At 47.8% G+C, this 258506-nt stretch overlaps 2 protein-coding genes and 2 pseudogenes across 2 annotated transcripts; all 4 read right to left on the bottom strand.

Moving 5' to 3' along the window:
- Positions 1 to 47967: 47967 nt before the first annotated feature.
- On the bottom strand, positions 47968 to 196050 carry PIWIL4 (piwi like RNA-mediated gene silencing 4). The gene is made up of 21 exons (XM_083170099.1): positions 195921 to 196050; positions 184045 to 184115; positions 169599 to 169683; positions 146495 to 146620; positions 126862 to 127076; positions 123133 to 123254; positions 119570 to 119650; positions 116642 to 116839; positions 114313 to 114424; positions 112287 to 112413; positions 107979 to 108096; positions 106388 to 106499; positions 104248 to 104432; positions 86915 to 86987; positions 68168 to 68368; positions 67983 to 68086; positions 66581 to 66651; positions 56593 to 56746; positions 53774 to 53899; positions 51872 to 52019; positions 47968 to 48324 (listed from the first exon to the last, which is right to left on the bottom strand). Exons 2-21 carry the CDS (start codon positions 184108 to 184110, stop codon positions 48208 to 48210), a joined length of 2541 nt encoding a protein of 846 aa, XP_083026225.1. The 5' UTR covers positions 184111 to 184115; positions 195921 to 196050; the 3' UTR covers positions 47968 to 48207.
- LOC146060853 (U2 spliceosomal RNA) lies at positions 55335 to 55471 on the bottom strand (annotated as a pseudogene).
- LOC146060799 (5S ribosomal RNA) lies at positions 91403 to 91521 on the bottom strand (annotated as a pseudogene).
- Positions 196051 to 255658: 59608 nt separating the features above from the next.
- On the bottom strand, positions 255659 to 258194 carry FUT4 (fucosyltransferase 4). The gene is made up of 2 exons (XM_083170098.1): positions 257844 to 258194; positions 255659 to 257664 (listed from the first exon to the last, which is right to left on the bottom strand). The coding sequence occupies exon 2, from the start codon at positions 257471 to 257473 to the stop codon at positions 256382 to 256384; it is 1092 nt and encodes a 363-aa protein (XP_083026224.1). The 5' UTR covers positions 257474 to 257664; positions 257844 to 258194; the 3' UTR covers positions 255659 to 256381.
- Positions 258195 to 258506: the final 312 nt, after the last annotated feature.

Below are 258506 nucleotides of genomic sequence, written 5' to 3'. Positions count from 1 at the left end.
TAAAACACCCAAATCTAACTTTCTCTGCACCTGTTACATCTGCCCCCCCCCCCCCTGCAGTGCAGCATGGTTTTGTCCATTAGAGAGATAGAGAGAGAACTTGCTTTTGCAAGTGAACCAGAATCAGGCCCATGGTCCGTTGCATGGAGGATATCCACAGGGGCCTTTGGGGAGCATGGATACATACACACTGGGCGTTGGGAGGGGAATGGTGACATACAGACTTGAGCTGGGGGAAGGACACTCTGTACTGCTCCCCCTCCCACACACACACATTACCCAGTGCCACGTGGTTCCCATATGGCCTAATAAGCACATTCTGTGTTAGAGATTTGGTAAGAAATCTGCAGGGTTTTTTTTAAAGCGGCAATCATTTACACTCTAAATCAGTTGGATATTGCAGTGTAAATGATTGCCGCTTTAAAAAAAAAAAAAAAAACCTGGAGATTTCTTACCAAATCTCTCACTTTCTGATTCTGAATTACATTTCACCCTAGGTGTGCCTGAGCATTATGCAAATTCACACATGTGCGATCATGTCTGAATTAGCCCTGAAGTGGGGGGAAAAACCCAATCAGCTCTTGACTGCCATATTACGGGCTGTGTTTGAACCCGGTTAGCTGATTGGTTGGAACTGGTAGTTTACTTTTCTCTACTTTCTCACTCACCAAGGCTTAGCACATCCGCCCCACTCTCTTATCAGTACTGTTAAGATCATTACCGACAGGGCCGGCGCTACCCACTCAGCAACTCCTGCAAAGCAGGGAGGCGCCATGCTGAAAAGGCGCTGTCTCCCTCCCTGCTCTGCTAAAGCTGCCTCAGCCCTCACTGTCACTGCCTCCTGCATGCCACCCGCAGCGCCTGTCTGACAGCAGGCGGCAGTATGGAGAGGCTGAGCAGCTCCCTGCACCGCACACACACTGTCCTCCTCCTGCGACCTGCCCCCTCTTCCTCACAGACACTTGCGCTGAGGCATGTAGCACTGTCTATGAATGTCTGGATGACATGTCCGGATCCACCCCCTACCCATTGCTCCCTGCGTCTGTGAGCTGTCAATCAAATGACGAACAGGCAGCAGCGCCGCCTCCCCTTCATTCCCTCTTCTCAGTGTGCTGTGCCAGTGCCACTGCCAGTCCTCAACACTCCGCCCACTCTATCTCCTCCCCTCTTCTTCTATCTCCTCCTTCTCTCACCTCCTTTCCCCCTCAGTCATGAGAGGGGTGTAATGTGCTGCACATACTTTTTGTACTGCTTTCGGATCGCATCGCACACACATTGCATGCATGCCGTGCGATGCGATCTAGCCCATAACGTATGCGATTCTCGCAGCGTGTATGGGCACCTTCAGTGCCTGCAACATTTTGCGGACACAGCACTGAGATGGTGTATGCATACATGTACATGCACCCGAGATCCTCCATAGGATCGCATGTTGCATACACTCCCACAATCGGGCTGCAGCTTGTTGCAATGGCAATGTGAAAGGGCGCAAAATGTATGGCTTGCAGGAGGGCGCCGGACACCCTAGCACCGGCCCTGATTACCGGGTATTACAGTTGTTCGGTCACAGATCGGCAATAGGGATAATAAACCATAACTCATTTCATATTTATGAACAGTGTATTCAATACAAGGATTTGTGGGGCTTGTTTATCAGGGAGCTGAGCTTCCTGCTGGTCACATGAATCCAGCTAATTACCTGCCTCTAATTGCTCATGGAAGTAATTAGTCTGCATGACCCCATTACTAGGAGGTCAAAAAGTCAACGACACTGAGGTCATGTCCTGCAAACAATGAGCTGTATTCATCACAAGACTCAGGAAGGTATATAGACATGAGCAGAGTGATATCATGGCAAACATACAGTAACACAACACCCATAAGCCCTAACTTCCTAGACGGGCAGCATTTTACAATAAGGAATAATTATCACATGGAGGACGCGGCTGGGAGGCAGGAAAGACAAACATGGGGTAAGAGGGAAGAAGCAGGAGATATACAGAGCGTCACCATCTGTGACATCATCAACCGTCTTCATGACTCAAGGGGTCGCACAAGATGGCCGCCGCAGATTCAAACAGGAGGCGACACACATCCGTTTTGTCAAATGGAGGCTGAGGGCAGCCCCCTCTCTGGGCCAAACAGCAGCAGCTGCCGATCCTCCGCCGACGTCACAGTTTTGGTCTGGTGCATTCGCAGAATACCATCATCAGTACTTTGCGGAACGCTCTGCAGCAACCTTGGGAACTGAATCAGGCCCAATAAGAATACCTTTTAAATGACTAAAGCTTCTCAAATTGATGGTGTTGTCCTTAGCAATCACAATGTCCAATTCAGTACCTGCCGCGCAAAAGGTGTGGCCAATCCGAAAAAGGGACAGGGTTTACAGTTTTGTGGATGAGGCTTCCGGGAGAGGGGGCGGAGCCTAGCTCTGCCGCCCCCATTTACGACAAATTTGGGGGCTTACCCAGCGCTTCCCAGCCTCCATCCCTGCGCTGTACAGATGCCGTGCGAGTATGCATGGCATCTATTTAATGATCACTGGCTGCTCTGCAGAAGCGGAGCAGCTGTGATTGCTGGCTCTCCCCAAGTGCCCCCCCCCCCCCAACTGCGGAACACTTTGACCCTGGGGAGGGACAGTCTGCAATGAGCTGGACTATCCCACTATAAATCGGGACAGTTGGAAGGAATGCATATGTGAGGGGGCTGAGTACGGTGTGGCGAGCCCTGATTGGCTTGCCCCAGCAGTTCTGATTGGCTGCTAATTTGGTAGCCATGATTGGTTCCCGAATGCGTCAGTTTTCAAATGCAGCTGGCGGGCAATTCTTATTGGTGGCTATATTGGCGCCAAGTTTGAAATGCCGTCGTGGCCATGATGCCACATACTCACCGCTGGGATTGGACCCTTGATCCAAGGAGTGTCACGAAGGGGCTTGGCCTACCCTCAGTAGGGGGGTGATCTGTCCCAATTTTTGTCATTCTGGGGACCCTGGGCTGCCCCAGAGACTGTCTGTTCTGCTAAAAGCATCGCGGGATCAGTCGGAAGGCTTCATCAGCTGACTGCTGGAACCGGAAGACCCTGCTGGAGCTGCCTGACCACCAAAATAAAAATAAATTCCACCAGTAACGCTTCACCATTGTCAAAATGATCAATGATTCATGCTGACATAACCATGTTGACAATTTGAATGTCGGCAAAGCATACCAAACCGCTTGAGTGGCTACCAGGCTGCCTATTCCTGCAGTATGGGAGAGCATTACAGCACAGCCACGCGCCGTGTTTATCTGAGCACGGGTAATGAGCTTTGTAAGCAGGAACACGCTGTGGCCTGTGCCCAGGTATTCACTGGAGGCGAGAACAGTTTCCTGTTGTGTAATACAATATTGCCAGACCAGCGCAGACAAACACAGTGATGGGGAACCTGCACCGCCTGAGGATTAGCATCCCAGTGCAACTGCTACGCTCTGTACAGGGACTTATAGCTAACCTACAAAGAGCTTTCACTGTGGCGGGGTGGCGTATACCTGATTGCAGGGCTCCAGAAATGAGCAGCCGTGCAAGCAGGCCCAATACCCCTTCATCCAATACAAACTGGATATTGGCTGCCTTTACTGACCTTATTTATAAGAATAAGATTAAGCGAGGGCTGCATAGGCATATGGGCATTTAAGAGCTTGAGGATTTTGTGATTGTTTAATAAAGTTAGTTGACAAAGTTTCTTACCCCAGAATCCACGGTGGTCAGGTGTAGCCAATCAGGGGCAGAATGGGTGCTAGCTTAGGCAGGGTATATAAAGGGTAGTCAGGGTTTCCTACTTCCTCTTTGAGTCTGGATTCCCACCCTCCCTCCCTTTCCTGCTTCTATTACCACCTGGCCTTTTGGCGGTCACTCAATTTGGCTTCACTTAAAATCAATTCTAATTGGCGGGAGGGCGCTCTCGACCAGCGGTCAAGTTTGAGGTGCGGGAGGTCACTGTGCGGTATTGCCACCCTCTGCCAGGATGGCTGGTGAGTCCTGCCCCCGAGGGGGGACGATGGCCACTTCCTTGAACTGTCCTCACCATGCAATAGGAGGGGCGGTAAGACCGTCACAGTGCGGGCTGTGCTTTGAATTCAATGGGGGCGGTTCATCGCCCTGGTTACAAGTTGGGGCGTTGTAGTCGCCGCCATTGTTAACGTTTGTGACTTAGCTGGTCTCCAAGCGCTCTCCTGGCCATCCCTTTCAATAGGGTCATACCAACAATAAATACTGTTGACCTTTAAACCTATGCAGTTGTTGTCCGCGTGTTTATTTTTAGTATAAGGTGTCAGTGTGAGTTATTTCTAGAGGTAATCAGATGTATGTTAAGGCAAAGATCAATCTCAATAATCCAATAGGCGCCTTAGTAGTCACAGAAGAAGTGGAGGATTTGTACTTGGTTACTGAAGAACAGGGACATTACCGGGGAGACAAGTAGTGAAAACCAGAGATTATTCCTGGAAATGAAGGTCAGACGTGAGTAGTCCGAGGACACCTGTCTTGTCTGTGTGCATCAGTGCCAGTCATCGCCCCTGGGTTATTACCCAGCTTTCCCTGCATTCGGCTCCGGCTGTAGGAGTTTTATGGAGACAATGTTTGGCACGGCATAGGCCACACTATGGGAATTAGGTATTTTGGCGCTGGTATGAAGGGATTTATGCGGAGGTGGCAGAGTAAGTGCAGTGTTGTGAGTGTAAGCACATGCTTTGTACTAGTTCCCTGACAGCTGGGGTATTTACCCTTACAGGTTAGCATGTGCTCACATGAACTCCACACAGTTAGTACATGACGTGTATACCACGCACACCTGGCTCTCTTACTGTGTACTGGAGAAGTATGTGCAAACCTGTCACTGTGCAGGAGACAACACTACAGCCACAGCACTCACCAGGGGGCAATCCCCAAGGCCACACCCTCCTGTGAAAACACACCCATCACACACGGCCACACCCTTTATTGCAGCATGGGATGCGGGATCTTTATTGCTGTACCAGGTGTGAGGATGGTAACGCCTCCGCCCTCCCCTGTATACTGTATATGGAAGCATTCTCCCCAGGGATTCCTTCTTAGTAGAATCTGATAGGTTGCTATGGGCAACATCCCATCATCAATAGAACACCCATCTTAGTAAATTTACCCCCCAGTGACTCTAAACTCCAGGTTGAAGGGTATTCGGACTGGTCATAGACTGACTCATCATAGACAGTCATAGGGTCGACCACTAATGGTCGACAGACAAAAGGCCGAAAGTCAACAGGTTGACGGGGTTTAAATGTCTTTTTTTTTTTCTACATTTTCAGCCGACATGTGCCGACAGGCGATATTTCATTCCCTATCATCCAGTAGGGCGTGGTGGGAGAATATAATAGTGTGCCGAGCCATGCGAGGGGATGTGGTACATTTAGACAGTGTCCATGTCGACCTATGTCGACATAGACACCCTAAAAACATTAAAACATCATGTCAACCTTTTTGCATGTCGACCTTTTGACCACGTTGATCTTTTGTCCATGTCAACCCTTTTCTTGCCGACCATTTAACCATGTCGACCTTTTACCTGTCGACCTTGTGACTGTCTATGATGAGTCTGTCTGTGATTTATATCATAACCGGTTGAAGCTTTTGTCAGAAAATCTCAGCTTGGATCTACCCAAAACCCCCCGGACCCCCCATCCTGCCCCCTTTTAACAAATTCTCAGGTGTTTACAGGGGGGCCTACAAGTCTGACGGGCCCTGGTAAAATGAGGGGGCATGGCCAATGAGAGGGTGCATCACCAGTGTCTAAACCGGAGGTCAGCAGGTGGAATCACCTTGAGGGGCTTGAGGGGCAGTTAGCTCTCTTTGTGCCCGTCTCTCTGCAATGGGGAGGGGGTAGCAGGCCCTGGGCCCCTGTATCAGACCCGGGCAAAAGAGTACCTCCCTCTCAGCATCACTGGGTGTTTACACATCCAGATGCCCCTCATATGCCATCAGACCCATCTAGATAAAGTGTGCACTTAGACTGCATCCCTCCACAGATCCCCCCCTTCCCCTCACATTTAGGGCTGCTTTGGAAATTCCCCAGGCTGGTTTACCACCCCAAGCCGCCCATGTCCCTCAGGATAATGAGTTGGCTGATTCGGAGTTGGGAGCAAAGCATGAAACTTTGTATCTGGAACAAATCATGTCTCAATGCAAGGGGAGCAATACACTCATTATTTTGCATTCAGGGTAAACCCTGGCTGCCTTCACATGTAGCCAACACATTTTTTTGTTTGTGTGGAATGAGCAGCGACGTGGTGTGGTAAACAGCCGGGGAGGCACTGTGTGCATTTTACACAGGTACAGCAGAATATACCGCTAAGTGGAAATCTGCTGAGTTTTGATGTGCAGAAAATATCATTACCGACAGCATTGAAGGCAGATTTCAACAAAACTGTTCCGACTTGAAAAAGAGTCAGATCTGTTTTGTCGGAAATGGCTGCGGATTGGCGGATTCACATTTCTTTTGACAAACTGCGGCGCTTTGAATACCGGCCGTCGAGTTCCTGGTGAGTTAGGTGAAAACGGCCTGGGATTCCGACTGTCGATTAGGCCATGAAGATATTTTGTATTTTTTCACATCAATTTTTGGGTAACTCTGGAAACTATTGTAAGTAAAACGTTGCCTCACCTTACCGCATGTCACTAGCAATGAGTGGTCTAAACAGTGCAAGGGGGACAGTGGAGGGATCATAGTATTTTGGAAAAGTGACATGGATGTAAACACTAAAGACAGACACAAATTGAGAGCGTATTACGCTGCCCCTATGTCCTATGCAGGACCCGGCATTTCTCATCTGTTCTCATTCAGCCAATTTAATGAAATCAAAGAATTAAATGAAGATAAGAAGCGCATTATAAAACAGTCTCCCTGGATCCATTGTCACATACATGAGACGTTAAGTGGCTGCTATGTCAGCACTAGGGCCCTGATTCAGGTTTGATTGGTAAGCTGCGAATATCGCAGCTTACTGAGCACCTGAGACACCCCCTGCCGAATCCCCCCCCACCACCGATTCCCCTCGGTACCATGCACGGGGATATGCACGAGACATCCCCTCTGCTAGCAGGGGAAATAATTAGATGGTACCGACCATCAAATTATTTTTCGTGCCGTTGCAAATAAAAGTCAGTGACGATAATTTATTTGCGAGCACCCGGACAAAGACAGGACAAAGATGTCAGCCGCCCGCCCACGTACCCATCATGGGAATGCCCAGTGTTATCATGGGGAAGCCCGTAAAACGCTGGGTGTTCCGATACCTGATCCCCGTCCCCGTCTTATTGTTAATATTAGATGCAAATAGCACCGGACTGTAATATTAATGCAGATTTACATTTTTTATAGGGAAACCCACTCATAAAAACACAGCTTTGTAATTACACGGCAAGATAGCAAAATCAGATTGTGAGATCACAAGAAAGATTCCGTTATAACTACTAGCTATAAAGTCTGTTCTCTATCTCATCCCGAGCCAATCAGATGTCTTGTTTCATGTCTACTGGCAGAGTGCCACAGATTGTCCAGAGAAGAGATGCAATGGATGACACTCGGCCGAAGGAAATTCTCCTGCATGCTTAAGAACAGTGTATCTGATAATTAGTATTACCCATACAAAGCAGGGGCGTAACTATAGCACCGCAGCCCCCGCCACCGCGGGGGGGCGCTGTGCATGTGGGGGCACCGGGGGCTGCGGTGCTATAGTTACCTACCCCCCAATCCCCCACAGACTTACGTATCTTGCTGGTCCCGGCGGCTCCGTTCTTCTGATGAGGACCACAACAAAATGGCCGCCCCCATATAGCAAACAGTTCTCTGAAACTGTCTGCTGTACGGGGGCGGCCATTTTGTGGTGGTCCTCAGCAGATGAACAGACGGAGCCGCCGGGACCAGCGCGATAGGTAGGACTGCGGGGGAGGGGGTTAGCATAGGCGCATAGGCGGCGGGGCGGCCGGGGGGGGGGGGGGGCGCTCGACGGGGCGGGTATGGGCCCCCCCCCCCCCTAAAGGCGGGGGGCGCCCAAAACATAGCTATGCCACTGATACAAAGACACCCAGCTACTGTGCTGCCGGGGGACTAATTAGGTCGACAAGCATTAGGTTAACCACTGAAGTTCGACATGCATGAAGGTCCACATGGGTTAGGTGAACAAGGACATTAGGTCAACACGCGCATTAGTTTGACATGGGGAAGGTCGGCAGTCAAAACATTTTTTTTTTCACTTTTTTTTTAGCCTACATGTGCCGACAGGCGATATTTCATGCCCTACCATCCACTATGTTCTGGTTGACCTAACCCATGTCGACCTTCAGTCATGTTGACATTTCTATTTGGGTTGACCAAGTTTAGGTCGACATGCATTGGGACGACCACTGAAAGTAGACATAGCTAAGGTCAACAGGGTAGAAAGGTCAACACAAGCATTCAGTCGACAATGGGAAGCTCAACAGTCAAAAAACATGTCAAACTTTTGACAGTCGACCTTTCCATCGTCCGCCTTCCAACCCTGTCGACCGTAGCCATTTCAACCTATTTCAGGTATCGAAATAAGCTCTGTCAGCCCTCAGTGGTCGATTTGGTTTATGATACTGGGCTGCGGGAGGCTGCACAGATTCCGGGAGGGTAGCAACCCTGCATTTGCCCTGATGGTTTAAAAGAAAAAAAAAAGGATAAGAACCAAATAAAAATAAATAAAATACAATAAACAGCAAAGTGCTGAGTATTAGTTTGACAAAAAAAAAAAAAAACAACTATTCTATTATGGGGTCTATTTACTAAGGATTGGAAAAGGATAAAGTGGAAAGAGATGAAGTAGCAGCCAATCAGCTCCCAACTGCCATGTCACATGTGTATTAAAAAATGACAGTTACGAGCTAACAAGTTGGGACTTTTTCACTCTCTACTTTATCTCTCATCAAGGCTATAGTACTCATGTGATTTATTGTGCATGGAATATAAGCAAGCAGAGTATGCCAACAGCAACAGTCATTCCCACCAGTGCAAATCTCCGTCCGATCTTGCATACAGTATATACCTTCTCGGTGACCTCACATGCCTTTGGTTCTGCACTGAGATAGCGGTGACTGCAGGAGGTGCGGGATGTCTACCACACTAAAAGGGGCCCATACACTAGCACCATTTTGACCTTTACACATCAGGCAGAGAAAGCGGACAAAAAGGGGGAAATTTACTAAAGGAAATTTGTAAAAAAATAGGGTACTCTTTACCTAGAACGGCGCCCGTGATTAGCATCGCGGGCGTCGGGGGTAAAAAATCGCGGGCATCGCGGGTACATAAAAAACGGGTGCGACGCGATGCCCGCGATTTTCCCATAGGGATCAATGTTAAAGGTCAGATTGGACGCGATTTTAGTGTTAAATGCCTCAATGCCCGCGATTTTTACATAGGAAACAATGTTAAATGGGCCACAGAGCCCTAATAGTCCCCCTGAAGTCTTAAATAGCCCCCACAATTTTTAACGCCACCCCACGATCAACGTGAACCCGAAGCGTGGCGAGCGCAGCGAGCCCGCGAGGGGCGGCGGTACGCATCCTCCGACCTTTTCATACCCCCACTATCCACGTCGGAGTGGAGTTGAGAATAGAATAGTGTGGCGAGCGCAGCGAGCCACCGAGCCCGAAGCATGGCGAGCGCAGCGAGCCCCGCGAGGGGACGCGGATACCTTCACAGTTATACGCGTCCCCTCGCGGGCTTCACAGGTGTCCATGGCGACGCGGACACGTGTGAAGCCCGCGAGGGGACGCGTTTACCTGTGAAGGTATCCGCGTCCCCTCGCGGGGCTCGCTGCGCTCGCCACGCTTCGAGCTCGCTGCGCTCGCCACGCTTCGGGCTCGGTGGCTCGCTGCGCTCGCCACACTATTCTATTCTCAACTCCACGCCGACGTGGATAGTGGGGGTATGAAAAGGTCGGAGGACGCGTACCGCCGCCCCTCGCAGGCTCGCTGCGCTCGCCACGCTTCGGGTTGACGTTGATCGTGGGGTGCCGTTAAAAATTGTGGGAGGCATTTCTGACTTCAGGGGGACTATTAGGGCTCTGTGGCCCATTTAACATTGTTTCCTATGGAAAAATCGCGGGCATTGAGGCATTGAACACTTAAATCGCGTCCAATCTCACTTTTAACATTGGTCCCTATGGGAAATCGCGGCCATCGCGGGCATCGCATCGCACCCGTTTTTTAGTGCATTCGATGGTCCCGATGGTCGCCGTTCTAGGTAAAGAGTACCAAAAATAGGTGTATTTGTATCCAGAAATACACAAATCTTTGACATTTACTATCTCGAAAATACAGCAATTCGTATTCGTATTGATAGCACATCAATACGAATACGAATTGCCGTATTTTCGGGATAGTAAATGTCAAAAATAAGTGTATTTCTGAATATAAATACACCTATTTTTTTTACAAATTTCCTTTAGTAAATTTCCACCAAGTGTCAAAATCGCATGTGTTTAAATCTGCAATTTTGTTAACGCTCAATCATTAACGATCCCTCCCCTGTCCTGCGTGTTCAAATGAGGAAGGTTCACCCCCCCCTTCAGAGCTATATCGGCGTTGGCGGCAGTCGGCTAGTGAACTGATAGGATGCCCACACTGTGTATGAGCGAGAGGTTCACTATAAAACTTGACATTTAAAAAAGGAAATATATAAAAGTCCCAGGAAAATATGTATCAAAGCTTTGAGCAGGGGCCGGTTTAAGGTCTGTGGGGGCCCTAGACAACAAAATTGTAGAGCCAGTGCCGGATTATCCACGGGGCAACAGGGGCATTCGCCCCAGGGCCTACACACATTTGGGACCCCGCTGCTGACTTCACATCCGCCGCAGGGCCCCCCTGCCCACCGCAGTGCCAGTGTGGGGGCCCCGGGGCGACCGCCCCTGTTGCCCCGTGGATAATCCAGCACTGGCATTGAGAGAGATAAAGTACCAATCTATCAGCTCCAACAGTCATTTTTCAAACAGTCTATAACATGTCAGGAACTGATTGTCTGGACCCCTATACCTCTCACAATGGGGCAGATGTATTAGGCCTTAACAAGAGATAAATGTAAGGGTGAAAAGGGATATATAAACGTCCAGCCAATCACCTGCTAACTACCATGTTACAGGCTGTGTTTGACAAAAGTCAGTAAGGAGCTGATTGGCTGGATGTTTATCTCTCCTTATCACCCTTGCATTTATCTCTTGTTACGGCTTAATACATCTGCCCCTTTGATCCATATCCCCTCCAATCCTCTTTATACGGTAATACCCCACGCCGCTGCACATACCGCAGCCACCGATGAACTGAAGCCACCCCAGAATAAAACGAGATAACTTAGATCAATTTGGGTGGTTTTGTTGGTTACCTTTTGCGTTGCCTGTTCTGGAAGCGCGTGTATCCAGCCGAGCGTTGCTGTCTCTCAGAGCTGAATGGCCAGCGTTGGGCTGTATGAATGCAGCGGGGATGATGACTCGCAGGGAAGTATGCAGCCATTGCCCAGACTTGCTTAGTTCTCACTACATAAGGCCGGGATAAAAGCTGATTGCTGGGATTTTGAAAAGAATCACACCATGCTGTAACACGCCATCAGTGCTGTGGATGCCAAACATTCTGCCTGCTCTCCCTGGGCCAGGATTCCTCCTGCTGTCCCATGGATGGCCATGCAGAGCACACAGATACAGAATTAGAAAGGAACGTCTATTTTTATACTTACTTGGGAGGTTTTTTTTTTAAAATGTTTTTAGCTTGCTGCTATTTTCTCTGTGGAAGACTTATTATAGTAGTAATGTTATTTATGTAGTGCCTTTCTCCCAATAGGGCTCAAGGTGCTTTACAAGCGCAGATTATAAATCACGTGATACAAAATAAACGTAAACATACCTCCCAACAAGGCCCTTTCTAATAACACTTTCACACGGCCAAAATGTTTTAAAAAACTGTATTTTTAAACGGTATTTAAAACGGGTCTGAGCCTTCACATTGCAGTAGATTACCGTTTTAAATAACGTTTAAGTACCATTCACATCAGTCAACCCGTTTAATCCCCTGAACAGGTTTCAAGGCAGAATGCAGGGGACAGCCTATCACAGGTCTGTAATCTGTTGTTGTTACTAAATACCGTTTCAGAGCCATTCTCACTGCATAAAAACGGCTCTGAAACGTGTAGGACTCTGCTTTTTAAACGTTTTGAAATACCGGTTATCTTTAACCGGTAAATCAACTCTGGCGCTTTCCCACTGCAGCCTTAAACGTTTTGAAATGGGGAAAAAACGGCAATTTACCATTTAACAAGTGTGGTGTGAAAGGGGTATAAGAGGGACACAATGCTTTGCTCCTGGACTTCCCTCTTAATGTATGATTACCCTCAGCTGTGCCTACACATTGGCACTGATTCTAGTCACTTTGCTCCCCTTTGTGAACACGCATAAGCATTTATGTGCATGTGCAGCCGCTTCGTGCGAGCGGTCACACAGATTGATAATTTGCCATCCACTCACACCAAGCAGTGCGTGTGGGAGCATGGGGAGGCAGGCCTTTGTTGCGCCCATGGTTTCATGGGTGTTCTCATGACAACGCTGGACATTACCATGCTAACGCGCCGGTTACACAGCTGCCCGCCAGCTTCCCATACAGGTGTCCCAGAATTGCGAGCACTTGCAAAATCGTGCGTGTTTCATTGAGCTTTCATTGAGTGTTTCAGCTAGAATCACCTCCATTACCTTTTAGCTGGATGCAGCTGAACAGGATTCTGTTTAGCAGGATGAAGCTTCGTGTCTACACACATCCTGTTTAGCAGGATGCAGTTTTTGGCAGGAATAAAATAAGTTCCCTGTATTCTCAGAACCATCGCTGGGCTTTGCGGGGACAAAATGAGTGGGGGCCCCCCATATTTTGCAGACCAGCATAAGGCACTTGAGCTGGCCCTGGTTCCCAAAATAAAGGGGACAAAGTGAGTGGGGGTCCCCCGTATAATAAAGACCAGCACCAGGCTCCACTTGCAGCGGGTGTAATGCCATGGCCAGGGGACAAGCTTGATGGGGTCTCTTGGCCAAAGCATTACCCAACCTAAATAGTCAGCCCAGGTGTCTTCACCTAGGGGCAGCGGCCATTTAAGCTCTTTTGCATGGCGCCGCCTCCCGGGGCTCTTCATCATCTTCATCTGTGTTCTTCACCTGGGGGGCGGTGCTCTTTTGCATGTCCGCCACCTCCCACGACTTCGAAGTCTTCAGGAGCTATTCTCTGCTGTCGGACTGCCTGCCCCGTCGCGGGCTGGCTAACATAGACGAGCTGTGTCATCGCCCCGCCCCCTGAAAACCCAGCACAGCGAACACATTCAGCGGGTTTCACACTCACCGGGGTGTTCACTCTGTGAGGGGACGAAAAATCATTCGATGGTGAGCGATGAGGGCAGGCTTTCGGCAGGGCAGTGTTCACCTGCTTGCCAGGCAGCCAATATACAGGCCTGAATGAGGCCCATTGTATATGTACTGTATGTCACGTCACTACATAGTAAGCTTCACTGCAGTGTAGAAACACACACTTACAATAGGGCATGGTATAATTGACTCACCGATGCCGTATATTTGCCAGCTTTCATGCAGCTCGTTATGAGGAAACCCTTTGGCTGTTCCAAGCAGTAAAGCTGTTTTTCTTGGTTTTCGGCAACTGTGAGCAGACATGACCCGAGGCAAGCAAGTCAGGAATCTGCAGGATTAAAGTCATGGCTGAAAGCACACAGTATGGTTTATTCTATTACATAAATGAACTAATTTGAGTCCTGAGACAGCTATTACATAAAGTGTTTGTACAGATGATCCCATTGTCTATAACTGGAATGGATGTCGGAGCTTTCAGTACATGGAGAACTTTTCCCATCCAGTAATCTTGCATCGTCTGCACCCACTTGGCCTCCTGTATAACGTAGCCTATAGCCCGACCTCCCAGCAATTAGCCCATCAGTAGGTCATGGTCAAAGGCGTATCTGTAACAGATGCAAGGTGTGGGGTGCACACAGGCCCCTGGATCCAGGGGGGCCACCCTGCAGCCATATAATTATACGGTACTTGTGAGTTATCCGGGCGCCCGATTTCAAAATCGGGTCGGATCGGGACATCGCATCGCATGCGACCATCGGATGCGATGCGATGACCCGATTTTTCCATAGGAATCAATGTTAAAATGGACTGAGTCCATTTTAACATGGAATTCAGTGGGAAAAAGGGGTCCTTTTCATACCCCTACTATCCAAGTGGGCATGGAGTTGGATATAAACCTGTGGCGAGCGTAGCGAGCCACCGAGCCCGAAGCGTGGCGAGCGTAGCGAGCCCCGCGAGGGGACACGGAATACCGTCCCCTCGCGGGGCTCGCTTCGCTCGCCACGCTTCGCTCGCCACGCTTCGGGCTCGGTGGCTCGCTACGCTCGCCACAGGTTTATATCCAACTCCATGCCCACTTGGATAGTAGGGGTATGAAAAGGACCCCTTTTTCCATAGGAATCATTTTAACATTGATTCCTATGGAAAAATCGGGTCATCGCATCCGATGGTCGCATGCGATGCGATGCGATATCGCATCGCATCTGATTGTATGCCTTAACTTAAGGCATACAATCAAAAAATCGGGCGCCCGGATAACTCACAAGTACCAATTATACTTACCGTCCACAGTACGGCAGACAAAAATCACTGGGAAAATGGCTACTGCCCACCGCTGCCTTTTTCCCAGTTGATATGCACAAACTGTACGCAGTAGAGATGTCACCTGGGAAAAAGGTGTGTTTGGCACTACAAGTCTCAGATTGGTAGAACCTATCATTATGTTTAGAGGGTGTGCAGTCCTGTGCTCCTCCGGCAAATAATTCCAGAGTGTACTTGTTTCCAGAAAGGAGGGGACCACCTGGAGCATGCACTTGGGCCCTTTTCTTTCTTAAAATTCCCATTATGCTTATTTAGGGATCCCAACAAAGGGACATTAAGAGAGGAGGACGCCTGTTCAGGTTACCTCTTCTCCAGTGGTGCAGAGACTCTGGCATACTGCACATGCCCAGGTCTCCAAGAACATGGCGGCCATGCTGCGTTCCCAAGGACACCTCTATTTCGCACCCAAGACTCACCGGAAAACGCCTGTTGCACTCTAGTGATTATTGCATGTGGACAACTCCCATGTCCTAAGCCCAGAGGTCCTTCTATAACACAGCTCGGGAAAGCTGCCCTTTGTGATTTTCTTCACGGATACAGCGTTATTAAATGCTGTTATGAGTGGCAGAATGCATTACATCCCGCCCTGTGTATGGAAAATGACAGAAGGAGCTGATTGGTTAGCGCTTTATCTCTCTCCAAAGCTTAGTAGATCTGTTTCATTATTGTGAGATCTATACAGTATGTGTAAGAGCAGAGTGTTGGGTGGATGGGTTACGCCCACTCCCCAAGCCACCCCTTCATACTGAACACCTTCCTATCCTGCTCTATATAGGCCTGAAGGGAGGCTCGTGCCTCCATGGCAGGTGGATGTCACACAAACTAAACACAAAATAGCAGCTCACTCCGCCCCCACTCATCTTATCCCCTGAGGGATAACAAACCTGGGCTTTGAATTATGTGCGTCATGCATGCACGGGAGAGATACCTGGGAGGGATTGATAGAGACAGAGATGAGCTCAAGGGAGTGAGAGACAGAGCCTTACTGAAGGGAGTCAGGGACACCCAAGAGGGAGGGAGACACAGTGTTTGAGACATGGGGTGAAGGAGCAAGCGAGACACATGAGGGAAAGAATGAGACAAAGGAGTATGAGAGACACACAAGGGGACAGAAAGAGACACTGGGGAGAGAGCGAGACATGCTGAAGAGTAAGACACATGTATGAGAGAGATATGCAGGTGGGAAAGAATGAGACACAGGACACTTAAGAAAGTGAGAGACGAAGGAGAGAAACGTTGGAGAGGCAAATGCAGGGGGGGGGGGGGGGTCCGGGTCCAGCTGTCTGGAAACCTCCTTCCTTCCCACAGTCTGACCAGAGGTTACTACATGTAGTAAAATGTGCTGAATGGAGCTGCTGCACATGCCCAGTGGCAGCAGATCTTCCTACCAAGCAGGGACGGAACTTCCAGATGCAATGAAACTGCCAAAGACAATGGAGTCACCTGCAGCCGGGCTCCTGTCCCAATGGGTACTTCTCCATTGTCTCCAGATGTTTCACATTGTGGATCAGAAAGGAGCATCATCACCATTCAGTGTGGCTCCCACTCTGTGACCTGGACTGTTGGGGCTCTCGTGACTGGTCGCGGGCATAACATGTTATCCGCCCGCAACCTTAACCGAGGAGTCGAGTCAAAGGGCTGAGCTGGGGATTGGGAGGGAGCCTCATTCTATTAAGCAGGAGCCGCATGGGTAGGTATTTTCTGTTAAGTAATAGAGGAAGTGACAGAGGTGTATGGGTTTTTTAAGTGACAGAGGTGTTTTTAAGAAATTATTTGGTATCTTGATATGGATAGTTTAAAACATTTCACTTTGGGATATTGCAGCACTGGGACCACTGACTGTGGGCAGCAAAACCCCAGATAACAAGCAGGAACACATCAACCATTGACAAAGATTGGTTTTGCTTTGACCTTACTGTGTGGGACATACAGTACTGTACATGTCATTTGTAAGGGGCTTTACTGTGTGAAGCATAATAAGGTTTAAGGGGCACGATGGTGTGGGGCATAATATGGTTCAGAGTCAGCATTGTATAGGGCTTAATATGTGTGATGCAACATGTATAAGGGACACTATTGTGTGGTGTAATTTGAATAAGTTTGCACCACTATGTGGCATAATTTGTATAATAGCCTTTATCATGTTATATACTGTAAACAAATTAGGAGGGGGGCACAAACATTTATTTTGCCTCCGGGCAACTGGGATGAACTTAAATCACTGCTAGCAAGTCTGCTGTGTGTTTATGTCTGTGGATCTGAGCGCTCACTTATCACACCAGAGAGAGAACCTGCTAAGTGGTTACCGGGATCACGGAGTCTAAATATGTCTGACGTACCGTGTTACTTAAGCTGCGCCGTGTTTGGAGCAGACTCTGTAAAACTCCATTATAGACAGCTCCACCCCCACAACGTGACCTTCCAGTGCTTTACAGTTCCCACCTCCCAACTTCCATGCGCAGAAAAGAGTCCAAGGCCACAAAGGGGGCTTGGTCTCATAAAAAGGGGCGGTCCTCATGTAAATTGGGCAGATCTCATGGAATGCCCTGTGCTGTTGTAATTTTAGGGGTGTGCCCAGCGCTACCTGACTTCCCTCCCTGCACTGACAGATGCATCTATCCAATGACCATCAGTGGTGGTCACCATCAACTGTCTCCCCTGCTGCCCAGAGACCTATGGGTGGGACAGTGTCCATTTAGTGGCACTGTCCCACTGTAATTGGGACAGTTGGGAGGTATGCTGCCGCTGCTCTATGTATGTACTGCGGACCCTTTGTACAGCTATTTAAACAAACTGTTGGTAATAATGTGGCCAGGTCACAAAGCTGAAGATTCTAATATAATGTAAATGGTAACACCGTAATATTGTCGGTTCTCAATAAGGCAATTTGCCCTCTTTTTAAAGCCCTCAATATTCCAGAGTTGGTATTTTTGGACAAACACTAGACCTCCTCTGGGAGCACTGAGGTATAACACAAAACATCCTGTTAGGATATCTCCAGCTAGGTTCAGGCAGTGTCCCATGTCTCATGCTCTCAGGGCCACCCAACCTTCCAATTCCTGCAGCTTCCAGGAGCAGTTGCTGCACACGTTGCAGGGCTGAGTCGGATGTACAGTAGCTGTGTGTGCGCAATCCCGCAGAAGCCAGATTTGCCAAGGTTCCATGAGCCGGAAGCTGGAACGCGGCGTGCGTTCCAGCCGGCTTTAAGCACTTTTGAATACCGCTGCTATTCACTTTATTCTTTATAAGGTAATTGATTTTATTTACCTATTCAACATCTGTATAAGGTCTGCCTCCTATATATAAAATAGCATTTGCACTTTATTTTTACAACATACATTCTAGGGATCAATTGGATAATTAATTTCATTGAATGTACACTTCCTGTCTAAGGGTATTTAAAGCCAGCCCCTTGACCAAGTGCCATACCTTTGATAAAGTTGTGACATCACAACGAAACATGTTAGGCAGCACTTGCTTTTATTAAACAAGGACTGGGAAGAAACTCTGACTCTGCCTACTGCCCTCCCCTACCTGGTACTATCCTGGAAGCTTTCCCTTTCATTGCCACCCTCCGGATCCCAGCTCTATCCTTAATCCCAAACTGGGAGTTATCAACCTGCATTCTGTGGATATCCTATATCGCACCATCGTGAGGACCCTTCATCCAGAAGGTAACCAGATCTTCCTCCAGCGAGAAAATTGACCACAGCACTTATTTCTGGGATCAGCGCAACATATTGAGGACCCCTATCTTGGGAACCAGATCATCCTCCAGCGTCTCCTAATACCATCCAGGACGGCAACTTGCCAACCACCATTTCGGTAGTGCACTACCCGGAGAGAAAAAAGCCCCCCCTTATTCCAAGGGACACAAAGGCAGCTACGCAGAGACATAAGTATTGTCTTCCTTGTCCTATTTATATCCATTATATATATATATATTTTATTGTTTTTTTGTCATTGACATTAATGTTATTGTCTTTATATATTTTGCTTATTATTTTTTAAAAGATTTTAAAATTGTAATATCCAATTGATCCATTTAGCGCTCCACCTTTTTCCCCCAGATTTGCTAAGGTGTACTAATGCGAGTTTGAAAGGGCTAACGGAATGTTTCTGTACAACTTCAAGCAGGAAGCCAACCTGTACCTGCTCCTTGTTGCATGCCAGTGCTCTGCCAGACACAGGCATCCATTCGCTGTTAGTACAACAGCGCAGAAATACAATGCCATCCCCAGGAAACCAATCATTTGTGTGTAGGGTGGCCAAATTCCTGGGATCCCACAAATCCTGGAATTTTTACTTTGGCTGGATTGGAATCTAGGGTTAATCAGCGCATGCGCTGTTCACGCCAGGCAGATGCTGCCGGCTTCCCCTGCAACTGCGCCAGCCAAACCCACCCACACCACTCACAAGCAGAGTCCAGTATCTGCTACCAGCCCATGCAGCAACAGAGGAAGCCAGCCTGGAGGGGAGAGCGATAATGACTGAGGGACGGGAGGAGGATGGAGTGCAGCCACTGTGTCCTGCCAGTGCCACCACCAAGTCATTCCTGGATGATTTAGAACAAATAATATACATTATGATCTTCTCATAAAGGCACCATTCTAATTCTTGGAGACTGATGCATCTTATTGACACTCATTATTTCCTTGAGATCCTAATAAGTGCACAGGGGAATATTATATAGCAGCGGTACCAGACTGGCAGCTGACAGACCCCACTGGACCAACCAAAGCTTTGTTGGAGATGGTTAAAAAATGTAACTGGAGAGGACCCCGGAACGCAAGACCGGACAGGCTCCATTCCATTCAATTTCTGGAGCTTGTAGTGTCCGGTCCAGGGGTGCCTGTCCGGGAGTGTGTGGGATGGGATCAGTGCCTGTGACACCTGTCACCAGGGAGTAGAGAATAAAGCCTCCCTGTATGGTCCAGGGATGTAGTAATAACTTGAACGGTCTGGACCATACGGCAAGGCTGTAAACACCCCCCCCCCACCTTACTGGCACCGCCCCTGACCAGACACTACAAGCTCTGGAATGCAGATTTACAGGAATGGAGCCGGTCAGGAGTTCCTTGGTCCAGTTCCAGGTTTTTTTATTAGTCCCAGCTTCGTCTCAGACCCTGCTACTGGCACAGACCGATGACCTTCAGACCTCACTGTTGGATATCTTTGTTTTAACAGTATTTGCCCAAAGTCACTGTCAGTCACTTCATTGGTTACCTGTATTCTACCATATTCAATACAAAATTCTTCTCTTATTGAAAAAATATCTTCCAACCCGACCTCTACGCTCCTCCCAAGATCTGTGTCTATCATCCACACTCATTACTCGCTCCCATTCCCGACTGCAGGACTTTCTTCGGGCTGCACCCACTCTGTGGAATGCCCTCCCAAGCACAATAAGACTCTCCTCCAGTCTCCAAACCTATAAGCGTTCCCTAAAAACTCATCTCTTCAGGCAAGCTTATCATATTCCAGAACCAGTCACAGATCCTTGCATTCTGGTGGAATCGATGCAATAAAGAATACAGTATCTATCCTTATGTATCAATGCCCATTTCCCTATAGATTGTAAGCTTGCGAGCAGGGCCCTCCTACATTTTGACTGTCTGCTGTATCACTGTCTCCTTTTGTAAAGCGCAACGGAATATGCTGTGCTATATAAGAAACTGTTAATAAAAAAATAAATAATAAGTGCACAGAGTTACGGCCCTCAACGCTAAACTCAATACAATATAATAATATTGGACAGCACGGCTCTAAGCCAATATACAAATGATACTCTGTGTAGCCTCATGTTGTCCTGTCAATAGCAGTTCTGCAGTCTGCGCCTGCAACCACTAACTTGCAATATCTGTGTTGTTGACCTGCTAATTGAAAGGAAAGCACTAGCATTAATTGAATTAATTAGGAAACAGATGTGACCTTTTGCAGATGTCAGGAGAAACCAATATTTTTCTTTACTGCTCTGCACTGCCCCCTGCTGGCCATTTGTGATGTTGCCATCACACATACAGATGCCAGACATTATTAACGTCATTAATGCACTCAAATAATGTAAGTATGAGATAATACTTGGCATAAACCTGGTAGTATTCATGATACACTTGATAACGGAATGTGTGCAATATGTAATTTTATACAGGGCTTCCCATTGAAGGAGCCGATATATAATGCACTGTAATTACGTCACAGATGAGCAGAGATCTCCGTATGTGACTCCCGATAGTTTGTTTTTTTATTATTTTTTTTGCTAATAAGGTGCCCCATATCTTAATTCTCTGAAGCCAAAAATACTGTAATAGTCCTCATTTTTAGGGACTGAAATGCTAAGGTGCCCATACAATAGTGCAATTTGTGCACTTTTTATCTGATTCCAACAGATCGGTCCCATAAATCTGATGGAAAGTGTCAAATCGCACGTGTTTTAACTCCGATTGCGATCCACGGACCTGTGCTCATTGGTTTGGAGAAAGTGATTGCAAGGCCTGCACTATAATTATTGGATACGGCATACGATCTTGCTGCCCGGGGGCGGTTCAAGGCAAATCTTACGGGACTTCTCCCTCTAAAAAAAGTGTCCTTAAGAGTGGCCCAGCACTGGGGCAATTTCAGACTCCCACAAACCCGATGGTTTCCAAGGTTTTCAGATACTAAGCATGTGCATATGTGATATGTACTGTGCACGCACAGCTCTTTATTTGCAATGACGGACACAGTGCACCCTAACCTGCAGCATTATGGACATTGTGGAAATCAGTACACTACACAGTAACCCAAAAGCAGGCACTTAGGGGAGGGGTGGGGCGAGTCATTTGGCTTATAAGAAATGACTTACCATTAAAGGCCAAAAGGTTTGCTGGGGATCAATGGGACCAGCTATTGATTGTCAGAGGTGTGTGTGTGTATATATATATATATATACACACACACACACAATACTGTGCACTGCGCAAAGCTTTAGGCACAAGCGGAAAACATTCTGCAGAGTGCACAAAGAGTTCTTGCAATCATGTCACCCTCATATTGTAATTCTGGTGAAGGTGACATGATTGTAAGGATAAGTCTTATTCATTTACATTTAACGTGAGGGAGACACATAGGGGCACCCCGAAAAATTACCTTTTTGCAAAAATTAAATCATGGTACCCCATATTGTGTTGTAATATTATTTTTGTCTTACACTGTATCACGTGATAATATGTATGTTTTTTTCTCCTCTCTTATATGTGAAGTACATTAGGTGAAGAGGACGTGTTCCCGGTAGCTGTTGGGTGACTGGAACATCACACAAGCTGGCCACTTGTTCCTGGTCCCGGCATTTACTAGTAGGAGTGCAGCCTTATAGCTGAATTGTATTCTGTCATTGTGGAGTCTAGTCTGCCTGGTCTGTGGCCATTGGTTCCTGCTCCTGATAAAAGGCAACCAGCCTTGCCGTGGTTATTTCCTGCCTGAGTCCTGATGTACTGTATGTGTCTAGGATGGTGTTTGGAAGCCTTGTTAGCCAGTCCCTGGTCATGCCTGACCATGTGCTTATAGAACCCTCTCTCTCTCCTAAGTGGCTCTACTATTAATGCCTGGTTTTCTCCAAGCAAGTATTTCCCCCGTGCTTTGTGCTGTAACCATTCTGTGGCTCTGGTCTGTCGATACAACCTGATACAAGATGGTTGTGTTATCCCTGCATATCTTGTATGTTTGGGGTATAGCTCACAGACAAGGTCTAGGTCGACAGCAGACTGTTGACACACAAAAAAGTTGACATATGAAGTTGATGCATGAAGGTTGACATGAGTTTTTATGGGCTTTTGGTGTCACCTGAGCACGTGGATCTGTAGTTAGTGTACTGCTTTGCTTGCTTTTGTCACTGCCGACCTAGGCATTGGCCAGTATTCAATGCTCCCGATTCACTGTTTTTTTTTTCCCGGCGAATCAGGCTGTTTTCTCTCTCTCTCTGCAGTGAATCTTTTTCACTGAAAATCTGATTCACCCTATTCAATGTTCACTGTTCGCCGAAAGCGACCAGTGAATGCCGGCCAGTAATCCGTTTCATGCTCGCTGCAATTCGCTGGTGTATTTCAATGGGGTTTTCACTGGGATTCACCGAGAGTGTATTCAATGGATGGAGAACTGCTTTCAGCATGATTTTCACCATGATTCACTGTTTTGCATTCGACATCTTTTTAAGGTGAACTAGAAAGTGACCACATGAATATATATTTAATTTTAAATTATAATTTTTTTTTTTACACATGACCTCACAGGGGGGCAGGGAGCCGCTCATTAGATATTCACTGCGCCTGGTCCCCCTCATTACATATGCACAAGCGGGACCAGCGCAGCGCTCCCTCCACCACCTCCCCTGCCAGCTCTCCATGGGTGCTGCTGCCTGTGTCCCCACCAGCCGTCCTTCTCCCCCACACAGCGTTTGGAGCAGGCAGGGAGGCTTCCATCTCCCTGCCTTCCGCCCCCCCCCCCCCCCCCCTCTGGCATTCGCCGAGGGTGTGTGTGTGTTAAAATTCGCCATCAGAGGGAGAGGGAGGGCTGGCAGCGAATGTTCCAGCCCTCTGGAACCCTCCGAATGTGCAGCGAATCCTAAACAGGATTCGCTGCACATAGCGATAATTCTTATTGAATACTATCTGTGGGCAGGTTTGTCCTGGATCAGAAACACTCACCACAGAAGGGGCAGCCACTGGCTTCTGCAGCAGCCCCTGCTCGGGTGTTAGAGCGCTCAGCCGTTTGTCTGTTCCAGCATTTCTGTTTTTGGATGCCCAAACGCACGAACAGCCTCTCACCCGCCTCGCACCTCTCCAATCCATTCTTAACGCTGCTGCTAGGCTCATCTTCCTCTCCCGCCGCTCTACCTCCGCCTCCCCCCTGTCTATCTCTTCACTGGCTCCCCATTCCTTTCCGAGTTCTCTTTAAACTCCTCACCACCACCTACAAGGCTTTCTCCTCCTCCACAGCTCCCTACCTCTCTTCACTGATCTCTTTCCACACTCCCTCCCGTCCTCTTCGCTCCATCACTGACCGCCGACTGACCTCTCACCTAATCACCTCCTCCCACTCCCGTGTCCAAGACTTCTCTCGCGCTGCCCCCCTGCACTGGAACAACCTCCCGCCACCCATCAGGCTATCTGATTCCCTTACCTCCTTCAAGCGCTCCCTCAAAACCCACTTTTTTCGACTAGCCTATCCCTCCTCCTAACCTCTTTTGATCCTCCTATCCTGCCTCCGTTCCTACTTATCCTATTGTATTTCGTTCGTCCACCCACCTATTTTTAGTATGTTAACTCTTATGAGTAGGGTCCTCCTTCCTCACGTACTCACCCTACCTCATTACCTCACCTGTGCTCCTGTCTTGTTCTTCCCTTCCTCTACTTCATCTTCAGTCTCCTCGACAATTTCCACACCTACTTCTGAACTGATGCTGATTTTAGTTCTACCAGCTATACCCCTATTTATACTGTATTTTTCAACACACCCTGTACGTTACCTTGTAATTTGTTTTTTTGTTTGCAATGTACGGCACTGCGGACACTTTGCGGCGCCTTATAAATAAACGTACTACTACTACCCTTTCTTTACAGTGGCATGCACGGAAAGCACTCCTTTCAGCGTAGCCCACTCCTGCAGCGCAGCTCAGCGAGATTACATTTGCGGACATACCACCGAAGGGGTTAACCCCTTCCCGACATTTGACGTACATTTACGTCATGGTCGGGATGTACTTCCCGACACATGGCATAAATGTACGTCATGATTGTAAACTGTCACCGCGTCTATAGACGCGGTGACAGAGGGACGATGGCTGCTGTCCCTGACAGCAGACATCTTCCCTCGTGGCCCAGGGGGGGCAGCGATGCCCCCCCATCGGCGATCGCTGTGATTGGCTGTTCAAATGTGAACAGCCAATTACAGCGTTTTCTGTGTACCGGCGAATAACGTCGCTCGGTAACACAGGGATCGGTGGTGATTGGTGCTGTTAAGTACAGCACCAATCACCACTGGGTGTAAAGGGGTCACTGGTGGTCACCCCACCTGCCCCCAAGGCTGTGATTGGTCGTCGGACCGACGGACCAATCACAGCCATTACACCTCACAGAAAATAACGGAGACAGCCCTGCAGCCGCCATTCCGGTCAGGAACAGCGTGCAGAGCGGTCTCCGTGCCCATCTGTCCCCTTATACTGACCTGATCAGCGTTGGTGGCATCCGTGCTGCCAGCTGCTGGTGCTTCCTGGTTGCTGTTGCTTCCTGGTGCTTGTGCTGCTGCTGCTGCAGCGTCATTGTGTCATAGAACATAATATTGTATAATATAATTTTGTCTCTGCTGCCCCCTGCTGTGCTGATCAGTATAAATTAACTGATCAGCAACTTTTTTGGGGTGCAGGTTTTTTTTTTTTTATATATACCCCGTCAGGTTGCACCAAAAGTTGTGTGCCTGCTGCCCCTCACTGCTAATCAGTGTTGCATCACTGATCAGCAGTTTTTTTTTTTTGAGGGTGTTGTGGGTTTTTTTTTTTTATTTTTTTTTTACACCCACAGTGATTTTGTGGGTGTCCTGTGGCCGCTGAGCGCTGATCAGTGACGTACATCACTGATCAGCATTTTTGGCACAGGGTTGATCTAATTTTTTTTTTTTGGATCAAATTCCTGTTGCCTTTAACTCATCAGCAGTTTTTTTAAATTTTTTTTTTTTGGAGGGTGCTGTGGGGTTTTTTTTTTTAATTTTTTTTACACCCACGGTGATTTTGTGGGTGTCCTGTGGCCGCTGAGTGCTGATCAGTGACGGACGTTACTGACCAACATCTGTGCTCAATTTTTGGCGCAGGAGCTTTTTTTTTTTTCTTTTAACTTACACGTGTTAAAGCACTACATACACACTACATACCCCCCGTGTTGAAATAAAGTTTGTACCCCCCCCTACACTATACACGTGTTGAAACACTACACTTACACAAAAATAATAAAAATGTCCCAATCATCGCAAAGACTGTTTTCAGCGGAGGAGGCATATGCCCTTATTGCCTCTGACACTGACACAGCCAGTGAAGTAAGCGATGAATTTGCATTAGTCTTAAGCTCCTCTTCCTCCTCTAGTGATGAGGGACCCCCTCAAAGACGCCCCCGTAGAGCAGCTGAGACCCCCCCCCAATGATTGATCTCGTATGGACCCCACCACCAGACAATTTTGAGCCCCAGGTTCCTGAGTTTTTGGCCAACCCAGGAATCCAATTTGATACTACAGGCCTCAAAGAAATTGACTTTTTCAAAGTCTTTTTCTCTGATGATTTTATAAATTTAATGGTGGACCAAAGTAATTTATATGCCCAGCAGTTTATTGCCCAAAACCCCACGTCATCATTTGCTAGGTGGACCCCTGTAGATGCAGTAGAGATGATGACGTTTTGGGGTCTGGTGTTACATATGGGCATAGTTAAAAAGCAAGAAATTAGACAATATTGGAGTACAGATGTTCTGTACAGCACCCCACTTCATCGTATGGCCATGACCCGGACTCGTTTTGAGACAATCCTTAAATTTTTGCATTACAACGATAATGCACAGTGCCCACCCAGAGATGATCCCACCTTTGACCGGCTATTCAAAGTCAGGCCGGTCATTGATCATTTCAGCGCCAAATTTGCTGAGATGTACATCCCCGAAAAATTCATTTGTGTAGACGAGTCACTTATACATTTTAAAGGAAGGGTTAAATTCCGCCAGTACCTTCCCAATAAGAGGGCAAGGTATGGCATAAAAATGTATAAGCTGTGCGAAAGTACCTCAGGGTACACCCACAGGTTTAGGGTATATGAAGGGAAGGACACAAGAATTGAACCGCCAGAATGCCCACCCTCCCTCGTAGGTGTTAGTGGAAAGATTGTCTGGGATTTAGTGCACCCCTTCCTGGATAAGGGTTATCACCTCTATGTGGATAACTTTTACACCAGCATCCCCCTGTTTAAGGCCCTTGGTTCAAGAGGTACAGCAGCTTGCGGTACTGTGCGCAAGAACCAAAGAGGCCTCCCAAAAACGCACGTTGCCCAATTACTGAGAAAAGGTGAAAGCAGGGCACAATCCACCGAAAATATGTTGTTGGTCAAATATAAGGACAAGAGGGATGTCCTTATACTGACAACAATTCACGGAGACAGTACCACCTCCGTCCCTGTACGAGGTACCAGTACCCACACCTCAAAACCTATTTGTATCCTAGATTACAATAAGTACATGGGCGGAGTGGATCTTTCAGATCAGGTACTGAAGCCGTACAGTGCCCTGCGGAAAACAAAAATATGGTATAAGAAGCTGGCCGTGTATATCATCCAGATGGCACTGTATAATGCTTACGTACTATTCCGTTCTACCAGCCAGACGGGGACATTTATGCACTTTCAAGAGGAAGTCATAAAGGGCCTAATATTTGGGAACCAGCAGGCAGAGGGCCCCAGTACTTCTAGTACTGGCCCCAGTACTTCTAGTACTGTCCCCCGTATTGTATCAGGGCAGCATTTTCCTAACGAAATCCCCTCCACTGGAAAAAAGGGCAGGACACAAAAAAGGTGCAAAGTTTGCTATAAAAAGGGAATAAGAAAGCAAACTATTTTCCACTGTGAAACTTGCCCCGACAAACCCGGCCTATGTATGAAGGAGTGTTTTAAAATATACCACACATCTATGGATTATTAGGTTCATCATTTCACCGTGCTTCGGGGGTCTTGCTAATGCGACATAGCACCCACCATTCATTCCATCAGAATCTGTGCTGCAAAATCCAAATATCACTCCTTCCCTTCTGAGTCCTGCCATGCACCCAAATGGTATTTTTTGGTCACATATGAGGCATTGCCGTACTCGGGAGAAATTGCGGCACAGATTTTGGGGTGCTTTGTCTCCTTCATTCCTTGTGAAAATGAAAAATTTTGAGCCAGAACTGCATTTTTGTGTAAAAAAATGTAATTTTTCATTTTCACAGCCCAGTTGTACCAAAATTGGTGAAACCCCTGGGGGTTTGAAATGTACACTATACCCCTAGATGAATTCCCTGAGGGGTGTAGTTTGCAAAATGGGGTCACTTGTGGGGGGGTTCCACTGTATTGGTGCTTCGTGCTTCGGGGGTCTTGCTAATGTGACATAGCACCCACCATTCATTCCACCAGAATCTGTGCTGCAAAATCCAAATATCACTCCTTCCCTTCTGAGTCCTGCCATGCACCCAAATGGTATTTTTTGGTCACATATGAGGCATTGCCGTACTCGGGAGAAATTGGGGCACAGATTTTGGGGTGCTTTGTCTCCTTCATTCCTTGTGAAAATGAAAATTTTTGAGCCAGAACTGCATTTTTGTGTAAAAAAATGTAATTTCTCATTTTCACAGCCCAGTTGTACCAAAATTGGTGAAACCCCTGGGGGTTTGAAATGTACACTATACCCCTAGATGAATTCCCTGAGGGGTGTAGTTTGCAAAATGGGGTCACTTGTGGGGGGGTTTCACTGTATTGGTGCTTCGGGGGTCTTGCTAATGTGACATAGCACCCACCATTCATTCCACCAGAATCTGTGCTGCAAAATCCAAATATCACTCCTTCCCTTCTGAGTCCTGCCATGCACCCAAATGGTATTTTTTGGTCACATATGAGGCATTGCCGTACTCGGGAGAAATTAGGGCACAGATTTTGGGGTGCTTTGTCTCCTTTATTCCTTGTGAAAATGAAAAATTTTGAGCCAGAACTGCATTTTTGTGTAAAAAAATGTAATTTTTCATTTTCACAGCCCAGTTGTACCAAAATTGGTGAAACCCCTGGGGGTTTGAAATGTACACTATACCCCTAGATGAATTCCCTGAGGGGTGTAGTTTGCAAAATGGGGTCACTTGTGGGGGGGGTTCCACTGTATTGGTGCTTCGGGGGTCTTGCTAATGCGACATAGCACCCACCATTCATTCCACCAGAATCTGTGCTGCAAAATCCAAATATCACTCCTTCCCTTCTGAGTCCTGCCATGCACCCAAATGGTATTTTTTGGTCACATATGAGGCATTGCCGTACTCGGGAGAAATTGCGGCACAGATTTTGGGGTGCTTTGTCTCCTTCATTCCTTGTGAAAATGAAAAATTTTGAGCCAGAACTGCATTTTTGTGTAAAAAAATGTAATTTTTCATTTTCACAGCCCAGTTGTACCAAAATTGGTGAAACCCCTGGGGGTTTGAAATGTACACTATACCCTTAGATGAATTCCCTGAGGGGTGTAGTTTGCAAAATGGGGTCACTTGTGGGGGGGTTCCTAACTTTTAGCATCTTATGGTGCCTAGAAACCTACATGGTGCCTAAAAAATAATCTCATAAAAAGGAGGCTCCAAAATCAAGTAGGTGCTCCTTCTATTATGAAGCCTGTGGTTTGGTCAACGTGCACACTAGGGCCACATATAGGATATTTATGAAAACAAAAGAATTGGGGGAATCAATTTTTAGTCACATTTCTCTAGTAAAATCTACTGTGTTCCTTAGAAAAATGTATTAAAATTGAAAATCTGCAAAAAAAATGAAATTTTGAAATTTCACCTACACTTTGTTTTAATTCCTGTGAAACACCTAAAGGGTTAACAAACTTCCAAAATGCTGTTTTGAATACTGTGAGGGGTGCAGTTTTTGAAATGGCATCATTTATGGGGGTGTCTCACATACAAGTCCCTCAAAGTCACATCAGAACTGAACTGGTCCCTAAAAAAATCAGTGTTTGAAATTTTCTTGAAAATTTGAGAATTTGCTATTCATATTTTAAGCCTCCTAGTGTCCAAAAAAAATAAAAGGAGGTTGAAATAATGATGGCAACATAAAGTAGACATATGGTCTTTGTTAGTTATTAACTATTTTGAGTGGTATGATTATTTGTCTCACAAGCAGAAAATTTAACATTTTGCAAATTGCAAAATTTTCAATTTTTTTACGACATTTTGGTATTTTTCACAAAAAAACACAGACTGTATCGACCAAAATTTACCACTAACTTGAAGTACAATGTGTCACGAGAAAACAATCTTAAAATCACTGGGATAAGTAAAAGCAAAAAAAAGTTATCCCCACATAAAGTGATACATGTCAGATTTGAAAAAAAGGGCTCTGTCAGGAAGGCAAAAACAGGCTGCGGCGGTAAGGGGTTAAAGGCCTATAAGGGTCCAATAAATGAAAAACATTTTCACTTTACAAAACTTTTTAAGAATTTTATAAGCATAAACTTTCACCCGCCTGCCGGACGGGCCTTAAGACTAGGGAACAGCGGGTGGCTTTAATAGGCAGATGACCTATTACTGAACCTGGTCTTTGGACTGAATATGTGAAAGCACCCAAGGCAGCGTGATATGAACCATGTCTTCTGGGCTCCTGGACTGATGCACCTGGATTATTTGTTCTGTTTTCAAATAGCGTCGTCTAATGGGAAATCCAGCACAGATAGCTCACAGAGAATGTCCATGTCGACACTGACAAAGGTTGACACATGCAAAAGTCAACATTTTATTTTTTGCCATCAATGTCAATACCTAAACACGTGGACCCATCAATTAGGGGTAAATGTACTAAGATGGGAGTTCTATTGAAGATAGGATGTTGCTATGGGCAACCACTCAGATCCTATCTATTATCTTCTAGAAGGTGCTAAACAAAAAATTTAAAATCTGATTGACACACGATTTGATGTGACGATGCGTCAAAATCATGTAAAAAAGTCATACAGTATAAATGTACGGCCATCTTTAATGATCTGTTTATGAACTTTCTACAATGTTTGCCTGACATGTCCCTTCTGCGCCACCTAGTGGCAGCAAAGACAAATGCAAGAGATTTAAGAAAGTAACGCAAGTCTACAGTTGTCCTACTAGCCTAGGAAACACTTTTGTTGGAGTATCATTTCATAGGAAATGCTTCTCCCACCATGATTCCATCCAACCATAGGCTAGTTGACACCATAACTAGGAGGATGTATAACAGCAGAACACATTGTGCCGCTATTGCGTGTTCCGCTTTGCCTCTTTACCAAGCGTAGCAGGCGCAGGTACACCGATGAGATGTAGGAACATCTTGTTTGCCAGTCCCCAGCGATCTGGGCCAGTAAGCACAGCGTGAGAGCTTAGTGCTGAAGCGCTGGGACTGTATTCCAGCCGGCTCTTGCTCTTGTCATGAGATCTCCTGTGCAGCCCAGCAGCTGCAAGGTACAGAGCTGCTGCGGTCAATGGCAAACGACACCTGCAGCTGTCGAAAATCTCTAGCTGCAGGTGTTTCCACGGTCAGGGCCATTGAGCAAATCGGCATTAAATCTTGTAGACAGTAGGACCGATAATGACAAGGGAGAATAGCGCTCCTGTTATATACGACATACTGGCACATTAATACATGGGGATATCACTTCTCCCCATACAGACTTTTAATACATCTACCCCATGGTTCCTTAAGGGGGAAAGAGGTGGAGTCAGGCCCTAAAAGACTTGGCTGCCAGTAAATGCTTGAGCATCAACATGTTCATGACTAAATGAATACACAGAATTACAAGGGCAAGCATACCAGCCAGGAACTACTGACACATAGGGTGACATTTATTAGAGATCGATGTTGGGTTTTTGGCGATTTATATCGCAAAAACGGCCGTTTTTTTCATTTTTTTCCCAAATCGACTATTTACTGGGTGGCGATTTGCGGCATAAATCGCACTTTTTGCCGCGAAATCGCGCTTTTTGCCACGAAATCGCACTTTCTGAAAGTGCGATTTTTTTTAACTCCGGAATTCGCATCCAGATGTTTTCCCCATTGAAAAAGATACAATTCGCATTTTTAATGAGATGTGAATTTTGAAATCGCCAAAAAAAATGGTCTAAAGTTCCCAAAAAAAATAGACCTGATCCTGACTGGCGATTTGGTCAGAAACATGGCGATTTGGTCAGAACCATGCACAGATCATTGTGATCTGTGTATGGTTCTTTGTTAAAATATGTGTAAAAGTAAAAAAAAAAAAATTGGCGTGAGGTCCCCCCTCCTGTACATAACCAGCCCCGGGCTCATTGAGCCGGACCTGGTTCCAAAAATACGGGGGACAAAAAGCGTAGGGGTCCCCCGTATTTCTGAAACCAGCCCCGGACTCTTGCACCGGTCCTGGTTCCAAAAATACGGGGGACAAAAAAATCTGGGGGTCCCCCGTATTTTGAAACCAGCACCGGGCTCCAACAGCCCCCAGTGTCATGCCACAGCCGGGGGACACTTTTTACACAAGGTCCCCCGGCCGCACCATGAGCACCGTGGCTGGTCAGCCTTGGACGGGGTACCTGGAGGAGTGGGGACCCCCCCAATAAAGGGGTCCCCCCCCAGGCTTCACCCGTCCAGGGCTGAAGCCCGGGGCTGTCACTGGCGTCCCTTGCCATTGGGGGCCGGCCTGAAATGGTTAAATTCTCACTCCTAACATTGCTTAATACAGGAGAACTGCAAGTGCCAGCAGACCTCCCCCGCAGGCTGGGACTTGGAGAACCACAAGTCCCAGTATGCGGGGCATTAATGGGCCCGCTGGGACTAGTAGTCCACCTGTAAAAAGAATGTTAAAAGAAAACACACACACAGAAAAGTAAAACTTTATTACACACACACATCCACACACACCTCACTTTTACACCGCTATACATACCGATCCAGGATCCAGCGCTGGTCTCTCTGAAGCAGAGCCGGACAGCCCGCACTGACAGCGGGCTGAACCGGCTTCCTCCGATGCAGCTAACAGCTTCTGTCTCGCTGTCCCAGCGCGACACAGGCTGAGAGCGTGATTGGGCGATGCGTCTCCATGGAGATGCATAGCTCAGCCCTGATTGGCTGAGCTATGCGTCTCCATGGAGACACATAAGCCGGAGACGCTCTCAGCCTCTGTTGCGCTGGGACAGCGCGACAGAAGCTGTTAGCTGCATCGGAGAAAGCCGGTTCAGCCCGCTGTCAGTGCGGGCTGTCCGGCTCTGCTGCAGAGAGACCAGCGCTGGATCCTGGATCGGTATGTATAGCGGTGTAAAAGTGAGGTGAGTGTGGATGTGTGTGTAATAAAGTTTTACTTTTCTGTGTGTGTGTTTTCTTTTAACATTCTTTTTACAGGTGGACTACTAGTCCCAGCGGGCCCATTAATGCCCCGCATGCTGGGACTTGTGGTTCTCCAAGTCCCAGCCTGCGGGGGAGGTCTGCTGGCACTTGCAGTTCTCGTGTATTAAGCAATGTTAGGAATGAGAATTTAACCATATCAGGCCGGCGTCCAATGGCCAGGGACGCCGGTGACAGCCCCGGGCTTCAGCCCTGGACGGGTGAAGCCTGGGGGGGGGGGACCCCTTTATTGGGGGGGTCCCCACTCCTCCAGGTACCCTGTCCAAGGCTGACCAGCCACGGTGCTCATGGTGCGGCTGGGGGACCTTGTGTAAAAAGTGTCCCCCGGCTGTGGCATGACACTGGGGGCTGTTGGAGCCCGGTGCTGGTTTCAAAATACGGGGGACCCCAGATTTTTTTGTCCCCCATATTTTTGGAACCAGGACCGGTGCAAGAGTCCGGGGCTGGTTTCAGAAATACGGGGGATACCTACGCTTTTTGTCCCCCGTATAATTGGAACCAGGTCCGGCTCAATGAGCCCGGGGCTGGTTATGTACAGGAGGGGGGACCTCACGCCATTTTTTTTTTTTTAACACAAAATCGCACCTTTTCATGACTACAAAAATCGCACTTTTCATCCCGAAAATCGCCCTACATCGCACTTTCTCGCACTTTTCATGCCGGAATACACACCTCATTAAAAATGCGATTTTTGGAAAAAAATGCGATTTTAAAAAACGGCGATACAGGGCGATTTGAGCAAAAATCGCATTTTCGGAAAAACGGTCAACACAATAAATCTCGCCCATAGTGGTACATTTACTGAGTTTTACTGCAGATGGGATGTTGCCCATAGCAACCAACCAGAGTCTATATATATATCACCTTCTTGATGTGCTAAATAAATAAGGGGATTTTTGTAAGAACTTACCGTTCAAATCCCTTTCTCTGAGTCCATCCTGGTGACACAGCTCAACCATGGGATGTGGGTCCGCAGGACCCCGGCACCTATCCTAAGTCTTTGAGAGGCAGGCTCCTCCCTTCTGCATCACAGCATTTCTCAGTTCAACTTCCAGAGCACACTAGGATACATTACTCAGTACAACGCATGTCACCAGGATGGACTCAGAGAAAGGGATTCCAATGGTAAGTTCTTACAAAAATCCCCTTTCGTCCATCCTGGTGACACAGCTCAACCATGGAACGTTCAAGAGCCGGTCCTTTGGGAGGGTACGCTCAGGCCCTCAGTTCTCCCTCAGAGCTTATGGAGCTGAACGCGTGGCTAAAGGGATGGTGTAGGAAAGAGGGGTTTGGATTCCTAGAGCATTGGTCGGACTTTTCAGACAGGCGCCATCTATACAGCAGAGACGGATTGCACCTGAATGGAAAGGGGGCGGCAGTGCTGGGAGGCAGGATGGTTAGAAGGTTGGAGGAGTCTTTAAACTAGTCATAGGGGGGAGGGATGCAGATATAAATGATGGGCATAGTAGACAGAACAGTGAGGAACGGGCATTTAAGAGATTGGAGGGTGGAGAAGGGGGGTTGGGGAGAATAACTAGAGTCAGCAAGAAATCAATAGAGCAATGAGATCCCAACGTAGCCTCAGCGGAAGCATCTAAAAATAAACACAAACTCAAATGCTTACTGGCTGATGCAAGAAGCTTAGCAGGAAAAATTGGGGAACTAGAAGCTATGGCCACTACGGACGACTATGACATTATTGGGATAACAGAAACATGGTGTAATGAGTCACACGAACAGAAACATGGTGTAATGAGTCACACGATTGGGCGCTAAGTATGGAGGGATATACTCTCTACAGAAAAGACAGGGAAAATAGAAGGGGCGGGGGGGGGGGGGGGGTGTGCCTTTATGTAAAAAAGGACTTAACATCTTGTGGGAAAATTATGATCTCAGATACAGAAGAAGATAACTCGGAGGCCGTGTGGGCAGAGATAACTGACAAAAATAAAAAACCCAATAATAAAAATTTAATAGGGGTATGCTACAGACCGCCAAACGTGAACGATAGGGACGAGTCTCTACTCTTAAACCAAATAAAAAAATCGTCAGATCAGGGGCAGGTACTAATAATGGGGGATTTTAATTTACCAGATATTGACTGGAAAAATGAGACATGTAAATCATCTAAAAGCAGTGTAGTGTGTTCCTAAGCTTGCTCAAAGAACAGTTTAGCACTCAAACGGTAGATGCTCCAACTCGTAATGGGGCACTACTGGACTTAGTATTAACAAATAACATAGATTTAGTTTCAATAGATTTAGTTTCAAACACCAGAGTAATTGAACACCTAGGGAACAGTGACCACAACATGGTCTCACTAGAAATCAACTTCCGTAAACCACAATATAACACAGGACCGGGTAAAGTACTAAACTTCAGAAAAGCTAATTTCATTTTATTCCGGGAAGCTCTAAAATAAATTAATTGGGGAGAGTTATACGAAGGTAAGAATGCAGAGGAAATGTGGGATACATTTAAAAATGTGCTAGAATCACTAACTACTAAATACATCCCAAAAGTCAATAAGGGTAAATTCAACAAAAAAAGCCACCATGGTTGGACAAAAAAGTAAGGACAGTGATCACCGATTAAACAAAAGCGTTTAAATTCTATAAAAATAATGTAAATGAGGAGGCGTTCATCAAGTATAAAGAAACAAACAAAACTTGTAAAGAAGTAATCAAAGTAGCTAAAAGGGAAAATGAAGAGCGTATAGCCACAGAAAGCAAAACTAACCCCAAGAAGTTTTTCAAGTACATAAACAGTAAGCAAATAATTAAAGAGAACATAGGCCCATTAACAGATATCAACGGTAAAAGTTTTGCAGAGGATAATGGAAAAGCGGAACTGTTAAATAGGTTCTTCTCATCAGTGTTTACTATGGGAGAGCAGATAGTGGAAAGCACAGATACCTCAACTGGGACAAACAAACCGGATCTCAATATGGATCTCTCGACCGATGATATAATTTTGAGGCTCAGCAAAATACAAACTAACAAATCACCAGGGCCAGATGGGATGCATCCTAGGGTATTAATGGAATTAAGGAAGGAACTAGCGACCCCTCTATATTGCATTTTTGAAAATTCACTATCAACAGGTATGGTACCAAAAGACTGGAGAATAGCAGAGGTAGTGCCAATATTTTAAAAAGGTAAAAGGGATGACCCTGCAAATTACAGGCCTGTGAGTTTAACATCAATAGTGGGTAAAATATTTGAAGGAATTTTAAGGGATGGTATTCTGGAATATTTAGACCTTCATAGTTTACTTAGTATTAACCAACATGGGTTTGTGAAAAATCGTTCCTGCCAGACAAATTTACTGGGCTTCTGTGAGAATGTCAGCAAAAACCTTGATAATGGAAACGCAGTAGATGTGGTCTTCCTTGATTTTGCAAAAGCTTTTGATACAGTACCACACATGAGGTTGATAAATAAAATGGAGGACCTGGGATTAGGGGCAAATATCTGTAGATGGGTAGGGAACTGGCTGTGTAATAGAGAACAAAGAGTGGTTGTGAACAGTGCAGTATCAACTATGATACCAGTACTAAGTGGAGTGCCACAGGGTTCGGTACTGGGGCCCATCTTGTTTAACATATATATTAACGATATCAGGATGGGGATTCTCAGCAATGTATCCATCTTTGTTGATGACACAAAACTGAGTAGAGTCAAGGGCGTAACTACCATAGGTGCAAGGGGTGCAGCTGCTATGGGGCCCAGAGCTGAAGGGGGCCCATTTTTGCTGTGTAAGTGATATGTTTTACATACATTTATCACCATCAGTTGCTAAATAGGGGGCCCTTACAAACTTTTGCTATGGGGCCTACGAATATCTAGTTACGCCTCTGAGTAGAGTTATTAAATCTACAGAGGATGTGAACATACTTCAAAATGATCTTAACAAGCTAGACGAGTGGGCTTAAAAGTGGAAGATGAGGTTCAATGTGGATAAATGCAAGGTTATGCATCTCGGGAGACGTAACCAGTGTGCAAGTTACAACCTAAGCGGGGAGGCATTAGGTACTTCAGCACTTGAAAAGGATCTAGGAGTCCATATAGATAATAAGCTGGGGTGCAGTGTTCAATGTCACATTGCAACAAAAAAGGCCAACAGAATTCTAGCATGTATTAAAAGGGGCATGGAAACTAGGGACTCAAAAGTAATTATGCCACTATACAAGGCATTGGTTAGACCACACCTTGAATATGGAGTACAGTTCTGGGCCCCACACTATAAAAAGGACATCATGGAACTGGAAAAAACCCAAAGAAGAGCAACAAAGCTTATTAGGGGAATGGAGAATTTAAGTTATGAGGAGAAATTAAGCAAGCTGGGACTATTTACAACAGAGAAGAGACGTTTAAGGGGGGACATGCTCAACATGTACAAATATATCAGGGGCAATTATAAGGAACTCTCAAGCACCCTTTTTACTGCAAGAAAGGAATCTAGGACGCGAGGGCACGAATTTAGATTAGAGGAAAGAAAATTTTGTTCCCTCAAAAGAAAAAATTTCTTTACGGTCAGAGCAGTCAAACTTTGGAACTCCATTCCTGGAGAGGTGGTGTCGGCAGATACAATAAACACGTTCAAAATAAGGTTGGACAAGCATTTATTGGATAAAAATATCCAGGGGTACTAATAAGAACCATATTCTGTCTTTTATAAGGGATAAGCTATTAAAACGTAGATTGAACTCGATGGACGCAAGTCTTTATTCAGCCTTACCTACTATGTAACTATGTAACAAGTCAGTTTTACGAAACCCCTTCACTCTGGGCCTTATACTAGTTCACTCTTTCTGACAAAATCCTTCTTAGATGGACAAAACCATGTGCACTGCAGGGGGGCAGATGTAAAATGTGCAGAGAGAATTAGATTTGGGTGAGTTATTTTGTTTCTGTGCAGGGAAAATACTGGCTGCTTTATTTTTACACTGCAATATGGATCTCACTTTGAAGTAAAACCCCACCCAAATCTAATTCTCTCTGCACAAGTAACATCTGCCCCCCCTGCAGTGCACATGGTTTTGTCCATCTAAGAAGATTTTGTCAGAAAGAGTGAACTAGAATAAGGCCCTCTGTCTACATAAACGCGCAGTGCGCGAACAACATCCAATTTCTTTAGTTTGTCCCTATTTCTAACCTCCTGCGGAGGACAAAACACCAGAAGCACAATCTCCTGGTTTAAATGAAAAGTGGACACCACTTTAGGCAAACATTTTGTAACTGTTCTCAAAACAGCCCTATCTTCATAAAAACACCAGAAAAGGAGACTTGCAAGACAAGGCCCCTAATTCAGACACACGTCTAACCGAAGCAATAGCCAATTGAAACGCAAGTTTCCAGGTCAGAAACTTAAGGTCAACCGACCTTAACGGTTCAAATGGTGGTTTCTGCAGTACTACCAACACCAGTCACAGATCCCAAGGTGCCACTGGTTGTTTATAAGGAGGTTTAAGAAGGGTAACCCCCCGGAGGAACGTCTGAACCTCCGGCAACAGAGCCACTTTCTTTTGAAAGAAAATGGACAAAACTGAAAACTGCACCTTCAAGGATTGTAGGCTTAACCCAGTGGAAAATCCATCCTGGAGAAATTCCAGAAGTCTAGAAACCTTAAATCTAGAAGTGTGAACCTTCTGTCTCTCACACCACCTAATGTATGTCTTCCAGACTCTATAATAATTTGCTGCTGAAACCGGTTTCCGTGCACTAATCATAGTTCGGATAACTGCCTCCGAGAAACCTTTCTTCTTTAAGAGGGAGGTTTCAAAAGCCAGGCCGTTAAATTGAGACAAGCTTGGTCCTGATGAAGAAATGGACCTTGCTTGAGAAGGTCTGGTCGAAGCGGAAGACGCCATGACGCTGTCGACAAGCTCAGTATGTTGGAATACCAAGAACTCCTGGGCCAATCCGGTGCTATTAGAATGACCTTCGCCCCTTGTGTCCTGACTCTCTTGAGTTCCCAAACCAACATGGGAAATGGTGGGAAGACATATACAAGGCTGTAACACCACAGAACTGACACGGCATCCACTGCCCACGCTATCGGATCCCTGGTTCTCGAACAGAACTTGGACACCTGACGATTGTGTCTGGATGCCATCAAGTACACCTCTGGGAGCCCCCAAAGGGAAACAATGTCCTGGAAAACCTCCGGATGTAACGCCCATTCTCCTTTCAGCAGATCTGCTGTGCTGAGGAAGTCCGCTGCCACATTCCAGATCACCGGAATGAATACAGCCGATAAAGCCAGAATATTTGCTTCTGCCCACCAAAAAATCTGAGAGTCTTCTAGCATCGCCATCCTGCTGCGAGTCCCTGGTGGTTGAGCTATGCCACAGCCATGGCTTTGTCCGACTGAATTAGAACGGGAGATCCCTTCAGAAATTCCTCCGCCTGCAGAAGCCTCTGAGACTGGCATCGGTTGTGACAGCCAACCAATCCCATGGCAGAAGGGAGCAGTCCAACTGGAAGGATTCCAGATCCGTCCACCACAGTAACAAGTCACGAGTCTCCTGAGAAAGAAGAACGGTTTCCTGCTTCATGGACTTCGGATTCCCGGACCAACTGGAAAGTATGTTCCACTGGAAAGGCCTTGAATGGAACCTTGCTTACTGAAGGGTCTACCGAAGGAAAGCACGATGCGGGTGTGTTTCCAGAATTACTCCCAAAAACTGTAGTCTCTGAGTGGGACACAGATGGAACTTCGGTAGATTTAATATCCACCCATGACTTTGCAAGAAACGAGTTGCAATCGAGAGATGTTCTTGCAGATGGAGATCGCCTATTGCGAAACACAGTAAAGACTGATGTTCTTTGCAAATAGGCACATGCAGATAAGCATCTTGAATATCCACGGATGCTAGGAATTCTCCAGGTTCCATGCTCAAGAGAACTGTCCTCAGAGATTCCATCCTGAAATGATCCACCCACAGGTGAAGGTTTAGCGATTTCAGATTTAGGATAGGCCTGAAAGAGCCGTCTGGTTTGGGAACCAAGAAAAGAATGGAGTAAAACCCCTTCTTCCTTTCCTCCCAAGGTACCGGAATCACCACATCCTTCTCGAGAAGAGACTTCGCTGCTCCCAACAGGGCTTTTCTCAAGCGAGCCTCCCTTGGCAAGGGTGTAGGAAGAAATCTCTTTGGAAGAACTCCTCCCAAGGAACCCAAGGATCCTGGGCGGAAAGAGCCCAAGTGTCCCGGTACAGCAGGAGGCGACCCCCCACTCTGTTCCCAGAATGGGGAGCCTCCATCCCATCATGCGGAGGCATAGGCGTGCGCACAGGGGGTGCCAGGGGTGCACAGGCACCTCCTAATGCCCGCCGGCACCCCCCCACGCGATTGCACGCAAAATGCGCAGCAGCACCATTAGCCAGCGGCGGTCAGGACAGCCTTACTTGCCTGCCGCTGCCGCCGCCGATCTCCAGCCCGCAGTGCAAAAATAACACGGCGGCCGGGTGACTAGGAAGAGCTGGCTGTGGGTTCCATTCAAGATAGCCCCCGGCCCCGCCTCTATAGATGTCACACGCTAGCGTGACATGGTGACGCCACAGCACTCGCCCGTTGTCCTGGCCGCACTCCTGTTCTCCTGGCCGCGCTCCTGTCATCCTGCCCACGCTCTCCTCCCCTCCAGTGCTGCCTCAGAGAGCCAGCCCAGCAGCACGGTGACGCGCCCTGGCAGAGGGAGTGTATGATATCCACGCTTATCCCCCGCTGGCTGCCGCCGCCGATACCCTGCCCCCCCCCAGGGACAGGGGCAGGAAACCTTTAGTAAAGCAGATCGGGTAATGGTCTGAAAGACAAACTTTTAGAGACAGCGCAACTGCATGTTGAATTTGCCGCTGTCTGAACTAATCACTGCTCGCAGTCACTCCTGATTGGCTGTGAGCTGTGATTTGCTTCAGGAGAGCGGCAAATTCAAAATGCCGCAGCTCTGTCTCTACAAGTTTGTCTTCCAGCCAAGTCCCCAATCTGCTTGACTCGAGTCCTAGGAGCAGCAGTCTCCTGCATCTCAGGAGCTTTGTATATGGATCCATGGTCTCCTGCCAAGCCTATCATTGAGACACCAGTCCCATTTTGTCCACCTCCTGATGGTGGCCCTGCAGTAGCACGCCCGGCGCCCCCCCTCCCACTCCCTCTATTGTCCCATGATTAAATGGACCCCCCTGCTCCAACATGTGCTGCCCAGCAGTGAGGCGATAGTCCAGAGGCATCTCGTAATCCCGCACCTGTGAAGCAGAGAGGAGCCGTGACGCCTGTGGAGCAGCATGGGACAGAAGAAGAAAGAAGGAGAGTAAGTTTGTAATTGCTTTATGAGTCAGAAGGGGGTTATAGGGTGTGTCACATAACGTGTAATGGCATTGCGGTGTGCCTCATAATGTGTAATGGTATTGTGGTGTGTCACATAATGTGTAATGGGCTTTGCGGTGTGTCGCATAATGTGTAATGGGCTTTGCGGTGTGTCGCGTAATGGGCATTGCCGTGTATCGCATAATGTGTGATGGGCATTGCGGTGTATCGCATAATGTGTAATGGGCATTGCGGTGTGTCGCATAATGTGTAATGGGCATTGCGGTGTGTCGCATAATGTGTAATGGGCATTGCGGTGTGTCGCATAATGTGTAATGGGCATTGCGGTGTGCCGCATAATGTGTAATGGGCATTGCGGTGTGTCGCATAATGTGTAATGGGCATTGCGGTGTTGCATAATGTGTAATGGGCATTGCGGTGTGTTGCATAATGTGTAATTGGCATTGCGGCGTGTCGCATAATGTGTAATGGGCATTGCGGCGTGTCGCATAATGTGTAATGGGCATTGCGGTGTGTCGCATAATGTGTAATGGGCATTGCGGTGTGCCGTGTAATGGGCATTGCGGTGTGTCACATAATGTGTAATGGGCATTGCGGTGTGTCGCATAATGTGTAATGGGCTTTGCGGTGTGTCGCGTAATGGGCATTGCGGCGTGTCACATAATGTGTAATGGGCATTGCGGCGTGTCGCATAATGTGTAATGGGCATTGCGGTGTGTCACAATGTGTAATGGGCATTGCGGTGTGCCGTGTAATGGGCATTGCGGTGTGTCACATAATGTGTAATGGGCATTGCGGTGTGTCGCATAATGTGTAATGGGCTTTGCGGTGTGTCGCGTAATGGCCATTGCGGTGTATCGCATAATGTGTAATGGGCATTGCGGTGTATCGCATAATGTGTAATGGGCATTGCGGTGTGTCGCATAATGTGTAATGGGCATTGCGGTGTGTCGCATAATGTGTAATGGGCATTGCGGTGTGTCGCATAATGTGTAATGGGCATTGCGGTGTGTCGCATAATGTGTAATGGGCATTGCGGTGTGTTGCATAATGTGTAATGGGCATTGTGGTGTTGCATAATGTGTAATGGGCATTGCGGTGTGTTGCATAATGTGTAATGGGCATTGCGGCGTGTCGCATAATGTGTAATGGGCATTGCGGTGTGTCACATAATGTGTAATGGGCATTGCGGTGTGCCGTGTAATGGGCATTGCGGTGTGTCACATAATGTGAAATAGGCATTGCGGTGTGTCACAATGTGTAATGGGCATTGCGGTGTGTCACATAATGTGTAATGGGCATTGCAGTGTGTCGTGTAATGGGCATTGCAGTGTGTCGTGTAATGGGCATTGCGGTGTGTCACACAATGTGTAATGGGCATTGCGATGTGTCACACAATGTGTAATGGGCATTGCAGTGTGTCACACAATGTGTAATGGGCATTGCGGTGTGTCACACAATGTGTAATGGGCATTGCGGTGTGTCACACAATGTGTAATGGGCATTGCGGTGTGTCACACAATGTGTAATGGGCATTTCCCTTTTTAAGAATGTGTGCGTTCTTTATTTTTAAAATATCTTTTGGAGAGGCACATTTTTACTGTTCCCAATACTGGTGTGCACTGTTAGAGACCAGAGTTGGGGGGGGGGCCCATTATACATTTTTGCTATGGGGCCCACAAAGTTCTAGTTACGCCTCTGAAGGAGGGTACTCTGGGTGTGGGTTAGGATTACTGTTACACACTTAGAAATTATGTGTATTTCTTTTCTATTCCAAGCATGATGGACACGCCCAGTAGGCGGTGATAGACACGCCCAGTAGGCGGTGATAGAAATGCCCCTCCAATTGTGCACCCACTAATAAAATAAAATGTGCGGAGGGCTATTTCTCCCCCTTGGCAACCTGTTTTCTTGTGAAGGCACCAAAACGGGACTTGGGAGCCTTTCCTTTGACCAAAGGGAATCCTCCTCTACCAGACTGCCCTCTGGTGGAAGCACCCCCCCAAAAGGAGGAACGAAAGGACCAGTGAAAAGCTGCAAACCTAGAGGCTCCCTGTTTAGAAGCTGTTGTGGGAAGAAAGGTGCTCTTCCCCCCTGTGGCCAGTTTGATAAGGGATTCCAGTTAGGAGACAAAAACCAATTCCCCCTTAACAGGGCCGTTTCTAGACAATTTAGCTCCCAGGGCAAAGAAAGAAAAATGCGCCCCCCCCCCCCAAATACATAACATGACATAGAAGAAATTGCACGCGCCTACGGCGCGCGCGTCGAAGTAGGGGGTGTGGTTTATTTTAAAAGGGGTGTGGTTTAATATAAGGGTCGTGGTCTAGCAGGAAAACTATTACCTTACATCTCACTTTTGCAACCTGCATGTCCCGACATTGGTTACCGCAGGAATTGTCATTGTCCTCCCGCACTTAAGTTGGCGGGCTGAAGGCCACACAGTGACATAAAAATATAAAGGCCCATACAGTGACGTAGGGCGGGATGTATTAATATACATCGCCGCCCTTCGCCTGGCAGCCGCCGCGATGCTGCCGCATAGGTACACATATGCGGCTAGCATCGGGTTGCGGTGACAGAGACCCCCGCGATACCTGTGATGTGGTCTGCGGGGGTCTCCGTCACATCCCGGCGGCTGCCAGTGTCCCCCCTGCGTCGCCTCCTCCCCCCTGCAGCCGGATGTCCTGCCGGCTGTGACACCTGGGGGAGGAGATCAAAGGAGGACGGGAGGGGGGGGGGGGGGCGCGCGGACGGCAGACGGCGGGCGGCGAAAGACACCAATAGGCTTCTATAGGGTACCGTGCCTAGCGAAAACGGGGCGGACGGGTATTGATACATAGGAAAATACGGTAAAACGGGTGTTTTACCGCATTTTCCCATTAGTACATCCCGCCCCTAGTACGCTTCACAGATCAAGGCCAAACAATGACAGGCTACTTAAATCATTATACATTATTTATCCATGATGCCAATTACACATGACGCCGCATACCGTGTTGACAATTACACATTATGTCGCACACCGTGATGACAATTACACATTATGTCGCACACCATGATGACAATTACACATTATGTCACACACCGTGATGACATTTACACATTATGTCGCACACCATGATGCCCATTAGACCCCACACTGTGATGGCACTTAAACAATTACTCCCCACACCGTAATGCCTATTACACATTCTGACCCACGCGCCGCTGCCGCACAACAGATGCCGTTTACTAATATGCCCCCAGTGCCAGATATGCCCCCACAGTGCCATACATATATGCCCACACAGTGCGATACATATATGCCCCCACAGTGCCATGCACATATGCCCCCACAGTGCCACACATATATGCCCCCACAGTGCCAAATATGCCCCCACAGTGCCAAATATGCCCCCACAGTGGCACACATATGCCCCCACGGTGCCACAGATATGCCCCCACAGTGCCACTGATATGCCCCCACAGTGCCACGGATACGCCCCAACAGTGCCACACATATGCCCCCACAGTGCCACATATGCCTCATAGTGCCACACATATGCCCCCACAGTGCCACATATTCCCCCAAAGTGCCACACATATGCCCCCACAGTGTCACACATATGCCCAAAAGTGCTAGAAGCAGCACAACTCACTGTCTGGGTCGGCCTCCGCTGCCATCGTTGTTGTTGCTGCTGCTGCTGCTTTGCTTTCCTGGGGAGGGGAGGGGAGCGCATCGCACGCCTCTCCTTCACTGTGTGTAGCTGAGCCGTCAGCCATTCATAGCTCGCGGGCTGGCTCCTGATTGGCTGCCGGCCCGCGAGCTCACTGATTGGCTGACAGCCCAGTGAGCGAGGGGAAGGAGAGGCGCGCGATGCGCTCCCCTTCCCTGGGAAATCAGCTGGGCGCTTGAGCGAGCGGCGCTTGTGGCGGCCGGGGAGAGGGGGAAGAAGGGAAGCAGCAGCGTTGGGGGGAGCTGACGGGCGCCCCGGCTGTTAACAGAGGCGGACAAGCCGTGCGGCGCCCCGGGCTGCTGCACGGCTTGTCCGCCTCTAGAAACGGCCCTGCCCCTTAAATGCCAGAGCTTCAAGAGACTTTTTGTACTCGCTATCATCATCCCAAGCCTGAAGCCATGAGGCTCTCCTGGCTGTCACTGAAATGGCCGACACTTTTGTCATCGCAGGGTGTCCGTCGCCCATGATCAACCCCCTATGCAGGGAGCCGGCTCAGGAGTCCCCAAGGGCCCAGGAAACCTCTCTGTGAGGAGGTTAAAGTGCTGTGCTGAGAGACCAGACAGCGTCTCTCAGCACACAGGGAGCTGACAGGACGCGCTTCTGTCAGCCTCTGCTGCGCTGTCAGTGTGTGGAAACTTCCCCTGGAAGCCTCACACTGTGTCTGCACTAACTAAGGTGAAATATTCATAAAAAAAAAAAAAACTAGCTACTCTAACGCGTGGCTGCTTCAGCAGCCCCTCAGCATAGAACCCACTCCACTGGGCACCAAAATGAACTGGGGAATGCTGGGATGCAGAAGGGAGGAGCCTGTCTCTCTCAAAGACAGCATAGGTGCCTGGCTCCTGCGGACCCTCCTACATCCCATGGTTGATAGGATGTAGGAGAAACACCTGATGAATGTGTGCAGGGAAGCAGAGGGGCGGGTCACTCCGTGATTGGCAGCTGCTAGCAGCCCACTCTGTTTCCAACTGGTCTCATTATTTGGGACCAGGTCAGATAATGCAGCCTGCAGGGGTTGCAAATGATGCGACCAAGACATGCAAGTGTTCAAAGAACGCAGTGGGGGAAAAAAAAATGGAAAAAAGGTTACATTAATAATAAAAAATATACACGAGAAAAATAAAGGAAAAGCAACGGAAGCAAAATCCAGCACTTTTCTGTAATTAGATGTTATTTATACTGAAAAAGGGCTAACCCCCTGGGTGTTGCGGTTGTCACACTCTAAAAAAAGCGCATCAAATCATAAAAAAGTATCTATAGGTAGCACAACCAAATTAGTCGCAAACTCACAGATAGTGAGATTTGCTATTTAAGTTTAAAAAAAAAACAAGAAAAAAAATGAAAACTCTCACTTTTGTGCATGTCTAAAGTGCCGTATGTGGTGCAGCATACTGGTACACCGGGCTGGTGTTGGACACTCCTTCACCGATGTTAGGTGTGGGCTTGTCCTTCTGGTGTAACACGGGTGTTGTTAGCTGCAGTTGAGGGATGTTGTTGTGTTGAAGCTGGAGGGAACAGAGGCTCCATACTCCGAGCTGCGCTGCAGGTGCGTCGCTACTGATGCGTTTTGCCACTGCGGTAGGTAGAGTGACTTCCTCAGGACATGTGTTCATTCTCTACTGGGAATACCTGGCTTCGTATAACCATTAATTTAATATGTATTAACAATAATCTGTATATGGATCTCAATGTCAATTTGTACTTCTGTAATTGTATTTATAAATTTTGCATTAATTTGTGAAAAATAAAATAAAAATGTTTCTAAAAAAAAAAAAAAAAAACCCCCAAAAGTGTATTAACAACGTAATATTGTTGCAGACCAGGTACAACCTTGACATTGTAGTGCCCACACACACATTGGGGTATGGATAACCTCTTATCAGCTTCAGAAGACTCATTTCTCTGCAATCCTTGTGAGTCTTTAGATTATTTTACTGCCAATCACCACTAATTGCTATTCTAATTAACAACGCTCTATGAGAGAGATCTGGATGCATTTCCCAAACAGGAAGGTTTTATCTGTAATCTTCAGGAAAATAAGAGCTGAACGTCGGAAATGGGCCAGGAGGGAGGGCGAGGCCAAAAAACAAATCCTCCCAGATTTTAAAGGTTAACAAAAATGTTAATACATAAGCTCAAATGGCATAATCTACAAGAGCATGGAACACAATACAATTAACTGCGGAACTGCTAGCATTGCGCTTATTGGCACAGGAGGCCGATTTTGTGTAATACTTTGGAGTTGCTGAAAGTGCGACACTCCCCTACTTGCACCTCTGTCTGCTGAGGATCTCACACTCCCACCTTCACTTTGCAAATCCTAAAGTACCCAGCGAGATAACACGTCCCCACAACGAGTAGCTGCAGGCAACGGATGCCCGTCAAATCCTTCTATTAGACCTATCAGAGCTGCTACCGACAGGACAGCCAGACTAAGCTGCCAATCAGGTGCATCGTTACAGTCTACATTCTTTTTTTTTTAATTTTTAATTTTCTATTTTCATTATTCTTTATATTTATGTGTTATTGTATGTATGACCGGTCATTGCTAGATAAAGAATTATTCTTGTAATAAAATTGTGGTCTGTATATTTATTTCATTTTGGCCAGCAATTATTATAATAATTATATATTACACTATAAACCAGGCATGTCCAAACTGTGGCCCTCCAGCTGTTGTGAAACAACACATCCCAGCATGCCTTGCCACAGTTTTAGCATACCCTTATAGCAAAACTGTGGCAAGGCATGATGGGACTTGTAGTTTCACAACGGCTGTAGGGCCACAGTTTGGACATGCCTGCTATAAACACAGATAATTCCCCCCCTTTTCCCTATATTTACTTGTCTCTGGTTTGAGAACTAGTTGTAAAATAGACACCCACGGGTCTATCAATTTATCTGCTGCTATCTCAAATTTCCTTAAAATTATATTCACACTATTTTTTTTCCATAAAGAGCACCTGATTTCTTTTTTTTGTTTTTTTGTAATTAATTTAAATGTAAAAAAATAAATAAAGCAGACTTCAGAGCTGCGGCAAGAAAAGAAAAACGGGGCAGAGAGTACAAAAACTTTAATACAAAACTAGACATTGGTTACAAAACACAAAGAACATTCTCACAAAACCAAGTATAAAATGTGACGCGGACCAACACTTCAATGAGACCTGTATAAAGGGAAATGCGGACTACGGTACATGAATCCTGTACCCCTTCGTTTTATTCACAAGGGCAGCGCGTTACCTGTGATCAGAGAGATCTACTGTACCATCCTGCTGCAGGAAACATCAAACAAGAACTTATAAGTAGAACAAGGTGTGTGACAGCTCCATCCTGGGCTCCCTGTGAGTGCTCTGCCCAACCAGAAAGGTGAGCTTATAAGCGTACTGGCAAGGAGCTGGCACACGGATCACCCCCTGCAACATAAAAGGGACAAATAAGACAAAAAACATATATAATTCTCTACACCAGTGCTTCCTTACTCCAGTCCTTAAGGCCCCCATACATTAGTCCGACTTGTCCTACCCGACTGTCCCGGCAGCCAAGTTTTTCATGTGATAAATCGCATGCTATTTATCACATGCAAATCTAGGGGAGCTGCAGGGACAATGGGAGCGGGGGACAGCGGCGGGAGCAGAGCACTTCAGACAAAAAACCCCCATACAAACGAATAGGAAGCCATTGATTGGCTGAGACCTCTCTCAGCCAATCGCTGATTTTCTGAGAAAGGTCTCAGCCAATCAATGACTTCTTATTCCTTTGTATGGGATTTTTTGTTTGAAGTGCTCTGCTCCCGCCGCTGCAGTGTCTTCTCCTGCCCGGCTCCCTGGTTCTCTGCGCCGCCCCCCTGCCCCCGTTGACGGCAGCGGCTTCCTCCTCTGTCCGGCTCCCTGCACCCCCCCCCCCCCCCCTGCTCGGCTCTGGCAGATCCCCCGCACGGCTACGGGCAGCACATAAGATTTAGCAAATCTTACGTGCAGCCCGTCCGACCTCCCGACTCCAATCCGATGCACACAGGACAGCGCATCGGGTCGGAGGGGATGTCTCCATATGCGATATGGGCCGATTTCACGGCCCGATTCATCCGAATCGGGCGAAATCGTGCCCAAATCGCATAGTGTATGGGGGCCTTTAGGGTCATGTTCCATAGGTCACGCCCTTTAGTCCATCAACATATTGAAAGGTATGCATTGGTGCTATGCCAAACACAAGGGAAGGGAAAGAATAACCTATGACCTCTCAGTGGGTTCATCGGACCACATAGCTTCAAATGAAAGACACACCCCTTAAAGGTTAACAATAAGGAATAAATACAATGTAAGAACCATACATCTGCAATACAACTGATCTACACCTGAATCCTGCAATGTGCCTCATTGGTGTTATTGGTCTATAATGAATTGATGGGGTGCATCACGTATGATCGGGAATATTTTCACCCTATGAAAGATTATCCCCACTGATCACTGTTTTTTTATTTTATATTTACTGTAGCGGTAGGAACTTGTAGAAGTACCATTTGTACTTCTCCCATTACAACACTAGGGGTCGCCAGAGCACAAAGCATGTTGGCCGTCCTGCATTATGATTTATTCCACGCACTCTGCTTTTGCTCATTTAGAATATTCTTGCGCGGCTTGTTTTATTAAATCTTCAACAAACTGCTATGTCCAGCACACGAAATCCCTCGCAAGCCCAGATAATCTCCCCAGTATTATTAAAAATTCTCTGATACAGCAAATCGTTTTATCCTGTCTGAAGCATATTACATCCATCCTATTTCTCCGCACTTGTTATCTTTGGGTGGGGTGTATTGAAACTGAAATCTAAAGGCCCCCATACATTAGGCCGACTTGTCCTTAGGACAAGTCGGACCCAATTCTCCTGTGAGCCGCCCGGCAGCTCCCCGGGAGGCTCACATACAATTTGGCACTTGATGTGCCATTTTTTTACATGGGATAAATCGCATGCGATTTATCCCATGTAAAAAAAACCCTGGGGAGCTGCAGGGCGTTGAGGAGTAGTGGGGGCGGGCAGTGGCGGTGGTGGGGGCGGGCAGCGGCGGCCAGCGGTGGTGGGGACGGGCGGCGGGTGCGGTGAGCGCTGCTGACCTGGCCGGGCAGTGTACTTACACATAGCAGCAGCGGGGACGGGCAGCGCAGTGGCGGCTATTATATTTTTAAAATACTTGTCAAATGACCGGCCGCTCTCTGATTGGCTGAGAGCTCTCCGGCCAATCAGAGAGCGGTCGGTCATTTGACAAGTATTTTAAAAATATAATAGCCGCCACTGCGCTGCCCGTCCCCGCTGCTGCTATGTGTAAGTACACTGCCCGGCCAGGTCAGCAGCGATCACCGCACCCGCCGCCCGCCCCCACCACCGCCCGGCCAGGTCAGTCAGCAGCACTCGCCGGTGCTCAGGGACCCGCTGCCCCGGTGTCTGCATGCATATGCCTGTCAGGTGGCAGGCATATGCATACAGGGAGGTCGGACGTGATCGTATGTACAGACCGTCCGACCTCCCTGATCCGGTCCGATGCGCACGGGACCGCGCATCGGATCAGATATCACACACCTACGATTTTGGGCCGATTTCACCCGATTATCGGCACAAAGTGCCGAAATCGGATAAAATCGTCCCAAAATCGCATAGTGTATGGGGGCCTTAAGTTGCAGTGTAAAAATAATGCAGCCAGTATTTACTCTGCACAGAAACAAAATAACTCACACAAATCTAACTCGCTTTGCACCTGCAGTGCACATGGTTTTGCCCATTTTGAGAACAAATTTGTGCTACGATCAGATCTGAATAAGGGCCATTGTGGAAAAGTCGGATGGCAATAATGTAATACAAACATGGAAACTGTGAGTTCCTGGGTGGTTTCCCAGAATCAAACACATAATAAATTCCAAACGGATCAGACAAGCGTAACTTACCATAAACATGTCTGAGTAAAGGGGAATGGAGGGTGGGAATTCAAATATGGGGATCCACACCAACTGCCAGTGAATTACGGCAGCGATTGGGGTGGCAGTTGGTGTGGATCTCCTGCTTGAATTATGGACGGTGCTCTGTGGAGCAGTCCCTACGTCTGCAGCCGCTAAAGCAATGATAGAACAATGTCTTCCATAAAGGCCCATTACATACAATGGGGGTGATTCTGGTTGGTTTGCAAAAGCAAACTCCTTTAATGGACAAAACCATGCTGCACTGCAGGTGGGGCAGATGTAACATGTGCAGAAAGAGTTAGATTTGGGGGAGTTATATTGTTTCTGTGCAGGGTAAATATTTGCTGCTTTATTCTTACACTGCAATTTAGATTTCAGTATGAAATCCCAAATCTTTCTCTCTTTTCAAATGTTACATCTGCCCCACCTGCAGTGCACATGGTTTTGTCCATTAAAAAAAGGAGTTTGTTTTTGTAAACCAACCAGAATAACCCCCAATGAAAGGAATACTGTGTCACAATGCGCTGTCCCCGGCTATATGTTATTGTATCATTTTTAATTGTTCTATTTTCACAAGTGATATGATTATGACTAACTGCTAATTGTACATTTCATACACACAGTCCTAATAATCATCAACACAATTGTTTAAACTATTTATAGACATCAAGTAGATTGGATTATGCAGAGCAGGGGTACAGTGGCACTCAGCTATTGTGTAACTAAACATCCCAGCATGCCCTGCACCAGTTTTGCTGTTGGGACATGCTTAAACTGTGGCAGGGCATACTGGGATGTGTAGTGCCACAAGTTGCTTAGAATTACATTGATTATCCCTCCTGGTTACTATATGCCCCATTCTGTATCAGGGCTGAGTAATGTTACTATCCAGCATGTCTGATTAGGCCTCCATCATAGCCTTGTGTTGCAGCGTATATACGTAAGGACAATACAGACATCTGAGAGGTAGAGGCACTGGGTCTAGTGGTAAATACCCCGAGGACGTTGTACTCACCGGCCAGTTGTAGTACAGGTGACACATTTTATACGTTAATCGCTGCAGGTGGTCCGGCTTCAAACAATTGGTGTCGTAAAGCACGTTGTAGTGGGTGGGGTTCACAGATCCCTGACGAGCATTTTGGCTGATGAGAAAAAAGTCGTACCTGGAAAGAGAGGAGTCTCAAAGTCTGGTGGAGAGGAGAGCAGCAAGTCTTTGTAACCAATGAGAAAAATAACGTGGGACAAGTACACTGTGGCTATCGGGGTTTGCAGGTGGGTGCCGCATGTGGATTGCCGGGGGTTGCCGCACGGGGATTGGGGGACGCGTCGTATCACTTAACTGCTCCTTGACCCTGCTGGGATGAGTTCCGGCACTTCAGCTTCTGAAGATTTCTATGGTACTTGGTGGCTCAGTACCGCCCTCAGTGGCCGGTGCCCTAAGCAAATGCCTAGAGCTGCCTAGTGGTGGCACCGGCCCTGCACCGCCCACTAACACATTGTTAGGGCCCTGCATATGTGCCCATCTTAATCGATTTATGACATTCAAAGTAAATGAATCTAGTTACAAGAACATGTTCCTGCCTAAGGATCGGGGGACACTGAGGGGCTGGGTAACAATAACCTGCTTTGCTGTGGTTGCTGTTTTTAAATTTACAAAGCTGGCAAGTTCTCAGGATCAGTATTTTCCAATGGTGGAGTGATTCGTATTTGGCTGCCAAGTTTTAAATTTTCAGCTGAATTAACCCCTTGAGTGGTGGGTTTGTCCTGCCCCAGCAAAACCCACTAGAGAATCTAGGAAGCCACCGCTCCCCCCTCCTCACCTCCGCTCCAGCGTTAGTACGCCGGAGCTCCCCTGCCGCCTGTCAGTCATCACACAGGCGGCAGGCTCTGGGATGTTTCGTGGCGGCTCGGGAGGACTCGAGTGCCTGAACTCTCCCGACCATCCCCGAGCCTGCCGCCTACGTCACAGTGAATGGCGGCTGGCGGCAGGAGCGCTCCGGGTACGATCGCTGGAGTGGAGGGGGGGTGGGAGTCCCCTAAAGGTAGTGCGCTAGTGGTGCTCTGCTGGAGGCACCACTGGCGTGCACCTAATGTAAAGTGGTATGCCCGGAAATTTTCTGGGACAGCCCTCTGCGGCAGCGCAGCTGAGCCCGCAAAATTTCCGGCCATAGCACCCAAGGGGTTAACAGCCAACTTTTTCAACATTGTTCAAATCATAACTGATTGTTCAAATCATAACATATTCATGTTTCAAAACGCCAGCTAAAGCTGCTATGCGTGCTGTCCCGATGTGTGCTTTGAGGTGCACGCTCCCGCGGCACCTCATCGCACAGTACAAAAAGTATGTACTTGCACATACTTTTTGTACTTAGGTTTCATCACATTGCATCGCATTGCATGCACAACGTGTGCACAGGCAATGCAATGCAATGAGATCCGTCCTAGTACAGCATGGAAAGCACGCCCTCATAGCAGCGTGTATGGGCTGCTTAACTTCTATAACACTATAGAGCACAATCTTATTATCTCTCTCCCTGTAAAACATTATTCATGTGTGGTAATCTATAAATAGTGGCATGGACATTTTGGAGGAATTGGAAAAAGACAGAGAGCAGACAGACTGTGGGAACAGGAGAGGAGAGGCGGGAGGATGACGGACAATCGCATAAATCTAATCATAGACTAAAAAAGAGACAGAACATAAACCAAGGTCAGTGCATATACACGGCCCGGTATGACGGTATCAGCGGTAGCATGCTGGAAGGGGCGTGGCATCGGGCCCTTCCCTAGACACACACACAGCCACCTCTTAGTGCCCCTGCGTATGGCTGCCAGTGGAAGCGGGCAAGTAGCACCAGCCTCAGCAACAAAGACTGTTACACAGAGTGGATGGTTTGCTGACGGAGAATGTATTTACCATTCAGGTCTGGTAACTTCGCTGTCAACGATGGTGCCCAGTGGTGGGTTCTGTAAGCCTCTGTTTGATTGGCTGAAGAATCGTACGGTACAGCGTTTTCTCACCACAACCACCGTGATCTTGGGGCTGTGAGAAAGGCATATTGTCAATACGTGCACTAGGCAGGTGAGTGACACACACATATATAGGGGAATACACTGAAGTGACCTCCTGCAGGAGCCCGTCGTCACCACATCAACGGCTTATACGGCCGACACACCAGTGGTCAACATGCATTGGGTTGGCCACTAAAGGTCAACATGGCTTAGTTTGACACCTCAAATAGGTCGACATGCTTAAGGTCGACACAAGCATTGGGTCGACAGTCAAAATGTTGACATGGGTTTTTCATTTATTTTTTGAGCTGACATTCTATATATTCCATGAGTTTGAAGAAACTCAGGGAGCCCGAGGTGTGCTCCCACCACCACCAGTGCTGTGCCTAAACACGTGCAAAGGGGGCAGCCGTACGAACGTGTGGCCCTCTCCCAAAGGAGAAAGGCCCCATGGTTCCCCTAACCCCCCTCAACCATAAGGCCAAGGAAGGGAAAAAAGGGATCGGTGGGTCCTCTTCGCCGAAGCTTAGAGAGACCCGCTTTTCCTCCACCCCCGGAAGGGTTTCGGACGGTGGGTCCTCCGCAGCCCGTGCTTTGGAGAGACCCAACTTAGGCTTCCCTCCGCCTTGCGGCTCGGGGTTGCCCTCGAGGGGACCGGGACTCTCCCCAAAAGGTGAAGAGTCCCAGCCACGTTTGGGGAACGGAAGGCCCGTTAGGGACAGCCGCACTACCCAAATCAAAAAAACGTGACAAACTAACGAAAAACGTGAAGTGCTCAAAAGTGCAAATCAAAGAAATAAATAAAAGAGGCCCTAGCCAGAAGGCCGGGGTGGGGGTGTAAAAAATTGTCCTACCCCATCCAGAAGGACGAGGTAAGGACGTGTAGCCTAACCTAGAGGGAAGTGCGCAGTGTGTGTGCCATAAAGTGCATGGTGCTGGACACCAGTGCAGATCAGGCACCCCCGAGTTTCCCCGGGGGCACAGTGCAGCCTCGGGCTCCAGGCAGCCGACCCTTCAGCGTCCGACCAAGCTTTTCTCCGTCTCACCAGCCGGCATTTTCCAGCCCCTGGCATGGGAATGGGTACTCCACTGGGCCTTTCGAAAGACTCCCTTAGGGGCTGCACCCCCTCCGGAAGAGCAATCTACTCAGTCCCAGTGTTTCTCCGCTCCCAGGGTTAAGGTACTAAGCTGGGCCTTTCGCGGTCTCCCCATCAGAGGCTACGAACCTCTGGAACAGGAGCCATCTACTCAGTCCCAACCTTTCTCCGCTCCCTGGGATTGGATACTAGACTGAGCCTTTCGCTGACTCATCCTTCGGGGGCTACAAACCCCGTCAAGAGAGTCAAACTACTAGGCCCAGTGTTTCTCCCCCCCTCTTACCAGTGGATTTACGGAAACAACACCTCCTACCAAAGGCAGAGGTGAAGATACTCAGTGAGACTTTTCACTACTCCCGGGAAAAAACAGAGGGGTCCCACACCCTCCGCCCATCAGAGCAGTTACTCAGTCTCACCTTTCTCTATTCTCTGCCAGAGGCCAGTCCATACCCAACTGATAAGAACAGATACTACACTTGATCTTAGCCAAAAGGCCGAGAAGCGATATATTCCATGCCCCACCACCCACTAGGGCGTGGAGGGAGAAACATGGTGACATTCGGGACAAAAAAAAAAGGTGAAAAACCCATGCCAAACTTTTGACTTTTGGTGGTTCGACCCAATGACCCAAGAACGGGTCCTATTAGAGGTATAAGTTAAGGCTGGGCAACACCGGCCCTCCAGATGTTGATGAACTACACATCCCAGCATGCCTTGCATCAGTTTCAGCATGGCCACATAGCAAAACTAATGCAAAGCATCCTGGGATGTGTAGTTCATTAACATCTGGAGGGCCGGTGTTGCCCAGCCCTGAGTTAAGGTCACATCACCATTAGCATTTATAAAAGCTCCAATTCAGAGTATTTTCAAAGTAAAAGTCCGTTTGATGAAGGGAGTTATTCTAAGGTTTGGAGGTTGGGGAATTAGGGCCTAATTCAGAGCTGATCTCTGATCAGCGAATTCGCCAATGGAGTGATTATCGTAGGAGTGTGCATGCGCACGGATCGTGGCGTGTGTGCGCAAGGGTCGACAGCAACAGAAACTGCATATGGGTCATACGTGCTATGTGGCTGGAGGATGACTGACAGGACACCTGCATTTGGTGGAGGTAACTGGGCGTTTACAGGAAGGGTGTGTGACATCAGCACCGGCTTCAATCAGCCTGTGTCTGACGCAGGGTACTGTAAGGGTCAGAGCTACGCACATTTGCGCAGAAAAATCATTAGTGAATTGCATATAGATTTGCGACTGGATAGAAATTAGCGATATTTGCGCAATTCATTTGCAGATTTGCACAGGACAGGTTTTCTTCCTGTCTGGTTGGCAGCTAACCACCCGCAGTCATCTGCAACTTTATTCTACCTGTGCGCACATTGCAGGGTAGTGGGGGGCGGGGGGCTGTCAGAGCTAACCATTCATGCACAGACCCCCCCAGCTTAGCACATCGCAGGGACAGGCTCCTGTCCCTGCGCATGGGGGATAGCACATTCAGGTTATCGCTGATCGTTTGGGCGGTAATATTCCGCCCAGATGCATTGTACATGCGATCCTTCATAAATGGGCACCTAACAAGCACAGTAACTAACAAACACAAGAACATTAATTCCACTTCATTCCATGCCCATACCTGTAAGCGGTCCGGGTCTCCTTAAAGCAGCTAAGAATTTGGGGGATTTCGTAATCCACAACCATCTGTAACTGCCCATCCCCGACGCCGTCGCGGTAGATGATAATGCGGGATGGAAGTTCATTATTGCATTTCTGCCACCTCTCAATAGAGCCTGTTGTGAAGAAGCAAAAAACAGCCATGTAGGGTCACTAGCTTTAAAATACAGCTCGATCTCATCGAAAATCAACATTGAGAAATATACAGATGGAGCCCCCTCTCTTCTATGCTCGGCTCTCGCCAGACCGTCCCCGCTAAATCTTCACTCTATTCACTTCAGATACATCTGGTCTGACCTATGATAAACCCCTGACAGCTTCAGATCAGATGGATCTTTGGTGCAGCACCAAGGATGATTTTTTTCATCAGATGGATCTGAGACTCGGCCGCACATCTGATCTGAGGAAGTTCAGATTTGACCTTTTTTTCGTCAGATTGGTCTGTCAGATCCATCTGAATCTGCCAAAAACAGGCCAAATCTGACTAGTGTATGGGGGCCTAAATAGGGGCCGATTTAGACCCGGTCTGAAAATTCACAGTCCAACCGACTATCAGTCAGCCGCGCGTGCGCTGTCCGTGCGCCCAAAGCCAGTGAAGATGCAGGCAATTGCCGGGGTGTTAGGAGGGAGGGCCGCTGACGTCAGGGCCATCACAGCCCCATAAATATGAACCTGGAGAATACGGCAACTTGCTAAATGTTCTGTATTCTCCCTTTGTATTTTCATCCAATACTCCTCATTTCCCAGGCATATTAAGCTCAGATCTGTCAGATCTGTGCGATGCTTTTCTGTGTTATAAAACAGAAAAATAAATTATACCAAAAAATGGTGCAGGGTCTCCCCACACGGCTATAACCCAAATTACGGGGGTCAAAAGAAGTAGGGGTCCCCCGTATTTTGGAAACCAGCACCAGGCTCAAAACAGCCTGCGGTGTCATGCTACAGCTGGGGGACACTTGATCACCCTGGCTGGTAAGCCGGAGCTGGGTCCCTAGGGGAGTGGGCCCCCCTGAAGGGGAACCCAGGCCCGGGCTGAAAAAAAAGAATATCATTAAATATTGTAAGCATTGGTTGCCAGTGCTTCTTCTGTCTGAGGCTGCTGCTGGGAGGGATCAGTGAGGAGGGAGGGAACCGTGATGGCTCACGCGGACAGCGGCGATGACCTGGTGATGGGTTTCTTTGGCAAAAGGTGCATCGCCCCTCTTGTCATGTACATGCAATGAAATGCTTAAAACATGTAAATTACCCAAATTGCATGTACATTGCCCTACTGTATGGGGGCCATATAGAAATAGCTTTAGAACCGTGTTCCTAAACTGCAACCACTCCCACGGCCACGGATCAATTCCTTCATCCACAAATGTAACAATTGTTCCTCTGTATGCAGAGATAAGAATTCTCTATATACCGACTGTAATCATAATGTTTTTATGCCAGGGTATTTACCACCTGCCCATTAACGTCAGCATAAGATAATGTCCTGAATAACTTGCAATCTCCACACATCTTATCAGCGAGTGTTCTCTGTTAGCAGACAGGATACAAGAGTCCTTGAGAACACGGCAATATTTTCCATGGCTTATCTTATCTGGCAAATAATAGCTGTCGGCCTGGTGTGTTGTACAGTCCAGATACCTTTCATTAGATGCTGTAGTCAGAGAGCAGATTGCAGCCACCAACCTGTAATTCATCTCGCCAGTGTTCGGGTGTGTTTTATGTAAAGTAACTGCACATTGTGACAAAAATGTTCGGCTGGGCGGCGTTTACCTATTTACTGTGCAGGGTAAATACTGGTTGATTCTGCATGTAGCCCCCACATGTTAGACAGCTTAGTTTTTACACTGCAATTTAGATTTCAGTTTGAAGGCACCCCACCAGCGGCGGCTGCAGCGCCAACCAGCTAGTTCATGGGGGAACTTCTCAGAACAATAGAAAAAAAGGATATAGCGCTCCACAATTAGGATTCCATATGCAGGGATTCACAATGTTCACATACAGGATGGATAATTCCCATGAAATGCAAAAGAAACAAAGAAAACACAGTCTTATTCAACGAATCTATAGCAGCACAATGATCTGTTATGACCGCCAAAATATTCGGGCCTAGAAAATGGACGCTCACTTTGAAGCATACATCAAACAAATCCGACAAAACCTATCAAGGTATCTTTGCATCAAACAGTGTAGTTGATAGGAGATAAAATGCTCACGTGAATGCTCAGTAGCGCACGCAGGTGGGGTTTCTGAGTACCCAGAAACCCCCCCCAGGATTCTAAGGGCCCTATCCTGAAAGCTGAGGGTCCCCTCTTTCCATAGGTACAAGAATTTTAAAAATCGGCCCTTGGGAACCGGAGATATCTGACTTCAAAGCAGTGGTCCCCATCCAAGCCTGTTAATTGCTCTTCCCAGTCAGATATTTCAGGTTCTATCTGACTTAAGGCCCCCATACACTAGCCGATTTTGGTCAGATTTAGGCCAGATCAGTCGGATCTGGCCTAAATCGGACCAAAATCGGCTAGTTTTGATGTCCCCTCAGATCCGATGCGCGGTCCCGTGCGCATCGGATCTGCGTCGGGTGGTCGGACCTGCTGCACGTCCGACCACCCGACTTGGGACCTAGTGGGGCGGTGCGGCGGTGGAGGGAGCAGGGGGGGCTGGGGACGCTGCGAGGGACACAGGCGGCATAGAGCCGGGCGGGGGGAGCTGTCAGCACTGAATAAAAAAAAAAAAGCCCATACAATGAATGGGCGGCCTGTGATTGGCTGAGCGCTCTCTCAGCCAGTCAGCAATTGGCTGAGAGAGCGCTCAGCCAATCACAGGCTGCCCATTCATTGTATACAGTAGGCTTTTTTTTCTAGCACTGACAGCTCCCGGCTCCCTCTGCCCGGCTCTATGCCGCCTGTGTCCCCCACAGCGTCTGTGTCCCCCGCAGCCCCCCCCCCCCTGCTCCCACCAGCAGGCCCCCCCCTGCTCCCCGGGTTTTTTACATGTGATAAATCGAGACGATTTATCACATGTAAAAAATGGCACATCAAGTGTCAATCTAATCAAGCTCCCCCGGGGAGCAGCCGGGGAAGCTCAGGGGGAAGTCGGGGGCGACTTGTCCTAAGGACAAGTCGCCCTAGTGTATGGGGGCCTTTAGAGTTTTTCTGAGGGTATATTCCAAAAGCTGGGACTCTTTGATGGACACTACCAGCTTGTCTCTACTGTTCCCAGAACCAGAGATATCAGCCTTCCAGCAGCTGGTTACTGCTTCAGCTCCACACCTGGTATGTAGTTTTATATACTCGTTGGCAGATTGCTCTGTCTCCTGAACTCTGATCCCCTAGTCCCCAGTACCATTTGGTAGGTGGGATTCTCTAGTTTTTAATTCCATCTTAGAAATCTATTTCCGAAAACTGGAGATATCTGCAGTCAAGCAAGCTGTCCACCCACCAGAAAATTATGAATAATACACCCCTCCTCTGCATATTAATCATCCTCTACCACCCTGGAAGTTATGTATCAGGGCCCCTTCATCAGTGACGTGCGGTGAGGTTAGTGGTTGGTGAGGCACTGGGTTGGTGGAGTCAGCGACCAGGGGGTCTGGGGGGAGGGCTGGGTCCGGGTTGCTTCTGCGCTGGCAGACAGGTGTCTGACCCTCGTCGCTGGCTCCACCAAGCCGTCACGGGGTCTGCCCATTGGTCTGCCCACATACCTCTTCTACTAAAAAAAAAAAACACTTGTGGCCAAATGTACTAGACTGTGTTCAGTGGCTGTGCAGGATGCCAGCTGAACTCCGAGGTTTTTTTTAAGAGGGCAATCATTTACAAGAGATGGGTTTGCCTTGTAAATGTCTGCCTCTTTAAAAAAACCTCGAGTTTAGCCGGCATCCTGCACAACCACTGAACACAGAGGCTAGTACATTTTGCCCATATACTTCACTTATTTTACAGAAACACATAGATACAGTGCACAACTCTATAACTTTACACATACACACACCTCTATTACGCTACACATACACACACCTCTATTACGTTACACATACACACACCTCTATTATGTTACACATACACACACCTCTATTACTTTACGCATACACACACCTCACAGCCCCCTCCCTCCACAATTGCCACACACACAGCACCCTTTTTCACAGATACTGCTTACCTAAGCAGCACAGCACGTCCCTGGGCAGCTGTGAGACAGAATCAAGACACAGAACAGGAACTGGACAGGAGATGGTGCGGGCTGAGAGATCGCGTGTAGCACAGTGTGTGCCGGTGGGCAGATAATAGCGGGAGCTATCAGCCTGGCTCTGCACGCCCCTTCCATCCTGCCCCCCCTGCCGGAGCTATCAGCCTGGGCAGGGGTGGATCCAGGAGACAATGACAGGGGGGGGCACCATAATAGGGGGAGTGGGGGATGTTAGTGGTGCCCACACCCCGTGTGCCAGTGGAAAGGAGGAGAGCAGAGAGCCCTGGGATATAAAGTACACAGACCCACCTTGGTGTCAAACATGAAGAAACAGGGGGTGTGGCCACTCAAAAGGGACGTGTCCTTGAGTGCAGTGTACCACACCACATACCACTTCTACACATTATGCATATAGTAGATCCCATTATACTTGCTCTTTACACATGATGCCAAACGAAATGAGCCAAAATTCAGATAATGCCACACAGATAGAACCAAAATTCACATAATAGCATACAGATTAAGCCCAAAATCACAATAAATACCATAAACAGGGACATTGCGTGCCGAAGGCACGCACCAAAAATTTACACCATAATGACAATTACACGTTAAGCCACACACCATAATGTCCATTATGTATTATGCCAAGCATTGTAATGCCTATTACAAATTATGCTGCATACTGTAAATGCTGCTTACCTACATGCTCTTTGCCAGGGGTTCCGTGCTCGTTGCCATGTGGGATTACATGCTTGATGCCAGGGGTTCTATGCTCGTTGCAATGTGGCATTACATTGCTTGTTGCCATGTGGAATTACATGCTCACTGCCATGTGGGATTACGTGACTGTTGCCAGGTGTTCTATGCTCATTGCCATGGGAGGTTACATGCTCGTTGCCATGGGGGAATACATGCTCCTGGTAACGAGGGGACAGCTGTCGCCAGGAAGAACTGTGGGCACTGACAGGTGGGCAGAGAGCCAGGGGCTGCCCGGCTGTATTCACAGCGCTGCCCATCCCGGCTATTTGAAATCTTGCGCTGCCGCCTGCTGGGTCTCAGGAGCGGCAATGGTGGCTCCTGACTGGCTGGCGAACCCGGGAGACGGAAGCGCAAGATTTCTAATAGCCGGGACGTGCAGCGCTCTGAATACAACCGGGCAGCCCCCGGCTCTCTGCCCGGCTGTCAGAGCTTACAGTTCTTTCCAGCAGTGGCTGTCCCACACCCCGTTACCGGGAGCGGCCCTGCATACCCTGTGGCACGGGCATAACTAGAACTTTTATGGCCCCATAGAAACCGGGAAGAAGGGGGCTAGGGAGACAGGGAGGGGGGAGACAGGAAGGTAAGAGAGGGCACTGAGAAGGCAGGGAGTGGGGAGAGGGGGCTGAGAAGACAGGGTGTGTGAAGAGGGGGTCTAGAGGGGGCTTGGGAGACAGGGAGTGGGAGAGGTGAGACAGGAAGGTAATAGAGGGCCCTGAGCAGACAGGGAGTGGGGAAACAGGGGGGGGGGGGGGGGAGAGGGAGATGGAAGGGGGATAGATGGGGGAAGCTTGGGAGACAGGAAGGTAAGATAGGGGCCTGAGCAGACAGGGAGGGGGAGAGGGTCGGGAAAGGCTGTGGAGAAAGGGTGGAAAAGACTGGGATTAGGGAGAAAGGGAGGGGGAGTAGGGGGCTAGGTATACAGAGAGGTGGCTGAACAGACTTGGAGTGGGAGAGAGAAGGTGGGTGGCGACAGTAAAAATTTGGTAAAGTGCCTCCTTAGACAGTCCCTGCCTAGTCCCCCTGTACCTGCCTCCTAAGCCTCCTAAGACAGTACCTGCCTAGTAATAGCGGTGCAGACCACTCGCTGTGCTGCGCTGGCATCTCCAGCTGCAGCCAGTGATCACTGCTGGCGCTGTGTCCCCCGTAGAGAGGCCCTGGCTGTTCCCCGCTGCCGGAAGCTAGACCCCCAGCACACGTCGGGTCTCACTGACAGGCACGATCAAGTGCCTGTAAGTGCGGTAGGGAAGGACCCCACAGCAGCAGCTGCTGAGCGGCTCAAGTGACGGTAGCCACGCTGTCACTACAAGCACGGCAGGACAGATAATAAAAAAAAGTCAGAAATGACAGGGGGGGGGGGGGGGGACGTGCCCGGGTGCCCCCCCCCTAAGTCCGCCAGTGAGCCTGGGCACAGGCTGATAGCAGCGGGAGCTATCAGCGCGCCCCTTCGCGCTTCTTCTCCCCTCCCCCCCCCTCTCACGGCAATGCAAGTCGGCGGACAAGCCATGCAATGGCGTCCCGTCCGTCCGGCTCTTCCTCCTATATAAGCGGCACTACTGTATAGATAAAGCCCCTCTGTGACAGTAAGGGACGTGCTTTCTGCGTACATGAAAGCACGCCCCTGTCACTGTGGAGGCGCCACTGTCCCCAATCACATCTGCCCTCAGTGACAGGGGCGTGCTTTCATATAGGCAGAAAGCACATCCCTGTCACTGAGGCACTGCTATAGGTGCCGTATATGCACCTTTTTTAAATGGGCTTTTGCAGCCCGATGATCGGTCCCTCCCACTGCCCGACCCCCTGTTTAATACTATACTATAGGCAGCGGGAGGCACCGCACTTGGTGCCTCCTAAACGGAGAAAAAAGTATTATAATAATACAAAGCATATACATATGACACATAATATGTGTCATAAGTATTTTCTTTGTATTATTTTATTATATTAATCATTAATGACAGGGGAGGCACTGCCTCCCCTGACTGCACGTCCCTGCCCTTCATTCAGCCCAATGCCCCCTTCTCCCACCATCTGTGCAGTAAAGGGGTAATTAGTGGAAATTACTGATCCAGGCCCTACATGCTGAGTGGTTGGTATAATACCCCCTACCACCCGCGGGACATCAAAGCTTCCCCCACCCCTACCGCTGGAGGATCAGTAGGGGCCCCAATACATTGCTATGCCCAGGGGTCTACACTGCTGTTGACGCCCCTGTATGTATATATATATATATATATATATATATATGTAGGTATATATATTCTTCTTTATTTTATTATTATTATTTATATACATTTGGTCTATCTATAATACTTTAACTGACCCGGCATATAGTGGGTCACCTAAGTGTCCATCTCCGTGCTTTGCTCCGCCCCTCTGGAAACCCCCTTCTGAAAATCCTGCGTTTGCCCCTGATGCTTACTTCTAAATTCAAGAATGGCAGAAGAAGTTTTTGGCTGATGAATGACCTACCTGGGGGAACTAAAGATACCTTTATGGGAGTGACAAGGGGGATATAGAAATAAGCATTCAAGTGATCATTTCATCTCCTATTAACTACAGTTTGTTGCAAAGATACCTTGATATATTTTGTCTAATTTGTTTGATGTAAGCTTCAAAGTGAGCGTCCATTTTCTACCCCCCCCCCCCCCCCCCTGAATTTTTTGGTGGTCATAACAGATTGTTCTGCGGCTATAGATTCTTTGAATAATACTGTGCTTTCCTTGTTTCTTTTGCATTTCATGGGAATTATCCATCCTGTATGTGAACATTGCGAATCCCTGCATATGGAATCCTAATTGTGAAGCGCTATATCCTTTTTTCTCTCTTTTGTGTTATAAGTTGCAGAACAGGCTTGGATAACGTCTGTTTGGGTATTTAGCTGCCTCCCCCACTTTTGCGCATAAGTTATAACATTGTGTATTATATAAACATACATGTTCTGATGCTTGTATAATATGTACTGGACTGGTTCACTCGGGGATAGGCAGCGCTATGTGTAGCAGGTGCCGTGTAGCACCTGGGACTTAGCATCAGGCAACACACTGCTTCCAAGGCCACTGGTTAGTTTCACAAGTCTGGGGCTGGGCTTTGAAGACGTGTGTTGTCTTATGCTGAGTCCCAGAGGTGGCGAGCTCAAATGTGTGATAAGTCGGCTGATTGGAAGGCCACACAGCACTTTGTACAACACGCCTATAACTTTAGTAGTGGTTAGTCATTTTACATAGTTAAACCCGGAATTGTAGGGCAAGATGAGACGGAAAAAGGCCCACATTTCACTTTGGCCCTTTGATCTCCACTTTAGAGGGAAGCTCGGGCATGAAAATGTCATTGAATCGCCAACTCTGAATCTCCATACAAACGGCTATGTTGCTTTTATACACTCAGCCGCACACAGATATACGTGTAAGTGTTGCATATCATATTAATCAGCTCATAGAAATCCTAGCCGCATTGCTGGCAACAACAAATTAAGATGCCCAGTCCCAGCAGAGTTGCATGAGCTCACTCCTGCCAGGCACCTAGAACTGTGTTGTGAAATGAGACATGGAGAAAAATGTAATCGCTTTCGCAGTGCAGACTGTTCGGGAATCTTTTAAAGCGGCAATTATTTACAAGACAAAACCGCCCTGATTGCCGCTTTAAACATACAGGTTTGCAGAAATCCACGAACAGCCTGCACCCGGCACATTGCCCTCGATGCTCGGGGTGCTATTTGTCATTGGGTCAAATTAAGGTCGACATAATTTAGGTCCACCACTAAAGGTTGATAGGCCTTAGGTCGACACAAGAAAAGGGTCGACATGCCTAAGGTCTACAGGGTCAAAAGGTCAACATGGGGTTTTTAAAGTTTTTTTTTATTTTTTTTGTCAACGAAAAAGTGCACTGCTGCGCTCGCCACACTATTATATTTTGCCTCCCCGCCCTAGTGGATGGCAGGGCATGAAATACCGCCTGTCGGCACGTCAGCTAAAGAACCCCCAAAGAAGTGAGAAACCCATGTCAACCTAATACTTGTGTTTACCTTTTTTGGCCCTGTCGACCTTTTTCATGTGTCAACGTAAGGCCTGTCGACCTTCAGTGGTCAACCCAACGTATGTTGACCTTAGGCTCTCTCCTCCTCCACCGCTCCTTACCTCTCTTCACTGATCTCTATCCACACTCCCTCCCGTCCTCTTCGCTCCATCGCTGACCGCCGACTGACCTCTCACCTAATCACCTCCTCCCACTCCCGTGTCCAAGACTTCTCTCGTGCTGCCCCCCTGCACTGGAACAACCTCCCGCCACCCATCAGGCTTTCTGATTCCCTTACCTCCTTCAAGCGCTCCCTCAAAACCCACTTTTTTCGACTTGCCTATCCCTCCTCCTAACCTCTTTTGATCCTCCTATCCTGCCTCCGTTCCCCTCCGGTCCTACTTATCCTATTGTTTTTTGTTCGTCCACCCACCTATTTTTAGTATGTTAACTCTTATGAGTAGGGCCCTCCTTCCTCACGTACTCACCCTACCTCTTTACCTCACCTGTGCTCCTGTCCTGTTCTTCCCTTCCTCTACTTCATCTTCAGTCTCCTCGACAATTTTGACACCTACTTCTGAACTGATGCTGATTTTAGTTCTACCAGCTATACCCCTATTTATACTGTATTTTTCAACACACCCTGTACGTTACCTTGTCATTTGTTTGTTATGTACGGCGCTGCGGACACTTTGCGGCGCCTTATAAATAAACGTACTACTACTACTTAATAGTGTCAGCCTAACAACCGCATACCGCTTGGGGGCACATCTGTAGCTTTACATACTGAAAATCTCTCCAGTCCTACTTGAGCGTGTGTACAACAGACACCACTGCGTGCTCCGAGTTTTGTGCTTAGATGCCAGTTGCCACAAGCAGGAAAGATTCTGCAGATTAATTGTAAACACACTTTCGTTGCCCGATATCTCAGGACTGATTAATACTCAGAGCGAGCTATCTGCCGGTGCTTGCATCTCCGTGGCTGGCGGATAAATTACCTCTCATGCAGACTTTCAGGCAATCGGCAAAATCTGTTGATGTCTTTTGAATGACGCATTGTGAAAACCACCTGAAAAACATAAAAATAAACATTAAAAAAAGATAATAAAGTACGAACGTATTCCGGCAACTTCATTCTCTCAGCAAGCGCCTGAACCAGCTTCGCTAGATAGCCCAGGGTGTAGGAAACAACTGTTACTGGAGATATTGCATTTCCCAATTTAACGATAGCTACAGTATAGGAAAGATCTATAAGATATAATAACAAAAAGGCTGCAAATAAACAAGTTTAAATCAATATATTGGCACATAACACAAGTGCCTTGAGTCCTGTTGGAGAAAGTGCGCTCTATAAATAAAACTTAATTACTTAGTATAAGATGAGCTCACCTGAACCAACATTTCCTCTGCTTCTGCCTGTATTTTCTCTCTATCATCTATATAGCGGTAGATGTATGAAGCAGTGATAGTAAGGGAGAAGTGATAAACTCCCTGGTACTTTCTCATTGGCCAATCAGCTCCTGACTGTTAAGTTAAAGGCTGGGTTTAAAAAGGGATAGTTAGGAGATGATTGGCCGGTGATAAAGTACCAGGCACTTTATCACATCTCCCTTATCAATGCTTCATATATCTACCCCTATATGTCTAGTGTCCATGTCTCTGAAACACTACCATCTGCTGGCAGAGAGTGAAACTTACATAGCGGTAAGAAGGATGGGGAAATGGACGGAGGAAGCATCTCTGGGCAATGGCACAATCTCTGCACAAACCTGGACTACTGTATGCATCTTCTGATAATCTCTATTGGGGAGATGTATCAAGATGTGGAGAGATAAAGTATCAACCAACAACACTGCCAGCAACATGACTGCAGCTGGCAGGCTGGTACTTCCGTCTCCCTACAAGCCTTAGTACACAGCCCCCAAAGTACCAACCAATCAGTTCCTGGCTTGATAGACCACCGCCCCATATATCAGGGTTGCCGTTACCGGGAGGATCCCGAAAATCGTGTCCTCCTCCCGGCCCCCCGGAAAGGTGGGCAACCCTCCCGGATTACGGGGGACCCCCACGCCACCCCCCCCCCCCCCCCGATTGCGGCGTCTTTCCCATACCTTTGGATTGAAATCCATCAATCCGCGGGTCTCAGAGGAGGGGGCGGAGCTAAAAATCACATCATTTTAGCCCCGCCCCCTCCACGGAAATCTGTGAATTAGGGGTTTTTACCATCCTGGGGGCGGGGCTTAATGATGTAAAGCTCAAGCCCCGCCCCCCAAACTGCAGCTGGAAGTCTCCTCTCTGGGCTTCTCCCGGAGAGGAAACAGAAAAAAATCGGCAACCCTGCCATATATTAATCCCAGGCTGCAGCCAGTTTAGGGGAACCATGGAAGTGACCACACTTACTTTGTGAGCCTAGAATTGGTGCTGGCCACAAACCCAACGACTGACTGTGACTTGTTCAGCGCGTCTTTGTTGACGTCTATCCCGATCACCATGAGCGACTTGAGCTGTGAAGACACCACCGGAGACCATTACAATGAGAATTTGTGCCTGTGGCTGCCGTATACGGGGAAGGAGGCGGAACTCACGGGAATCTCCACGGACCACAGCTCTCCTCCTATCTTACAGATCATCTGCATGGTGATCTTGTTAGCCACGCTCATTAGCATGTGCTGCTTGCTCAGCGTGCGTGACTGCACACACTGGCTGGGGACCGGCAGCTCCACGGTCAGGAACTTTTTGATGCAGTCATAATTATCTTTTGAATTGAAAGGCAGGATACAGAAGACCTGAGCCGGGGGAAAGACAAAAGCGAAGGGCTCGTATTACAAATTCAAATGGTTTTCAAAATCTCCAGTTACTAATGCTGACAAGGCTAGGATTCTGTGGGGGAGATATTTTTCTATGCACACATAACTTCCTGTCTCTAAAGGCCCTATACACCTGGTAATCGTTTCCCTGATTGGGTGCCTTTGATGACCGTCAATCCCTTGCGCAATATGCCGATTGTAATAGTTTTCCGGCCGTGATCAGGAAATTGAGGGAAGTGGGGCTGCAGGCAGAGGTGTAACTACTTTTTTTGCGCCCCCCCCCCCCCCCCCGAAATATTAACCCCCTCCTTACCCGTCCCCATTGCCGCCGGCGCTTCTGCCTCTAACCCGACACGCAGATCTGTGTCGGGTGACGGGCGGTCCCCGGCTCCGGCTGCAGTGCTAATATAATAACAGACACTCGGAAAATGGCTGCCCCCATACAGCATTATGGGGGCAGCCATTTTCCGAGTGTCTCTTATTATATTAGCACTGCAGCCGGAGCCGGGGACCGCCCGTCACCCGACACAGATCTGCATGTCGGGTCAGAGGCAGCGGCGTCGGCGGCAATGGGGTAAGGAGGGGGAGGGCAGGAGTCGGGACCAGGTGGTAACTATAGTCCCGCAGACCCCCCAGGCGCCCACACCTGCCTAGCGCCTCCCCGCCACCGCGGGGGCTGCGGGACTATAGTTACGCCACTGGCTGCAGGGGGTTCACAAGGGGATGTAAGACATTTAACTCATTGTTAAATGTAGCCCTGAGGATGATATTGTAGGAGGTGTACACGCCCACATAGCACTGGCCACACCCACACAGCACTGGCCACTCCTCCCAGCCCTGTACACAATAATAAACACTGCGCATAGAGGCTTCCAGCGTCACCAGAGACTCCTGCTCCCTGTTTTGTTGTCAGATGTACAAACGACCGTTGTTATGTAGACAGCTGCCACACTTATAACATAGACTTTCTTTACTTAATGAAACGTATGTGTATTTATTTCTTTAAAATATTGACATTCGCAAAGATGTACTCATTGTACAACCTCGCCAAGTGCTCTTCTTATGATGTTGCATAATGTCAATGTTATGAGAAGGCTGTCGTGTTGATTAATCCTCCTCCTAAGTGGGGACAAGCGTCTAAATGTATATCATAAATCTACGGAATTTTAAACACACATTAGCTTGTTCTAGTGTTGGTTTTATTTGCTCACAAAACGCTGGCATAATTGTGTGCTAGAAAAGCATTGCAACGTGTCTAACTGGATCTACAAACTGCTGAGCGATCTGAGCAATGTAGATCACTCAGCAGACAGTGCTGCGTCAGTGCTGAGCGATCTGTCAGGGCTAGTGTTCTCCAGGTGAGAACACTGGCCCTGACCGGCAATTAACTAGATTTATCCTGCATGCAGGATCTTAATTACTGGGCGATAGTGACGTGCGGGGCCCATGCATCTCCCCGACTTTGCAAAGCTTCAAACGGGCACTGAAAACTCCATTCATCAAAGCGTAACCTTCCACTGCATAACTTAGTCCTGAGGCTGGTCCTACGACCCCTGCCACATGCCTTGACAATCTCTGCCTGCTTATATCCTGCTATCAAGCCACCTCTCAATTGCTTGCACCTCATCTTATCTGTCTGTCTCCCCTTCCTACTAGACTGTAAGCTCTTCAGAGCAGGGCCCTCTTCCCTCCTGTTGTCAAAGCCCTCTTCTCTTCACATGTCACTCACAGCTCTCCCATACTCAAACTCTCAGCGACCATCTTCATCCACATACGCATCTCCATCTTTGGCCACCAGCCACCAGTTGACCACGTCCTGACTACTTACATTTAAGCTGTAATGTGTATTGAATTGTGGCATTCGTTTTACCTTTACTCCATTTTGTTATTCATTTACTTTAATGTTAAGTTTGTCTCCCTGTACTATTCCTTTGTACAGCGCTGCAAATCACTTGTGGTGCCTTATAAATACAATTCTAATAATAATGCATCGCTATGGTCCCTACACATGGAGCAATGTAGGGGCCTTTTCTAGTGAGATTGCTTCGAAAAAAGGGATTTTTGTAAGAACTTACCGTTCGAATCCCTTTCTCTGATATGGTCCTGGTGACACAGCTCAACACTGGGATGTAGGAGGGTCCGAAGGAGCCAGGCACCTATCCTAAAGCTTTAGAGGGTAGGCTCCTCCCCTACTGCATCCCTGGACTCTTCAGTTCAATCTTTCAAAGCCACTGGAATACATTAATACCCCTTTTACACCGCCGAAAAATCCGGGTCAGCGGCGGGTCAGACCCGGATCATCAGCGGTGTAAATGGGGTGTATCCGTGTCCATTTACACGGGTCCTCTACCCAGGTCCTGACCTGGGTAGAACACGGTCAGGACCCGTGTAGAGGCCGGTGTAAATGGTGCAGCACGGGTTGAAGCAGGTAGTACCTGAGCGGCGGATGGGAACTTGGCTGATTAGTTGATGCACGGCCACTCTGCTGCAGTGGCAGCTATGTCCTTCCGAAGCCTCCTCCTCTTGTTTTCCCCTTCACCAGGGCAGCAGCATAGACAAGTGCGGAGTGCGCGGTAGCCGCACAGCACGCTGGGAATTGTAGTCTCCGTATCGTATGTGCCGCTGCTATAAGAACTGGAAGGCCTGGGGAGACTACAACTCCCAGCACCGCCCTCTTTCCTCCGAGTCCTCTCCCCTCCTCGGTAGAATAGCCGGGACAGACAGAGAGAGAGGAGGGGTAGTCCGGGGGGTCAGCGGCTTCATGTGACCTATGCTGGTCACAGGCATGACCGGAGGGGTCACTGGCTCTGTGTGTGGCGCTGGCTGCAGAGGAGAGGGGAGCCCCCCCAATACATGACCTCCCTCCATTCTACCCAGTGCAGGCAGCTGGAAGCTCATTGTCACCCACTCTATATATATGTCTGTCACACACTCTCCTGCTGGGGGGCTTGGGGTATTTATAGTCTGGGGGTTATACTGTACTGCCTGATGGCTTCTGCCCTTAGGTTGTCCTGACCTGTCTTGGGGCATTATACTCTAGAGTTAATACTGCCTGGGGCTTGGTTATTATACTCTGAGGGTAAACTGTACTGTCTGGGGGTTTGATATACTTGAAAAAGGGGTTGTAGCCCCAAAATGAGCTGTTGATGGCCATTTTTAATGGCATCTAGAAGAAATAGCAGGGATGACCCAGGTTCAGTGTAAATGGTGCAGACCCTGGTCTGACCCAGGTCGAAGTGCTGTGTAAATGGGGTATAAAGCAGGGTCAGATCCTGGAAACTCCAGTGTTCAAAGACCAGGGTCCGACCAGGGTTTTTGGTGTAAAAGGGGTATTACTCAGTACAAACGCCTGCACATATTATATGCACATTTTATAACAGAAACTGTTAACTTTTAACCATTTTAACATGAACATCATGAACTTCTGGCATACTCACTGAGCGTAAGTGAGGGATCGCTGTGTCACCAGGACCATATCAGAGAAAGGAATTCGAACGGTAAGTTCTTACAAAAATCCCTTTTTCTCTTTCAATGGTCCTGGTAACACAGCTCAACACTGGGACGTTCCAGAGCCGGTCCTTTGGGAGGGTACGCTCAGGTCTGCAGCTCTCAGCACTGCTCGCCCGAATGATGCGTCCTCCGACGCGAACTCATGGAATCTATAGAATTTGGCAAAGGTGTGAACAGATGACCAAGTGGCAGCTCTGCAAACCTGCTCAGCTGTGGCCCCATGTCGAACCGCCCAAGAGGTGGCAACTGACCTGGTGGTATGCGCATTAATTCTGGCCGGTACAGGCCTACCCACTTTGGTGTATGCAAAGGCTATCACAGATCGCAACCACCTAGCAATAGTCTGCTTAGATGCAGGCCAACCAATTTTGTGTATGTCATACAATACCAATAATGTGTCAGTCTTTCTGACACTCTTTACTCTGTCCACATAGATGCGTAAGGCACGCACAACATCCAAAGTCTTCAACTTGTCCCTTTTCTTTGAACCCTCTGGGGGTTGAAACACAGGTAGAACTATCTCCTGATTTAAATGAAAGGCAGAAACTACCTTTGGTAAAAACTGAGGTACTGTTCTCAAAACAGCCCTGTCATCATGAAAAATTAAGAAGGGAGATTTGCATGACAAAGCTCCCAACTCTGACACTCTTTTAGCAGATGCTACTGCCAACAAAAACACTAGCTTCCACGTGAGAAACTTAAAGTCCGCCGACCTTAAAGGTTCAAATGGTGCCTTCTGAAGGCAATCCAAAACCAGTGACAGATCCCAAGGCGCTACTGGTTGCTTGTATGGGGGTTTCAACCTGGATACCCCTTGTAAAAAGGTTTGAATTTCCGGCAAAATGGCTATCCTTTTTTGAAAGTAGATGGACAAGGCCGAAATCTGCACCTGCAATGACTGAAGGCTTAGGCCCGATGAAAAACCATCTTGTAAGAATTCCAACATTCTTGCTAACTTGAAGTGAGATGTGTGAGCCTTTCGCCTCTCACACCATCTAATGTAAGTCTTCCAGACTCTATAATAATTTGCCGATGATACAGCTTTCCTGGCTTTTATCATAGTCTGCACTACTGCCTCAGAAAATCCTTTCCTTTTCAAAATGGCGGCTTCAATAGCCAGGCCGTCAAAATCAATCGATCGGAATCCAGGTGATTGAATGGGCCTTGTCTTAGCAGATCTGGTCTCAGAGGTAGACGCCATGAGTCCACAGACAACCTCTGAAGTCTCGAGTACCAGGACCTCCTTGGCCAATCTGGGGCCACAAGGATCACCGGAACCTTCTGGTCCTGTATTCTCTTCAAAAGTCTCGCTAACATTGGTACTGGAGGGAATGCATAAAGAAGATCTCCCTGCCATTGAGTAGTCATGGCATCCACTGCCTCCGCTAGTGGATCCCTCGTTCTGGAATAGAACCTGGGCACTTGATGATTGAACCTGGATGCCATCAGGTCCACATCCGGAGTTCCCCACTTCAAAGTGATCTGTTGAAACACCTGAGGGTGTAGGCTCCATTCCCCTTCCTTGAGCTCCTCCCTGCTCAGGAAGTCGGCTTCTATATTCTCTACTCCTGGAATGAATATAGCCGATACAGCTGGAACATTTTGTTCCGCCCATAGGAAGATTCTGGACACCTCCCACATGGCCAATTTGCTGCGTGTACCTCCCTGGTGATTCAGATACGCCACAGCTGTGGCATTGTCTGTCTGAATCCTCAAAGGGAGGTTCCGTAACCTGTCTCCCGCCAAGGAAATCACTTTCCAGACGGCTCTCAGCTCCAAGATGTTTATTGGTAATACTGATTCTTCTGTCGTCCACAGGCCCTGCAGCCTGAGATCCAGGACTACTGCCCCCCAGCCCCTTAGGCTGGTGTCGGTAGTTACTACCAACCAGTCCCAGGTCTGTAATGACCGGCCCCACTGAAGGGAATTCACATCTGTCCACCATTTCAAGGAATCTCGAGTGTCCGAAGACAACACTATCATCTCCGACTTCATGGTCAGAGTGTTCCCTGACCATGCTGACAAAATGTTCCATTGGAACACCCGAGAATGGAACCTGGCATAATGAAGCGTCTCGAATGACGCCACCATTTTCCCCAGGAGCTTGAGACACCTCCACACTGAGATGCTCCGCGCCCTGAGAATCTCCTGGACTAAGGTGACCAAGTCCCTGGCCTTTACCTCCGGGAGAAATACCCGGTGGAGATGGGTATCTAGTATGACCCCCAAGAATTGGAGCCTCTGTGATGGTATCAACTGAGATTTTTGCAAATTTAAAATCCAGCCGTGAGCTTGTAAAAAACTGATGGCCTCTGCCAAGTGACTCTGAAGCATGGCTGCTGACTCTGCTTTGAACAGGAGATCGTCCAAATAGGGTATTACTGTGATTCCCCTGAGTCTCAACACCGCCGCCATTACTGACATTATTTTGGTGAAAACCCTTGGTGCGGTTGCCAGCCCAAAGGGTAACGCCCGGAATTGTAAATGCAGGTCTCCTATAGCAAACCTCAACAGGGTCTGATGTTCCGGGTGTATAGGAACGTGCAGATATGCGTCCTGGACATCCATGGACGCCAAAAATTCTCCCTGGTCCAAACTCAGGAGTACTGACCGTAAGGACTCCATTTTGAAATGGTCTACCCATAGATGAACATTTAGGGATTTCAAATTTAGTATTGGTCTGAAAGACCCGTCTGGTTTGGGCACCAGGAACAGCGTGGAGTAAAAGCCTTTCTTCCACTCTGCCCTGGGAACCGGAGTAACCACCCCTTTTTCCAAAAGGGAATGAGCCGCTCTCATAAGAGCTGTGCGAAGGAGCGCCTGTTTTGGCAAGGATGTGGGGATGAACCTCTTCGGAGGCGGACCTCTGAAAGGGATTTTGTAACCCTGGGTTATAATATCTAACACCCAGGCATCCTGGCCTAGAGAAGCCCATGCGTCCCTGAAGTGTGTGAGACGCCCCCCCACCTTTATCCCTGTCGGGCACATCCCCTGACAGTCATGCGGAGGGTTTGTCCTCTCCTTTGGAGGCAGGCTTCTTGTGAAAGGAGCCAAACTTGGACTTTTGTGTCTTGCCCCTAGAGGACTGAAACTTTCCCCTGAAAGACTGTCCTCGAAAGGACGCACCACCTCTAGGGGAGGGCCGAAAGGACGGCCTAAAAGCAGAGAATCTGGACGTCTGCTTTGTTGAGGGAGCCGGCAGAAATGTACTCTTGCCGCCCGTGGCTTGTTTTATAATCTCCTCTAATTCAGTACCAAAAAGTAACTTTCCCTTGAAAGCTAACATCTCTAGGGCCTTCTTGGACTCATTGTCCGCTTCCCAGGCCTTAAGCCAGAGCACTCTCCTGGCATTAATGGAGACTGTGGACACTCTGGTCGCCATTTTAAGAGCTTCCTCCTCTGCTTCCACTGCATACTCTGCAGCAGCTTTAATTTTTTCTGCTAGAAGCAAAGCACCAGGGTCAGCCTGCAGCATGGTGCATAATTCACCAGCCCATTCTATAATGGCCTTAGAGACCCAGGCTGAAGCAATAAGGGGCCGTAGAGTAAATCCCACCCCTTCAAAAATAGCCTTGAGGTTTCCCTCCAGCTTTTTATCCACAGAATCTTTAAAAGCTGCACCGCCCTGTACTGGCAATACCGTAGCTTTGGATAAACGTGCCACTGAAGCATCCACAACAGGCACCTTTTCCCAGAGCTCCGCATGAGACTCTGGCATGGGGTACAGACTAAGGAATCTCTTAGGCATCTGTAGCCTCTTATCCGGGGTTTTCCAAGCCCCTTCCAACAATTCCTGCAACCCCTCATCTGAAGGAAAAGTAACAGCCTCCTTCCGCTGTCGCTTAAAAACACCTTTAACAGGAGTCTTATCCTCCACAGACAGTTTTAAAGCCTGTTTCACAGCTACAATAAGATCCTCTATACCAGCAGAAGAGGTCTCTTCAAAATCATCACCCTGATCCCAGGGGGTGTCAGTATACGCTCCCTCCTCCTCATCTACCACAGGAGGCATAGCATAAGACCTTTTAGGGGTCCCTGTAACATCAACATCTATTTTGTCCAGTATTTCACTGAACCTGTTGATCCCCTTAGCAGTATCCTGCATCACCTGAATAAGAGCAGGATCTGCCTGGGTAAGAGGCAAGGAGCCAGAAGACTGCTGAGATGATGGCATAGGTCTCTGTGATTCTACCAACACATCACTCTGCCTGTCCAGAAGCTGCACCAAAGCGTTTACTGACCTGCCTAGGGCCCTGGCCCACGCGGGTTCAATCTGCTCTGCCCTATGGGGTTCACTGCCCATGGGTCTCACATCAGCGCAAGTAATACATAAGCCCCCCCTGGCCATCTGCTCAGGGACAAACTTTTGTGTGCAAACATTGCACGCGCTCAGTGCACTAAGGGCTTCCTCCCTCAAAACCACAGCCTGATGCTCAGACATGATGCAAGTGAAAATATATAAATATATACAGTGCAAACAATGTACCAGCGTTTATCCAGAGTCAATGCACCCAATCACTTAGCTGTCTGTTGGTTTCAACTGCGGGGAAACGATGCCCAGGAAATCCAAGTCACTCTGCCAGGATCAGTAAGCCAGCTCAGCTCCGCTGCAAGCGTTCTGAAAGGCGCCAAACTCAGAGTGAGGGAAGAGACCAAAAGTCCCTGCTGCTGCGGGGTCCGTGACTTTTGGCGCCAACCACCCCCAGTCAGCCGCTCCCTAGGTAGGATTTCCTAGTTCCAGTGTCTCCCCCTCGACTGGGGACCACTTGGAACATGCCTGTCACAACGCTGCTGTCCTCTCATATAGGAGCTCAGCGTGTAAGCTCCGCATAAAATGGCCGCCGCCATCACGGAGCGCCTGTCCCCCATGATCCCCACCTAAACGTGGAGCCGGTTTCAGGGTACTCCGGAGCCCAGGCAGCCTCTTAATAGAGGCTGTAAGCGCTGCACAGGGAGACCAGACAGCGTCTCCCCTGTGCACAGTGAGCTGACAGGACGCGATTCTGTCAGCTCCTGCTGCGCTAGCAGTGTGAGGATTCACTATGAGAATCCTCACACTGTGCCTACCTAGCTAGGGTGAAAGTTAATAAAACAATAAAAATTCCCTAACTACTCTAATTCTTCGGCTGCTCCCGCAGCCCTTTAGAATAGTACCCACTCCAGTGGGCACCTAACACGAACTGAAGAGTCCAGGGATGCAGTAGGGGAGGAGCCTACCCTCTAAAGCTTTAGGATAGGTGCCTGGCTCCTTCGGACCCTCCTACATCCCAGTGTTGAGCTGTGTCACCAGGACCATTGAAAGAGAAATGTTCTGTGTGTAGGCCCCTTAAAACGACTTTATTCTCATACTGCTATAATCACACAGCTGCCATCTTGAATTTTTTTTTTTTTTAAATGAGGTTACTTGGTTATTCAAAAGCAGCAACTGTCTTAGAGAAATACAAAGTCATTTATAAAGCACTGATTCAATTCAAATAAGCTGTAATCAAAGAGTGTTTCTGACTACTGATAGATAACGTGGCTGCCCGCAGAGTACGGCTGGCGACACGGGATGAGAGCCGCCATCTCGCCGCCGTTCTAGGAATTAGACTGTGAACACGAAGCTGCGTCTTTCAAACACCTGCTACGCTTTATGTATGACAAGATACTGGGAGAGTGGAGCAGAGTCTTTCATACGTCTACTGAGCCGAGGTATCTGTTCCCAGGGGCAACTCTTATCAACTGGATACAATCACAATTAAACACATCATTCAAAGCAGCGCAATCTTATTTAATTGCTACCAACAGCAGTGAAAATGTGTTACTTACTCATCAGGAATTTTAATAAAGCTTTGCAGAAGATGTTACCATTGTGTCAGTTTAAAAAAAAAAAAAAAACCACGAGGATATAGTAGACGCGCCATAACGGATGGTGCCGGCTATACATTATGTAAGGACAATACCCTGCATTCATGTGGGACTTTGGCGCACAGACAATTGCCCTGCAGAATGTTAATAAGCCAGCCTGGGCAGGTATACGCATTCCTCAGTGTTAATGTTTCGCAGGAAGAAGCTGTCAAATGATTTGTTATAAATTGTGCATGTTTAAATATGTTACTTTTCCTACATAAGGAACGACTGCCGCCAGAAAGATGCGAATCGCGCCTCAAGCCTCAGGAATAAGACATTTTCCGAATGGAGTCCACACAGTGAACACATTATACAGAAGTATGCTGCATGTAGTTGTTTGCAGCTGAGTGCCCAACAATTCCAATGCAGGCAAACAAAAGGGAATAAATGGAACATGGGATAGAGGTCACACTCAGGGCCTGATTCGGGATCAGTTGGTGCAGGAAGCCGTAGCAGACAGATTTACTGCCATACAATAAACAATGTATACTTGCGGCTTCAAGCGGGCAGTCGCTTTTGTCCATTATTGTTCTGTCTACTGCTGCAAGTGTCAACACTTGTAACGGTCCTGCTGCGTTGTAGCGCGACTCCGGAGAGGTAGGTATTAAAAAAGGGGAACAAGTGCGGTGTGGGCCCCAATGGGACTCTGGGCCTGTGTGTGTTGCACCCATTATAAAACGAGAGTTATGGTACACTTATTTTCTGTTAACTCTGTTTCTTCAAGGTTTATGTTACCAACAGGGTGACATCAGGGTTGTAGGCAGATCCAGAGGACCGTGGCACCAAACAGCAAGTTTTGAGACATCCCAGGATGCATGGCTCCACTACCCTATAACCCCGCCTCCATGCTCAGCTCCTCAGTTTTGTTAACCAGCCAATTGCAGGAAGCGGAGAAGGAAGAAGACAGGTGATGAGCATACCAGCACACTCATACATAGAAAGAGTGAGGGAAGCAGTGACCAAGCTCGCGTAAACCACATCTTGTATACAACAAGGAATACCTCAGGCTTATAAGGGTGGGTGCCCTGTGGGTCCCATGAACCTCGAAGAAAAGGGGATTTTGGTCCTACCTGTAAAATCCTTTTTTCTGAATCCATGGTGGACACTGGGACAGTGGGGTGTGGGTGGAGCTTCAGCTACAGGCGCCGAGTAGAATAGACTTCTTCAAGTGCAGCCCAGGATCCTCCTCCTCCACGCCCCTACAGGCTTCAGTTTGTTCAACAGCTTACCCGCAAGGTACAGGAAAAGGAAGAGAAACAGGAAAGAAACCAGCAACCCGAAGGAAGAATAAGTTTCAGGAAGGTGTAAGCCGACCCCCATTACTGTAGATCAGTGTGCGAGGGCGGGCGCCCAGTGTCCACCATGGATTCAGAAAAAAGGATTTTACAGGTAGGACCAAAATCCCCTTTTTTCTTTCATGCCAATGGTGGTCACTGGGACAGTGGGACGTCCCAAAGCTGTCCCTTTTACGGGAGGGAACGCACCTGAGCTGCACTAATGACGCGTTGCCCAAAAGCAGCATCTGCCCTGGAGAACGTGTCAAATTGGTAAAATTTTAGAAAAGTGTGTGGGGAAGACCAAGTGGCCGCGCGACACAACTGCTCTGCAGAGGCTCCCTGATGAGCCGCCCAAGAGGCCGCTACCGAACGCGTGGAGTGGGCTCTAATAGAAGATGGAACTGGCTTATTGGAAGACACATAAGCCTGCTTTATAGTTAACCGTAACCATCGAGCCAGTGTCTGCTTCGTTGCAGGCCAGCCTCTCTTGTTTGCATCATAGAGCACGAACAGGGCCTCTGTCTTGCGAATTGAGTCCTAGTAACGTATGCCTTTAAAGCTCTTGTAACATCCAAAGAGCGTAACTCTGGGGAGTCTTCCAACTGGGAAAAAGCAGGAACAACGATATCCTGGTTCATGTGAAAACTGGAAATAACTTTGGGTAGGAACTCCTTTCTAGTTCTTAAGACTGCCCTGTCTGAGTGGAACACCAGATATGGAGAGACACTGGACAAGGCTGACAGGTCCGAAACCCTTCTGGCTGAGGAAATAGCCAGCAGGAACACTGTTTTCCACGTTAGCCATCTGAGCTCTGAGGATTCTAGAGGCTCAAACGGTGATCTTTGCAGTGCTGAGAGCACCAATGTGAGGTCCCAAGGTTGGATTGGGGGTACAAAGGGAGGCTGTATGTGAAGGACCCCCTGCAAAAAAGTCTGTATAGCCATCCTCTTTGCCAACTTCCGCTGAAACAAAATAGAGAGCGCGGAGACTTGGACTTTAATGAGGACAACCGTAGGCCCAAATCCAGGCCTGCTTGCAAGAAGGCCAGGATCCTGGAAAGCCGAAACTCCCTAGGCGGAAAGCTCTTCTTCGCACACCAGGTGAAGAAAGCATTCCAGATTCGATAGTAGATCCGGGAAGAAGCAGGTTTCCTAGCTGCTATCATGGTCTTTATGACTGGCAATGAAAAACCCTTATCTCTTAAAACTTCCGTTTCAAGAGCCACGCCGTCAAAGCTAGCCTGTGCAGATTCGGGTGAAGGCATGGTCCTTGTACTAGCAAGTCCGGACAAGCTGGCAGCCGCCAAGGTGGCTGCAGGGACATCTCCCGAAGGTCCGTGTACCAGGCTCTTCGGGGCCAGTCTGGAGCCAGGAGGATTGCTGTGGTTCCCTCTTGTTTGAGGCGCCTGAGGACTCTCGGCAGCAGAGCCACTGGAGGGAAGATGTAGACCAGGGAGAATGGCCATGGAGCTGACAGGGCATCCACCAGATATGCTTGTGGGTCCCTGGAGCGAGCTCCGTAGCAGGGTAACTTTTTGTTTACGCTTGAGGCCATTAGGTCTATTTGCGGGAGTCCCCATCTGTTGACCAGTTCCTGGAACACGTCCTCGTGGAGCCCCCATTCGCCCGATTGTACGTCCTGGCGGCTCAGAAAGTCGGCCTCCCAGTTCTGAACCCCTGGGATGTGAACTGCCGACAAAGCTAACAGGTGATGTTCTGCCCACTGCAGGATCGATGTTACCTCCTTCATGGCTGCCAAGCTCCTGGTCCCCCCCTGGTGGTTGAAGTATGCCACTGCCGTGGCATTGTCCGATTGTATTTTCACCGGCTTGGAGTGGACCAGAGGGCCTGCCGACTTGAGGGCTAGCAGGATGGCTCTTAGCTCCAATATGTTTATTGGGAGTAGCGCCTCCTCCCTTGACCATCGGCCTTGGAAGGAATGTTCTGCTAGAACAGCTCCCCACCCTCGGAGGCTGGCGTCCGTTGTCAAAATTACCCATTGAGGGATGACAAACTGGCGCCCTTTTTGAAGGTTTAGAGGATTGAGCCACCATGTGAGCGACAGACGGGTCTGCCTGGACAGAACAAAGGTCTGTGATTTTAGGCTTGGCTGGGAACGGTTCCAGTGACGCAGCATTTCCCTCTGCAGGGGCCTGGAATGGAACTGCGCAAATTCCGCCATGTCGTAACAAGAGACCATCTTGCCTAGGACCTTCATGCATAGGTGCACGGAGACTTTGTGTTGCTTCAAGAAGAACTTTAGGAGGTCTCTGAGGGGTATCCACTTGTCCTCTGGCAGGTAAACCCTTAGGGTTTTTGTGTCTATCAAGGCTCCTAGATGCACCATCCGCTGTGATGGGGTTGTTGAGGATTTTTTCCAATTTATGAGCCAGCCGTGGGTCTGCAGAAGGGATACCGTTAGCTCCAGATGCCTCTGGAGTGTCTGGGCGGATTGTGCCAATATCAGGAGGTCGTCCAGATATGGTAGCAGACGAACGCCCTGAGCCCTTAGGGTCGCCGCCATGGTGGCCATAATCTTTGTGAAGATTCGTGGCGCGGTCGACAGCCCGAAGGGAAGGGCTATGAACTGGTAGTGGTTGCTTTTGACCGCAAACCTGAGGTAGCACTGGCTGTCCGATCGAATTGGTACATGGAGGTAGGCATCCTGGATGTCCAGGGATGCCATGAAGTCCTCCGGTTCCAGAGCTTGCAGGATAGACCTGAGGGACTCCATCCTGAACTTGGGGACACAGAGATGTTTGTTCAGGCCCTTCAAATTGAGGATGGGTCGGTATGACTCGTCCGGCTTTGTCACCAGGAACAGGCTTGAGTAGAAACCTGCTCCTCGCTGAGAAAGTGGGACAGGTACTATGACCCCTGCCGCTAGCAGGGAGCGAATGGAGCTGGTCAGAGCAGCCGCTCTGTCCTTCTCCCGGGGCATGCTTGTTGTGAAAAACCGAGATGGTGGACGCCCCTGAAAGGAGAGGGAATAACCCTGTGCCACTATGGTGTTTACCCACCTGTCGGTGGTAGTGGCTTGCCATACCCCGGCAAACGACAACAGGCGACCGCCCACCTGATGTGGTTGGTGGGCCGCCTGATCCTCATGTTGAGGGCTTGTCGGCCTGTTTTGGGGCCTGGCGGTGACCCGCCCAGGACTGCTTGGTCTTGGGAGCGGATGGACGCCTTGTGGATACCTGGGCCCTTGAAGAAGGCTGGCCTCTGGGTCTCCCCTGTGGGCGGAAGGTCCGAAAGGACTGAGATCTGGGTTTAGCCGGTGCCGAAGGCAGAAAAGCTGTCTTGGACGTTGCAATGGTGGCTACAATCTTGTCCAGCTCGGAGCCGAACAGTACCTCCCCTGAGAACGGAAGGGCCTCTAATGCTTTCTTGGAATCAGAGTCTGCGTTCCAAGTACGCAACCAAAGTGCACGACGGGCAGCAATTGAAGATGCTGATATTTTAGAGGAGAGAGCTGCGGCATCTATCGCTGCCTCTTCCAGGTATGTGGCCCCTTCCCTGATGAGGTCCATTGTCGATAATAATTCTGAGCGACGTGTCCCTGAGGTAATCTGCTCTTGCAGAGAGTCAGCCCAAGTTGCAATTGCTTTTGCTACCCAGGCTGAGGCCATGGCTGGTCTTGCTGACACGCCAGCATTGGAAAACACTGATTTTAGGCAGTGTTCAATTTTCCTATCAGTAGGATCCTTAAGAGAAGCCACTGTAGGAATAGGTAGGGTAGTAGCCTTAACCAGGCGGGCTACATGAGCATCAACCTGTGGGGGCTCCTCCCATTTCTTACGGTCCGCTGGAGCGAACGGGAAGAAGGAAATAAGGCGTTTAGACACTAAAAACTTTTTGTTAGGGTGTTGCCACGCCTCAGATAAGACCTCCTCTAAATCTGAGTTAGAGGGAAAGAGAGCCAACTCCTTCTTTTTCTTTTTAAAAAGAAGTGTGTCAGGTGTTGTGGTCTGGGTGTCCTGTATATTAAGAGACATCCTAACAGCCTTAACTAAGGAGTCTACTCTGGACTGGGTCATCCTTTCCTCCTTATCAGGTTCGTCTATGTCGACATCATCATCTGTGTCGACCAGCACCTGATCGTCCAAGTCATCCCCAGTATCTGACTGGTTAGAGACTAAAGGAGCTTGTGCTTTGCGTTTAGGTGGAGCCCTCAATGCAGACTGCAGAGAAGCAGACACCTAGACTAAATCCTGAACAGAGGTGGATAAACCCTGTACCCAGGCCGGCTCTGATGCAGCAGCAGCAGGCTGCGCCGGCAATGGCTGCGCAGCAGACTCTCTGGTTGCAGCTAACTGAGTAGCTAACTCCTTCATGGCTGCTGAGAGAGTGGATGCCCAACTGGGTTCCCCTTGTGTTGGGTCTGAAGGGCCCCCCAGGGAGCCTTGTGCAGAACAGCGTTCACACAAACCAGCTTGGTCCTGTATGGAGGAATAATTCTCCTTACAGTTAGTGCATGTATAAGCATGCAGCTTAGGTGAATCCCTTACTGGCTTTGGTCTGGGGTTTTTCTGTGACATTGTTTAACACAGACAGGCCCTCTGGTCCTCTCTGACGCTCAGCTAAATACTGAGGTACAGAGGGCTGCTGAAAAACCTGTTCCCGTAGCGTGTAGAGGAGCAGGGATTCCGGTGCACTTCTCCCACAGTGAGTCTCGCGTAATGGCGCCTTCAGTACGCTGCTGGGGCGTGAGGAAGCTAAGCTCAGGCGGGAAACCAGCGTTGTGCCACTCTGAGCGTGGAGGCGGGGAGCTGTGGATCAAGACCCCGCCTCCCCTGGAACCATCAGTGCCCTGCGCCATTAACAAAAATGGCGCTCCACAGTACGGCGCCCTGGTGGTCTAGTGGCCGCGCAGAAAGGACTGGGTGCCACTGCCAGGGTCACCCGGGCTGCACCCCGCCCGGGTGATTCGACCGCTAGCGGTGCGCGCTGTAAACAGCGCGCGCGTCACCTCACATGGAGGCGCTTACCTGTGGTGGAGCGCGGCGTCCTCCGTGTCATGAGGAGAGCGGCGGGTCTGGCTATGAAAGTCAGCGCGCCGCTGCCAGCCACAGGGGAGCAGCGTAGCGCTGTCTCCGCATTAAAAAATTAAAAATAAAAAAGAAGATTTCAGACAGAGCACGGAGCCCTGTCCCTTAGTACCTGTGCCTTGAGGCACCAAGAAACAACTGAAGCCTGTAGGGGCGTGGAGGAGGAGGAGCCTGGGCTGCACTTGAAGAACTCTATTCTACTTGGTGCCTGTAGCTGAAGCTCCACCCACACCCCACTGTCCCAGTGACCACCATTGGCATGAAAGAAAAAGAGAGTTAACCGAAGGTAAGTCTACCATAACTCTTGTTTTCTTCTTCGGGTTTCATGGTCCCCACAGGGTGACATCGGGGATGTCCAATAGCAGTAGTCAAAGTAGAGAACTAGCCTGAGGTGCCAGAAGAACTTGATGACCAAAGGAAGCATCTTGGGAGGCGAACGTATTAAAAGCAATACCTTCAAGAGTGAAGGTATAAACAGATGACCACGTTGTAACCTTGGACAATTGTTCGGCGGACACCCCACGGCGTGCCGCCTATGACGGACCAACCAAACTGATAGAATGTGATAATGGAAGATCACTTTGCTCGTAGGCCTGCTGAATGACAAGTCATATCCTGCGAGCCACAGTTTGCTTGTTCGCTGGCCAGCCCAGTTTGTGAAAACCGTAGAGCACAAATAATGCCTCTGACTTCCTAATAGAAGATCAACATATGTAGTTATAGCCCTAACTGCATCCAAGGAACACTCAGCTGGAGACAGATCCACCAAGTTGAAGGCAGGAACGACAATTTCCTGGTTCATATGGAACCTGGAAACAACTTTAGGGAGGTGTGTAGATCTGGTTTCTCAGAACCGCCTTGTCCGGGTGGAAGTTGAGAAAAGATGAACGTCATGAGAGGGCAGTCAAGTCCGACACATGTCCTGCTGACGCAATGGTCAACAGGAAAACCATCTTAGCTGTATGACACTTGAAGTCCACTGTTTGCAATGGTTCGAAAGGAGGTTTCTCTAAGGCCTGCAAGACCAACGACAGATCCCATGGCGGTACATAAGAAGGTTGAAGACATATCACACGTTTGAGGAAAGTACATATGTCAGAGAGAAATGCAATTGTCTGTTGGAACCAGATAAAAGAGGTCTGAGACGTGTACTTTTAATGAAGCTAGCCTCAGGCCTAGGTCCAAACCTCTCTGTAGAAAAGCAAGGAAAACCTTGGTGTCGTTGTCATGGGCTGCACACCAGGAGAAATAAGTATGCCATACTCTATAGTATATCCTCGCAGAAGCAGATTTCTCAGCTCTAAGCATCATTTGGATTACTCTATTGGAGAAACCTTTCTGTTTTAGAATATCAGACTTAAGCGTCATGGTGTCAAAGACAGGTGCTGCAGATCTGGGTGTACACAAGGCCCTTGACTGAGCAGGTCTGGTCTGAGAGGTAACCGAAATGGCTGCTGTACTGCCAGCCTTTGTAGGTCTACAAACCAATGTCTCTGTGGCCAGGCTGGAGCTATCAGTATGAGGTCCCCGCCTTCCTGTTTGAATTTCCATAGCACCCTGGGTATCATAGACACCGGGGGAAAGGCATCCGGAAGACGAAACTGCCATGCAATTGACAGTGCGTCTGTGAAGCTGGCAAGAGGATCCCTGGATGGAGACCCGTAAACTGAGATCTTGTAATTGTGAAGGGACAACATGAGATCCACGTCCGGAGGACCCCAACATCGTACCAGAAGGGAAAAGACCTCTGGGTGGAGTGACCTCTCCCCGGTTTAAAGTCTTGACAACTTAGGAAGTCTGCTTACCAATTCAGGATTCCAGGGATGAACACGTCAGACAATGTGGAGATGTTGTTCTGCCCAAGTGAGAATTTTAGACTGAAAATAGCTTGGCATGGAGGCAGGGTAGAGGAGGGGAGGAGCCTGGCTGTCTGGAACCAGCCAAGAAGTTTAACCTTTTTGGTGCTGAAATGGTTTGCTCACCCGCTCTCTACACACTGTTAGCCCTGTGGCCCCTGACGTCTCCCAAAGAATAAAAAAGGTGCACCAGCTTTCTGCTGGCACCAACAAAAACTGGAGCTGAGCATGGAGACGGGGTTATAGGGAAGAGGTGCCTGGGATGTCTCAAAGCTTTGCTGATTGGTGCCACTGCCCTCTGGATCCGCCTACAACCCCCATGTCACCCTGTGGGGACTGTGAAACCCGAAGAAAAAATACACTATTCTCAACTCCTCCCCTCCGCCAACAGAGGCACATAACCTTTGTGTCGAGCTGGCACTAATTCTGTGGCTGTTATGACCACATGTGCAGTGATGTTTATACGGGATGTATCCTATGTTCTGCAATCTGTTGGAAGTATTTTGCCATTCTGTCTGTCCATGTGCTATGTAAAGAGCTGTGGACCCCTTGTGGCGTCATAAATAAAATATTATTTACATTTTTATAATGTCTAATGAAGTGATGCTGCAATACAGCGTAATTACACATTTGGCATATATTAACACTGCCAATATATTATTGTCTTTCCTATAACATGTCAAATAATCTGTACCCATGACACGAACATACAGCTCTGTTTTATCTTTAAATATGTGTGACTCAAAATACTCAGGTACTTCTTTAATTGATGCATCAGGAATGTGCACATTTCTGGACGGGAGCTGCTTTAGACCGTAACCCAGGCCTAATTCACTGATGGTCTCTTTCCACTTTTAGCTCTACGTAATAACGAAGACCATTTGCAGAACTGTTCCTACATATCCTGATCGCATTCCCGGTGTGTCTGCAGATGTAAAACACCTACCAGCTGAACATCCTGGGTCACATGCTGCTGCAGGGCACGCAAGAAAGAGACAGAGCTGTCTTCTACTTGTACTCTACGAGACAGAGAGAAAGACGGCGTCAGGTATACGGTAAACACACGACTGGTACCCAGTGGCATCTACATGAGGGCATCTGCTGACTTTTTTTAATTGTAAATGAGCGGAAGCAAAATAAAAAAACAAAATACTCGCTGAGAAATAAGCAGTTTGCCCGCCACAGCGCACAGGCTGGCCGGTTACGCCTCCGGTTCTACAGTTTTGTCTGTTCTACCCATTATGCAAAGTTCCAAATCTAGATTTTGTTACACCCCATCATGTATCATTATGGGGGAGATATTGTAAAGAGATGAAGTGAAGAGAGATAAAAGTACCTACTAATCAGCTTCTAAAGCCCCATACACACGATAGGGCAATACTATAAAGCAGGGGTGGCCAAACCGGTCCTCGAGATCTACCAACGGTCCACGTTTTCAAGGTCACCTAGCTGGTGCACAGCTGTAGTCATTACTAACTGTCACATTTTAAAAGCTGCTGCATTCATTCCTACTATAGACCCACAGGTGGACTGGAAAACATGCACCGTTGGTAGATCTTGAGGACAGGTTTGGCCACTCCTGTTATAAAGGATATCACTCATTTTGGCTCTTACGAGTAATATTATTTATAATGTTGCTTAGTGTGTACGCTCAATGGGCCTGATTCAGACCTGATCGCTGCTGTGCGAATTCGCACGGGGACCGATTATCGATAGACTGACCATGTGTACGGGTTACAGTACACCTGCGCGAAGCTTCTTCGCTACAAAGTCCTGCTAATTTTTTCATTGCTGGCCGGTCGCAAGGCGATTGACAGGAAGCTGGAGTGTGGGGGTGGTGACCGGCCATTTTAATGTGAGTGCCAGAAAAAACACAGGCGTGCCCAGGCTTGTAGAGGAAGAGTGTGTGATATCAACTCCTGCTCAGGCTGAGTCCATCACAGCCGATCCGATCCATTTCAAATATTATTAACGACCCCATCCCGTCTGTGCTGCAAGCCCAATGTTAGCAGCAGGGATAGGTGACGTCACTGAGCAATATCGTTAACGATATGGTTGAGTGTGTATGCGCTATCGCTATATCTTTTGTTTGGGACGATATTGTTAATGATATTGCTCCCAAAGGGAATCATCTAGTATGGAGATGAATTGTAATTTTTCTAACACAGCATGTAACATGGCAGTTGGAAGCTAATTGGTTCGTAAGTGATCTCTCTCCAAGCTTCGCTACATCTCCCCCTGTGTCTCCCGTTCTGCCCTCACTCATTACTGTATGAAGCAAAAGACTGGGGAAATACCATGACATGCAAGCAAAGGCACTCATCGATCTGTTACATGTCGCTATATGAAACATTGGGGCAGATGTATTAAGCCTGGGGGAGATAAAGTGGACGGTGATACCAATCAGCTGTGTTTGAAAAATGACAGTTAAGAGTTAAATGGCTGGTGCGTTTTCACCTTCCACTTTATCTGTTCACCAGGCTTAATACATCTGCCCCATTTAGAGATAAAAGTCCCTTCATTTGGCACAGACAGGGAGGGTGTAACCGGCAGCCTGAGTCGCTGAGTGCAGTTCCCTGGGAATAGAACGATACAGGTGGACCGATACTGATCCTACAGAGGTGCTGATAACATACAAGCCTATGTGCAGAAGAATATCACTAAAGAAAGATACTCCCACAGAAAATAGAAAAAAAACAATACTGAAACAATAGCACAATATAAACAATGGAAAGGAACCCACGGCGCAGAAAAAGAGACAATGGGAGATATAATTAGCAGCAGTTGCTGCTTTAAGTCATGAGCCTGTGATGAGATCCCTTAGGTGTTGCTGATTGCTTACCCATCATTTTTGGCCAGACGTTCCTTCTGGGTCTATATATATCGAAACCGCATTCAGCATCTAGAGGTGCCCACACACTACTGCAATTTTTCAGCCGACTTATACCGCAAATCGTTCGCAATCACAAATGATCGCGATCCGATGCGCACTCCCGGGGATTTAGCTGGATCTTTTGATCTTAGATGATGCAGGGAAGATCAGAATTGGTTATTTCTGAGTTGGTGCGCTCCGCTCAGGGATTCGGCTGTTCGGGAGCGTTCGGCCAAAATGCACTCTGTCCAAAATCTTTTGTCCAGGACTGACGGTAAAGGGAAATCTTAAGATAACAGATCTTTCTAGTGTGTGGGCACCTTTAAAGAGGACATTAATACCATGTATCCTGGAACCAGTTATTAATCTACCTTGGTGTACACTTGTGAGACTGAAGGGGAACATTCTTCTAGTTTCCATTCACTATAAGTGATATTTATTATATACAATTGTCAGTTATTGGAGCCTTATGGTTTCACAAGATTTGTACTACTGGTGGATTTTATTGCAATATAAGGATCCTATGTTTACATGTTGCTGCGTGGTGCATTTATCACATCAGCTGCCCATACCATTAACGTTTATTGTTCTTTTCTCTTTTCATTGGAATCATCTGACTCATAAATGTAAAGATTAAGAGATAATAGTGCTGCATTTTTTGTGCCTTTTTAGAAACCTTAACACATAGGGCGGTATTCAATGAGGCTGATTCGCCAGGTTTTTATGGCGATTTTGTGCTGTAAGGCGAATTTTTGACTAAAACGGTGAATCACCCTATTCAATGACCAGATGGCGAATACATTTGAAGGTTTTTTTCGCCATGATTCACCGAGTAGCAATCGCTATCTTTTTATGGTGAAGTGGAAGGTGAACTTTTAAAATAAAGTGTTTTGTTTTTTACATTTGGTGTCAAAAAATCAGGAATATTATTCTGAGGAGGGGCATGCTATTTTTATTCATGTGCTGTAAGCACATCTCCTATATATTTGGCTACATCTGTCACTCAAAGTGGGTGTCTGTGTCTATAACGCTCTGTTCCTGGACTTTCCTCTTAATGGCCCTTATTCTGATTGATGCGCACTTTTCCGCATACTTTCGGATCGCGTCTTTACGGCGTCTGCGCATGCGTGGAGAACGCTACGCGCATGTGCCACGCCTTGACTCCGTACCTGTTCGGGCAAATCCCGTACAAAACTGGTCCCCGCAATCATTCGGGAAATATGGGCGTATTATGGGCGTCATGCGGAATGACACATGGGCGTAGTTTCAAAGTGGGCAAAACGGGGCGGAAACATGGGCGGACACGGGGGAGTACACTTATGTTGGGGGGCGTACATTCGGATAGCACTCCGAATGCACGCGAACAAAAAGGGAAGAAATGTGCGGTGTCCAAAAGGCCACTATTGCTTTGCGGACACCACTCGTTCCTGCGGTAGGCGAACGGACCGCCTAATGACTACAAGCATTAACACCTGAACCCAATAGAATCGACTCCTTTACTCATTAATCACTAATAGGACGCTTGTCAGTGCTTTAATTGAAACCATTGCTGCTTCAAGGAAACCTTACTAATCACCCACATATGCTGTACTTCTGACACACTTTAAACCTGCTAACAATGGACATGACTGAATATTAATACTAGCAATACACATGTGTATGCGACATGTACTAATTAAACCACACAATTGTTGTAAAGTAAAGCAATTTATTTATATAAATTTCACAGTCAATGCCACTGTGATGCAATGACAAAAAAATAAAAATACCAAAGAAAACAAACCATGGCAGGAATGTACCAAAATAAATTATAATACAAAACAAATATAATTGCACACAGATGGACTCCAGCACCTCCTATGTGCCACTGCACATGCGGCCAGTGGGAAATGAGGAGGCTGCTGGCCCTTCTACAGCAGGCCAACCTGCACCTGACCATTCTACAGCAGGGCAACCTACACCTGGCCCTTCTGCAGCAGGCCAACCTGCAGCTGGACTGAAAAGGAAAGTCAAAGGTGACTTGAAGGGAACCCGACAAGGTTTTTTGGGGCACGCTTGTAATTAATGGTATAAATTTGATATGGTGTCTATTTGTTAAAACATAACTTTTAATTATCGAAACACTTAAAAAACTGGGTTAGCATAAGAGGGGTAGCATTTACTGAAAAAATTCCGTTTGTTGAATGAATTAGTCCTCTTAGCAATAAGTCAAAGTAGTGCTGACAAGGTCAGGTATTTAATTAAAGGTAAGCTTAGCGAAAATTAGTCACACATATAGCTATTTCTTATTCTGGCAGTCATAACAGAAAATTAGTCTGTTTATCATCTAAGATTGAAATAGCAATTCAGATGGCGCAGGACACACCACCCCTCAGTAATCAATTGAAATTGTCAAGTGTGAAATAAGACAAACAAATAATAATAATAAGACAAAAAGATATAATAATGTAAGACAAAAAATTGGGGTTTAGAGTCTCAGATTGACAGAAGAAAATCAGAATAGCAGTACAGAGGTATGAATGAAGCGTCACTCTCACAGCTTCTGGCTTCTGCTGTTATGGTGAATTACGGCACCGACTATTCCCTGTTAGTTCCCCAGACAGGTACTTGGCCGGCCCTCCACTGTTTAGCTTCTGGGTTCGGATGGTACCAGGCGATTTCAGTGAGGTATGGCCGTATATTTGAAGTGCGAGGGTCCTGCTGGTGGAAAATGAGCTCAAGCGTGCTTCTGCTGTTGGTCCTGCAGTAATGGAATCCTCCCTGTTACCATCAAGGCCTTGCAGGGTGAATAATTAGCAGGAGGGCCAATGAGAGAGTCACTAGGAGGTGAGATATAGGGTAGTAAGAAAGAGGGGGAATCTTGTGTCTGAGCCCAAACTTCTGCTGTCCCCAATCTTACAATGTATAGGATTGGGGATGAGAGAGACGGGGTGAGACGATCCTCCCTGGAGTGGGAACCGCGAAAATTTAGAAGGAGTAAAAAGGTTGAATGTACCCTCAGTCCAGGAAATCGGCTAGTGTTCCAGGTGTCAGAATAGGGTTTGTCTGATCACCCAGTTCACCCAGGGGTTTGTTTAGTACTGTTTAGTGAGCAAAGAGAACAGTGACAAATACTGACATTTAGCCAAATTGGCAGTTTTTTGTCGCTGTAAAGATAGCAATTCTTGTGGTTGGACACAGTTAATGGCGTCTTACAGTCAATAAGCAAAAAAGGCAAAAAGAGGGAGTAAGATCTGTCTATTTGCAAGGCAGGTTGGTAAATTGGGTCTGACAGATCCTGGCCCTTTGTCAAATCTGCAGATCCCGGTGTGTATATAGCACAAATTGTATGTCACAATCACCTATAAATCCTCTAAGTACATGAAACAATTAGGAGATCCTGTGAGGATAAAGTTATTAAGATCTTGGTGTGTGTGCAACACAGTTTATATGAAAAAATCACCTAAACGTCCTCTAAGCACATAGAGTAATAATAGACAGTCAGGAGATGCTTTAAAGGTGAAGATACTTAGATGTACATATGCACCTCCTGTGCTTTATAAGGTAGAAAGGGGGGCTCAGGTGACTTATGCGCCGCAGTTTGATATGCTGCGCAATCTGCAGTGAGAGATCACCTCTAGTTTTCCCAGGTGTAATATAACATTTAGCGTGATGCTGTTACACAAGCGCGTCTGTCCTATAGACGGAACAGCGCTAAGTAGAGCGGTTCTGCAGTATGAGTACTGCCGGTTAAATTGTTTGCAGGCACAGCCTGCTTTACCTTGCTGCCCAGACGCAGCGATGGCGGCGGGAGGTAGTCGGACGCCGGAGCGGGGTGTCCGTAGAGATCACGGTGGAGGGTGTCCTGAGGGGGGTGTGTCCTGCGCGTCAGAGGACACGTGTTTCGCAGAGAAGCTTGTTCACTGACGCGTGGCTCATATGCACCATCAGCAGAATCATTTGGAACACAACCGGGGACTTAGCAACATCACATCAAGTGCAGCTGACAGTAATGGCAGGCAAAAGAGGGCAACAGGGGAACCAAAAAGGACATTGGAAGCAAGGGCTCATCTGGTTACCCTCAGCACGTGATTGGACACAAGAAGCTGACACACACAGTACAATGGAAGATTTGGGATGAGATAACGGTGGAGATTAATGCAGCCACAAGTTCATTTTCGACCACGTTTGGCCTTGGTAGGCTCCTTGGCCTGTGCAGCAGCTCTTCGGCCACGGACAGATGCTGGGGCAGGTGGAGCAGATGCTGGTGAGGGGTTGGCTGGTCTACCCCTCCTGCCAGCAGGGAGTGTTGCTGGTGGTAATGCACCAGAAACGGATGACATTAGGACCCTGTTGCTGTTAACCAGCTCCACCATAAGCTCATTATGGTGGAGGAGGAGATCATTTTGGCGGGTGGCTTGCTCGGCCAGCACCTGAGCACTTGCAGCCATGGCCTGATGCGCCTCAGCCATGGCCTGCAGGCTCCCAGCGATGGCCTGCTGGGTGCTGACCAAGCTCGCCATGATCTCCTCGGTCCTATGCATCCGTTCTGATGCCAACTCTCCCTGCTGGTTTATGTCCCCAAGCATCTGGGCCAACCTGGCCAAATCGGCTTGGGCCGATGGCTGCTGCTGCACAGGCCTACCACTGGGGCCAGGTGGCACGGACTCCTCCACCTCCTGACCAGAGTCGTCACCAAGCAGTGGGGTGTCTGTGGAAAATGATAAACACAATTAGGACACATTCTAAGATAATTACTTGCACAAGCTTATGGCATGACCAATATTTACCTTCCAGAAAAGACGCAAACACTTCAGCTGGGGCCTCGCTATCCATCGTGCTCACCCCCCTGACCTCCTCAACTGATATACAGCTCTCGGCCATCAACTCCAGGGGGGTGAGCTCTAGCCCTGATGGCATGGGCCCGGCCCCAGATGTCTGGCTGTGTTCCCACCGCTTGGTCATCTTCCTCTTCAGGTTGGTTTTGAAGTCCTGCCACCTGCAATGTAAGTTGACATATTAATACATGTCACTCCAGATGTTTGCTGTTGCAGCCATTGCTCTGTGCTACATATTACGACATGTGCTTAATGTCCAAAAGATAACATTACATGCAACTATGATATCAACCGTTACAATACACATTCACAATCACCATACTCTAACTCTCAACTAAATAACATGGCAATAATGTCTGTGTATCGTAACAACCTCACGGGCCATTTGCAAAATCCATCTAAGCATGAATTCAATCATTACTTGTCTATTACTGGGCACATGTATCACAAAACAACTTGCCTCTTCTTCACATGGTCCGTCTCACGAACTTGTGGCGCTACTTCATTAATCTCTGCCGTTATCTGTTCCCAAATCTTCCATCTGCGTGTGTGTGTCAGCTTCTCCGATGGACACTCAATCCAATCACGTGCTCGGGGAACCAGGATGGCAAGCTCCTGTGCTTCATATGCCTTATTTCTTGTAGTTGGTTCCTCTGTTGCCCTCGCTCTCCCCTTGCCACGTCCATGGCCACGCCCCCTGGCACGTGTCGCTGCACTTGAAGTGCTGGCCATGGTACTATCTTGTGAAGTCCCCGGTTGTGTTCCAAAAGATTCTGCTGATGGTGCATATGAGCCAGCTGCAGGTTGCCCTGCTGCAGAAGGGCCAGGTGTAGGTTGCCCTGCTGTAGAATGGTCAGGTGCAGGTTGCCCTGCTGTAGAAGGGCCAGCAGCCTCCTCATTACCCACTGGCTGCATGTGCAGTGGCACATAGGTGGTGCTGGAGTCCATCTGGTCAAATAGTTGCTGCAGGTCTGGGTCCACCTCTGGTTGTGATCCAGACATGTTAGCAACAACATTGTCACCTTCTAATACACCTTTATATACTGTTTGTGTATCCTGTTTGGCGGACATCAGCGGCAGCTGCGTTCCGTGCACGAGCGTACGTCGCTGTTTTTTCGCGCCGCATACGGTGGCGGAAATTCCATTGTGTAAAACCTGGCGAAACTTCGACATGAAATACTGGTCACCAATTCTAACATTGCATAGAATCTTCTGCTACACCTGTGACTATCGCACAATACACATGCTATTTGCTAGCATGACATGACATTTGGTTCATGACTACTGTGGTATTGTGGCGTTTGATTGCAAGCTAAAAGTAGCCCAATCCCTTAGAAAATCCAGCCCACAAGTCATGCAATACTCATCACTACTGTTATAGACCACACATGTGACAGGCCTATAAATAGTGAATTGCTGCTAGAATCATTTGTCTCCAGATCTGGACTTGTCAGGGTCTAAGGTAAGCTCTTCCATGGTCCTTGGAGATATGTTATCCATTAACAATGTAAGTGTATGAATGTATGCACCATTGCCTCACTGACTACAGATTGTTGGGCCAGCAAAGTCTTTGTAGCATTATTGCAACATGTCACATGTTCACTATTTCACTCACAGGTCTGAAACCTGTGTGTGTTCATCTATTGCAGGACAACATGTCCCAGCAATAGCTGGAATGTCTCATAGTACATGATGTCGGCAACAAATGCAGACACCTTTGATACTCAAGTAGTGTTTAGTAGTTCGATGTTGTAAGCATCTGTGTGTTTAGGACGGTGTGTATTGAGTTCATATTATTGTTACATCATTATAGAGTCAAATGGATCTTCGGGATTTTACGGGGCGGCCATCTATTGTACGTATTGAAGCCTACAAATCTATTTGTAGTGGGATATGGCCATTATGTGCATAGGTGCATCAGTATTTATGTTCATTTCTTTATAGGTTGCTGAAGCAATGCTGCGGGACATGGAAAGGAGGCTAAGGGCACTTGCGGCTCTCCCCACTCGTCGCCCAAGGAGGCCAGGACGTGCTAGAATCTATCGCACACGGGTGACTCTGTTTGCTATGCCCGATGATGAGGTACTTACTAGGTACCGGTTACCGCCACATGTAATTCTGGATCTGCTCTCGTTAATTGAGAGTGATCTGGAACCTCTACACGGGATCACGACAGCAATTCCGCCTCACACACAGCTGCTGGCGGTGTTGCATTTCTGCGCCTCAGGATCATTCCAACAAGTAGTGGCAGTACTTGCTGGAATATCTCAGCCGGCCTTCTGCCGAATCCTGAGGCGTGTGACGTCGGCCATGTTCAGGCGCAAGGGGCACTTCATGGCCATGACATTTGCCACCGAGACCCTGCGCAGAAGCCAGCAGGCCTTCCATCAAATTGCTGGCTTCCCTAATGTGATAGGGGCTGTGGATGGCACCCATGTACCATTTGTGCCTCCATCTCGAAGTGAGAAGATATATAGGAACCGCAAATTGTTCCACTCACTGAACGTGATGGTGGTATGTGGCCCATCCATGGAGATTCTCGCCTTCAACTCGAAGTTTCCCGGAAGTGCCCATGACTCTCATGTCATCCGACAAACCGGGATATGGCAAAGACTACAAGAGCTGGAAGGCCGTGATGCGTGGGTTCTGGGTGACTCCGGTTACCCATGTACGCCCTGGCTACTTACGCCGTACAGCTACCCAGCACCGGGCCCACAGGAGGCATTCAATGTGGCGCATGTTGCCACCAGGCAAGTGGTGGAGCGCTCAATTGGCCTTTTAAAGGGTCGATTTAGAGTGCTCCACCGCACTGGTGGTGACTTACAGTATGCGCCTCAAATGGTGTCGAGGATCGTGGGCCTGTGTATATTTTTCCACAACATTGCTGTGCGGCGTGAGATACCCTTTGATGAGTGGGAGGTACCATCTGAGCCGCAAGATCCGCCCATGCGCCCATCCCGCGCCCCTGAATGCCGGAGGGGATACCAGCTGCGGGACTCTGTGGCGCAAAGATACTTCAGGTACATTTTATCTAGTTGACCAGAACACACCAATTGTTGTAAAAATCACCCCTTCAAATAAGTACAGTGTGGTAGTTGTCAGTGTTACAAAACGACAATTAGCCAGCCTGCCCTCCTAATGGCAAAGAAATAGTAGATATTTATCATATGTGCTTAGTTTGGGGGGAAGTACAATATAGGTGCTCATTATTATACCTTGTACAAGGGATCTTATGTGTTTGTTATATCTTCATTATTGTAGTTGATACTATCCCTGATGACTGGTGAGTACATTGATTTATTCTCTAATGTGTTGGGGATTTTTTCCTGTGTTGATGTATGATTTGTTTGCAGATATATATATATATATATATGATATTTGAATTTATTAACATGTTTAAACATTTCGAGGAGCAGGCAGGCAGGCACCCAGGCAGGCAGGCAGGCAGGCAGCCAGGCAGGCAGCGCTGGTGTATAATGCTGGACTCAGGATACCTGCAAGTATGTGTATGTGTCTTTTAAACATAAATGTACGCATACACATAGATGCATAGAGTAAGTAATGCTAAGTACAGCTATGCGTTGCTAAGCTATAGCACGCGTTGCTTGGCGGAGCGAGGCGTCATTGGATTTGCTAAGTGCATACACACTGTGTTTTATATATATCAGATTTGTTCATTAACATACATCAGCACTACTGTTTTGAAGGCATGCGAATTTGTCACCATTTGTGTTGGCGCAGAGACGCTGTTCATGTAAAGATGAACAATAAAGTTATTAACACAAATAACTGTGATAAACCAATGCCACCACCTGATTGGTTGATTGATGCCATTGTTAACATGGCGGAGACACGAAGGGCAGACCCGTTTTCTCCTGCGGAGCTGAGGGTTCTGGTCTCCGTCATGGAGACAAGGCTGGGCCGTGCGGGGCCCTTTATCAGCAATAGACATAAGCGCCGGGCCTATGCTGCGGCAGGCCGCAGGATTTACGCCCGCACTCGGGTGCGGAGGACCATCGGGCAGCTCGAGAGGCGGTGGTCGGACCTCCGCAGGCGCCAGCCCCAGCTGTTACAGCAAATTAGGGGCGAAATAGCTGAGTGTGAGTATTTTAGCTATGAAATTTCGCACTTACAACATAGCATATAGAAACAATAAAATGTGTCTCATGATAAGTGGGTGTCCATGGGTTTAAAAGTCCATAGACTGTTATGTGTGCTTCTTCCTGGTTAACATGCAGTCATGTGGCTTTTATATGTAATGACATAGCATTGATGATTCTGATGCATACAATGTGCCAGATCTAATATGTGTTACACATTGATAAATGCCAGGGTTGTAATGTTTGAACAAATTACTAACAATCACATAATAATTTAAATGTCACATTTTGGAGTCCATTAACAGTAAGGAGCTACTTTCCAGCATCGTTTGCCATCATTATCACCCTTCCATGTATGTCTTGTTATGGATTAATACATGTGCCCCAATGACCCGACATTGACCATGATTTTTTTTTCTAACACACAGCACGAGCCCGAGCCCGACAGGCACGTGAAGAGGCCGAGGCAGCCCTGGCCGAGGAGGAGGGCCAAGAGCCTGAGGAGGAGGTGGCGGCAAGGGTGGAGGAGGAGCAAGTGGAGGAGGAGGAGGAAATGGTGGAGGAGCAAGTGGAGGAGATGGTGGAGGAGGTGGAGGAGATGGTGGAGGAGGTGGTGGAGGAGGAGGAGGTGCCTGAGGAGGTGGTGGTGGAGGAGGTGGAAGAGGAGTTGGTGGCAGAGGAGGAGGTGTTGGTGGCGGAGGAGGAGGTGGAGGAGGTGGTGGTGGTGGAGGAGGTGGTTGTGGCGGAGAAGGTGGACGAGGTGGTGGTGGTGGAGGAGGTGGTTGTGGCGGAGGAGGTGGACGAGGTGATGGTGGCGGAGGAGCTGGCGGAGGAGGGGGCTGAGGAGGCCACGGTTGCCCCAGAGGTGTCCGAATCCGAGGGGGAGGAGGCGTGTCAGGCCCCGGAGTCCCATCAGATCGGTATGTTTACATAATGCATCATTCATGAAGTAGTTGTACTGGTATTTGTTATGTAGCACTGGTGATTAAAACTTTTGGTACAATCCTATTAATACAGACCCCAAAGTGGGTAGCTACAGATACAGGTACGGGTTAGATGGGGTGTCCAAGGCATCCCTTTCATCCAGGACACCTCTGAATTACACAGGTTTGTGGGATGGCTTGGAGCTCCATTTTGACTGCCACATAACCGTTGTAGTTAAACAGGATCCTGGAGTAAAGGGATGAGTGGATCATTTGTGGATTAAATTCACCTGCTGCAAGCGTTGATTATGACCCATCAAATAGTGGAATCTATATTGTTGGTGAATGTTATTTATAAACTATAGGATGTATGCTATAAATGGAGTATGGCCCGGCCTACCTTGGAATGGAGTCACAAGTTGCCAGTGTCCCAGGAGCCTCCTCTACCTAAACACCCCCTGTAGTTCAGATTGTTTTTTTGCCCTCACAGAATTGTAGGTTGGTTTAGAGTGAATTATGATTTTGAGGATGTGTACTGTGCATTCCTGACATTTGCATAACTCCCATGCCACGAACCATCACTGAACTTAGACTGAGGAGATTGTGACAAGTTCTTATTGACGGAGGCCATGACATGCTTGTCATTGGTTAGTCATGGGTGGGTTGTGACTGAGAAGAAACACTATGACTGTTATGTCTTCTGCAGAGTAAAGGGTAGAGGGAAAAAAACACAGTATGTAGTAAATAAGTTTGTATGTATGTAGATATGTATGTGTCATATCTATTTATCTATGTGTGTCTCTATCTCTCTACATAGATATATATATATATATACATACACATGTCACCTAGCATTTGTGCAATTTATGTCGCAGTATGTGAAATGTATGCATGAATATCATGACTAATTTTTGCCCCTTTGACATGCCCACAGATGACACCACACCGGCAGATGAGGGGGTTCGTGGGGCCCTCCTGCGGGCAGAGCACCATTTGCGGCTATTACTAGCCGATCTGCAGGACCTGCGAGATCTGCTTATCTAATGTATTATTTTATATTTTTTTATTTAAATGTTAATTTTGGATTCTAATAAATGGTTTATGCAAGTTCACAGTTGTTGGTTTTATTTGCACATTAAACAGTATATGTGTAGATTGTTTAGAATCTTTTACACAGGGTCTAATACAAACCATTGCACTTAAATTGCTGTAAGGGTTAATGTGTGCAATGCATGTGTTAGGCATGCTTGTAAGGATATATTGGCATCTAATTGATTCCAATTCCAAATAAGCAGTTTTTTATGAGGATAGGTAATTGAATAAGTGGGTCATGTGATGTATTGCAGAAGATACATAATAGTGGGTTGTTTGGCGTAAATACTCCGCTTACGGGCGGTAGCACCGCTTGGCTCCCGTTCGGATGCGGTATTCCCGAGCATACTCTGTAATACTCTGTAATACCGTGCAGAATCGGAGTGTTTCTCCCGCACACGCATGGTTTGTATGTCGTCCGTAAACACGCCCTGTTCTTAAAGAGTGAGTCCGTCCGAATGCGGAGGACCCGTGGGCGTTTCTACGGACGATGGCCGCACGCGGCAGAACACCGTGGCGTGCGGACCGCTCCGTAAGAATGCGGGAATATCCGCACCGATCAGAATAAGGGCCAATGTGTGATTGCCTTCATCTGTGCTGAACACCTTTCTGAGAAATTAACCTGTTTAAAACAGGTGATGGCAATCATACATTAAGGGGAAGTCTAGAAACAGAGCATTGTGTCCCTCCTGGAGAGGGTCATGTTGGGAGGTATGTGACAGAGAACCAGCCCAGTGAGCCCACAGACAGTGCCAGACACCCACTGCCTTCCCATGTTGCCCAGCACTGCTACTCCACAGCCACCAGGTGAGCGCCCCCCTCCCGCGATTTGCTGCAAAACCTCCCCCCCCCCCGCACGCCCCCCCCTCCCGCGATTCGCGGCAAAAACACCCGCGACCCCCCCTACCGCGATTCGCCGCAAAAACACCCCCGCGACACCCCCCCTCCCTCGATTCGCTGCAAAAAGAACCCCCCACGACCCCTCCCGCAAATCGCGGCAAACCCTCCCCCGTGACCCCCCCCCCCCCCGATTCGCGGAAAAAACACCCCCCCGCGACCTCCCTCCCGCGATTCGCGGCAAAAAAAAAAACCCCCGCGACCCCCCCTTGCACGATTGGCGGCACCCCCCTGCGACCCCCCTCCCGCGATTCGCGGCACCCCCCCCCCGCAATTCGCAGCAGCCCCAGGATTAAATGGCACATGCAAAACACTGACATGGCTATGGTCGACAATGAAAAAGGTTGACATGAGTTTTTGAAGATTTATTTTAATTTTTTCATATTCATTGTCATGTGTCGACATGGACACCAATGAAGTGGCACACTTATGTCAACATTTACATGTGTTGACCTTTCTGTGTTGATTTTTTTTTTGTGGCGATTCGCGGCACCCACCCCCGCGACCCCCCCTCCGGCGATTCGCGGCACCCCCCTGCGACCCACCCCCCTCCCGCAATTCGCGGCAACCCCCCACCTGAACCCCCATGAACCCCGCTCTCCCGCGATTCGCGGCACCCACCCCCCGCAACCCCCCCTCCCGCAAATCGCGGTACCCCCGCGATTCGCGGCAGCCCCAGGATTAAATGGCACATGCAAAACACTGGCACGGCTATGGTCGACAATGAAAAAGGTTGACATGAGTTTTTGAAGATTTATTTCATTTTTTGAATGTTTTCATATTCATTGTCATGTGTCAACATGGACACCAATGAAGTGGCACACTTATGTCAACATTTACATGTGTTGACCTTTCTGTGTTGATTTTTTCTTGTGGCGATTCGCGTCACACCCCCCGCAACCCCCCCCCCCCGCGATTCGCGGCACCCCCCGTGACCCCCCACCTCCCGCAATTCGTGGCAACCCCCCACCGGAACCCCTGTGAACCCCGCCCTCCCGCGATTCGCGGCACCCAACCCCGCGACCCCCCCCCTCCCGCAATTCGCGGCACCCCCCGTGATTTGCGGCAGCTCCAGAATTAAATTGCACATGGAAAACACTGACATGGCTATGGTCGGCAATGAAAAAGGTTGACATGAGTTTTTGAAGTTTTTTTTTTCATTTTTTGAATGTTTTCATATTCATTCTCATGTGTCGACATGGACACCAATGAAGTGCCACACTTATGTCAACATTTACATGTGTTGACCTTTCTGTGTTGATTTTTCTTGTGGCGATTCGCGTCACACCCCCCCACCCCCCCCCGCAACCCCCACTCCCGCGATTCACGGCACACACACACCTCCCCCGCGATTCTCGGCACCCCACCCCCGCGACCCCCCCTCCCGCAATTCGCGGCACCCCCCCGCGATTCGCGGCAGCTCCAGAATTAAATTGCACATGGAAAACACTGACATGGCTATGGTCGACAATGAAAAAGGTTGACATGAGTTTTTGAAGTTTTTTTTTAATTTTTTGAATGTTTTCATATTCATTCTCATGTGTCGACATGGACACCAATGAAGTGCCACACTTATGTCAACATTTACATGTGTTGACCTTTCTGTGTTGATTTTTTCTTGTGGCGATTCGCGTCACACCCCCCCACACCCCCCCGCAACCCCCACTCCCGCGATTCACGGCACACACACACCCCCCCGCGATTCTCGGCACCCCACCCCGTGACCCCCCCTCCCGTGATTCACGGCACACCCCCCGCGACCCCCCCTACCATGATTCGCCGCAACCCCCGCCCCCGTAACCCCCCTCCCGCGATTTGCGGCAACCCACCCCGCGACCCCCCTCCCGCGATTCTCTGCAATCCCTCCCCTCCCGCGATTCGCAGCATCCACCCCCCCACAACCCCCCCTCCTGTAATTCGCGGCACCCCCCGCGACCCCCCCTCCTGCAATTCGCGGCACCCTCCGCGACCCCCCCTCCCGCGATTCGCGGACACCTAAGTTGTAATACAGGGCATCTTTCATACAATTCTAACCATATTTCTCATATACAAACGTTCACAAATTAAGGGGGCGCAGCCCCTTACGACGGTGTGAAGAGCGCCCGTAGGGCGCGATGAATCACCTAGTGAATATATATTTAATTTAAATTATTATTATTTTTTTAACACAGACCAGCCAGCAGGGGGCCGGAGCCGAGCCGCTCATTAGATATTCATATATTCACTTCACCCGATCATTACATATGCATGATCGGGTGTAGTGAATATACCCGGTCCCCTGCTGGCACCCCCGGGGGGCAGCCTGTGCTGCCTGGCTCCCGGGGAGCCCACCTCCCCCCCCACAAACGTTCTGGGGCAGGCAGGGAGACTTCCATCTCTCTGCCTGCCTCCGTCCTCGGGCTCCCTGCGGCATCGCCGCAGGAGTTAAAATTCGCCAGTCAGGGGCAGTGAGCCCCTGACTCGTTGAATACTGGAGCCGGCGAGGCTCCAGAACACAGCGAGCAGTGGCGAATGTGCAGCGAATCCTAAACAGGATTCGCTGCACGTCGCCAGTATTCTCATTGAATACTGCCCATAAAATAGGCCAGTGCCATAATCACTGACAACCAATCAGACACGTGCTTTCATTAGCACGGCTTGCTGTAGACCAGGGGTAGCCAACTCCAGTCCTCGAGAGCTACCCACAGTCCACGTTTTACAGCTCACCTCGCAGGTACACAGGTGCACTCATTACTGACTGACACATTTTAAAGGATCCACAGGTGGACATAATTACTTCACTTGTGATTCTGTGAAGAGACCTGGAAAACGTTAACTGTTGGTAGCTCTCGAGGACTGGAGTTGGCTACCACTGCTGTAGACTGACCACACCCACTACTGTAGACTGACCACACCTAGTTATTCTGGATTGGCTGAACCATTTAGCCCATGTTTGTAAATAGTAAACATATATGAATCATTTATCAGGTTATTTACATGATTTGTATTCATTCTAATGGAATGGATCGAAATACAACTTCCTTTCAAGGAAAAATAATTTGTCAACTACACAAGGGTTTACCAATCGTCCCTCGCTGGAAATGGTTCTCCTCTGCCTGCGATGAGGATGGTGTTTAGGGTGAAACTTGTCCATCTGTGTATGCATCTCCTGCCTATTGTTATGTCAGTAACGGGTCGCACTGAATACAATGGTATATTGAAAAGCTGAAACTAAACTTGAAACAAAGAAACAATTGGCCCAAATCAGCCTCCTTATTCATAACCAGCACTGTCTTTTTCAGCTTCAGTCTACCAACAGGTGCTACTGCTCCTTCCGGAGCCTCATGGCAAATGAGAGGTCATTTGTTCACACTCTCCAGAGCAATGGGGCTGTGCTGATTGGTCATAGTGTGGGAACTGCCACAAACCGACCAATCAGCGGTGCACCATTCATTCCTAAGGAGAACGACCGCGAGTGAACTCTCATCATACTCCCAGTCTGCTTTCGGACACCTACTGATGTGAGAAAAACAATATTTCAATGTCTAACAAAACACACCTCAGACCAGGTCATAAAGTAAATATAGGCTACTTCTCACGTTTTAGGGTATTCCATATTGAAGCCCATTCCGTCTGCTACTTTCTTCAGGCTGTAAATCAGCTGTTCAACGACGTCGCCATTGCGGTGGGTAAATAGCAGAAGCCAGTTGGAGAGGGAGTTAGCGCTGATCACCCTCGCATTCCGCGTCTCCCGAGACCAGTCCGCAGCGGACATCGGTTGGCACTAGGAAATGTGTATTTATGTTTTAATGCTTTTTTAAACAGTTAACATTTTTTCATAAATATAAACCGTACATTTTTTTACATCTGAAATAAAAAAAAAATTTATTCTGATTTAATGTTCTACATCAGGGGTGGCTGACCAATCAGAGGCAAAGAGCTAAAAAATAGGTACTTGTTTCCTAGCACGGCGCCCATCGCATCGCATACCATAAGGCATACGATGGTATGCGATGCGATGTTAGCCGATGTTATACAATTTTAAATTGTATACCATCGAATTGTATGCCATATACATTGGTATACGATTTTAAATTGTATAAGCACCCTAATGGGTGTTTTCAATGTTAAATGTGTCCCCTATAAGATAAATAATTGTATAAGCACCGTAATAGGTGCTTACAATGTTAAAAGCACCCCCACACCAACCGTACTATCAACGCCAACCCGAAGTGTGGCGAGCGCAGCGAACCCGCGAGGGGTGGCGGTACGCTTCCACCGACCTTTTCATACCCCCACTATCCACGTTGGCGTGGAGTTGATTTAATATAGTGTGGCGAGCGCAACGAGCCACCGAACCCGAAGCATGGCGAGCGCAGCGAGCCTCACGAGGGGACGCGGAATACATGTGAAGTAATGCGCAGCCGCTCGCCACGCTTCGGGCTCGGTGGCTCGTTGCGCTCGCCACACTATATTAAATCAACTCCACGCCGACGTGGATAGTGGGGGTATGAAAAGGTCGGAGGACGCGTACACGCTTTGGGTTGTCGTTGATAGTGGCGGTGGTGTGGGGGTGCATTTAACATTGTAAGTACCTATTAAGGTGCTTATACAATTAAAAATCGTATAGGGGGACCATTTAACATTGAAAAAACCCATTAGGGTGCTTATACAATTTAAAATCGCATTGCATTGTATGCCATATACAATGGTATACAATTTTAAATTGAATACAATGCCATACGACTGAATATCGTGGGCGCCGTGCTAGGAAACAAGTACCAAAAAATATCTACTAGTAATACAAACAGCCGATACCTCCTGTCTGGGTGAAGGGTGCTCCATATCTTTCCGTCTTGGCGCGCCAGGCCGGATAGATGAAACTGGCTCCGTCTATATACACTGCTGCTGCCGTCTCTTCTTCACACTTACATTTTATATATCATGGACGTGCGGTTAGGTTAGTGTCAGGTGAGGCAGGCACTTTTGGGGACAGTGACAGCGGGGGATGTGGGGACAGTGACAGTGGGTGATGTGGGGACAGTGACAGCGGGCGATGCAGAAGAGGGCTGAAGCATAATTAACTTTTGATGCTAACCAGGGCTTCAGCAACGGTGGGAGTAGGAAGAAGAAGAGCTGGGCCACACGGCGTAGGGGTTACAGCCGCCGTCCCCAGCCAGGGATGGCAAAATAAATTCTATGCACCAATATCATTGGGGCCCCTTTATCCTCCTTTGATCACCCCCCCTTCTTTTAAAATGAGGGCGTTCTACGTAATAACTGAGTGTATTTTGCTCAAAGGAAATGAACACAGGAAAAAAACACAAATATGCCAGCATGTAGGCTTGTAAGTAATTTATGGTATACCTGGTTTGCTACTTATCACCTCCTACACCAATTCCATGTAGAGCACATTTAAACCTTCAGCTGAGAACGCCATGCTACAATCTAGTTCTGCCACTGTGTTAATAAGTGTATCTGCAATCAAAATCGTTGCCTATACTTGTACAGATGGGTCCGCTTTCGTTGTTTCCACCAGACCGCCATCCACAGGTTTCTGGCGGATGGGGACAGGACATGGACGTGTGAGTGCAAGGTGGCTCTGATGAGAGTGGCTCCATCAGTACGTGACAATTCTCAGGAATTGGCACGTACAGCTCTGGAATTCACCCAATATACCTTTACCACTGCATGTGTACGATGTCCTGTATCATCGTCTGGGTTTCACCATGTACTTACTATATTGTCCCTCATACAAATCTTCTCCGGTGGCATCACACGTCCGGTGACAGACAACTGCTGCTGAAGTTTTAGCCCCCACTTTCCCAACTCCGAGCTCGCTTCCCGACTCCTGTGAAAAACATCAATTATATCATTAACGATGACAACTGTTATTGCCGTCACCCACCTGGTTTCCTCTATGGGATCTTCTGATATCCCTGTATATGTTGTCCTGGTGCCAGACTATCTACCATTTATTATTGGAGAACATATGCAATGTGATCTGGGTGGCATTTACCGCCCTGGATCACATTACAATATGCTATGTTTTTGGTTGCAGACGCAGGGATAGGGGCTCAGAAAAGAAGCCTGTCCCTGCCATCTGCGTCGCTGGGTGCCAGGGGTCTGCGCATGCACGGTTAGCGCTAACCCCCGGCCGAACCCACTGCCACGCCAGCAGTGCGTTCTGTAGAAAATAGACTACGGCATCTCAGAATAGCGGTAGCCCCGAGACCCACTGTGAAGTGGTTGATACATTGGGCAGCTTTGCAACATGCGGCCGCGAGCGGGGCAGCAGGGATCGGAGCTTCCCACCCCGCTGCCCGGCAAATAGCGCTACAAGCGCCCAGCTGCCGCTTCCTGGATCCCCAAGGTCTGGACCCCGGACCCCCTGCCCACCGTCGGGATGGAAGCAAGCCGGGTAAGTACCGTTCACAACGGCCTATATCCCGGGCTGGTACCGGGAGCAACCCTTCTATCTATCTGGCTTGAATTCCTGGTAAATATTCCCGGGAATTTGGCCCGGGAACCTGGCCAACCCGGGAATTCAGGCTGGTGTAAAAGGGGTATAAGAGGCCGTGCTAAGTGCACCTGGCTTTCTTTGCACCAAGGTAGCGAGTGCAGCAAATAAATCACATGTGCAAACAGTAGAAGGAAATCAGATAAATCTGTCAGTAAGGTTCAATCATTCATAAAGTCCTTTCATAATGATCTAGTCTAGCAGTCCCTAATGAATTAGCAGTTTTCATTATCTTTTACATTACTAGTAAATTTAATTAAAAAAATATGATGATATAACAAAAGCGATAATTGATACTGTATGCACTATTGTACATCTGACATACAGATGTGTCCTCATACACCTATCCTATTTACACCACGTGACACGCTACACCTGGCGCGATAACCACGGTGTGTGATTTAAAAGAAAAATTAACCGGAGGTCAGCTGTCCTCCCAATTCCCTGGAATTATACAGTACATGCATATGCTTGCGCCTACACCATCATTCCATGGTCGGCGACCATCGAAAGTTGGGGAGGTTCCCACTGGCATGCGAATGGCTGTTAATATAAAACATCCATTCGCAAGCCTTGTGACCATATCGCGCCAGAGTGAGTCAACCAGAATAAGGGCCAGGGACTGTACAATCAATGATGAATTCTATTATTACTTACTGCAATATCACCAATACCCAACTCTAACCTTCCTCCTTGGCACAGCCAAGGGACACAAGAATTACAAGCCTGCTCTCAGTTATTTATCTGCGAGGTGATTTAACGCGTGATTCCTGGAATGGGAAACAGTCAACAGCAAGTGAAATGAATTACTCCTCAATGTTTTCTGCCAGCCGCTGCAATCTCTGTTGCCTGCGCTCCGGGTTTAATTGTGTTTCCATGGACAGGTCCTTCATCAGGCGGAAGTCCGCAAGTGCCCGGCTCGACAGTCCTAGTGAGAATGCAGAAATGTCAATTAGCAACAAGCAGCTGCCTCTCCTATCTCCAACTGTACACACAGATGGACATAGTTCTGAATACATTCTGTAAAATGCTAGGTAAGAAGCTGGGGGGGGGGGGGAGAGAGGGGGTGCAGGCAGACCTGCCGCTCATCTGGTGGCTGTGGAGTAATGGTGGATGGTGGGCATGTACTGTAGACCTGGCTGGGCGGGGGGAGGTGATGTCAAGGGGGTGGTGTATCCCGCTGGGCGTGAACGTTATACACATAGAACACTGGTCTTTTCCCTAGGGGGGGGTTTGTGTATCCCTCTGGGCGGGAACGTTATATACACAGGGGATGAGTGACAGATCTGGCTAAATATATAAGAGATATATATCACAGGGAATGAGTGACAGATCTGGCTAAATATATAAGATATATATATATATATATTTACTGATTACATGCATTTTTTGTGATACATGTTTTCATGAATTTGTATATTCAATTTCATGTTCATTAATTGCACCGTCTTCCTATATTTCTATTTGTATCTTTTGTTGGGGAGTGACACCCCTATATATGTGCTGCAGCTTGGCAACCCAGTCTCATTCTCTGCGCCCCTATCTGATTAACTTGTTATCGATTTTCTTCACTTCGCACGTTTCTAATTTTCTGGCTACACCCTTAATTGTTTATCTAATAAAAGGTAATATGGAATATGCACTCACCACAAAGATGTTGCTTTAGCTGTATCGCTTTCACATGTGGTATCAGGAGACTCTTTATACCTAGTAGGGTAAGTGGTGCCCTTCCATGTGTGGTATCACAAGACTATGTGCTACTATTTTTACCTACTAGGGTGAGTGGTGCCCTTCCACATGTGGTATCAAGAGACTCTTTTTACCTAGTAGGGTAAGTGATGCGCTTCCACGTGTGCTATAAGGAGACTCTTTATACCCGCTAGGCTCAGAGGTTCCCTTCCACGTGTGGTATCAGGAGACTCTTTCTACCTACTGGGGTAAGTGGTGCTCTTCCACGTGTGGTATCAGGAGACTCTATTTACCTACTAGGGTGATTGGTGCTCTTCATGTGTAGTATCAGGAATTTATTTTTCTACTAGGGTAAGTGATGCCCTTCCACGTGTGGTATCAGGAGACTCTTTATACCCGCTAGGCTCAGAGGTTCCTTTCCACGAGTGGTTTCAGGAGACTATTTTTATCTGCTATGCCAAGTGATGCACTTCCACATGTGGTATCATGTGGTTTAGGTTGTTGGACTGGAGGTTAGGCACTAGCCAATCAACGTCCGGCCAGTCATTTCAAAATATTCAGCAGCCACTGCCCTGCAAAATGCCACTACAAGCTCCAACTGCTCGGACTGACCCCGCTGCCTGCCACTAAAAGCTGCCCGCCCCATGCCACCACCACCAACTGGCTGGACCCTGCTGCCTGCCCCCCACCACAGCAGCAGCTCCCCGGGAGTATTACATGCAATAAATCGCATGTGTTTTATTGCATGTAAAAAATGGCATTTCAAGTGCCAGATCGCATGTGAGCCTCCCGGAGAGCTGCCAGGGGGCTCTGGGCAAACTGGTCCGACTTTCCCTTAGGACAATTCGGACCAGTGCATGGTGGCCGTAACTGTTTGTGATCCCGAGTGTGCGCATAGGACAGAGTGTCATCAGCACTCTGTGCAGTTTTGTTTATACTGTACTGTACATTGGGAATGCCTGTTGTTTTGGGAAACCCTGTCACACACAGCACAAGATGCGATGCCAGAAACATTTGTACAGTCTGACATGAAAATCTCTGCAGCTGGAGAGATACAAGTGTGTTAAACACTTCTGACACCAGTGTTTAGGACACACGTGATCCCAGAGCTTCTATGTCCCTTTTCATGTTAATCCGTAACATGGGGAGGACTGCATTTAATGGAGGTCTGGCACTGTCACCACTTGACAGCCCTCCATTTCCTCGCCGGTCACCTGCAGCACTCCCAAATAGCTTAATAAGCATTTATCTGTTACTGTGATGATTTCGCCATCTTGGATTGGGTGCCATCACTTGCTCTGCCAACCATCTTGCAACAATTTCTGTCACATGTTCCACCTGGCCTATCATTGCCTAGAGTGCCTTATTTAAACTAGGAACTGCTGACAACTCATTGCCAGTACAGCATCTCTCTCTATCAGTGCCCAGGCTCCTGATCTAGTACCTGCTCCAGATTTACCTCACAGCACTGTGGCTCTGTGTGTTTCAGCCAATGTGCATCAGTAATTGCTTCACAGCATTTCACACCAGTATAATTTAGCAAACCAGATCCAGTAGTACATCAAGAATATATTACTGCAACTGCCCCATTAGTGGTCCAGCACCTATATACAGTGTTTCCTGCAGTACCATCATCTGTATACAGTATATGTCTAGTGTCCGTTTGTGTGTCTCCCAAACACTGCCATCTGTTGTCAGCGAGTGACACTACAGCTCCTTCTCTCTCACACATGCTCAAATACAGAGGAAATCACAAGGTAGCCGACTAGCTTTCGAAGCATTGACTTTTGAGTGGGCTTACTAGTGTACAATATTATGTCAATTCATTTTCTTCCTATACTTAAATAATCTTTGTCGGCACCGAAACAGTTAATTACAGCTATTTGTAATACACCGGCAAATTAGTTTTATAAATATGCTGACAAGCCTATTGACAGCTTTCCTGGCATAATGTCTGCTGTATCTCTCTTATGAGCTACAGCTAAATATTTAATGACATATGCCTCCTTTGGCGCTGCAGCGTGTCAACATCATCTGCGCACCAACAGTACAGAACAATGCTGCATTCACTAGGCTGCTTGTTGAGTCAGTCAGCCCACAAGCTTTGTGCCAGGATCAGTGTGCTGGGGGGGGGGGGGGAAGCAGCCTTGTAAATACACACTGCACTTATGTCAGAAGACACACGTGTCTTGTTAGGCCTCCATCCTGATGGGGAGAAGGGTTGCCAAGAATTGAATATTTCACTCATCCCTGAATGAAATCAGCTCTTAGTAAAGCTTGATGCCAGATATTTAAGATCTCCCAAAGCTGTTATGAAACAGATGATGACAATGCATGATTAACTTATTTATATTAATAAAAGCAACACCATCAGACCCCCCCCCCCCAGGTGGCCCTAAGTTCCAAACCGTGTAAGCAATGCTCGGCAAGGCTGACAATCTGGAGACCTTTAAATGACACCAAAGCTCAGGACACGAGTTCCCACAACGCTGACTGGAGCGGCTGCTGCACTTCTCAATTAAGTGTCGTTCGCAGGCTAGCTCTTATTAAGATGTCAGCCGCTATATATGGATTTAACTGACAATTTAATGGAGTCGGAAGCTTAGATGTGATTATAGGCAATGACTGGGTACAAGGACTGTAGCTGGGTACAAATTAGACATAAATGTAGAGGATGTGCACGATAAAGACCAGTCATAGTGACATTATCTGCATATCCTTTAGTGCAGGGGCGGGCAATAAGCAACCCTCCAGCTGTTGATGAACTACATATCCCAGCATGACTTTCCTTCGTTTTTTTATTTGGCCATGCTAAAACGGATGCAAGGCATGCTGGGATGTGTAGTTCGTCAACAGCTGGAGGGCCGCTTATTGCCCACCCCTGCTCTAGTGTGTACCCATGCTCTGTGATCTGTACATGCAGGACTGAAGAATATATGGCTAACTAACACCCACCTCCACCACCGTTGTGGCCGGCATTGGCAAGTGTGTAAGACACTTGGGTAGATTTATTAAGCTTGGTGAAGTGATAAACTGTCTGTTTTTTATCACCGGCCAATCAGCTCCTACTTGTGAAGCTACAGGCTTGGTTTGAAAAAATGACAGGTAAGAGCTGATTGGCCGGTGATAAAAACCAGACAGTTTATCACTTCACAGAGCTTAATAAATCTACCCCACTATCACTCTACCTGAGTCCAGCCATTTTTGCTGCTGCCACATGACTCTGGAGGGGTAAGTATGCAATAAATGAGTGCAGGGTAGGCAGTATGGGCCCACGTGCCTTGCATCCATTATAGATAAGCCAGTGCCTGGCAGCACCTGACTTTTTGGTTAGCGAGGTAGCTGTATCTTGTAAGACTGAAGGGGCGGAGCACGATCCTCCTACTATCTCACTCAACTGTGGAATGTGTATAAACAGACAGGCCCTACCGGTGATGTAGCACAATTCCGGGAGCAGGTGGACGGCGCGGGGAGTGTCGCAGGCCTCATTCTTTCTCACCTTCAGGGTGCTGACAAGCATGGGCTGGAACAAATCGCTCAGCTCTAGATTGTATTGCTAGAAGACGAGAAATGATTGGTGAGGGATTATTATTACACTAGTAACAGAAATAATATATCACATGTAACACCAACGCAACAAAAGCCATTACAGTCAGACATGACAAACATATATCAGACCAACGAAACCCAATGTTAATCATGTGGTTCCTTATCAGAGGCTGCTAAAGGTAAAATACATTTTGTGTGCATATTGTGATTTTTTAGAAAATCCTTCATTTTCTACGACAAACATGAGTGGGTCTAGTCCTGCAGCCAGCGACAGTCAGCTCATGGGACTAGTGTGTAATAGAAAGGGAAAGAAAACTCCAAAGCCTTTTACATTTTATACAAGAAGAGCTGAGTATACAAACTGTCAGTGATAATACTATAAACTAAGGTTACCCAGGATGATAGCAATTATATTAGTTACATATGAATGGCACAGCAGATCCCAAGCTAGAATGGAATACTGTTTCAGCGGGTGTGGTATAGTGGCCGGACAGTCGGGATTTCCACGGTCGGTATACTGAAATCAGAGTCCCAACCGCCGGTACTCTAACATGGGGTATGGATCATAGGATAGACAAGCAATAGGCCGACCAGCATTAGGTGCACATCATTAGGTCGACATGCATGATGGTCGACACGGGTTAGGTCGACAGGGAGAGTAGGCCGACACAAGCTGTAGGTCAACATGGGGAAGGTTGTTGAAGCCCCTTGCGGGCACGCTGCCCTCGCCACGCTGCAGGCTTAGTGGCTCGCCACAGGTTCTATTCTCCCTCTACGGGATTTGTGGACCCCCACAATGGAACACCGTCCCTCTAAGTCAGAATCCCGACTGCTGGGAGGTCACCTATTGCAACATAGCTCTGTTGTACTCCTCCCTAATACGGTACTAATACCGATGTGTCCTCCCACAGTCTTGCTCAAGGTGCGCCATATAACACCTCTCGGGAAACCAGGACCCAGGAAACCACTGTACTTGCAACTACATTTGAGACCTTTGCGTGAAAATATTTAAATGTCAATAATCTGTTTTAAAGGGGCACCCATCCCGTGCTCGCCATGGTGACAGCGACATTGTGGGCTGATCAATATCCATGACAGTCCATCTTATTAACGAAACCCCTCAGTGATGTCACTTGTTCCTAGTGAAGCGATTGGCTGCATTCTTGTAGATAATGTTTTTAGTTCACAGACTGTTCTGCACTGTACATACAGAAGGGGATGTATATATGTATATTATATATGGGATTATATAGGATTATATATGTATGTTATATATGACCTATTAAGGGTAAATTCCATTGCTGAAAAACCTGTTTCTCTAAGTAACAGACAGCTTTATGCATGTGATAAAACACATTACTTAGGAAAATGTTATGTTGTGTATGCCTCTGCAGAAATGAAACCACGATAAGCTACAGATTGGCATTCAACTTCAATACACCATACCGCACTGGATGCCTGGCGCGAGTAAACTGACAGGTCCCCTACAACTCCGTTAACTTTGCCCCCCCCCCCCAACAATGCATCTTAGTCGTAAATCAATTCTTGTATATTGTGCGTGCGACTGAGTCTGTATACGAAGCAGCACAGAAATACTGGGAAAAACCTGCAGCTTCTACAGTACATTGTAGCACTTAATATACAGACACAGATATGTAAGTATGTAATATCTTATATCAATTAAATTAGCACCGTTTTTTGGCAATAAAGAAGCAAAGAAGACACCGACACTAGACACACGACCTGGCGAGCTGGGAGGGTCTGTTTGGCGTGACTGCAGCCATGCTGTGTGAAGACCTATCTGTATATCAGTTTAGGTGACATTCATTGTTCAATTCTAAAGATGAATTAAATGAATTATATAATATAAATGATCATGTAAATCAAACAAAAACTGAATCCGCACCTGTTTATAATAATCCACGTAGGAGATCTCAGTTCCATCCTTTTTTGGGAATTTGTCTGTTGGCTTGGTGGACCAATTTATGTCGTCAACTCTGTATGTCTTATTGTTGTACCTAAAGGAAAGCGCATACATTTAGTCTGCATTATATATAGGAGATCAACGACCGTCTCCTAACTTAGCTACCATTTATGAAATACATTCTACAAAAAGATAGGTCTAAGCTAATTAGTTGCTATGGACACCATCTACAAGTATTGATGCACCCCTCACCCCATATTTGCTAAAAAGCAGGGTTTTAAAGCATTTTTGACTGCTGATTTTATAGACAACATTAATGAATGCTTATTCGTAGATTTTGTTTTTGCATTTATTGCTATTGCTGTTTTAAATTCAGTTTTTCATGTATGATATGCATACACACTGGATGATTCGCTCCTTGTACTCTTAATAAGATGTCTTGTCTATAACACAATTGTTTTCTAATTTTATATACAACAGTATAAGAATTGGAATGATTCAATTATGCGAATCAAAACAGAATGGGGGCATTAACTTTCCGACATCACTACGTATAACCATGCAGCGGTCCTTCGGTAACTTAGAGAGTAATGGACGTCCAGCCAAACTTATACCAAAACCTCTTTAGAGCAAAACTTCCTAAATCGGACTGCATTGGTAGCTTTGTTTTCATATGACTGATGGAAAAATTCTATCGAATATTTTAGATAACCCGTTCTCATGAATACTAATTATGGTTGATATTAAAACATAATTACAAATTAAGTCCACATTATTCTATACATTTACCATTTATTTTAAACCAAAATTTCCACAATCGTGAGGCTTCACAAATGTTTTACAACTGCAGTGAAACATAGAATTTGATGGCAGATAAGAACCACTTGGCCCATCTAGTCTGCCCCTTTTTTAAACATGTTACCTCAAACCATATTTGATCCTTATTTTTTTGTAAGGATATCAATATGCCTATCCCAAGCATGTTTAAATTGTACTACTGTATTTGCCTCTACCACCTCTGATGGGAGGCTATTCCACTTATCTACTACTCTTTCTGTGAAGTAATTCTTCCTCAAATTTCCCCTGAATCTTCCTCCCTCTAGTTTCAGTGCATGTCCTCGTGTTCTGCTGCTCCTCTTCCTGTGAAGAGGAGCAGCAGAACATTAGGATTACGCACAGTGGGCCCATTTAATAATTCTGTAATACATAAACCATTACCCCACCTGGAAGCCACTGCTACTGTCCCTGTAATTGGGGCAATCTTTCCCAATCTTTCAAACCCAACATTATGTAATTGAAGTCTTAAAACTCATCACCGATGGCATATTGGTATCTCCTCCATCTAGGGTTTCAAGAACTTTATAAATTTCTTTAGGACATCTGTGGAACACTAATCTCTGCAAACGGATATGAGACAATGGCTCGGGCACTCTCCTTCTTTGACCATTGAAGAGTTTTACAAATGATGGAATATATGATTACAACCTTTCCTATGGCAACATTTACAAAATGTACAGTATCTTAATATTCTTCATAGACCTTACATTTCTCTCTAGAGCAGTGGTTCCCAACCTCTGTCCTCATGTACTGCCAACAGGTCATGTTTTCCTGGTCTCCTCACAGAATCACAAGTGAAATAATTAGCTCCACCTGTGGATCTTTTAAAATGTGTCAGTGATTAATGAGTGCACCTGTCGGGTGGCCTGAAAATAAGGTTGGGGGTACCTGGGGACCGAGGTTGGGAACCACCATAGCCAGTCCTCGGCAGACTTGTTCCATTGATTCTGGTCTTGCCCTGCTATTAAAAGGCAGGTCTGCCGTTTTGCTGCGAATCATTGCCATGTTCCACTAATGCCGGAATGGGCAATATTTGGCCTATTACCTTCAGGTATTAGAATTCCTCGAGCTGTCAGTAAATTACTTTTAGTGGGTTCCAGCAGCCTGTAAATCCATACTACAACTATGGAAAAAAAATGCCTCCCCATCTATTGATTTATTACAGGTTTTTTCCAGTTTTCAAATAGATTGGTAGCAGGCATCGCAATTAAAAGAAACGCGTACTAAAAACTTTTTGAGGAACGGGAGAGTTTTACAGAGGGCCTACCGCTCTCTATTAAAGAAGGTACTTAGAATTGTGACCCACGGGATCGTGCGTCATTTGTTGCATATACTGTACAGTGGGTGATGCTATATTTTAAATATCGCTAGTGTTAAAACTGTTAAAAAATAAATACGGTAAATCATAAAATCATCCAGTGCGTAAAGACTTTTTTATTGCTGTAAACGTCCTTCTGATAGCAGCTCTCGGTACCTGGTTAGCACCACCAGCCCCAGAATTTCTTTTTCACAGGCATCGGTGAATCGCTCCACAGGAACCCTTGAGTAGAGCTCGTTCATGGAATCCAACACGGTCTCGTTGCGTAGAACTTTGTGGCTCACGTCGGCATTCAGAGTCAGCTGACTTTCCAGATGCATGACCGAGATGGAAAACCCGGGCCAGAGCATCAACCTGACAGATAGAGTGAGAACAGGGGGAACATTGTGCGCAGCTCACGTGGGTGTAGTTTAATAGATCAGTAATTAATCGAAGGGGCGAATTAAGGGTTACAGTCACCTCGTCCCGTTACTGCCTTCCTCGTGTTAGGGCATCCCAATTACCAAAGCTGTCACCACCACAATTTATTGATGAATGGGCAATGTATGCATGCATCGCCCGCACCGCTAATTACTGGCCGAGCGTTAATCGGCGGGCTGTCTCTAGCGCACGTTAGGTGCATGGTCATACACATATTTGCCCCTTCATATCCAAACACGCTGCGTGCTATGTCATCTGAACAGAGGACCGGACCGGGGTCTTATGCAAATGATCATGCTGTCGTCACCCCCCAAATGCTTGCCTCAAGCGCCTTATTGGGGGATACGGTCATTTTGTCTACAGCATGATGGTTGACAGTCATTAGGTCGACACAAGAATCTAGGTTGACATAGGAAAAGTTCGACATGGTTCTAGGTCGAAAGGACGTTAGTTCGACAGGTCATTAGTTCGACAATGTCTAGGTCAACAGTCAAAAGGTCAACATGGGGTTTTTCACTGCTTTTTGAGCCGACGTGTGCCGACAGTCTGTATTTCATGCCCTACCATCCACTAGGGCGTGGTGGGAGAATAAAATAGTGTGCCGAGCGCAGCGAGGGACCATGACTGACGCATAGCGAGTGCAGCGATCAATTCGAAGGGATATGGTGCACTTGAAACTGTGTCCATGTCAACTGTGTTGGCATTCAGGTAAAAAAAACAGTGAAAAAACCCATGTCGACCTTTTCACTATCGACATAGACATTGTCGAACTAATGACCTGTCGAACTAACGACCTGTCATACTAATGACCTTTCGACCTAGAACCATGTTGACCTTTTCCCATGCCGACCTAGACCCATGTCGACCTAAAGACTGTCAACCATCATGCTGTAGACCAAATGATCCCAACCCCTAATGGGAAATCCTCCATTGATTAAACAGTCCATAGGTCAACTTCGACATGCATTAGGTCTACAGGGTCAAAAAGTAGACAGGTGTAAAAGGTTGACAGGGTCAAAAGATCAACACTAAAAAGGTAGACATACAGATGTCGCCACGGTCATCGTTGCGACAATCCAGACGTGTGCTTGTTTGGCGCACCACATTCACACCTGCGGTGCGGAAACACCACGCTACGATATCACCAATCAATGCGTTTGTACGGGAGCAAATGGAACACACTTGCATGGCAACGGGAACAAGTATAGCAATGGGATCAGGTGGTATAAAGGCGGACTATTAATTGTGACGTCACAATGCAGCCCTCTGTTGACCAAAAGAAGAGCAACACCCACTCTTTTTTGGATTTCAGAAAGCAAAAGAATGGTCTACAGAAGTGGCGCATACAGTATGACTCACAAATTATATGTAAAAAAATCTGGACCCTTTTAGGGAATATATTTACCAGATAAAAACTTTATTAACATTAAAAAAAGTGTGGTTTATTTAATGTTAATAAAGTTTTTATCTGGTAAATATATTCCCTAAAAGGGTCCATATTTTTTTTTACATGGCAACGGGAACAGCCAATCGCCTTGGGAGTCACACGTTGAAATTGGCGCGACTCCCTGTAAGTGTTTTACATTTTTGCGGTTGTCATTTTCAAATTTTTAACCACATGACCAGAAATATAGGAAACATCGTCCCTTGTGGCCTCGAGCAAGGTGTTCTGCTCCGCTGCTGCTGCATTCACTCCAGGTTACAATTCTCAATCTAGACCACGTTGATGGTGAATAAAGTGAATGTTGAAAAATGTGAAAAAACTCACAAAAATTTGTATCACCCATATATGAGTCATGGCGAGCTATTGTACCTGTGGGGTAAATGTATGAAGCTTGGAGAAGTGGTATCTATCCCCCATAAAGAAAATTATGTGCAATGTGATAATGCCCAGCCAATCAGCTCCTACCTGTCAATTTAAATATTAGAGCTGATTGGCTGGAGCATTATCACCTTGCACATAATGGGCCAGATGTATCAAGCTTCAAAAAGTGACAAAACGGAGAGAGATAAACAACCAGCCAATCAGCTCCTACCTGACATTTTTCAAACTCAGCCTGTAACATGACAGGTAGGAGCTGATTGGCTGGCTGTTTAGCAAACTTAATTTCATCACTTTTTGAAGCTTGATACATCTGGCCCAATGTTCTTTTTGTGGATAGATATCACTTTTCCAAGCTTCATCCATTTAGCCAAGAACCTTGGCCCTTATTCTGGTTCACTCGCAAAGGCAAATTCCTTCTCAAATGGACAAAACTATGCTGCACTGCAGGTGAGGCAGATGCAACGTGTGCAGAGAGAGTTAGATTTGGGCGAGTTATTTTGTTTCTGTGCAGGGAAAAAACTGCCTGCTTTATTTTTACGCTGCAATATAGATCTCACTTTGATGTAAAACCCCACCCAAATCTAATTCTCTCTGCACATGTTACATCTGCCCCACCTGCAGTGCACATGGTTTTGTCCATTTGAGAAGGAATTTGTCTTTGCGAGTGAACCAGAATAAGTATTGTCTACCTTTTCCTTGTCTGCCTTTGCATCATTGTACTAACGTATTCCACCAAAATATTATTATCTCTGTGAAAAGCAGTTTGTTCCGCGATGAGAAGCCTACATGGGGTATCAGTATCTCATACACCATAAAGTATAGATTTAGAGATGTAATACTTGTGCTGAGGAATCTCCACTGGGTCCGAGGGACTGTAGTAATTTCGTCCCACCTGGTACATGTTGAGGCATCTAAATACCCTAGAGAACGAAAACACATATTTATCATTACAATATTAATATTACAATGTGTCACAGCGGCCATAAACATTGTGAAGGAACTAAGCAATCACACAAAAGCTCAATACTTTCCTAAATAAGATAGGGGCACCCAGAGGAAATGAGCCAATGGGAGAAAGGTAATCTAGTAAATGCGGAATATATATGGGTGCATTTCCTTTACGCAGCTTACATGCAGAGACCAGCATTCAGTTAAGCCGCCGCCCATTAATGTGTGCGCTGTGCAAATGGTTGTGTCTAAAACGCATCATAGCAGGCTCGCAATCGAAGACACAGCATTTGATAAACACCATGATTGGTCACAGCATCACTGTGCTTACTCACGAGGTCAGACTGCCAGGGTCAGTGAAACTGCATCTGAGGTCAATGGCCTTAAAACCCCCCGGGGTTTTTTCAAGTCCCACCCTCCCCACCCAGAAACACAGTGCAGTGCGTCAACCAGACAGCGGGGCCTAGGGCGCTGTGACCGGAGCTGTAGCACCATTGCTGCACATGGGAACTGCGGCTCCAGTGTATGCACAGAGCTAAAGCGTTGTAACTCAGGACTGCGGTTAGAACTTAATTAGCTCCACGGGTTCATTGTAGTTTATCTCTGGTAAGGCATTAAGGAGAAAGGGTTCATATATGACCCATGTCAACAAAGTGACATAAAAGACCTAAGCATTGGAGAGAGATAAAGGCCCTTATTCAGATCTGATCGCAGTACAAATTTGTTCTCAAAATGGGCAAAACGATGTGCACTGCAGGTGGGGCAGATGTAACATGTGTGGTTATTTGCCCGTTTTGAAATTTTTTTTTACTTGTCAGATCTGAATAAGGGCCACAGTACCAACAAATCAGCTTCTGTAACATGGCAGTTAGGAGCTGATTGTCTGGTAATTTGTCTCTGTTTTCAAGGCTTAGTGCATAGAGTTGTATTATGGGGTCTACAAGTCGACAAGAGGAAGGTCGACATGCATTGGGTCGACCACTGAAAGTCGACGGCATGAAGGTCATGTCTGAAGGTCGACATGGGGTTACATTGACAGGGTCATTAGGTCGACACATGCATTAGGTTGACGTGGGCTAGGTCGACAGTCAAAAGGTCGACATGGGGTTTTTAACTTTTTTCTGAGCCGACAGGCGGTATTTCATCACCTACCATCCACTAGTGCGGTGGGAGAATAAAATAGTGTGCTGGGCGTAGCGAGGCACCGTGCCCGAAGCATGGCGAGCGCCTGTGTCAACATTTGGGATAAAACAGTGAAAAACTTGATGTCGACCTTTTGACTGTTTACCCAATGCTTGTGTCGACCTAACCCTACGTCGACCTTGATGCATGTCGACCTTCAGTGGTTGAACTAACTCAGGGGTAGCCAACTCCAGTCCTCGAGAGCTACCAACAGTTCCCGTTTTCCAGCTCACCTCGCAGGGACACAGGTGCACTCATTACTGACTGACACATTTTAACAGGTGGAGCTGAATACTTCACTTGTGATAATGGGGCAGAAGTATTAAGCCTTAACAAGAGATAAATGCAAGTGTGATAAGGAGAGATAAACATCCAGCCAATCACCTGCCAACTGCCATGTTACAGCCTGTGTTTGAAAAAGTCAGTAAGGAGCTGATTGGCTGGACGTTTATCTCTCCTTATCACACTTGAATTTATCTCTTGTTAAGGCTTAATACATCTGCCCCTCTGTGAGGAGACCTGGAAAACGTTAACTGTTGGTAGCTCTCGAGGACTGGAGTTGGCGACTCCTGACCTAACGCAAGTCAACCTTTCTCCGGACAGCCTGCGATGGCTACCCATTGCTTCACACAAACGGTCCGCACATGCGCACAGCGTACATTGCACATGCGCGATGATGCCACATTCGGCAGGGCTGTGTTTTTGCTGCCCTGCGTTGTGGTCAGAATCGGGCCCAATGTGACAGCTCGTGCAGCCAAGTGCGGTGCCGTTCCGTCTCCAGATAAAAGTACAGGAGCATATTTAATGTAATGGTCTCCAGCCACTAATCCGTTCTACCAGATTTTATATCCGATGCAAAGTGGAACTAAATGCAGAAATGAAAACACGCATTCAAAATGCCAGCAAAGAGGAACGGCTCGTACATTTCATTGGACATTTAGCACTGATTACATCGCTTCTACAGTCTCGCCATTACCGTGTCAAAATATCAAATTATAACATCAAGATTCTGCCATATCAGCTCTTTGTAAGCAGTGCCCTTAGAAGCGATGAGTGGCGCTGCTCTGTGCGGGCCAGGATAATGAGGACGTACCGCTGATTATTTCTGAGTGATGGGTATAAAGCCGAGGCGGTAAACAGAGGCCTTGCTGGAGCCTCTACCCTGCTACACGGTGTATTTATAGTTCCAAGTGACTTGGAATGTGTGACAGTCTCTTATACAAGTATGGCAGTATGTGTGATGAACGGGCCAAGTCAATAGAAGGTCAATTTAACCTGGGATTTATTTTGCACAAGTCATTATTACCTCATTCCCAAGATGTTTTTAGAATAATTATGTTCTAAGGTGTTTTCCTTTCCAATGTGTCATTCTGTTAACACTACAGCACAAAGGGGCTGATTCAGGTTTGTTTGCAGGTGTGAGCAACATCCACTTTGAGTGAGTGAAATCGCACTTTGGGCCCAATTCCGGCTGCCAGGCAACCGAATGCCCGTCCCCGTCTGAACATCTCCACATCTTTGTGAATGGATGTTTTGCATAAACATATATTCACAAGCCCCCCCCCCCCCGTGTGAACGCCTCAGCAAGTTGCCAAAGGCATCAGGACAGCAGCCCTGTACATGCGCATATGCCAATACGCCTGGGACTGAACAGACTAAAATTAGGCCTTTGAGTAAAAGTGGCGGGTGTTGAGAGGGTGTCGATGCAGCATTAGGGAAGTGATAAGGGAGGAGAAGTGAGCCAGAGGAGGAGTGGCCCATGGCAACCAATCAGCACTGAAGTCTGTAATTTGCATAAAAAAATGTATACAGAGCAGCTGATTGGTTGCCATGGGCCACTCCTCCTCTGGCTCATGGGAGCCACTCCTCCATGGGCCACTCCTCCTCTGGGGTGTCAGGAAGCCGTTACTCTTTACCAGGGCATGTTGGAGTAAGCAAGCAGGGGCCCCTCCTTCCCCATTGTAGACAGCTGAACTTGGGGCAGGGAGAGAGGACTGACATCTGCTGCAGCAGCCTCTTTCTCCAGCTTAGCACATGTTGTTGATCTGAGGCAGCCAGTCTTCTCCCGCTGAGCAATTTGTGAGAGGTAAGTGGTTGCAACACCCCCCCCCCCCCCCACAATGTGTGGTGTGCACAGAAGTGAATGTTTATAATTTTGCCTAAGGACAGGGGCTAGCCATGCCCCCCCCAACCAGTACCTGGGACCAGCACAGCTGCAGTGCTCTCACTGTAACAAGCAAACAACTCATAACTTGAGCACAGCGGTACTTACCTCTTGAACAGAACATTGAAGAACTGGATGCTGGTGGGCGAGCCAGCGGGCTGTGTGGCTGTCAGGGTCACGGTGATCTTTATCACTTCGCCATTTTTTGTAGTGCTGGTCAGTTCCGTAACCTGAGTAACAATAATTCACAAGTGTAGTAAACTGGGGAAATATTCCCATTTCTAAAACCCCATATCTTTGTAGGAATTGGCATTCTGCTGTATTAGCTGCTATTCAGCATGTGTCTGCGGGATCACTGATCCTTTAAGCTCTGTGAATGCACCTTGCTGCTGTTATTGAGGGAAGTGATATAAAGGGATTTCAGAGTATAACATGTGCGTTCCAATCAATTGTATTCAGGTGCAGAATTTCCATTCAATAGAGAAAGGGAATGTTCTACTTAAATATCCTACTAGATGGCATGAAGGAAGGAGGCGGGGCATGGAAGAGTGGAGGGCGGTACAGGGCGGAGACAGAGGTGACCCAGCATGGTAGAGACTAGTTCCCCTTCAGTTTTGATTACAGGATATGATGTTCAGTGAGGGTGGAAGTTGTTAGATGCCCTCACATCGTTTTTTATTTTATATGTAATTCACCTAGGTGTAGGTTATTTTGTTTTATTTTAGCTGCATTGTACCCTCGAGGGCTCGCTACGCTCGCATGCTTCGCTCGCCACAGGTTTATATTCCCCCTCCAGGTATACGTGGACCCAGGGCATGATGGGAAAATTGTCAAAACTGAAGGGGATCTAGACACTACCGACCCAGCATATGATTATCCTTTGTGGCACCATAAGGGATTTGCCAATTACAGAGTACATATGTGAATAAGCAAAACAGTGACTTACAGTTGAATACAATAGAAGACAAGTACGTGGTGCATATACATCGCTCGTCAGCTGATGACACTGAAATAAGTATCAGCGTGGCAAATAAATGCAGGATTTGGTACCATCGAAGATGGTTTAAGAGAAGGGAAAGCAAATGAGGTAAGAGGGCCCTGCTTGTGAAAGCTTACAACTAAAGCAGGGATGGGGAACCTTGGTCCCTCCAGCTGTTGGTGAACTACACATCCCAGTATGCCCTGCAACAGTTTTAGCATGGCCATATAGCAAAACGGTATGCTACATCCTTGCATTATCATAATTTGCCGGCCTACACTAGGTGCAGGTAAAAGAGAAACACTTTATATACCAGTGGTTCTCAAATACAATCCTCAAGTACTTTCAGTAGGTCATGTTTTCTGGATATCTTTGCTCAGGCGCGTGAGCTGATTTTTTTGGGATGTGGTCAAAATAGACAGTCAGAAAACCAACAGCGAGAGCCCGGTGGCCAGAAACTCGTCACACTCAGAAACACAGGTGTTGGGGTTAGGCACTAGCCTAAGGTTATGCTGGGGAGGGGGGAGTTTGGGTTGGGATCATTTGGTCTGCGGCATTATGGTCGATAGTCATTAGGTCAACACCATTAGGTCGACATGGGAAAAGGTCGACATGGGTCTAGGTCGAAAGGTCATTAGTTCGACAAGTCGTTAGTTCGACAGGTCATTAGTTTGACATTGTCTAGGTCGAGAGTCAAAAGGTCGACATGTGGTTTTTCACTGTTTTTTTTACCTGAATGTCAACACAGTCGACATGGACACAGTTTAAAGTGCACCGCATCCTCTTGCATCCCTCACAATGCACGGTGCCTCGGTACACTATTTTGTTCTCCCCCCACGCCCTAGTGGATGGTAGGGCATGAAATACCGCCTGTCGGCACATGTTGGCTTAAAAAAACAGTGAAAAACTCCATGTCGACCTTTTGACTGTTGACCTAGACTGTCGAACTAATGACATCTCGAACTAATGACCTTTCGACCTAGAACCATGTCAACCTTTTCCCATGCCGACCTAATGGTGTCGACCTAATGACTGTCAACCATAATGCTGTAGACCAAATGACCGCATCCCGGGAGTTTAGCGGTAGACTGTGAGAGGGGTGACGTATCAAGATTCTGTCTGTTGGTCCTCTGACTGTCAGGATCCTGACTGACGCTATTTCATAACCAACCCATTTTGCTGGATCAGTAATGATCAGACTTGTATCCACATACAGACATCCTGACTACATGACCTATGGGGGATAAATGAGGACTGGCATTGAGAAGGACTGTTAGATGCCACGGTAGAAATGGGCAATGCTTTAATAGGATATCTCCTACTACTGAGCACCAGACTTTTTCTGAGCTGTGTGTATGCTGGCTTCAGTCACTTTCCTTCAGGGACTTCTATTTTACGGCTTTATTCCGTCAAATAAAGGTTTTATTACTGCATTATGTATTTATTGCTGGAGTGCACTGTAACGTTTCCTCTTTATGATCTCTCTCTCTCTATCCTGCGTCGTCTCCTTTCATCTTCGGCGCACTCCGGCAAACTAGCATCAAATAAATAGGTTAATAAGACTTTCCACCAGCGGTCAAATTTAAAATATATATTGCTAATAAAAACATTTTTTTTCTAGCACAGTAAGAGAGGAAAGCCTTACTCTGCACAATACATAACTGCCCAGCACTGATGTGTCCCGTATCCCCAGTACAGCTATCCCGGAGAACATCCCTGCAGACCTGGGCCAATCACAGCGCACTAATTGCAAGGAAGAGAGCTAGAGGGGAGAATGTGCAGCTGCAGCAATGGGATAAATACAGTTGGAAGCGTCGGGATAAAAAATAAAATAAAAATTAATGTTTGTAAAGTCTGTTACAAGTTTAAATTACCCCAACTGTTTTAAGGGGATTCCGACGGTCTCTGGGATTCTGACAAGGGGGGGGGGCGCTACAAAGCCCGTTGCAGGCTCACTGCACTCCAAAGGTTCTATTCTTCAATTATAGGGTTTGTGGACCCCTACTGTTTGAGGGAGAATAGCCCTGAGATCCCGATTGTTGGGCTTTTAACAGTTGGGATTCAGACGTTGGTTTACTGACCGTCGGAATCCCGACTGTCAGGAGGCCATCCGGCAGCCTTGTTTTAAAAGGTTCATAATGTATAAACTGTTATTTTGAGATTAACACTGTGATACAGATTTACTAAAGGTGCCCATACACGTTGCGATAACTGCGTGCAATGCGATGCGTTAACGGGCGGATCGGATCATATGCGTTTTGCATGCAATGAGATCCGTGGGCAGTACAAAAAGTATGTTCAGCACATACTTTTTGTACTGTGCGATGCGATGCCCGCGGGTGCGTGCATCGCATCACATTGCAGGCTCTTCATCGCAACGTGTATGGGGGCCTTAAGCCTTGTAGAGTGATAAAGTGGAGAGAGATAAAGGGCCAGTATTTTCATGGGGACGCCCATAAAACATTGGGTGTTCCCATGGCCCAGTGCTGTCGCTGCCCCTCCCCTCCGAACAAGAACGGCCCGGCGAGTGTGTGACTCACTTGGGCAGGCGCAGACAACCAAATATCGGAACGGGGCCAAATTCGCCCTGTTCCAAGTGTAGTTGAATCGGGGCCAAAGTACCAAGCAATAAGCCCCTAGCTGCCATTTTTAAAACACAGCCTGTAACATGACAGTTAGGGTCTAATTGTCTGGTACTTATTCTCTCTCGACTTGCTCTTCAATGCTTAGAATCTGTTTCAGTGACCCCATGCTGTATACGTACATGTTGTTTTTATTATTATTAATAAGCATTTCTGTGGTTCATGTGACACGCTCATTAAAACGTTATCGTTGGAATGTTTGGCAAACACTATTACCTTGTCGTCCAGTTTGCGCAACAAGAACAGCATAGCGCCATCAAATGCCCGGGCAGTGCCCAGAACCTCCCCGTGACCGTACAGCAAAGCAGCCTTGAGTCTCATTGAGGCGATGGAGGGGTTAAAGTCTACATGGTACTGGTACAGCAGCCACTGGCTGGATAACCTCAGGCCAAACAGGTTGGTCATAAGCGTCATTGGACTCCCACTTGTTCCTGAAGACAGAGGGACAGAGAACACGTATCTGGTTAGACAGCAGATCAGAGGATTCTAGCTCTAGAGCACAGACGCTGGGCATCATTCACATGCGAAGGCAAAGTACGCGAGTTGGCCAATGTTTTCCCACTGTGGATCAAAAGATGTGGGAATGTCCCCTCAGCCTGCAAATGGATGTTTATGTAAAACATCCTGTCGCAGGCCGTACGACCGTGCATGGCCTGCAAATTGGGGAGACTGGCGGCCTATCATTCGCAGAGTTCTGGTGGACTCGCAAGTGTGCGAATTCATATTCTTGCGAGTCAACCAGAATAAGGGCTTATGGACCGTATTCAGACTTCATCGCAGGGCAAAATTGTTCTAAAAATGGACAAAACCATGCTGCATTGCAGGTGGGGCAGATGTAACATGTGCAGAGAGAGTTAGATTTGGTGGGGGGATTGAAACTGAAATCTAATCTGCAGTGTTAAAATAAAGCAGCATTGAAACAAAATAACTCACCCAAATCTAATGGCCCCCATACACTAGGCAATTCACCTGCAATTTAGGAACTTTTCCTGCACTGCTTGAATCACACGAAAAGAGCCCAAATTGCAGGTGAATGACAGGAGGTCTGATGCGATGTGCGGTCCCATGCCTGCAATTTTCACTGGCTGCACAAGCAATCTCTTGGATTGTTTCTGAGCCGGGCAGGCTTGGCTGGAATCCTATGCGATATATCACATGCCATACTGCTGGCCGGGAATGTCCTGGGCAATCCTCCCACAAGCCCAGGAGAACCCCGCATTCCTCCCGGCCGCCTCCTACCCTGCCGGTTAAATACGTGGTGGTGGAGCTACAATATGGAAATTGTCGTCATTGATGATGTCAGGCTCTGGCCCCGCCCACCAGAAGCACGATGACAGTCTCCTCTCCGGGAGAAGCAGAAAGTCGCCAAGTATGGAATATATTGACCGCAGCTGCTGCAAACAAAGACACAGTGGCTGTAGCTACTGCACCCACCTATATGCCGTAGAACACATGTATTGCCGAATCTCTTCTAATGGGGGAGGGATGAGATTTAGACCATGTTCAGACTTTTGAGGCCTCTTACCAGATCTGAGCAAGAGCATTATAGAAAAATGACCCGCGGTAGGTTACTGAACTGCAAGAGGAAAACCTGCTCGTGTGAAGGTTTTGTTGCCCTGGAAAAGTTCTCCCAGCAAAACCCCCCCCCCCCCCCCCCCCCCTATAATCGCCCAATTCTCCTTAGGTACGCTGAAAAGGGCATAACAATGTTCTCAACACACACACAAAGGAGCGAGAAATGATTATGTGCTTAACATCGCTACGTGTCACAGCGACCGGCAGAACACAAAGGTCCAATTCTAGGCTATTACCAAGCTTGACTTCAATTAATAAGCCCATTGAAGAAGTTATTTGTGTTTCCTTTCAGCCCGTTCTACACGCGGGAGCTAGAGCCCAGATAAATGAAACATAATTTCCCAAAAAGATCTTAGACGCTGGTTCATTAAACTTGTGGTAATGAGGATTTAGTAGGTTGAGCTGCAGGTAAAATGTTAATTAAAAAAAAAAAATAGGCAAGAAAGAAAAATCACTGAGTTGTTCCACAATTAATATATAAAAATGTCTCAGCTCCTGGTACACTGAAGGGTGAAACAAGAAGGACAATAGTTGGAGCTTTTCTGTTGCGCTTAGGGCATTATTCAGGATCGCTCATCGTGAATTAGGCCCTTGATGCGCTATACCGATTCCTGTGTTTAAATTCGCATCCTGGCGAGGCCAAAATCCGGCGACAAAACAACAAAAAAAAAAACAGCAATGAATCGAATGCCCTTTACAATTTAACCGACAGGAAGTTGACGTTAGGGAGTTGTAGCCTGCCATTTACTGGGAGTGTCAGAGAGAATTTCTGGAAGGGTTTGTGACGTCAGCTCCCACCTCGATCAGCCGGTCTCTGGCGCAGAGTTGTGGAAGGGTCAGGGTTACGCACAGACTGGGATAACCATTAGATGGTGAAAGAGTTGTGAATGGATTTGCAGCTGGTCGGTGATCAGTGATCCATTTCGCAGACTTGTACAGGTTGGATTTCACTCTGAGCCGCAACTATCTGATCGCAGACCTCTGCAAATTCGCACAGCAGCAATCAGGTCTGAATTAGGCCCTCAGTTGGGACACAAATATCAGCTGATGGCGTTGAAGCTGATGATACATACAGCCGACCTGGTTATCCTGCGCATACATTTGTGCTATTGCTCTCCAGGCAAATGATACAGAACAGAAGTGGCAAGAGTTCAGCTAATTCAGCACCTTAGGAAAAGACAGGGGGCTAAATGATGCCCATATTTCCACTAAAACCCCAGGTTTCAAGCCGTGTCACAGGGGCCGGAGCCGGGTTAGTGGAGGGTCTTGGAGGTAACAATCTCCAAACGCTGATGAGCCAGCTTTCCATAGGCTTTCAGCAAGACCCATATACGCTGCTGCCTTTACACGGTTGCTACCCGGTCAGATGCCTGGGTCAGTGGACAAGGTGTACAAGGGAGATGGAACACATCAGCTTACAGACTTTGGAATCCGAGTTCTAGTGCAGTAATATAAAATGATTTAGAATATTAATTCAATACAGTTTATAAAATACTGATTATTGATAAAGGGCCAGATTCATAGCAGTAACCTTTCAGCTGTCCGTAACCGCGTACACATTCACAGCATGGACGCAGATCAGGCAAAAACCCGGGTATGTTTTTGTGGTTTGAAAGGGGTATATAATATATATTATGGGATGAGCCAATCAATTTTAGTACACAGCGCTAATTAATTGGTGACCGGAGCGATTACAATATTCCGGACCCTCAGTTAGACATAACTGGGCTAGCTGCATAACGCGGTCTATACTCCTGGGCAGGGTAACCTGTGTGTGGAGTTTTCACACATTTATGCCGGCCACCAGAGGGTGCTGCAGGCAGAAATGTGTTCACCCGAACGAAGCGGAATACGTCATTTGGTCTACAGCATGATGGGTTGACACCATTAGGTCAACAGGTCAATTGGTCGGCACAAGCATTAGGTCGACATGGTCTAGGCTGACAGTCAAAAGGTCGACATGGGGTTTTTCACTGTTTTTTAAGCTGATAGGCGGTATTTCATGCCCTACCATCCACTAGGGTGAGGTGGGAGAATAAAATAGTGTGCCGAGCGCAGCGAGCGATGCGCGGGGATGCGGTGCACTTCAAACTGTTTCCTGGCCGGTGAAAAAAATTGTGAAAAACCCCATGTTGACTTTTGCCTGTCGACCTAGACCATGTCGACCTAATGCTTGTGTTGGCCTGTCGACCTAAAGCCATGTCAACCTAGAACAATGGTCGACCTTGACCCATGTCGACCTAAAACCATGTCGACCTAATGGTGTCGGCCTAATGCTGTAGACCAAATGATCCCAACCCAACGAGCAACACATGAATTGCTCCGTCGGACACCCACTAGTTGCAGCCACTGGTTGACACAATTGATTTCCTTCCTTTGTGTGTGGCTTCCCGCTGCTTCAATTCCCCTTCTCATATCATGCCCCTGCCCTGTCCTCACTATCACAAGGCTCATCTCCTGATATACTCTGTGCTGCTGAGAACCCTGCTCCTTCCACTGTATAACTCCATCTGTAGCTTTCTGTTGCTTCCATTCCCCTCCTCACTTCAGAGCATTGATCTCTTCCCCTGATATTCAGGAAGTAAACAATGGGCAAAACATTTTCTGATTCATCCGAAACAAACCTACAACACAGGTAATACTGAATGAAAGAAGCTTACAATAGACCCTTTCAGTGGGCCTTTATCAATGGGCATTCTGCATACGTGTGTAACATTTCAGCCACGACAAAATGGCCAGAGGGGGGCCGGGAATAGCTGACCTCCATGGGGAGCTGGATTCTATCATGGTAACTGCGATCTCTGCAAGAATATCATGTATGTTGATAGATGGCCTTCTTGATTTTAATCATACTCTCTGGTATATGTGACCTGGATTCCTTTTTTTTTTTTCAGTTCATTATTTTTTACGGACGTTTATGAAGAACACACTTCTATCGCAATTACTCCAAATCCCCTTTGAGCTAAGCGCAGCACTTTCTGGGAGCGTTCCCGTTCCACATCAGCCCGGTTTATGTATCATGTTATTACTACACGGATTTTGTTCGCAGTTTCCCGCGTCCTAGGGAAATGCGAGAATCAGTTAGAGCCAATCAAAAATTAAGAGTGATAATGCATTGTGTCAGTTTTATTTAACCATCAATCTTTAATTACAGGGACTGAATCACTGCTAAAGAGGTGGCTTCCTTTCCTGCTTGGCTTTCCGTATGTATAATTTATCAGCAGTGTAATGGACTGCACAAATATTTAAAGTCGGTGCATTTGTTTGATGTCAGCTGGGTTCTCACCGACAAGACATGGCGAAAATGTTTCGTACAGTATAACAAGGAATTTGCTTGACAATAGTCTTGCTCCGCCATCGCTGTGTCTGTACGGCGATAACAGAGGAAACTAAATAAAATGTTTATTATATGAAGTTTTCTTTCAGTGATCAATAGTTTTAATTTTTTTTTTGTATTTCATTTGTATTAGTTTTTATTTAATAATTAGATTTGTGGTACTGAAAGTCCAAGTCTAAAGGCCCATACACACTGGGCGACTTTGAGCTGAAAGCTGTTCAAAACAGCAGGTTTGAGCGCCTTTCAGCTCAAAGCCGCCCATTGTGTATGGCCCGGCGATGAGCACTGGTGCGCGCTCCCGCCGTTATCCCAGCAGATGATCGGCTTTTAGGATGGCTTCGCATAGCGCTCCACTATGCAATGCCATCCTCCCCCCCCCCCTCCGTCGGCGCCAGGCAGGGGGAAAGCCACTCAGCGGCTTTCCCCGCAGCGATGAACGCTATCATCAATGTCCATACACGCTGGGCATAGTCGCCCACCTTAAAGCTGTGTACATACAGGGCCTTATTCTGGTTGGAGCGTCCGGGCCGTACGCGTACGTCCCAGGGTTTTTAACGATCTGCGCATGTGCAGATACGCTAATGCGCCGGCGCGAACACTCCACAACGCTTACGGCCGGTGTCTCAACGTGCGAAAAAACCTGTACGCGAGTGTACGGGTAATGGGGCGGCATAGGGGCGTGTTGATGGGAGCGGCCGAAATAATAAGGGAAAATGGGCGTAAATATGGGCGTACACGGGGGTGTGCACCAAAAATGAGCGGTGCTACTACCGCACGATCGACTAAGGCACCGTTCATTTCGAACACCAAACAGGCGGCCGCCAACCGCCAGCTCAAACCACCCCTACAGATACCGCATGCCAGCGTGCGCCTGGGTTGGCTAATTAACGCTGATTACTACTCAAACACATACACCTGAATGTAATAAGCAATGCTGCAGTCTATTAACTCCAAACCATGATTTCACTGCCTGCAAGCCACACATACAGCACGCAAACACATTGGAAGCTTATGTTTCTATACTTCTTCACATTTAAAGGTTTGTTTAATTTAAGGTAAGAATCTTTTTATACGCTAAGGTAGGTATTTGATAAACAGACACATTCACTACGTGCTTTCATAGACTTTACGCAGTAGCACACTCAATCTACACAAGTCGACATGTGTCAACGTGTTCACTCTAATACTAACATAGGTTTTGTATTTAGGATACAATAACATAAACCACATCTAACACCTACAAAGGATGTTTCAGCAATGTTTGAAGCCCATGACCACTATTTTCCACACAATCTTTGTATGGTACCCAAAATAATGACCTGTACCACTATCTCATCTGCTATGATTTGGATTTGACTACACTCTGGATGTAAGATGCCACCAATCACATTATTGCACTCTCATCTCTCTAACAAAGGATTCCTACATCTGCTTATGACACTGTCAAATCATATATATTTAAAAAGTTATGCATGTTTGTTCACAAGCTAATTTATCATGTTTGGCCCATTCACACATCTTTTTTTAGGGAGGACACATATGCATTCCTACACAAATGTACCTTTTCACCCTTGTTTGTCTGCCTCACCCACTCCATGAGGAAAGCATTGTTCTGGACCTGCTTTTACCTACTACTGTAGGAGCTACCTCACCTGCACACAAACTGCTTTCTCACCTATTAAGTTGCTCTGCACATGTGCTGACACAAACTAATTAGCAGGGAAAAGTTGGATAGGAACATGGGAATGGCCATGGAGAGGGTTACACATGGGAAACTTCGACCACACTTCAACAAATGTTCAAAAATACCCTGGTCAGTAAGTACACATAAATCTAGTATTTGTTTCACACAAGAAATGACACATACCACAATTTAGATTTAATTTGTAAAATAAATTTATTTGCTGTTCAGCATCACAGCTTGACACTTTAATGTGAGAAATCAAATAAACAAATAAAATAGACACACAAATAATAAAACAGCCAGAACAAGAGGTTGCATATCTCCAAACATGTGTTACCCTGCAAATGCAATGGTGAAAGAAATGGGGACACCAGAATACGTACTGCAACAACCAGGGTGAATACTAAGCAAGATACACACCACCAAAAAAAAATATCCTGCATTTGTAGAGGTCAAAATACGAACTTTCATGCCCATGGCACGCAAATGGATCGATGGGCAACTCAGGAAGCGGATGTCCAGTGCAATTTAAACCTTTGGGCTCCAACCACAGAGGAAGTGAACCAGGTCTCATTTGGGCCCTTTTTTGCCCCTTTTAGATGGGGCCTTGGGGACAGGGGCCTTTGGCTCAGCTGGCTTTCGGCGTCTTCCCCTAGTCGACACAGGAGGGTCAGCCGAGGTGGAAGGTTGGGGAGCAGCTTGGGGTGGGGCAGCAGATGGGGGATTGTCCCTTAGGGACCTGGCGGTGGACAGCTGCTCCGCAAGAAGTTCATTCTGGCGGCTGAGGTGTTGGCCAATGCTTAGCATGCCAGCCGCCAGAGTTTCATTAATGCGGTTCAAGGCCTCAACCTGCAGCTGGTTTGTGGCCTTCCACTCCGCCAGAAAATCCGCCACCTGCTGCTGACGGATCGCAGCATCCACCCCTTGCTGCTCGATCCTGTCCAGCGTCACCAACAGGCTCTCACTCCATGTCTCCTGTGGCTGGGGGCGACGTCTTGGTGGAGGCTGAACCACTTGCTCCACCTGTGGCTCTGCAGAGGAAGATGCTGCCGGTACATCCTGACTTTCTGCTTCTGCTAGGATAAGAATTTAAAACAATGTCACCATCACATACGCAATAAAAAATATCTTTCTAAATACAATGCATTACTGTGACTTACCATCAAAAGCAGCAGCAAAGACCTCCGCCGGGAGCTCACTGTCCATATTGGAGATCCCCCTGATCTCCCCCACATCGATCACGTCACAGGAGTCCAGCTCCAGGGGGGTATACTCCAAATGGTCAGGCATAGGACCGCTCCCGGTGGACATGCTGTGGTTGTACCGGTCAGTCATCTTCCTCTTCAGTGCACTTTTGAAGTCAGTCCACCTACAAGTTTAAAAATACAAATATCACCATGAGATATGTGCACCACTGTGCTACGTGTAGGGTTACCACCTAGTCCCTTTAATTCCGGACACATGTTACTTACACAGGTTCTGTGGCAGTTTAAAATTAGGTGAAGTGGAGTCTTGAAGTCAGCCAGCCACAGAACCTGTGTAATTAATATGTGTCCGGAATTAAAGGGACTATGTGGTACCCCTAGCTACGTGACATTTCCTAGTGTGGGTGATCTTATGTTTTTTTGCCATGTGTGGCCAAATATTTCTTTGATGGACAAAACCATGTGCACTGCAGGTGAGGCAGGTGTAAAACCCCACCCAAATCTGATTATCTCTGCACAAGTAACACCTGCCTCACCTGCAGTGCACATGGTTTTGTCCATCTAAGAAATATTTGGGCAGAAAGAGTGAACTAGAATAAGGGCCTCAGTTCCTGCTGGAGACTGCTGAAAAATTGCCCTGACAAACACACTAACCTTTTCTTCACCGCGTCCCAAGTTCTGACCACTGGTGACACCTGGTTCACTTCCTCTGTGATCTTGTCCCAAAGGTTTCTCCTTGCACTGGCACCCGGCTTCCTGGTTGCCAATTCAATCCATTTGCGTGCCCTGGGCACTAGAATTCGCATTTCGGCCTCTACAAATGCAGGGTTTCTCTTTCTGGTGGTGGTATCCTGCTCAGTCATCACCCTAGATGTTGCAGCACGTTTTCTGGTGGCCCCAGCTCTCTCACCATGCACCTGCTGGGTCACACCTGTTTGGAGAGATGCAACCTCTTGTTCTGGCTGGTTGCTTGGCCCTTGTGGAGCTGGTGGAGGTTCACCAGGGCCTGTTACTGAGGGGCCCGCTTGATCTTGCAGGCGACTCCTCTCTTGGGCCCTCCTTCTCCGCTCCTGTTCCCTCTTGTTGAGTGCATCAAGCAGGGATTGTGCTGTAGCTCTCTGCAGAGCGTCCTCTGCTGCAGAATCGTCTGAGTCAGACATGTTTGCAGCAATTGTGGGCTGCATCTGACTGAATATTTATATGTTAATCTCCCGCCATGAACAAGGGGGCGTATATTTTTTCCCGCAATGTAGATGCAAATTTACGCCGATATTTCCCGCCGATAATTCCCGCTTAAATTACGCTGGTCTCAACGCACCTGATCAATCACCTGTAAATGCACATACACAGGTTGGGGAGCATTGTGGGCTACATCGTGAAATGTGTGCACCTGTCATTCCAATGATGAGTGTTGTCAGCTGGTATCTGTTGGAGTTCGTGTATGCCTTGTGAGTCACATTTCAAAACATCACGTTACAATGCTTTCCTTACATATGTAATGTGTATGAAATTGTTATACAGCAACATGTCGCATTGTGGCCCTTTAAGCAGCGTAGTTATGACTACAGGGTTGCGTGTATTATTTTCCGCACACTGTAAATACAGTACTCCTCTCCATGCATATCGGTGTATCGTGCCCCCTTTAAGCAGCGTAGTTATAAGTAGAGGGTTGCGTGTATTATTTTCCGCGCACTGTAAGTACAGTACTTCTCTCTTCATTGAATGCATGCTGTTGGTTGTGGTGTGTGTATATCGGAACGGTCCGCGTAAGTTTCTATTCGCATCCAGTTTGTCAATGTAAGAGGGATTAATAAAGTTAATACCAAACAAACAATTTTTTCGACCAATCAGCAAGCACCAAAAGTGATATATGTACCTGCAATTAATAACTGCGCCATTGCCACTATGACTTGTCCTCGAGCTAGGCCCTTTTCCACCTCAGAGCTTTTGGCCCTTGTAGAAGTTATGGACCGTCACCTGGGGCCCAGGGGCCCATATGTAAGGAATGTGGACAAGCGGCGGGCGTATACTGCTGCCCGCCGCCTGATCTTCTCGACGACCGGCGTCCGCAGAAGCCTTGCGCAGGTTGAGCGGCGCTGGTCAGACCTGCGCAGAAGGCAGCCAGTGTTCCTCAGCAGCCTTCGCCGCCATATTGCCCGATGTAAGTTTTGATTACTAGTATGTCAGCGTTTTTTAGCAATGTTTTGTATTTTTTATCAATATGTTCCTGAGTATGGGGGTGTATATGGGGGGGTATATGGGTGTATATGGGGGTGTATATGGGGGTGTATATGGGTGTATATGGGGGGGTATATGGGTGTATATGGGGGGGTATATGGGTGTATATGGGTGTATATGGGTGTATATGGGGGTGTATATGGGTGTATATGGGGGTGTATATGGGTGTATATGGGGGGGTATATGGGTGTATATGGGGGTGTATATGGGTGTATATGGGGGGGTATATGGGGGGTATATGGGTGTATAGGGGGTGTATAGGGGGGGTTTAAGTAGTTGATCATTTTTTGGGTGTAGGATATCAAATAGTTTGCATGATAAATGTCTGAAATATCACAGCAATGATAATTGTGAAGGTTATGAGCATGACTAATGTGAATTTTTCTTTCCCCCTTTTTTATGAAACCCAATCTTCGATTTCTATGCCATCAACATGAACATTTCAGCACGGGCAAGGGCACGCATGGAAGCCCGGGAGCAGGCAGCCCGGGAGCAGGCAGCCCGGGACCAGGCAGCCCTGGAGGAGGAAGAGGAGGAGGAGGAAGAAGAGGAGGAGGAAGAGGGAGGAAGAGGAAGAAGAGGAGGAGGAAGAGGAGGAGGAGGAGAAGAAAGAGGAGGAGGAAGAGGAGGAGGAGGAAGAGGAGGAGGAGGAAGAGGAGGAGGAGGAGGAGAAGAAAGAGGAGGAGGAAGAGGAGGAGGAGGAAGAAGAGGAGGAGGAAGAAGAGGAGACACTGGGTGCAGTTTGGACCCACACAATTTCCCCATCCCCTTCCCCCTCCACAACCCTCACCCCCTCCACAACCCCCCCCCCCCCCCCCCGCAACCCCCCCCCGCAACCCCCCCCCACAACCCCCACCCCCTCCACAACCCCCCCCCCGCAACCCCCCCCCCTCCGCAACCCCCACCCCCTCCACAACCCCCACCCCCTCCACAACCCCCACCCCCCCCTCCCCACCCCATTTCCTACCCCCCTACACCTCTCCACCACCCACCCCCAAACCTCTCCACTCCCCAGTCACACCCACTACCTCGGTCCAAACTCCAGGACCATCCTCCTTGCTCCTGCCCCCCCCAACCACTGCACAGCCAACCAGCGGCGCCCAGGATGGCTCAAGTAGCCGTAAGTAAATAATGTGTCTAATGTTGACCTACACATTTCTACACATAAACAATCACAACAACCACATATGTGTATCCAACATCAACATTAGTTGCAACATATCACTGCAGGCCGACCATGAGGTGTGTCCTGTCCTTCTCCAGGAACAAGGCTCCCCTTGGTGGTTTTTTTGAGTGTGGCCATGCCTCACCCCTTGAATAATTGACATAACAGTACATCCAATGAGATATCCGACATTAGTGGTGTGGTAGTTATGTGGCTCCAGGTGTTGGGTAACTCCAGTTCCCAGCATGATGTGCAACACAGGGCCGGATTATAATGGAGGCGCAAGGGGTCAGTGCCCCTGGGACCCCCTCTAGCTAGGGGCCCCCTGTGGTTGTCATTTTTTTTTTTTAAAAAGAAAATGTTTAAGTTATGTTTTTTTTTTTTAGCTAAATGTTTTGTGCATGGGTGGGGTAGTGCTGCAGCTTCACCTATCTGCCAATGTGACAATGATTTATGGTGCTGAGCATCGGGAGGCAAGGCACACTGATTGCACAAGTGTGCAGTGCATTTCTGGGAGTTGACTAAGTCCCATGACACTTTGCACGAGAGGACAGAGGCTGAGAAGTTTGTGGTGAGCTCTGATTGGTGGAGCTCATTACATGCTTCTCAGGTCCATGGAGAACAGCAGCAGCAGCTTAGTCATAGGAGGGTTTTTAATCAGAGGCAGCACTAGGACTGTGAGGTCTCCTCCAGAGTAAGGGGCAGAGGGACAAACACAGGCTTTTCATGTGGTGTGTGTATATATATATATATATATGGTGTCTATTATTATTCCGAGTGCCGCCAACCCCCTGTCTATATATATATATATATATATATATATATATATATATATATATCCCCTGCAGGTAACCATTGACCAAGTTTATTCTGCCTTTACTCTATGTTTTGACAGTATAATATTTGCCCATGCAGTGTGCGGCCAGTAATGACAAGTGCAAGGGGGCCCCCCGCTCTAAAGTACCCCGGGACCCCCAAAGGCTTAATCTGCCACTGGTGCAACTTAAATGTAGAGATTGTTTTGGTAATAGTGTGTGAGGCCATGCGGATGCATGCTTTACAAACATAGCTGTAGGCCTATAATTTGTACAGCAATGTCCTAAATTTAAAATAGTAAGGAGTGCTTAAGCCACAACAATGTCATAACCCTTAAATAGCACAGGCTAATTGTGAGGTTAGAGGAGAGTCCCCCAAAACCAAAGTACCAATTGGGATACAGCATACATTCATTGATGAAGGAGTAATTGAATTAATGTTATTTACTATGTACAGTATGTGTGTGTTAACATATTTTTTTTTAGTACTGTGTTTACAGCAGACCCATCTTCAATGTAGTTTCTAAATGTATGTGGCCTTCACACATAACTCTGAACTTTTATTATGTACAAATACAACAAACATTTGTGTATGTTATATATTAATTTTTTGTTTTATCCCTTCATTACAGACACTGAACAGCAGCAGGAGGAGGTGGCAGCCCTCATGCGGGAAATCATGCTGACCCTTGTGTACCTCCAGCTCCTTTTTGGCCTTCTGGAGGCCCGCCTTTAATTTTTTATTTATCCCCCCCCCTTTTTATTTTTGTATAAAATAAAAGTTGGATTACAGTTCGAAATTGCCTGTGTTTTTAATAATAAATATGTTAGAGGGCGTGTAAGGGTAGGTACATACAGATGTGTACTGTAAGTTATACTTGTAATTTGAGGTGAGGGGTAATGATTGATGTGTGAATGTGTGTGTTTTTGAGTAAAATAACACATAGTGAAAATGCATGAATGTTTAATGTTGTTCGATTAAAACATCACACATAACATCAGGGTAGGTATACATGTTACACATTTTGGACAAAGTAATTACGTACATAATTTAGTACATATACAGAAACACCAACATAACTTGATTTAAAAGTAACAGCAATATGGGGACACATAGATAGTGATTAAAATGCCACATTAGAACATCACAAATATACATGTAATGTGGGTTAAAATGTTGGTTTATTAGGTCTTTATTAAGGTAGACAATTCAATTAATAGAAAACAATAATTGAATAACAAATAGATTAATTAATCAATTGTCAGATTAGTAGTTGAGAGGCAAGATTTGCAGGTCCATATATGTGAAGGGTATGCCAGCGTGCACGGACGTACGCTCACTCTCACGAGCGGTGACATAAGCTGAGTTTTCTATTGAAAACAATAGGGACCCGTCCGTGCAAACTGGCGTACGCTCAGATCTCCGCAAGAAGTCGGTGGGGAGACGGAGGAAAGACGGCCGTACACGGCGCCGTACGCTCAGTTGTACGCCTGTTGTCGGAGTGCAAGGGCTGGCCCGTCCGCGTACGTTGCCGTACGCTCATTTGTACGCCACTCCCCTTCTACGGTATTTCTGCCCGTACGTAAGCGGCTGATTTGTGGGTGGACTTAACCCTAACGGCCGCGTACGGCTAGCGTGCGGTAATGGCGAACGTACGCACGTTTGGCCGCTCCGACCAGAATAACCTCCACAGTGTGATACTGGCTCATAGCCCATTCTGACTATCTTCAATGACTATTTTCACTGTCTTCATTTGGGATTTTGATTATGTGCTATTTGGCATATGGTTACATACAATCTACATAGTCAAAATTGTCTTTCCTCCACAGCCAGGCTTAAAGGCCCCCATTCACTACTCAGATATGGGCCGATTTGACTCGATCCCGATGGATAGGGCCGAGAAATCAGATGTGTTTGACATCCCCCTACGGCCGATATGCAGTCCAGTGCGCATCGGACCAGAGGTTGGACCTGCTGCCTGACTGACCTCCGACCCGTCCCCCCTCCCGGCAGTGGGGAACGTGGTCGCATACGATACATCGCATGTCAAAGAACCGCATCAGGATGGTCGGATGGCCATACACTGCTGCGATACATCGCAATAGTGTATGGCCAGCTAAACCTTTTACGATTTTGAGTAGTCGGGTGGACAGGTGAAGTCGGGTCCCCAATCCCTAAGGTACCCCGTCCAGGGCTGTCCAGCCACAGCAGCCATGGTTCGGCCTGGGGACCTTGTATAAAAAGTGTCCCTCGGCTGTGGCATGCACCCATATATGGGGAACCAGGACCGGCTCACTAAGCCTGGGGCTGGTTATGCTGGGGGGGAGTAACCCACGCTGTTTTTTAAAAAATATATATTTTTAGCAGAAATCCGCACACTCCCGTTACTAAAAAAATTGCACTTAAAAACTGCACATTTCCAATACTAAAAATGACCAGAAATCACAAGCGAATTCTGAATTTGTTTAAAAAAAATCGCGCCCTATTACATTTGCGAATTTTGGCTGAAAATCATGTACGATATCATGCAAATTTTTTAGCTGTCTAACAAAATTGCACCTTAATACATTTCAATTGCGCCAGAAACCGCCTTTGCACGCCTGCGTTTTCCCAAACACGACCAGAAAACATCATGTTCCTGACACAAAACGCGGGATTCCTGTTAATCACACTGCGACTGCTTATGCGTACGGATATTAGTGCGAACGAGGCAGACGGGCCGTCGCATGATAATCGTCTAATAGCGATCCGTCCTGAATTAGATCTATAGATTGTAAACTCCATTGGGGCAGCTGCTGATAAAATGTGCTATATAAATAAGTGTTAATAAATTATAAGTAGACTTGCCAACAGTTAAGACACAGGTACAGCAGGGTAAGGATCAATTTGAATGAACTACTAGACATTTTATACAAATTCAGTAGTGTTCTTTATGTGCAATAACAACGCAGGTAAACACAAAGCATTCTGGGCACGGAGGGGCAGAGGAAATAGTGTCACAGTCATTATTTAGATAATATAGACAGACAAATAACACAGCAAATCTATTGGGTACAGCAGCAGGGGGGTCAGGCAGCAAAAAGTACACACCGCAGGATTTAAGTGTTTATTTTGATCCGTTATACATTATTACTCAGGCCGACTAGAGATTCTACATACATACAGAGAAGAGGAATATTTTACACGCTTCTTCCGCTGTATTGTCTACTCTTATCACATCCAAGCCTTGGAGAGTGATAAAGTAGAGAAAGTACCATAAAGTCACATCCTAACTGTCATGTTACTGGCTGTGTTTATAAAATGACAGAAGCTGATTGGTTGGTCATATACAGGGGAATAACTGGGTCACTTGCAGACTGATAAAGATACACAGCACCAAGGGTGATTGATATCCTTCTGTCATGAATGGAAATGAAAGCTCAGGGGGAGATGAATGAAAGCTTAGAGAGAGAGATAAACTGAAGAGGCATAAACTACTAGACCAGTGGTTCCCAAACTGTGTGCCGTGGCACCCTGGGGTGCCTAAGGACACTTGCAGCGGTGCCTTGGGTTGGTGGTCCAGAATCAATTCAAATCATTTATGGTAATTTGAATAGATAAAACCAGCAATTGGGGCTGTCAATCATTAAATATGTGGACAAACAGTAATTAATCCTGTCCATCACCACATAACAAAACCCAATGGCCTCATATAAACTCAATTTAAATATTTTCATATTTTTTAATGAATATTTAAAGAAGAAAATCTTGGCCATGGGGCGCCATGAAAAAAATCTGGATACCCCAGGGTGCGGCGATTCCAAAAAGTTTGGGAACCACTGTACTAGACAATCTCTCCCTTGGTGCAGAAAGATGGCGGAGGGCTGTTGTAGGAAGCAGATGATCTGATCAGAGCGTCACCTGAAGAACCCACAGGATCTCTAGTGTCCTTATTCCGGTACATTCGCAGCAGGGCTGCGTTTGCACGGGGGCGTGCACCCACGGCGAACAGTGTGCTCGTCGGATGCACGCACCCAGGGACAGAGGGTGGAGAGGGGCATGGGGCGGCCCTATTAGCATATGGGAACCCCAGCGTGATCACCCATTTCCTTCCCAGCGTGCCCACATATGTAAGTGACTTGAAAGTCCCTTTTATATGATACTTCCACATCTTTCGATGGTCGGCGACAATGACAGATGTGGGAGGTTCCCTCTGCCCTGCAAATGGATGTTACTGTGTAGAGTTACTGGGGAGAGATTTGCTTTAAACTTTTTAATTTTTTTTTCTGTGGGAATAAAAATGACTATATACAATATAGGGGGAATTGAATTCAAAGTGATGGAAGCACAGAGACATTCCTGCCCTCCCACTACCTGCCCGGCTGTGTGCAAACACCTCGGTGACTGTGATAGTTACCGAAGGCGTTCGCAAATCGGTTCTGCACGTGCGTATAGTCGCAGATCCGAATCAGCGGTCCCCGCAGCGAACTTGGAGGGGACAGAGTAATCCAGAATCAGGCTCTTAGTTCAAAGGAATCGTCACAGTAGAGTTTTTACACACATCCACAAATACAACCACTGCAGTCCGAGCATCCTTACAGGCCACTCATACAATGTTATGTACTCCCTGGACCTCATCTCCAACCACATCAGGGTGGAATGCAGTCACCATGGCAACAGTAACATTTCTGACACCCGAAGGTTCACGTCCATAGTTTCGAAATGGTTAAAATGTCGACATAGCCAAAATGCACTTAGGGTAACTGCATCAATATTGCATCAGTGTCGACCTGCTTAATAATCAAGATAATGAACATATCTACATTATCATAACAACCGAATTGCATTGTGAACGCTGACATGATATACTGAACCCATCTTTCAAAACGAAGTTACGGTCATTATTTCCACTACCAATACTATGATTCAGCCCTGGTTGGTGAGCAGTGAATTCCGTCCCGTTTTAGATGGTACGCACATTCACAGAGCAAACGCCTTTGGTGAATTTTACACGTTCGCAAAATGATTGACAGGCAGGGGGCGGGCCCTGGTGTCCCTCCAGTGTTTGATGGGTATACCCACAAAAACGCAGGCCGAACACAGACCATCATAAAAGTAAGCCTAGAGAACTCCTTAGCACGGCTTGCTAAGTGTGTGCTGTCTGTGCATAGCCCAGGACGGAACATGCATACACACTGGACGGTGTTGCCCAGCGTGTATGCACATCGATAATCATTAGGTCGACACCATTTAGGTCGACATGGGAAAAGGTCGACATGGGTCTAGGTCGACATAGGAAAAGGTTGATATGGTCCTAGGTCGAAAGGTCATTAGTTCGACAATGTTTTTTGAGCCAACATGTGCCGACAGGCGGTATTTCATGCCCTACCATCCACTAGGGCATGGTGGGAGAACAAAATAGTGTGCCGAGCGTAGCGAGGCACCGTGCCCGACGCATAGCGAGCGCAGCGAGCAACAGTGCAACGAGGGGCCCTTGAAACTGTGTCCATGCACTTGAAACCCCATGTCGACCCTTTGACTGTCGACCTAGACATTGTCTAACTAATGACCTGTCGAACTAACGACCATTCGACCTAGAACCATGTCGACCTAGACCCATGTCGACCATCATGCTGTAGACCATGGGTCCTCAAACTGCGGCCCTCCAGATGTTGTGAAACTACAAATCCCAGCATGCCTTGCCACAGTTTTAACACTCCCTTATAGCAAAACTGTGGCAAGGCATGCTGGGATTTGTAGTTTCACAACATCTGGAGGGCCGCAGTTTGAGGACCCATGCTGTAGACCAAATGATCGCAACCCATTAGACACAGGCTGGTTGAACTAGTTAACTTGACTGATGTTTACAGGGAAAAGCTCAGATTCCGTTTTCTCACCTACCGCTCTGTAGAATGTAAGACATTCAGGTGATGTGCTCTGTATCATGGCAGAGCCGCCAAGTCAAAGCAAAGATATGCTACCATGTTAATTACAGATTGTTAGCCCCAGACACTAATATCTGCTACACAATAGTACATACATAACGTATCATGTCAAGATGTTCCATTTAAAAAAATAAAAATGTCAATCTATGTATAGAATTGCCTAAAATGCTGATGCTACAGAAACACTGAATACTGTATAATAATACGTGCACAAAAACCAGATGCTTCCCTTTGCTTTTCTGTCATTCTGGTCGACAGCGCTCATCCTTAATAAGCTTTGCAGTCAGCAAACCCAGAGCAGCCTTAATAACCCAGAGCATTTGATGGAAGTTTCCCCATTGCTAAATCTACACTGGGACTGTCAATGCATTAAAGTGGAGAAGTGTGCAGAGGACCCAGCACATGCCTGACGCCACAGAGCTGTTAATGAATCACTATCAGGTACGTGTGCTGGGAAGGGGGGGGGAGTGGTAGAAGCAACTGAACGGGTAACAGGGCTGTCCCATGACAGGGATTTAAAGTGGACCTCTCTACTTGTCCGCCGTTGGGCAATCTCCTTAATAACAGGGACCACCCACCCCTTCTATGGTATCATTTTCTAGCAGTCCCTCCAGCAAGAGACAAGCACGGGGAATAGAATGTATTCAGCGCTAGAGGGATACAGCCATCCTAGGAAGGTGTGCATGTAATGGGCTATTGGATGATGGCAGCAGCTGCCGTCCAATCAGGTGATGCCTTCACTAAACATCTCCCAATTAAAGATGGACACTGGGCCTGATTCAGACAAGGAAGCAGTAACAGTTGCTATAGTTGTCTCTGCCGCTACAGCTAATTTATGCTAATGCCGCAGGTAACAGACCCCTCCTAACATCTGGTCACTTTTGCGTAAATCTAAGTAACCCTGTGTCACAAATTTGCATGGGAAGACGCAGATCCTGGCCTAGGCATGCCTACAAAATGGGGGCAAAGCGCCCTTCCGTCCACAATCCCTATCGCTGCCCCCCCCCACTCCGACCCCAAATAAAATGATTGGCATGCTGTAGATTTGGGGCACTGCGAGGGAAATTGCTGGCAGAGATTGGGACAAGCATGGGACGGATCCTAAGTCTGTGCCCATCGGTAAAGTTGTGCATAAACCATCATTATTATGTATAACTCCAAAATAGCCACTGATATGACAGGTCCAAGCCCCGCCTCCCTTCACCGACTGGCACATCACCTGCCATTCCCCACAGCAGTGTTGTCCTTTAATGCTTTTAAAGAAACCTTGTGACGAGTCCCTGTCCATGGTTTCATGCTATATAGATGTTAAGCACTTATGGTGCCGTCATCGAATAACCCACCGTTGGACGCCTCTACTCCCAGTTCTGTAGATTTGATCTGCTCGAACAGTGTGTGAACAATCCCTTTACTATTACAGATGGGGCTGGCGTCATCGTTAGAAACGCCAGCCCCGCCATAGCGCCAGCCCCGCCCCCCCCCCTGGACAATGGACCCTGTCTCCGGTCCCCGCCATCGCCGTCTCCCTGAAGCGGAGACGGGCAGGAACACGCAGCGTCCCCGCCGAGAGACTGGAACGTGCATTCGCGTGAGACGCACGCGCGTCCCAGTTCAGTGAAGCCCCTGCCGCCGGCGCTCGCCAGCGGGGAGGGTCTGGCGAGCCCCGGCCAAGGATGGCAGGGGCTCCATCTGTATGTACATCTAACCAACACAGCATTCACCCATCCCAGTGTGTCGCTTTGGCTGTCTGGAGCTTGGATTTGGGTGTTTGTGATAACTTAAAATGTCCCTTTTGTCCACCTGAAATTTTATCAATAAAAAATGTCAGTAAATGGTCAGTTATAAACATTGAAAAGTAACCACCACATAATTCCAATTATATTCATAAAAAAAAACAACCCATACCTGTCTTACGATCTTTGACGTGAGCCATGGTCTGCCGGGTATTGATACCTATATCTTGTATGTTACGTGCAAGGCGCCGGCCCCTCTCTGCGATGACGTGCCTGCCATCCCCAGCCGAGACAGTACCTAAGGACGGTGAGACGGGAAGGTAAGTGCTACTTATCTGTGGGATTCTTTGCCTAGCAGTCTCCTCTCCTTTGAGCTGTACAGTAATGTAAATATAGATACAATACAGGAGTAGATATAATAACCTGGCGCAATGCAAACATTGGCAACTTCCCGGCCCGTCTGCTGCATGCTTCAAAGGCAAAACCAGCCAATGAACCGTCAGACGGACACCCCGGGAACTTGCTGAATGACCTGATTGGTGCCTAGGAGCCTGTGAAGTTACATGTGTTTTATTTCATGTGTGTCTGCTAAACATTCCATTTGGAACTTTCCCAAACTAGTAGTATCAAGCTAAATGGGAATGGGAGCTGTCTATGGTAGCTTTTTCCAACTCTAGTTCTCAGGAAGCCCTAAAAGTGCATGTTTTACAGAGAATTACTGACACATTTTAAAAGATCCACAGGTTGAAGGTAATTATTTCATCTGTGATTCTGAGACCAGGAAAACATGCACTGTCAAGCCTCGTACATACGGGGGTGACAGAGCCTCCTTGCTGAGTGGGGTGCTTAAGCACAGATTGCTCAGCACACATCTAGTCAGATCGCATAGAATGTGATGTGAAAAGACCTCTAGAAACGCTAACAAAAGTCTTTACCGATAGCAGCTGCCTTCCCCTTACAACCGAACGCTCATACTGGCACTCAGATTATTATTATAATTATTACCAGTTTCTTATATAGCGCACACAGATTCCGCAGCGCTTTACAGAGAATATTTGAACAGTCACATCAGTCCCTGCCCCAGTGGAGCTCAGTATATTTTTGGAATGTGGGAGGAAACCGGAGTACCAGGAGGAAACCCACGCAAGTACGGGGAGAATATACAAACTCCACACAGTTAGAGCCATGGTGGGAATCGAACCCATGACCTCAGTGCTGTGAGGCGGTAATGCTAACCATTACACCATCCGTACTGCCCCAAAGAATACCGCCAGAACGTAAGCTGTACGTAGGATCTAATTCAGGCCTGCTTGCTAGGCTGCGTATGTTTGGAGCCCAGCGAACAGGCAAACACCGCCCGCTGAAAGCCCCCACCACCCTGAATCCCGCCGTTAGGATGTGTTCCCTAACACATCCCTTGGCATGAGGCCGAACGGGAGACAAATCATTCGAGGCTCGCACACAGAATGATTTCTCTCCCTATTGATAATAAATCAGTCTAAACTGACTTTTATTCTGACCGTGGATCATTGAAAAAGGGGGCGGGCACTGATGTCATGTGACGTCAGCCGCCCACCCCAAGCAGCCATCACCATGCCTGGGAGTGCAGGGGAATGCTCGGCGTTTTTATGGGGATGTTGGGTGTTCCCCTGCTACCACCCCCACTCCGCCCCTCATGCGCAAACCTCCTACCGTCAAACACGGGGCCGAATTTGGGCACGATTGAACGGGTCTGAATCAGCAATGTAGTGAGGCTTGTTACTAATAGGGTATTAGTGAGGTTACTATGTAGACAAGTATGGATAATCCCAGATGTATCGGTCCAATAACACAGGCCGATTTTTTGACCGAAGGGCCCTTCTGAACGATATTGGTCAAAAAATCGTTCTAGTGTGTATTGTTCTAGTCGTTCTTAAGCATAACTCCCTACATGACCCTCTCCAGGAGGGACGCAATGCTCTGGTTCTGGACTTCTCTCTTAGGGGGGGGTATTCAATCGCCGGCCAGCATCTCCCTTCGGGGAGATGCCCGCCGGGCCCTATTCAATGCTGTCTTCCCCGACAGCATTGAGCAGGGTATCTCGGCAGAACGAACCCGACATCACAAGCCGGCTGCAGCTCCCCTCTTCCTGGCCCGCAACTTGTGGCCACGCCCCCTTCTCCTCCCACTGTAGGAGGGACATTGAATCCCGCCTGCATGTTCTCGGTCGAGCTGACCGAGAACGAGACTGGGTCACGGTGGTCGAGCAAGCTCGACTGCCGTGACCCTCACATTGAATACCCCCCTTAATGTATGATTACCAGAACAGGCTATTGGCTCAGAAAGGTGCTTCAACGCAGGTGATGGCAATCACACATTAAGAATGAAGTGCCGGAACACAGCATTGTGTCCCTCCTGGAGAGGGTCATGATGGGAGACTTTCTAGTCTAGGAAACCCCCTCCCTTTCAGCACTTGAGGGGCATTACTTATTTGATTGAGTAGCTTTCAGTTTGTTCTCATCAGTTGAGGGCATGGAGAATACACACCATTTCCAATCACATCTTCTTCAACCATCATACTGCAGATGATAGCAATGGGTGGCTAGAGGGCCTTGTAGCCAGCGGGCTTGTGGTGGTGCTCTCGTGAATCACAAGCCAGTCGGAAAGCCACATAATACATTTGATTGCTGGAGGGATCCAGAATTATGATTGATTCCAGTGTGGCTTAGGTAATGGGATTACATCAATTTCTATTTAATGGGGAATGTGTTAAATGAGGGTTTCTTTACTTCGTGTGCTTATTGGTTTTGAACTTTCTTTGAGAACTTTGAAGTTTATTTTGAAAGCAGCAATCATCATGTAGCGGAATCATCCAGAGGATCATTTCCTCCAGACAAATATAACCTGGATCTTACAGATTGAACGGCAGAGGCCAGAAACGTTTCTTACTGACAAGGAATGATGCATCTCTCCCAGCAATACATTGCGTGATGATGATATTATCGCCATGGCGAGCCCCTAATACACTCCCTGACAGGACTTCATTTACGTCCTCTGGAATCTTCCTTCAAAGATTCGCTCTGGGTGCAACAAAAAAAAAACCCACACGACCCAGGGAGAAGGGGCTGTAAAAAGATGAATGGGCGCATTAAAGTGTAGACAAGCCGGTGAAAATAAATACAATAATGTGACAGCAGGAGCAGCGGTTCTCCCTTCCAGAGAGTTTGCTTTGCTGCTTAGGTGCCGAGAAATATACAGTAAGTCCCCAAGAGCGGTCTGCAAACTATTCTGGCATACTCATTCTACAGTACTGATTAACAGAACCTGTTAGACACATTTGCTGGAACATTTATTGATTTGCTTTTAGTTATGGAAGGCAAAAAAAAGAGATTAAGAAAGTAGCGCTAAACTGGTTTTGCAGTGTAAATGATTGCCGCTTTAAAAAAACCCTGGAGATTTCTTACCAAATCTCTCACTTTCTGAATCTCTCATCCTATTAAATTTCACCCCATATTTAATAATGAAAAACAGCAATAAGTGCACTAACAAAATACACAGTAATTAAAATATAATAAAAAAACACAAGGCACCTTTGGCACATTGCTGGTGCGGGTCTCCCAACCCCTCTCTCTCCTGTATTGTGTAGTTGTAAGGATCCGTTCCTAGTTATACCGCCAAGGAAAGTCCACATATAGGCCCTTATTCTGATCGGTGCGGCCGGATCGGAATATGCGGCCAGGACCGTGCGTGCGAAACCCCGCCTTCCATACGGATCGCCAACTCCGTCCGTACGCGGTAAGAAGCTGGCCGAACGGACCGCACGTGTATTTTTCACGGAATACGCCTCCTCCATCTCAGGGAACCTCCCCCATCATTCGATGGTCGCAGACCATCGAATGCAGGACCGAGTGGTCCACCAGCTCCCGCAACCTCAGACCACACGGACATTTTTCCGTGCAAAAGCAGGGATCTGGACGGGCCGATGTCATATGTCCGCCCCCTACACGTGCGTCACGGCCGCATTACCATATGTACGCCCAGCGTTTGCATGGGAACGCCCATGAGACATATGGTAATGAGCCCAAATAGCCCTTCACGCCCCTCTCCACCCCCTGTTCGGAGTGTTCACATATCATGCGGGATTTGGCCGTACGCCCCGCTCGCACATGCGCAGAGACGCCTCTGCACATGCGCAGACACAAAACATCGGCGGGCCGAACGCACGCGGATATAACCGCACCGACCAGAATAAGGCCCATAGAGTTATCCAGAGTAAAGGCCCTCCTATTTGACATGGTATATTTATATTTACCGCAGTTGGAGTCCGTTAAAGGAATCGGTACTTATGTATTTGCAGGGCGCCCACTAAGTTATTTGCTATTCTGCGTAGTGAAATCGCATCGCACATCGCATGTTTTTTTGTGCCGTGCGATGTGATCTCAGTAGTTAATATATTCACTGCACCCTGACTGAAATCGCATCGCATGGCCCTTTTTATCATTGCGTGCTATGCGATGCGATCTCAGCAGTTAATATGGTAAAACACACCTAAAACACCACAACTATCCACGTCACCCCGAAGCGCGGCGAGCATACGCGTTACGCGTCCTCCCGACCTTTTCATACCCCCACTATCCACGTCGGCATGGAGTTGACTCTATATAGTGTGGCGAGCGCAGCGAGCCCAAAGCGTGGCGAGCCCCGCGAGGGGACGCGGATTATTTTATATGTATTCCGCGTCCCTTCGGGCTCGGTGGCTCGCCACACTATATAAAATCAACTCCACGCCGATGTGGATAGTGGAGGTATGAAAAGGTCGGAAGGACGCGTTCCGCCGTCCCTTGCGGGGCTCGCCTCGCTGCGCTCGCCTCGGGGTGGCATGGATAGTGGGGGGGGGGGGGGTTTAGGTGTGTTTTACCATATTAACTACTGAGATCGCATCGCACCGCACAAAAAAGGGCCATGCGATGTGCGATGCGATTTCAGTCAGGGTGCAGTGAATATATTAACTACTGGGATCCCATCACATCGCACGGCACAAAAAAGCCATGTGCGATGCGATTTCACTACGCTACCGTACACATGCTAATTTGGTGCCCTGCTACTAAATAAGTATCAAGGAATCAATACAGGTCGGAATGCATAGCAGCAGTATCCTCCATAATGGAAAAGAGATGATTATCCTCCGTAAAATCTAGTTGTATGATGGTGCTGGCAAACTGCTATATACAACCAACAGGGGTGACTGCATGAGGATTCCTAGCCTGTTTACCCAGGTAGTCTCTAAGTGTAGGCTACATGCAGAAGCAGCCTGTATTTACCCTGCATTTCAGCATGGTTTGTGCAAGATACAAAGGGCCTAATTCATGTTTGTACTCAACGGGCGATTATCATGCAACAAAGCGAGTATCGGCAGACTGCGCACTTGCTGAGAATGTGCATGTGCTAAAGGGGCTGCTGCGATCCTGCTCGCAATTAGGATTTCCTTGAGAAGTGATTGTCAGGAAGAGAACGCTTGGGAAGCAGTTGGGAAAACGCAGTCATAAACATTTTCAACGCGTATATCTGCTGCAAGATTATGGGCCTTATTCTGGTTGGAGCGGCCAAACGTGCGTACGTTCACTATTAACGTACGCTAGCCGTACGCGGCCGTTGGAGTTAAGTCCACCCACAAATCAGCCGCTTACGTACGGGCAGAAACAACGTAGAAGGGGAGTGGCGTACAAATGAGCGTACGGCAACGTACGCGGACGGGCCAGCCCTTACACTCCGACAACTGGCGTACAACTGAGCGTACGTCGCCGTTTACGGACGTCTTTCGTCCGTCTTCCCAACGACTTCTTGCGGAGATCTGAGCGTACGCCAGCTTGCACGGACGGGTCCCTATTGTTTTCAATGGAAAACTCAGCTTATGTCACCGCTCGTGAGAGTGAGCGTACGTCCGTGTACGCTGGCATACCCTTCACATATATGGACCTGCAAATCTTGCCTTTCAACTACAATTCTGACAATTGATTAATTAATCTATTTGTTATTCAATTATTGTTTTCTATTAACTCAATTGTCTACCTTAATAAAGACCTAATAAAACAACATTTTAACCCTCATTACATTTGTTATGTTCTAATGTGGCATTTTAATCACTATCTATGTGTCCCCATATTGCTGTTACTTTTAAATCAAGTTATGTTGGTGTTTCTGTATATGTACTAAATTATGTCCATAATTAGTTTGTCCAAAATGTGTAACATGTATACCTACCCTGATGTTATGTGTGATGTTTTAATCTAACAACATTAAACATTCATGCATTTTCACTATGTGTTATTTTACTCAAAAACACACACATTCACACATCAATCATTACCCCTCACCTCAAATTACAAATATAACTTACATTACACATCTGTATGTACCTACCCTTACAAGCCCTCTAACATATTTATTATTAAAAACACAGGCAACTTCTATCTGAACTTAAACTTTTATTATGAACAAAAATAATAAGGGGGGGGGGGGGGGGGGATAAAAATAAATTAAATGCGGGCCTCCAGAAGGCCAAAAAGGATTTGTAAATACAGGAGGGTCAGGACGATCTCCCGCATGAGGGCTGCCACCTCCTCCTGCTGCTGTTCAGTGTCTGTAGTGAAGGGATAAAAAAAAAAATTAATATATAACATACACAAATGTTTGTTGTATTTGTACATAATAAAAAGTTCAGAGTTATGTGTGAAGGCCACATACATTTTTAAACTACATTGAAGATGGGTCTGCTGTAAACACAGTACTAAAAAATAATATGTTAACACACACATACTGTACATAGTAAATAACATTAATTAAATTACTCCTTCTTGGATGAATGTATGCTGTATCCCAATTGGTACTTTGGTTTTGGGGGACTGTCCTCTAACCTCACAATTAGGCTGTGCTATTTAAGGGTTATGACATTGTTGTGGCTTAAGCACTCCTTACTATTTTAAATTTAGGACATTGCTGTACAAATTATAGGCCTACAGCTATGTTTGTAAAGCATGCATCCGCATGGCCTCACACACTATTAACAAAACAATCTCTACATTTATGTTGCACATCATGCTGGGAACTGGAGTTACCCAACACCTGGAGCCACATAACTACCACACCACTAATGTCGGATAGGATGTACTGTTATGTCAATTATTCAAGGGGTGAGGCATGGCCACACTCAAAAAAACCACCAAGGGGACCCTTGTTCCTGGAGAAGGACAGGACACACCTCATGGTCGCCCTGCAGTGATATGTTGCAACTAATGTTGATGTTGGATACACATATGTGGTTGTTGTGATTGTTTATGTGTAGAAATGTGTAGGTAAACATTAGACACATTATTTACTTACGGCTACTTGAGCCATCCTGGTCGCCGCTGGTTGGCTGTGCGGTGGTTGGGGGGGTCAGGAGCAAGGGTGATGGGATGGGAATTTGGATAGAGGTAGTGGGTGTGAGTGGGGATTGGAGAGGTTTGGGGGTGGGTGGTGGAGAGGTGTAGGGGGGTTGGAAATGGGGTGGGGAGGGGGTGGGGGTAGGGGTGTGGGTGGTGGTGGGGGTGTGGGTGGGGGTAGGGGAGGGGGTTGGGGAGGGGGTGGGGGTTGGGGAGGGGGTGGGGGTTGGGGTGGGGGATGGGGAAATTGTGTGGGCCCCAGCTTGAGCCATTGTCTCGGCCTCCTCTTCCTCCTCCTCCTCTTCCTCCTCCTCTTCTTCCTCCTCCTCTTCTTCCTCCTCCTCCTCTTCCTCCTCCTCTTCCTCCTCCTCGTCTGGCTGCTCCAGGGCTGGCTGCTCCTGGGCTGCCTGGTCCCGGGCTGCCTGCTCCCGGGCTTCCATGCGTGCCCTTGCCCGTGCTGAAATGTTCATGTTGATGACATAGAAATCGAAGATTGGGTTGCATAAAAAAGGGGGAAAGAAAAATTCACATTAGTCATGCTCATAACCTTCCAAATTATCATTGCTGTTATATTTCAGACATTTATCATGCAAACTAATTGATATGCTACACCCAAAAACTGAGCAACTACTTAAACCCCCCCCTATACACCCCCTATACACCCCCTATACACCCATATACACCCCCTATACACCCATATACACCCCCTATACACCCATATACACCCCCTATACACCCCATATACACCCCATATACACCCACATACTCAGGAACATATTTATAAAAAGTACAGAAAACATTTGCAAAAAAACGCAGACATACTAGTAATAAAAACTTACATCGGGCAATATGGCGGCGAAGTGTGCAGAGCAAAACTGGCTGCCGCCGGCGCAGGTCAGACCAGCGCCGCTCCACTTGCCCCAGGCTTCTGCGGACGCCGGTCGTGGAGTAGATTAGGCGGCGGGCAGCAGTATACGCCCGCCGCTTGTCCATATTGCTTACATATGGGCCCCTGGGCCCCAGGTGACGGTCCATGACCTCAACCAAGGCCAACAACTCCTGGGTCGAAAACGGCCTAGCCCTGGTTGAAGTCATAGTGCCAATGGCGCAGTTAATAATTGCAGGTACATATATCACTTTTGGTGCTTGCTGATTGGTCTAAAAAACTGTTTGTTTGGTATTAACTTTATTAATCCTTCTTACATTAACAAACTGGATGCGAATAGAAACTTACGCGGACCGTTCCGATATACACAGACCAAAACCAACAGCATGCATTCAATGTATAGAGAGGAACTGTATATACAGTGTGCGAAAAAAAATAATACACGCAAGCGTCTACTTATAAATACGCTGCTTAAAGGGGGCACAATACACCGTTTTCCATGGAGAGACGTACTGTATATACAGTGTGCGAAAAATAATACACGCAAGCGTCTACTTATAAATACGCTGCTTAAAGGGGGCACAATACACCGTTTTCCATGGAGAGACGTACTGTATATACAGTGTGCGAAAAATAATACACGCAAGCGTCTACTTATAAATACGCTGCTTAAAGGGGCACAATGCAACATGTTGGTGTATGACAATTTCAGACTCATTACATATGTAAGGAAAGCATTATAACGTGATGTTTTGAAATGTGAGTCACAAAGCATACACGAACTCCAACAGATACCAGCTGACAACACTCATCATTGGAATGACAGGTGCACACATTTCACGATGCAGAACACAATGCTCCACAACCTGTGTATGTGCATATACAGGTGATTGATCAGGTGCGTGGAGACCTGCGTAATTTAAGCGGCAATTATCGGCGGGAAATATCGGCGTAAATTAGCAAGTACATTGCGGGAAAAAATATACGCCCCCTTGTTCTTGGCGGGAGATTAACATATAAATATTCAGTCAGATGCAGGCCAGAATTGCTGCAAACATGTCTAACTCAGACGATTCCGCAGCTGAGGACGCTCTGCAGAGAGCACAAGCAGAATCCCTGCTTGAAGCGTTACAGAAGAGGGAACAGGAGCGGAGAAGGAGGGCTCATGAGAGAGGTAGCCTGCCAGACCAAGCGGGCCCCTCACTAACAGGCCCTGTTCAACCTCCACCAGCTCCACAAGGGCCAAGCAACCAGCCAGAACAAGAGGTTGCATCTCTCCAAACAGGTGTGACCCAGCAGGTGCATGGTGAGAGAACTGTGGCCACCAGAAAACAGGCTGCAACATCGAGGGTGAGGACTGAGCAGGATGCCACCACCAGAAAGAGAAACCCTGCATTTGTAGAGGCAGAATTAAGAATCTTAGTGCCCAGGGCACGCGAATGGATAGAATTGGCAACCAGTAAGCCGGGTGCCAGTGCAAGGAGAAAGCTTTGGGACAAGATCACAGAGGAAGTGAACCAGGTGTCACCAGTGGTCAGAGATTGGCTAGCGGTGAAGAAAAGGTTAGTGTGTTTGTCAGGGCTATTTTTCAGCAGGCTCCAGCAGGAACTGAGGCCCTTATTCTAGTTCACTCAGACAAAATATTTCTTAGATGGACAAAACCATGTGCACTGCAGGTGAGGCAGGTGTTACTTGTGCAGAGATAATCAGATTTGGGTGGGGTTTTACACCTGCCTCACCTGCAGTGCACATGGTTTTGACCATCTAAGAAATATGTGGTCAGAAAGAGTGACCTAGAATAAGGGCCTCAGTTGCTGCTGGAGCCTGCTGAAAAATAGCCCTGGTGTTTGTCCCCCTGATAATGTCATATGTGTGTACATATGTTACATGTATGTTTTGAGAATAATAGAAAGGTGTGTTTGTAGATAGTGCTACACTTCAATGTCACATGTGAACACAACCATGTCTAATAACCCACATTGATATATGAAACATGCACCATTGGTGTGATGTGAGGTTATGGGCACAGTTCTGCTCATGTGAAGTATGTGATGGGACAAGAGAAAGTGTGTTTTTGAAAGAGTTGTTGTAACATGTTCCATATGATGCTACTGAAACAAGAATGAGCAAACTGTGCACATGTAGCTGGTGAGAAACTACACATCCCAGTATGCCATCCCATAGTTAAATTACTCCATAATAACCACATTGTCAAGCTATGGTGGAATGTGTAGTTTCACAACAGGTGGAGGTGCATAATTTGGCCATGGATGATGTCATTTCTGCATAGTGATGTATGTATGTGCATTTAGTGGCCTAATGAATGTGATGAGACACTGAAATGCCTCCTAATGGAGACATGAATGTGTGTGTGGGACACATATGGCTAAAAAACATAAGATCACCCACACTAGGAAATGTCACGTAGCTAGGGGTACCACCTAGTCCCTTTAATTCCGGACACATATTAATTACACAGGTTCTGTGGCTGGCTGACTTCAAGACTCCACTTCACCTAATTTTAAACTGCCACAGAACCTGTGTAAGTAACATGTGTCCGGAATTAAAGGGACTAGGTGGTAACCCTACACGTAGCACAGTGGTGCACATATCTCATGGTGATATTTGTATTTTTAAACTTGTAGGTGGACTGACTTCAAAACGGCAATGAAGAGGAAGATGACTGACCGGTACAACCACAGCATGTCCACCGGGAGAGGTCCTATGCCCGATCATTTGGAGTATACCCCCCTGGAGCAGGACGCCTTGGACGTCATTGATGTGGGCGAGGTCAGGGGGATCTCCAATATGGACAGTGAGCTCCCGGCGGAGGTCTTTGATGCTGCTTTTGATGGTAAGTCACAGTAATGCATTGTATTTTGAAAGAGATTTTCTAGTGCGTATGTGATGGTGACATTTTTTTCAATTATTATCCTAGCAGAAGCAGAAAGCCTGGATGTACCGGCAGCATCTTCCTCTGCAGAGCCACAGGTGGAGCGAGTGGTCCAGCCTCCACCAAGAAGACACCCCCAGTCCCAGCCCCAGGAGACATGGGAAGAGAGCATGATGGTGACGCTGGAGAGGATCGAGCAGCAAGGGGTGGATGCTGCGCTCCGTCAGCAGCAGATTGGGGAATTTTGGAGGATTGGAAGGCCACAAACAGGCAGCAGTGTGAGGCCTTCAACCGCATTAATGACACTCTGGCGGCTGGCATGCAAAACATTGGCCAACACCTCAGCCGTCTGAATGACATTCTTGCGGAGCTGCTGCCCACCGCCAGGTCCCTAAGGGACAATCCCCCATCTGCTGCCCCACCCCAAGCTGCTCCCCAACCTTCCACCTCTGCTGACCCTCCTGTGTCCACTAGGGGAAGACGCCGCAAGCCATCTGACCCAAAGGCCCCTGTCCCCAAGGCCCCATCTAAAAGGGGGAGAAAAGGGCCCAAATAATGAGACCTGGTTCACTTCCTCTGTGGTTGGACCCCAAATGTTTAAATTGCACTGGACATCCACTTCCTGAGTTGGCCATCTATCCATTTGCGTGCCATGGGCATTAAAGTTCTTATTTTGACCTCTACAAATGCAGGATACATTTTTGGTGGTGTGTATCTTGCTTAGTATTCACCCTGGTTGTTGCAGTATGTATTCTGGTGTCTCCATTTCTTTCACCATTGCATTTGCAGGGTAACACATGTTTGGAGATATGCAACCTCTTGTTCTGGCTGTTTTTTTATTTTTGTGTCTATTTTATTTGTTTATTTCATTTCTGACATTAAAGTGTCAAATAAGCTGTGATGCTGAACAGCAAATAAATTTCTTTTACCAATTCAATAAAAATTGTGGTATGTGTAATTTCTTGTGTGAAACAAATACTACATTTATGTGTACTTACTGACCAGGGTATTTTTGCAAATTTGTTGAAGTGTGGTAGAAGTTTCCCATGTGTAACCCTCTCCATGGCCATTGCCATGTTCCTATCCAACTTTTCCCAGCTAATTAGTTTGTGTCAGCACATGTGCAGAGCAACTTAATAGGTGAGAAAGCAGTTTGTGTGCAGGTGAGGTAGCTCCTACAGTAGTAGGTAAAAGCAGGTCCAGAACAATGCTTTCCTCATGGAGTGGGTGAGGCAGACAAACAAGGGTGAAAAGGTAAATTTGTGTAGGAATGCATATGTGTCCTCCCTAAAAAAAGATGTGTGAATGGGCCAAACATGATAAAATTGCTTGTGAACAAACATGTATAACTTTTTAAATATATATGATTTTACAGTGCCATAAGCAGATGTAGGAATCCTTTGTTAGAGAGATGTGAGTGCAATAATGTGATTGGTGGCATCTTACATCCAGAGTGTAGTAACATCCAATTCATAGCAGATGAGATAGTGGTAGAGTTCTGTATTTTGGGTACTATACAAAGATTGTGTGCAAAATAGTGGGCATGGGCTTAAAACATTGCTGAAACATCCTTTGTAGGTGTTAGATGTGGTTTATGTTATTGTATCCTAAATACAAAACCTATGTTTGTATTAGAGTGAACACGTTGACACATGTCGACTTGTGTAGATTGAGTGTGCTACTGTGTAAAGTCTATGAAAGCACGTAGTGAATGTGTCTAACTGTTGAGCAAATACCTACCTTAGCATATATAAGCAGGTGTTAAAAAGATTCTTACCTTAAATTAAACAAACGTTTAAATGTCGAGAAGTATAGAAAGATAAGCTTCCAATGTGTTTGCGTGCTGTGTGTGGCTTGCAGGTAGTGAAATCATGGTTTGGACTTAATAGACTGCAGCATTGCTTATTACATTCAGGTGTATGTGTTTGAGTAGTAATCAGCGTTAATTAGCTAACTCAGGCGCACGCTGGCATGCGGTATCTGTAGGGGTGGTCTGAGCTGGCGGTTGGCGGCCGCCTGTTTGGTGGCCGAAATGAACAGTGCTTTAGACGATCGTGCGGTAGTAGCACCGCTCATTTTTGGTGCACACCCCCGTGTACGCCCATATTTACGCCCATTTTCCCTCATTATTTCGGCCGCTCCCCTCAACACGCCCCTATGCCGCCCCATTACCCGTACACTCGCGTACAGGTTTTTTCGCACGTAGAGACCCGTCCGTAAGCGTTGTGGAGTGTTCGCGCCTGCGCATTAGCGAATTGGCGCATGCGCAGATTATGAAAAACACCGGGACGTACGCGTACGGCCCGGCCGCTCCAACCAGAATAAGGCCCTATATGTGCTAAAGCATGGCTCCTGCATTGCTATGTCCAGTCTGTGTCGCCATAGGTCTTCCCTCAGTATCTATGCTCCTCATTTCTGGTTATAGGCTGGGAATGTGTACGCAATAGTGAATTGGCCGGTATGGCGCGGCATGCTACAGCCGTACACGAGAGGCCATGGACAGAGAACCTGCATCTGCCCTAGGGATGGAGCAAGTTCCAATGAAGCACCTAAGTACGCACCTGATGGCTTAGCGTTGCACCCAGTATCAAGACCATTAACATCAAGAAGCAGCTGCGGCAAAAGACGCAGCCAGAGCGGGTTCCCCGTCCGACTCACAATTACCACCAATACGCTTTACGCTTTAGTACACACAATTGTTAGGTTGTACTTACATTAGGTATTAGTTGAGCCCATACAAGATGTAAGCACGTGCACCCTCTCACTTTTGAAAAGCGACTTACCGCCACTTTTTTATTCAGGGGAGAGCTGGCGGCGGTTGGAGAAAGGGAGTGTCGCAAATACAGAGATTGAATACTAAAAGACTATTCGTTACTGGCGCTGTCTTCATTTAGTGTAATATATTATATATATATATCTTAGCAAATAAAATACTAACACTGCACCTCAACTTTATGGGGGTGGGTTCAAGTGTTTTGACTGCCAGTAGCCACTATATGGGTTCTGATGGGGCAAATTCCAATTGAAGTGTTGATCTGTTTGGTCGTGCACAGCCACCGCCGCTGATAATACTAAAGTGTAGCTTGCGGTTTAAACAATGGTGAAAGTAATACTGGCAATGCAGAACAATGCCACTCTGCAGATATTTGATTCCCGTTCCAATCCTTGATGTACTCGGATCCTGTGTTACTCTGAAGGCAAAATCAATTTCTTTTTCAAACATTCTTCAAGACAATAAACCTCATCTATATTTATGTGGCACTTTCCGTGTAGTGAGACACCGCGATGAAGGAGTTATAGTTCCTGTTTTATTGTATATTCTTCCGCAGAAGATGGTTTAGCATTTTCATCCCCACGAGCCGTAATTCTTAGGGTATTCTCAGAAGTGGGAAGTGACACAGGGGAGGCAGGAAAATGCCCGGAAGAGCCTGATGTATTGAAGAGCGCCAGTCACCAACCCCTGGCACTTATATTTACAGGAAAGCAGAAGAATACGAATATAACACACAGAAACATTCCCTTTGTGGAGCTTAAAGTCTAATACAGGAAAAACTAGTAGTCACACTCTGCAGTTACACAAAGGGAATTCTTTATGCCGCTTTAAAAGTTTTAGGGGGAGATGTATCAAAACTTGGAGAGATGAAGTGGACACAAGTAACTGAAACTGTGCAGGGGTACCGTCACAGCTCAGCTTCATACTTACCGCACTGCTTCTTCTTCTGCAGGGGATCCTTGGGGTCTGCTGCCCACTGCTCCAGCACTGATGACCGCTGCTTCCTGGTGCCGCGCACTATCTTGATGTCTTCCTCCATGCAGCTCAGGTTGGCTCTGATTCCTGGGTGCCACATCTTTAATTGCATCACCTGACCTCTGCACCACCAATGGCCAGCTATATCCAGAACAGGAGATTCAGGCAACCCGTAGCCCTTATAACAATGCTTCCTGGATGGCTAGTCGGTTGGCAGTGCAATGTAAGCAGCTACTTCTGGCTCAGCAGCATGATTCACCGTGTTCTACCACTGTCTCTACGTCACCGGCCCCAATGTGGTCTGCAGTGTAACCGGCCGCAATGTGGTATCCAGTGTCACCGGGCCAATGTGGTCTCCAGTGTTACCGGCCCCAATGTGGTCTCCAGTGTCACCGGCCCCAATGTGGTCTCCAGTGTCACCGGCCCCAATGTGGTCTCCAGTGTCACCGGCCCCAATGTGGTCTCCAGTGTCACCAGGACCGATGTGGTCTCCAATGTTACCGGCCCCAATGTGGTCTCCACTGTCACCGGCCCCAATGTGGCCCCCAGTGTCACCAGCACCAATGTGGTCTCCAGTGTCATCGGCCCCAATGTGGTCTCCAGTGTCACTGGCCCCAATGTGGCCTCCAGTGTTACCGGACACAATGTGGTCTCCAGTGTCACCGGCCCCAATGTGGTCTCCAGTGTCATAGGCCTCAATGTGGTCTCCAGTGTCACCGGCCCCAATGTGGTCTCCAGTGTCACCGGCACCAATGTGGTCTCCAGTGTCATGGGCCTCAATGTGGTCTCCAGTGTCACTGGCCCCAATGTGGTCTTCAGTGTCACCGGCCCCAATGTGGTCTCCAATGTCATGGGCCTCAATGTGGTCTCCAGAGTCACCGGCCCCAATGTGGTCTCCAGTGTCATCGACCCCAATGTGGCCTCCAGTGTCATGGGCCCCAATGTGGCCTCCAGTGTCACCGGCCCCAATGTGGTATCGGCCCAATGTGGTCACCAGCCAAATGTGGTCTCCAGTGGCACCGGCACCAATGTGGTCTCTAGTGTCATTGGCCCCAATGTGGACTCCAGTGTCATTGGCCCCAATGTGGACTCCAGTGTCACCGGCACCAATGTGGTCTCCAGTGTCATCGGCCCCAATGTGAACTCCAGTGTCACCGGCCCCAATGTGGTCTCCAGTGTCACCGGCCCCAATGTGGTCTCCAGTGTCACCGGCCACAATGTGGCCTCCAGTGTCACTGGCCCCAATGTGGCCTCCAGTGTCACTGGCCCCAATGTGGCCTCCAGTGTCACCGGCCCCCATGTGGCCTCCAGTGTCACCGGCCCCAATGTGGCCTCCAGTGTCACCGGCCCCAATGTGGTCTCCAGTGTCACTGGCCCCAATGTGGCCTCCAGTGTTACCGGCCACAATGTGTTCTCCAGTGTCACCGGCCCCAATGTGGTCTCCAGCGTCACAGGCCTCAATGTGGTCTACAGTGTCACCGGCCCCAATGTGGTCTCCAGTGTCATCGGCCCCAATGTGGTCTCCAGTGTCACCGGCACCAATGTGGTCTCCAGTGTCACCGGCACCAATGTGGTCTCCAATGTCATGGGCCTCAATGTGGTTTCCAGTGTCATCGGCCCCAATGTGGCCTCCAGTGTCATGGGCCCCAATGTGGCCTCCAGTGTCACCGGCCCCAATGTGGTCTCCAGTGTCACAGGCCCCAATGTGGTCTCCAGTGTCACCGGCCCCAATGTGGTATTGGCCCAATGTGGTCACCAGTGTCACCAGCCCCAATGTGGTCTCCAGTGTCACCGGCACCAATGTGGTCTCCAGTGTCATTGGCCCCAATGTGGACTCCAGTGTCATTGGCCCCAATGTGGACTCCAGTGTCACCGGCACCAATGTGGTCTCCAGTATCATCGGCCCCAATGTGGTCACCAGTGTCACGGCCCCAATGTGGTCTCCAGTGTCACCGGCCCCAATGTGGTCTCCAGTGTCACCGGCCCCAATGTGGTCTCCAGTGTCACCGGCCCCAATGTGGTCTCCAGTGTCACCGGACCCAATCAGTTCTCTAGGGTAAATTTACTAAGATGGGAATTCTATTGCGGATGGAATGTTGCCCATAGCAACCAAACAGATATATATTATCTTCTAAAAGGTGCTAAATAAATACATAGAATCTGTTTTGTTGCTATGGGCAACATCCCACCTTCAATAGAACTCCCATCTTAGTAAATCTACCCCTCTGAGTGTACACAATATGCTACAGTGTAGCAGCTTTATCTTTATATCATTATGAGTTTGGTTCTGCTTCGTACACAGACAATGGCCCTTATTCTGGTTCACTCGCAAAGGCAAATTTCTTCTCAAATGGACAAAACCATGTGCACTGCAGGTGGGGCAGATGTAACATGTGATTTAGATTTGGGTGAGGTTTATCTTCAAAGTGAGATCTATATAGAAGTGTAAAAATAAAGCAGCCAGTATTTACCCTGCACAGAAACAAAATAACTCACCCAAATGTAACTCTCTCTGCACATGTTACATCTGTCCCACCTGAAGCGCACATGGTTTTTGTCCATTTGAGAAGGAATTTGCCTTTGCGAGTGAACCAGAATAAGTCACAGACAATGGTCCTTATTATGGCTGCAGGCAACAAGCACATGCATATGCGAAGAAATGTGCAATCAAAAAACATTGGTCCTCCTGCGATGGAACGGCGATTGTGAATGGATTGTGTGGCTCACTGCGCTCAACATGCACTGAGCAAGGTGACCACTGCGCTAGTCACAGGCCACTGTCCTCAGCTCAGCTGAAAAAGTTGACAAAACAAACTTTCCCGACCATTTGAAACTGACGACCGTGAGCAGTCGACCTATTGACCCTGTCGTCCATATGTGGCGGACTTAATTAGGGTCAAGCGATCTTCTGTATACCATTTCAGCTGGAAATTTAAGGCAGCGCCAACATTCAATGTAATGCCCGATGTGCTTAAAGCCCCGTATACCCTAGAACAGGGGATCTCAAACTCGGTCCTCAGGACCCCACACAGTTCACGTTTTCCAAGTCCTCCACCTGGAGCACCGGTGAAGTCATTACTCAATGATGCATTCTAAAAGATCCACAGGTGGAGCTAATTATTTCACTTGTGATTCTGTAGGGAGACCCAGAAAACATGCGCCTTGTGGGGTCCCGAGGGCCGACTTTGAGAACCTGTGCCCTAAAACACCAGCGACACCACAGATATTATTAATGACATTGGTGGTGGCAGTGGGTGAACAATATACTGCGTACACACTGATCGATAACAGTTACTGATTTCATTCAGTGACTTAATGGGATGCGGTCATTTGGTCGAATGCATTATGGTCGAATGTCATTACATCGAATCCATTAGGTCGAATTGCTAAAAGGTCGACATGATTCTAGGTCGACATGGGAAAAGGTCGAAATGATTCTAGGTCGAAAGGTCATTAGTTCGACAGGTCATTAGGTCGACAAGGTCATTAGTTCGACATTGTCTAGGTTGACATTCACAAAGTCGACATGGGGTTTTTCACTGTTTTTTGAGCCGACATGTGCTGACAGGCGGTATTTCATGCCCTACCATCCACTAGGGCGTGGTGGGAGAATAAAATAGTGTGCCGAGCGTAGCGAGGCACCGTGCCCGACGCATAGCGAGCGCAGCGAGCGATGCGAGGGGATGCAGTGCACTTTAAACTGTGTCCATGTCGACTGTGTTGACATTCAGGTAAAAAAACAGTGAAAAACCCCATGTCGACTTTGTGAATGTCGACCTAGACAATGTCGAACTAATGACCTTGTCGACCTAATGACCTGTCGAACTAATGACCTTTCGACCTAGAATCATTTCGACCTTTTCCCATGTCGACCTAGAATCATGTCGACCTTTTAGCAATTCGACCTAATGGATTCGATGTAATGACATTCGACCATAATGCATTCGACCAAACGATCCCAACCCGACTTAATGTTATTGCTGGCCCTTTGTTACTATAGCCATACTTATGCTGCACTGCCCAGGGGTGCCAATGCAAACACTTTCTTTTACATGCAGGGTTCACACCGCACGCCCTTGTGTGTCGCAGACATATGGGCCACACTGCGTTCTAGGCTGTGCACCCCCCATAACAACAGTAGACGGATTTGCCCTTCACTCTACAGTAAACCTGTTCAGAGCACATGTGCCTCTCACAGGACATCCGGCAGCTCTGCCATGAGAGCGTGCTGAAGCGCCCGTCTCTGCGTGATCCGCTCACTCTTCATCCATAGTAACAGATCAGCGACACGTAGACAATGAACCGGAGGATTCTTAAATCCCAGATCCATCTGCAGTTCTTTGTTCTCTTCCCCGTGCATAGCGTGCTTTGTGTCCTGCGCTTCAAGCTACTTTTAATAACACAACGTCTTATCCTTTACATCTGCATACAAGATGAGGCGCTCAACCACATTTTAGTAGGGTGCAGACCAAGGAGTATTTTATGTGTTTTCAAAAGATGTTTCCTCTTAACGTTGAGTTTCAAATGACGCGAGAACATCACCCAGTGATCATCTATCTAGGAGTGAAGCTCTTGACAGCTCCAATATATAACTGCTATCAGAAAACTCCAAACTGATTACATCTAAAATGGAAGTCTGCCGGCTCTGTTCCCCTGTTAAATCATTATTCTGACACGGAGTATAAATAAAACACAAGACACCACATTAGTAACTGAGACTATAATATATACACAAGAGGAGCGAGGGATGCTCGGAAGGGTCATGTGACACAGAAGTTATGTCTGTACTCAGGCGCCCGAGTCACAAAGCTTTATTCTGCTTTCGTATCTGATAATGAACACGGTACAAAATCTTCTCTTAAAGGGTCTGTAAAAATACAAACGGCTCCTCCATACCGTAGAAAGGGCTTTTAGTGACTTTCACAAATATACAGTATAGGGGTCACTTTTCCTGCACCTGAAATACTTAACTAGTATGATAGAACAGGCTTTATCTGCCACAGTCGCCAAGCTGCCACATCGCTGCTTCCGCTTAAAAAATATTATGTTTTACATATTTTTTGCGGGAGGTTTCCTCTGGCTCCTGGGGCCCCTCGGAAATTTATGTAGAGGTCTGTGATTGCAGACTACACTGTCGGAATTGCGCCCCAGAATCTCATGTGAACGGCATTCTGGAGCTCATAAATCTAGGACAAACGTTCAAGGAGAAGAACTTAGTCCCCTCCCCGTGAGCACAATTTGGCAAGGAGGACTGCCAACTGCAGCAGAGGGGGCTGATCAACCGTTCTCCTTGATGCATGCTCCGTAATATGGGAATTTCAGGTTTCCTCATGTGATAAACAAATTATGCAAATTATTGTGGTTTAATTTAACTCTTTACAACATATTATTAAAGGATTGGGTAGAGGATCCCAATATGATGCCGACGGACAATACACCGACAGCAGCATCACTACGGTCATAAACCCGACGCATTTTGGTAAGTACTGTAACCCTAACCCTTCCATCACACAACCCAGCCTAACCGTAACCTCTGCCTCCCGTACCCTAATCCAGCTCACCTGCAATCTAACCCTCCAAGCCTATCCCTAGTACTTAGCAGCGAATTGTTATGGAATTTGGGATTTTGACAGTCAGAATGCTGCTGTCTGTGTTTTGACCATTGGTACCCTGTCTATATACCTATTTAAACTGCTTCTCCCCCACCCCCAGTGTAATACATTTTTTTGTCCCCCTTCTACGCTCCCTTGTCACGGGTATAACTATTTTAGTGCACACCCCACCACACACTCACTACCACCATGTAGTCTCAGAACCAGATTACTTTAATGAAACATTTACCCTCCATCCCTATGGTGTATTACCCCTCTCCCCATGCGCCAAATCACTTGCATATCAGAACTACTGTAATACCTCTATCACTGTTAACAACACCGTCATCTCCCCCGTTCCCCAACTCCGCTGCCTGGGTGTCACTCTTGACTCCTCCCTCTCTTTTGCACCCCACAACCAAGCTCCGGCCCATTCTTGTCGGTTCCAGTTACATAACATTGCTCGCATCAGGCCTTTTCTCTCACAGAGTGCAACTTAGCTTATCATCCACTCACTGGTCATCTCACGGCTTGACTACTGCAATGCTCTCCTCACCAGCCTCGCTCGCTCCCAACTGGCTCCTCTCCAATCTGTCCTCAACTCCGCAGCCAGGCTTATCTTCCTCTCCCGCCGCTCTAACTCTGCTACTCCCCTTCAACAAAATCTGCACTGGCTCCCATTCCCCAACAGAATCCTCTTCAAACACCTCACACTCACATACAGGGCAATTTCTAATTCCATTGCTCCATATATCTCTAACCTCATCTCCATTCATACACCCTCCCGCCCTCTACGGTCTGCTGACGACTGTCGTCTCTACTCCACCCTGATTAGGACTTTGCCCGTGCTGCACTCCTTCAGTGGAATGCACTCCCTCGCTCCATTACACTCCATTACACTCTCCCCGACCTTGCAAAGCTTCAAACGCTATTAATCAAAGCGTATCCTTCCGCTGCATAAACTAGTCCTGAGGCTGGTCCTCCAACCCCTGCCTCATGCCTTGACCATCTCTGCCTACTAACATCCTGCTATCAAGCCACCTCCCACTTGTTTGCACCTCATGTCATCTGTCTGTCTCCCCTTCCTACTAGATTGTAAGCTCCTCAGTGCAGGGCCTCTTCCCTCCTGTTGTCAAAGCCCACTTCTCTTCACATTTCACTCACAGCTCTCCCGTACTCAAACACTCAGCGACCATCTTCATCCACATACTCATCTTTGGCCACCAGCCACCAGTTGATCGAGTCCTCACTACTTACGTTTAAGCTGTAATGTGTATTGAACTGTGGCGCTCTATTTACCTGTACTCTATTTTGTTATTTACTGTAATGTTAAATTTGGTCTCCCTGTACTGTTCCTTTGAACGGTGCTGCAAAACACTTGTGGCGCCTTGTAAATAAAATAAAAAATTCCTTCATGAATGAGAGAAACATGGTTGTCATGTTATACAGTCGCTTTTATGTTGCTCTACGTTCGCCACATCGCAGCTATCGTGTGTACAAAAACAATACCGTCTTCTGCCGATGAATTCAGAACTACAGTAGAAACACAGGAATGAGCTACTATATGTAGGCAGACAGTCGTAACAAACACTGAAGGGTATTTCAAAATCATGGTGCCCATTTGTATCTGTATTGTCCAATCAGCAAATAGCTGTGACTGATCTAAGGTAAGCTAGACTAATAACTGCTAGCGATAACTGTAATAGGTTGGCGGAGGTTTGGGATCTTGCCTTGTAAATGATTGCTGCTTTCAGAAATAAAATTGGTCAGACCCGCACAAAATCCCGCCCCTCTGGAAACTCGTAGGCTGTTACCATTAGGGTGTGATTCAGAGTCACTCATTAAGCAGCGTTCTTCCGCTGCCTAGAGCGGGTAACTGCTGCCCGCTGGCGGAGCGAACACCCGCCCCATCCATTCGCCGACCGAATGCCCGCACTGGTATGCAAATGGATGTGTGCGCTGGCACAGCCATTTGCATGCGGGTGTATGTGTGATTACCCGTTCGCAAATAAAAGTCAACGTAGACTGACTTTTATTTGCCTCGTATATGGCGGAAATCGGGGGCAGGAAGTGGTGGCATGTGATGTCAGCTGCTCGCCCTGTGCAGGCTTCGACCCGCCTGCATTTGCATGAGGACACCCAGCGTTTTTCTAGACGCACCAACCGTTTTTGTGGGCTCACCCAGGAAATGGGTGCGAACTCAGTGTGCGAACACCCTGAGTTCGCACAGCGGGCCTGCACATGCGCAGACCCATAACATCGGTCCCCCTACCAAACTCGCTTTTCAGCGAGTAAACCTGAATCACCCCCTTAGCCCCAATTGTGATTGGCTGGTATGGGGTGCTACGTATTGGGGGTTATTCTGGTTCACTCGCAAAGACAAATTCACTCTCAGATGGACAAAACCATATGCACTGCAGGTGGGGCAGATGTAACATGTGCAGAGAGCGTTACAGTTGGGTGGTGTTTGTACTTCAAACTGATATCTATATTGCAGTGTAAAAATAAAGCAGCCAGTATTTACCCTGCACAGAAACAATAAAAAACCCAAATCTAACTCTCTCTGCACATGTTACATCTGCCCCACCTGCAGTGCACATAGTTTTGTCCATCTGAGAGTAAATTTGCCTTTGCGAGTGAACCAGAATAACCCCTATTGTACTCCCTCTCTTGGATTTCTGCCTGGTAGTAAAACATAGGATTACTAGATGTACGCATTGCGTTTATGCTGCAAAGTAATGCGGAACACGATACGTACAGATGGTTCCGCCATTTCCGTTGCTGCTGCCATCACCTCTGACATGCAGAACTTTGGGATTGTCGTTTTCATCCCCGGAGTAACTCTACAATAAGAACACGTGAGAGTTAGAACAAGCACTGAAGAAAGTATTACACAAAAAGAACTATGATTGTTTGCGTCATAACAGATCGAGCTGCTAATATTTGTTCTTGGTTTAATTCTGTCTTTGTTTTGCAGTTTTTATTGATTTACCCTGTGTATTGACGACACCTTTACAAATTATAATAAATTATATCAGATAACAATACACAGATGCAGCGACGCTCATCTATCCTGCGGCAATCGCCATGTGCAAATCCCATGGCAATTAGTGCTATCACCTCGCAACCAGGAACGTGTGTCTAATTCGCTCCCAATCGGTTACGCGCGGTGTCAATCCGGCAACGATGAGCATGGCTGTATCTGTATATAACTCTGGGACAGATTCAGAGATGTACGGTTGCTGGTTTCCGTACATCTTCCATGCTCTGATATCTGTGCATCTGTACTGCGTTTGTGCAGATCTCAGTCTGCGACAGCGGCCACAGAGCCCACTAGGCGGACATATGGGGGCGAGCACAGCCAGCATTCCAAAAAACGGATCGCGTCGCGACTAGAGGCTACGACCATGATCGCGGCTTCCCTGGCCCCAAGCTGCGTGACCGATGTACACGCAGGGAGATCCGTCGTTGCAGCTGTGGATGCAGCGGTGGCTCAGAGAAGCCGGCATGAGGGGCCTACTCATAAAATAGGATTTTGGTACTTACCGGTAAATCAGTTTCTCTGAATCCGCAGGGGCCACTGGAGTACAATACAATGGGGTATAGAGGTGTGGCTAGTGGGAGCTGGGCACTTCTAAATTTAAGAATGTGAGCTTCCTCCCACCTCTACTACCCACAATCCCCCAGTTAGGAAAATGTAGACCGAGAGGAGATGGGAAGTGAGAGGAACTAGAAACTCGTACATGTCAATGGAACAAAACTGACAGGTGACGAAGAGCAGGGAGGGCGTCCAGTGGCCCCTGCGGATTCAGAGAAACGGATTTACCGTAAGTACCAAAATCCTATTTTCTCTTTCATCCAGCAGGGGCCACTGGAGTACAATACAATGGGGAGGTTCCAAAGATTTCCCCTTGGGAGGGACAGCTCTGAGCAGCCTGCAACATAAAACTGCCAAATTAAACAGCCAAAGGGTCCAAATTGTTGAACCTTTAATAACTGTAAAAACATGTAAAATTAGGACCAAATTGCCATATGGCAAAGCCGCAAAAAGGAAGGACGTATTGCTGCCTATGGCGATCCAACAGATCAAGAGGAATAGGCAGAAACGGAAAAAGGCATTGTTTATAAGTATTGATATAAACCTGCTGTAGGGCAAGCTAAAGCCACCTTGCCAACGTCTGTCTGAAAGATGGCCAACCATGACATTTTGGATCACAAGGAGGCAAACAGTCTAATGCAGGGGTTCCCAATCTTTTTTGAATCACGGCACCCTAGAGTATCAACATTTTTTAACGGCACCCCTAGGACAAAAATAAATTTATTAGATTGGGTTTATATGTGATTCTTTGGGTCAGGTATGTGGTAAAGGACAGGATTTGCTTCTGTTTGTACACATTTTATTAATGGCAGCCACCAGCATTGCTTTTGCTTATAAATAATTAACCATTAATAATTTGAGTTGGTCCTGGACTACCAACCCAGGGCACCCCTGCATGTGTCCCGAGGCACCCCAGGGAGCCACGGCACACAGTTTGGGAACCACTGGTCTAATGTAAAGATGACGGTGTATGCACAGAAACCTGAATGCATGGACAGCCTTCAGTGTAAAAGCACTACCAGAAGTATTCAACAACGAAGGAACCAGGACTGGTTGATTGTCATGAAATGTCAAGACTCCTCTAGAGAGAAAAGGTGCTTGCATATGTAGTTTGGCCTGAAGGTCCAGATCATCATATACAGGACTGTACAAGACAGAGCTCCCAGTTCCAAAACACGCAGAGCTGAGGCCATGGCTAGAAGTATCATCACTCTCCAAGAGAAGAATTTCAAGTCAACACTTTGTTGATTGTAAGTGAGAAAACCAGGTTAAGATTCCCTGGAACAGAAGGAATGAAAGGAGGATGAACTAGATTTACTTCCAGTAGAAAAGACTGCAATTTTGGCAACAGGGCCAGTCTATGCTGGATCAAATGGAGACAAGTGAAATCCTTATAGGAAATGATCCCAGAGTAAAACACACTTCGAAAACCTGCATGCAACTACAGCAAAAGGCAAGGTAAGGAAACTTAGAAGGAAGAATCTTTGATGCCAATCCCATGTCCCATAGGAATTCCAAATCCGATGGTACTGGCGAGCCGAAATTGTTTATCTAGTACTCAACTTTATGAGGATGACAGAATCCTAAAGTCATCTACTAAATAGGGCAGCGGTTGTAACAGAATCTGCTGTAAATTATGGACCCCTATAACGAGGGTCTGGACCTAGAGTCAGAGGACATGGGTCTTCTGCCCAAAGCCAGTGCAGGCTGGAGAACCAGCTACTCCACGGCAAAAAAGGGATTTTTGTAAGAACTTACCGTTCGAATCCCTTTCTCTGATATGGTCCTGGTGACACAGCTCAACACTGGGATGTAGGAGGGTCCGAAGGAGCCAGGCACCTATCCTAAAGCTTTAGAGGGTAGGCTCCTCCCCTACTGCATCCCTGGACTCTTCAGTTCAATCTTTCAAAGCCACTGGAATACATTAACTCAGTACAAACGTCTGCACATATTATATGCACATTTTATAACAGAAACTGTTAACTTTTAACCATTTTAACATGAACATCATGAAACTTCTGGCATACTTACTGAGCGTAAGGGAGGGATCGCTGTGTCACCAGGACCATATCAGAGAAAGGGATTCGAACGGTAAGTTCTTACAAAAATCCCCTTTTCTCTTTCAATGGTCCTGGTGACACAGCTCAACACTGGGACGTTCCAGAGCCGGTCCTTTGGGAGGGTACGCTCAGGTCTGCAGCTCTCAGCACTGCTCGCCCGAATGATGCGTCCTCCGACGCGAACTCATGGAATCTATAGAATTTGGCAAATGTGTGAACAGATGACCAAGTGGCAGCTCTGCAAACCTGCTCAGCTGTGGCCCCATGTCGAACCGCCCAAGAGGTGGCAACTGACCTGGTGGTATGCGCATTAATTCTGGCCGGTACAGGCCTACCCACTTTGGTGTATGCAAAAGCTATCACAGATCGCAACCACCTAGCAATAGTCTGCTTAGAAGCAGGCCAACCAATTTTGTGTACGTCATACAGTACCAACAATGTGTCAGTCTTTCTGACACTCTTCACTCTGTCCACATATATGCGCAAGGCACGCACAACATCCAAAGTCTTCAACTTGTCCCTTTTCTTGGAACCCTCTGGGGGTTGAAACACAGGTAGAACTATCTCCTGATTTAAATGGAAGGCAGAGACTACCTTCGGTAAAAATTGAGGCACAGTTCTCAGAACAGCCCTGTCATCATGAAAAATTAAGAAGGGAGATTTGCATGACAAGGCTCCCAACTCTGACACTCTTTTAGCAGATGCTACTGCTAACAAAAACACTAGTTTCCACGTGAGAAACTTAAAGTCAGCCGACCTTAAAGGTTCAAAAGGTGCCTTCTGAAGGCAATCCAAAACCAGTGACAGATCCCAAGGCGCTACTGGTTGCTTGTAAGGGGGTTTCAGTCTGGATACCCCTTGTAAAAAAGTTTGAATCTCCGGCAAAAAGGCTACTCTTTTTTGGAAATAGATGGATAAGGCCGAAATCTGCACCTTCAATGATTGAAGGCTTAGGCCCGATGAAAACCAATCTTGTAAGAATTCCAACATTCTTGATAACTTGAAGTGAGATGTGTGAGCTTTTCGCCTCTCACACCATCTAATGTAAGTCTTCCAGACTCTATAATAATTTGCCGACGAAACAGCTTTCCTGGCTTTTATCATAGTCTGCACTACTGCGTCAGAAAACCCTTTCCTTTTCAAAATGGCGGCTTCAATAGCCAGGCCGTCAAAATCAATCGATCGGAATCCAGGTGATTGAATGGGCCTTGTCTTAGCAGATCTGGTCTCAGAGGTAGACGCCATGAGTCCACAGACAACCTCTGAAGCCTCGAGTACCAGGACCTCCTTGGCCAATCCGGGGCCACAAGGATCACCGTAACCTTCTGGTCCTGTATCCTCTTCAAAAGTCTCGCTAACATTGGAACTGGAGGGAATGCATAAAGAAGATCTCCCTGCCACTGAGTAGTCATGGCATCCACTGCCTCTGCTAGCGGATCTCTCATTCTGGCATAAAACCTGGGCACCTGATGGTTGAACCTGGATGCCATCAGGTCCACATCCAGAGTTCCCCACATCAAAGTGATCTGGTGAAACACCTGAGGGTGTAAGCTCCATTCTCCTTCCTTGAGCTCCTCCCTGCTCAGGAAGTCTGCTTCTATATTCTCCACTCCTGGAATGAATATAGCCGATACAGCAGGAACATTCTGTTCCGCCCATAGGAAGATTCTGGACACCTCATACATGGCCAATCTGCTGCGTGTACCTCCCTGGTGATTCAGATACGCCACAGCTGTGGCATTGTAGGTCTGAATCCTCAAAGGGAGGTTCCGTAACCTGTCTCCCGCCAAGGACATCACTTTCCAGACAGCTCTCAGCTCCAAGATGTTGATTGGTAACACTGATTCCTCTGCCGTCCACAGGCCCTGCAGCCTGAGATCCAGGACTACTGCCCCCCAGCCCCTGAGACTGGCGTCGGTAGTCACTACCAACCAGTCCCAGGTCTGTAATGACCGACCCCACTGAAGGGAATCTACTTCTGTCCACCATTTCAAGGAGTCTCGAGTGTCCGAAGACAGCACTATCATCTCCGCCTTCATGGTCAGAGTGTTTCCTGACCAGGCTGACAAAATGTTCCATTGGAACACCCGAGAGTGGAACCTGGCAAATTGAAGCGTCTCGAATGACGCCACCATTTTCCCCAGGAGCTTGAGGCACCTCCATACTGACAAGCTCTGAGCTCTGAGAATCTCCTGCACTAGAGTGACCAGATCCCTGGCCTTTACCTCCGGGAGAAAAACCCGATGGAGATGGGTATCCAGTATGACTCCCAAGAATTGAAGCCTCTGTGACGGTACCAACTGAGATTTTTGTAAATTTAAAATCCAGCCGTGAGCCTGCAAAAAACTGATGGCCTCTGCCAAGTGACTTTGAAGCATGGCTGCTGACCCTGCTTTGAACATGAGATCGTCCAAATAGGGTATTACTGTGATTCCTCTGAGCCTCAGCACCGCCGCCATCACTGACATTATCTTTGTGAATACCCTTGGCGCGGTCGCTAGCCCAAAGGGTAACGCCCGGAATTGTAAATGCAGGTCTCCTATAGCAAACCTCAACAGGGTCTGATGTTCCGGGTGAATGGGAACGTGCAGATATGCGTCCTGGACATCCATGGACGCCAAAAATTCTCCCTGGTCCAGACTCAGGAGTACTGACCTTAAAGATTCCATTTTGAAATGGTCTACCCATAGATGGACATTTAAGGATTTTAAGTTTAGTATTGGTCTGAAAGACCCGTCTGGTTTGGGCACCAGGAACAGCGTGGAGTAAAAGCCTTTCTTCCACTCTGCCCTGGGAACCGGAATAACCACCCCTTTTTCCAAAAGGGAATGAGCCGCTCTCATAAGAGCTGTGCGAAGGAGCGCCTGTTTTGGCACGGGTGTGGGGATGAACCTCTTCGGAGGCAACCCTCTGAAAGGGATTTTGTAACCCTGGGTAATAATCTCTAATACCCAGGAATCCTGGTCTAGAGAAGCCCATGCGTCCCTGAAATGTGTGAGACGCCCCCACACCTTTATCACTGTCGGGCCTATCCCCTGACAGTCATGCGGAGGGTTTGTCCTCTCCTTTGGAGGCAGGCTTCTTATGGAAGGAGCCAAACTTGGACCTTTGAGTTTTGCCCCTAGAGGCCTGAAACTTTCCCCTGAAAGACTGTCCTCGAAAGGACGCACCACCTCTAGGGGAGGGCCGAAAGGACGGCCTAAAAGCAGCGAATCTGGATGTCTGCTTTGCTGAGGGGGCCGGCAGAAATGTACTCTTGCCGCCCGTGGCTTGCTTTATAATTTCCTCTAGCAATAAGGGGGCGTAGGGTAAACCCCACCCCTTCAAAAATAGCCTTGAGGTTTCCCTCCAGCTTTTTATCCACAGAATCTTTAAACGCTGCACCGCCCTGTACAGGCAATACCGTAGCTTTGGATAAACGTGCCACTGAAGCATCCACAACAGGCACCTTTTCCCAGAGTTCAGCATGAGACTCTGGCATGGGGTACAGACTAAGGAATCTCTTAGGCATCTGTAGCCTCTTATCCGGGGTTTTCCAAGCCCCTTCCAATAATTCCTGCAACCCCTCATCTGAAGGAAAAGTAACAGCCTCCTTCCGCTGTCGCTTGAAAACACCTTTAACAGGAGTCTTATCCTCCACAGACAGTTTTAAAGCCTGTTTCACAGCTACAATAAGATCCTCTATACCAGCAGCAGAGGTCTCTTCAAAATCATCACCCTCCCAGGGGGTGTCAGTATATGCTCCCTCCTCCTCATCTACCACAGTAGGCATAGCATAAGACCTTTTAGGGGTCCCTGCCACATCATCCATTTTGTCCAGTATTTCACTGAACCTGTTGATCCCCTTTGCAGTATCCTGCATCACCTGAATAAGCGCAGGATCTGCCTGGGTAAGAGGCAAGGAGCCAGAAGACTGCTGAGATGATGGCATAGGTCTCTGTGATTCTACCAACACATCACTCTGCCTGTCTAGAAGCTGCACCAAAGCGTTTACTGACCTGCCTAGGGCACTGGCCCACGCAGGTTCACTCTGCTCAGCCCTATGGGGTTCACTGCCCATGGGTCTCACATCAGCGCAAGTAATACATAAGCCCCCCTTGGCCATCTGCTCAGGGACAAACTTTTGTGTGCAAACATTGCACGCGCTCAGTGCACTAAGGGCTCCCTCCCCCAAAACCACAGCCTGATGCTCAGACATGATGTAAGCGATAAATGTATAACTATCAGTATACACAGTGCAAACAATGTACAAGCGTTTATACAGAGGCAATGCACCCAGTCACTTAGCTGTCTGTTGGTTTCAACTGCGGGGAAGCGATGCCCAGGAAATCCAAGTCACTCTGCCAGGATCAGTAAGCCAGCTCAGCTCCGCTGCAAGCGTTCTGAAAGGCGCAAAGGAAGTGAAGGAAGAGACCAAAAGTCCCTGCTGCTGCGGGGTCCGTGACCTTTTGGCGCCAACCACCCCCAGCCAGCCGCTCCTTAGGTAGGATTTCCTAGTTCCAGTGTCTCCCCCTCGAATGGGGACCACTTGGAACATGCCTGTCACAGCGCTGCTGTCCTCTCAATCAGGAGCTCAGCGTGTAAGCTCCGCATAAAATGGCCGCCGCCATCACGGAACGCCTGTCCCCCATGATCCCCACCTAAACGTGGAGCCGGTTTCAGGATGCTCCGGAGCCCAGGCAGCCTCTTAAAAGAGGCTAAAAGCGCTGCACAGGGAGGCCAGACAGCGTCTCCCCTGTGCACAGTGAGCTGACAGGACGCGATTCTGTCAGCTCCTGCTGCGCTAGCAGTGTGAGGATTCACTATGAGAATCCTCACACTGTGCCTACCTAGCTAGGGTGAAAGTTAATAAAACAATGAAAATTCCCTAACTACTCTATTTCTTCGGCTGCTCCCGCAGCCCTTTAGAATAGCACCCACTCCAGTGGGCACCTAACACGAACTGAAGAGTCCAGGGATGCAGTAGGGGAGGAGCCTACCCTCTAAAGCTTTAGGATAGGTGCCTGGCTCCTTCGGACCCTCCTACATCCCAGTGTTGAGCTGTGTCACCAGGACCATTGAAAGAGAAAGTGGTTTCACTAGAATTATCAAACTGATTCTCATTTCAGTCACTTGAGAAACAAACCAAGGAGTGGCAGGGAAGGAAAGAGATATTTCATCCTAGTTAGTCAGGGAAACGCATGAGCTTCCCCAACTGCTACCGGATCCCCCGGTCTGAACAACTGCCTCATCAGATAATGAATGCGCCAAGACGCCAGGAGATTTACCCCATGGGGCAGAGGACACAACTCCATAATGAACTGACTTTCTGTTGGATGAGTCTTGTATTTTATATACACGACCACGGAGGCACTGTAGGACCTGACCTGTACTTGGTGATTGCCTAGCTCATGCTATTGAAGATAGCATGGATTTCAACACGTGTTGGTAGTAGGCTTTAGGAAATAGACTACTCATCCTAAATTAGAAGGACTGGTGCACCACAGGCCTGAATCTGTGGCCCAGAGAATCCCATTCTACTGTGCAATTCCCCTGTAATGGAGACTGACCGTTGGGATAGATGATCCTGTGGAAATGGTCTGGAGTGAACAGAGCCCAGTTGTTTTACCTGAATGCTACGACAATGTTCCCAACAGGCATTCACACCGTTGAAAACTGAGCCCAGGTCCCTGAGCATTGGCTCAGTGCCCTTCACCACGTGGCCATAGTCCCTGGTCACCTATGGATACATAAATGCATTGACCTCCTTGTGAGCCTCAGAACCTGTAGGAGCAGGAACCGAATCTTCTGGACCATGACTTCTGTGTTCAGAAGTCGAAGTGAAGACTATTCAAAGAGTATTATTTTTAACATTACAAATTAACTATGCTGTAATCGGATTTGAAAACAAGACAAATGTCAGAACCCATAATTGGAAAGGAACTTGAAAGATTTTAAAGTTAAGAAATTTGTGAGGTTCCCTCCTGGAAACATAATGACAGGCGTCCTTGACATCCAGGACCACTAAGTATTATGAAAAGAATAAACAGCAAATTAATGCTGCCCCAGGTGGCAACTGAACTCGTAACCTCGGCATTGAGTAATAGATACTTATAGCTAACAATCGGGCGCAATCTACTTATTTAGTATAGAGTGTTGTGGGGACTTGTAACCTTACCTCGTCCCTTTTTTTTGTATAAACACTCTAGAGCTTCCAATTATGATTGCTTGTAATAGATACTGTCTGTTTACAGGACATCACTGAGTGAATGGACTCCAAGCGGAACTGGTGGTACAAGACCTAATAATTGAGGAACTTTAAGTTTAGAATAAGGTCCAGCCTGGGGCCCATGAAAGAGTCATAAAACCAATTGCTCTGTGGTGAACTGGAACTGGTACCACCACCTAAGACCAGTAGTGAATAATTGTTTTTGGTGACATATAGGGCCTTATTCTGATCGGTGCGGATATTCCCGCATGCGGACGGACCGCCGATGTTGATCGTCTGCGCATGTGCAGAGGTCACTCTGCGCATGTGCAGGCGATTTCGCCGCATGGATTCTTTATACGCCGCACAGGGGGCGTAGAGGGGCGTGAGGGGCTACTTAGCCTCATTACCCTATGCATACGCCCCGCGTTTCATGGGCGTTCCCATGCAAACGCGGGGCGTATGCATGGTAATGAGGCCGTGACGCGTGGGTACGGGGCGGGCATCTGACATCGCCGGATGTCAGCTGCCCGCCCCTATACATGATTTCACACGGACAAGTGTCCGTGTGGTCTTGTGTTGCGGGACCTGGTGGAGCGTGCGGCCCTGCATTCGATGTTCGGCGACCATCGAATGCAGGGGCTGCTCCCAAGACGGAGGAGGCGTATCCCCGTCCAATTTCATGCGGATCGCCACATATCCGCGTACGGACGGCAGGTGGCGATCCGTATGGAAGGCGGGGATTCGCCTGCACGGTTGCGGCCGCATATTCTGATCGGGCCGCACCGATCAGAATAAGGCCCATATAAAGAATGTCACACCCTGACGGAGCTAAAAATGAATGCCTGAGGTATCCTAGTGAAGATGGCAAGACAGCAAGCAGACACTGCCTGCCGAGCTCCCAGGCTGGACGGAACCCCGTCATGCCATATCTCTAAGAGACTGGACTCCAGATAGCGCTTTTAAAGACTATCATGGCCTCCCCTAAAATTAAGCCGATTACTTGGTGTGTTTGGCAAGTACTGTATAGAGAGGTCTTGTGTATCCCGCGGTTAAGTGGTATAAATGAGCCTGAGAGCCAAGTCAAGTTCACGGTTTAAGTCTCCTTTGGAGAATGAGCACTAAGGGACTACAAGGTAGGGTACTCTTTACCTAGAAGGGCGCCCGTCGCGGGCATCGCGGGTACATTTATGTCTGGCCGCGACGCGACTGACGCGATGCCCGCGATTTCCCATTGAAACCCATGTTAAACATGGAAATCGTGTCGGTCGCGTCGCGGCCGGCCATAAATGTACCCGCGATGCCCGCGACGCGATGCTCCCGATTTCCCATAGGAATCAATGTTAAAAGGCGCGATGGACCCGATTTTACTGTTAAATGGCTCAATGGACCCGATTTGGCCATAGAAATCAATGTTAAATGGGCCACAGAGCCCATTAACCCTTAAATGTCCCCCCCAATTTTTAACGCCACCCCACGATCCACGCGAACCCGAAGCGTGGCGAGGGGCGGCGGTACGCATCCTCCGACCTTTTCATGCCCTACTATCCACTAGGGCGTGGAGTGAGAATATAATAGTGTGGCGAGCGCAGCGAGCCACCGAGCCCGAAGCGTGGCGAGCGCAGCGAGCCCCGCGAGGGGACGCGGATACCTTCACAGTTATACGCGTCCCCTCGCGGGCTTCACAGGTGTCCGTGGCGACGCCGACACCTGTGAAGCCCGCAAGGGGACGCGTCTACCTGTGAAGGTATCCGCGTCCCCTCGCGGGGCTCGCTGCGCTCGCCACGCTTCGGGCTCGGTGGCTCGCTGCGCTCGCCACATTATTATATTCTCACTCCACGCCCTAGTGGATAGTAGGGCATGAAAAGGTCGGAGGACGCGTACCGCCGCCCCTCGCGGGCTCGCTGCGCTCGCCACGCTTCGGGTTCGCGTGGATCGTGGGGTGGCGTTAAAAATTGGGGGGGACATTTAAGGGTTAATTGTGCTTATTTGGGCTCTGTGGCCCATTTAACATTGATTCCTAGGGCCAAATCGGGTCCATTGAGGCATTTAACAGTCAAATCGCGGTCAATCAGCCTTTTTAACATTGTTTCCTATGGGAAAATCGCGGTCATCGCGGTCATCGCGGCCATCCCGATTTACCCGCGATGCCCGCGATTTTTACCCCCGACGACCGCGATTTCAATCGCTGGCGCCCTTCTAGGTAAAGAGTACCCAAGGTAGTAATGTTCCTGTGCGGGATCCGAACACAAGAAGCTGCAAAAGGCATGCTGTGGTCTTTACCACTAGGGCTACTGTGCTATAGTAGGTGCAAACTGTTCTAGATCTAAGTAAGGGGGAAAAAAAAAACACTACCACTGGCATGTGTTTTCCCATAAGTCGAACTCCTGTTCATATGCATACGGAATGGCCATTTACAGTAGTTCTGCATGGAGACATATGAGGAACTTTCATAGACACAGACAAAATGGCCAGACCTAGAGAGATGTGATGCCCTTGCAGGATAAGATCTACAGCTCCTAGTATTCTCTAACCATGCCCAGTGTCAAGATAAGAGATTGGGCAGTGGAGAATGGGCTTATCCAGTGTGGTGTGACTGTAAATTCGGATCTGGGCATTAACCCACTTAGACAGCGAATACACCGTTGCCCCCTGTAAGCCCAATTGCTTTTCCAGTAGGTTACAGTGGCTTTTCTCCGGATTACCCAGAGCCAACACAAACTAGGGATGGCCATCGACCATCGATGATTAGAAATCATCGATGGTTTATGGCCGATGTCAAATAGTTTTGGCATCGATGGGGGAGAACCAGATGGTTTCCCACCATCGATGTAAAGCTTAAACGAATAGTTTCGTTTTTGCTTTTTCCCTACAGTGCCGGGACACGGAGCATAGCTCCGCCCCCGACACCCGCGAAGCCCCGCCCTCGCATTTTGATTGGCCCACAGGCCACTCAATCAGAGAAAATGAATGACCATCGATATGCAAAAACATCGATGGTCATCCATAGAATGGTTATAGACTATCGATGAGCAGTTGCACTTTTGCCATCGATGGCAATCATCGATGGCAAAGGCAACGATGGCCATCCCTAACACAAACCCTACACAGCCAGAGCCACGGTGAGATCCAAACCCATGTGCTGTGAGGTAGCAATGCTAGCCATCACACCATCCGTGCTTTCCTTGCTAAAAAGCTTACCCTATGGTGTATTAGACCTAACAAGACTCACACAGGGTGGACTTGCCGTCAGGCTAATATAATATGTTGCTGTAGCCTGAACCTGGGATAGCTTGTGAGAAGCGAAAGTGGAAATCTTTATTGTTCCACACACTCATACAGTCACAGAACTGTAAAGGCAGTGCAAAGTGAAAGCACTTTCCGGTGACCCTGTGTTAACTGGCTCTGGTGCTCAGTATGACAGGGAGGGGAAAAAGACCAAATTGTACATTTCCACACAACAGTGTTTGTACTGTACATGTGTTACAACCATACATAGCATGTACCTATATCAATAAGCCTGGCAGCACTGAGCACTTGCATGTAATTCATCTCCGGTCCCAGACAAACATTCAGCATGATGCTCTGTCCCTGGAGAGAGACAGTGTGATAGCTGCAGGGAATATAATCACCCTGCTGTAACCGGAGCTAGCCGGCACCCAGGCTCTTGCAGAAGCTCCTCCTGCCTCCTCCCCGACCGCGGCTCTGAGTCCCCAAAATGGCTTCCCGCCGTGCAGCTAAATGTAGCTACAAGGCGCGCAGCATGGCCCACCCGACAGCCGCCAACTGAAGTCCCACAGCAGCCCAGCGGGAGCGCACTAATAAAGTCAGCCACACACGCACACCGCGTGTGCCTGTAATGCTATAGCGAGCACCTGGCCGCGGACGCGATGTCGGCATCAAGCAGCCGGCCCGCCCCTGCAGTAGCATGGCGGCTGCGATAGGAGGGAGAGACCCAGGACACGGGCGGGAGATTCTGAAGAGTTTAGACACTAAAAACCCGGACCCCTACTCTTGAGTGAGTGGGGAAGGTATATTAAAAGAAAATTACATAAAAGTCAAAGAAAAGAAAAAATAAATCATTGGGAAAACTGGAGCAAGGTCCAGCATGACCAGCTCCCTAGGGCACATTTTTCTAACTGGGGGATTGTGGGTAGTAGAGGCGGGAGGAAGCTCACATTCTTAAATTTAGAAGTGCCCAGCTCCCACTAGCCACACCTCTATACCCCATTGTATTGTACTCCAGTGGCCCCTGCTGGATGAAAGAGAAAAAGAGTTAGCATATGTTAGAACAGCACCAAGGCTCTGAGCTTCTGCATCCATCTCTACATATGCCCAACTGTTCATTGCATATGTTAGTACCTTATAACCCCAGTACATGTGATGGGCAGATAAAAACCCTGTATAAATATATTTAACGTCAAGAAGCCATCGGCCGTCATTCGCTGAACCCGATGCGATTCCAGAAAAATAGCCGCTATAAAGGGGCAGTCCATTTGGAGTCAAAATCAGGTTGTTTTTGCCATAAAAATTATTGTCGCTTTAAATCTAGCGGCTACAGTACATCGGAAGAATCACGTGGGAACCAGTAAATCAGAGCCTGTTGCTCCTGTTGCAATGAAAATGTAGAAAGAATTGTTCAGAATATTATGTGGGGTACACACCAGGACTATATGGCCCAAAACGAGCCAATTTAGATACAATCTCGACCGATTGTATGTAAATCGGCCGTGTTTTGGGCCATTTCACTACCCTTTTGATGCGATCCCGATCCGATGCGCGGCCCCTGCTGCAGGTAGGATCTCAGAACCGACCATTGCAGTGGGCGGGGGTTGCGATCGGATCGCGATCACATAAGGGGCATTTTTGCAGTGGCGCCGTCAGCTCGTGAGCGGGTCATACGTTCCTGTGACAACCCGAGCACCATCGGCCTGGTGTGTACCGGGCATTACTCCAACTTCAATGAGGCGGTGATTTGATAATTGTATTGTTTGCACTGTACGCATGTGCATACGCTGGGTGAGTGCACCCACGGCGAACAGACTGTTCGCTTGGTGCACGCACCCACCCTTACCAGCAGAGGGCGGCAAACTGGTCCATTAGCATATGGGAACAGACATGCGGGAGCGGGCAGCTGACATCACCGGATGTCAGCTGCCTGCCCATTTCCCCCCGAGCGTACACGTATATGTAAGGTTGCTCAGAGCAAGGCAGGATCTGGTTAACTCGCAAGGATGCAAACTCGCATCCGAACGAATGAACCACAATACTCCCCCCAAGAGGGAGCAGGATGCAGAGAAATGTACATAATAATGCAGTAGGGAGACCGGTTGAACATATTTTAAAATAATAAAGGTACCCGTTCAGATGCTCTGGTGCTGGAATCGTTATCAGACAGCTTTCTTTTAGGAGGTCGAAATGCCATTTTTCCTATAAAAAAAAAAAAAAAGTTAATTTTAAATAACTAATAATAGTATTATTATTATAGTTGTATTACTATAATAATAGTAATACAACGCAATGTGCATAGCATATCCTGACTGACTTTGCTCTGAGAATGAAAGTGAGCACAGGTGCATATGACATGATGGGGGGAGAGGTGGTGCTACAGGGGATGGACGGGCCAGTCTAATGTATGCGGAGTACATAAGGGGCGTGTTTATGCAAATGAGGCTCATGCAGACCTGTAGGACAGACGCAAATACTGTACACGCCGGGCGCATGTGCTGCAAAAGCAGAGGCAAACTGCACGCTTTGATTTACAGTCCTACCATTCCAGCTTATAATGAAGGTGATAGCATAGCACGATGTATAGTTTTTCCATCAAACATTTACATAATTTATATGCCAGACAATAAGAAATCAAACTGTGTAATGATACAAACAGGATTATTATGGCTTACATGTATCATACATTGGGTAGAGAGATAAAGGGGGAGTTTTGTCAAAGCTTGGCTACAGATAAGTGGAGAAAGTGGGATGCAATCAATATACCAACAGTCAATATACCGACGGTCAAAACACCAACAGTTTTCCAAATGCTCACTGACATGGTCAAAATGCTGACATTCTTAAAATGCAGATGTTTCAAATTTCGACACGAGTTTTCCATGTTTATTTCTTTAAAATGACTTGTACTTACTTCACGATTCAAGTGGGCATAGCGTTAGATTATAACCGTGCCCTAAGCAGGCGATCCATGCAAGACAAGGCGGTACCCTTATCCGGTGTCCATCTCGACATAGACACACACGGAAAAAAATGTAGACTTTTTTGACATTTTATTAAATGTAGGTATTTTGACCATGCAGACATTTTTGGCCATGTCGGCATTTTGAACATGTCGGTATTTTGACTGTCTGCCAATGCTTGTCCGTATTTTGTAAGTCGGAAAATCATAATGAACCTGAGAAAGCAACAACCAATCAGGCCCTGTAATTTTTTAAACACAAACTAAAGAATAGCTTACAGGGCAAAGAAAACTCTGGGCCTGATTCTGCTTGTATTTGGGGGTTATTCTGGTTCTCTCGCAAAGGCAAATTCCTTGTCAAATGGAAAAAAAAACAATTTGGCAATATAGCCAAACGACCTGCATGTTTAGCGGGCCCTAGTGACGTCACTGAAAGATATTGTTCTACGTGCAATATCGGCTGCCCGCGGGCGATATGGTTAACTATATCAGCTGCGACCAGTGTTGGCTAGTGTGTATGGGGCTTAAATTGTATGTATAAATATCCTATTCTCAACTGGTGTATCACTATATTGGCCGAGGTATTCAGAGTAACATAAAGGCAAATTCCTTCTCAAATGGAAAAAAAAACCATGTGCACTGCAGGTGGGGCAGGTGTTACTTGTGCAGATAGAATTAGATTTGGGTAGGGTTGTTCTTCAAAGTGAGATCTATATTGCAGTGTAAAAATAAAGCAGTCAGTATTTTCCCTGCACAGAAACAAAATAACTCACCCAAATCTAATTCTCTCTGCACCTGTTACATCTGCCCCCCCCCCTGCAGTGCACATGGTTTAGTCCATTTGAGAAGGAATTTGCCTTAGCGTGTGAACCAGAATAACCTTCTAGTCCCTGGGGTATTCGCTCCAGGGACCGATGGTGTGGCTCTGCGCATGGCCGATTATACACATGTGCAGGGACGCTGTGCGAACGCCTACGAGGGTTTCGCACGGTTAGTGGGGGAGGGAGCAGCCAGGGACCGGAGCAGGGAAACGCACGGGGAAACGCTGGGCAGTCCTCTGGGAACACAGACGGGCTGATGCCTGCTGGGAGCGGGTGGCTTATGTCACATGACATCAGCACCGGCCCCTTCTTTGGTGGACTACAAGTCAGTGTAGATTGAATTTTATTTACGAACGGGAGAGAAATCATTCGCTGGCCAGCGACCATTAAACGATTTCTCTCCCCTTCAGTTGCATGCGAGGGGATTCTGTGGCGAGGGGTGGGCAGGCGTTCAGACTCTCTAAACAGCGAACGACCGCAAGCGGTACTGAATGAGGCCCTCTATGTGTTGGGGTGCTCTTATGTCATCTTAAAACTTAACTTCGAAATGTATTGTAGCAAAAAAAATCACAAAGGTCCAACAAAAACACATACAATACAACACAACACAAGAACACAAGGTTGGAGGTGGGATGTAATCACCCGTCAAAACAGCAGTGCACCATGTAATGAACCTAAGGTCGATGTGAGGTTTATTTAGGAATTTTTTATTTTCTTTGTTCAGCTTTTACATACTTTACCCTCCACGTGAGCTCCGACTGGGAACGGCGTAGCGCAGCAAGCCATGTGAGGGACCGCAGGAAACTAATTGGGAGTCCAGGTGCTGACTGTTCCACCTGCAGCTATGGAGTTTGAAAGCTGCAGGTGTCGTTGCCCACTCACCACAGAAGGAATAGCTCTGCCCCTAGCTGTGGCGACTGCTGGCTCTAGACTGCATGGGTAACATCTCGCCCATGTCCAGTGGAGTCTTCCTGACGTACTAATTACAGATGTATCGGGATTCATCTTTGCAGGTGATGGCGATGGCGTCGCCATCGCCATCACCTGCATCCCCGCCATCTGTATGCCGGAAGGGTGCGCGCGCGTCCCCTTCCGACGGCGCTGCCCACTATCGAGCGGGAGGCGGACAGTATTGCGTCCGCCTAGCCGCCCGGATACTGAGACGCGCGTGCGTGGGGGACGCACGTGCGTCTCAGTCAGATGGAGCGCCGTGTTGCTGGCGGATCGCCAGCAGCATGCTGCTGGCGGTTCGCCAGCAAAGATAAAACCGGCCCCATCTGTAAGTCATGTGTGCTCAAGTATTACACAAAACCTAGACGGTTAGTTAGTGTGCCTTAGAGTAACGCCTCATACACACTGGGCATTTTTGCCCAGGGTGTATGCAGAGTGATGCTATGTATATCACTGTCCGATAAATCGCTCAGTGCATTTACACTGAGCGATTTTCACCCATCCCAGTGATTTTCACTGGGTGAACAATGGACAGCAGCGAAAGGCGATCTTGCAGCATCTACGCTCAGCGCCAGCCAATACACACTGGGGGATTTTGAGCTGAAAGTAGCAGAAAACACCAAAAGTGAACTGCTTTCAGCTCAAAATAGGCCTGTGTGTATGGGCCTCAAAACAGCCTGTTTGAGCGGCTTTCAGTTCAAAGCCGCCCTGTGTGTATGCCCCAGCGATGAGTGGTGAACGCTGCTGCGCGCTCCCGCATCGTCGCCGGGAAAGCCACTCATCTGCTGGTAATACCAGCAGATGAGCGGCATTGAGGATGGCTTTGCATAGCTCTGCACTATGCAACGCCGTCCTCCCCCCTCCATCGGCACCGGGCAGGGGGAAAGCCGCTTAGTTTGTATGCACTGAGCGGCTTTCCCCGCAGCAGTGATTGACATCATCGCTGTCCATACACGCTGGGCATAGTCGCCCAGTGTGTATGGACCTTTAAGGTTGGGAACCCCTGAAGGCAGAGATTCAGCTCACAAAATAACTTGTATGCATGTAGTGTAGGTCAGGGGCCAGTATTAGGACATGTAAAACATAATATGCAAAAATATAAAAATAGTAAAAAAAAGTTCATAGCGCAATAAAAAAAAAATGACACCGGGCCTCAGAATCGAATCCCTCATACCCTTGAGGACGACCCTGATCATTCTTTCTCTATTAATCACATCTACTTTAATCTTTTTAAATTCACTTTCCGCCAGTCAATAACCGCCTCTGTCACGCCGCTGCTTTGTTTAGTGGCACTATAATTATTTTACTGTTCTGCTTGTACATTTCCCCCCCACCCCAAAAGCCCTGCACCCATCTTATCAGGCTAAGACAGTTTTAGAGTCTACAAGCCGTGCTCTGATTTAACGATGTAGTTCCACCATTTCATGATGTACTTACTACAAGGATAAATTGCAATGACAATTTCACTAGGATAATAAATCAAAGTTACATTTATTTTCATCCCACTGAACAGTTCCCGCTGAACAGATGCATATCTGTCTCTGGAATATACTTGTGTCCATGAAGAACCCGGCATAATTTTCAAAGAACAATTTTTTTCCCCTTCATTTTATGTTTTTTTTTTTTCCTTAATAAGATAGCGTGTTTGTGGACATTTCTAATGTACGTTTACATTAATATGTGTATAATGTATAGTATGCTTGTACGTTTTTGCCAGCTCTCTGGTATGTTTCGTTATCTGCTGAACGCATAAAGAAGAGGAGGGCGGGATGTAAATCCGTCTTAGTTACGCGGCTGTGCTGGTCAAACTCTTTTTTTTAGTTTTGCCCTGTAAGTGGTTGCCCCTTTAAAAAAAAGGTCCGGGGTCACTCGGCACCCCGCACCAGATCTCAGGGTTGGATTTACTTTTATCGCAATACAAAATGCACATGCTGAGGTATATCTTTTTAAAAGGTTAAGGCACATTTCCGTTTTGATTCTTCATATCTTGCTTGCTAGATCTAACCGCAGCCAATCAGATTATGTGAATGATCACAGCAGGACAGAATATTTTAGGAAATGAGTGAGTTAATCTAGAGGGGAGGCAGTGGCCTGTCCACTCGTTTGAGATTTATCAAAGCTCGGGAAGAGATTAGGTGGAGTGGGATGAAATACCGACCAATCATCTCAATGTCATTTTCCAACACAGCCTGTACAATGGTAATTAGGAGCTGCTTGGTTGGCAGCTGGGGACACACTGGTGCGACACTGTACACACTGGAAGAAGTTTCATGAAGGACTGAAAGATCATGTTGTCCTTCATGCACATAGACCAGATCAGTAGTGATATCGCTAGGTTTGATGTGCGGCACCTGGCATCCTAAACTAGCGAGAGCATGCAATGAGTGATGTAGACAGTGAACCATGTCTACTACTGTCCCTCTACTACCCCTTTCACACCAGCCTAATTTCCCGGGTTGGTCCAGGGAACAACCCACGACTAGCGCTGGTGTATAAGGTTACCAGGCCAAAATCCTGGCAAAAATTGCCGGGATTTCAACCCTGCTATGGAGCAGTGTTGTTCGCAGGTTCAACCTGGGGACCTGGTCGGTGTGAAAGGGGTAGGGGGTACTTACCTGGGTTGCCGGTCCTCGTGTGCTGTCAGGCTGGGGATCCACACAGGCGGTGGGGAGCAAATGACAGCACAGGCGGTGGATGAAGATGACACAGCTCTCCGGCAGCAGTGAGGGCTCCGGAGAGCTGCGTCATCTTCATCCGCCACCTGTCGTGTCATTTGTGCCCATGCCTTTGTGGCTCTCCAGCCTGCACCTAGGACCAGCAACCGGGGTGAGTACTTGTGGATCCCAGCCTGCCCGCCACCATCAAGCCACTTGCCCGCCTCCTCCCCGCCCCCTTCACACACCAGAAAATGCAGGGACTTTTCTGGTGTAAAAGGGGTCAACCCGAGAATGGCCCGGTATGATCTCTGGACCATACTCCCAGGTGGGTCCCTGCATTTTCTGGTGTGAAAGGGGTATAAGTGAGGACAGGGCGGCATGTTCAGGGGTAATATCATTTGCAGAATGAATGGATGAAAGCAGCAAACCACAGTGGCTTCATTCCACTTAACCAAGAGTAAAACAGCTGGAAACAGTGAAAGACACATAAATAAAACAGACCCCCCCCCCCACCCCTCCCAACCATCGCTACAGTACAAATTTCAATATTTAAATCTGAACAAATTCACAATAGAAGCAGATGCAAGAAACACACTTTCATTTATGCGTAACTTCCGATTGGCAAACAAGGTCCAAATATTTTACAACTTAGCTTCGAATTCCTCCTAATAATAAAGTTACACATTAAAAGTTTGCTTAAAAGGAATTATTTTAAAATACTGTTGACAACTTATTACCTTCTGTACAAAAGGATGCATCTTTTTTCCCAGTAAGTACATCATTGGTGAAGCTACACGGGACACTCAACACTTGGGGTGGCTTTCGACTATCAATGATTCATAAATCATCAATGGATTATGGCGATGTAGAATACTTTTGCCATCGATGAGGGAAACCCAGATTCTTGTTCTCCGTCGATTTTTTTTTTTAACAAAGTGTTGCGGCACGTAGCTTGGCTTCGGCCCTAAAACCCCTGAAGCCCTGCCCCACTGTTCTCATATGAACACATTGCCAGTCATTGAAAAGACAAGGATGACCATCAGTTATGGAAACCATTGACGATCACCCATTGCCTAGCTGGCCGACATCGATGGTCACTTGCCATATCGCCATTGATGGTTGCTACAGATAGCCATGCATACTCCTCACACAAGTAATGAAACAAAAAATATATATTTATATCCCATCACTCCTTCCCAGTATGTGGAGGGAGATACCATATACAGAGCTCTGCAATACCCCGTTACATTATATATATATATATATATATATATATATATATATATATATAACAATGTTTTGTAGAATCCACACTCCCTACAGTATATTGTTCCGATGCCAGGGTGCAGATTCTATCAGAATCATATAGGGCAGCGGTTCCCAAACTGTGCGCCGCGGCTCCCTGGGGTGCCGCAGCGCTGTCACTGGGGTGCCGCGGCTGGCAGTGCTAAGGAGGCTGTCTTATGTTGAGCGGAGCCAGCAACGGGAGGAAGGGAAGAGATACAGAGTTACAGAGAGACCTGGGGGAAGAGGTGACCCTGCAAATGCACAAGAGCACACGGAGAGGCTGAGGGGCTTAGGGAGGGCGGTTCCAGTGCAGCACAAGCACCCTGCTAGAGCACTCCCTCTGCCCCCAGTGGTGGATTCATAGCAGCAGCATATACCCGACTGCAGGGAAAGAGTCTCCGTCTGCCTCCAGGCTTTCAGGGTCAGGCTGCGGCTGCTGCTGAATGCTGTGCCTGGTGCTCACATAAAGAAAGGGACACAATTAAGGTGTGGTGGGCATGGCTTAACGAGCTGCAGTGGGCGGGGCTTAGTGGAAAATGCCATGATGAGCAGCACTAACCAATGCCTAACTGACTGTTAGGTGCAGGCAAACTTCCTTTCCACTCCAATCAGCATGCAGTAATAAGCTCCGCCCCCAAATACACAGAGGAGCTGATGCTAATGCATCCTATCAGTGCTGCTCCTGCTGTTTGAGGGCTCTCAGTGATGAGGAGCATGCAGCTGCTACCCACAGTAAGTTATTTCCCCCCTCTCCACTCTGTAGCTTATGGCTTGTGTCTTCAGCTTACCTTACTTGCAGGGACAGACTGGGCCGCTGAATCGTCCCTGGCATTTGTGCACGCACACAGTGTAAGGTTGCACGCTATGGGCATGCATGCGCTACTGATCACGGTATGCAGGAGATAGAGAAAAAGCTGCATGTCATGCACTCCTCTTTCCTGAACCCAATCGGTGCACAGAGAGAGCCACCAGACCTGCCACGAGTCCAGCGGCTCTCTCTGTGCTGCATTTGCATACCTCCCAACTTCCGCAGGTCAGCAGGCGGGACACTGGGGGCGTGGCCTAATTTGGGGCGTGGTCTATACTCACGGGGGCATGCGAGGCCACGCCCCCATTCTGCCGCTATGGGGGCATGACCCAGAGGCTCTGTGAGCCTCTAGCCATGCCCCCAGCCCCCTGGCTGCGGGAATAGACGCTGTGCGCATGCGCACAGCCAGGGCCGGCGCCACCACTAGGCAGCTTTAGGCATTTGCCTAGGGCGCCGGCCACTGGAGGGCGGGAGTTGGACTAGGTGTCGTCCTCGCCCGCCGCATCGCCTGTGCCCGTCGAGACTTGGCAGCAACAGCAGCACCGGCAGCCAGAGGTGAGAGGACACACTCCTACTCCCTCCGTGCTGCCGCCGCATCACACCCCCCCCCCCGCCCCCTGTGGGGATACTAGTGGTCCCCCCCCCGCCCCCTGTGGGGATACTAGTGGTAGCAGCAAGGGGACAACCGCAGCCTGTGCCTGGCCAGCCTCCGCTCCCAGCTCTACCTGTGCGCTCTAAGCCTGGGGTCCAGGGAGAGCCGGAGAGCCCTGCACGCAGCCAGGCTCACCCCCTGGCCGTCCAGCACAGCGAGGAGCCGGAGTCTGGCCAGAGCCCTGCGCCCCGGAGCTCCCCGCAGATCCAGCAGCACAAGCCGGAGACTGTTACACTCTTCCTCCCCTCCGCGCTGCTGCCGCATCGCACATCCAGCAGCACAAGCCGGAGACTGTTACACTCTTCCTCCCCTCCGCGCTGCTGCCGCATCGCACATCCTCCCCCCGCCCCCCGTGAAGATACTCAGCGGCAGCAGCAGCACGGCCACCGGCAGCAAAAGGAGGTGAGTGTACACTCTCCTCCCCCCATGCTGCAGCCGCCACATCGAACATCCCCCCCCCCCCCCCCCCAGCCACCCGTGGAGATATTGCCCATGGAGCAGGCGAGCGCCGGGGAGCCCCCCCCCGCCTAGGGCGCTCCGGTGCCTAGCACCGGCCCTGCGCACAGCGTTTATTCCCCGCTGCTTAGCAGCTGACAGGGGGAACTCCCAACAGCCCCCCCACACCGCGGGACACTGCCGGCCATGGGTGGGACAGCGGGACAGGCCCTGACAATCGGGACTGTCCCGATAAAATCGGGACTGTTGGGAGGTATGCATTTGGGAGGCAGTGGATCCACATTGGAGTGACAAATCAGCCCACCTGGCATATGTCAGAAGTGCCACGTGGCCAGCCCAGCCCTGCCTGTGTGTATATGTGTGTCCATCCCCCCACTCTCCTGTATTTTGGCATCGGAATCCTGATCTATTCAGTGCTCCCCCACTGGTATTGTAATGGTAGTCGGGTTGATGTATGTATTCAGAACGCCAGTATCCTAACCACTGGGAGGTTAACTGCCTGGAGTAATATCCCCACACTTCATACTGTGTGTGTATCAATAGAGAGAGAGAGAGAGAGCAGGAAAAGCGCTGCACTCCATGGCAATTAACATAAGAAGAAAGGGCTGTTTATTCTTATGCCAACATTGCAGGTGGAAGGATCCTTGACAAAAGGTGTGGCACACAGCTGAAACATTGGCAGCGCCTTTACTGCTATAGTTTGTCGGTTTGTGTTGAGTGCCACACATCCAGCGCTCTATATGGAAAACATATGGAAGACCAATGGACGGGATTGCCATTGGTCAGAATACCAATGCTGGCAACCCGACAGAGAATCCTGACAGAGGTCACAGTATACTTACCTTCTACCTGTCCACCCCTCAGTCCTCCTTTTCTGCAGCCCAACCCTAACCCATCCACCACCACCACCACAGCCTTACACCCCTAACAACCCTCCCAGCAGCCTAACCACCCTTATTAGTGCCTAGCCCTCACTCATTGCCACCTAACCCTAACAAATACATTTTTTTTTCTTGGATTTCTGTGCATTTTTTTTCCTGATTTACTGTATATACTAATTGGATTATTTTGACCCAACTACTTTAAAAATAGAACCGCTCGATAATTATTTTGGCTTTGGGGTGCTTTGAAAAAGTTTCTAGACCCAAAGGGTGCCTTGAACTGAAAAAGTTTGGGAACCACTGATATAGGGGGTTATTCAACACCAATCACCAAGCTGCGGTCTCTCGGTGCTTAGCAAGCAGCTTACTGCCACTTGCCCAAATGCCACCCCCCCCCCTCAAATGCCCTCGATAATAAGCGAGTGGATGTACACAAACACATTTGCTGAAGGGGGAGGTTACATTTAGGCTGTGGGAAGGAGGATAGGCGGCGGCGAGGGGGTGTTAGGTTGCGGGGGGTTACATTTAGGCTGCAGGCAGGAGGTTAGGCTGCGGGCAGGAGGTAAGGCAGCGGGGAGGGGGTGGATTAGGCTGCAGGGGGGGTTACAATTACATTGTGGGGGACGGGGGTTGGGATGTGGGGGGAGGGGGTTAGGCTGCAGGACAGGGGGGTTTGGTGTAGGCGGCAGCGTGCGGGTGTTAGTTATATAGGTGCAGGCGGCAATCAGGGTTTGTACGGCGAGGATGACTTATTTTCAGCGAGGAAAAGCCTCACTGTCCAACCCCTGCGCTCGCCGCTTGCCGTATTAAACTTTCCGGGGAAATCCCGATTCCCTTAAAAGGCGAGGTTTGCTGCAAATACAGCGTGTCCGCTGCATTTTGTGGCGAGGCTCGCCCTTTTAATGGGCACATTCGCCATTTCCACCTCAGGGGGAGATTCTCTAAGCTAAAAATGCGGTAAAAACCCCGTTATCTGGGTTTTTACCACATTTTGGGATGCTGTAAGCATCCCTCGCCGAGGTTACCGCGGCGGGGGGCATCGCCAGAAAAATCTGGCGATGCCCCATAGAAGCCAATGGGCTTCTACCGCAACCCTCCGCCGCCCCGCACGGACCTCCGCCGCCCCGCATCGCCCCCTCACCTGTGTCCGGGCAGCACAGCCCAGTGCTGCCCGGACCTGTGACCTCCTCCCTGCACTGATTCTCTTCCGGGTGCAGGGAGGAGGAGAGCCTGGCGCAGCAGCAGCGCCGGGTGTGTGAGGGAGGGGGGAGCCGCCGACTCTCACCGCAAAGGACAGCTCTTAACGCAAGAGCTGTCCTTTGCTATAATTATCGCATATGTTACAACATATGCGACAATTATAAATGCGATGGGCGGCGAAGGGGGCGGAGATTCTTAGAGAATCTCCCCCACTGTGAGGTGGAAAGGGCGAGTGAAGGGCAGGGAAGTTGAATACTGGCGGCGAGTAATTGCCACTGCTCACACTCATAGCTCGGACCTGATTGTCCCAGTAAATCTTATCTGCAGCCCGTCCGACCTCCCGACTCCGATGTGCACGGGGCCGCGCATCGGGTCGGATGGGATGTCTACATGTGCGATTCGGGGCGATTTCACAGCCTGATTCATTCAAATCAGGTGAAATGGTGCCCAAATTGCATAGTGTATGGGGGCCTTTAGACTGCTGGAGGGGCTGGTTGGGGGAGGGGCAGGAGGAGGCTAAGTATGCTTACGGGACCCATGTAAGGTTTCCCCCATTCGAGACGCCGGCATCGGTATTTTGACCGCCGGTCATCCGTCATCCGTGTTTATCCCTTGGATATAGAAATATGACCCATCCATCCCTGTATTTTCTCACCATGAACACAATAGCAAATGCGCTGCAGACAGATGTACTAGTAACTATGAGGCCCTGTAATAGTCCCTGCATTATATATACACACACACACATACAGTGCACATATATACACACACACACACACACACACACACACAGTGCACATATACACACACACACACACACACACACACACACATACAGTGCACATATACACACACACATACAGTGCACATATATACACACACACACACACACACACACACACACATATACAGTGCACATATACACACACACACACATACAGTGCACATATACACACACACACACACACACACACACACACACACACAGTGCACATATATATATACACACACACACACACACACACACACACACACATACAGTGCAGTATAACGCCCCTAGGCAGTAACCCTGAGGAGCAGGTGTGTGTGTGTGTGTGTGTGTGTGTGTGTGTGTGTGTGTGTGTGTGTGTGTGTGTGTGTGTGTGTGTGTGTGTGTGTGTGTGTGTGTGTGTGTGTGTGTGTGTGTGTGTGTGTGACACCATGCATCAGGCAGAACATGGAGCAATACTTATACACTCAGCTCCCCCCGCACCTGCAGAGACACACAGATGGCGTTACCACCACGCAAGCACCACTACGAATAAAGACGCAGTTATTGCATGTAACACGTACCTGCCCCCGAGCTTCCGAGCGAATCTCCTACCGCACCCCAAAATGGCGCAAACGAGTCCTACGCAGACGGATAACACCCAGGAGTCTGCGCAAATCCAGCAGCAGCAAACTTCTACGCGCCAGAGCCACACCCAACCCAGCAGCTCCCCCTGCCGGTGACATGCGGAATTACAGCACCAGGTCAGGATTCATTTGCCAGGTCACAGTGATGGGGAATTATTGCACAATTTTCGGTATATGACTATTAGTGTTTCCAGTTCTGGAGGCTGCATTAATTAGACACACCCATTGACTCAGTAATTATCACAATGCATTATACACTACCACTTGCTACTCATGCATTGCATTGCACAGTATAATAATAATGTGCTTATCTATGTGCACCCTATGGTGTAAACTTTGTAGTATTAGGCAAAAAGCACCAGGATCAATGCAATAACTGCACAATTAACCAAATTGGTCAATAATAATGCGTGTTCTAAGCTGGCGCTGGGAGATGAGATAATCTCCCATCCCCAGCTGCTCCACTGCTGTGAACGGGTCCCATCGACAAGGATTACCCATTGACACTGCACCGCAAGCCGTGTCGAGTCCTTGTTTAACGATGCTCGCTACCCGGGTAGAAATGCCGGGTCGCTCGACCGAGTAATTTCCACCGCACAATATCTCGGGTTGCTGCAAGTTCATGTGCAATAACGCAGGATATATATGGCAGTGTATCACTGCATACCTCCCAACTGTCCTGATTTTCGTGGGACAGTCCTGTTTTTTGGGACTGTACCACGTCCCACACAAGGCCGGCATGCTGCTGACAGAGGAGCTGGGGGCATGGCCATGCCACCCACAGCGGCGCAAACTGGGCGTGACCTGGCGGAAGTGCCACAATTGAAGGTCACGCCCCCCCCCCCCCCAAAGTTCAGTCGCATGCATACCTCCCAACCTTGTCTGCAAGATTGGGAGGGATGGTGTCAGTCATAGGGATGGACATCGCAATCCCACCATCAAATGATGCATGGTAACTGACCATTGCATCAAAAGAATCTGCTATGATCTGCGCATGTTCAAAAAAATCCCCATTTGCGCATGAACAAAACCTCCGGATCATTGCAACACCAATCAAATGTTTACCATCCGATGTCTACAAATATCGGAAATGGTAAAATCACTACCATCGCAAACAAAAACATTGATGGTTGTGGACCATTGCTATGCAATGTCCATCCCTAGTCTGTCAGTAAAATATCTGTAGCATGGAGCAATGCAGAATTACATAGGATCACCCCAAAATGGCTTTTCTTTACAACTGGAACCATAGATGATTTTACATCATTTATACTTTGTATATTATTTGTAGTCTTTGTAGATTATTTATAGGCATATAGCATAGGAAGCCTGTTACTTCGCCAGGAAATGAGAAGCGCGAGCAGCAATGGGACTCGTCTCACACACAAGCGTCTGTATATCAATCCTGCCTCTGGATTGGTGGAGCATTATCCACCCAGTGGTGGAGATGTGTATTGCACGCTTATTGTATGGCATGCCTCAATGCGTCTGCGCGCACTACAACAGTGGTGTAAACCCCTCGTCTAGGCACGCTGTGGGGATGAATGGGCGTGGCTCCATCTGTAAGAGATACTAAATCAGGCATGTCCAACGTTGGCCCTCCAGCTGTTATAGCATTCTCTAATAGCAAAACTGTGGCAAGGCATGATGGGACCTGTAGTTTCACAACAGCTGGAGGACCAAGGTTGGACATGCCTGTACTAAATTGTACTACTGATAAATTGCAGCAAAATATAATTTCTTGACAGCATCCGGATGGAATAACTCCCATCCTCCATATTGCCAATAACCAATAGCATTTTATGTCAGTTTTGTATCTATGAAGGAGATTGCGCTGATGCAATAAAGTTGCAGCATTCAAAGCTTGGGGTGCTTCCTTAATTCAGCACGAATATCTAGTGACTCAGTAAATTGCTGTGGTTCAGTACGGGTCTTGTTCAATACACACCTAATCTGCAAAATAACAAATTGTAATAATGCATGTAAATCATTTACTTCAGTTATGGCCAGCAAGCGGAGAAGCAAAAAGTTATTTCATAGATGATAGTTGCATTATATTGATTTAAGGCAAACATTGCTTAACAGTAGTAATCATAATTATACCCTAATCAGTCTAATGCTGCTTTCACACTGCAAAACCTGCTTAGAACAGGTATTTAAAATGTTTTTAAAACGGGTCAGAGTAAGTTTAACCCCTTTCACATTGTGTAATTATACCTGGTCTAAAGCAGGTTTGCGGTGTGAAAGCAATGCCGGGAAAGCGGTACCCCGGCAAAAAATTGACTGCCCCCCCAACCCGAGACAGACCACTCCCCCAAGCAGCCTTCCCCACACCCCCCGGGAAGCAGCCTCCTGGAAAGGCGAGGAGGCAGCGGGACATCTACGTCTACATCGGGCCCCCGCAACCCGCACTCCGCTGCTGGAGGTAGCAGCCTCGGCCGCCCCACTCCTGTCCTGCTCCCGGCTGGGACAGGGCAGACAGCCGTCCGCAGCCCAGCCTGAGCCCCCCGTCCCCGCTCACCTCCTCGGCACAGTCTGTCTATCCATACACCCTGCTGCTGCAAGGGAGCTTCCCACTGCGCTGCCAGCAGTAGCAGCGGCCCCCACTCTCACCCTGGGCAGGGCAGGACACAGAGCCCCGCACACAAGTGTCAGATGCGGGGGATGCTGCTAGGGATCCTGCACTGCTCTTAAGACCAGAGGCGCTGGGTGTACAGGGCAGCTGTGAGAACTACTAGTTCTCACTCCCTGTAAGGACCCAGCCACTGATATAATTTACACTGCAGGGAACCCCTGCCCCCAGAGCGATCATTCCCTTCCCTGCCCGGGGGGGGGGGGTACCGTTTCAGACCCATTCTAGACACCAAAAAAAGGGTCTGAAACGGGTAGGACCCTGCTTTTTTACCGTTTCCAAAAACCGTTTTTTTGGAAACAGTAAAATCACTCTGCACCTTTCAGACCGTACATATTACCGTTTTGAAACGGTAAAAAAAGGCAATATAACTGTTAATATGTGTGGCCTGAAAGGGGCATAATGCTGAAATAATGGGGGTGATTCAGACAGGTGGTGGAGGAGCTGCTGTGGGTTCCGGGCAGTGTGGGCGGGCAATGTCTGTAAGCGCTGAGCGGCAGGTTCCTGGATAGGAACAAGCGGGAGCATAATTTTAAAAAAATTCAAAAGACTGGCTGACCGTTGATTGGCTGAGAGTTCTCTCTCTCAGCCGTTGATTAGCTGAGAGTGCTCTCAGAAGCTGATTGGCTCAGTGCGCTCAGCCAATCAACGGTTGGCCTGTCTTTTGAATTTTTGAATTTTAAATTGTGCTTCACCGACTGGCACTCACCTACGGATCGGACCCAACACCGATAAATAAATGCATGTGGTCATTTCCAGTACGACAAATGCATTTTAAAGGCGGATTGCGGTAAATAAGCCCCTTAATGTGTACAAAAGGTCTGAGTTAATTACCAAGGTTCAGGGCTGCACTGTGTTTTATAAAAACAATCTTTTTTATTTATTTTTTTATCTTTATTGAGACATCACGGACAAAAGTCACAATATCATCTAGTACATTAAAGGTGTGATTCTGATTTACACGCTCCCCTACGTGTATGTGCAGGGGGCAATGTTCAGTGTCTGCGAGCGCTGGAGAAATCGTTGGCCGGCGACCAATTAATGATTTCACCCCCGCACCCAAGGCTGCAAATGGATATTTCTGCAAAACATCCATTCTCATGCCTGCGGAGGATCGCGGCGTGCGAGGGGTGGGTGGCGTTACATCCGCAGCGTTGCGTGTGGACCACAATAAGGTCCTAAGATAAAATAATATAACGCTGGATATCCCCATGCACATGCAGGCGGGCACCTACCTGCCGGGGGCGGGCGGTTGATGTTACAGGACGTCTGCTGCCCGCCCGGTTCTCGGACCCGGACGCCGCAAGTCTAAGTCAGCCCTGACTGACTTAGATTTGTGAGCATGGGAAAAAAAATCATTCAATGGTTGATGACCATCGAATGATTTAGTCCCCGAACGCTACATCCATTCGCAAAGCTGTGGGGATATTTGCTGGACGGCGGGGGGTGGGCATTCACACGCCCGACGGGGCAGCTTTAGAAGGCTCACTAAGCAGCAAATTACCTCTGCTTACCGATCTAACCAGAATTACCCCCAACATTTCCAGTTATCTTTTGCAGTGCATGCGTCAACATATATAGGGGTTATTCTTATTCATTCGGCCCTCCGTACATTTGCACGGATGACCGATGTTGTGAGTCCACGCTGCGAGGGGGGGTTTGATTATCAGACATTCTGCGGGTGGGGTTTGGTGGACTTGCAGACGGGGGGGGGGGGCTATCAGACATTCGGTGGATGGGGTTTGATGGACTCGCAAGGCTGCAAATTGGCAGCTTTGCGAATCAACCAGAATAACCCCCATAGTGCACAAAAGAAATAAACAATGCTTCACATTATATAATTTGGAAGTCTGGAATATTGCAATGCTACCACCCCACGTTCTAGGATGCTATGACAGGCTGGTCTTGTGATTGGCGTGTTGTATGCGGGAGGGTAGATATGTATTATTCCCATAACATGAAAAATGTTTCTACCTATTTACCCTTATCTATAATCTCCTCCACCCAGTCCATCCTAAATAGAAAATGTAAAAACAAACATTTTAATAAGGCGTGTGTATGTTTTATGGGTCTGTTGCAGATTACAGCAGCTCGGAACCCAATGGTTTACATAGTAATCTGTAGTTTGGCGAGCGCAGTCTTCTCAGACCCAGCAGCGGGATTCCAAAGGTGAGTCTGAGTAAAGTTTCGGCTTACACAGATTGGCTGATGGCAGTGACCTTCACGACCAATGATTGTGATGGATGCAATAATGATTATTATTGTTATATTTTATTTATAAGGTGCCACAAGTGTTTCGCAGCGCTGTACACAGGGCATACAATGGAACAGTACAGGGAGACAGAACTTAGCATTACAGTAAATGAATAAGAAACATTGAGCACAGTGGCGTAACTAAAAATTTTGCTCCCCCCAGCCAAAATGTCGTCTGGCGCCCCCCTCCCCCCCTCCCCCTGAATTGTATGTATGTATATATATATAGATATATATCTATATATATATCTATATATATATACACACACACACAAGGAGACTGTCACTGCTGGGGCCAGAGCAGACAGGGAAAGTATGAGATGGGGCGGAGCCATGTGTACCTGGGTGTTGTAGTAGGGGCTGGGGTGGCTGTCATATGGCCACCGCTGAGCAGACAGCAGCACTCTCCCCCTGCCCAGCCCGACTCACGCCGTCGCCACTCGCCGCTTCTGCAGTGCTACTGCTAGCCCCTCCGGCGGTCGTTTGAAATATGGCTCCAGTTCGTGAGCCAATCGGAGCTCACGTCCCTTCAGACAATCACTGCGGCTGCAGGAACATGAGTTCTGATTGGCTGGCGGCCGGAGTTACATTTCTATTAGCCGCAGGCGCTGTCTAGGGCTAGGCTGCACTGAGAAGTCTGTTACATAAGCGGCCTGTGCGGCGGCGCGCCAGCGGGGCGCACGCAGCAGAATGTAAGTTTTAAAAAAAAAACACCCGCTCGTTTTGACACATAGTGCGCCGGCCGGGAGCCGGCGCCCACGCAGCCCCCGCTCCCCCAAGCAGTGGCTGCCTTACACAAGCTACGCCCCTGATTGAGCATACTGTAAGTAACAAAGAGTACCACAATACAATACAATACACAAAACAGCTTAGATGTGTGTAACGAGGGAGTAGTCAGCATACTACTATGGGCTGGCGGCCATCAGGGCTGCCGACAGGGGGGTGCTGTGGTTACAGCCGTCCTGGGCCCCGGCCTCTGAAAGGGCCCGGTCAGCTCATTTTGCCAACAGCAACCCTCTGCTGTATGCTGCCTACGCTGCGCTCGGTCCTCGCTCAGCAGGTCCTGGAGTACAGGATTCTTCAATGCAGGACGCTGGCAGCCAATTAAAATCCTGCACCGGTTTTTGTGCCAACCAGAGCTTGTGTATCGTTAGCCAATCAGAGCAGCTTCCGCTACACGAGCTCTGATTGGCTCACCCACCGGTGCTGCATTTTAATTGGCCACCGGCATCCTGCATTGAAGAAGCATGTGGGGGGGGGGGGGGGGGGCGGCAAACTGGAAAATTCCTAGTGGCAGCCAGGCCCCGAAATTCCTAGTGGCAGCCCTGGTGGCCGTAGGCAGTAGATGAGCATTTACCAGTAGGAGAGTATGCGGGCAAAGGGGATACGGTCATTTGGTCTACAGTATGTTGGTCGTAAAGCATTGGGTTGACATGGGGATAGGTCAACATGGTTCTAGGTCGACATGGGTCTAGGTCAACATGGGTTGAGGTCGACAGGTCATTCGGTCGACACAAGCATTAGGTCAACAGTGTCTAGGTCGACAGTCAAAAGGTCGACATGGGGTTTTTCACAGTTTTTTTGAGCTGACATGTGCCGACAGGTGGTACTTCATGCCCTACCATCCACTAGGGCGTGGCAGGAGAATAAAATAGTGTGCCAAGCATAGCGAGGCACCGTGCCCGAAATATGGCGAGCGATGCGGTGCACTTCAAACTATGTCCATGTCGACTATTCGCTGCTGTGTGGGCACGGCCCTCTGCCTATCGTGAATAGATGCTGTGCGCAGGGTATTGCGGGGGGGACTACCAACCTCCACTGCAGGACACTGCCGGCCATGGGTGGGATGCGGGACAAAAAAAAAAAAGTGAAAAAAAGTGGAGGTCCCACTAAAATCGGGTCACAGATTGGGCCTAATTCAGAGGTGGTTGGCGATAATATCACAGCTGATTTGATATCACAGTATGGTGATGCAGCTGATTGGCTGAGAGAGCTCTCAGCCAATCACTGGCTGCCTATTCATTTGTATGTTTTTTTTTTCTATATGCGCCCGCTGACGGCTTCCCCTACGCTACCCGGCTCTTTGGTCCCCTTACTGCGTTCACCGCCCAGTGTTCCCACTGCCTCTCTGCGTCCCCGGCCCGGCTCTCTGCGCCCAGCCCCCCCGCCCCACTCAGCTTACAGCTCCCTCCACCGCCTTCTATGTATGGTCGCCGCCTGCCTTCCCATACAACGAGTTCACCCCCCACTGCCCACCTCCAGGCTGCACATTATTATTATTGCACATAAGATTTACCAAACATTTACCAGACATGCGATTTGGGCAGATTTCATGGCCCGATCCATCCGAATGGGGTGAAATCAAGCCCAATCGCATAGTGCAGGGCTGGGCAATTGCGGCCCTCCAGATGTTGAGGAACTACACATCCCAGGATGCTTTGCATTAGTTTTGCTATGTGGCCATGCTGAAACTGATGCAAGGCATGCTGGGATGTGTAGTTCCTCAACATCTGGAGGGCCGCAATTGCCCAGCCCTGGCATAGTGTATGGGGGCCTTAACTCTTCCCGCTAGCGCATAACCCCCGCACCCCACCACCTGAACCTAACCCCCCCACCCCTCAGCATAAATCTAACCCCCCTTCTAAATGCCTAACCGTAATCCTCAATCCCCGCAGCCTAACCCTAACCTTCCCCTCAGTAAAGCCCTATACACACTATAGGCTATTGTTAAAGAAATTGCTCAAAAAAGGGGCTTCTGAGCGATATCATTCACTATATCATCTAGTGTGTATACTCTATATCATTACCAATGCGCGCTCCCTTACATTGCTAACGATGATTGATGTCTGCTGAACATGCAGGACAGTGGGTTCCGGTGACAACAGTCTACGATATCATATACCGATATTGTTCAGTGTGTATGCCCAATATTGGTACCTGCAGCTAATATTGTTAATTATATTGGCCACAGTCCCTATCATCTAGTGTAGGGGTGGGCAAGATACGGGAAGCAAACCGATCCTGACTGGCCCACTGCCCCCCAGTGCAAAATGACAAGCAGCCCGACTGGCTGAGCTGCTTGTTATTGCGCTACAGGAGCCCCAACCCGTGGCGCCGCTGAGGAAAGCTTCATCACATCATGGGGGCAGCTGGGATTTCCTTTGTGACATCAGGTGGGTGGTGTGGGGGGCAGAGCCAAAGCGCCAGTTAAAACTGGTGTGCCGCTTTGATCCTCTCCTCTCTCACCCATTGGCTCCGCCCCCCACACCGCACAGTGTCTGACATCACAAAGGCTGCTCCTGTGAAGCTCTCCTCAGACCCCGACCCCTCCCATAGCAAAATTTTGCATCATTTGTATGGCATCATGGGAATTTTGGCTTATACCATGTGGTATAATGTGAATTTTACTGGAGGGAAAAGAGAAAAGACTTTCTCTTTGTTGGGGCACTCTTTATCAGTTATAGTCTAAATGGTAATATGGTAGTATCACATGGATGGAGGGTGAGTGAACCACACGACTCACTTGCCACTATGCTGCCATGAAGGCATCAGACGATTAATTAACACAAAGTGTGCATATTCCTGTTACGTATACTGACCGTTCTGCTATATTGTATATTGGATATAGAATTTTTAGTGGATTTCTATGCCCTCCGTGGCAGCAACAGGACCACAATATGCAAAGGAAGATTCCATGCATAAGAGAATTAACTAACACATTCTTTGTCCTATGGTGTTAGAATTTTAGCTACAATACCTCAGCAACAGCTATTGAATGTGTTGAACACTGGTACCAGAACATTTCAATTGTGGATGTATATGCCCTCCGTGACAGTGACAGGAACATTTAATGTAAAAGAGGAACTTTGTGTGTATATATGATGGACACATTCCCTCCTATTTAGGATTAACTGTGTCAGTAATTTTGTTGCAAAATTTCAGCAACATTTGTTTGAATGTGTCAAGACCATTATACACACTATCCCTTGGATACTGGTCTCTAGTTATACCAGACCTAAGGGACGGAGTAGGTGCTGAGATAGAGTGTGAGTGTGGGCAACCTTGCTAAGGGGATCCAACACTCGATACACCTTCTCTCCCAGCTCCAACCGTATCCAGGTTCTATTTTGCTATATACACGGAGCTACGCATAGCAGCAATACTCTAGCAATAACTGTTGTTTGTGTTTAATACTGGTACCAGATCAGTTGAATTGTGGATATATATGCCCTCCTCATACCAGACCTGAGGAACAAAGTAGTTTTTGGGACGTAGTTCCCTCAGGTTATATTTGGCTATATACGCGGAGATATATATATACTGTTGCATATACGTTTGTCTATTTGTATATATGTCCATGTCGTGTCTACATGTTTGTCTAGTATTTTTTATAATTGATCAATAAAAGCTATATTTTAATCAATTTAACCTTTTCACAAACAGGACAAAGAGGGAGCCCCGCTTCAGGGCGCTCCAGCTCTGCTCTCCTGAACACTCTTTTGTTTCCTAGTACTTATAGTCTGATGCCTTCATGGCAGCATAGTGGCAAGTGAGTCGTGTGGTTCACTCACCCTCCATCCATGTGATACTACCATATTACCATTTAGACTATAACTGATAAAAAGTGCCCCAACAAAGAGAGAGAGGGGGAAATTTACTAAAGGAAATGTGTAAAAAATAGGTGTAAAAATAGGTGTATTTGTACCCAGAAATACACTTATTTTTGACATTTTCTATCCCGAAAATATGGCAATTCGTATTGATAGCACATCAATACGAATTGCTGTATTTTCGGGATAGAAAATGTCAAAAATAAGTGTATTTCTGGGTACAAATACACCTATTTTTACACCTATTTTTTACACATTTTCTTTAGTAAATTTCCCCCAGAGTCTTTTCTCTTTTCCCTCCAGTAACCTATTTTACTCTCCAGGGTGCACCTCCACTAGAAAAATTGTTTAAAACCAGGGAGTTTAACCTTCTCCTTAAACTTATTTGCTATTGTGGAATTTTACATTTCTCTCTAATAGATATATTTTCAACCACTTGTGCACCGGTCACCATCCCTTCCCCTTTCCCCTAAAAGTATAATGTGAATTTTGTCTGATTCCGGGTGAAATAATTTTGGCTCATACTAGACTTTTTCTGTTTTATACATTTCAGTGTTTATTTTCTTATTCTGTTTGTCTTGTAAAATGTTTAATAAAAATATTCCTGAAAAAACTATTACAGCATTTTTGGTACTTGTGTAGTTTCACGGCGGCAGCTTACGCTACGTTTGAAGCTACATTATTAGAGTAGCCCAACGGCTGCCTTACTTGTGTAGTTTCATGGCGGCAGCCTAAGCTACGTTATCAGCGTAGCCCAACGGCTCCTAGCGTAGTCAGGGTAGTGTCACTGTGAGGCAGCTACTCCCCGTATGTTGCCGGGACCTGCATCTCTGTTCCTGGTGTCCCTGGCAAGCCTAGTGAGCGCCTCTCATACAGCGCCAGCGCCCGCATGATCCCCTCTCCGGCGAGGGGAAGCTACGAAAAGGCCCCAGGAGACAGGGAGGGCCCAACTCCAGCCCCAGGCCTCACTGACTCTGCCCAGGCCTCACTGACTCTCTCTCCCCCACACCCACCAACTCAAGCCCCAGGCCTCAATGTCTCTGCCCAGGCCTCAGTGACTCCCCCCCCACCGCAGCCACCACCACCACCACCCACGCTACCCACGGCTCTCCCTACTGGAAGATGCAAGATGGCACCGCAATGGATGCCTAGGAACTGTGCACTCAGCAATATGTATCCCGTGTCCTCTATGTGATAACTGTACTGTCTCTGTTACAACTGTGCTGTCTTTACTCACACTGTTACCTCATACTGTGCTCATACTGTTACCCACCTGGCTGCTGCAACGACCAGTGGCGCAGCTGATGGCTGCCTAGGCGCTGTGCAGCTTGGCGGGAATGTGTTCCCTGTGCAATAATTGTACTGTCCCTGCTTATATTGTTCCCACCTGGCTGCTGCAATGACCAGTGGTGCCGCTGAATGGCTGCCTAGGCACTGTGCAGCTCGGCAGGTATGTGTCTCCATTTGAAGACTGTACTGCCCCTGCTTATATTGTTAACCACCTGGCTGCTGCAACGACCAGTGGCGCTGCTGATGGCTGCCTAGGCGCCGCGCAGCTCGGCGGGCATGTTCCCCCCACATGCAATGTCCCAATGTAACTTTTGTAATATCACCCCCCCCCCCCCTTCATCCCTGCTTGATGCTGCACTGAAATCCACAAAAAATTCCTAGTGTGGCCAATAAAGTTGATTCTATTCTATTCAATGCGGGCGCCGGTGGAGAGACACTCCATCTGTCTGAGATGCAGGAGTGTCTGAGATGCATCTGTGTCTGAGTAACTATTGCGGCAGGGTACAGCAACCCTGCCGACAGGGTTAGGGGTTCGGTAGCGCGTGCGTCTCCTGCACAAAGAGGGGGTGCGGACGCAAGTGTGTCTTATGCATTTGCTAGTGCTCCATGTTACATATTGGCAAATGCCTCCATTTGAAACCCACACTATCCACACCAGCCCAAGCACTTCAAGCTGGCGAGGATAGGAACACTAAGCTACATTCACACCTGCCATAAGCTATGCTGATTCTGACAGAGACGCTCGCGGAAACACTACGCTACTTGTTTTAACTACGCTGGCCGTGGGAACACTACGCTCATTCTGACAGGGAGGCTATGCTGACTATGTAACTGCCTCCGTGAAACTACACAAGTACCGCATTTTTTGCGATGGATATTGTATATACAAGATATTTTGTGTGCGGCCCTCGAATATTTACTGGAAATGTTAGGTGGCCCCCCCAGCCAAAATAATTGCCCACCCCTGGTCTAGTGTGCATAGGGTGTAACCCTAACCCTGCACCCTACTGCATCTGCTAACACACAAGTGGGAGGTCCAGGGGGACACTCTGAATTGCGTAATTGTGTTCCTGCCTCACAACTTTAACAATCTTTGCATTGTGTAGCAGGGGCAGGTCCACAATGACATGTTGCACAGCCAGACCCCTGTCCTGCCCCCCCCCCTCCCCAACCCCCCCAAGCATACAACTGTTACACCTATAAAAAAGTACTATTAAAAGCAAATAAATGAATATTTGCACTAAGCGCAATGATCGGGGGAAATGTGTGCCAAGAAAAACAAATACAGTGTTAGTTTAGACTAGTAACAGCATGATCCAACACCTGTCACAAGGTGCGCCAACAGCGCCCCTCCCAAACTACATTCAGCAACACTACAACTTCTCTCTGCCTTCCTTTATCTCTCCTTATTTCACACATACTGTATGGAGCACAGTGACACTTCGGGTGTGACAACTACAGCGTACAGAGCTGGGAAAACATTCATAAAAATAAAAGAGCCGCCATTCCTTAATAATGAAAAATCAGAATGAAAAACTCATTGACTGTCGACCTTGCCATCAGGGCTGGCGCCACCACTAGGCAAATCTAGGCATTTGCCTAGGGCGCCGGCCACTGGAGGGCGGTATTTCGCCCCCCCCTTGCCGCCCGGGTACCTGTCCTGCGGTGTATATGTGCGTAAAAGCTGGCGGCGGCGGCAGCGGGGGGTCCCTGCAGTCAATAAGAAATAACGAGCGCTATACGCTGGGCTATGCGGAAGCGCTTCTGTTTTGGAAATACTGGCCGCACGCTGATTGGCTGAGATGCAGCCAATCAGCATGCGCCGTGAGGCCAGTGTTTCCAAAACAGAAGCGCTTCCGCATAGCCCGGCGGATAGCGCTCGTCTTATTGACTGCAGGGACCCCCCGCTGCCGCCGCCGCCAGCTTTACAGCGCCGCAGGACAGGTACCCGGGCGGCAGACACTGGGGCGCCCCCACCCCGACTTGCCTGGGGTGTTCTGGTGCCTTGCACTGGCCCTGCTTGCCATTGTCAACCATAAGATGTGTCAACCTTTTTGCAGTGTCAACCCTTTTTTCGGTGTTGACCTAGTCACTGTAGACTATTAGTTGTAGACCCGGTGACTGTTGACCTAGACATTGTCTACCGTAACCCTATAAATGATATATAAATGTGTAGGCCCTCCGCTAGAAATGTGGGGGCCCGGGACTGACCTTCACTCCGGGCCCCCAGCAGCACAGCACCACCCCCCACCCGCACCCGTGTGCACCCCGCCCTCATTGCTTACCAGCATCCAGCAGCAGCGGCAGCATCACTGTCTCCCTCCTTCACAGTCCGGAGCGCACACTGCACAGTGCAGCCTGCAGATTCTGTGTCCTAGGCTCGGTGCTCTGCAGGCTGCTATTGTGCGTGCCTGGCTGGGGTCTGCCGGGTGAGGGAGGCCCGGAGGAAGGGTACGGGTGCGGGGGGTGTGTGAGCCGTGCCAATGTGGGCAGCTGCCCGGGACCCAGGACAGCTGTACCCATGGCACCCCCCTGTCGACGGCCCTGTAAATGTGGTATGCTGGCATTAGGTTGACGGTGTCTAGCTGGACAGTCAAAAGAACGACCACTATTGGCCAATAGGCAGTAGGTAGACACATGAAATAAGGTTGTCATGCATTGAGTCAACATAGTGAAAAAGTTGACACAAGCAAACGGTCCACCTGGAAAAAGGTTGACATGAGTTTTCTATGATTTTTTTTATTTTTAAACCGACTTGTTCATACTTTACCATCCCAGTGGGCACAGAGGGAGAATGCAATCGTGGCTGAAGCTTGGCGTGGGAACGCAGTATGGCGTCCATGTCGACCAATGTCAACATTGGGGAAAAAAACACGAAAATTCATGTCGACCTTTCCTATGTTGACATTTTCACTGTTGACCGTTTGCTTGTGTTGACCTTTTGCCTGTCGAATAATAGTGGTCAACCTATTGACTGTCGACAAAACAATACACACCCGTAATTTCGTAAAGTATTAATATTGTGTTTTGTCTATGGACTGTATGTCTATGTGCTAATGCAGAAGTGGCCAACCAATCAGAGGCAATGAAAAAATATATTATGAAAAGACAAAGAGCCGATGCCTTGCAGAAAATGGGCGTGTCCTAGCTTCCACAAGGCCACATCCCATTTATAAAATGGGTTGTGGTCTAGCTGGCACAAGGCCATGCCCCATTTTTGTGTTTACGCCTTTGGAATTACATTTCTAGGAGCATGACTATTTTTTGGTTAGGTTGGGGGTGAGACGAGCACAATATAAAAAAAAAACTTTATTACCTTTTCACTTTGCTATCATTTTTTTATTATTGGGACTTTTGACAATCCTCGTTAATAAAAAAAAAAAAAAGTTAAATTCTGTCTCGTACTGTATGCAGCCAGCAATTCTCTCACATGTGTGTCTGGAAGAACAGATCAATGTTTTGATTTCACTTATTTCAGTGTTGAAAGGTAAGTAGACATCCCCCCTACACCCACCCTGCAGCCGCAGACCTGCTCTGACGTCCGTCCGCCGCATCCGTTCTGCTTTCCAGCCCCCACACCGCTCTGCTGTGCAGTCGCTGCACTCAGCCTTTCACCCCTTTGCGGTCTCTGTTCCCTCTTCCTGATGCTGGGTAGTAGTAGTAGTTTGTTTATTTATAAGGCGCCACAAAGTGTCTGCAGCGCCGTACATAGCAAAACAAAAAACAAATGACAAGGTAACATACAGGGTGTGTTGATAAAATACAGTATAAATAGGGGTATAGCTGGTAGAACTAAAATCAGCATCAGTTCTGAAGTAGGTGTCGAAATTGTCGAGGAGACTGAAGATGAAGTAGAGGAAGGGAAGAACAGGGCAGGAGCGCTGGTGAGGTAAAGAGGTAGGGTGAGTACGTGAGGAAGGAGGGCCCTACTCATAAGAGATAACAGACTAAAAGGAGGTGGGTGAATGAACGAAAAACAATAGGATAAGTACGAATGGATGGGAACAGATGTAGGGGTAGGGTAGGCAGGATAGGAGGAGCAAAAGAGGTTAGGAGGAGGAGGGATAGGCTAGTCGGAAGAAGTGGGTTTTGAGGGAGCGCTTGAAGGAGGTAAGGGAATCAGAAAGCCTGATGGGTGGCGGGAGGTTGTTCCAGTGCAGGGGGGCAGCTCTAACTGTGACGTGACATTATGACATCACGTCAAGTACACAGTAAAGTAGCGCACAGTCAGAGGAGGCAGTGCCGCTGGTGCGGGAGCCGCATCTCATTAAGAAAAGAGCCACAAGCGGCTCAAGAGCCCCAGGTTGGCCACCCCTGCGCTAATGAATGTATATGACCACTGGAAATATCTTGTCACCCCCACACCCCGTACACTGTGTACCCCATCCACCTTCCCTGTCTACTTTCTGTTTACTTTAGTCTGGCATAAAATCAATAAAACTGAATACTGTAAAAAAAACAAAAAACATAAAAACCAGGGTTGCAAACCCCTGAAAATATATTACCGACGCCGTAATCTCACTGTCCTGAATGCTGAAGGTTTTCTGGGGACTGTGTTTTATGCTGTAACAAAATTTCCCCTAAATCTACAGTAAATTGGGTCTTATGATTTTTTTTTTCTCTTGTAATTGACCGAACGTTTTCTTTCTGGAAAATGTGACTTTTATTTGCAATCAGCCCTGATTATAACCTTTGTCTGCGGCAGGGAAATTGGCTTTATGTAATGCCCTTGTATACATGAGACGTTGCAGAGGAAGTCCTTTATGTCTGTCTATGTTCTCATTATCAAGGGCTCACTGATGGCTGTCATAAGAACCTCTAAGATTGAACAAATGATTACTCAAGTAACAAAGTCACACAAAAAGGTACAATTGCTGACCCTAGTGCAACATCCAATAAAAGAGTAACTGGCTATTGAAAGGAACAGACAGGTACTATGTGGAAGAGAATAGACTTCATGGCATTGCAGATTCTAACAGATGAGAATAACGTCAGGCCCTTTCTGAGGGCGCAGTTCTCTGCGGTGTGAGTTACAGCCGGCTCAATGGGTACATTTGTCTGTGTGCACTGCTAGACTCCTCCAGGGAATTTCGACTTTCTTGAGGTGTCACCTGGTGAATCAAGGTTTTATAAAGGGTTCTGGCTCATTAAAACTGAGCACGAAAACCGATCTGAACATTCTGTTTAACCCAGTCACCACCAGATCATTTTTATGCAAGGCGTCAGTTATTAAGGAATGGTCACAAACAGGATGCGGTCGCACGGGGACAAATGGTGGCGCTGTGCGCATTTCTGCATGCACCCATGGAGAACAGGACAGCGGGCGTAGGGCTGCAGCCTTGTGAATCAACCCCTGTATTTTAAGAATGAAGTGGGCTAATCTAGGCTGTGTTATGTCTATTAGTGTGTTTGTGCGAGGGTGTGGTACAGATGGAGCCCCTTTCAACTATCTTCCTCAGGTCTTGGCTCACCATGGCTATCCTGTTGTTCTCAGCTGCAATACAATACATAGAACAATGCAGTAAGTGATTAGCAGAGTAATCCTATTACTCACTTAATTCTATCAAAGGTTTGGTATATAAGCCGATTCATGGGGTGACATTCTATGGGATGCGCTAAATGCGCATGTTTTATTCGCGCACCACATCGCCGCAAATCGCACTTTTAAAAATCGCACTTTTCAGTCAAAATGCGCATATTTAATGTGATGCGCATTGGAGGCTGAAAAGTGCGAAGAGGGGCGATTTTCGGCGAAGTGGTGCGCTCTATTTAGTCCTGAAAATGTGCGATTTTCATGTCTGAAAATCGCACGTTTGCAGGACAGCGCAAAGTTAAAAAAAAAAAACGAGCGCGGGGTCCCCCGCCCGAGCATAACCAGCCCCGGGCTCACTGAGCCGGTGCTGGTGACATAAAATCAGGGTCCCCGACAAATAGGGGTCCCCTTGATTTCATGAAACCAGCACCAGGCTCAAGGTCCGGCGCTGGTTCCCAAAATACGGGGGACAAAATGACTAGGGGTCCCCCGTATTTTAAGAACCAGCACCGGACACAACCAGCCAGCAGGGTAATGCCACAGCCGGGGGAAACTTATTATATAAGCTCCCGCGGCCAAAGCATTAACCCCCTGGCTGGTCAGCATGGGCAGGGGTCCTGGGGAAGTGGGGACCCCCCCAATGAAGGGGTCCCCCCCCTCCAGGACTTACCAGCCCATGCTGATAGTCCGGGGCTGTCCCCGATGCCCCTGGGCGGTGGGCATCGGGCTGATGGCTTGTGTAAAAAAAAGAAGTACAACTATTGTTTTATACTGGCGAACTATGAGTCCCAGCAAGCCTACCCCGCATGCTGGGACTTGGAGAACCACAAGTCCCAGCATGCGGGGCATTAAAGGGCCCGCTGGCACTTGTAGTTCTGCAGTACAAAAAATAGTTAACAAAATCACACTGACACGCTGTAAAATAAAAGTTTAATACACACAAAACACACACACACTGATACTTACCTACCTTGAGCCCGTAGGTCGGTCCCTGGATCCTGGGTCCGTCCTCCGGGGCTCCAGGGCAGAAGAGTCCGGTTCCGGGGCTGGTCCTGGGGTTCCGGGGCTCCTGGGCTGCAGAATCCGGGGTCCGGGATCCGAGGTAGTCCCCAGGGGTACCTAAGGAAGCAAATCCAACTCACCTGGTCCCCGGCGATGACCTCGGAATTCTCTCCGGTGACAGCGCTGCTACCATCTGGTATCCGGCTCGCAGGACTTTGACAGGCGCTGAGATGTTTCCTCCTCGGCGTCTCTGCACAGAATGATTTCTTGGCCAATCAGGAGCCGAGAAAGTCGGCTCCTGATTGGCCAGAAATCATTCTAACTAGAGACGCCGAGGAGGAAACATCTCTGCTCTAGATGCGCTGAGATGTTACTTCCTCGGCGTCTGTATTCAGAATGATTTCTGGCCAATCAGGAGCCGACTTTCTCGGCTCCTGATTGGCCAAGAAATCATTCTGTGCAGAGACGCCGAGGAGGAAACATCTCAGCGCCTGTCAAAGTCCTGCGAGCCGGATACCAGATGGGAGCAGCATGCGGGGTAGCATGCGGGGTAGGCTTGCTGGGACTCATAGTTCGCCAGTATAAAACAATAGTTGTACTTCTTTTTTTTACACAAGCCATCAGCCCGATGCCCACCGCCCAGGGGCATCGGGGACAGCCCTGGACTATCAGCATGGGCTGGTAAGTCCTGGAGGGGGGGGACCCCTTCATTGGGGGGGGTCCCCACTTCCCCAGGACCCCTGCCCATGCTGACCAGCCAGGGGGTTAATGCTTTGGCCGCGGGAGCTTATATAATAAGTTTCCCCCGGCTGTGGCATTACCCTGCTGGCTGGTTGTGTCCGGTGCTGGTTCTTAAAATACGGGGGACCCCTAGTCATTTTGTCCCCCGTATTTTGGGAACCAGCGCCGGACCTTGAGCCTGGTGCTGGTTTCATGAAATCAAGGGGACCCCTATTTGTCGGGGACCCTGATTTTATGTCACCAGCACCGGCTCAGTGAGCCCGGGGCTGGTTATACTCTGGCGGGGGACCCCGCGCTCGTTTTTTTTTTTTATTTTAACCCTTTATTTTATTTTTTACAGCAGAACCCTGCACAGAACATTACGATCTGTGCAGGGTTCTGGCTAATTCGCCAAACAGACCCTGGTCTGAAATAAGTGCGAAAATTAGGCACCTAAATAATGCGATGTGCAAATGCGCATTGCATTAAATAAGCGACTTGTATACTTTTCTATACGAAAACATCTGGATGCGATAAAAATGCGAATTAATCTCGCAATTTTTATCAGCATACCTTAACGCACATAATATGCGATTTCAGTCCCTTAGCGCATCACATTAAATTTGCGATTTCAATGAAAAATGCGATATCGCCATTTTGTGGTCTAATTACCACAAAAAAAGCAAAATCGCATCCCATAGAATGTCACCCATGATGTCATTTGCTGACTGGAGCTAAAGTAAAAGGGAAGCCGAGGACTTACAGTTTGACAGTGAAAGGAGCAGGTTCTCCCGGCAGCACAAACTAGATTGTGGTATCAATTTTAACCCTCTTTGCATTGTAAGTGTGTGCGTTTATATGAAACAACCTATACTGGAATGTCAGCAACGTTTATGCTAAAACATTTTTTTATGAACAGCATAGGGTTCCACCCCATAAAGGCTGTAACTAGCACCATAGGCGAATCTAGAATTATGGTAATGGGTGGTCCCAGATCTAGACATAATAGCAGGGGGACCTTTGCGCGGCGGAGCCGCGTGGCAAAAAGGGGGCGTGGCCTCATGGGAAGGAGGCATGGCATCATAAAAAGGGGTGTGGTATTACACTTTAGACCAGGCATGTCCAACGTTGGCCCTCCAGATGTTGTGAAACTACACATCCCAGCATGCTTTGCCACAGTTTTGCTATTAGAGAATGCTAAAACTATCGCAAAGCATGCTGGGATGTGTAGTTTCAAAACATCTGGAGGGCCAACGTTGAACATGCCTGCTTTAGACCATACGCCCATTACACATTTTAGCAAACTCCGTAATACCCATTACACATAAAGCCACACGCCGTAATGCCAATTACACATAAGGCCACACACCGTAATGCCCATAACACATTGTGCCACACATCATGATGCCCATTACATACTATATAACAAACCGTAATGCCCATTACATATTTTCCACATAAGTGCTGCTTAACTACATGCTCATTGCTAGGGGGTTCTTGCTTGATGGCACCATAGTACCCATTACACATGATGCCGCACACCATAGTACCCATTACACATGATGCCACACACCATAGTACCCATTACACATGATGCCGCGCACCATAGTACCCATTACACATGATGCTGCACACATAATGTCCCTTACACATGATGCTGCACACATAATGTCCCTTACACATGATGCTGCACACATAATGTCCCTTACACATGATGCTGCACACCGTAATGTCCCTTACACATTAAGCCACACATTATGCGTAATGCCCCCACATACCGCCACTTGTAGCGTCCCTTAAGCAATGCCCCAAAAGGGCCACTTACTGTAAATTTTTATATGAGCCTTCGCTGCTGCTGCAGGGAGAGATGGAGAGCGGTGCAGCTGCTTCTATGGGGAGAGGAGCAGAGTGCAGCGCAGAGCACGCTCTCACTCCCCTCCTGGTGTCCCCTCTAGCCAAGTGGACATTTGAAATATTGTGCGCCGGCACCACATGATTAAAGGGGGGGTGGGCTGAGGTGAAAGCGGGGAGAAGAATTGGAGCGGGCTGTTTGGTTACAGAGAAATCTGCCCTCAAAGAACATAAACAGTCATGAAATTACATTTAAGAAATGAAAAACAAAAAAAAAACGGTTTAACCTCAATATCCCTGGAACCAATTAACCCATATGGATCCAGCCTGGTATCAGATTGAAGGCCCAGCGATTTGGATTAGACTGGGATCAACCTCGAGCTTCAGTGATGCCGAAGGGGGAACTGGCAGCCGTTGAACTGGGTGGGGGCCGGAATTAGTGGGTCCCATGTTATCCTATAGGAAAAACATTCCAGATTTGCCTGGCAGTATCTCCGGTTCCCAGGGGGCTAGGGACACGAGGCTGGGCTCGTTGGAAAGCCCCATCCCTCAGCTACAAAATGGGCTAATGGGTGGTCCTGTGCACCCCCGGACCACCCCCTAGATTCGCCTATGACTAGCACCAAGCTATTGGTGTGTACACATGGGGCGATTTTTGCTAATATCGCGGCAATATGGTCGCTGAGCGACCATATTGCCCACGATGGGAGTGTGCACCGGCAATATATATCGCCGGGTGCACGCTTCCGGTTTTTCCCCGTAGTGATCGCTGGTCGCAGGAACATGCTCTTGCGACCAGCTGATTTCCACTGCCAGGCTCCCCCGGTAGTTTATTTTCATCAGCGACTATCTCTGAGCGATATATCGCCCTGTGTGTACACAGCTTATGACAGGCTGGTCATACTACAACAGGGTAACCTGTTCTTAAATCCCCCTTTGCATGTTAAGCATGGCGCTAAATGCTAGGCGAAACGAAAGGATAGATCCATCTAGAACGCACTGAAGCTCCACCATGCACTCGTTGCTTGGTAAATGGGGTAAAATGTAAAAATATATATACATATTTTTTATGTGTGGTACTACTGGTTTCAGCGATACCTGGAAACCATAAATTGCTTGTTTATGTTAGAGCCACAATATGAGAGGCCAGGAATACAGTCCGCAACTAACCAATTGAGAGAGGCATCATCAGCGGTGCAGAGAGGAGAAACACACGTGTACAGGTCATACTTACCGGCTCTCCAAGTTTTTTTGCTCAGGGAGTCCCTCAGTCACACCCTTAGAAGAGCTCGCAAATTCGCCATATCACACCCACGGCACATCTTAATGATGTGGGCAGGATGAAGAAACAGGCAATTGCGGGGCAGCAAGGTGGTAATGGGACTAAAATGAAACGCGTAATTTCATGTCATTTTAGCCCTGCCCCATCTGTAGATCGGGAAATAGCTGCATTCTGCGGAAATGGGGGTGCGGCTTGATGACATCAGATTGTATCTAATGTTTAACAACATTTAATAACATTTAATTTTATGCATACAAATATAATTTAAATACAATTCAAGGTCAAAGGACGGTAAATACTTTGGAGCAGTTGTACTAATCCTTGCAAAGTGCCAACCAGCCAGTTCCTAGCTGTCATTTTTTCAGGTAAAGCCTGTTATGTGGCAGTTAAGAGCAAATTGGCTGATACTTTATCTCTCTGCACGGCTTAGTACATCTCCCCCTTTATGTTATAAAATATAAAAGATGCTGACTATTGGATCCAGCTTAAATAAAAACATATTTGTATTTAAAAACAATGCAGAATAAATGTCTGGTAATTAGTGGCAGTTGGCAGCTCTCCGTCCGTGATTTAGTCCGGAGAAGAATTAACGACATCTCAGAATACATCTTTTATGAGCTTCCGGAGGATTTATATAACTGTGATAACGTAACTCCCATCTATGTATTAATCTTTTATTATCAGTGACAACATTCTTCTGGAAATAATGCATTCTTAATCTGATGGGATTTATAAAATATCTCAGAACTAGCGCGGCATTAGGAAGATTAATCCATTTTAGAAGACAAATTACCATCACAGAACCAAGCTCAGTGATTTACTGAAGTGCATTTGCAGATACGTTCCTTGTGTATGAGATGGTGATGCTGGCAGTGTGCTCACGGGTATGTATCATGGGGGGGGGGGGAGGGATTTACTAAGATGTGAGTTGTATATCACATGGGATGTTGCTATGGGCAACAGGGTCATTAGTTCGACATGGGGACAGGGGGTTATACTGGTTCACTCCTTCTGGCAAATTCCTTCTCAAATGGACAAAACCCTGGGCCTTATTCTAGTTCACTCTTAGAGGCAAATTCCTTCTTAGCTGGACAAAACCATGTGCACTGCAGGTGGGGCAGATGTTACTTGTGCAGAGAGAATTAGATTTGGGTGGGGTTTTACTTCAAAGTGAGATCTATATTGCAGTGTAAAAATAAAGCAGCCAGTATTTTCTCTGCACAGAAACAAAATAACTCACCCAAATCTAATTCTCTCCCGCTCCTTCTAGGTCCGTGACCCCTCGCGGGGCTCGCTGCGCTTGCCCGTGCTTCGGGCTCGGTATATAGTTATTTCCCCGAAGACGTGGATAGTGGGGGTATGAACTATCAACGTCGGCGTGGAGTTGATTTTATAAAGTGTGGCGAGCGCGAGAGGATGCGGACCCAGAAGGAGCAACCGGACAACTGCTCCGTGAAACTACGCAAGTACCCATCTGCCCCCCTGCAGTGCGCATGGTTTTGTCCATCTAAGAAGGAATTTGCCAGGAGTGAACCAGAATAATCCCCAAAGATCAGTACTACATACAGATTTGTCCACGGTGATAAAGGAGCCTAATATTGGAAGACTTAAGGCCCCCATACACTAGCCCATGGTATCGCGTGCAAGGCTGCAGGATCTCATATGCGGTCCTTTTGCATATGATGTATCATACTTAGGAGGTTATTCTGATCGTAGCGGCCAAACGTGCGTACGTTCCATATTAACGTACGCTATCCGTACGCGGCCGTTGGGGTTAAGTCCACCCACAAATCAGCCGCATACGTACGGCCAGAAACAACGTCGAAGGGGAGTGGCGTACAATTGAGCGTACGCCAACGTACACGGACGGACCAGCCCTTACACTCCGACAACTTGCGTACAATTGAACGTACACCACCGTTTACGGACGTCTCTCGTCCGTCTTCCCACCGACTTCTTGCGGCTATCTGAGCGTACGCCAGCTTGCACGGACGGGTCCCTATTGTTTTCAATAGAAAACTCAGCTTATGTCACCGCTCGTGAGAGTGAGCGTACGTCCGTGTACGCTGGCATACCCTTCACATATATGGACCTGCAAATCTTGCCTTTCAACTATAATTATGAAAATTAATTAAGTGATTGAATTAATTAATGTGCAAAATAGTGGGCATGGGCTTAAAACATTGCTGAAACATCCTTTGTAGGTGTTAGATGTGGTTTATGTTATTGTATCATAAATACAAAACCTATGTTTGTATTACAGTGAACACGTTGACACATGTCGACTTGTGTAGATTGAGTGTGCTACTGTGTAAAGTCTATGAAAGCACGTAGTGAATGTGTATAACTGTTGAACAAATACCTACCTTAGCATATATAAGCAGGTCTTACAAAGATTCTTACCTTAAATTAAACAAACCTTTAAATGTAGAGAAGTATAGAAAGATAAGCTTCCAATGTGTTTGAGTGCTGTGTGTGGCTTGCAGGTAGTGAAATCATGGTTTGGACTCAATAGACTGCAGCATTGCTTATTACATTCAGGTGTATGTGTTTGAGTAGGAATCAGCGTTAATTAGCAAACCCAGGCGCACGCTGGCATGCGGTATCTGTAGGGGTGGTTTGAGATGGCGGTTGGCGGCCGCCTGTTTTGTGTCCGAAATGAACGGTGCTTTAGTCGATCGTGCGGTAGTAGCACCGCTCATTTTTGGTGCACACCCCCGTGTACGCCCATGTTTACGCCCATTTTCCCTCATTATTTCGGCCGCTCCCCTCAACACGCCCCTATGCCGCCCCCAATGCCCGTACACTCGCGTACAGGTTTTTTCGCACGGAGAGACCCGTCCGTAAGCGTTGTGGAGTGTTCGCGCCTGCGCATTAGCGAATCTACGCATGCGCAGATCATGAAAAACCCCGGAACGTACGCGTACGGCCCGGCCGCACCAACCAGAATAAGGCCCTTAATGTGATCCCATTCACTGCCTCAGGATACAATGTATATTTGGTGCAGCAGTGAAAATCTCCGGATCCCATCCGATGTGCACAGGACCGCCCATCGGATCGGAATCGTAAGTAAAGGACATATGTTTTGACACTTTTCACACGATTTATCAGCCTGATGGATTGAAATCATGTGTGAAAGGGCCATATTGTACTAGTGTATGGGGGCCCTTTCTCTAGACTTCTGCACTATGGGTTTATTAAGTCAGGCTGACTGCAGATCAGTAACCATAACACATTGAATGTTCATGACCCTGACACTCACCAACAGAGATCTATTCCCTTAGGTCATACAGATAATTGACCCATAGAGTTGTTTTTTTATATCATAGATTCCTTCGTATCCTCTCAGACTGACAGGCAAGGGACACACCCACCCTGCCTTCATAAAAAAGTGCCTCACAGTTGCTCTGTTTTGATCAGTAACATGTCTTCAGCTTTACCAGGCTGCAGGGGAAACAAATAAGCAGAAATCAATAAGCAGATAATTTTTTTATCCTCCAACTGCATGACTTCTCTGGGCTTAATTGCAAAACACCACTGCATAACAGAATATTATGCTCGCCATTAAGGCGGCATGTTCTGCTTCACCCAAAGAGCGTGAGCACCCAGTGGCAGAAAGGATGGATTAAGGTAAGTGCCCGGGAATGATAGCAGGTGAGTATAGGGGAAGTTGGGAGCAGATGAGTACCCAGTAGCAGGGAGGGAGGAAATCAGTACCCAGAAGCATTAAAAGTGGTGGTGAGCAACAAGTAGCTGACAGGGAGGAATAAAGGAGGGTGTGTATGTGTGTGTGTATGTGGGGAAGGGGGGTGAGTGGAGGGATGAGCACTCGTTGATGTGGAGGGGGTTAACACAGAAATGGGGGGGGGGGGGGAAAGGCGAGTACCCAGAGGAGAGGGGGAGTAAGTACAGAGGAAGGTGGAGGCAGATGAGTACCCCCTCACACACACACACACACACACCATGCACAACACAGTGCAGGCAGTACTTTCAATCCTGAACCCTTCTGCTACCTACCTCCCTGCTCGCAGGAACTATCTTACAGTATATGTTGGTGACTACAACTTGATGTAGACACACACTCACACACACACACACACACACACACACACACACACATATGCACAGGCTGCTTACTCTCTTAACTGGATTACTCAGCTCCTCCGTCCAGCTGACTACTATCCTCACGGCTGGTCTCCATGTGTATTATTGCTGCTGTATGGCATTCCCAGTGCTTGGGGGACATAATGAATTTGTCCTTCGTTCTCAGTCCACCCGATGGGAGGCTTCTGTTGGCGTAGGGCTCCGGCCTGTCTCCTCTCAATGAAGCTGCAGTAGATGATAGTGCTGGAGCTGTGGAGGGACTTATGGGTATAGTTACTGCTCTGTTACCCACAACTCCACGTAGGCCAGCCCCTCACTCATCCATGACCCACCTCCGTCACAGTACCAGGCACTATGGAATCTGTAACATATGGGTGAAATCCGTATTCTACCCCATGATGGGCAGTGGAGGAATCCCGAAGATTTAAGTGACTTCTCGGAGCATCAGGAGACTCTGTCGTGAAACAGGAGTCTCCTACAGTCTCCTACAGGATGTGGGAGAGCAGGCAAGTATAAGTAGAAAACTTGTTGTTGCCGCACCCAGGGCCGGATTAACCACGGGGCGACAAGGGCGCACATCAGGGGCCCCCACACCGGCACTGCTGCTGCGGTGGATGGGGGGCGGCAGGCAGCTGGGTCGGGCAGCGCAGGGCAGACAGGGGGTCCCTGCAGGTGGGCAGTGGTTCCCTGCGGCGGCTGGGCAGTCAGAGGCAGGGTCCCTGCGGCAGATGGAAAGTCAGCAGCGGGGTCCCTGCGGCAGATGGGAAGTCAGCAGCGGGGTCCCTGCGGCGGATGGAAACTAAAAGCGCTATTAGTTCCCATACGCCGCAGGGACCCCACCTCTGACTTCCCATTCGCCGCAGGGACCCCCCCCCACTGACTGCCCATCTGCTGCAGGGACCCTGCTGCCTCACCAGCGCTGCACGGACCACCACAATTTTGTTGTCCAGGGCCCCCACAGACCTTAATCACCACTTAAAAGTCCTCAAATTGGGGCTATTTGGCGCTCTGCAGACCCACACCAAAATAATACTAAGAAGGTGTATTCAATGGTGATTCCAACTACTGGAACACATGTGCATTTCCAGTGCCCATTTTTGACAATGTAGATTCGACTTTTTAACTCTGCATGGACTTCAATGCTGTGTGCCAATATTTCCGACTGTTGGATATATCTTCGCTCATTGAATGCCCTCCACCCACGTGCCTTATTCGCGTCCTGACCGTCCTGAACAGATGGTAAAAACCTACAAAGCAGCTCATCTCCCAGTCTGACTCCACAATTGGATACTTATACTGGGTGGGCAAGCAACAAAGTCTTTTGATTGGCCAAGTTCTGTCCTGTAGGTTTGTGCTTAGTGTTGCTACTCATACTGAAGGAAAGAGAAGTCGCCATTGCTTTGTGTTCTCCCAGCTACACTACTCACACAATGAGAATAAATTAAGAGTGGGAACAGTAGACTGCAACGTCTTGTGCCAAGAGCTGCTACTTTGGTGGCCTACATGTTGCCTCTGTAATGAGCAATGAATGTGTCAGGATAGTTCCAAGCGGGTTCAGATTGTTTCCTCTCTGTTCGAGAGTCTGCTGTTCCCCTTCCACATTGTGCATTTATCAGGCTGGCCAGTGTATTCCCGTCTGCTGTGCAGCAGGGTTGGATTGCATCCTGTATCTATCTATCTAGCTAGTGGGGCTTTTATATCTGTCTCTCAAGGGGAAAGGCACAAACAGGTTTTCTTTTGTCCTGAATAAATAGGGCCGGCAGACATCTGAGGAATGATATCTGATGTACGTTTCTCTTCTGATGTCAGGGATGAGAGAACAATCTCTAGAATAATGTGAACACAGGAAGCCAAGGGGTGAAATACCGGGACAGGGCTCATTAGTTTTGCTTTGGAAGAATGACAGGTAGGGTTCTATCAATGCAAAAGCTTGCTACGTCTAGACATATACACACATCATTGGGGGTAGTGCATGCTGTAAGGCAGGGCTGGCCAATCCGGATCTCAAGATCTACCAACTGTCCACGCTGGTGCACAGGTGCAGTCATTACTAACCGGCACATTTTCAAACATGCTGCATCCATTCCAGTGGCGTAACTATTAAATTTACGCCCCCCTGCCGCAAAATCGGGCAGCGTTCCCCCTCCAACCCCTAGGGTTAACAACCCTCTTTCCCCGTGCCCTCCCCGTGCACAGTACCTCCTGCCGCGGCCGGCCCTTATGTCAGGTCCTGGCTCTCCTGGCTCCTGCAGCATATAAAAAATGACTCTCAGAAAATGGCTGCCCCCATAATGCAGACAGTTTTTGAGGATACTAGAGTAGGCGGCGGCCTCCTCTAGCAACCTTAAAAAGGGTCTGCTGTATAGGGGCAGCCATTTTCTGAGAGTCACTTTGGTACTTGTGTAGTTTCACGGCGCCAGCATGGCCACCACACTATCTAAATTCAACTCCATGTCAACGTGGATAGTAGGGGTATGAACTATCCACGTTGGCATGGAGTTTGTTTTAGAAAGTGTGGCGAGCGCCGACCCGGAAGTAGCGCGCGGCCATGCTGGCGCCCTAAAACTACACAAGTACCGTCACTTTTTATATGCTGCAGGAGCCGGGACCTGACAGAAGCGCAGGCCGCGGCAGGAGGTACTGTGCACGGGGAGGGCACGGGGTGCCGGCGGCAGGGGCAGACGGCAGCGGGCAACTATAGCCCCGCAAACCCCCCCGTTGCCCAATATATATATATATATATTATAAGTTGCCTAAGGAATTATGTTGCTTGGCCTATACCTTAACTTACACTTAAGTGCCTAGAAATAACTCACACAGGACACCTTAACTAAAAATAACAACTCGGACAACCATGGCATAAGTTTAAACTGGTCACATTATTTATTGAGGTGGTATGACCCTTATTTGTCTTTCAAAAAGGGATGGCCAAGAAAAGCACTTGAGACCAGCACCAGTCAGGGGTGTATGCCAATGGTAGCGACTATGACGCTCCAATCTAACAAAACACCCCTTACGTGAGGTACAGCCTGCACCGTGACGGCGTACCGCCCCTTCTAGGTATGACGCGGACACTTCCAGGAAGTGTCCACCATCCCTGCCCAATCGGGGACTCGCCCACCGTCCTGGCAAAAGGGGGGCCATACCGCACGGTGACCGTCTGACACCTCACCCGACTGCTGGTCGAGAGCGCCTTCTCACCTATTTTAAGTATTAAAATTTGATATAAATTGTTTGGACAGCCTGAAGGCAAGGTAGCACAAAAGTGGAAAGAAGAGAGGGAAGGGAGGGTGGGGATCCGGATTCCAAGAGGAAGTGCTACCCCTCAAGCTATCCCTTATATACCCCTCCTCCAGCTGCCTCCTCAAAGCTGCCTGATTGGACCAAAGTCCCATGACCCTGCTGCCTTGGATTTTTCCCACAGCACCTTGCTTCTTCAACAACTTTATTAGTCACCTACAAATTCCCAGGCTCTTAAATACACTCTAGCCTATGCAGCTCTCGTTCTATATAAGCTGCCTAAGGAATTATGTTGGTTAGCCTATACCTTAACTTACACTTAAGTGCCTAGAAATAAATCACACAGGACACCTTAACTAAAAATAACGACTCGGACAACCATGGCATAAGTTTAAACTGGTCACATTATTTATTGAGGTGGTATGACCCTTATTTGTCTATCAAAAATCGATGGCCAAGAAAAGCACTTGAGACCAGCACGTCAGGGGTGTATGCCAATGGTAGTGACTATGACGCTCCAATCTAACAAAACACCCCTTACGTGAGGTACAGCCTGCACCATGACGGCGTACCGCCCCTTCTAGGTATGACGCGGACACTTCCAGGAAGTGTCCACCGTCCCCGCCCAATCGGGGACTTGCCCATCGTCCTGGCAAAGGGGGGCCATACCGCACGGTGACCGCCTGACACCTCACCCGACTGCTGGTCGAGAGCGCCTTCTCGCCTATTTTAAGTATTAAAATTTGATATAAATTGTTTGGACAGCCTGAAGGCAAGGTAGCACAAAAGTGGAAAGAAGAGAGGGAAGGGAGGGTGGGGATCCGGATTCCAAGAGGAAGTGCTACCCCTCAAGCTATCCCTTATATACCCCTCCTCCAGCTGCCTCCTCAAAGCTGCCTGATTGGACCAAAGTCCCATGACCCTGCTGCCTTGAATTTTTCCCACAGCACCTTGCTTCTTCAACAACTTTATTAGTCACCTACAAATTCCCAGGCTCTTAAATACACTCTAGCCTATGCAGCTCTCGTTCTATATAAGCTGCCTAAGGAATTATGTTGGTTAGCCTATACCTTAACTTACACTTAAGTGCCTAGAAATAAATCACACAGGACACCTTAACTAAAAATAACGACTCGGACAACCATGGCATAAGTTTAAACTGGTCACATTATTTATTGAGGTGGTATGACCCTTATTTGTCTATCAAAAATCGATGGCCAAGAAAAGCACTTGAGACCAGCACGTCAGGGGTGTATGCCAATGGTAGTGACTATGACGCTCCAATCTAACAAAACACCCCTTACGTGAGGTACAGCCTGCACCATGACGGCGTACCGCCCCTTCTAGGTATGACGCGGACACTTCCAGGAAGTGTCCACCGTCCCCGCCCAATCGGGGACTTGCCCATCGTCCTGGCAAAGGGGGGCCATACCGCACGGTGACCGCCTGACACCTCACCCGACTGCTGGTCGAGATAGCCTTCTCACTACTGCCGAGGTTCCCAAAAGACACTTCCAGGGTCACCACGCGGAACCAAAGGCCCGCCATCCTCAAACTAGACCCTTATGCCTAAACTAGTCCTTAAGCCAAACTTGAAAAAATGTCCCCTAGGAAAACTTCCATGCCCCTATCTGACAGATGAACTCCGTCTGGCCTGTAATAACTGGCCGTCTCCTTGACTATGGTGGGGTGTCGGACCGCCCTGCCGCCCATGGCCAGTACCCTCCTGAACACCGCATGGTTCACTTTGCACCTGGCCCTCTCTATGGCCACCTCATTCCTGCATCCCCGCCAGTGAAAGCGAGGAACAATATCTGACCATACAATCTGCAAACCTGGCCAGCTGGACACCATGCGCTCTAGGTCCGCCTTTATATGCAATATAAGGGTAAGCCCAGTGGTCTTCACCAAATCATTGCCTCCTAGGTGTATGACCACAACATCCGGGCGGCCCCACTCATGGGCCCTCGCTGATAGAAGATCCCATAAACCACTACACTGAAGGCCCCTAACCCCGAACCAATGAACTGAATCAGCCCGAGCCAGGGCTGGAGCCCTTTTGGCCATAGGGTGCCTAGCAGCCCAAAATATGTAGGAGTGGCCAACAAACCAATCTTTCCCCATAGTCAGTGTAGGAAGGGAGGGGGCTGAAAAAGAAAAAGGCCTAACAGTTACCATCGTTATAATGCTATACTTTAAACACAACCAAAAGACATGCAGTATCTACATCTTCCGGCTATATCGATGCACAGGGCCACACATCACTATCACTATGGGCCCTACACACAGTCATGTGTGCTGAATTTCTAAGGGATCTAATTAGAGATGTGCAGGCTCTGATTTACTCTGATTTCAAAGCAGGATCTTATTGGCTATCAACTGTCAACAACTGTCATGTGATTTGGGATAGCCAATAAGATCCTGCTTTGAAATCAGAGTAAATCAGAGTAAATAAGAACCTGCACATCTCTAGATCTAATCAGAACTCTTAGAAAATAGGCCAAAATTGTTCCGTGTGTGGCCCCATTAGAGGAATTTATTTCATACTTGCCGACTTTCTGGCTGTCCTCTCCGGGAGAGGGCAGCCAGCTCAGTGAGGCAGAGGGGTGGTGCCATTTCTGGGAGAAAAAACGGTAGGTGCAGGGGTGGAGCCATGGGAAGGCTGACGAGAGTGATTGCGTCATTTTAGCCACGATCCCGCTTTGCAATTCTGGTATTTCTGGCATTGCACTGCGGGGGCAGGGCTAAAATTACGCGATTTGCATCATTTGACCCACGGACCCCACCCCGCTGAAGGTTCGCGGGACCCTCCTGGCCATTCAGGGAGGGTAGGCATCCCTGATTTATTTCCTCTCTGAAATCTCACATCATTGTACACTGTGCTTCCTTTATGGGGCCGTCCTTGTCATGTCACACCCACAGCATCAGCGCTCTTATTGGTCCAAAGAGGAATCACACAGAGAAATGTAGTCAGTAAGGGCCAGTAACATGGTGCAGGCGCCAGATAGCAGCAGGCCAGGGAATAATAAGATGACTTGTACATGGCAAACGTTTGTGTCTTTACAATAACAGTCACTGATCAAAGTTTGTTTTTATAGGATGATCTACAAGAAGCGAATTGACGTTGGCTTCTTATGGCAGGAGGAAGAAGACAAGGTTGACATTTAAGATGGACATTGGACTCACTGAGCCCTTAACATCAATTATCCCATAACCTGGGAACTTGTTTTCAAAAGTTTATATTTGATTTGACTTGTGTCACTTTATTGATTGCATCAAACTAAATCATTACAGTTTGTGCAAGTTTGTTAAAGCCTGTCCCGTTGACGGCTCATCCCCCTACCCCCAATCTCTGTCTTCACAACTCCCTCTCTCCATATCCAGCAAGTCTGAAACATCATTTTGCTGTCACTGTCTATGGAGTCATTTGGTCGCTGAGCGGCCTCTATATGAATCTGTTGTTGTCACCAATAAAAAGCCTGACCAGCCAATCAGTGTCTGATGTGTTATTTCCCACTAATGTGAGTGTTTCCCGTTGTACTACTGTATTGGTCTGACCCGTATTCACGTGTTAACCCTTTGAGTGCCAAGTGAATTTGTCAAAATAGGTGTAAAAATTACCAAGCAAACATTTCTGTCCATCATAATGACCTGTAATCTTTGCCTTAGGAAACATAATCATTTTTACTCAATATTTTTATTTGAATCTATATAACAAATGTGAGTGACGCTGGTATTTTTAAAGGATATTTTGCACATCTCTCACAGAGATGTTGGCACTCAAATGGTTAAATAGCTGTGATAATGTAATGTGTAATAACAAGTATATGGTAGGTCGGTGCAGTACTGTGGGCTATAAGGATCTGTGCAGCTACACCATACTTGTCTATTGTTTCGAAAACTGGGGGGCACCATCGGGACATAAAAGGGGCATGATGGGGGTGGGGTTTATGGTAATGTCCTATACTGGAGGTGTGGCCAGTGCAAACACGTCATCTTGGCCATGCAATGCCAGTAATACAGGCATTGCTCAGTGGGGGGGGGGGGCTACAATGACTCGATTTGTATAATTTGGTCACCACGAACCCTCCACAGAAGAGGGGGGGGGGTGCGGGAGACTGGCGGCATTGCACAGGGGACTTGTCCACCTTTCTGGGGGGGATGTGAGGTCGACCCAATCTTGCCAACCAGGATCGCATTGCATTGTGCAATCCTATCGGTGGTATCCAAAAGGAGCAGCCCCTGCAAACTGCTCAGCCGGGTGCCAGGGAGTCTGTGCATGTGCGGTTAGTGCTGACCGCACTGCCCCACCAGCATTGTGGTAAGTAACTTATAGGCTGCAATGGGCTAACGCCAGCTTAGAATGGGACCTGATGTGATGCTGCCCGATATTGATACTTCGGGAAACATCGCATCCCCCTATAGAGACCCATAGAAACCTATGGAGAATGCCACTGCCGGCGGGGAAGGAGGGATAGCAGCAGGTATAAGAGATTCCGGCTGTGGTCTCTTCATCATACATTTTGGAGGTATTTAATATTTGCGACTACCCCCCCAAAACAGATTTATTCAGGAGTTAGACTCAAATATGAAATGATAAATGGGCCCCTTTGTCTCCTCCCTGGGTTACATCGGGTTTTCTACTCCACACACACCCACATACAGCAGGGTACAATCTGATGGGACAAACAGCTATTTGCCCTGCCGGTGACTATAGCCCTGATAGGTGCTGCACATTGGTGCTGATGCAGAACTTCTTTTACCCTTAAGCCCCCTACTAGTGCCTAAACCCCCCTCCATCGGGCACGCGCTAGCTAGCCCCGCATACTTACCCTGGCTGTCGGTATTCCAGTGTTGGCATCCTGATATATTCAGAGTATCAGCGCCGGTGTTGTGAGGGCAGCCGGGATGCCGGCATCAGTAGAAACATAGAATTTGACGGCAGATAAGAACCATTTGGCCCATCTAGTCTGCCCCTTTTTTTTACCCTTCAGGTAATCTCAACCCTTTGTAATCCTTATTTCTTTGTAAGGATATTCATATGCCTATCCCAAGCATGTTTAAATTGTTCTACTGTCTTAGCCTCTACCACCTCTGATGGGAGGCTATTCCACTTATCCACTACCCTTTCTGTGAAGTAATTCTTTCTAACATTTCCCCTGAACCTACCTCCCTCCAGTTTCAGTGCATGTCCTCGTGTTCTATTACTTGTTTTCCTTTGAAGAAAATTTCCCACCTGTACTATGTTAAAACCCTTCATATATTTGAAGATTTCTATCATGTCCCCCCTTTCCCTTCTCTGCTCCAAACTATACATGTTAAGATCTTTTAGTCCATGGGTCTTCAACCTATGGCCCTCCAGATGTTGTGAAACTACATGTTCCGACATGCATTGCCACATTTTTTCCTATAAGAGCATGCCAAAACTGTCAGGGCATGCTGGGAAATGTAGTTCCACAACATCTGGAGGGCCACAGGTTGAAGACATGTGTTTTAGTCTATCCAGGTAAGTTTTGTGATGTAGGCCATGAACCATTTTAGTTGCCCTTCTTTGTACACTCTCCAATGTATTTATATCCTTCTGAAGATATGGTCTCCAGAACTGGACACAGTACTCTAGATGAGGTCGTACCAATGACCTATAAAGTGGCATTATTACGTCTTTTTTTCTGCTACTGATTCCTCTCCCTATGCAACCAAGCATCTGACTTGCCTTCCTCATTGCTTTGTTACATTGCCTCCCTGCCTTTAAGTAACTTGAAATAGTGACTCCTAGATCTCTTTCCTCCTCAGTAGTTTCCATTATAGTACCCTTGATACTATATTGAGCCTTTGGGTTTTTGAGTCCCAAGTGCATCATTTTGCATTTTTTAGCATTAAACTGTAGTTGCCATGCTCTTGACCAATTCTCAAGTTTACTTAGATCATCAGTCATTGATTTAATATAATCAGTATACTGGTAACTGCATCCTATCACACCACCTGCAACACCACACAGACATTTCAGCTCCAGGCCCATGTGGCCCCTGATTGGGCACTGGCTGGGACCAGAGGAACGCTGGATATCAGATGTTTCCGTAGTTTGTAGTATTTGCCTTCTATAATGAGAGTATGGGCCCATGTCTAACACAGAATGCATTAGGTTTCATATACACATTACACACCCACAAACTGAGGGTCAATATTTGTAATAATTCTGTTCAATAAGCAAAGTTTATGTGCACCGAACTTATGGCCAGATCCAAGGAGAGGTGATAGGGTTGGTCGTCTCGGGGTAACCACACAACAGGGGCACCTACACCTGCTGTCACACTCAGCCGCGGCGGTGCGCGGCGGGCATATTACTCACCCGTCCGCGCCCGCCGTCGGCTAGCGTGTAGTGGTCTCCGGGTCAGCGGCAGCGGGCAGCGGCAGTCTGGTGGGCAGCAGGCAGCGTGGGACGTCGACAGGTGTAGCAGTGTGTGCTGTAATGGTGCCGGGAGGCCGGCGCCGCCATCTTGGTTAAGGGCAAAATAGCAGATTGGCCCAGGTCTGAGGTTTCCTCCCATACTGACCTGACAGCCAATGGCAGCCGCCCTCTTGGGATATAGGGGATCTGCCTAGGGCTGTTCAGTGTCAGTGCAAAGAGTCTCCAGAGGCGTTCACAGCTCCCAGCTGACTCCGGCTCTCTGACTCACCTCTCCTGACCTTGGTGCCTTGCTCGTGCTCTGTGTTGGTCTAGGTTGCTGCTTAACCCCATCGCTGCCAGTTCTCTCCACAGTCTGGTCTCTGCCTGTATCCCTGAGCTTCCTGGCCTAGCCCTTCAAGTCTCCTGCTTCCAAGCAATTCTTCAATCTTCATTCATCTTCTTCCAGTCTTCAAGGATCCTTCATTTACCATCAAGTACATTCTCTTTCCGGATCCTCTTATTCTTCAAGACCCCAGCCTGCCGTCCTATGCTATTTGAACTGTCATTATTCAAATGAACTTTCTTCTTCTAAAGTGCCTTACTGGCTCAAGTATTGTTTATCACTAACTGCCACTTTAAGAAAGTATTCAAGTGTGTATTGTTTCCATTTATGAATTCTATTATTAAACCTGCACGATTTAATCCTTCATCCTCTGGTCCGTCTCCAGTCGCTACACACCACACGACTTCATCCAGCCCTTCAGTCGTGACAGTTTGCACTGACCCGATGGAGTCGGGTGAAGTACAGGCTTCCATGGCGGACGTCTTTCAAGGTATCGTGACTCGTCTTGAACAAGTGGAAACTACCCAACGCCAAGTGGCTCAATTTCTTCAGGCCTTGTCCCCGCCCCAGGCGGCTCCCTCAGTGTCGGTTGCTCCAGCACCAGAGATTCCAGTTCCTGTTTCCACACCAGGATCCGTAGTTCCTCATCACATGCAACTCCCTACTCCCAGCAAGTATGATGGTTCGCCAAGGGCATGCCGTGGGTTCCTGAACCAATGTGATGTCCACTTCACCTTGCAGTCATCTCACTTCCCAACCTCCAAGGCAAAGGTGGCCTATATTGTGTCTCTCCTGGCAGGGTCAGCTCTGGACTGGGTGTCCCCTCTCTGGGAACGCTCTGACCCCCTGCTCAATGACTATGAAGCTTTTATTACCTCTTTTCGTCGCATCTTCGATGACCCTGGCAGAGTGTCCTCTGCCGCCACTGAAATCCTGAGGATTCGACAGGGTAGCCGATCGGTGGGACAGTATGTTGTGCAGTTCCAGACCCTGGCCTCAGAATTAAAATGGAACGAAGAGGCTCTCCTCTCCGCCTTCTGGAATGGGCTGGCAGGTCGTATCAAGGATGAATTAGCTACTCGTGACTTCCCGGCTACCTTGATCGAGCTCATCTCTCTGTGCAACAAAGTAGATCTACGGATGCAGGAACGCCAACTAGAGAGAAATCGCTCTGATCGTCTTCGCCCTCGCTTCACCCCAAATGCTGTTCCCGTTCCTAGACCAAGTCCTTCCACAACTACACCACCTGATGAACCTATGCAGATCAATCGTTCTCGGCTCTCACAGGAAGAAAAGTCCCGTAGACGACGGGAGAATCTCTGCATGTACTGCGGGTGTGCTGCCCATTTGCTGTCCTCCTGTCCATTGCGTCCGGGAAACGGCCGCTCCTAACCTCCCCGAGGGAGGCCCGGTTAGGAGTCTTGCTTTCATCTCCCTCCTCAACTGTTTCCACCATTCCAATTACCATTGTGTGCCCTCAAGGGGAAAATAAAGTCCAGGCCCTATTGGATTCCGGAGCGGCAGGAAACTTTCTTTCTTCATCTTTCGTCTTTCAACACTCCCTGGCAGTACAACCCTTGACCCATCCCCTGGTTCTCACTGCAGTGGATGGGAGTCGTATCTGTAGTGGGCAAATCACCCTTCAAACCAATCCAGTGACAGTGCTAGTGGGTGCTCTACATCAAGAGACTCTAGAGTTCTTAGTTCTTCCTCAGTCATCACACCAGGTGGTCCTGGGTCTACCATGGCTCGCTAAACACAATCCTCATATTGATTGGACCAGCATGGAGATCAAGGCCTGGGGTACGAACTGTTTAACCACTTGCATGACTCGTATCATTCCACTCAATCAAATGAATCCTCAAGAAGAGGGAGGTTCCAGTCTTCCGTCTTCACCAGCTTCACCCTTGTCTATACCCACACCATACCATTCTTTTTCTGATGTCTTCAGCAAGGGAGGTGCCGATTCTCTGCCCCCTCATCGTCCTTGGGACTGTCCGATAGAGTTGGTACCCGGGAAATTTCCACCGCGGGGTCGTATCTACCCCTTATCTCTACCCGAGACCAAGGCTATGTCTGACTACATTCGTGAAAACTTGAATAAAGGCTTCATTCGTCCATCCACCTCGCCAGCCGGAGCGGGGTTTTTCTTCGTTAAAAAAAAAGATGGGACTCTCCGGCCATGTATCGACTATAGGGGTCTCAACGATATCACAATCAAGAACCGCTACCCATTACCCCTCATCACCGAACTCTTCGATAAGATCAGAGGGGCGTCTATTTTTACCAAACTGGATCTGAGAGGGGCGTACAACTTGATCCGAATCCGTTCCGGTGACGAGTGGAAGACGGCTTTCAACACCCGGGATGGCCACTACGAATACCTGGTGATGCCATTTGGCCTTTGCAATGCCCCGGCCGTCTTCCAACAGTTTGTAAACGACATATTTCGGGACTTACTGTATCATTCTGTCGTGGTGTATCTCGATGATATCCTCATATTCTCTCCTAACCTTCATCTCCATCGTCAAACTGTATCTGAAGTCCTGCGCCGTCTACGCCAAAATCAATTGTTCTGCAAGCTAGACAAATGCGTCTTCGAGGTCACTTCCATTCCATTTCTTGGCCACATCCTCACCAGCACTGGGATAGAGATGGACCCAGAGAAAGTAAGAGCCATCCAAGACTGGACAGCGCCTACCACGCTCAAAGGTATCCAGAGGTTCCTGGGTTTTTCAAATTATTATCGTCGCTTCATCCGGGACTTCTCCACCCTTGCTGCACCCCTTACAGCTCTAACCCGCAAGGGAGTAGATCCTAGTCAGTGGCCACCCGAAGCCTCGCTAGCTTTCCAACAACTAAAGAATGCATTCGTCTCTGCTCCAATTCTTCTTCAGCCGAACCTCGACAAACCCTTCATTATCGAGGTGGACGCATCCTCAGAGGGAGTCGGGGCAATCTTGTCACAGAAAGGAGAGGACCAGGAACTTCACCCCTGTGCTTTCTACTCTAAGAAGTTTCTTCCAGCAGAGAAAAATTACCCCATTGGGGAGCAAGAGTTACTAGCAGTCAAGTTAGCGTTGGAGGAGTGGCGGTACCTCCTGGAGGGGGCACGACATAAGATCACGGTATACTCTGACCATAAGAATCTCTCATTTCTCAAGCATGCCCAATGTCTTACTGCTCGTCAAGCCCGCTGGGCCATGTTCTTCGAACGATTTGATTTCCAGATCAGATTCAGACCCGGGTCGATGAATGCCAAGGCCGATGCCCTTTCACGCTCCTTCGAGACTCCGGCCGACCTAGAGACTCCTCCTCGACCAATCCTCGACCCTCTGGTTTTTGCTCAAGTTACGGTCCAACCTTCACCTCCTCCGGGCAAAACCTTTGTTCCCCTCAATCTTCGCAAAAGAGTGCTGTCCTGGGCACACGCTTCCCGTTTTGCAGGACATACTGGTGCACAGAGGACCCTAATGTTCCTGTTACGTTCATATTGGTGGCCCACCATTCGTCAAGATGTAACCAGCTTTGTCGCTTCCTGTGTAAAGTGCGCCCAGCATAAGTCCCCCAGAACATCTCCTGCCGGTCCTCTTCTACCTCTAGCCATTCCTACAGAACCATGGTCCCACTTGTCTATGGACTTTATCTGTGAACTTCCTCCCTCCAAAGGGCATACGGTAATCTGGGTGGTGGTTGACCGGTTCTCAAAAATGGCGCACTTCTTCCCATTGAAAGGTCTTCCATCCGCTCCAGTTCTGGCTCAGCTCTTCATCTCCACAATCTTCAAACTTCATGGGTTGCCCAAAGAGATTATATCTGACCGTGGAGTGCAATTCGTTGCAAAGTTTTGGAGGGCTCTCTGTTCCGCTGTACGAGTCAAACTCAAGTTCTCCACTGCATTCCACCCACAAACCAACGGGCAGACGGAACGGGTCAACCAAGACTTGGAAGCCTTCATTCGTTTATTCATCTCTTCTTCTCAAGACGACTGGGTCGATCTTCTGCCTTGGGCGGAATATGCGCACAATAATTCTTATCATTCATCCTCCGGCACCACTCCCTTTTTTACTGTTTTTGGCAAACATCCCCGATCTCCAGATTTCTCAGACTTATCTTCATCCGATGTTCCTGCAGCTGCTGCTTCTTTACAACGGTTTGCGAAAATCTGGTCAGATGTTCATACCGCTCTCCTCAAAGCATCCGCTCGATACAAAAGGATGGCGGACAGGAAAAGAAGAGCGGCTCCCAAATTGAAGGTTGGAGATCGAGTGTGGCTGTCTACCCGCCACATACGCCTTCGGTTACCATCCATGAAGCTGGCTCCCCGATTCATCGGACCGTTCCCAATCACGCAAGTTATTAATCCTGTTGCATACAGACTACAGCTTCCTTCTTCCCTGAAGATCTCAAATTCTTTTCATGTGTCTCTTCTAAAGCCCTTGAGATTGAACTTATATCAAAAGAAGGTGCCCAAACCGCCCAAGATTGGTTCTGAAAGAGAGATTGAGTTCGAAGTGAGACGCATCATCGACTCACGTTGTCGCAATGCCCATCTGCAGTATCTGGTGGAGTGGCTTGGATTCGGTCCTGAGGAGAACTCCTGGGTTGATGCTGCAGATCTCCATGCTCCCCGTCTGGTGAGGCAATTCTTTCAAAGGAACCCACATAAGGTGCGTAGGTGCCCTGGGGTCACCCAGAAAAGGGGGGGTACTGTCACACTCAGCCGCGGCGGTGCGCGGCGGGCATATTACTCACCCGTCCGCGCCCGCCGTCGGCTAGCGTGTAGTGGTCTCCGGGTCAGCGGCAGCGGGCAGCGGCAGTCTGGTGGGCAGCAGGCAGCGTGGGACGTCGACAGGTGTAGCAGTGTGTGCTGTAATGGTGCCGGGAGGCCGGCGCCGCCATCTTGGTTAAGGGCAAAATAGCAGATTGGCCCAGGTCTGAGGTTTCCTCCCATACTGACCTGACAGCCAATGGCAGCCGCCCTCTTGGGATATAGGGGATCTGCCTAGAGCTGTTCAGTGTCAGTGCAAAGAGTCTCCAGAGGCGTTCACAGCTCCCAGCTGACTCCGGCTCTCTGACTCACCTCTCCTGACCTTGGTGCCTTGCTCGTGCTCTGTGTTGGTCTAGGTTGCTGCTTAACCCCATCGCTGCCAGTTCTCTCCACAGTCTGGTCTCTGCCTGTATCCCTGAGCTTCCTGGCCTAGCCCTTCAAGTCTCCTGCTTCCAAGCAATTCTTCAATCTTCATTCATCTTCTTCCAGTCTTCAAGGATCCTTCATTTACCATCAAGTACATTCTCTTTCCGGATCCTCTTATTCTTCAAGACCCCAGCCTGCCGTCCTATGCTATTTGAACTGTCATTATTCAAATGAACTTTCTTCTTCTAAAGTGCCTTACTGGCTCAAGTATTGTTTATCACTAACTGCCACTTTAAGAAAGTATTCAAGTGTGTATTGTTTCCATTTATGAATTCTATTATTAAACCTGCACGATTTAATCCTTCATCCTCTGGTCCGTCTCCAGTCGCTACACACCACACGACTTCATCCAGCCCTTCAGTCGTGACACCTGCTCCTTAAGATTGTTTAGGTACGAATGCATGTATTATGGCTGGTGAATTAGCATTAGCTAAACACTTTCTAAAACCAGAAAGTTTAACAAGGTCACACCACACGCAGGGCCGGCGCCACCACTAGGCAAATCTAGGCATTTGCCTAGGGCGCCGGCCACTGGAGGGCGGCATTGTGCCCCCGTGCCGCGGGGGTACCTGTTCTGCGGCGCTGTGTATTTAATGCTGGCGGCGGAGGCAGCGAGAGGTCCCTGCAGTCAATAAGAAATAACGAGCGCTATCCGCCGGGCTATGCGGAAGCGCTTCTGTTGTGAAAACACTGAGATTCAGCCAATCAGCGTGCGCCGTGCGGCCAGTGTTTTCACAACAGAAGTGCTTCCGCATAGCCCAGAGGATAGCGCTCGTTGACTGCAGGGACCCCTCTCTGCCACCGCCGCCAGCTTTAAATACACAGCACCGCAGGACAAGTACCCCCCCCCCCTCCCCCGGCACCGGGGCGCCCCCACCCCGACTCCCCTGGGGCGCTCCGGTGCCTTGCACCGGCCCTGACCACACGCTTGACCTAATTAAACTCAGAGCTCAGCCAACCAAAGGAGTGCTGCTACTGTAGCACTCGCTGATTGGCTGTCGAGTCCTTCAGTGACAGGAGTCACTAGGGGACCCAGCATTCCGAGAAGGAACGCCATGTGTATACATGGGCTTCCTTCAGTTTCTTGGGACCAGGTTTTTTGCAATTTTATTTAAAGCCCTGGATGCCTACATGGAAAGAGGTGGACACAATCTACACCAGATGGACGGTGGGTATAATTTTTTTGTTCACACAAGTACCCTTTTGGATTCTATATGGAAAAGTGGACTGAATCCTACGCGATCAAGATAGGTAAGTATGTATGTGTGTAGGGCAGTGGATCCCAAAATGTGTGCTGTGGCACCCTGGGGTGTGGCGGAGCACTTGCAGAGGTGCCCTGGGTTGGTGATCCAGGACCAATTCAAACAATATATGGCCAATGAAATGGGCAAAACAAGTGCTTGTGGCTTCCGATCATAACAAATGTTGGCACAGAATCAAATCCTCATCACATAACCGACTGTAAGGATGACATATAAATACAATTGACTTAATTTTGTATTTTTTCCTACATATCTTAATAAAAAAATTTTGGCCTAGTGGTTCCGTTAAGAAAATTCTGATACTTTACGGCGCCGTGATTCAAAAAATTTGGGAACCATTGGTGTAGGGTGTAATAAATTAATATTTTATTTGTGTGCATCATTTATTTTGGTATTGATTTTGTAGTGGTATTATATGTCCCAGCAGGCTCATTAATGCCCTGCATGCTGAGACTTGTGGTTATCCAAGTTCCAGCATGCAGGAGAGGCTTGTAGTTCTACTACGGAACCCAATATCTTTTTTTTACACTTTATTATACTCTTTATTTTCCAGCATCCACTGTCCAGGGACTCGGCTTCAGTCCAGACTGGGGGTCTCCTGGAGGCATACTTGCCTACTTTCGAAAACTAGTTTCAGGGAGATTATACTTGAATTATGCACAGCGCCCATTGAGGGTGTGTGTCATGCTCCACCCAAAGGGCGTGTCTAGTTCCATACATGGAGAGATTGTGAAAAGATATTATGAACGTGGCACCTAGAAACGTGTGTGTGTACTGCTACATCTGAGAGGAATCTTGTAAAACGACTTATATCCAAATGTAGATGATCCCCAAAGCAGTTAGTAATGCCCCTTTCAGACCGCACTTTGGAAACGGTATATTGCCGTAATCTGTGCGGTCTGAAAGGTGCAGATCCAATTAACCGGTTTGAAAGTACCATTTTTTCAAACCGGTTAAAATGCAGGGTCCTACCCGTTTCAGACCCGGTATTTTGGGATCAAAATCGGGTCTGAAACGGTATTTAGGACCCAGCCAATGAGCTGGGTCCTAAATTCAGCGCAGTGAATATTTAATGAGCGCTCATTAAATATTCACAGCACTGGAGCCGCCCCGTGCCCCCCGCGCGCGTGTCGACCCCCCGCGCGTGTGTCGACCCCCCGCGCGCGTGTCGACCCACCCCCCGCGCGTGTCGACCCCCCCGCGCGTGTCGACCCCCCCCCGCGCGTGTCGACCCACCCCCCGTGCAGCCGGTACCTCCGTTGTGGATCCCGGCAGTGCAGTATGGTCGGAAGCACTCGTAAAAAAAAGTGTCTTTCAGAAAATGGCTGCCCCATAGGAAAACCCGTTTAAAAAAACTGTCTTTCGTATGGGGGCAGCCATTTTCTGAAAGACACTTTTTTTCATAAGTGCTTCCGACCATACTGCAGTGCCGGGATCTGCAACCGAACTCAGGTACCTGCTGCACGGAGGGGAGGGGGGGAATGGGGGGCTGCACGGAGTGGAGGGGGGGGGGAGGGAGGCGGCGCTGAAGGCTGCACTGGCTTTGACCCTGTATTTGGAAAGTTTCCAAAAACGGGTCTGCCAGTGTCAAAAAATCGGCACTTAAACGGTAATATACCGTTTAAGAGGTGCGGTGTGAAAGGGGTTTTACCTGGCAGACCCGTTTTTGAAAACATTTTCAAATACAGGGTCAAAGCCAGTTATGCAGTCTGAAAGCAGCATTTGATATACAATAATTGCTAAAGTGCTGGAAAATGGTGCTGATGATTCATTGTAACTGTATCTATCTCTCATTCCTTTTTTCATCAAAAATGTAACAGTGTAATGTGGGCTAGGTGACATTAGGGAGATTGCTAGGCTAATGAGGGAGAGAGGGAGATTGCTGCTATTTCAGGGAGTCTCCCGCAGAATGCATGAGGGGAGGTAACTATGATGTAACAGTGTAATGCGGGCTAGGTGACATGATGGAGATTGCTAGACTAATAAGGGAGAGAGTGAGATTGCTGCTATTTCAGGGAGTCTCCTTTATTTAAACAGAGAAGCATCACACGGATCTGATTGATCCTCACGGATCACAGATCTCACAGATCTGACTGTTGCTTCAGGCCTCATCTGTATTTGCCTGCCAGCAGACTCGGCAGTCAAATACATGTGACATCGACATAGGTAAAATACGAATCCCCTAATTCTCTGTTATAACTAACCTGGCTCTCAACTCCTGTGTGTACTAATCTTTCCAGGCCTAACTGTAACACACCTGAAATAAATCCAATATCTTTCCATTATCTGGAGGTCCTCTGGGAAGCAGCTACTATTTCTGCCAAGTCCACTTACATAGGCTGTCCTTATAATAATAGATGGCGTTGCCACCTGCGGCTTACTCGCTGGCGCGTTAGTGTTGCCTCTGCCAACGTAGATGACAGACAAATGATTGATGGTGTAGCTACTGTTGTACATCTCCTCACCCTTACCGTGCGTGTACACTCAAAAAACTCTTTTCCTGAACAGCAAACTAGGATGGAAGAAAAATCATTACATTTTACATAAACGGTTCTATAGAAATAATTCAATTAAAGCCAAGGCTGCTTTCAATGTCTCACTGAATTCCCTTTGGGCACGCTGCTCTAAGAATATTGATTAAGCCAGAATTAAACCAAAGTATCAAAGGATCAGACAGAGCCGTGAAAAAGTAAATAATTGTTTTTCATGAGCAGTAGAGAAAAATAAAGAACCACTGGTATCATTCCCCGAAAGAAAATCTGGAAATTGTCCACATTTAGTTGATTTTTTAAATTATGAATATAATAGTAATGAAATAAGATGGAATATTAGGGAACAGATACAACGGTACTCACAGAGGGCAGTATTCAATGAGGAAAATTCACCGTGTTTTATGGCGAACTTCTGCTTTTTTCGCGTTGGTCGGAGAATTTTGGTCTCAAAAAGCGAACAACCCTATTCAATGTGATATTTTCGCCGTCGGCGAACAGTGAATAATGGATGGTTCACCATCTAATACTCGCCGCCAATCGCCGTGTCTTGTCAATAGGATTTTGCATTGAGATTCACTGTCTCTCACCGTCGCTCGCCATGAGTGTATTCAATGAGAAGACTGAGAATAAATTTCTAGGTTAATTTCTCCGTGCCTCTCCATGTATCACTCGCCATCTTTTCATGGTGAAGTGGAATGTGAACTTTTAAAATAATGTGTTTTTTTTTAAATTTTGTGTAAAAAAATCAGGAATTTTATGCGGAGAAGGGGCTCGCTATTTTTATTTCAGCACATGAATATATTTTTATTTAAAAAAATATATATATATTTTTTACACATAGCAGCCAGCAGGGGGCCGGGAGCCGAGAGCCGCTCATTAGATATTCATATATTCACTGCTCCCGATCATTACATATGCACGATCGGGTGCAGTGAATACCCGGTCCCCTGTTGGCTCTCCCGGGGGTTCAGCCTGTGCTGCCTGGCTCCCGGGGAGCCCACCTCCCCCCCACATACGTTCTGGGGCAGGCAGGGAGACTTCCATCTCCCTGCCTGCCGCCGTCCTCAGGCTGGTTTACATTCGCGGTCAGGGGCAGCGAGCCCCTGCCTCATTGAATAGTGTGTAAGGGAGGGCTGGTAATGAGAGCTCCAGACCTCCGGAACACGGCGAATGTGCAGCGAATCCTAAACAGGATTCACTACACATCGCGATTAGGGACATTGAATACTGCCCAGAGACTTTTTTTTAAATATAAAACTAGTTAAAAGCCCGTCAAGATGACGGCTTCTGCAATGTAATTTTACTTTGAGCTGTGACAGGTTTTTAATTTCACTTTGAGCGGTGACAGTTTTTAGCCAACTAACTCTCCACCCCGCCCCCAGTCCATATCTGCTCCTGCCTCCAATCTCTGATTTCACAGCTCCCTCTCACCATATCCAGCAAGTTTAAAACAGATCAGTGTCCCTGCAAAAATTGCTTTCAATTCGTGATACAACATCTTTTAGCACACAAAGGAGTAAATTTGGTCCGTTAAGTTAAGTGGCTTCTAGTGGATATTGGTGGTACTTCACCTCATAGTGGGGAGGAGTAGTTAGCCATATATATATATATATATATATATATATATATATATGTATATATATGTACTTTACGGGACTTGTAGACGTGTAAAACTAGGACCTTCCCCTGTGTGGACAAGCACCGGAGCGGGCTACAAATCACTTTGAGCAATTGCTCCCTGGTGGTGCCGGGTCCCTGTCTGATATATATATATATATATATATATATATATATATATATATATATATATATACACATATATACAGATGGAGCCCTCCTCATTTAGCCCTTTAATAGGATTAAGGGGGTTATTTTGGTTCACTCTATTTGACAAAATTCTTCTTAGATGGACAAAACCATGTGCACTGCAGGTGGGGCAGATGTTACTCGTGCAGAGATAATTAGATTTGGGTGGGTTTTACATCAAAGTGAGATCTATATTGCAGCGTAAAAATAAAGCAGCCAGTATTTTCCCTGCACAGAAACAAAATAACTCACCCAAATCTAATTCTCTCTGCACATGTTACATCTGCCCCACCTGCAGTGCACATGGTTTTGTCCATCTAAGAAGGATTTTGTCAGAAAGAGAGAACCAAAATAACCCCCTAAGTGAGTAATAGGATTGCCCTGCTAATCCCCTACTGTATTGTTCTATGTATTGTATTGCTGCTGAGAACAATAGGATAGCCATGATGAGCCACGACCTAAGTAACAAAGTTGAGAGGGGCTCCAACTGTGTATATATATATATATATATATATATATATATATATATATATATATATATGTATATATATATATATATATATATATATATATATATATATATAGGCACAGCTCTGACAAAGAAGCAGGCAATGTCTTTAACACATATCAACCACACAACTTGTGCTCTGGTGTAGGTTTATGACCACCACAAATGAGTCTCAGGAGGTTTGTGAACAACATGGATGTACCTCAACAGGTACAACACTCCTCCAGTGGTGAGATAACCTTTATACAACCACAAGTGGAATCTATCATCAATTTAAAGGCCCATACACACTGGGTGACTGAGCTGAAAGATGCTCAAAACAGCATGTTTAAGCGGCTTTCGCCTCAAAGCCGCCCAGTGTGTATGCCCCGGTGATGAGTGGTGAGCGCTGCTGCGCGCTCCCGCATCATCGCCGGGAAAGCCATTCATCTGCTGGTAATACCAGTAGATGAGCGGCTTTGGGGACGGCTTTGCATAGTGCTCCGCTATGCGAAGCCGTCCTCTCCCCTCGTCGGCGCCGGGCAGGGGGAAAGTGGCTCAGTGTTATGCATAGTGATCATCGCTGTCCATACATGCTGGGCATAGTCGCCTAGTGTGTATGGACCTTAAGAACTGGCCACACCTTATGGTTTACCCCCCCCCCCATATCATCTAATAAAACCACATTAATTGATGTTGTGTTTATTCAGTTATGTATTGTTTTTATGTTAAATAAATATTTTTATTCCTTATAAAAAATAGACAATCCCACATATTAATTTGTCAGCGCTGCTATTTTTGTTTTCCACAGTCTGTATATTTAGTTAATTATGTCTGACTGCATATTACAATGCAATAATATTCCGCCCAGATTGCATTGTAAATGTGAACCTTAATAAATGGGCCCTCTGGTGGTCTGAGCTTGGGGCCTGTGGTCATAGATGGGATTACTGAAATGAGTATTAATGCCGCTGTTGCCATAATGGAGTTTCATTTGACATGTTTATTATGTTTTATCATTACGTTCTTATAGATCTGTACAGATATCGGCCTCAGTGTGTCACATTCTGTCCATGTATACTAGTCATGGAAGTCACGTCTGTAGTAATCTTTATGTTGCGGCATGCTGCTGTTGGTGTTTGGGATTACTGAGTGCCGGCTACCATATAAACTACAGGAGTGTGCTAATGCATTCAGGACAGGTTTATTATACAAGCTGTCATATAAGAATGTATCGAATGCAGACAGGGAGTATTCTTTTTTTTCAACAACACCGATGTTAACCCTTTCCAGGGCTGCCATCAGTAATTGTGTGGATCTCTTGCACACAGATCCAGCCTCTAGTGTGCGGCTAGTTACTGTAGGGATGGCCATTGACCATAGATTCAAAATCATCAATGGTTTATGGCAGATTTGGCATAGTTTTGCCATCGTTGGTGGAGAATCGGAGAGTTTGCCTCCATCAATGGCACAGCATAACCCAAATAGTTTTTCTTTTTCTCCAAGGTTCTGGGACATGGAGCATAGCTCCGCCCCGACACCTATGAAGCCCTGCCCCGGTTTCTGATTGGCTAATGAGCCAGTCAGTCAAAGAAAATGGATGACCATTGATAGATTAAGCCATTGATGGCCAGCCATTATATAGTATACGACCATCAATGACTGTTTGCACTTTTGAAATTGATGGTAACCCTAAAACCCCTTTCAGATTGTAATGCCGAATCAAACTTGGGATCATGATCCTGGGTCCAACCTGGGTCCGGCACTTTAACCCTTCTTATAATCCAAGTTGAAATGCCGTGACGAGGATTCGTTGTGAAAGGGGTATAAATTACTCTGGGCTTTCCCCTCCTCTGGGACCAGCCCTGCCGCCTCACCTCCCACCACACATGTCAGTTCCAGTATGTCCTCCGTCCCACCCCCTTCCCTGACCTCCCCCTTATTTACACCTGGGTGCAGCTATAATCGTACCCTGTACAGTCTGCACTGTGATCCTTAGGACTGCCTAGTAGTGTACGCTCCTGTGAACGGGCCGCACGTGGGTGCAGCTATAATCGTACCCTGTACAGTCTGCACTGTGATCCTTAGGACTGCCTAGTAGTGTACGCTCCTGTGAACGGGTCGCACGTGGGTGCAGCTATAATCGTACCCTGTACAGTCTGCACTGTGATCCTTAGGACTGCCTAGTAGTGTACGCTCCTGTGAACGGGTCGCACGTGGGTGCAGCTATAATCGAACCCTGTACAGTCTGCACTGTGATCCTTAGGACTGCCTAATAGTGTACGCTCCTGTGAACGGGTCGCACGTGGGTGCAGCTAAAATCGTACCCTGTACAGTCTGCACTGTGATCCTTAGGACTGCCTAGTAGTGTATGCTCCTGTGAACGGGTCGCACGTGGGTGCAGCTATAATCGTACCCTGTACAGTCTGCACTGTGATCCTTAGGACTGCCTAGTAGTGTACGCTCCTGTGAACGGGTCGCACGTGGGTGCAGCTATAATCGTACCCTGTACAGTCTGCACTGTGATCCTTAGGACTGCCTAGTAGTGTATGCTCCTGTGAACAGGCCGCACGTGGGTGCAGCTATAATCCTACCCTTTACAGCCTGCACTGTGATCCTTAGGACTGCCTAGTAGTGTATGCTCCTGTGAACAGGCCGCATGTGGGTGCAGCTATAATCGTACCCTGTACAGTCTGCACTGTGATCCTTAGGACTGCCTAGTAATGTATGCTCCTGTGAACGGGTCGCACGTGGGTGCAGCTAAAATCGTACCCTGTACAGTCTGCACTGTGATCCTTAGGACTGCCTTGTAGTGTATGCTCCTGTGAACGGGTCGCACGTGGGTGCAGCTATAATCGTACCCTGTACAGTCTGCACTGTGATCCTTAGGTTCTGTCTTGCATTTTTATCAGTGGTAAAGACACAGGCTGTGGCTGGGTGAGGATTCTCTCTAATATGCAGATCATATGAAGAATAAGCAGACATTTATAGGCCATACCCAGTGATTATACTGTCATCTCCTGTGATATATTGCTCTCTTGCCTGGGGAGAAGTACAAATCATTTGAACCTATTAGGAATTGCTTTAATCCCTGGTATTCTACACTGAATCTCCCACTGCAAGCAGCCTGATCCTCTTATATAGAGCAGCGCATATAAATCAGTCACAGGGATTAAGCAGAACTGTCATCAAGCCGAGGGGATCAGAACGTCTTCAGGAAACAACGGAGACAGCTTGTCGGTATAACATGTTTCTCTGACTACCACACTGATCACATGGGGGCGCTGTTTGTTGGGTAAGATGGGAGTTACGTCTAGGGATACTACCTTTTTGTTGAGAGATTCCCGGACAGTGGCCCGCCCCTTGACACACCCACAGCCCACCCTCTGACCTGCCCCCAGCCCCACCCTTTGACCCGCCTTATGTTGATTTTTTTCATCCTTTGCATCAATTTCATTCTTGATTTTGCATACCATAATGCCAGTTACATGTTACATCACACACAGTAATGCCACACACCGTGATGCCCATTACATGATACGCCATACACCGCAATGCCCATTACACGTTATGCCAGGACTCAAATGTTTTTTTTTTGGAAAGGAGGGACAATATGGACAGTGCGCGCCAAAGGCGTTGTGAATTTGATGGGTGGAACCCATCAGACTTTGACATTCGCTAATGTGCACGTATTGATCTGTCCTTTGACAGACCACACTATCCATGGATGGGCATTTCTGGTCTGGCGTACATGTGAATGGACGGACATTGCTTCCTTAAGCTGGGGACAAATTAGCTGATACAAATGAAACCAGGCTCTTCGCGGGTGCAACTTGTGTGGCAAAATGCGCGCACACCGGCATGCGCATGTATCGTAGTCCCACCAGTGGCCCATTGCAATATATTGACTGTCAGCTAGGCGCAGGCTGTTGCTCAAAGAGTTGCGGGTGTGACTTGGTGAGCCAACCGGGTACTAGCTGCAATGTAGCCATGGTGGGCATATATCACCATTCATATCGCGAGGCCATTGGCAGGATTGTACTCCTACGTTAGTCACAGACACATTGTGTCGGCTAGACAATATATCTTCATATATATCGGTGCATCTTGCTGTGTGTGCAGGTGGTCTGCCAAGTACACTTTCTTTGGGGGGTGATGTAACAGATTTTACTCCCTCGGTGCCCCTCAGTCACCCAATGGTGGGGAAGGTTCATTGAACCTCCATGAGGTTGTGTCCAGAGGTGGCATCATGATGTTCCAACATAGCTTAGTTGAAGTTTTAGTTGGAAGAGTCTTTCACATCGTGAGGGATCCTGGGACCCCGAGATGGGATAACACTGAAAAGTTTAGTCCTATCATCTAGATATACAGATGGAGCCTCGGACTGGCTGACTGGGATGCTCGAGTGTCTCACTTCCCTGTCAGCAAAACCGCATCAGGGAGAAGGGCAGGGAACGGGGGCAGGCTGAGGGCAGAGCAGCAGGAGCAGGGAGACAGGTCCGACAGAAAGGGGAGCGCGAGCGTGTCATGCATGTGTTCCCCCTTCTGTTGGCGGATAGTGGCTGGCGGCGATTGTGATAAAATCGACAGGAGCAGCTCAAATGAGAGCTGATCCATCTGCATGTCTAGTGTCTGTGAGTCTCCGAAACACTGCCATCTGCCGGCAGAGAGCGAAACTTCATCTGTTTCTCACACATGCACAAATACAGAAGGTAGCAGACTATCTTTCGAAGCCTTTGCTTCGAGCGGGCTTACCCAATGGGTAGGATTTAGAAATACTTTATTCTCCTAAATTCTGCAATTTGGCAAAACACGTCATGGCTAAAAGGTCATATAATAAAACACATCTTAATTTAGAATTTTTTAATGAGTAAAAGAATAATAGGCCTAATTACATTTATACTTCTTTTTAGAATCTAAGGAATAAGGGGCCGATTCACGACTGAATTCGCACAGTGCCTATTATCGATGAACTGAGCATGTGTATGGGCTCCAATGCATGTGTTCGGCGTCCTGCTTTGATCAAGTCCTGCAACTTTTTCTGTTCGCTGGCCGTACATACGGTGATTGACAAGGCGTGGGCGTGTGGGGGTGGGAACCGACCGTTCTTTTTGGGAGTGCCAAGTAAAATGCAGGACATTTTCACTCTGACGCAGGAGATGCCCGCCGGGCCCTATTCACTGCTGTCTTCCTCGACAGTATTGAGCAGGGTATCTTGGCAGAAGGAGCCCGACTTCACAAGCTGTCGGGCTCGTTTGGCCGAGAACGGCCGGGAAGTGACGAGCTGCCGGCTGCAGCTCGCCTCTTCCCGGCCACAACTCGCTGCCATGCCCCCTTTTCGTCCCGTTGCAGGCAGGACAATGAATCAGGACAGGGTCACGGCGGTCGAGCAAGCTCGACTGCCGTGACCTCCAGATTGAATACCCCCCCTTAGGCTTCAAAGGTTTATAATAGTACATATGCGTCAACAGGTCGGCTGGGCCCGGTAAAATTAGGGGGGATGGCCACTCCCCCATGAAAAAAATAAACTAGAGGGAGAGAGGACAGGCTGCCGCTGCAGTTGTCTCTCTTGCCAGCTCAGCTGAGTGTGTACTAAGCTGGGGAGATTGGCTGTGCTGCGGCAGCCTGTCCTCCCTCTCATTACTGCCCGGATCCCTGCAACGGGGGAGGGGGATCTGTACCCCCCCCCCCCTCTCTACGCCACTGGGTACATGTACAAGGTGTTTTTATTACCCACAATATTCACCAGATGCCATTATGGGGTCAATACAATCTGGATTGAGTTTGTGAAATTGAGTCTGTATCTTACTTGTTTACTCTCCCGGTAGTTGCGGAAATTTTTGGGGCAGTCCAACGCACATCTGGGAGAGTTCTACCCGCTTCCTACTAGTCAAGTGGGTAGTATGCGGAAATAAATCCCCAGAATTCCGGTTGCATATGGAGGAGGCAGGGCTTAATGATAACATTTGCAAAAGGTAGTCCTGCCCGTGGACATGCAAATCAGGGCTGTATCAGCCTGAACCCACCCCTTGAAGTTGCCAACAGCGTTTCCTCTCCAGGCTTCTCTCCTTCACATACATGCCTATCCTGCCAGCAGATGTGAGGTTCCCATAAATCAAGTGGCACTTCTGGCCCCTGGCACGAACATCTGCCGCCATACTTCGCCCCCCCACTGCGCTGGTTACCGAAGCGATATTATTTGCATATGCAATTAGTATTGCTAAGGGCAGCTCTTGCGATAAGAACTGGCCTTTGTGAAGCAGCCATCAGGGGGTGTGCGGGTCCCCGGCAGCTCCACCCCCCATCTACCCAGCTGCTGCCTACTGCTGCTGCAAGGTGGGCTCCGCCTCCTCCTCCCTGCACCAGGAAGGGGAAGTGAAGAGGTCAATGGTTTGGGCAGCAAAGAACTATGCTGCCCGGACAAGGGTAAGGGGAGTTGGCGGGGGTCCGTGTGGGGAGCTGGGGGTCACTGCGAGGTGGCATGGGTCGCGGTACGAAGCCCACAGGCTTCTAAGGAGTATCGCCAGCTTTTGCACCTCCACCTACCTGTTACACATCATTTACACCTCTATCTACCTGTCCCACATCATTTACACCTACCTGTCCCACATCATATACACCTTTATTTACCTACCCTTATCATTACACCTACCAGTCCCAAATCATTTACACCTCCACCTACCTGCCCCACATCGTTTACACCTCCACCTATCGGTCCTACATCATTTACACCTACCTGTCCCCACATCATTACACCTCCACCTACCTGTCCCACATCATTTTTACCTCGACCTACCTGTCCCACATCATTTATACCTCGACCTACCTGTCCCACATCATTTATACCTCGACCTACCTGTCCCACATCATTTACACTACCACCCACCTGTCCCAAATCATTTACACCTCCACCTACCCGTCCCAAATTATTTACACCACTATCTACCTGCCCTCATCATTACACCTACCTGTCCCAAAACATTTACACTTCCACCTACCTGTCCCAAATCATTTACTCATCCACATAACTATCCCATATCATTTACACCTCCACCTACCTGTCGCACATAATTTACACCTCCACCTATCTCCCTCATCATTACACCCTCCTGTCCCACATAGATGTCCCAAATCATTTACACCTCCACCTACCTTCCCTCATCATTACACCCACCTGTCCCACATAGCTGTCCCAAATCATTTACACCTCCACCTACCTTCCCTCATCATTACACCTACCTGTCCCAAATCATTTACACCTCCACCTACTGTACCTGTCCCACATCATTTACACCTACCTGTCCCAAATCATTTACACCTTAGGCTACCCGTCCCACATCACTACACCTTCACCTACTTGTCCCCACATCATTTACACCTCCACTTACCTGTCCCAAATAATTTACACCTCCGCCTACCTGTCCCCACATCATTTATACCTCCACCTACCTGTCCCACATCATTTACACCTCCACATACCTGTGCCACATCATTTACACCTCTAAATACCTGTCCCACATCATTTACACCTCCACCTACATGTCCCACATAATTTATTCCTCCAGCTTCCTGTCCCACATCATTTACACCTCCACATACCTGTGCCACATCATTTACACCTCTAAATACCTGTCCCACATCATTTACACCTCCACCTACCTGTCCCACATCATTTATTCCTCCAGCTTCCTGTCCCACATCATTTACACCAACACCTACTGTACCTTTCCCACATCATTTACACCTCCACCTGCATGTCCCACATCATTTACACCTCCACCTGCATGTCCCACATCATTTACACCTCCACATACTGCACCTGTGCCACATCATTTACACCTCCACTTACCCGTCCCACATCATTTACACCTCCACGGATTTGAATTGAAATTAAATTTGCAGTGCATGTTCCCTGTGAGAACAACTCGTAGGACCAAACTTTCACCTAACTGAATTGACCGCTATAATATTAAGACTAATGTATTCTTTACAATGCATCCTATCAATTCACTAAGGTAGATTTTCCCAAATGCTGGTAGTACAGTCCAGCTTTTAGAGATATCCATGCCGGAGCACATGTGACTTAATGAGTGAATTTGATTTAACCATATGGACTCAAGCATAGATAGCCTTAAAACCTGGACTGTAATAACTGTGTTTTGGAAACAGCATTCTTAGACCCATACACACTAGAAGATTATCTTTCCAATCTGGCTGGTTGGAATGAAAATCTGGACATTTTTGGGAGCAAATAACAATTAACCACTTGCTTCTAAACATGGAATACAGACACAAATTGGTCCTGCAGACAAATTGGTCAATTTAAGACCCATACACACTAAAAGATATGAAAGACGAAAGATATTGGTGAACTATTTACCTTGATCTGATCATAAAAAAGATATTGTGCAGCCACACGAAACGCTGGGTGCAAACGGCATGAGCAATGGAAGATGTCAATATCGTTAACAATGGGGGGGTAATTGCCATAAACACCTATAATGCCACAATTTCAGGGTGATTTTTTGGTTTGCCCGGGTAATACAGTGCTCGATTATAAGGAATGTTAGGGACTCGGCTTTCTTGGCGAATTTTAGGTTAGCATAAAGGTTTATTATGATCATTGGTTATTTATTACATTTAGGGTCCAAATTAAGGCTGAGGATTGGTGTGGCTTGGGTGGATTGGGGCGTATTGTGAGGAAAGCCTATAGACATATCGGAATTTAGCTGGGTATGAAGTCCCAGTTGTTAAAAGATGAAAATTGGCCACACAGATTATAGATAAGAACAGACTTGTGCCTGGAACATCATCACCTACAAAACCATTTTTGAAAATATTCAAAGAACAAGTAAAAAAGAAAATAACTGCCGCTTGTTGCCAATAATATATGTGCAGTAACTGCGGCTCCCAAACTCCTGACTTTGACCTGCTTTATCACCCATAGATCATGGGAGTATTTCTGCCCATGTAAAGAGCTGGAGATGAGTGACAGTCCTCCGTAATGGTCAGGGTTGCCTACCCTCCTGGAATGGCCGAAAGGGTCCCGGAAATTGGGTCCCCTTCTGTCCCCCCGGAAAGCCTCCCGGAATGTGGCCAGTCTCCCGCACCCTCCCACCCTCGGCAGGGGTTCCGTAAGAGCAAATGACCTGAAACTCGTCTTTGTAGCCTGCCCTCCGCTGTGCAATGCCTGAATTCCCGGTATTGCACGTCGGGGGGCGTAGCCACGAGGACGCGATCGTGCTGACCACGCCCCACTCCGGATGATTTGCCAGCGGCCCCGCCCCATCAGTGACCCGCCCCCCCCCCGCCTCACTGAATTGGCTGCCCTCTCCCGGAGGGGGAAGCCAGAAAATGGGCAACCATGGCAATGGTACACGCATGACATGCATCTGACAAGCACACATCATAGTTGCCTACTCTCCCGGAATGGCCTGGAGGCTCCCAAAAATCGGGTCCTCCTACCGACCCCCGGGCAAGTCACCCTCATTCCCCCACAGCCCTCGGGAGCCGCTGTAGCAAATTCTGTAATTCGCAGCTCTTTGGGGACGGGGTGGGACTAAAATTATGTGAATTGTGTCATTTTGTGACATTTTAGCCCCACCCCCTTTTCCGCAGACCCGCAATTTACAGAGTTTATATGGACTGGGGGCGGGGCTTGGTGACGTTAGCCTTGTTCCTGCCCCCTGGCCTGCAGCATTTGGTCTCCGCTCCGGGTTTCATCACGGAAAGGCACAATTAGAAACCCTGTCACACATCACAGACACAGATGTCCAAAAACGGCCTGTATTGTAAACCATTTATTTTTTGTGCAACAAATGCAATCACCTTTAGGCATCAGTTAAAGTACAAAATCTGTATAATACAGCAGAAACATCTCCTGTCTTGTATCCACAAAACAATATGCAAACAACAGAGAACCACGAGTCAGTGGGGCAGATGTACTAAGCCGATCAGCTCCTGTCATTTTGTTAAAACACAGCATGTAACATGGCAGTTAGGAGCTGATTGGTTTTTACTTTATCTCTCTCTCCACTTTATTACTCTCTAGACATAGTACATCTCCACCAATGCCAGCAGAGCATTCACAAACTGCCAATCACAAGCGGTTAGTGCCAGCTGCCTTTCTGCAAGGAGGAATACCGTGTACGAGATCCCACATCTGTCATATTCCTGTACCTGTACGTTATAGAAACACATTTAAAAAAAAAGTGTGACGGCATAGTAGGGTAGTACAGGATTCCTGTGTAGGGATGGCCATCGGTGCAGCTGCCATCGATGATTGCCATCTATGATGATTCAGCAACCAGCCATATAAACTATCTCATTGGAAGCCATCAATAGTTTTAGGTATCGATGATTATCCATTCTCCATAGGGCCAATCAGAATGTGGGGGTGGGGTTTCTGGGTTTTCAGGGGTGGAGCTATGCTCCGTGTCTCAGCACCTTGAAAAAAAAAGAAACATAATTTCTACTGTGCCATCGATGTAGGGAAACCATCTGGTTCTTCCTATCGACGGCAAAAGTATTCGACGTCGGCCATGAACCATCGATGATTTTGAATGGGCGATGGACATCCCTATTCCTGTGTATTTTCTAGTACTGTTTAGAATATAAGATCACACACCTAGGCCTCTTCTGATCCGATTGCTCTCCGGCGCGTTTGCACAGGGGAGCGATGTTTAGCTCCATGGGAATGTCCAGTGTTTCATGGGCATTCCCATGAAAACAATGGCCGTTCTAATGGGGATTCTCCGGTGACACAGCTGCTGAAGGGGCGGGCCTCTGATGTCACCGGATGTCAGCTGCCTGCCCTCTTCCCATACAAGGGCGCCACAGATCTAAATCAACAGAGATCCATTTGCATACATGCGGGGTAATCCGGCATGCGCACTGTGGGCGGGCGTTCATGCGGGTGGCGGTAGACATAGACAGTGTCCATGTCGACTATGTCGACATTCAGGGCAAAAAAATTGTGAAAAACTTAAAGACCTTTTAACTGTTGACCTTCCAGTTGTCGACATAATGCTTGTGTCGACATATTCCAAGTATCGACCTAAGGCCGGTCGACCTTCAGTGGTTGACCCAATGCATGTCGACCTAAATTGGCTTGACCCAATGACCCATACCGCTCATATTGACCTTTTTCATATCAACATGTCACATGTCGCCATTTTGCTTATGTTCACCTTTTGTGTTTGATGACCTAATGCAGGTTGACCTTTTACCTGTGTCGACCTTTAGCCTTTCAACCTATAGTGGTCGACCTGATGACTTTCAGCCTTTTTTCTGTCGACCATACGATTGCATCCCTGCGCAGTATCTGGTCAAGGGGTCAACAGTCAGCAGATCTACCCCACATTGTCGACATGCACAAAGTTGACAGACAAAATTTCAACGTAAGCAAAAAAATTGACATTGGCAAAGGTCAAAACATGAATAGGTCAACATGAGTTTTTGGTAATTTTTTTCTTTTTTTTTACCTTTTCATATTTTCATTTTCACGACTCCGTTTTTCATGTGTTGACATTGACACGAAAAAACATGAAAAACTCACGTCGACCTTTCAACATAATGGGACAGATGTATCAAGCTTCAAACGTGATAAAATGAAGAGTGATGAACCACCAGCCAATCAGCTCCTACCTGCCATGTTACAAACTGGGTTTAAAAAAATAAAAGGTAGAAGCTGATTGGTTGGCTGTTTATCACTCTCCACTTTATCACTTTTGGAAGCTTGACTGTTGACCGTTTATACCATAGCCACCCTGCACAATGCTGCAATCTGATAATAACTGTTAAATCAGAACATTGTACAACATGGAAGGAAAAGGCAGTTTGTAGCAGGTTGTAGCGCCATGCGGGTGGGGGAGGTGGGGGGTGTACAGGTCACGCACCTGGATGTACAAAACAGGTAAGTGAGCTTTAGTTTCATGCTTCCTCACTATGCGACTTTAACTTTCCTCTGAATAATGCTGACTGTAAGACAGGCATGTCTAAACTATGGCCTTCCAGCTGTTGTGAAACTACACATCCCAGCATGCCTTGCCATAGTTTTAGCATTCCCCAATAGCAAAACTATGGCAAAGCATGATGGGACTTGTAGTTTCACAACAGCTGGAGGTCCATAGTTTGGACATACCTGCTTTAAGACTATCTGTAGCCTTCCGGCTATTGGACAAAATATATATATAAAAAAAAAATTAGGTACTTGTTTCCTAGCACGGCCACCCCGATTTGCATCGGGTGGTCGTGTCGGAAAAATAGCGTTGGTCGCATCGCATGCGACCAAATCGCATGCGATGCGACCGACGCGACCGACGCGACCGACCCGACTTTTTAATTGAATCAAATGTGAATAGGGTTCCTGGGACCCCATTTTACATTGAATTCAATGTAAAATATTCCCTAGAGCCCCAATTTTACACCCTCAACGCCACCCCACGATTGACGCCAACCGAAAGCTTGGCGAGCGCAGCGAGCCCGCGAGGGGCGGCGGTGCACATCCTCCGACCTTTTCATACCCCTACTATCCACGTCGGCGTGGAGTTGAGAATATAAAGTGTGGCGAGCGCAGCGAGCCACCTAGCCCGAAGCATGGCGAGCGCAGCGAGCCCCGCGAGGGGATGCGTATAACTTCACAGGTATACGCGTCCGCTCACCACGCTTGGGGCTCGGTGGCTCGCTGCGCTCGCCACACTTTATATTCTCAACTCCACGCCGACGTGGATAGTAGGGGTATGAAAAAGTCACAGGACGCGCACCGCCGCCCCTCGTGGGCTCGCTGCGCTCGCCACGCTTCGGGTTCGCGTCAATCGTGGGGTGACGACGGGGCCATATACAATGTGAAATGGGTCATATTGGCCCATTTCACATTGTTTCCTATGTGAGATGGACTTAATCAAGTCCATCTCATCTTGTGCCATTATAATGGCACAAGACCGACGCGATGCTCCCGATTTCAATGTTAAAAAATATTTTAACATTGAAGCCTATGGCAAAATCGCGGGCATCGCGTCGGTCGCATCGGGGGCGATGTTAATGGCCGCGACCGACGCGATGCCCGCGATTTTGCCTTTGCCGGCAAAATGGACCTGATTTCAAAGGAAATCGGGTCCATTGCGGGCATCGGGTACCTTAACTTTAAGGTACCCGATGCCCGCGATTGTGGCCGTGGTAGGAGACAAGTACCAAAAATTATATATATATATATATATATATATATATATATATATATATATATATATGTACAGATACATGTGTATAACTTTTGCATAGCAAAATATTACCCTAAAAAGGCAAGTAGTGTCCTGTGCTTCTGTGCATTCATTTACCTCACAAATTGCTGCACAACCAGTTTGTTGACGAAAGGAACAGTGAATTATTTCTCAGTACAGATTTCAAGTAATACGATCTTCTATGTACATTAACATAAATATTCCAAATAATTATTTTGCCTAAAAAAAAAGTCTTTCTAATTTACATGCAAAATAACTTACTTTTCAAAAACTTAAGTTAAAAAAAACACTTCTGTTTATAAATAACGAGTTTATAAATATTTCCCATGACAGAAGCCGTTCTTGAACCGATTTTCAAAACACAAAAACAATTTTAAATATTTCTATTTAAAAAAAAAAAAAAAAAAACGGTGAAATTGATAAAATTGTTATGAAAGAGACCGATGGTAATAGTATCAGGAGATCTATAGTCGTACGGACAGGAAGAAAGCATTAAGGATTGGGTTGAATTTCATTAAAATAATTTTATCTTTTAGCCTGGTCTCTGGAAATCGGACTTGTCCAGATTAGGTTTCTCGTGCTGTAGACGTTGCCTCCAAATCTGGCATTAGTGAGTTTGTGAAATTGTAGAGCTTTGCAAAGCCTGGTATTGTCATAAGGACTCAATATCAGCTCTCAAACCATCCTGCAAGATCTGAAATGGTCCGATAACGATTCCCGGCAGCCTTGACTGTTCCACAAGCCATGCAGTAGTGCTCGTCCCAAAATGAAGTCACGTGGACATCATACTTTTTTTTCCACGTGAAATATCTCCTGTACATGTGAGTGTTTCTATCGAGAAATTTCAAGTACATGGCCAACTTTCTGGGGCTGGAGAAATCATCCACATGAATGAAGGAGTTCCGTGGGATAAACATCTCGTAGTTGTACCGGCTGGGGCCCATGACTATGGGGATGGCGCTGGACTTCAACGCGTTTCGCCATAGCTTTTCAGTAATGTAATCCGTGTGAAGGGAATTCTCGAAAGCAAGATAAAACTTATATTCTGACACGGTCTTTACGATGCTGTCATATTTTAAATCCATTCCGTACCTCCCGTAGATATCAATATCAATGTGTTCCCTCAATTGGTTGTAATACTGAACTCGGTCATGATCCTCGTTCCAGTTGCTAATTACCCAAGCGACCAGCTTTCGTTTGCGGGGGATAATTATTTTGGCACGTTTCTTGGAAAATAAATAGCCGTATGGCACAAATATGTCAGAATCCACCCTGTAGGACATGGTCCAGTTGAATAGGCCCCCTAAGGTGGACAACCAAGGGGAATGCGAAGGCGACTCAAAGTTCATCCAGATCCATTTTTGAGAAGCTGGACGCTTGTCCATTGGAAAGTCGCCATAATCCCCAATGTCCCTGTGATGGAATAAGATGGCATCAGCCTCCTGGGAAAGGCTCCTATTGGTTGACAGTTGGCAGCCGGTGATGTTGAACAGTATATGGCAGTCTCCAAGTCTTTTCTTTTTGCCGAAAGGCTCGTACCAGATGAGGACTGTGACCTGTCTCGGTTTGGTAGGACTTTCCCACAGCAATGAGAACGGCAATGAACTTTGCAACAAGTCCTGGGTGCACACGTACACGAGCAGCATGGCACACGTCAGGCTGGCGACAAGGAGCTGCGACTTTAGCGTCCTCCAGCGCGCCCTCCGGCACGGTCTCCAGCCCCGCAGTTTCTCCAGCCACGCCAAGCCTGTTCCTCTCATGCTTGCTTATTTGCGCAAAGTACAAACCGATGTCCTCCGCCGCCAAAGACCAGAACAGTTCTGGTTGTGCCCAGCCACGGACGCTGTAGGTGCCCATAAATCTTGCAGATCTCTGTGCTCAGATGCACGGCAGGAATTAAGATTCTCCCATTTCCTCGGTCGTTCCACAATGTCTGCCGGATTGAAAGGACCTTTTTTAAAAAAACAAAAAAAAACAAAAGCAGATGGAATTGGAAATCAGTTCAGCTGCCTCCCATCAGCATGCAAATCCTGCCACTTGTTACGAGGCAGCCTGCCTCTCTGCGTGTCCTCACCGTGCATAGTCGCTCGGGCTAAAAATTTACATGCAGTTAACTGGCTGGAAACTCACCGGCACAGCAGCAGGATAACCTCACAGACCATAGAGCAGTCAGCTTCCTTATTCAGGGATATTGAAGGGAGACGTACTGTATTCCTGCGATTCCCATGCTGGTAACATTTTCCTTCCAGCTTGTCGCAGATGCCTGGGAGTTTCAGGCTTCCACACCCTCAGCCAGCCGGATCCCACATACACGTTAAGTGCTGAGATTTCTTTTCCTTATTGCGTTATACTTTGTACCTTCACCCCGGGCAGCCCCAGTGTTAGGGGAACTTGGGGCTGAGAGGAAGAGTCTCAGAGAGCTGTGCAGCATTCCTGCCGTACACACCAACACCACCACCAGCAGCAGCTGCTGGCTGCATCACATCAGCACTCAGTCACACCTCCAGTGATGTCATCTGTCACTCAGGAAGTTCCCCGAGAAACCTGAGAGGGACTTAGAAAAAGGGTGACAATTATCTTGCAGTTCACCCTTTCGCTGCAAAAGGGCAGGTTAACCCCTTCGGTGCTACAAGGTGGGGGGGGGGAGGGGCGGAGAGCTGACAGCGAAATAAGCAACAATGGCACACTGATAACATGGCATGTGCTCAGCTGGGAGTCAGTAACAGTGTGGCTAGAAGGGGGAGTTAACCCCTGCACTGCCGTGATCATGGTGTTATGCCCCCAAGACTGTGA

The sequence above is a fragment of the Crinia signifera genome, chromosome 2 (genome assembly GCF_055691185.1).
Source record: "Crinia signifera chromosome 2, ASM5569118v1, whole genome shotgun sequence".
Classification (NCBI taxonomy): domain Eukaryota; kingdom Metazoa; phylum Chordata; class Amphibia; order Anura; family Myobatrachidae; genus Crinia; species Crinia signifera.
This window is presented reverse-complemented; position numbering and strand designations above follow the sequence as displayed.

Coding starts and splice junctions, on each gene's coding strand:
- PIWIL4 (XM_083170099.1), bottom strand. CDS start 184,110: ATGGCATTTCGACCTCCTAAAAGAAAGCTGTCTGATAACGATTCCAGC. Junction 116,840..119,569: donor GTGGAGATTCCTCAGCACAA/GTATTACATCTC, acceptor TCTATCTGTCAG/GTTGATGCTCTGGCCCGGGT. Junction 68,369..86,914: donor TGACCCAGGATGTTCAGCTG/GTAGGTGTTTTA, acceptor CCCCCGGCTCAG/GTCTTCTGTATCCTGCCTTT.
- FUT4 (XM_083170098.1), bottom strand. CDS start 257,473: ATGAGAGGAACAGGCTTGGCGTGGCTGGAGAAACTGCGGGGCTGGAGA.